The sequence below is a fragment of the Sylvia atricapilla genome, chromosome 3 (genome assembly GCF_009819655.1).
Source record: "Sylvia atricapilla isolate bSylAtr1 chromosome 3, bSylAtr1.pri, whole genome shotgun sequence".
NCBI lineage: Eukaryota > Metazoa > Chordata > Aves > Passeriformes > Sylviidae > Sylvia > Sylvia atricapilla.
In genome coordinates, this window is record NC_089142.1 from 82,058,115 (window position 1) to 82,321,678 (window position 263,564).

Consider the following 263,564-nt stretch of genomic DNA (forward strand, 5'->3'; position numbering starts at 1 on the left):
CCAAAGAATCTTCACAAGTTTAGCTGTTACAGTGGCTGCTGTAATGGAAAGTTGCAACCAACATCAGAAGATGGACTCCCAATAGCTTGGATCCCAGCAGATGAAGTGGAGCTTCAGGGTTTTTTGGCTGGGATCAGCTAAAGGGTTGAGAGAATTTGAAGAAAAGATTGAGTTAGATTTAATTTCTACTTCATTTTTTGCACTTTCTTGTGACATTGAAAAGTCATTCTTCCAGGACAGAAGTTCCTCAGAGGTGGGGTTTATAGGGGCATATTCAGTCAGCATGGTTGCATTATTTGCCAGAGCAATATTGTACTGTATAAAACTATATTTGACTGTCTGCTACAAGTTTCTAGAGGGTAGGTTATGCTTACCTTTAGCATTAATTGACTGTTTTCTTGGCAGACTCAGCAAAGGATGGAATACTCCCTAGGTATGGAACTTATTATGACATCTCATTCCTGCATAGGGCATTAGAGCATGGAGCTTACAGAAGAAATTTGCATGACTGCTGTATTTTCTCTCTCCCTTGGATAAACACAGCTTCTGCTCAGATCTGATGGTTTTTGAACACAGTGTTTCCCTGAAAACAGGTGGTTAAAGAAGAGGATATTGATAACTGCAAGCTCCCTGCTTAGGAGGACCTTTTGAAAGAAATCATGCATACCATTAGCTCAGAAAGTCTCTAAAATATTTACAATAAGAAAAAGAACAAAAAAAGGAAACACTGAAAAGCATAAAGTTCGACCCCAACGTGCAAACCATATATAATTAGAGATAGATTTAGCCTTTTTTGTATTTTTCATTTTACTACTTATTCACATTTCCACAAATTATTAGCATATGTGAAAATTTTTCAGATTAAAGATGGTATGTGAACTATGTGGTTTAGATAGTCACTGCTTCTTTTTTCTTTTCTGTGATATCTGAGAAGTCTGATAAGTGTATTGTTTCACTAGCTACATTGATTTCTTTTAATTAATCAATCAAATAATAATTCTGACAAAAAAATCATAGCTAATTTGATAAATTTCTCATGCTGCAGTGGATATTGTCAATAGATTATTAAATGTCTTTGCTACTTTTTTTTTAACTTTTCTTAGATTCTTATAGTCTGTTTTGAATTACATCATCTGAAGTGAAATACACATCTCTTGCGCAGACACTATCTCAAGGGTCATTGAGATTCTCCCCCTCAACTCAATAGCTATTGAGAATGAATTCTTCACTCCTTAAATCAAACTCATCTCCTGATTTTTGTGTCAGACGAAAAAAAACACAGTTCCACAATCTCCAGTCTGTACAAGTCTTCTTTGCTCTCCCTTTGACAATGCTGAACATGTGTATTGACTTACTGCTGTTGTTCTGACATTAGGTCTGTCCTAAAAAGGTGCCTGAAATTTATGTGTGGTTGCACACAATCACAGACCAAATGGGCAAGATATTGGCTACCAACTGCCCAGGTTTGGCAAAAGCAGAAACTGTTTTGAACCTGACTTCTGGTTCTCTTAGAAAAGATTTCTTCCTTATCACATTAAGCTAAAATGCAACGAAATTGATCTAAATGTGGGGTTGACAAGAACACCTCAGATAAAAAGTAAGTAGCTATCAAAACTTCCAGATCTGCTTGGAAGTAATGGCTCAGCTGAGTTTTATTTTGTGTGAAGAGAGATTGTTATGTTCCTTTTCTTTGAACCAAGATACCAGAAGTCGTATTTTTATCCCCTGTTGCATCAAATTAAGCAGAAACAAAGAAAATGTGCTCTACTTCATCAAACCTCTTTGTCTGCACTTTCTCTTCAAAACTTATCACTGTCATGTCCCATGACAGCACACCTCATGCTAGCAGCACTTTATCAGATTTTTTAATATCATTCAAAGGAAAGCTGAAATTACTCAAAGGGGCCAATTTAAATTGCTGATTTAAAGATTAATATATTTTATTAATTTGTAAAATTGCTCTTTGTTACAAACAGTGTCTCATTTTTTCATATGCTGCATGTTTTATTTTGGGTTTGCCAGATTCTTTGCATCTGGCAAATAGTACTGGAGCCCACAAAATAACGAAGGAGTGATACACTCTTTAAAGGGAAGATAGGGAAGTAGGTCCTTTTCAGAAAAGTAAAGAGAGGAACATTTTCATGGTGAACTGAGAAAAAAAGAATATAGGCGGGGTACAAAAGCTGAGGCAAAGAAGTAATTTAAGATACTGAAAGTAAATGAGTAGGGATCAAATAACTTATTGTGAGAGAAAAGGGTGAAGATTAGAAGAAGAGAAAAAGAGTATTGTAATAAGGGTGAAGCTAAAACGTTGGTCCCTGGCCTGCATCTGTGGTGGGAGTTGTGGGGGTGGGTTTTGTCCTTATAAAAGTATTTGAACCTCTCCAAGATCCACATGGAAGCTGGGATCTGGAGATGTGTGGCCTTTAGGATAATTTGATCCCTTCCCTCTGCAGGGTACCCATTAAAATTATCTTCACCATAATTAAGAGAATGGGTAGGCAAAAGAAATACTCAGTCTCATCTCCTATGTGCATAGGAAGACAGTCAAACTCTAACATGACTCTTATGTAAAACTATTACAGTTTTCACAGTTTGTTTTTGTTTTTGTTTTTGTTTTTTTTTTTTTACATCATAGAAGACTTAGGTTTCCTGATGCTGATGTACTGTCTCGTAGCTCTGGTTGGCTGGTGGTTCTGGTGTGAGTCAACATGACTAGGAATTCTAAATTGTTACTTTCTGTGAGTACGGCATATTCTTCCATTCGAGTATATGCCAGAACATAACTAAAATATAAAACAAAATTTTAAGAAGATAGAATTTCAATGAAAGGACACTGAAATAACCTGAATTTATTCTCCCTGTTAGCCAGCTTCATTGTGCATTACCATTTCAGTGGTCCTGGTTTCCTCAGATGAGTCAAGTTGTTCTCAGCTTTGAAGAACAAAAGAGTAATTAGATTAGTCAGGTCTAAAGATCAGTTGAAAAGAAAAGGTAGATAAATTGTCAATATAATAAAAGATGAAATTAATTGCTGACAAATCTGTAATAGTGCATATTAGATGCTATTTGTAGGCACTGTTGAATTCAAATGATGATATGCTGAAGTACAGAGATAGGAATGATTGTTTCCAAACCAAGGAAAGCCTCTAGAGCATGCAACAGCCCTTACTGAGGTAAAGATAAATATAAAGAATGAAAGGGAAATAATCCTGAAATTAATCAATCAGTAACTGTGTTTAATAAATCGTGCATGCTTTCATTGGAATATTGTATGAAATTTTGATAAATAGAAAAACTATCATAGAAGTTTCTTTTCTGTACTTGAACATATAAAGTGCTCCTTAGAGTGGAGAAATTGCTGACAAATTAAATTCATTATAGGAATTTAAAAGAGTAAACATTGTAAAATAGTATTTTGCAGATGGGAAATGAAGTTTTTCTTAATTTCAATGAACTTGAAGAGTAATGAAAATTAAACTTACAGTAGTAAATAAGATTAATTATGATAAATGTATGATACTGTGTCCCACACAGAAGTGAGTAAATGGATATGGAAAAGAGCTGTGGCTTGGATTCTTTTTCAAACTACTGTCAGTTGGACATCACAGAACACTGTTTTGGTGCTAGAATTTTATGTTTTACCTGGTAAAACATAAAAAAAGCCTGAGACCGAGCTGACTTCATAGATAAATCTCATAAGGAAGAGATGTCCTCAGCTGGGTACGAACACAAACTCTGAGGCAATCACTGAGAATCCTGACACGTGTCTGTCAGTTCTGGAACAGTCAGTGGAGAGTCAGGGGTGCAGGTTGTAGAGGAGAGAAGGATGGAAGGAGAGGCAGATCATTAAAGGGGAAAACAACTAGAACAAGCAGCCACAAATTTTTGTACAAAATACAGCATCATCTTCTTATCCTGATGTGAAAAAGAGCCAATTTAGTGGTTCATGAACACACCTGCTTTGTTATAATGCCTTTGATCTACACAGTATAATCAAGCAAATATATTCTTTCTGCTGTCCTTTACAAGTGCTCAAATTATTCCATGACAGTAAATTATCCATTAATTTTCCCCTCCCGGCCTATTTCTGAGTAGTTCTCAAAGAGAAAATAATTTCCAGGACCGTATTGTTATTTGCCAAGGAGGGAATCAAAAATTAGTCGTTGCACTAATACTAAGTACATGTTCCCTATTTTGCCCTTTCCTGTGTCACAACCCACCTCATTTTTCAATCTATTTGTGCTTATTGCCTGTCACTGAGAGCTGCCCCTAAATATCTTTTGCTTTTAATATTTTACATCCTTCCCTGTGTACTGTGGTCACTTCACCTCAGTTGTACATCTGCAAATCAAAGCAATTTGGTTTGCCAAGAAAACAAAAGACCTGTTTTCATGCACGCACATGGCCTTGTGAAAGCCACAGAGAACTTGTTATCCTCCCTCACCCTACCAGCACAGTCCTTAGGACTGCATTAGATCAAAGTTGATATAAGGAGATTAAATTCACGCTCAATATCCCTCAATGGCCTTTCAAAAGCATCACACACATCAGCTGACTGAACCGTACTGCCCTACCAAAGTAGTCTGTTTTAACTCTTCTGCTGTAATAGAGGAACAAAACAGACTTGCTGCCAGTCACGGTACATCAGTAGCAGAGCTCAGCTCAGAGCCGTGGTGTTTTGGCAACAGCTGACTACAACCACCCAGTTGTGCTCTCTCCTATATGCAAACCTAAACTCCAGGCAGGGCCTCAGCATAGATCCTGCACTACAGAAAAAGCTCCCACCCTTTCCACATATTCACCACACTTGGCAAACATTAACTAATTAGTTAATCTGAGGTCCCACTTAGAACTGAGATACTTTTTTATCATCTAATTTAAAGCTAATTAATTAATATATGTTTTTTGGCTTATTAAGCTCATCATAATAAGGATGTTATTTTGATTAGTCCAACATTGCTCTCTCTCTTATTTTTTTTACTCTAAATTCATATCATGCTTGATGAAAGAGTAAAAATTGACAATTTATCAGTGAATAAGAACAGCAGGGGACAAGTTTTCGCTTATAAAAGTAATGGTTTTCCCATATTCTGTGATATCCAGAATGCTTTTGATTGGTAGTAACTACAAAGGCCCACTTGTCCTCTTATTTGCATTAAATACTGCATCCAGTTCAGTGGAATTTCAAAGCCCTCTGGAATGTTCTCTCTAAGAAGACAATGTTTCTCTATATTTCTCCCCTCAAAAGCACAGAATTACATCATAAACAGTACTCGAAGGGAAACCAACAACAAAAGTATCAATCCTCAGTTCTGTTGAGGAGAGAACAGACCTGCTTATCTATGTTCCCAAAAAACTTAAAACTTACATGCTGCTGAAAACCAGGCCTACTAAATGACTATCCTTTTTTCTTTTTTTTTTTTTTTTTCTGGCCACCTAAATTCAGTCCATCAGATTTTTACATTCCTGTACTACTGATACGATAAGGTATTCACTCTGTTTTTTAACCCTTTATTCTAAGGCAGGTCAAAGAAACAAAAAAAAAAGAAAGCAACAGAGCACTTAAAGCAGATTTTTCAATGTAACCTTAATTTTTTTTTTTTTTGCAACATATTTCTACTATATGTCCACATATATATTTAAATGGCCAACTTTTAAGTAAACTTTGACAGAACTTCCAGTCTCAATAAATTAATGAACTTGCTTTTTTTTTTTCATTGCGTCATGTAACAATGTGATACATTCTTCAAGTCATATGCTGCTTCATATTCCTCTGCTGCTTGTTAGAAGGAAGTAATTAATGAGTGCCTGGGAGAATTTCTTTTCTTAAATGTAGCTCTTCACTTTTCAAAGTCCCAGATTTACCATTAGAGTATCATTAATATTAGTCAAGATTTATTTATAGAGCTAGAGTTTGGCTATCTCATCTTTTCCCTTCTAATTTATTTTTTTAGTATTTTGTCACATCTGTGAAGACAGAGGGCAGGAGATAAGGTTTTCTTCCCTTTGCTACAGTTCTCCAGAAGTAGGCTCCCGTCTTTCTTCATCTTTCTTCATATCACTTTTATTTCTTTACAGGTAATTTATCACCCTTTAAATGTGCAATAAATTTCATCTACCACTTATCCAGCAGGATATTCAACATACATACATCTTCGATGTGTAACTTGCACATAATAGGAATCTTCAAGCAAGATATGTAAATACAGCTGCTGGAAGAGCTATGTTACCACTCGCAGAACATTCATAAAACAATGGTTACATCTTGAACTTCAAGGAAAACTTTCAAAGTATCATTAAAAGACAAGCCTAAGTATTGAACCTCATAACACTAATCCACAAAAAAAACAAACAAACAAAAAAAAAAAACATATAATGAGATCAAGACTTTAGAATTTCCCTTGTGCCAAACATCACTCCTACCTCATTGCTCCATAGGAGATAATTACTTCTTTTTCTGTATTCTCACAGGAGCTACTGAACTTCTCTCCTACTCCCTTTGCTAACATATCACCCTATTTTACAACTACTAAATCCTACCTCTTTTTTTTTTTTTTTTTTTTTTTTCAGACTGATTAATATAATTCAACTGAGGCCAATTTTCATAAGCTGTTTGAAGTGTTTTGTTTCTGTTTTCTTACCTGAAAAAAAGTCTGTGCAAAAAGGCTGGCCTATTTTTTCACCTCTATCAACTTCTTTAAAAAAAACACTTTTCCATTCAAACTATGATCACCATATATTCTCGACTAATGGAGAGACTTTCACTGATCTTGGTAGAAATGAGATGACAATTCTTGCCCTCATGTAGTTATGACCATATAAACCAGGACTGTTCAACAGGACACCAGCAACATAATTCCACTTGGTCTCTCTTTTTCCATTAACACTTCACGTAACCTCCAAAGATTTATTTGCCATCTAGTCGGTAAAAGCTATCAGAATACAACTTGTCATCTAGTTTGTAATAAGCTGGGCAGTCCTGCAATACTAAGTGGATCTTGGAACAAGACCACTACTTAAAAAAAGGAGGGATGTATATTGTGGGCACAGATATGAAGCAGCAGCATCCAGTCTGCTTTCAGTTGCAGAAGAAAGGCTCAGTGGAAGTTGGGCTCCTGGAAAATTCATCGCTTTTTTCACCCATAAGCTATGCATGTATGTTCAAGCAGGAATGTAGCATGGACTAACTTGACAGAAGTGTTGAATGAAAGAATGAAGTGTCTGTCTTGAGATCAGTTGTAACTTTGAGGAGTCATAAGTGTGATAATGCAGAAGGTATCATCATGGTGGAATAGATTATGTCTGTAAAGCAATGTGAGTCATATGAGCTGGGCTCGTTCCACAGGGGAAAAAATAGTAAAAACAATATTAAAAAATTCTATACAGTAAAATCTAAAAGATTCAGAATAGCCTAGTCCCTGAGGCTAATTTGTGTGCATGTGCCTATGTCTGTATTGCTTCTGGCTGGCTCCTTCTACAGCAGAGAAGCTATTTACCACATGGCTTACATGGTATCCTGTAGCCCTAAACCACAATTACTTTTATGTTTAAACTGCTTGAAATAATGTGAGGAATGTTCTACATCCCACCAAAAGGTTTTTATCACCTGGCACTGACGTTGTTTATGACAGGCCTTAGGGTTCTTTGGTTGTTAAGGATGGGCTGGTGAAGAATTGTACAGGGTGGGGAGAGCTGACAGTGTTGCAGTATTATGATCGCTGTTTTTCAGTGTGATTCCTGATGTGAATCATTCCCAGATGAAGTGAGGCTGCTTTGGAGAAAACTGGTCTGAACAATCCAGGCAAAGCCTGGGGGAGAAGGAACAACTGAACATTGCACTCAGCCAAGGGTCAAACATTCAGATTTGATTCTTTTCATTTTACCATTGCATACATCCTTGAGGTTTTACTGCTAAGCAATTTTTCAGACTAACACTTCTGAAAACAAAAGGTCACTGTGAGAAAAATCTATTATAGTAAGGCTTTGCAAAACAGGGCAGTAAAAGGACTGTATTAGAAGGAAAAAAGAAGAATATTTGGAGCACAGGAAGGAGAGCCCTATTCCTTTTGAAAGAGTGTAAATAGAAGGCAGGAGGAAGAGAGCTCAAGCTCTCTCTTGAGGTAAAGAGAGGACAAGGCCAAATAGATTGTATAAGAGAGATGTGCAAATAAGAGCAGAGAAGGAGGAAAACCAGGCAAAATTAATCAAGCTGGGAGCAAAGTGGAAGCTAGCTGTAAAAGGTCACAGCAAGGTGCACTCATGGGATTGAATCAGGTTTTAAAGGAGGCAAGTGAGTCAATCTGCAAAAAAAGCTGCAGATTGCTGCAGGAAGATGAGAATTTAATCCACATGAGAACTGGGATAGAGGGAAAGCAGTGTGTTTAGGAGCAGTAAGATAGAGGTAGCTCTGCTGTTATTTTTTTAATGATAACTTAAGAAGGTATCTTGGGCTTGAAGTAGGTGAAGTGAAAGTGTTGGTAGTTAGCCCTAAGTAGCTATTGGTCTCATTTTGTCTCAGTATTAACCAGATACACCTGATATATACTCCGATGGCTTTCTTCCTCTCTTACAAGTTTTACTTCATCTATGGAATTCAAGCTATAGGTGATGCATGAGCTCAGGCACAGCCGCACCTCGATGCTGATGGTATTCTAGTGCAAGGGCCTACTCTCAATATGATCTCTCTTCAGGGAGTGCCTGAAACCCAAGCTGAGGCCACTGAAAGAACAAGGGTAGACATGAGTCTTTAATTTTAAGCATCAAACTTTGAAATTGCAGATGAGCTCAAGTCAGAGTTCTCTATTCAACCTGGAGATGTCCACCACTTGGACAGAGCAGCAGCTCCGCTGCTCCCCAAAACCAACTTCTAATCAGTCCAGCTGACCCTGCAGCATTTGCTAACATCCTTGAAACTAGTCTGAAACCTCACCTGACTCTTCAAGTAAATGAAAAGAAAAGAAAACTTCTACTGAAAAGAACTTCCAAGAAAGGTGAGTGTATCAGGATGGATAGATGACTCAGTGTAAACACATCAACCACAGAAATAATGCTGAAATCCCAAGCTCATTGTAATCTTAGAGAAAAACTGTTCAGCACAGGAAATTAACAGTATAATAGAAGAGGTTTGGATTAGTCATAAACTGGCTAGACAGATATATGACTTGATGACAATCTCTTCAGTCAGAATCACAAAACATATGGTCTCTTAATTCTCTTTATTTCAATATGTCAATCACAATTTTGAAAGATTCCAATCTTCCACCCTTTATCAAAATAGTATTGGGAATAAGCATAGACACTGTGCTTTGTTTGATCACCACCCCAAGTCTATTACTCTAGTTCATTTTGAGGACTATTATTAAAATGTAAAAGGAAGGTGAACTAAGCCATGTATAAGGAGAGGACAGACATATGGAAGTATTCCTGGGTAATAATTGCATTCACCCTGCCCACTCTATGACTGATACAATGCACATGTTGCGTGTTTTGCTCCTCATATGCATTTGTCACACTAGATTGGATGACAGATCTGTTGCTATCTCACAGTATACTCCCAAACAGTCTTGTCTCCAATTCCTGTGTCAAGAGGCTACATTCTTCATCACATCCTTTTATTACAAAAAGAATTCAGCTATGTGTCCAAAGACACATCAAAATTGAAGGAAAGGGATTACTTAGGCAAGCAAGAGGTAACATCTGGCTTGTTGTTGGTTGCCTGCAGCTGCAGGAATTAGCAAGAAGTGCAATCCAACAGGAGTGGGTGTGTAGGGAGAAGCAGTTGATGCAGATGATGCAATGATCAGCACTGGGGGTGCATTGGAGGGCATCTTTCAGTTCAGTGTCACACAGGAAGTCTCTTGTTCATAATACAGCTGCTTTGTCATGTGAACCCACCCGTGATACACAGAGCATGAAGAGAGGATTTATTTCAAAAGCACATTGTTGAGCCGAACTCAAATGTGAATGTGAATAGCCCCAGTGTATGCTGAGTGACTTCACAATTCCAATGAATTTACAAGACACAAGAACAATGTGAAAAGAGGATATAGGTAATTGAAGACAACAAAAAGAGAGAAAACAGTTTTAATTGAGACAAGGAAGCACAAAAACTCTTAAAGAGCAGCTGTCTGATACATGACAGAAAAGTTTGCCAATGGCAACAGTTGCTCCTGTTCTTACATTGCTGTTATTTTTTTTTCTTCTGCATCTTGTGAATATGTATACTGTAAGCAGAGGGGAGGATCTCTGATAATTTATAACATACATTGAACCACTGCCTAGAATAAAATAATCCAGTGTTGGATAAAAATTGTATCTGGTAAGATTCTAAAGAGGGAATGCTCTATATTCTCTTTTCAAATCACTTTGCACAACTGTGTATGCCTTGGCTCTGATGGAGTCTCTTCTGGATTTCAGTGTTTTATGAAACAGAATATCCAAAAGTGTCTTCCTGATATTGTCAACCAAATCAATACCTACCTTCCCTCTGTGTTTTTTTTTAGTTACGAGGCATTCTAAAGCAACATCTTATTCTGTTTACAAGATAAAGAAATACTGCAATGAAGTTAGCTTTAATTTTTAAATAATTTACGTGTGTTTCTGGATATAAAATCAACTTTCCAGATTCAATAATGAACAGATTTTGTGCACAAATAAATTCTTCCACATACTTAGAATCTGAGAATACAACTCATGAAAGAAGCTGCCATATAGGCCAGAATAATTGGAAGTCAGCTAAAATGCTATCTACAATTTATGAATGAACTCATTCACGGTTTTGTTTAACTTTTCTATTGCTTAAGAATTTATTTAACTCCCTTTACCATTTCATTTTGAATGTGTCAAAATACTGAATACTTAGAGTTCTACACATGGATGACAATACCAGCTGAATTCAAAAAGACTTTTTGGTATATTCTCTTTCAGAGGTGATAATCTTTCTTCTATATTTACATTACATAAAGAGCGCACCCCAATGAATAATTGTAAAAATATATGGACTTCAATACAAATTTTATGACCAGAAAAAACAATTGTACTGTTTTTATGACCAGAAGAAACAGTTGCATCACTACCTTTTGGTGAGCTATTTAATATAAGAAATATTACTTAATCATTGCCTTTTTAAATACTAAAGCACAATTTTGTGTGCTGCTGAGTAATACCTAGTGGGAACATTGAGAGACAACTTTCCAGAGCTGTCATGAAACATCATTGATGTAACTGTAATATAATTTTGCAATTTTAATTTATTTTTTCTTTGAGGAGTAAGTATCCATATGACTCTACTCCACCTGAAATCTTCAATGTCTGCTTTTATGTAAAATAGCACATAGGAGAGGAAAACCTGTTCTTTCTGAATACATATTTTATTTTGTTATTCTTATTTCTCATCTTTCTTAATCTGAAGTTAGAGTTTTTATCCAAAATTTTGGTTACTTTTTGATAATGAAAAACCACAGTAATTAGTATAAATAATGTTAAAATAAAATTTATTTCAATTTTTTTGACAAGTCATTTACATAATGCATGTCATTTCAATAGCATTGGTGATTTTCAGATTTCTTCTGAAAAAGATTTTTTTTTCTGGCTTTTTTGCAGGTCAAAAATTCTTTGTATGAGATCAATATTATGCCGGAAGAATTCTGACAGAACTGTGTTGAATTGGCAGAAAACTGTAACAGTGTGCTGTAAGTTTTATGAATCTTCATTATCTTCTAAGAGTTTTCTAATATCAAAAGCCCTATTCTAGATGACTGAAATGAAAAGTTAGCTAATGTTTGTTGGAGGTAAGTAATCCTCTTGCAAGTTTTACTCAGTCCTTTTCTTCTGAGCATAACTGCAATGCTGCCTTTGCAATGCTCAGGTTGACTTTTCTAAGCCCTGAACTGCTGCTGGTTTTCAGTACATTTAGGGTACTAGTAACAGTTCTACTGAATGGATAACTTATTTAATACCCAAAACAATTCTCACAGAGAGGTCAAAATCATCCTAATTAAAGTACTTTTCCCATGTATTAGAGAGAGCAATAAAATGAACTGATAAGATCACTGAATCTTCCACATGATAGAGGTAGCCTGATTATCTCCAAGTTAAAACTTAGTTGGTGTTGACTTTTGAGCTATTAGTTCATTTATTTGTGGTGGTGCATGTTTTGGATTTTACTTTGCTTGTTCTTGTTATATGAGTTATTTCTAGAAAGTTTAATGTAAAATGGTTTGTTCTTTGTCCCCCCTTCCTGTTCCTTTCCCTTTGTTCATCCCCAAGTTGTTTGTCAGATATTTGTTAAGTGTCAGTCATTAGTTACATAACCCTCTGGTCCTGTCAGTCACTCTGGGGCCTCTCCCTGCGTCCAGAAAATTCCAAGACAGGTGTTGAGTGATTGGGGAGGATCAAGGGGGTCCCCTCCCAGTTGGTTATGATTTGATATTGCACCTGTATGTCATGTTAAAAGTCACTCCTTTTCTGTTATTGGTTTGTTGCTGTACCCCATCCCTGAGATCCACCCCCCTTTATAAGTTGTTCCCCTCACATTTTTGGGGTCTCTTCTGACACAGAGCCCTGGGGTGAGGATCCCCCTGATCCAATAAACTCTGTAGCCCTGTCTCTGAAGAGTCCTGCCTTTTATCTCCTGCCTTTGCCACGTCCCTGCTCTTGGTCAGCGAAGAACCACCCGTGTTGTCGTGGTGCCAGGGCTGGCCGAGCTGGGCAACACAGGCATTGCAAAATTTATTTCTCTTTATCTCTCTTTAGGACTAAGCTCTGAGAATTAAGTTAATATTAGACATCTTCCATTCATAGGTGGTAAGTTCCTTCTAGTTAAGTCAGAACTCTTATTTTTCTTCTTTCCTTTATCTCATGTATATGTAATTAAATACCCCAGATCCCCTGGCAATAGCTTTCCCAGTTTTCCAGCAGACAGTTTGGAATACAACCAAAGCAGCATTTTTTTTTTACAGAGCAAAGCATAATTAGTGCACTTGGAGTCTAAAAGGTGAGCTGGGTGCAGGGTGGCCACATGGTGCTCTGTGGCTGACTGAGTGCACAGCATGTATTGGAGAGTCATTAGGCTGATGGAAATCATTAACTGTAGCAGCAGAAATGAAATAAAACCAAAAATAGTTTGCCCCAACTCTAACAAGAACACATTTGAATGATAAAAACCTGAAATGCTCAGTGGTTTGTTTTGCTCTTTATGTTAACCATTTTGACAGGTTAGGATTACTTAAGATGGCAAATAAACCATCTGTTTTCTGAAACTTGGGGTCTACTTTTATTCTTAAATAAAACCACGAAGTGGTTTAAGAATATATTATTTAAGAATATATGCTTTTCCTGCATAATTAAAGTATCATTTTCAACAGATAACGTATATCCATGTATTCTGAGAGGCTTAGACTTGCTTATAATTGCCTAGAATTGCACTAGTAATATTGATGTATTGACTGACCTATAACATTGGACAAAATTTTATTTGAAAATTATTTATACTAGTTACTGTATTTTTTCATCATCAAATATGTACTACTTGTATGAATTAATGATCATTTATAGCAAAAAATCACCTATTTTTGACTAGATGCTTGGGTTTCTTCTAGTTCCATCCTACTGTTGTTGCAAAGCAAGAGTCTCTTCTGCTTTTAGAGGTAAAAGTTGCATTCATAATGTCATCTGACACTTTTTTTAGTTCCACTAGAAGTTTTTTCATTGGTTATGTTTTTTTGCACCACCTAAGATAAAAATTCTGTTTTCCTTGTTCTGCTTTAACTGATGATGTAAAATTTCTAAGGTTTCATTAATGTGGATAAATTATTAAAGCAAATTCAAGTGTGCTGAGATTTTTACTTATTTCACATATATTTATAAGCATATATTACAGATATAGGGATTTACATTATGTATGCTCATGTTTGTGCAGTATTTAATTTAAAAAAACCCAAACCTATCCATTTTATCACAAATCTGGTGACACTGTTCCCAACAGTGCTATCTCTCTTCACAGAAGATCATAAATTTCTAGAGTCATTGTGTTCCTCATCATTCTGTGGTGAAATAAATCCCTCTCTTGCATTGCTCATCTTCTCTAAAAGTATGGAAAGATCCACTGGGGAGTCAGAGAACTGCTGAAAGTATGACTCACACATAAAGGTGGGTCAGTCTTTGGTCTGACTTTGGAGGAGAGTTAGAAAACTGAAAGAGGTGGGAATTTCACTTACTTTCATTTGCAGACTTCTGCTTTAAAAAAAAATAAGAAATGCTGATGTGAAACAGACTATCACTGTTTCAAGTTATGCCAAGAATTTTCAAATGAAAATAATTTTAGGATTTACATTTATAGTAAAAAATAAAAGCAAAAACCTTGACAGACAAAAGTAATGCATTCAATCTTATAATGCATTAAATATGATGGGTTTAGATGTGCGCTCATATTAGTATTTATATGATTATATACATAACTGTGGAAATACAGCTTAGTAACTATAGAAAAGATAAAATAAGTCCTCTTTTTCTTAAAATCAAGATTGTTGTACTAGGGCTTGTGAAGCAAGGGAAAATCAAAGACTGGTCAGATTAAGTTTTTTACCTGGTAGAATTTGACTCCAGCAGATACAGTTTTGGTTAGCTGTGGGCTTGTTTCTGGACAATGATATTATGCTTTGACAGGCATCATAGAGACTGGACAGCACAAGTTGATTCCTTGGTGCAAAGTTTCTAAAACTGATGCTGTTTTTTCTGAAATTATGCCAAATAAATAATAACCCTTTATTTTTTGCTGAGTGCAAAGAGTGCAAGTATAGGAAACTGAAAGTCTCAATCATATCTTTGTGTCTTCAAGTTGTATTATTAGGAATTAATCATTGATTTGCAATGAAACACAACAGCTGGGAACTTGGCAGTTTTCCACTTTCTTTGTTAGCTTCTTCTTGGTCCTTCCCTTTATCTCCAATAGACTGAATTGTATTCTGCTCTGAAGACAATGAAGAAATTTCTTAAGTGCTTTTCCTACCTGTATTTTTTAAGTTCTGTGGAAAAATCATGGGGTAAATATTCTGAACTCTCTCTCAGCCTTCTGATTCAGCATCACTTTGCAGGCCTTCACAATTTTTTCTCCATCTTCTGCATTTCAGTGGCTCCACATTCAACATATTATTTTCTACATAATACATATTAATTTCTACATAATATATCTTGAATGCGAACCCTAACCCATGAACCCATGAACCCAACCCTAACCCATGAACCCATGAAGGATCTTAAACCATTACTTATTTTGATTATTGAAAATGCTTAATATCCAGCTTTACCTTCCAGTCTTTGAATATTCTTATGCTTTCATCTACTAGGCTAATAATGTTGTTTTCAAAAATATTTCTCAGAAATATAGCTATGCATTGTATAATCATGTCATACTTTGATTGAAAAAGTCAAATGCTTACAATCCCTCAGTGTCTCTGGTGCCTGTTGACTTCTGCACTTCAAAACCAAATACTGCGCTTCAATTTACTTAGCACGCCTTTATGTCTTACTTTACATAGTTAATGTCTTACTTTTTGTGAGACCAGGAAATAAAGATGCCTCTTTTTTTTTTTTTTTTTCCCTTTTGTCCTCTAAAGCATAAACTAAATCACAAACAAGCTCTACTTCTGTCTGAGGTAATTACTGGAGCACTGAATAACCAATTAAATCCCATTCTCTATGAATACTGGTAAATTTAAGGGAGAGAGAGACATAACATTATCACGTAGTCCATGTCTTCTCAGAGATTTATTTAGGAGATTTTTATTTTAATAAAAAATGAAAATAAAAGATAAAAAATATGCTTTCAGATCTGTGTGCAACTTTTTTCACACATGGCCTGGCACAACAAATATTTCATTGTTCTCCTCACATACACAGAGAAGCATCTTGTCTGAGTAAAATGATTATGAGTGATACAAAATAAACATTAAAGCAACCAAGATCATGTATGCATGAACTCTGGAGAGCATCATCTTTTAGTGTTGTGACATTTTAATGAATTACTTAAGGTAATTGATGCAATTAGAATATTTCAGCCTGATCTTTTCTCTTTGGGTAATCTTCAGTTTAAAAATACCTAATGCAATTGGCTCATTTTTGATGAAGGGCAAGTATTGGATTCTGCCAGCACTTTGCGTTTAATCAGAAGACCAAGATTTCCTCAAAAGAGAAACACAAGTCTTGATAATTTTTCAAAACAGAAAGATTCTAGGCATATTTTTCTACAGATCACAGAATCATAAAAAAACAGAATGGCTTTTTTTGGAAGGGACCTTAATGATTATCTAGTTTCAAACCTCCTGCCATGAGCAGGGACACCTCCCACTAGTGCAGGCTGCTCAGATGCTGCAAAGGAATCACAATTTGGGTTATACCATGTTTCTACATTTTGGAAGCTGGGTGCAGATAAAATGCCTTTTCTGAGGCTTCTATGAATTATGCTCAACTCTTTACATTATCAGGTCCTTTGTTGCAATTAATTAGTCTCGAAGTCCTGTCTAATTTTTTGCTTCTCGAGGATGCAAGTATAGCCTGATTTACATAAAATACTGCAACATGTAAAGATGTTGATACAAATGATAGAGATTAGTTTTATCCAAACTCCAAGGCTCTGTGGTTTTAGACTTTTTTTAAAAGTATGCCTCATGTTTTAATTTGAACAGTATTGAACAACAAAACTGTTAATTGAAATCTCTAAATTCCCATTGGTGCCAGAAAAGATGCTGTACTCCAATGGATTACATTGCTGTGTTGTATTTAAAAACAAAGCATTAATATTCTGGTAAGTTTATTCTTTTCTTCACCAGTCTAATAGTTATTTTTCATTGTGCAATTATGGTTTAATTACTTTATAACACTTTAATCTATCAGTGCTTTGTAATGGTTTGAATTTAGTGAGGAAGAGGAACAGCTGTTAATACATTCATTGCCAGTTTCAGGGAGGTCATTACATTACAAGAATAGCCTCTAATCAGTTCTAAGCACTAAGTTCTCCTGGGTATGCATGAACTGCAACTGCATTTTTAAAAACCTTGCCACACTTCTCAAGGAACTTGCAAGCAGCATTGCATTAGATTTTGCAAAAAATATTCTCATCCCTCAAAAACTATAGTTACAGAATATTTGGGAATTTTTACTCTAAAATTGTAGTTCTTCAATATAGATCAACAAGCATTTCTTGAAGAATAAGACTTCCAAATACTAAATCAGGACTATAAGCTCTGAATAGTTTCTAACAGGTTTGCTACCAAAATGACCTTTCTTTCTACGAGAACAGTGGGACAAATTTAGCCAGAGTATAGTCTAAACTTCACAAACTTCAGGATTCAGACATTTTACAATGCAGCTGAATGCTGGTCAAAGTGGTATTTTCTGTACCTCTTCTAAGATGTTTTGGAAAATGCAGAGAAAGTTGTGCTGAAGCTGTGCAAGCCCTACAGGAGTTAAAGCAGGATGAAATGGCAGGTTAGCAAGGTTCACAATATAAGCCACATGCTGGCTTCAGCAGTAAGCAGAACAGACTTCATTATGACACCTGAAGTTATGAAATTTGTAAAATATACATTAATGTTTTTCAGTATTATAAAGCGAAATAAAAACCTTAAAATCTAGAAAGAACTAGCTTTTTTGTCAGATGTATTTTGTTTAAAATTTAGGTTTATTTTGTCTGTATTTTGAATTTTTCCTATCATCATGATTTTTGTTTTAGCAAATTGTGCCAGTGTTTTGATATTGAAATACATTGATAGACTAAAGACTGGATAAAGTAAAACAAAACAGTTTCATGCTTACATTCAGCAAAAATCAAGGTCATTGCCTTTTACCATCTTTCTGTGCTCATTGATATTGCAAAGCTCAAGGAAAAGTAGGTGACTGAAAAAAACCAACAAACTCTCAAAGCACCAGCCTCCACACTGCAGTATATACTTTTTGTTATGAATGTTTTATACAGATGTTCAGCAGTGTGGCTTCCCTATTAGCCCTGGGTTGTGCAATATCCAAGTGTAAAGTTGGCCTCATTTTCATAGGTGCTTACAGCTCATTATCAAGTCTGTGTAATCTTATATTCTCTGCACTGTTCTGTAAATCAGGCCAGCATATTTCAGTAGGGGTAGTAATTGAAAAGGAGACTGGGGATGGGATGTTCAACTTGTGTGATAAATAGGACTGAATGCAAATGCAACTTATTTATCACACACAGTAGGGTATATTCATGCTGTTGAATGGTTCTAACAACTGTTGACAAATCTAGTAAAAGAAAATTATATTCTGTAGAAAACTAATGAAAAAATATATTCATGTATGTACACAAATATACATACATATCCTCTAGCCCCAGTGCAGACTCTGCTAATCCACCATCCCAGCATATTATCTTCTCGCTCTTTAACCATTTTCCTCCAAGTTTCCACTCCATAGTAATTGATAATTCCCTGTGTTTCCGTTGTACATCTCTGCATTTCTTCCCCAAATTAAGACCTGCCCCTCAAGTCCTTCAGCTACTTAAGGCACATGGTATCTCTGCAGCCCTGTGATGTGCACATCACCCTTACCCTCCTTCTATGTCCTGAAGTAAGGCTTTTTCTGAGCTGCCTGTATTCCTACAGAAGCAAACCTACTAGCTCTTTAAAAGATGTGGCACAAAGCAACAGCTGCAATTTATCACTGCATTCACAAACAGTTTTAGAATTTCCCTCCTTTACCTGGCAGAATATTTCTTATTCAGTGAAAGAAGCAAACAGTTTGACTTGCGTATCAACGAGATGTGGGTTATTACTGGGTGGGAGCTTGGTTATGCAGAGTAGCTTCAATTTTGCAGCCCTTCCTGCTCCTCTCTGGAAGTGTTTTGCTACCACTGCTCCATGGGTTTTTCATTGCCAGTACCCCTACAAGATACAACCCCAAAAGGTACCGTGATGCACGAGTGGATTGTGCTTCCCCTTCTTGGAGAACTCTGGAATGATGGCAGTGAAGTAGAAGTTACACTTTCGTTTTTCATTTTCACAGACACAGAGTGTCTTGCTATTAAGTGTGCTACCAGCTGCTTTGGGAATATTTCCTTCAGACAGATGAGGAGTTTGTTTGTAATTGCCATTATTTTAATTGTGTGTCATTTGCTTATGTAAAATCCTAATTGGGCAAAAGCTCACATTATTTTAGAAGCATTGATGATTTAAGAGTCATATGTACATATTTTGAGTACAGTCTTGTTTTTTAAGAGGCAGTTCTATTAACAAGAAAATATTTGTATGACTTGTAAAGCATTATAAATAGTTGAAAAAAGAAAAAAATTAAAAATCAATGAAGAGTTTGATAATAATTATTGCTACTTAATAAGTTTTATTGATAAATCGTAACCCCTTGTTTGTAAAATTTCTTTGAAAATGTTAGAAGTATATTATTATCAGTGTATAAGAAAAATACGTAGTTCGCATTTATTCAAACTTTGATTTAATTTGTTCAGTTTCTGATGTCCCAGCTATGCACTGGAAGGAGATTCAAGCCAAAATTCAGAGATTCTGAGCTGAGACAGAACTCTACAAGGAAAGGATGACACATTCTCTCCTAATGTCCAAGTCACCTCTCTGCTTCTGGTCCTATTTTGTTCAACACTACCAGTGTCTGGGGGATCATCCAATTTCATAAATTACAGTGAAGAACTCTCTGGTAGTCATCTCAGCCAAATGTCTGCAAGGATTTCCCTTGTTTCCAGGTAAAGAAATAGGTAATCACAATGGTTATGCACCTTTTATGAACTAGAATTTTCCTGTTGCATCCAAAAATTTGTCCAGTATCCCAGAGCCAACTGTTCAGAAGGAACAAATGATCCTGCTGAGGGCTTGGATCATAGAGTCCTCACAAGTGGAGGTGGCTCAGCCCACATGACATCGCAAATTAAAGACTTACTAAATGAATCTGGATGTCTGTCAGAATTTCATATGGAGTGGGAGGTACAGGCCTGGAAGGTCGGGAGAGTTTGGGGGTGAAATGTATGTGCTAAATTTTTTTTGCCTCCTGAAAACCAGACAAGAACTGGGAGATAACAAAACAGTACACTTTTCAATACTTGAAAGGAAAGTTTAATTATTTGATAGCCTGAAGCTGTGCATGAAGTTGCTACCTAAATTTAATAATTTGAATTAGGAGGTTAGTGTGGAATTCATCTCACCAACTTCTGGCATTTCCAACGTAAGTTGAAGGCATATGCACTTAAGAAAGTAATTTGAGTCTTCTTTTTAAGGTCAGCGGGAGAAGCAGAAAGTGATTCATTAGACCTATCACAGACATGCAGTTTAAAGATTTACTCCCTATTTTTCCCACTGACCTTGAAAAGAAGCCTCAAGTGACCAGCACAGCTCTTCAAATTTGTGTTTGGTCAGACAAGTCTCATCTTTAGGCTCCCTACATAGTTAACTTTCAGTAAGAAAATCGAAGGAGAAGCCACCTTTAGTTATTTGAGCTGTCTTCTTGCTCACTATTGACCACAAAAGAAAACCAAAGACAACTAGATTTAGCATTTCAGTTACATATTTACAAATTACACATCAATGATTTCTCTGCCATAAGTGTTTTTTTTTTCTGCTGCTGGTGAAAATCTGAGAAGTCAGAATATATTGCATATTAATTAAGTTAGTTGAAGATGTCAAGGCTGTTTACATTACAGCCAGAAAGGACAAGATTCAAAAAGATTTAAAGAAAATATACAAATTGGTATTGTGGAAAGCAGAATACAAGAAACAGGAACTCTGGAGAGTTTAAACATTAATAAAATAAAATACAGATTTTATTACAGGTATTAATAACTTTGAAAAGAGCATAGCATACAGAATGGCACAAACTCCCTGTGTAACCAGTGCCATCTTCCTGTCTTTTAGGTCAGCTGAGGTTGAGGACAGCTTTAGTAAGAAAAACAGGTTTGGGGTTTATTTGTAAGGATGCAAAAATTTAGGTAGAAAGGTACTCATTAGAATGTAATCTTGATATTAAAGGATAAGTGAACTTTCAAAAGAAAATTATTAAGATGAGAGAAGTAGTAAATGCCCAGCTTCTCTTTATGTTAAAAGGAATTTTATAAGGAGTGAAAAAGTGAAATATAAGCCTATGGTGAATACAGTAGAAAATTCCTGTAAGCTGCTCTGCTTGTATACATGAATAGGTGCCCATGGCAAAGACACCAATTTCTGTGAATTTAGAGGTGCTCTGAGAAGGTCAAAGTCATCCTCCTGAACTTGAACTTGTCAAAGGAGATAAAAGCTCTCCAGTCCATAATGAGATTGAAATTTTGGTGGATATCTGTCTCTTGGGAACAGCTCACAGGAATCATGATTTTACAATGCTATAGAATGATCTTTGTTGCTGTCAGACAAAGAGATGATAAAACAGGGTTATGCTCATATTTAATGTATTCCCTTGATGCTTCAAATTGTCTTTGTGTACTTCAGGCTTTAGAGTCTTCTAGAGTAAACAAGTTGCATAAATTAGACAGAATATAAGGAAGGACAGGTTTTCCTCCCTACAAAAAGTTCTTTGAACTGAATCAGGCTAAATCTAGGTCAGTGCCTGAAAAGAATCTGTCAGCACTCCACATACTCCTAATAGTTATCAGCAAAAAGTGTAAAAGCTTGGCCTATGAAACCACTGCCCAGCTTCCAGCTGTGCCCACAGTGAAAGCACTTAGAGGTTGAAGCTTTTTTTTTCTTTTTTTTTTTTTTTTTTTGATAGACCCATTTTGGTCACATCCTCTAGATGGAGGATGTAATATATGTGCTGCTTTTTCCTGAAGCTTGATCCAAAGGTTTTTTAAGGATTCTTATACCTTATATCTCAGCGGGTGGCTTTTGTGATCTGCATTGTCTGAACGGTTCACCTGTCCCTCGGCATTTTCAAGTGAAAAGATAGCTTGATATCATTTGATAAAATAATTTTCAATTACCTCTGCTGTTCTCTTCATATATTCTAAAATGTGTGATTCAATGAACTTTCTTTTATAACCACTAAACCATGTTTACTGCAATTATTATTTGTATAGAGATTTTCAGAATATAGCTACTTTACAACATTATTTACAGTTATCCAATGTAATTATCTAATTTATTTTTTTTCTTTTTAGAGACAAGTATAAAACAATAAATTGGTTTTGTTTAGAGTAGAAGTTGATTTCATCTCTTACTCATTCTTAAATATCCTGTTATATGTGTTAGATTTTTCTGCTATATATATTAATAATATTCATAGAATTCAAAGTCAGAGAAATATTTAAAATGTCTGTTTGACCTCTTAGATAATATTAATATTGAATGTCATTGCTGCATCTGACTTGCAAAATCCTCATTTGAATCTTTTAGAAGGATATCAATCCTAACTGAAGGCGATGAAAAATTTGTCATGTTCCATGATATTCACCCTCACGGTCTCACTACTAAATATGGCATAATTTTTCCACTTTGAACTCTGCTAACTTGTTTCAGTGGTTGATTCAAATTCTGACTATCTGTAAAATCCCTTAATCCTTTTCTTGACATCATGATCCTGACACTGTCTAGGTGAGAGAACAGTTGAAGGAAGCAAAAGGCCACTGAAACCTACTTGCATCTAGCAGGTGATTTGATCCTAAGCATTCCTCTTTTGACTCTTGCTCTCATTTTAAAATGAAACCTTCCTTCCCCTCATCTGGAAACAGCAACAACAGTGTTCTTAAGTCACTTTTGGCAACCCCAACTTTCTGTTTCCTCCAGGTATTTGTTCATTTTTTTGAGGCCGTGAAAAATCATTTATCCCATTGCCATTTAATTGCTCTTCTCATGGGACTAGACACAATATAGATTGAAATTCATTCTCCACCATGAAAATGTTATTTAATGGAATGAGACTAACAAAAATAGTGACAAATTCTCATGTGGGCGTGCAACTGTTCAAAATCAAATCCTAAAGTACACACTGCAAATGACTAATAATTTTTTTACATCTAAATTCTATTTTAAAATAGTATCAAAGAGTTGTCCATTTATGCTCACACACCCAATGTGTGGGAGATGAAATTTTATTTCAGTATTTTAAAGTATTTGAAGACAGTCTGTTAAAAAAAACCCAGCCACACAAAATCAAAACAAAACCTAAAAGAACAGCAATTATGTTCTAGTATTCAAAAAGGTGCCAGTTACACCACATGCACATTTCATCATTTGCTACAGACCATATGATAGCAACTTCCTATTTACTGTAATAACAAAAAAAGCTGATAGTTGGCTAAATTCTTTGGGGAAAAAGCCATGGAGATAGAAAGAAACTGCCTCACTTGAATTCCACTATTGTTGTTTGTCTATGTTTTTTTCTCTTCTTTCTCATTAAGAAGACCAAATATACCACTTACATACACATGCACACACATACAAATTTCACACATTCTTATTTTTTAACTAAAAGATAAATTCAAAGAAACAATTATCAAAAAATGGTACACCAATATGAGATTTTCAGAACTGCCTTCCAGTGTGTAGCAAGAGCAAGTTTATAATATAGGGTTTTTTATAACTTTCTTGTAGTTTTCTCTTGATAACTTGTGTAAAAGGAAAATGCAACAGGGCTGCTACAGGATAGAAATAAAAGAAATTGTAGACAATCACAAGAAAAACAAGAGATCCTCAAGACCTCAAGTGAGAACGTAGTTATGTTCAGGTACAGAATCAGATATTACTTTGATTCTGTACCTGAACATAACAAAAAACCAATAAGCCAATATGCATAATATATTTTGAGTGTGTCCTAATGTAATAATAGAATCATAATTCTCAGCTGTCTACTTGCTGTCTCTGTTTTTCAAAATTACATCTGCTTCTACACTCTGCAGCACCCTTTTACGCTTTGATTTTCCTTGTTCTCTCTAAGAGCATTGAGAAAAAGAGAAGGCACTCTTTTAATTACTTTTTTGGAAAGAGCTGCAGAAATACACTTTTCTTCTTTTTGGCCCTCTGGCCATGCTCAAATTTGCAGCTGCAATATTGAATAGATCACTTTTGAGGATTAGATACTACTGCTAAGGTGACTTTTCAGATTAAAATGCTTCCTCCTTCCCTGATATCTTTGGTCTTTGAAATAAATTGTAATATTTGGGTTTGCTCCTGTTGACATTCCATTTGTGTTATCACCTCCCAGATTAACACATATTCAGAAGTTATTGCTCGGAAGGGACTTGCTACTGATAAGAAATGAAACACACTGATTGTAAATGCAATTAATTCCAACAGAACATTAAGGAGCAAAAGGTTTTTTAAGTCCAGTATCTCCTTCTGTACAGTACTTCTGGTGGTCATCTCAGAGGGGTATACAAAGCAAATTCAGGTTGTTCCCCATATAAAAGAGAATGAAATACATTGATAAAATATATCTTTTGTCAGAGTGGACTAGATTATGTTGAGTCAGGATATTTCTACTATTTCTTATGTATGCTCAGAAGATACTGGGTAGATAATCAAAATCTATTACTTATGGAGCATTTTTAATCATGGTAGAGAATATTTAATCAGTTCTAGGCAAGGGAAAATATATTAAGAATACTCCTGTAAGAGATTTATTTATGATAGCAGCATAGTATTTGCAGCTTAAATAATGGTGCATATATTTTTGCATCCATGTCAAAGTACTGGCATTTTACTACGGATAAAAACTGATGTAATATGTTTTGGCCTTTATTTCTAAGAACAACTTAATATTAACTTTAAATAGCATGAATATGTAGGAACTAACATCGGTTGTTGTGATTAATATAAATTCTTTCAAGCTATTTCTCCTGACCCTAGGATCATAAAGCGGTTCAGAGTAGCAACAACAAATATTTTTACTGGATTTGTGTTGTTTCACATGTTTCCTGAGTGAATTTTTAAAGAAGTCAAATGTTTCAGTTTATTTTATTAATAACAGTAGCAACCTCAAAGTCTGTATTACAACAAATGTGGTACATTACAACAAATTATTTGTTTGGCTACACAAGGACAAAGAACTACCCAGGAAAGGTATATTGAAGAGTATATTGAAAGGTATATTGAAGAAATACGATTTTAGATTAAAAATTCCCAAATGTTCTGTAACTATAGTATTTGAGGGATGAGAATATTTTTTTGCAAGTGCCCAAATGCCTCTCTCAGCTATGAAGTCTGTTGGTTTTCCTGACGTTCTTTGACAAAACAACTTGCAGAAAGGCAGAGAATAATCTTGAGTGGTTTCTGCACCTATGCACTGATGGTATCTGCAGTCTGGAATAAGCAATTGATAGACTTGAGAATTACTAAGCTTCTTATTTCCCTTGTGTAGAGAGAAGATGTAGAGATTGTCTTGCATGAATGCAAAATCCAGCCCATTACAGAATTTAACAAATTAGCAATGTCCAGCAAGAAACCTCTCACATAATCCCCAAGAAGATTCTATTATCTATCTTCTTGCTCTGTATGGCATTACTAGATTGATGTGGTTGCTGGCATTAGTCTAAAGAGAAGCTTGGAATTTTTTTCTGAATTTACTCCATTATGACCTAATCCAGTATGATAAAGAAATTGTATCTCTGTAGACTTTAGAAAGATTACTATGTCACTAAAGAGAGATGAAATAGCAGCAAGGGGAGATAGCTTGAAGGACAAGAACCATGGTGTTCATTAATTTCTATTGTTTAAATGTAAGTCTGAGCTGCTGAAAGAGAGCCTTCTGTCCCAACCAACGTGATGAGACTGCCAATGTTGTGGCTACCACTCCATGTGGCCACCAAGGAGAAAACCCAGTACTATCAGATAACAATTATATACTCTACCTTCTCTGGATAAAATTTTGAAATGCTTTTGAAAATGTATTTCACACCACTGCTAACATGTAGGTGTCAGTCTGTTGCTGATGCTTTTGTATTCTACAGCTTGCATACTTTTCCTGAAAAAAGGCAGTTTTTCTCACTGTAGTGGCCTGTGTTTTCCATTGTGTTGTCTGGTTTTGCAGCCAGCAGCTGGAAAAGTTGGGCTGTCCTTAGTGAAGAGTGCAATTTAGGGCATTCATTCAGTACTGTCTTGTACAACTGCAGTTCTTACAGCCTGCTTTCTAGCTTGTGATAATGCCCTAAGGCTTGACTAGTGATGAAAATACCTTAAGGCTTTGGAAATATGAAGGTAACATTACAATATGCACTGAGATGTTTTATAAACAAGGATGAGCCTTGGAACAGGAGCACTGCTGTAATTCACCACGCAGGACAGAAGTAGTGAGGAAACTGGCATGTTGCCATGATGTTCTGGGGGTGGTTTGTTTATTTGTTTTGCATTCATTTTTGTTGCTCAAAATAATAATCAGAACAGCACTGTCAAAAAAACCCCCAATGCCCTGCTATTTTTATTCAGTTTTAAATGAATTTGCTTTCCCGTAGCAAAAATGTAGAAGCATTTGCATACATAACCACCAGAAAATGAGAGAAAAAGTTTTTCACTGACAAAAATTCTCTTCACCTCATTGTTGTTGGTTTCATTGTCAGAAAATCTGGTTTTGCATCTTTTGAAACACACTCTTTCCTCTTGGTTAAGAGAAACAAGGGGTTAATTCTACTGTGAAAGAATTTGTGTTGATCGTGTCTAGCAGGGAAAGGACTTTCAGATAACAGGCTACCACAAAATGCATGGTTAAATGGCTCAGTTCAGCATTTTGTATAAAATCTGTCCTAGTAAAATGTAATATAGCTTTTGTCTCTGTGGATCTAAGAATGAGCTTCAGTACTTGAGGTGTTTCTGAGTGCCATAGAAACACAGACAATAAAACTGAGAATCGGTTTTTTGAAGCATCTATAATGTAGATATTGTGCTCTCAGGTATGCAAAGCCAGTCAGGGAGAAGTTAGCAAAAATAGCATAGAATTATCCATGACCTTTCTAATGTAGCATTTCTACAGACTTGGAGAAACCAACATGTTTTTTGAGCAAGTTTTTATAGTTTCATAGCAACCATTAATGAGAAATGATAAAGTATCTAATATCTAGCTCCAGAAGTACATGGAAAATACTCTGTGTATAATTTCTAATATACAAGAATTTATAAAGTATCAGTTCACTAAAGTGGAGCATTAATGATATGTGCAAGTAATTATATCATGTCATAAAAATTCCATTTTCTTCTCCTTTTATGTTGCTAATTTCTCATAAATCTCACAAGTCAGCAATGAAATCACATTTATTACAAACTGGTGGTAATGTGCAAGCCAGTAAATAAATTGTTAAAGAACCTCAGTGCTGTCAGCATCCTAAATTAATACCTCTTTAGTGAATATTTTGCTGCCATTTTTTATCCATCAGGAAAAATGCAAAAAATCTTTTGAGATATGATATACTATGCATGAAAGAAATATTAATAACACATTCATTAGCCTTTTAATTCCACCATGTTTATGAGGCAAGTATTACTCAATGTCGCACTTGAATGTAGCTTATTAATATTGTTTCAGCTATATTGTATTCAGCTATATAATATTCAGTTCAATATTGAGCTTTACCCAGTCCCATATAAAACTGGAAAAACTAGAACCACCTTTGCAATTGACTTTTCCACTAACACTTCAGTTATGGGTTGGGCTCTTTGGGGTTTTTTTTTGACTGGGGAACTAAAACTGTTGCCCCTGTAATATTAACTACCATTACAGAATGCATGCTGTGATGATGATGGAGGGGAGAACATAAGGGCCATAACCTTTTCAGTGACATGACCAGAAAAATGTGAGACAATAATTATATGGATGCCATGGAGATGTCAGCAATCCCTGGTTCCATCAATTCTTCAGCACAACTTGTATTAAGTGGGAGAATGATTTTAAATTTTTTTGTGCCCTTAGAAATACCATTGTATTGGTATCATAAGAGGTGAAGGAACGATTGCAGTTTTGATAATTCCCTGAAAACCTCTATTCTTTGGAAAATGTCAGGAAGAAAAAAAGGGGAGAGTTAAGTTTGTATATTCCCTGTTGATTAATCTTGGGGGAGATAGATCTTTAACTTTTTTGTACCTGTCTTTGGAATTGTATGGATTAAATCAGGATGCTGCCAGTGGTTCAAAGACAATATATGCATATTCTTTCAGAAAATTACAAAATGTGCTTAGCAGAATGCAAAATAGTTAATAAGATGTTCAACTACCTTCAGTTTAAGGAACGAATATGTCTTTTGGTTTTTATTGCATATAATGCATTTTGATGATACAAAAAATATTTGACATTCAAAAATCACATCTTCAAAGACTTTGAAGACAATATGGAAAGGCAGTAAGTACCTGTTTGTACTGATCTCCATAAAAATAGAATCATGCTGCTTTCTGTAAAGGAAGTCTTTCCCTTGTGAACTGGGAGAGAATACTGTTAATCAAGTATGAAAAAGAAAAGTCTGATGTTTGATGCAAAATAAGATTGCAGGATTTTTTCAATTTTTTTCTACCCAGCATAATTTATAGTCCTGTGCAATCTCAGTGAAAGAAGATTAGGAAAATTTAGAGTTGAAATCTCAACTGCTCTGAGTTGCTGAAAATGTAATTTTCATTTTTATATCATGAACCAAGAGTAGAACCAGAAAAAGAGACTGTTTAGAACTTAGTAATTCCAGCTAACATGCAATTGCCTGTTTGCATTTTAAAACTACCTAGGCATTTCTTGAAATATAGTGTAGTGTGATTATTAGTCATTGATCATCAATACTAGTTATAAGGCACCTGCTTTTATGTCATTTTTGTGGAATTTATTAAGTATGAAAAAGATTTCTAATACAAAGTCACTGAAGAAAACTGCAAGGACACATCTCCACCTTCTTTATTTCATTTTGCTTACAAATTACATTTCAAATGCGTTAATAGAGATTTTATTTACTTCAGTACAGCAATGATCACTTAGAACATTACAAGTTCTGACTGTTTAAGATGTGGACAGAAGCTCAGCTTCTGCAGAAAAACCTTTCTCCTTTGTGGTTGTAAACTAAATGAAAATGAATGAAGAGAGGAAGGAGAAAGTATTGCCTTACTTTGCAAGATTGTCAACCATCTATTGTTTCTGTAGAGAATTCTCACTTACTTTGAGCTTTTGCCTTCTTTTGTCCTGTGAAGCTATGACCTACTTCCTCTTATGTGTCTTCAGGTCACCAAAAGACACCAAAAATGAGACAGAAACTTGGATGCATACAGTAAGACCAGTGCGTTAAAATTAATGGGATTCACAGAGAAGAAAAGTGCCACAGGCAGCAATGGGAATAAAAGGCCATTTGCTTTCCTTTAGCAGGAAGAAAAGCCTTGTAGCCTAAAAAATGTGCTGCTGCTGCTTTTCTTTACATACCTTTTTATTTTTTCCCCTTTTTTCTTTGCCCTTCTCCTCTGTGGGAGGCCAAGTGGACACAAGGTAGAATGTTGCTCCAAAGTACAGGAGTCCCGCCGGGAGTTCAAGGAGAATTCTTTGTCCAAGCATAGTCGTGAGCCCATCCACATCACTCTGTCTCACTGGGAGTAGGTAGAAAGGTAGGCAGAACTACAGTACGTGGGCCTATTTTGCTATATGTGGGAGACAAGCATACAGTGCAGTGACTGTCCTCTGGGCTATTGATTAATCAACTCTGTTCTTTGTACATGTCTAGAAATACAGAAGAGTCCAACAAATACCTGCTTTCTTGCTTTTCCTTCTTTCCCCTTTTCCCCCTTTCCTTGCCTTCCCTGCCCTATTGTACAGAATAAACTATATGATAGGGAAAAATGGAAAATAATGAAGTTATTGCTGTCCCAGACGGCAGTTTGTTATCAATATCCTAACTTCCAAGCTTTTCTGCCTGGTTTCTTTTCTATTTTCATGCTCTTTCTGTTTGTTTTTCAGTGTTTTGTTTTTCCTCTCTGATACCAAATGTCCAATAATGCCAAGCAGAAGACTGGCAAATGTTCCAGCTTTAAGGCAGGCTCTTTAACAAGCTTTTAGCTGTACTTATCCCACTATACAAAACTACAGCAGCTATAGTTATGTACTGCAGCCACAAATATTGCAGCTGATTTCCAAGTCCTAATGATAAACCAATCCATGAATTACAAAAGTAACAGTATTGTTCCTCACTCCTAAAACAGTCTGGGAAATCACAAATCACGTCAGGAACTGCTGTCAATGGCCTAATTAGTAGAACAAAAGCAAGCAACTGAAGTCTGTAAAGTATCCAGGAAAAAAAAAAAAACCCTTGTATAACATTATTGACAAATTCAATAATTTAAAGAGGATGAAACATGATATATCCCCAAATGCCAAAATCGTTGACAAATTGACCTTTTGTATCTGCTTTCTGTTTCCCTAAAACTGTGAGGTGCAACTGGGTCATATTTTCAGGGTTTCTTCTAAAGGCCTAGGTTACTCCCCTCCCCCAAATATGCAACATGCAAAATTTTCACTTGTTTGCAGAAAATATTTTGCGTTGGATTCTTTGCTTGGTTGTTTGCTTTTTTTTTTAACTGAATATTTTGAATGCCATTAGATGGTCTTCCAAATTACCATGGGTCAACCAGCTGTTTGATGATAACCTCCTTAGGCTGAGTAATAAGAACATGACAGAACATGGCTATGAGATATGCTTGTGTGAGATATAGTGGCCCCTGTACTGTGCTCTGGGGATTAAGGACAAGCCTTTCCTTTTTTTTTTTTTTTTAATTAATTTTGAATTTTTTATAGTTGAGTTTCAAAAGTATGGAGTGAATGATTGTTCTAAGTAAGAGGACTGGATAGAGCAGCTCTTCACAAGGTAAGGAGACTACATTCTGCAGTTCAGGTTGAGCAGCTACGCATTAGATTTTGGCATTTCTGTCTAATCTGACCTGAAGGTAATGAAGGATGCTCCAGATCTTCCTGACTTTTTAACTGGTACCTGGGTTATTTTGCCCTGAATGTAAGCATCCTCTCTGCCAAGCCCTACCCACACCAGTGTTTCCTCTATTGGTTGTGAAAATATCTGGAGGCACATTCCACTGCTCTTTCAGATGAGCTATATCAGACGTCTTTCCCAGCCAGTTATTTCAGTTCATTAAAAGATATGTCTGGGAAGAACACTGGAGGAATATCAGCTTACAGTGACTGACCCTTTGCTCATAATCAGTGTATCAGGTGGTTAATATTTAGGGTTCAAAGAGTAATTTTTACCTTTTATCATGCTTGTCTTGTCTCCATTTTGATCTGCTTTATAGCTTGTATTCCAAGAAGAATTATATAGGTTTACTGTTTTATTATATTTGGAAGATATATTCATTATTGCTAATAATCTGATTTTTGAAAAAATATTCTGTAAAGAATTGTTCAAAATTGATTCCCTTAATATATATTCGTAAATATTAAGGCTTTCCTCCACACATTACTAGTAAAGTAAATATAAAACTTTTACAAAACGTAGTTCTTTCTTTTGAGATGATAACACTAAAGTGTATTAGAAGAATGTTGAAGGATAATTCAAAATTGGGAATCCCTCACATCAGACTGAAAAAAATCTAATTACTCTAATAAAGTTTGAATAAAGAAACTCCACTTAGGGAGATGGTTACATTGCAAGCACACAGCTAAACGCTAAACTGCTTTCCCCAGCCTCTCTATTCACTCTTAAGTCCATTTTCCACAGAATCCAGCTACCAGGTTCCATAATGTCGCTCAATCCTCTTCAGGCTAGTCCATCCTCTCTGTTTGCCATGCTCAGACTGGGGCTCCACTGTCATTAACAGACTTGGTAATGACTTCACGCTCAACTTTAGTTAAGACACACACTCCAGGCAGACAGCAAAGGAGGAAGTGCTGATCTCCTCTCCCTGATGACCAGCATTAGAACACAAAGAAATAGGATGAAGCTGCATCAGGGTAAATTCAGATTGGACATTAGGAAAAAGTCTCACCCTCCCTGTGCTTCCCAGGGAAGTGGGGGCAACACCAAGCCTGGCAGAGTTCTATGATTCTATATAATACTGAGATTAGTTTATTGATTTTGGCACGGTGTTGGCCAGGCAGTAACACATTTACCTTGAGTTAGAGTTACAGGGAAAGCTCTTGAAGAAGTAGCCATGGAACCAACAGAAGGAAGTTATGTTTGATCAATACTTTGACTGTAGGGATGTAGCATTTATAGTTTGATCAATACTTTGATTGTAGGGATAGCCTCAAAACAGTATGTACTGAATTGCAGAAAGACAAGCCTGAGTCTTCTCTAAAAGCAAACTCTTGTCTCCTCTGGTGAAAACCCCATGACTGTCTTCATTCCTAGAAAGCCAGTCCCAATTAACTCCCACTTTGCAGTTCCCATTATCAGAGAAAATATTCCCTTCCTAAACTTCCTTTCCTTTTTGAATGGATTCTTCTGTCTTTTATGCTTTTCTGTTAAGACAGATGTTCACAGAAGAGAGAATCTTTTCTAGTTCTGGTTCCCAACCCCACAGAAGAAATACAGAGAGAAGAAGCCTATGAACTCTGCTTGGTATGTGATATTCAGGTATTCTTTACCTATATGATTTCTTAGAATTTCATGTGAGCTCCAAGAAGTACATAATGAGCAAACTGTTTGAATTAGAAGTACAACATGGTAGTTTGTGGATGGATTTTTACAAGAAAAGAGGAAGCGTGTTCCTGGTCCAAAATCAGCCACTTGTAAATTCTACTTCTCTTCTAAAGCACAGAGCATATTAAAGCTATTAAAAAAAGATCCTTAAAATGGCCTTACTTTGATTTCTTGTACTGTTTCAAGAATTTGAATTTGTAAATTCTAGAACACCTGATAAATTTGGTTGATGGGTTTAAGCATTTATGTAACTGCTTCAGGTTTTTCAGCTTCTGACTTTCATTACATAAGGGTAATTAAATACTTCATAGAAGGGAAGTAGAGTGCTGCAAATTAACTGGAAAACAAACAGCAATAACCAAGTATACTTACCAAATACTAAGATACCTTACACTGTATCAATCTTTTCTACATTTTCCTCAGGACTATCACACTCGCAAATATTTCCTGCATGAAAAAATCTTAGTGACGCATCTAGGGATTAGCTGAATCCTTCTTGTGCAGTATAAAAAGGGATCATATGCACCACGACAATTTTCAGGAAAGGGTAATACATACTTCAGCATTCAATAGCTTAAACATTTACAGTAATTTCTAGGCTTTGCAGATGATCAAAATTCCACCTTGAAAAAAGTTCTACATATTTTTAGTTTTCAGTTCCCTGAGGAAATTTTAAATTTTTCCTTTCTAGAGTAGAGTACACAAACTGTGATGACTGCCGTACCTCCTTTGCCAGTTTTCTGACTTCACAGGAGTTTTAATATTTCATTTCAAGATTTGGTCTAGGCCATTGAGAGTGTTTACGAGGAAAAATAACTCTTCCCTTAGAATAAATTTCCTGTGGATTTTATTAGAATGTAACACATTTTGTACCAGAAGTCAGTAAAGTTCAGCAGGAGCATGTCTCACATTTTACATGTGGCTGTGCTAGGTTGGAGCTATGGCAATTTTTCCTGGCTCTGCATACAAGAGCCTAACTATATGATACAATGGAGGAAGCACTGGTTGCAGAGATAATATCCATGCTCCCTCATTCAGCTTTTATCTTCCAGTATAACCTCCAAGTGAGGGTACAGCTAAGTGAGGATGATTTAAGACTGTTTCTTTGAAGCTGTGACTCTAAAGGTAGATGTAATGTACCTATTTATGTTAATCTGATCTTAGAAGTTCATAAAAAGTAAGACTATCCTATATCCCAAGGATCTCAGATATATTCAGTCCTTTCTGAATCACAGTCTTCAATGATTCAGCAAAGTGTTGGTCACTTTGGTCACATTAATACAACTGCACAATCAGTGCATATTCAAATGCGTAAAATTAAGTATGAACCTACAAGTTTTCTGGCCAGCTCCAGCATGCCCCCTTTTGAATGTGTTAAATATAGCAAAAATATATGTATGAGGAAGAAAAATAGTTTTAGGCCAGAGAAAAAGACTACATCATTCATTCTTCCCCATTTTTCTATACACATATACATTTCAATCTTCAGACCAACTACTGCTTCTTGGGGTGAAAAACAGTTCGCCAGAGACAGAGTATTGACAGCTTTGACTCATATCCCCTTATATAATCAAGAAACAAAGCTGAGCCAAATGAGGGGATTTACACCAATGAAAAACCTAACCTTGACTATTAGTATTTGCATTTGTTTCCTCCTTTGAACTAATTTATCTTGGTAGAAAACCCCCCTAGCCCTCTAGCTGTAAATCTTTTTGTGCTAGGAATCCACTTCATTTTTGTTGCCAAGGTAGATTAATTTTCCTGAAAATTTTTATTTTTGCCTTGTATTGTTACAATTCTCAAACTAGTACACATTGCTTGCTTTTTATCACCATCTTATTACAAGTGGGTTTTTTCCTGTTAGCATTTGGCACCAATAGTTATTCATTTCCACCTCCTTCAAATAACAGTTGACATATTCTGTATTTTTGTTTCTCTGTACCTTAATTCTCCTTCACTTTGTGTTACTTTGTGAAATAGCATCAGGGTTGTAAAGTAATCAGGAGTTTGTAATGCAGCTGTCAACATCACATAATGAATTCGCCAAGTCCTGTTGAGGCTCTACCTGCTTGACAGCACGTCTATAGTATTTTCAGCACCCTTGCTGGTACTTGTGTTAGTAAAGCCCTGGTAGAGAAAGAGTGAAATCCTTCACTGCCTAACCACCGGGTTGAAATTTCCTCTGTAGTATGTAATCATTAACACAAAACCATGGTGCATTTTCTGGCTAAAAAGTGGAATGAATTCTAGGAGATCTTATCTTAATCTTTAGGTCTTTTACAGGCTACTTAATAACTTTTGGCATGTCTTCTTTGTATCTCAAGCTTTATCTGCTAAAATGGAATAACTGCTTCTTTTCTTTCTCTGATCTCTGTCCTGTTTATTCAGATAGAAAGCTCAAGATGCAGAGAGTATCACTTTTATCTATGCAAAACCTTGCACAAAGAATCCCAAGATACCTGGCACAGCAAATGTGAATGAGACAGTGCCAGTAATTTTTTATATTGTACCTGAGCCATAAAGTCTGCTAGGCACTGATTAATAATAATCTTTAGAAAACTTTCCTGAAATGTTAATCATGTAGGTAATCTTTTGGGTCTGTCAAGCTTTATATAAAACACTCTTATTTGTGAGGACATGATTTCCTGTAACTCAAACCATTCCAAATCCAGGCTGCTACAGTTTATTCTTCTTCTCTCCTGCACCAACCATGTGAGAACATTGTCCTCCAACTCTGCTCTTCTGTGCATAGCTGGTCTGATTCAAACACAACTACCCCAAATGCTGTTAGATCAATTGGGGCATGGTAGGAAGATAAACTTGTTAAAGAACATGTGTCCTATTGCCTCATGGGTCTTATTTAATCTTATTTTAGATGCTGTCACACCAATAAACATGTTTCTGGTTACACAAGGAAGTCTGATGCGACTTAACTCTCATGGGGAAAAATGGTTTTGTGACATAACTTTCTGCCTTCTCTCAGTGAAAAATATTTCGGCAAATAATGACCTTTTCACCTGTATTTCACTGGAAGCCACCATCCAAATGCTTATAAATGCTTCAGTGAAAAATGTTTTAAATCAACTGTATCTATGGTCAATAGGATGGCACAAATACAGATGAATTTTTATTGCAGTTAGAAAACATGTTGTGTTAAAGCTTCTGACACTGGAGCTTGCAGTTTGACATTATTTAGAAACTTCTGAGCTAATTCCCAAAAGTAGTTATAATTTAGGTAATTTTCTTAAGTTCTGAGTAATATCTTCAAAAATTAGTCAGAATATATTGAAAATTAATTTTCTGTGTTAAAAATGTTTTGATTATTTGAAAGTATACTCTTTTGTATGGTAGAAAAATATTTTGTAGATAAAAAAGTCTTATATGTTAGATTGCTTTGGATAATTCCTCTTCTAATACTTCTAGCGCTGAAAATTTTGCTGAGTAACTACGAACATACACTGCAGAGGTACTTTGCTATCAAAAAAAAAGAAGAAGAAAAAAGTCTTTGTGCTATTTTGTTATTTTTGAAATACATTTCTTTCTTTCTACCATATTGTGAGAATATACTCATGGGAGGTTTCAGAGTGCTAAACTCAGAGCCTGTTCTTCCCTTACACTCCCCTACCAATCCATCCACAAAAGAATACTCACTAATGTCTCCTTCTCTTTGTTTTACTTTCTCCACCCCCCTAATTGAATTTATTTTCTTTACATTCTTTTTTGTTTGCTTGTTTATGTAGTAGCATTCAGGCATTGGAACAGGCTGCTCAGGGAAGTGGCAGAACCACCATACCTGGAAGTATTCAAAAGGTGTGTGGATGTGACATTTGGGGATATAGTTAATTGGGGAACAAATTCAGTTATTCCAACCTTAATGATTCTATGATTCATGAAAGGTTGTTCAATTTTTCTCACCTGTTCCTCCCTACACCTCAAATTGTGCAGATGTAGAGAATATACCCCTCTCAAAACTCCAGAATATTTGGTTATCAACCAAAACTTATGTATGTGTTAAAAATAAAAGTGAAAAAGCATTCCTCTGTCCCTGAAAAACTGTTAAAAACATTGTCCCTTACAGTGTTTTTTGACTGCTGACTGCCACTTCTCTGGAACAATTTTAACAACACACTTCAGAGCAAGACTCCTCAAGAGCTCAGATCTTGTCAGCAGTCTGCTTATTGCACTTAGCTGCACCAACCAGATAAATTCAGCACGAGGAACTCAAGCTGAGATAGATGGGAACCTGCCCAGTAAACAGAAAAAACCAAACCAACCAAAACAAAACAAAAGCCAGGACCCTTCACACAAATGTAAAAGGTCTCATTCTCAGGGTAAGTGGACATCTATTACTTGCTGCAGATTTATTTTAAAGAAATGTAGGCCAAACTTTGTCCCCTGGTTACAGGTTCATTATACAATTATTTTTGTTTCATGACTCCGTAGGGACATAGAAGTGGAATAGAGGACAGAATTCGGCCCAATTAGTATGTACCACTAATGAATATTATTTTAAGGTGCAGGATGAAATCTTGTCTGGGCAAGAATTTTGGGGGCCAGAACTAAAAATGTTCTCTGGCAATGTATGGATGGGTGTGGGGGAAGGGATGAAGGACAGTAGGAAGAGTAAAGGCAGAATTTGATTTGAGATGGAAGATATCATATATTATGTGACAATCCCTAGTGAAAATGAGAACATCCCAGTCCATGCTGGTGTCCATGCAGCACACAACAGGCCCAAAGGGCCAGATCTGCACCTTCTTAGGTTACGTGGAGATGGAAAGGAGGCCACAGGAGAAACATTCTAGGCCTGGACTTCTAGGTGAAGTAGATATTTTGATGATACTTACAGAATAACATTTTATTTCAAATGGAAGATAGATTAGTTGATATCTCAGGTATTTTTTATTTGGCTTTTAAAGAAAAGAAAATTTATGTAATTACACTCTTTGTCTGTCAATCCCAGACTAATATGTTCTGGGACATGGTTTATTTCAACCAAATCTGACAGACAAGAGACGTCTCAAGGCTAATGGTGTTCCTAACAGGTGGCTGTTCTGTGTGTAAAGATTTTTATGTGTTTGTTTGTTTGTGGGATTTTGTTGTGTTCATTTGTGGTTTGGGGTTTTTTGTTTGTTTGTTTTTTCATTCCTAGTTTTTGTTTATTTTGAATCAGAGATCATGCAAAGAAGAAAAAGGTTGATGTCAAAATTTCAGGCAAGAGACACAGAAGAGTTTGGTTAACAATTGAATTCAGAAAGGAAGAGCTAAATCAGGGAACATTATCAGTATTAGATGATGTCTCCATGTTATTTCTGAGGTCAGTGTCTGATACATTCATAACCTGAAATCTGAAGCACATCCAACTCCAAAACTTCCCTTTAACTTTAGGTTTGACCCTCCCATTTCATACTTGTGACTGCAATTTTTGTCCAAAACCTGAAGATAAAGATACAAAGGTTTCATATTGTGCTGCCTAGGACTTGACAAAGCAACAATGCAGAAATTATTTATAAATCTCCACGTAGAAGTCTAGCATTTTTTTCCTACTGCACATCTAGTTAGATTTACAATTCTGACCTTGTCCTTGGCACTGTAGGACATTGCATTAAAGGAAAAAAAAAATCTCTTTTTTCTTTCTTTTCGTTTCCTGTCTGGTCCTTCCCTATAGCAAACCCATGTTTCGGTGATTGGCTGCTGCTTCCAGGAGGGAGTGGCAGGTCGGCTTGGAGACATGGCCAGCATATGAGCACAGAGGAAACAGCCTGCTGCAATGGGTTTTTTCTTTGCAGGCTGATAGAATTTGGGGGGCTAGGAAGGAGCTGGTGTTTTGGTAATTCTAAAAATTGTTTGAAAGACGATTAATTGAATCCGAAACAGGTCAGCAGTATTGGGAGGTTAAAAAGATCTCTCCAATTGAGTGTTTTTGTCAATTCCTAGATGAGAAGGCAAGTTCAGCTGAGCTGGGTAAGCAGGTGACAGTTCCCTTCCCACCTGGCTGCCAGGCCCAGCACTGCTCCTGGAGCTGGCGCCAGTCACAGCTCTCTGCCTGGACAGAAGCTGAAGCCTGCAAGGCAAATGCTGCCTGCTGCTTTGGTCAGGTGTGGTACATTCTAAAAAGTGGGCCAGTGCTTGTGTGCAGCCCAGCTCTGCAGTAGGAATTAGTACCTTATAAGGAGGCTTTGAATCTATTACAGATGCTTGCATACAAGTATTGGTGTGCAACAAAAATAAAGTTTTGCTATAGGAATTTTTATTTCTGTAGGAAGTTTCAGGTATATGCCACTTGCTGATAAAAGGTCTAAGGTTCTTGTGGATATGTTTGTTGAATTGCTAGAACCCCTTCATTTAAAAAAAATGTGTTTAGAAAGCTGGAGCACAGAGAGGAGGTCATTTAAAACTTATCTGGATAAGGTTTTTGGAAGAAATAGAAGCTGTCTTTTTAAAAAAGTAAATCTGTTGTAGCCCTACCTACACGTTTCCACTTATATGCTGATTTTCTTTGCATTGGCCTGAGTTAACTCTGCCCCCTACAGCATTGGTTCTGTTGATATAGAAAATGGAAAATTCTGTAGATTGATTTAAAGGAGTTCCTCTGAGTCTTGATAAGATGGGCAGCGAACAGAAGAAAACTGTAGCCTGAACCATGGTAAGGTAAAATCATATAATGATATGCATGACTTGCATCTATTGCTAATTATGTAAGTGTGATGTTTGTAATTTCAGTCATCCTTGCTGCTGTAGTCATCTGGGTCTGGAAGCAAAGGGCCTTGACAGGAGCAGGTGTTTGGGTAATTCTGAAAATTGCATGGAAGAGAAAGACAGCAGTTTAATCCAGCTCATACAGCCAATTGGAATTGCTGATCTAGTACAGAACTGATTGAATTTTAATGAGTTGAATTACCTTTGAATTAAATTGGTTGATATGCTTGTGGTTGTTTTAACAAAACTGGGGGGGATTTTGCATAGATCTAACCTGGAAATAAACTGGAACACGCAATCTGGAAAACAGCTCTTTATTCTTTTCAAGTTAGATTAGTAACCAAGGGTTATTAATCAAATTTGAAAACAGTGAATTCACTAGGGACTAACATTGTATTCTTAGCTTGTTACTTTGCCTAAGTAAAATTTTTATGAAAACACAAAAAAATTTATAGTCATTAGATTACGTTTTCCCACTAGAAATCTTTTCTGCTTGGGGTCAGCAAGCAACAAAGGCTTTGCAAGCATAGCTTGTTCACATGACTTTAACAGACTTTTTTCAGGGTTCTTTTTTGCATTTTCTCTCTTATTCCTAGTACGAGTAGGACTGGGATAATAATAATGTTGGCAGTAGAAGTAGTAGAAAGCAGCACACCTACATGTCAAAGAGGGTGTTTGGAAAGAGGAGCAAACTCTCTTTATAGCCTAGAGACTAAAAGCAACTTTAAGACTCCATTTTCTGGCTGTCCTGGATAGGCAGAAAGAAGTTCCTCTGGCAGTTGAGAAGGTCTGCTGGTAGTGTAGCTAGGGAAGGCAGGATAAATTAACCCTACCACATAGCTATCATACTTTAAAAAAAGAAATCTTAATCCAGTACATATAGGGGAATGAGACAACGCCTTATACTCAAGTACAGTGGCATATTGATTCTATTATAGTATTAAGGGATGGGAGCAAAGCAGGTGGCAACTGCAGAGTCACACTAACAACTTTTCTTTATGAATATATACAAGCAGCAAAAACAAGAAGGATCAGAAGGGTAAAGAAAAGGTTGGAGTGCTTCAGATACTGCTATAGAAACAATGTGAATATTCTTATATAAAACCATCACAAAGCAGGCTCTCCTGATTTACAGCACATGCAGTTTTTCTAGGAACACTAAGAACATATACACATACATATTTATGTGTATGTACACGTACACCTGTTGGCATATGGTATATTTGAAGAAACGCAGAGGCTCTTTTGTTTTCCTTTCTGTCCTTTTCTTCTGATTGAATGTTTGCATTTATTCCAGTCCTTTGGGAGTAGGTGCATCTACGAGCATATAGAATTCCTAAATGGGCATCTGCAGCTGAAGTTAGTTCAGCAGGCTTCTAATCAAGTTATTCTGTGTGAGCTTAAAACTGCTGCAGCTGGTATGTGCCATACATTAAATCTAAGTGCCTTCCTGTGTGTCTTGCATGCAGCAGGATCACGTAGGTCTTGTTCTCGATCCAGGTGTTTTGAGGTTGTATTGACAATCCTGGAAATACCTAAATTTCCTAACTGAAGAAACTAGAAAGCTGTTAGAAAGAAAACTGCAAATCCTTTATACTGGTGAGTTAAAAGTATATAATACTGCATATGATATTGATGGTTCCTGTTGTTAGTGTTTTGTTACGGTCTTTTTTGTAGTAGTATTTAGGTAAGGATTTGGAAATTGATTTTCAGGTTTTAGAAGATGCTGTACTTTATGTTCCTACCAAATCTCTGCTACTGTTCAGTTTATTTTTCCAGTATTTCACAAAGATACTAGTATTATCTATTAATAATAATCCTCAATTAAGGGTTGTGATGTGAATTTTGCCTTTATCTTTAGAATTTTGACAGGAAAAAATTAATTATCTGTCTGATTTCTGGCCAATACTTTGCAGCAATACACCTTAAGTCCAACCATAAGGACATTTTAAATTTTCCTTTTGATCAGATGGAAGTAGATCAAGTGATTAGCTGAAAGGCTCTTCTATAATTTCCTCAGAAATTTGTCTGGATGAACTTTACCATTCAAAGGGCTATTTTCAGTTAACTGGATTCAAGTGTAGACCCCCAGTTCAGCATCCTTTTATCTGAATAACTACAACAGTGCAGTTCTGTAGCAGGGAAAAAAAAAATCTGCAGATGTCGACGTATCAATCGTGCATATTCATAGAGGCACCTATTTCCAAAGGACTGGAATACATGCAAACACTTGCCTGACGGTAAATATTGACCAGGAAAATGACATGTTGTTCTGAGCTCCAGTAAATATTTCTCCATGCACTGTGTGAGAAAGTTTTCTTGTCTATACCTAATATAGCTTTACAGAGTGTGTGGGCAATTAGCGAGGTGGCTTCTCATAGCGTGAAAAAGGAAAGTCCTTTTTTTCTGCTGAAACACGTTTGAGCTAAATAGCAACACACACCAACTTCTACTAAAAGAGATGGCAGCGGACTATAGAAACCACCCTCGAAGGTCTTTTTATTTTATGAGAGAAATCCTAGATGCCAGGGATCTACGAATGTGGACATCCCGGCGAGCTAGTCCATGGGTACCACAGAAGCGACTGGATTTCTGAGGTCTGGTGCTGGCTGAGCCGCTGCGGCGGCGGGGGCTTCCAGGCGGGACTCGGACCTGGACCGGAGCCGTCCGCCTCCTGGGCAGGCGAGGTGCGCTCCTGCCTGCCCCGGCGAAAGGACCGGCAGCTCGCTCCGGTTACGCCCGAGAGCACCGGGAGCCCCTGCCCAGGGAGGGAGGGAGGACGGGGACGCGGTGAAGGCGAGGTGCTGCGGGAGAGGCCGGCGCGGTGGCCCCGGCGGCCGCAGCCCCGCATCCCCCGCCGGCCGCGGTGGGGCCGGGGGAACGAGGGGCACACCCCACCCCGGGACGGGATGGGCCGGGCAGGGCAGCGGGCGGCAGCCCTGGGAGCCTCCGCCGTGGGGAGACGGGACAAAGGCTTCCAGGAGAGGGAGTGGCAAGCGGCCGCCCAGCCCTCGGCGGGCTGCGGGCGGGTCGGTGCGGCCGGGACCGGGGGAGAGCAGACGAGACAACTTCCCCGGGGGCAGGGGGCCGCAGGAGGGCGGCGGCGGCAGCTGCTGTCGAAAGGAAGGGGCTCTCCCGTGCCGCTGGCCGCCTCCCCGAAGGTGGCTGCGGGGAGGGGAGGCGGGGGAGGAGCCGGGCTCATCCCCGGGCGGCGGCGGCCCCTCCACTGCGCCAACCTGCAGGCGGGCTGGAGGCGGCAGCCCCGCCCGGCCTCGGCTGCCGGGGCCGCGCCGCCCCTCGCCGCCGTCCCGGGCACCGCCGCAGGCGGCTCTTCCCGCTGCGTCGGTCCTGGACTGCAGCTTGCTGGCGGCCAGGGCAACAAGCAGCGGCATCTTGGAGCGTCTTCTTTCCCGAGTGCCCCTTCATCTCTCCCAGCCCGCTCCTCTCTCGTACCTGCAGCCTTTCTTTCTCCCTCCACTCCTCCTACCTTATTTCTGCTTGTCTCCCCCTTCTCTTACCATTTTCTGGTTTTAAGGGTGCTTTGGTTGGTTTTTTTTTTTTTTTATTTCCTTCTCTTTCTCCTGCCCCCATCCTGTTCCATTTTGGACCATCTTCGTTTAGTGCTTCTTCATTTCTTGATTTCTTCTGATTTTTTTCCTTGGACTTTGCCTTGTCATGTCAAGATGGAAGTCAGGCATGACTGGCTCTCCTCATCCCCCCATGAGGGCTTCGAGCAGATGAGGCTGAAGAGCAGACCCAGGGAGCCTTCCCCAAGCCTCACCAGAGTAGGTGCGAACTTCTACAGCACTGTCAAGCAGCAGGACTACAGTGCCAGTGTCTGGCTGAGGAGGAAAGACAAACTGGAGCACGTAAGCCAGCTTTTTTTCCTCCCACTTTTTTTTTTTTTTTTTTGTTACATTTCTAGACCTCTGTCTAGGTATTCTGTTAGGCTGTCTGCCAGCTGGGACTCCAGAAGAAAAGTGTTGCTCCAGTAGTTGGTTATGGCATTCCCCAAATGATAGAGAAAGGAGCTATTTAGAGGTCCCATAGTGGTCAGATATGAGGTAAATGGGATGTCAGTACTGTTCCAAACTACATGCGAATCTCCTTCTAACTGGAAATATTTTTTAACCTTCTTGGCTGATTCCTTCTTCTACTCCAGCAAATTCAGCACTGATGTGGGAGGAGAAAGATTGGGATGTTGCAGATGGAGGTTAGAACATTTATCTCACGGTGATTGTAATGTAGTTCAAGAATAGCTAAAAAAAATAGCTACTGGTTGGTTTTTTGTTTATTTATTTATTTTAAATTTTGGATGTGATTTTCATTCTCCCCCTCCCCCATCTTTTTCTTCTCCATGCATGGGACTTTGAACACATACTACCTGTGTGGAGTAGAGATTTCCGTCAAGACTTTTCTTGCTGCAGCAGTACTACATGACATAACTGTGTTTGAGGCCACGATAGGACTGATACTGTGAATAGCTCTCCTGAATATTTTATGAGAATTTAAGGTGCTTCAAAGTGTTCCTGTCTCGGATGATGTTTGAAAGCATTTTTCATGTTACTTGTAACAGCAAGGAAATGGGTTGAGATGACCCGCATGCTGTGTAAGTTTCCTGAATAGCTTATTAGGTGAAACCCATTGTTAGAGTGTACAGTACAATCAAGACAGGAAAGTGGCTGCATTTACAGGGATGCAAAAGAATGTGGATGGGCTTGCATAATGCAACAGTCTGCTATTCTTTACACTAGTGAGTAATTTGCAATCACAGTCACATTGACTTCAAGAGGCACAGGAAAATATTTCTTATGGTACAGCCACCTTAAGTCTCTTTGAATAGAAATGGTCTGATTAGAAGGATAAATTGCCTTTATTACATGAAAATCCTAGATGGCATAGTAGAATCCTTTAAGGATGAAACCTGAAAGAAGGTCCTTTACCTTAGGTCATGTTATAGTTCATGGACTATAACCCTCCCTTCCCCCTAACCTGCAGAATATTTTATCCCTCTTAAATTTGAGTTGTTTGTACTTCTGGGGAAATGACAAGAACTGATGATCTGTTGGCAAGATCACATTTCAAATGTTGAGGAAAGTATTGAATTCTGTCTGCCTTTTAACACGATTTTGTGATTCTTCACACTGACAACAAAGCTTCACAGTAGTAAGCTTGTAAGTGGAGTATTCTCCCATTGTCAATCAAGAATAAAGGTCAGTGCCTTATCTCAGTACAGCTAAAACATCGAAAGCACAAAAATCTGAGCTGTGGCTTTTGTAACAGATTTTGCTACATGTTGATATCTATGATCAAATGAATAATTATTAATTGCGGGAGGATTAATCTGTCAGCAGTTTGATATCTGGTAGCTGAGGGGTTAGATACCTGTATATTAAATCTTTTCACAATATTAGCAGGAAGAAGGAAAATAGGCATTAACTTGTTTGAAGATTGGAAGTGCAAACCCTTTATTTTGTGTGTGATTTTGTTGCTGGTTTTTTGGGTTTTCTAGTGTTTTTGGGGGTGTTACTATTTTTGTTAAGTCAGTATTTTGTCACAATGGTAATCTTCAACATCCCTGCAGCATTTGTGTGAAAAGCTTTCTCTGTAATCTGTAATGATGTTCTTCTGGGGGTTTCCCTCTCATTTGATCCAGTTATTTTTACTTCCACAGCCTATTTAAACAATGCAAAGAGAAAAAAAATGGAGCATTGATAACCCTTGCTTGCCATGAACTATTTTTTAATTTACATTTATTGTGACTACCCCACAGTAGACTGATATGCTAAGAGTAGATACTTTGTTTTATGGTTTAAGGCAACTGCATTGCTGGTGAGTGTTGTAACAGACAGGCTATTGCAGGAATATAAATAAAATGTCTATTTATTTATAAATTGTATTTTGCTTATACAGTTTTAGAGCAAGGTTGTTATTTTTTGTTTTCAGATGAATCTTTGAGGGGTTTGAGTGTTTTCTTGCTAAAGAAGTTATTTCCTACACTCCACTCTTCCACTCCAAGAGACAAACCAATTACTTTGAGATGCATCATTTTGAACGGGATAGTCATTGACATATGATAGCTTGTGGCCTGAATTGCATAATGAAGATACTCACATCCTCCATCCACTTCACGAAGTTTGCATAACATTTCATTACGGCTCTCTCTGAGATAATCATGTTACTTGATACCTACAACAAAAATCAAAGTACAAGGAGTGAGCATTCGTGGAGGCACTGAATTTAAAAGTGTATCCTCACAGACTTTATGCTGCACCATGACAGGTTAGGCAGAAGAGGGGTATATAGTGAGTGCAAGTCAGGATACACATGAACGGATTTTGAAGTTTCATGTGTACTCTTCCAGCGTTGTGGAGGGGGGTGGGTTTTGCTTCACTGAAATGATTTCTTAAATTGATTTCAGTTGTAACAGGGATGAAATTGGGCCAGCATATTTTGTTCATTACTTACAGTGAGACCTTGTAGCTACAGTAGGTATTTTATATTGACTTTTGTTAAAGTGAGTAGCCTAACTTAATCATGTACAACCCTTACTAATCCACATACAGTTTGATGGGTTGCAAAACATCTCCTGAAGCCAATTTGTGTCAAATTGTTTATGTAAAAAGATTCTCAAATACTGAAACAGTTTTTTTATAGATTTCAAAACTGTAACAAAGTTGTGGGTTCGGGTGTGTGTTTTGGTTGGTTTGTGTTTGTTTTAGGCTTTTTCTTATACAGATGTTAATTTGAGGACTGTGGTAAAGAGATTCAAGAGTATGATAAAGAGGTTCAAAATTACTGCTTTGTCTCTTTGAAAGCACAACAACTTCAGATGCATAAATATGATCCAGTTTCTTTAGAACTGATCAATATTTAATTATTGACTGACCGTAGAGGAAGTAAAAACCTGGAACATCCTGCTGGTGTCTTCTAATTAATTGTTCTTCAAATGGATCTTAATATAGTGTGGCTCATTGGCTAGCTGGTTTTGTATGATTTTCTTTTGCCAAGTGGCAGCAACACAGCTTGTATGATAAAAGATTTGAACACAACCCACCCCTCTTCTTTTTTGAACTCAAATGCTGTATTTAAGATTAAATGAATTTGCTGTAACGTGTTTGAAGTCCCAATGAGGAGTTCTGACTGAAGTGAGGCCTCAGTGTACGTGCATGCTGTAGCCAGTGTGCTGAAAAGCCATGCTGTTAATGAATGAATTTACCAGAGATGTGAGGAACTCCAACATTGTAGATGTGACTATAGTGATGTTGCAAACCTTTGCCTGAAATCCCTGCAGAGCTGAAATTGTTCAAATTCTATGTATTTGCTTCAACTATTTCCTTGTGCCTCTGTGAAATTGTATGCCTGACTTTGGAAGGGTTGGAAAGAAAATGAACGTGCGCAATATTCTTAAAATCTTCTTTTGCATATTGGTTTTGGTGGCTTTTTTTTAATTGTTTCTTTCTTTCTCTTATCTGGTGTTGCCTCTTTTAAATGAAATGTGAATTCATTCAGTGAAATAGAAGGAGGTAGGGATTGGGAAAGGCTAGCTAACCTGCTGGACTGATAGACGTTAGTGGGTCTGGTAGAATTTGCAGCAGCTCTCCATCATGTCTCTGCATCCCACAGTAATGGCAGATACTGAATAGTTCCTGGTACCTCAGCAAAGAATTCTAGAGAACTTAATTTTAAAGCATAGAAGCTTCAAAACCGAACACAGTTTTTTCTAAACTACAAAAGCTATGCTTCAAGGGCATATTTATTTTTGACAAATACAGGTATTCTTTCTCAAGGATGTAGTGGTAGTCCTGTCTAATAACTTCTGCATTTAATTATTTGCTTAATTATGTTAAAAGATTGAAAAAATTCTCTTTTAAGAAACTGGTTCAAAACTAGCTTTTGGGGAGACCTGATATCAATACTGTTATTTCCTGGCCATCTTCAGTCTGTCATTTTTGAAGAATCATAAATAAAATAATTTATTGACAATTACTGCATTTTTCTTTTACTGAAGTTCTGATCAGCAGCAAGGGCAATGTTGGGATTTTCAGATTCTAAGTGCTGTTGCTGTTACTTGACCAGTTGATGTTGTTGCTCAGCACACTGCTATGCCTTTGGCAGCATTGCTACCCAGGGAGAAAAGTGGCCATGAGGTATAAGGAGTGTCACTTGGCAGAAGAAGCAGGTATCTAATATGCAACTGTTAGGCTGAAGGCAGTTTACAATGGTGCCTGACAAGCGTGGCCAGAATATTTCTCAGAGATGAATAAGCAAATCCGAAATAAAATATAGCTTTAATTCACCTGTCATAATACTTTTAGAAAAGTTGAAATTCCAAGTCCAGTTCTGCCAGTTCATTTTTATTATTCAAAAACTCCTAAGTCTGTTAGGCAGCTTTTGTTTTTCTCTTATTTTTTTAATGATATTGGAAATTCTTAACAAAAGCATTGTTGGACAGTTTCCAAGTGCATTTCTGCTCTTACATTAAAATTAACACTAATGTTAAAAGCCAGAAGATAGATTTGTAACCCAGTCAAGCCAAATCAGTTGCTGCAGGGTGGCAATGGCGTCAGTTTAAGGAAGAATAATGCAAGGATATAAATCAGAATTCAAAAAACATTCTCATATTCCCAAAACTGCCTCAGTCTTGAAATAAATATGAACACTGGTTTTCTTTTGAGTTAAATGAGTTCACAGACTCACAGACTGTGGGGGTATAAAATAACAGACTATCCTGATTTGGAAGGAACTCATGGGAATCATCTACAAGTCCAGCTCCAGGCCTTGCACAGGATGCCTCAAGGATCACACCAGGTACCTGAGAGCTTTCTTGTCCAAAAGCTGCTTGAACTCTGTCAGGCTTGATGCTGTGACCACTTCCCTGGAGCCTGTTCCCATGCCCAGCCATCCTCTGGGTGAAGAACCCTTTTTCTAACATCCAACATAAACCTCCCCTGACACAACTTCAGGCCGTTCCCTCAGGTCCTGTCACTGGTCACCAGAGAAGAGAGCTACCTCCTCCACTTCCTCTCATGAGGAAGTTGTAGATGGCTATGGGGTCTCCCCTCAGTCTCCTCTCATTCTTCTTCAGGCTGAACAAGCCAAGTGACCTTTTGTGGCTTCCCCTCCAGGCCTTTCACCATCTTTCACTAGCCCTCCTTTGGACTCATTTTTATATACAGCTTTATATCTTTCTTATATTGTGGCACCCAGAACTGCACACAGGACTCAAGGTGCAGTGACACAGTGATGCTGTGCTTGGTGCACAGCTGTCAGAGTCTTTTGCACCTGGCAGGTCTAAATAATTTGTCATCTGGAATAATGTCAGATACCAAGAAGAATGGCACGTGCCATGTAGGAAGGTATGTAGATGGGGACAATTCAGAAGGTTCTAGAGAGTTCCCAGTAGTTGAAGCTTTTTGATGGTGTGGATGCAGATGATAATTCCAAATGTCTGTCTGGTCGTGGAGATAAATATCTATATTTAGGTTTCATCATTAAAATCACGGGAACAAACTCAATTAAGATAGAGGGATTTGGGCTTTTTCTCAACAGGAGACTGGTATGTGGATTGCCTGCCTGGAGCAGTGGTACTTAGCATGAGTTGTGACTCTTGCTGAAGTAGTAGCAGGCAGTTTGCTTCACTGCTGACAGACTGTGTATGGAGGGGAATTCTTATGTCTAAATGCTGATTTCCTTGCAGGTGTCTTTCTCTAGTAATGTTTTGTAGACAAACATAATTAGAGAAAATAAATATTGAGAAAAGTGGAAAAGGGGGACCAAAATAATTGAACAGTGTTGGGAAAACACTGAATAACATTTTAGAGCTAAAAAATATATAATGTTTTCTTTTGAAAGTGGTATGGGGAATTTCAAATCCTGAGTAATTTATTACTGTAGTTACCACACACAAAAGTAATTTTGTATTGCAAAGCAGTGAAAATATGATACCAAATAATTTGTTTTTCTCTTTTTAGTTGTAGTGGGTTAACCTTGGTTTTCTGCCAGCTGCCCACCAAGTCACTCTCTCTCTCTCCCCCCCTACTCAACAGGACAGGAGGAGAACATGAGATAAAACATCTTTTAGCTTGAGATAAAGATGGGGAGTTCACTAATTACTGTCACAGGCAAAACAGATTCAACGTAGAAAGAAACAATCTCTTTCCAATTACATATAGGATAGGATTGTGAGAAAAACAAGGACAAGACTAAATTCACTTTCTCCCCTCCCCCCATTTTTCCAGGCTCAACTTCAGTCCTTTGTTTCTGAATCTTCAGCCTCCTTCCCTCAATCCTCCAAGTGGTACAGGGTACTGGGAAAGGGGGACTGCAGTCAGTTCATAACACTTTGTTACTCCTTCTTCACGGTTCCCTGCTGTGGTGTGCGATCCCTGCCACGGGATATAGTCCCTGTCAAGCTATTCCAATGTGGGTCTTCCACGCAAGCTGTAGCATTTCAAACACTGTACCAGCATGGGTCCTCTCATTGGGGTGCACTCCAGGAATGGACTATTCCAGCCCCCCATGGACTGCAATTCCTGCTCCTTTGTGGACTCTCCGCAGGCTACGGCTTCCTTCAGAGCACATCCACCTGCTCTGGCATGGGCTGCATGTGGGTACCTGCTATACCTGCTCTGGTGTGGTTTTCCATGGGCTGCAGGGGGACAACCTACTCTCTTCTTGGGCAGCAGTGGAATCTCTGCTCCAGCACCTGGAACGCCTCCTTGCTGTTCTCCTTCACTGACCTTGGTGTCTGCAGGGCTGTTTCTCTCATTTTTCTTGCTCCTCTCCCATAGCTCCTGGGCAGCAGTTTTTTTCCTTATATGTGTTATCAACAGAGGCACCAACCAGTCCTGTGGATGGGCCCAGCTTTGGCAAAGAGTAGGTTTGTCATGGAGCCAGCTGGAACTGGCAGTGTCTGGCATGAGGCAGCTGTTGGTCTCACAGAGGCCACCTCTGCTGTGGCCCCTTGCCTCCAGAACCTAGCCATGTAAACCAAATACACTAATCCTGGGGGCAGCTCTTCTTTCTCAGGTATATTAGAAAATCATTCAACACTGCATTAATCTAACACGTCAATTCTGATGATTTCAACATCAGTCACTTTCAAAGTCCAGATCTCTAAAGCTAAATTTTAAATATTTGAGAGGCATGTTCACTGTAACAAGCTTAATTTATAGTGTCTGACTTTATGTTGTTGCACAGGAATACAAAATAACTTAAAGTTTAAAAATTACTCTTAAAGTTAATTTATATATGCGTGTTTTAATTAATTTATAATTCAACCTATTCAGGACTTCTTAGAAATGAAGTTTTCTGGTTTCTGAAAAAAAGACCTATCTTAGTCTGCATTTCTTCCAGATGTTAGTTTCAGTGTTGGTATAGGAGAAGTACTTTCCACTGCTTTGCTTTTCCTTATGCTACCAGCATTAAGGAAAATCCAAATTAGTTTTTTGCTACTGTCATCCTTTATTTTAACAGCATTTACCATCCTTGTTTAAGGGTTTTGAAAAAGGAACTGCAGAAACTTGCAACTTAATCTCCTTGTCTGTTACACAACCAAATACTCTGCAGTCTTCAGTGATTTGGTCTTGTAGCTGACCATTGACTGTTACACAGTTAAGGGGGTAGTAGGAGTACTTAAAACACTAGGAAAATTATGCTTCATGAGTATCTCCTCACAGATGCTATCAGTTCACTGTCTGTAGATGATACCCAAAGAAGCTAGGTGCTATGACTGCTTGCATGTTTAAATTAGGCCATCTTCTGTTCCATAACCAGGAATGCTAAAATACTGAAGCTAAGATAACTTTACCAGAGTATCAAAAGGATGGAAACAACTGACCAGCTCATGCCAATGAGTAATAAACCCTGCTTTATTGCCATTCACGATGGGAAGTCATATAATCTTCATTGTTTCTGAAAAAGAAAGTCCTGTGCTGACAGTAAACTCCCTATATCTGTCTGCCCTGATGGAATGTTTTCTTGAGGCACAAGAGTTGGGTTTCTAACAGCCTACCCCTTGGGTTGCTTTTTTGGTAACATTATTTCAGGTCTCATTTCCATGTTCTTTTATAGTTCCATTACTGAGAGGAAAAAAATAGGCACCCTGCTAATGTCTTACAAGGTCCATATATCCATATACACCAAATAGCTCCTCTGTTGTATTTCAGGGACTGAAAGGAGGTTTCTTAAAATGAAATTTGGATGCAGTTTTTAAAATTTTTGCACTCCTAGATGACAGCTGGTAGAGTAAAAAAGTATAACATTAATTTTCTCATGCAGTGACACTCCTGTAATGTCTATAAGTTTTTGTGCTCTGAGTGGACAATCGAGTTGTTTTCAACTTGCCCTTCACAGTTTCTGGGAAGAAAAGTGGATTACCTGAGGATATATGTCTGTTAGGCAAGAAGTTCGTGCTGGCATCCATATTCCCTGAGCAGCCAAATCCAGGATGTGTGCTTGCTTGAGACCTGCATGCCCATGTGGCAGTGATGAGCTGGGTGTCTACCTAGGTGCTCCCTTGCCTGGTGGAGATGCATTGATTGAGAAATTAGGCACTCACGGATTCACTGGTCATGTGTGTTTCAAGGGAAGGCAGTTAACCCACTGTCCCCTCAAGTGACAAATGCTGGGCTTCTTGCGGATGCCTGACTACCTACTGTGCCTGAGTGTGCACAGGGGCCACTCAGCTAAAGAAATGTGGGCAGGGAGTTGGGACAACCTCAGAAATTCAGCAGGGGGAAGAGATGTAAAGAATGTTACATTGGTGCCTCTTAAGTGAATTGATTTAATCAGAAAATAATTTTTATTAGATTGGAAACTTATTACTAGGGGTTTTTTTTGAATGCTTATCCATCAAAACTTAGTCTATTTTTTTTCTTAATAGGATTTGCTCCTCAGTGTTCTTTAACTTTTATAAAGGCTTTCCAAATATGACATAGGATTTGAGTATTTTTTTAGGCATTTGTCTTTTTTTGTTTTGATCTATGCACTGTGAATTTGACTGTGTAGATAGCATCTAGCCCTAGACAAAGAAATATCAGAGTGCATTTTTAGTAATATTACTTTGGCTTGCTCTCTGAAGATGAAGAAAAATTTCCCCGTTTTCCCCACTTTTGCACAACCTGTAGAATCCTCTATGTGCGGTATTTTTAGGTGAATAGAGTCCATCTTATTAATTTCTTATCTTAAACCCAAGATTTTGAGATAACTTAGTACGTTTAATTTTTGGCTGCATGATGTTAACATAATCTTGTTTTGTAACTGATAAAGTTGTTGCAGCTCATAAATACCAGTTATTCTATTTTTATTTTTGTTGCTATTCATGTATCTCTATTTACAGTTGTAATTAAATATTTAATGGAATAAAAAAGCTCATGTATTTGAGAATTGCTGCTAATAAAACAAATAAGTATTTAAATAATTCCTGGCATTCTAATATATTAAATAGGCTGGATTTCACCAAGGCATTTTTAACTGTTTGGAGGGGAACCAAATGTGGAGCAATGATGAGACAGTGATGGCCAGCTTAAAATTCTTGATCCTGTTGTTACTGCAGGAAAAGCATATGTACTTGGAGTTGTATTGTAACTTAGTTTTCTAAAAGCCAGTATAAACAGTTTTCTAAAAACTCAGCAAAAACCATACTGTAAAAAGACTGCTGTTATGAACAAATTTGTATTTTTTTTGAAACACAGTAATGTGTAAAAGTTAATAAGGTGTTCAGCACTCTCAGCCACAGGAAACATGCCTTACTCTGCTTTTCATGTCACAAAAATTCTGCTGCCATGTTCATTAAGTTTCACGACTGATCTTTTCTAGGCAGGAGATTTTTTGGATAAGGGAATATGCTTTATGGGCTGAACAAACTTCAGGAATCACTTCAGCTGAGGCTATTTTCTTCTGAGAAGAGTGTTTAAGGTGACACTATTTCCTAAATGCAGCTTGTGCACTTTTGTTTGGTCTTGTTCCAAAACCATGGTCCATTGACTTCATTACTATGTATTCAAATTGTATATGAGCTCCTTGAGAGAAGACTGTAAAGACTGTACATCAGCTCGGCTAACATGGATTTGGAACTAAAAACAGAGTTCAGTACCTCTTGCTAAGCAGTTGGAGGAAAACTGTTTTGGAATCCTCACCTTTTCTTGAGCTCTAAGTCTCTGGATCATCAGGCTGGTTGCTATATAAATTATTTGAGGTTAGCACAGGGCTATCTGAAGAACAGAAGCTATCCTAATATAACAGAGAGGATGTAAGAAACTGTAATATCTATGTGAATATTAACAAACTATATAGATCCAGTTGTTCACCATTTAATCCCACCTTAAGGTGTTTCAGAAGGGAGAATATACAAGGAAATTAGATGGGTGCAGGGTGCATTTGAAACTGTAATTATGTGCCAAGAGTAATGAATGGATATCTTACGAAAGCTCAGCAAAACAAAGCTACCTGTGAAATTATTTCTTTCTTCCCCTTTAGAATACTTTTGTACTTCTTTAGAAAGTGTAAGTGAAAAACAGTGCTGGTCATGCTAAAAAGCAAATCAAACCTAAACTGGAATGTAATTTCAGATTAATGATAGCAGGTATAATCTGTTTCCATATTTTGTGCTAATTTAAGTGGAAATTTGCACCTGCTTCAATGGTAATAATTGGGGGGAAAAAAGCAGAATAACAACACCACCAAAACACCTTGTTGCCTCTTGTGAAAAATTAATTACATAAGCAAATAGAAGAATGTCCATTGGAATGACTGGTGGCTACAATAAAGATGGGGACTCATGTTGGCTTCTGCTACTTCCCCATAATTTGTTGTAGAGGACCCATGAGCATCTAAAAATGCTCATGGAATATTAAAATTCCTGGAACATTAAAAGAAACACAAGTGATTAAGGGTCTTACAGAAATTCTTGTGGCTTTCTGGCAGCTGCTGACAGAAGTTGGCCTCTGACAGAAGTTTAGTCTCTTCCTGGGCAGTGATAAAATAGCCAGCATAGAAAAGGTTGGGAAGATGAGTGAAATGGAATAAATTAGAGCTAATGCTCTGTCAGTTTGCTCTAGGGATGGAACTCTAACAAGCCTTTGCAGTACAGTGGGTGGGGATTTCTGTCTTCTGAAATAGAAGTTGATGTGCATTTGTAACCCTGTGTTGCCCATTTGCTATTACCTTATGGAACAAAGTGTTTCAAAGGTTTCAAGCCAATGGGTTGGCAGAGAACACACTGTTTTCTTTCTTCCCCTGAATCAGTACATTCCTGCTTATTAAAGAATTGTCTTAGGCCTGCAGCCATGTGTTTAGTCCTATAAGCTCTAGTACTGAAGGCAGCTTTCTGCTTTTGTGATCTTGGATGCCTTGTGGAAAAGCAGTTTCCCTGAGTTTTCAACAGGATCCATAATGCTAAGTTCGAGTAGGATAGTGATGCTCTTCACATCATTTAGATGTGGCTCAGTCATGGTTTGAAGTGTTTGCTAAACTGTACAAATTCTCTATGTATCTTTTCATGGAAAAGCAGTGTGTTGTGTGGCATCTGACTTTTGCTATTGACTAGGTGAAGAGTTGCTTGGAGTCATGCATGCAGTCCTGTGCATAAGTGCTGCTTAAAACAATATGGGTTGAAGTATATTCAATTCTGCTTCTTTGTTGGAACTGTGCTTTTTATATCATTGAGAAGATGCATCTTTTGAGTGATTCCTCTTACATCAATAAAGACTACAAAACTCCCCTGGTTAGTGCAGTGGATGGGATGGCTCTAATAAAAGATGACTTGAAAATAAATTATTTAAAACACACAGACAAAAAAAATCACTGATGAATGAAAGCCAAACAATTTTGAAATTATTTGCAATTTTAAACTATTTTTGAGTGACTTGTTTGTAGAATGTGAACCAAATCTATGATGCTGAAGACTGATTGGTGCTTATTTGGGATGTTGTGAGCATCAAAATACATCAATACACCAAATGCTGTTTTCAGGCTTTTACAGTGTAAATGATTTATTATTTGAATAACAATTCCTTTGGGTCTAGCATGAAACAAAACCCTTAAGTGTTTTGGAAAAGGTTACCCTTTTGAACAATGCAATTTCCTTTGCCAGTGTGAGCTGCTGTCCCTGCAGACTTTTCTTTCAATTCTCCACTGGGCTTGTGGCAGGCAGCTAACCCCTTCTGTGTTAGTTTATCCCATTTTCTGCAATATTGTTCTCTCTGAGCCTTTTTGTCATGGCTTAGCTGCATCCAACTCCTGCTGCGGAAAGCTGGAATGTATTCTCTGTATTCTGTATTCTCTGGCTCTGTATGTATGGTCTCAATGCACATCAGCCTAAATCAATTTGTTTCTGCAACCACTTGACAGCTGAAACCTTCGTCTGCTGGAAATTTCAGTTTTTAAGAAATACTTTTTTTTCTGTTTGTGCACTTTGTTCCTCTAGTGTGTGTCTGTGTTAGGGCTGTTCCAGGCATTCTGCTTGGCTTTAAATAACTGTTGCTCATATCCACTTTTTACAAGACACTGTATTGCACAACTGTTTCCCTTTTATTTCTCCAAGGTAGGGTTTACCTACCCAAGGCCCTTGGTTTTTAATTTTTTTCCTATTTATATAATCTCGTTAATTCTTTCATGATGCTTATTTTTAAATTATTTTTCTTCATTTCCTTGTCCCCACTCTCTTGCTCTGCCCTCTCAAACTCCTCTAACAAATCCAAAGCTTTGTTTTGGTATTACATGCCATGTTCTGCAATGTGCTTTTGTGCGGAACACTCAGGGAAAATGTGGTGAGCAAAATATATGAAGGATTTGCAATAATGAACTTCTCTTACAAGGTTTATACATAATTTTTGTTCTGGTAGGGCAACACTTTCTGAAGATCTTAAGTGATTTGAACTCATAAATCCCAAATATGCACTTCTGAAAACCCTCAATTTGCAAGGAAGATGGAAGTTTCTGAATTGTGCAAGTGTGAGTTGGCTGACAGCCTTGCAAGTGTGGTCTATAGATCTGGTAATATAAAAGGCAATGATTACATGAAGAGCAATAAAACTTTTCACCACCAGTGTGACTTTGTTGTGTCAGCCAACAGCATGCTCTTTCAGAATCTCTTTCCTTTTAATTAAATAAGGGCTCTGATTTTTTTTTCCATTATGAGAAATACAAGCAACTGTACCATTGTGTCTTGAAATGAATGAAAAAACTGCTTCTTTTTTTCTTATAGAATCTGTTTTTCAAATGACTGCACATTTATTTCTGTTTTTCAGGAATAGAAAACTGAGAGTGCATCCTTTCAAGTTAGTTTGTGCAGGTAGTCGTAAATAAGATTTATTCTGATCAAGTGAGAAATTTGTGGCAGATGTAGAAATCCCTGTTTATTATAGAAGTACCACTGTACAGTAATTCCTTCTTATTTACAAGCCACAGCACCTAAGACACACCTGAAGGAATTCAAATTTTTATATGTTTTAGCTCTCAGTTACCACTGCATGTTGTATCTTTGTTGTTTAGGGGTTTTTAAATACATTGCTTGAATAAATAGGGGAAAGGGGTATGGTATTTTTGAAAGGCTGTAAGATCCCTTCCTGTTTGGACTAGTCTGGCTGCTGTATTTGAGCTGATGCTTTCTATGATTTCTTTTTTGCGAAAAGTCTCTCCCTAACAGCTATTTGCATTTTGGGTTTTTTAAAGTGTGTGTTTCTCTAGTATTTGCAGGACTAAAAATGTTTTATAAGAACCTTTGGGAATACTTGTTGCTTTGTTTATTTACTTAATGATTCTGTGTGGCATCAGATGTTCTCAGTTTATTTCTGGGCATTATTAATTTTTGATAACGTATCTAGCTAATTTATTCAGGCTCATAGTGTGGAGCTCCTGACTTGAATAGAACAGCTTGATGAGGAACCAGTTACTGATGAGTGTTTGTTACCACCATGAAGGAAACCTCTTCCCAAAACACCATTCTAGATAATAATTGCATGTCTAATTTGAGGTATGATGATGGCGATGTAGTCTGAAAACAACAAAAGTGCTGGTAGCAGTCTCTCTTCTGTGAGTTACATTGGGTTGACAGTATCTTGTTCTAGCTTTGCTTAATTAATTTGTATATGTGTGTATATTTTAGCCATTGAGCAGGATATTGTAACAGATAGCTTTGTTTAGTTGTATTTGTTGTACATTTACCATTCATTGTGTTGCTTTAAAAAAACCAAAAAAACCGGCTTAGCACCAGAAGAAAGGTTCTCTTGTTATATTGCCCTGGCTGCTGTGTTGTGGAGGGAGAGATGAGTGATTTTTGAAAGCAACTGAGCCATGAGGCCAGAGAAGGTTTTAGGGTGGAGGTAGGGCAAGCAGAGAGGGTGAGGAACAAGGAAGCTTGAAGAAACTGAAGGAAACCATAGGCTGAAGATTGCTGAAAGGAACAGAGAACTCGCTTGTAGGAGTACACAGAAAGATGGAAGCTCTTTTAGGGTTCTGGAGTGGCAAATATGATTGTTCAACTCAGCCTTTGAATGCTTTTGACTTCAATAGCCAAATCAGAGGAAAAGACCTGCCCGGCAACATGAGAAGGCCAAAATCTGGTTTTTTTTTCAGACTTCCATGTAGTAGGTTTGAGTTCTGGTTTCTGTATTAACTTAGTACTTTTGTGCAAGCAATTAGAAATAGAGTTGTGTAGGTTTGTTTTTTTTTTTTTTTTCTTCTTGCTGTTTGCTTTTGTCTGTTGCTTTTGCTATACTCATAGTAGGAGACTGACTGATTTCCCCCAAAGGCTCTGCCTGAAATGAAGCTCTATCATGAATCTCCACAAACAAACTGGCCAAATATTGCAACAAGACAAGAACAGCAAAAGCAACTTTTGTGGTTGACTCCTTGGAATAGTGGGCTCTAAAAACATACATGGATGTTGATGCAGAGATTGATTTTTTTTTCAATGTAATTGGTATCATGGACTAGTGTTTTCCTGAGACAGGTGGAGTCGTTGGCTCACTGAATTAACTTCTGTTGCATACCTTTAAGTGAGGAATGTGGAACCTATGGAAACCACCAAAAAGGGGAATATTAAGTATTTAGAGTGAATAGGGGTCACTCTTGCTTTCTACAAGCAGGGGATATTCTAATTGTGAGTTAATTTTATCAAAGTCATAGTGCATCTCTCAAGTTCTTTAGGATTTTCTGTTGGTTTAAATTCTTTATTTATTTGCAATTTGCTGTGTATGACTGGATGTAAATAATGCTGTCTCCACCTTGCTCTCTACTTTTTTATATTTTCTGTTTGCAGAGAAGGCACATGAGTAATTTCTAGATGGCCACATGAGCACTTCAGACATAAGCCTCTGCAAACGTACATTTGCACAAACATTTCTAAGGTGAGGGTCTTTTTCAACCCCCAAAAAACTCATTCCAAAGTTTATATGTATGGATGTCACCTGAAAACAGAGGTAAAACATAATGGTCTCACTCAATTTGTTTAAACATACTTATTCTGAGATATAGGGTTTTTGGTTTCTTGCTGTAGTCTTTATGTCAGACAAGTTGCCATTCATTTATGTAAAGATTCAAGCAGTTTTCATACCAGTTTGCAAAGAAAAACGACAATAAAAGTAGAATTTCTTCCTGAGGACTCTAAACCAAGATTACAGAAATTAAATAGTAGTTTTTCTTTGTTATTGCCTACCATATGATCTTTAAGGTTGTTGAACAACTTGGAGCATATAGGGAGAACAACCCGGTCACTTCAGTCATGATTTTTTTCATGTCAATAACCCATTACATGCTATGACTACTCTCCATTTGTCATTTGAGTGACAGCATTGTCTTTCTGAGAGGTGAAATGCCTCCCTTTCTATAGTGTTTCATGAGCACTTTCACTTGATAAGGGAAACGGGAGTTGATATTGATATTTCATATAATCAGGAAGATTTCATTTTCTTCCGTCCTCTCCCTTATGTTGAGGGACAGGGAGATATAAAGAGTACAGATAAGAACATTAGGCCTTGTGGGGAAATGTGTTTTATGAACACATTTCCCCACAAGAAACTTAGAGTTGCATCCAAGTACAGTATTAATATTGCTACATATGGCAATAGCAAGAGTTTAAATTCCTACATTACTTTCACTAAGTTTGCATTTTCAATAAAATTAATTGTTGGTTGCAGATAAAAAAGAATTGGATTTTTTGGAACTTGAAATAATACCAGTTCTTTCATTTTCTCAATCCTGAATTCCTGACTATGTATGCATCTTAATGGACTAATATCACGAGAAGAGGAAAGTACTATTTAAAGTCCAACCTTTTTGCACGACGTTCTTTAACTCTCTCAGGAAGCTGCGTTTTCCCCTAGGTAATAAGGTTTGAGGGAATAAAGGTGTGGGCCTTTACACTGGCCTTTTCCTTTTGTCTGGTCTTTTGGGATCTTAAACATAGGGCTAGTTTATTTTCTTTCCTATTCTAGAGGTAGTGACAGATATCTTGTTCTTGCAGACCTCAAGAGAAGGTATATACCACTTTGAAAACCTGTTCCTGAGGTTTTTTAAAGTTTTTGTTAACTGATTTAATTTGGTGTGACTTTTAGAGTCTGTGGATTTGTTACACCACTGCAACCTTTTATACTCTGACTCAGGATTATGTGGGAGGCTGTCAGAAGCCTTGCCAATGCCCAGCTATGCAATATGATTGCTTTCCTCTTGTCCACAGAGTTACCAGTTGTATCACACGGAAGGCATTCAGGTTAGTTGAATACAATTTGCTCTCAGTAAATCCGGGTGATGTCAACATCATCTTCCTCACTTGCTGCCTTCTCTCTTCCAGTATGAAGAGCCTGGCCTCTCAATGGTCAATTCCTGAGCTTGACCTCACTTTGACTGTGGGAAATGTTGGCCATTTCCAACTCTAATAAAGAAGTGGCCATAATTTCTCACTGGCACCTGCTCTTAAGCGCACCTGGCTATTAACTTCCCAGGATTACTCCCAAGGCAAGGTGTCTGCAGTTAGGCTAACTGTAACTTTGCTTGAGAGATTTCAGAACATATTTCTGACTAATTCTTTTTGTAATAGAGAACAGAGTATCTAACAGTAGAAGTACTACTTTGAGAATCAAAATGTTGATCAAGTTTCCTCATATGCCAGAAGTTTCTTCTGTCACAATGTTGGCTTTGCTTAGCTTCCCTGAATTTTCCAGCAAAATGGCTGGTCTTTAAAAGAGCAATGGAAATGAGCAGAGAAAGTATTAGTCAATCATCACTTCACTATGCTTTTATATCCACTTTCTAGATTCAGTCTCTTAAAGTTGGCCTAGTGTAAAGAAATGTTTTGGGCATAGACAGGGAATAAAATCTCAGGACAGTATCTCAGGACTACTCGTTTTAAAGATAGAGTGGAAACAGGTTTTGTGGTTTTCTTGTGGCCTTGGGCAAGGTAATATAGTCTTACTTTAACTTGTTTCTCTGTGTGTATAATGGACTAACAGCATTACTCAGCTTTCTATAAGGGTTCTGGGGATGTATCCAATAATGGTGATAAAATATATGTGTAGGCAAGTTTTAAACTATGTGAATAGTCACCAGCTCACCAGAATAGATGATACACTGGAAATTTTAGCTGCAATTCTAAGCATGTCTCCTCTGTGGGTTGATGGTGAATTTGGTTAGCCACATTCCTTGTGTTGCTGCTGGTCATCTTGTTGATTTTCATAGAAAATCCAAGCTGATCTGCTTGCTGATTTTTATGGAAAATTTAATTCGTTTTCTTCCCAAATGGAATAGCTTACTTTCTTTCAGATAGGTGAACTGATCTAGCATTCATGTTGCTGAAGAGTGAGCAAATTTGATGAAAAGAAAGGAGCAGGAATGTGAGAATAGGAGAGGAGCTGATCATAAACCTCCATTTCGATGGTTGGTGTACTCAGGTTGGTTGAAATTCAAAGCAATGTGGCATCTTTAGAGATGTGTTTGACTTCATCTTGGCCTCCTGCAGAGTATGCTATTTAGGTCTCTGTTTTTTTCAGGGTGGGAACCTGGATGGATGGCTGTGGCAGGCTGTTGCAATATACAATGATATCTGAGGACAGATTATTTCAATTACTTGTTTGTTCAATGTCAATATCAACATTAGCTATTAAGGAGTTAGCTTTCATAAAGTGAGATTTGATTTACCCTAATCCAAAGTGTAAAAGGTAAAACATTTCCCATAAAATGATGGGACTAGATTATTTCTGTAGACCTGCCCACTGACTTTTGAGGTAGGGCTCTGATGTGCTTGGGAGTTCTTTAATTTACAAGATGTGTCCTCACTGCCTTGCAGAACTTGAGCCTAAAGCAAATTGAAGCGCATAATTGTGTACTTACAAGGCAGAAACTTAAATGCTATTGTAGTAGTACATTTTAGCATTTTGCTAGAGCTCCTTCTTAGGCTTATTTATGAGAACAAGGGCTTTTAGTCTTTGTTTGGCTTCAGGGTGAAGGAAAGAGTAGGTTCTAGTTTTGAAAGGCAATATTAATATGAAAAATCCTTAATAAAGGCTGCTTCAGAGAGCCTTAATGTGACGTTATGCAAGTTCAGATTTCTTGTCTTCTAGCATACTGATTTAGCTATTGTTTCCTTTATGGAAGGGTGAAACTTTGAGGCATGTGTTATTAGACTTTTTTGATTAAACTTGCATTGCTAGTACAAATTCATAATATTACTTACCAGTCACTTCATTTTCCACATAAGGTGCTGCTTATCTGTCTCCTTTGCAGAGTGCACTTATTAAAACATAGGCACACAGGGCACACATGCTCCAATAACTTTTATAGCATTTATTAGTATTTCTATCTTCTGTGTGACCATAGCTTCACACAGTGAGGAGAGCCTTAACCTCAAATACTTGGATAACAGTGCAAAATGTCACTGGACACTGGTAAGTCTTAGTTGTCTTTATATCTGCTTCTCTTCAGACATTTTTACATATTGATCAATTAATTCCCTTAACTGTCTTCTTCATGGCCTTTTGCTTGACTCTCTCCAATAGCCAAATATTTCTGCTGTACACAGCACTGCAGCTGTGGCCTCACGAGGGCTGAGTAGAGGGGGAAAGATCCCTTCTCTTGACCTGCCAGCATTGCTCCTTTTGCTATAGCCCAGGATACTGCTGGTCCTGTTTGCCACAATGGCATTTCCGTGTCCATGGGCATCCCCAGGGCCTCTTCTGCAAAGCTGCTTTCCAGCTGACTGCCCCAGCTCGGATTGACACGTGAGCTGCTGGGGTTTTCCCTCTTCAGGTGCAGGAATTTGCAGTTCCTTTTGTTGAGCCTCTCAGGGTTCCTCCAGGCAGTCAGTGTCCCTCTGGATGGCAGTACAACCCTCAGGCATGTCAGCCACTCCTCCCAGTTATCTGTCATCTGCAGACTTGCTGAGGGCATACTCTGCCCCATTATCCACCACCACTCTCTGGGCCTGACCCTTCAGCCAGTTTACAGTCCTCATTGTCTGCTCATCCAACCATATTTCATCAGATTCCCTATGAGGATCTTGCCAGAGACTGTGAAAGATCAAGTACCAAACCATGTTTATTCTTGAACAGATCTGTAAAATGGAAACAAATTACCAGCTCTTTTCATTTTTCTCCAGCCATTGGAGCAATTTAAGCCAACAGGTGGTCTTTGAGAGATAGTTATGAAAATATTTATTTACACTTCTCTGTAATTTTATAAAATAATTTTTTTTCATTAAATTGTAAGCTATTGTAAACAGTGTGGCTGAGAAACCTATTAACTGTTAAGCTGTTGGACTTAAAATGTGACTTAAGTGATAAAAGATCACTTAGCAAAAATACATATAATAGGTGTATTTTCTGAGAATATAAAGGTTTCTTTGCTGGGAAATGGAAAAGAAGAAAAATGGCATAATAAGATAGTGTATATACTTTCTGACAACTTTTACAATAGTGTATGTTTGGTAATTGGATCGCTGGAAGCATGCCCATGAAATACATTCCTCTTTTAAGTAAATCATACAAAACAAGACTGAAAGGAAGATTAGGAGTTAGAGAGTCCATGCTTATGCCTCTGGAATGCATTAGCTATAGCTAAGTGCAATGCTGAATGATGGGTGAAATTATATTTTATCATCAGTGTAAAGACAATCGTCAGGTTAAAGACTTAAAATAGTCGTTTTTGTAAAAAAATGTTTAGAACTTAGTATTCTTGCATTCTTTGCCAGAGTTATGACCAATGTATCTAATCTTTTTCATTACAGTTCATATAAAAATGGTGATATTTTGTTCTTTGCTTAGACAATTACCAAGTCCCTGTGGGTTATAATACATTTATTATTACTTTTTATGTTTCGTTTTATTGTTTTATCTTGAAATAAGCTAAAGATCTTCAGTTCAAAGAAACTGCTGCCTCTTGCATGTAAATGTAGCCTGCAGTATAATTGTATTAGGATTTTGAAATAAAGCAGGTGTGCAAATTGTTTCTCAGGAAATAAAGTATGCTTATTCTTACTGTTAATGTGTTTTTCTGTTACCTTGTCTTATATTCCAGTCTGCCTGTGCCTGCTTATTTCTCTAGGACATAAACCAAAGCCATTGAAAATTGCTAATTTCAAGGAACTTGAGATCAGGGCCTTAAAAGTCTCAATTTTAAACTCTGTGGGAAGAAATGTTGATGGCTTATGTAGTGCTGGTTACTGTGGAGCCCTTGTCTTGAGGGCTTTAGGCTGTGTTTCATTTTTAAAATTATATTCAGCACAGATACTGACTTGGTCTTTAGTTTGACATAATTTGAAATACAAGTCCTTTTCTTTGTAAGTGCATTGTATTACAGTTAGAGGTTGGGGCTTTGGGAGTGGTGTGTTTTTTTGCTTCTGTTTGATTGTTTGTTTTCTTTCTATTTAAACATGAATGAAAATTTGGTTTCTATTTAATTTCTATTTAAACATGAATGAAAATAAACCCTGTATTTAAAATATACCTTTCTCTCCCTCTTTTAAAAGGGAACACTTTAATAGTAACAGAAAGCCATGTTTTATGTAAGGCTGAAAACCAGAGACCTGACATAAATACTTTTTATTCAGAAAATGAATGTTACCTTTATTTCATTAAAAAAAAAAATAGTGCAAGTAGGGCATATAGTTTTAAGTACTTTTACACTTCCATGAGTCTGTATACTAAATCAAGCAAGTACTGGTTTGTGATTCTAAAAGATAAAATTAAAAAAGATAACAAGGTTGCCTGTCCTGCCTGCCTAACGCTTACCTTGAGCTCTTCAGGTGATTTATAATTTGTTTACTTTCTGCACTGTTTGCCATCTGGAGTCCCAGTGTTTCCAGTTCCTGTAGGTTTGGAGTACTGCAGAGTAGGCAGTCATGGTGCAGTAGGTGGAGGGACAGTATAAATCAGGCAGTATTCAAACAACCTTTGTGATGGCTGCACTCTGATTCTTCAGAGAGAGAATTCTGTTAATTCAATTTTTGCAGAAAATTTGAGTCATTGGGTCATTTTTTATATAAGATGAAATTTGAAAAAGCAGCTTGGTAAAAACTTATTGTTGTCAATCAGCAATTGTAGTTTTTGTCTAAGTAAGAAAAGGTAGAGACTAGGTAAAAATGCATGAATACAGTAATTCAAAGAATGATTGACTGTCTTGGGTTACAGACTGCAACAACTATGCTTTGCTTGCAAAGTGTATTAGGCAACACCTATTTTATGTTCATTCTTATTAAAGTTCTAGTACAGAAAAGGTGTTTTTTTACTTTTGTTGTTGGGATATTTTCATTGAAGAGTAGTGATTGATTTTATACCTCTGTGCATGCACATTTGCCAGTTAAAACAAAAAACAACCATTCTTGTCTCATTTGCTAATGCCATCAGACTACATCAGGTTACAGGCTTCCTTTTTCTTCCTTGTTTTTTATGACTACAATTTCACTTCTTTTAAAATGTCTTTTAAAGATATCTGTGCAGTAACACAGACTTTGACCATCTTTTACATTGCTACATATTTGTCCATGTTGTGGTAGATGTCCAAAGCATAATGTTATAAATATGGGCAGATAAGTATGAAAACTATGCCTTTATTTTGGATAAAAGAAGAATCTGAACAATTTCAGATGACTCACTTTATCTTCACGGTAAGAAAAGCCCCTTGACTCAGGAGACTGTAATAGCCACTTTATATAATGTTTAGTATGTATTCAGTGGTTGAAAAATGTGAAGGTTACATTGCAGCATCTGCCAATTCTGGTGAAATTGTTTTCTGGTTTTTTTATCCAACTGCAAAAGTTGTTTTGGTTCAAACTTAGTGGTAAACTTGCATTTAACTGTACAAATTTGAAGATATGTAGGCATCTATCATCAGTTTTGCAGTTCTAGTAGCAGTGAAGATGGAGGGGTTTGGCTCTGGGGTTATCTTTTGAATACATTCAAAGATTTGGACTGGCTCCACAGGTCACAGCAACAAAGTGGGACAGGTTCCATGCTCACTGTATGACACAATCTTAATTTATGAATGTATGTATCCTAATCTCACAGAAATTAAATTGTGTGAAAGCATGTAGAGAAAGTTGGAGGTCATCTTTATATTTTTAACAGCACACTGTATAGAGTGGATTAGCATTCTGTACTGAGATTAGGGCCTTTTGTGCAGCAAGAAGCCTTCACATGAAGGCTGAGGAGGTGAAATAAAGGCAAAGAATGGCAATTTGTCTCAATTTGTTGGGTTTGGATTTGAATTAGCTCTCTAACTCCTAGATTAATGTCCTAGCCGCTATGTTTCACTTTTGGGCTTGTCTTTCTTTATTGCAAGTGTCTGGAAGAAGAGGCACACTGCCCTCAGTTTTCATCTGGCCCTGGCACTTACACAGACCTATGTCTACAATCACAAATTGTACAGAAGCAATGTAAAATTCTAATTAAGGTACACAATTTAGGATCATTTAGCTAAAAAAAAAAAAACTCTTCAGGAAAAAAAAGTAGTGTTTGCATTTGTATAACATATCTTACAATTGCAGTTCATAGGATTGAATCTCTGGTCCTTGGGTTGGGGAGGATGATATAGTTTTGGTTTTTATCCATGGATATATATTCAATTTCCTTCTTAAATCAGGACTGAGTTACCTGGAGATTCTCCTATGTTCAGAGGGCTCAATAAAGTTTTGAAAGCAGCCTACTGAGAAGTGGGCAGAAGATATTTCCAATGGGAATATGTCCATCTATAACTTTCTTTTCTGAGAGACTGGTTTTCATGAAGTAATGAACTACCTTGTTTTGAGAGAAAGAGACAGAATGTAAAAGTGGTGTCAAAAATTCCCTTCAGATTATAAAAAATCAGACTATAATCCAAATGTAGGTAGTTAATTGAAAAAGACATAGCAAAGAAAAAGTTCAAATATTTAGATCTCTGGAAAGAATTTTGGAACTCAGACTAGTCTGGTTTGTGGTTTTTAATAGTTCTTGTAAACCATGTGGACATGCTGTGGCTTTTTCTCCAATTAGTGGTCAAATTATTTATAGCAGATTCAAAGGCTTGATACTATCTTAAGGAAATTTATATATACCGGAAGCTTTATTTTGTCAGCTACAGAAACATTACAAGTAATTCTTGTAAATAATGAAAGTTATTACATTTCCCTCTCTCTTCTGCCCAAAAAAGACTTACCAAGATAGGAAGTATTATATATATCATACAGTAGGTTTTAATTGATTTAAAAATTAAGTCTGAGCATTGGATCTTTGAAGTTCTTTATTCAAGAAGATGCCTTTTGTGGCAGGCTTCTCTCTGCTGTAAAGTAATATGTGCAGCAACCAGCTGCAATGGGGAGGTGTTGTGTTTTTACTGTTCAGATATTTGATTTATGGATTGTTCAACCCCTTGTGTGAGGTATTTGGGTCTGTTCTCACTGAAGCTTAACCAGCAGAGGCTGAAAAGACAGCATTAAACAAATGTAATATAGAGAGCACTGCTGGATGCCACTTTAGTGTGCTGTTAAATTTAGTAGTCATAGTTTTTGCACGTCATCAGGGCAGAATCTTCCAATGCTTTATCTGTTTTTAATTTCTAATAAATTTTCTGGTTTATGAAGTCTTTGTGGTACTTATTTTACACACAACAGAATATTGTATTTTTTTCCCAGCTGCAGTCAAAAACTTCTGATCTGGCAAAAAGAAGCATTCAACACAGCTGCTATATATTTGCTATGTAATATTTTGAAAATAATTCTTCATTTATGTTTAGATATGACTTTCCTTTTCTTGCCTTTTGAAATACAGTAATTCTTAACAGTAGTATTAAACAGCCTCTTCGGGAATGCACTAGATGTATAAATCAGTAGTGGAAAAACAGTAGTCTGTGATTTAGCGGTAAAATTTCAGAGAGATGAGTTGGGCTTTGCAGAGTTTTGTGCATCACCTGGGAAAGCATTTTATTACTATTTTGCAGGTAAGCTAATAGCATCAAGTCTTCTTCAATATGTGTGTGTGTGAGTATTGGTTTTGTTTTCTGAAGAGACATTTGCCAAAGGAAGAAAGGGAGAGATGAAGACATCATTCTGCAATGTGTGGCATTCTCTCTGTATATTTCTCAGTCCTTAGTTTTTCAAAGGTTGTTTTTGTTTCCCTGGCAGGTCACTCTCTGTCTCACCAACACCATGTTTTTCAGCTGTGTAAACAATTGGAACATAGCAACAAGTGAAACACAGCTGAAACATCTGATACTGTATATGCGCTATGGCAGCAAAGAATTTGGCCAGGAAGAATACCTAATTACCTCTGGATGCCTTAAAATCATTAGATGATTAAGCTATTAATGAACTTAAACTGTGGCTTTGGTTCAGCTCGACCGGTAATAAGTTCATTAGGTTACTCATCACCCAGCATTAAATTTCAGCTACACTGCTAAAAATGTGGGTATTAATTTAAATTACTATAGATGTATATTGTTCCTTTCTTCCTCTGCCAATGCAGTATAATGACTGTATGCACCAGGCACAGTGTATTCTTGTTTTGTCTCATGCTTCACTGCAAAATGGTTTTTGCAGTGAACAACTGCAAACCAACCACTATTGCACTGTTTAGTCACTTCTAGCCTGAAGAATATGACCTTACAAGCAGTGATCATTTTTTACCTGGAAGATGAGTCCAGAGAAGTCAAGCGGCCTTTATTTTGGCTTTGGGTTTTTGCTACCTTATTGATTACTTTTTTTCTCACTTTTCTTTCCTAACTGTAGCTCTTATGTCATCCTCCCAGCTGACTTCAGAAAACCACTAGAAACATTTCATTTGAGAAGTAATCAATGCTTTGGCAACAAAAAGTAAGGCTGAGAATGTTCATCTAAGAAGTTGTATCTGATTAAATAATTCATTTCCCCATAGAGTCTTTAGAGTTAATACCAACTCTATCTATGGTGGCTTCAGGCAGCAACATTCTCTCTTGTGTTAAGACCTGTCTAACGTGAAGCTGTCTGTATAATCCAGATTGCTCTCTTTTTTCTGGTTGCCTGTCCTGACAGTCAACTTTCTTCCAAAACAGTTGTGCAGCTGGGATGTATGTAATTTTTTTCACAGTTCTGTGTGGAACTGTGTTTTGGATACATGGTTAAAACAGTACTGGTAATGCACTAATTGGTTATTGCTGAAGAGTGCTTGCACAGCACAAAGGTCTTTGCTTCTCCATCTCCCCTCAAATTCAGTAGGAAAGTAGGTGGGGAAGAGGTTGGGATGGGATACAGCTAAGACTGCTTACTTGGCAATAGAAACGGGAGGTAGAAGAAGGAGGGTGTGGGGGTGTGTGTTTTCCATGGTGGTTCTTGTTTGAACGGTATCCACACTTGCGGGAGGTAGCGAGTGACTTCAAGTCACTTGCTGCTTTGGGGGTGGTGTTTCCCCTCTTTCCTTCACCTGTTAAGCTGTCTTTATTTGATCCACAAGTTTCCTTGCTTTGTTCTTTATTTTATCTCAGTGTGCCACTGAGAAGGGGGATGTGAGTGAGCAGCATTATGGGTATGGATCTTCTGACCAGGGTCATCCCCCCACAGTAGTTAATGCAAGCATAAACCCTTTGCAGACCTGTGGTTGGACCAGTGTTGCTCTGCAGGCACCGGTTTCATGTGCCTGTTAGGTCAAGGGTATCTGTGTAAAAGCAGATTGTCACTCTGATTTGTGTGTGTCTGTACTTCAAAGCTGTTGGCCACCAGACTGGCAGCTTTGTGCATCAGTCTCCAGAGGAGATAACCTGTTCTTTCTCAGCAACTTCTTCTGTTTTAAAAACAAAAGATTTACAGTATATTTACAGAGTTTACTGTAAGGTTCTTGACTTCACTTTTTCATGGATCTTAGCACTCAGGACATGGAATAATCCATCTTGTGATCCTATGTGAAATGGACAGGTTTTAAGCTTGGTCAAATGAATGAAGGTTTCAGCCTGTTGATCTCATGGTATTTGGCCTTAATTAGTTTAGGGTAAAGCCATTACTGCACTGTTCCTCTGTCTTTTAAGCCAGCAGTACATCGCTTAAATCAGTTTTCTCCTTTTTGCAACATGGATAATATTTTGATTAAAAAATTAGTTCAGAAGCTTGTGCAGAGTTTTTATAATCTTTTCAAAGACCTTGCCACTAAAATCAGCTCTTCCCTATTCTTCTTTCTTGTATTCTTAGCACAAGTGGGCCAGATTGTCATTCACTGCTATGATCAATTTTTCAAATCATCTGTCATTTCCAGAGATTGTTTCTGTTCAGCTGTCTGGCCACTTGCTGTGTCTTTTCAAAAAATCAGGTAAGGGGGATACAGAGCTTGCATATGTCTTTCAGCACTATACAGGTCCATTTTTTGCTCAGCCCGTGCTGGAGATGCATAACTGTGTACACCTACACTTCTCAAGTTTTCACAAATCTGTAGCAGTCATTTGCCTGCTTGATTTCTTGCTCATGACTCTTCATTTGGAAGTGGATTTAAATCAGCATCATCTGCTTCATAGTGTCTGGTACCTGAACAAGTGCTGTTCAGATACTTTTCATTTCTTTCTTAAGATTGGTCCCTTCCCTGAGAACCACTTGTACAGACACACGTGTTGCTTTTCAAAGTAGGTTGTATCTGTCGCTGAGCTTTTTACACTGGAATAGTGTAACACTGTTCCTGGCCCTGTTGCTTGGGATTTGCCACCATGTCTGACTATGTCACACAGAAATATGAGCCTTTGATATCCAGAGCCTTTCTTGAGCATTTTCTTGTCCATATGTCTTTGCAGTAGTATTCTGCTGTGCCCCCTATTTCATCTGGAGTTTTCCAGAGCCATCCATCTCTAGCATGTGTATCAGGCCTTTGCTTTCTCAGGACTGCTTTGGAGAGGTGTCATGGTCACGGATGTCCAACAGGTACAGGTCACTTTTATCTATAGTAACACTGAAAATCAAAGCCCTGAAAATCTCCTTGGGGGCTGCTCCATTTTCTCCACTATTGTATTTGACTGAGACTGGCATTAGGCAGAGTATTGCAGCAGAATGAAATGTCTTTTATGATCCAGTAAAATTATATTAAGTGTGATTTCACATGGAAACAAAAGGTAATTACATCAACACAGCTAATGTTGTTACATAGGAGGCCGAATACTAATTGGCTATTTTTAGTCTCTGCGTTACGCGGGCTCTTCCCACAAAAGCTCTGCCCTCTGGAGCGCTCGGCAGCGTGTGTCGCGGCCGCTCCTGCTCAGCGCGGCGGGCCGATGGCGGTGCGCGCCCCCGGCAGCGCGCCCGCGGGGCTGCACCGCCCCCTGGTGGCCGCGGGCGGAGCCGCCGCCGCTCCTGCGCTTCCCTTCGCGCCCGCGGTTCCGGCAGCGGCTCCTTCGGCCGTGGAGGTTTGTGAGGGAAATGCTGTCCTGGCAGCCACATTTCTGTGACTGAAACAAATTGTGCGCCGAGTTATGCTGATCGTGCTCTCAGTATTTAGAGGCTGTGTCTGATCTTCACTAACGATGAAAAAAAAAGGCAATTTTTGTTTCCTTTTGAACCAAAATAATAGGATTATGCTCTTTGTACTTGGCTTTTTCTGTACAAACGTCTCTTGAGCTGCTTTGTGATGGAAGGAATTCTGCAAACTTGCAAAATAGTGGTCAAAATACCGTAAACTTCTTTAAATGGGACTCCTTCAACATCTGCTTTTGGCTTGAGAATATGATTACGGTGTGTGCTAATTTCAGTGGATAGATCAAGATGATGCTGTGATGCTCTGAGCAGTTTGGCTGCAGCCTGCAGAGAAACAGTGGCATCACCTCTGTTGACACTGATGACAGAGAGTGGAAGCTGCCCGCCCTCTCGGAGCAGCCCTGCATGTCTCTCTGCCCCATCGCCCCCACCCATCTCCCTGGAGTGCTGAAGTGGCCCTTGTAGCCCACCTGGCTGCTTCAGGTGGAGTGGTGGGAGACCAAGTCTCCGTGCAGCACTCTCAGGACCTGTGAAGAGAGAGGGTTTATTAACTGTTATGAGGTTTTGAGGGCAGGAATTCATGTGCATATGAGAGAGAGATGAATTCAGCTCTGTTTTGAAGCTGATACCTGTCTGTGCTGTTTAGGGAATACACTGGCCTGCATCTATGTGTAGCTTAGCTGGGGTGGTCCAGTGTGACCCTCTCAGAACAGTGGCAGAAACAGAGAATGTAGTTAGTTTCTCAGTCCTTGGAGATTTTCTTGGCCACTGAATCACTGTAAAAATAGAAAGACTTGTTCCAGGCAGCTGGACTCTGGGAGGCAGCACTCATATGTTTTTTCAGCTGCATCTGATAGATAAAGAGGCTTTCTATTTCTCCCTCTCTCTCTCTCTCTCTCTTTTTTCTTTTTTACAAAATTAAATGGACGTTCTTTTGCAACTGTTCTTACCTTTAACTCACACTTCCAGCTCCTCAAAAATAAAGGGAAAATATTTCTTTGAAGCATGTAGGCAATGTTTGTGTTTGATGTCAACACATCATCCTCTGTGCATTGATACAGCCCATTTAAGTTGCTGCCACCTGCTCCAGTTACAATCTGTGAGCTGGCACATCAGTTTAGGGCTGGATAATGTTAAACATCCAGGGCCATGTTTCAATCCTTGGTACAGCATCTACAGAATAGAAGAGGCTCCTTACCGATTAAAACTCTGCTCAAGAAATAACCAGTTTCGTAAGAACTAAATGTATTTCTGCTGATTTGAAATCACATTCCTACTGTGCAAGGTCCAAACATCTACAAGCAGAATTTTGCATGAAAGTTTTCTTTCCTGAAAGGCCAGTAGAACATCTCAATCTTCTTTCTGCTTCAGAACATTATTTGAAGTATTTAAGGCTGTGCTTTTACAGCTCCTCTTGAGGAACAGGATTTTACCACTGTAAAGTTTCATTGCTATTAATATATGAATTGTGAGTGAGTGATTTCAGGATGTAGCTTATATCTGAGATTTTGGTAAAGCTTTTTGCAAGGTGGAATACTGCTGTGTTTGTGGAATGGTAACAGACTAGGTGGGGGATATCAGTCTTTGATATTTTTGTCTTGTTGGTTGTTTTTTGTGCTAGCTATTTATCTGTAGATCCAGCAAATCTTGAATATGGACCAGACTGAGATCTGTAAAATTCTGCCCCTCTCTGCACCCTACCCCACCTCTGCCAGCTCTCTTCTTCCATCTTTCTACTTTCTCTCTCTTTCTTTCCTACAACTTTTTTTTTTTTTTTTTCTGCAAATCCTGTCACTTTTCTATGTTGCTGATGAAACTGATAAACAATGAAGAGGTAATAGTGGCATTTTATAGTTGTGTCATTTGGTTTTGGAGTTCCGTTCTAGTTGGATTTTTGAAGGAATTGAGAATTTTTGTGTTCAGGTGACTTTTTTAGCCCACAGAATTACAGCATTTTACCAATTTACATTCAGAGTGCACTTTGAACATATTTGAACAAAGTCTTTTAGTGATAAATTTCATGTTTTATCTAGGTGTCTTTAAGGTTTTGTATCTGTTTTGGTTTGTTGACTTTAAGAATTCCTGCAGACATAAAATCTTGTTTGTCTTCATTCTGTGATGCCAAATAATATGCATGTTTTTGTCTTATTACTTATCAAGCTGTGGTTTATTTTTGTGTATTTACAGCAAATTGTTCATAGATACTTTAATTATTTTTTAAAACCTATGGGGAGAGAAGGTGCTTCATAACTCTGGGGGCAATTTGGATAGATTTACAGAGTGCCCCAAGAGAGCTGTAATTGTGTGTCCCTCAGGGCATCTCAAGCAAATCCAAAATGACTCAACAATTCTGCATTTAAATTTATTAGGACTTTTAATTTAATGAAAAATTGAATTTTTTCTAAACTCTTCTCTCCAGGCAACAATTAAATGCCAAAATAAAAGAAATTCTCTCAGGGCAGAAATTCAGTTCTTTGATCAGTTGCTTTATATTTGGTACCCATTAGTAAAACCCTTCAGTTTTTGCAGACTGAGGGCTCTTGTCTGAATGGTTAGATGTTGCAAAGAATGCTTGTGAAAAGACTTGTATTGCCATATCTAACCTCTTTTCATCACAAAAGATAAATTACTTTTAATCCAACTTTAATTTTTTCAGTTTAGTTTTGATTTCCTTGAGCATTCAGAGCATTTAAGGGCATATTTATGTCGTATAAATGAGTATTTAAGTGATTTGGCCTGCTAACTACAATTCTAAAGGGACATAAGGAATGTTATCAGATGCCTTTGAGAGCTTTATTTTTATTTTTGAAGTAGTCTCCAAAGCATGGAGCTCATGGTGGCAGTTAATATGCTGAGGGGGTAAAGTCTGGCAATAGGGTTGTAACCAGTCAGCAAAGATTAAATTGCAGGTTTTACCTCAAACTTGAGACAAAATTGGTTTCCTCATAAAAAGGAGATATTCTAGACTTGTCTGGAAAATCTAGGCTCCCATTGCTTGTGGATCCTTCAAGAATTGAAGGGAGAAAAAAAATTAATCTTTAAGGCTTATTGATGTGGAAGTTGGAATTCACATTAAACTTTTGCGGTTATATCAGTTCCTAATTCTTTCTCTTGGTGGGCACTTCTTTTTCTGTGTTAGAAGGAGTTCAAAGTAAATGGAAAAGGTGGCTTTGTTCTTCAGCAGGTGTGCTAATGCTGAAGTAAGTTAATCAACTTGATTTTTTTTTCTGCCTGTATAGGTGCACAATAGCATTTGTTCTATATAGAAATGTCTTTTAGTTGAATTTGGGAAGTGATATTTAGGAGTGCTTGAATTTGGGAGGTGCATGTTTGAATTGTGAGAAGACTGACAGAATTTGTTCTGAAATTTGTATACATTCAGTAATTGAACTACTTTTTAGTAAAAAATGGAAATATTCTGGCTTCATTGACTGAAAGGCAAAGTTGAAAATTGTTTGTATGTGTGAATAGGACCATACTATCCTGTCCCATACACATTTTGTGTAGAAGCATGTAGCACCACGACTTGGCTGCCTGTCTTCTTCGTATTTGGCATCTGATCACTATCCCAGCGGATACCTTTGTGAGCATAAGGGTTTCATAAACTTCAAGGACTGGAGGAAAGGTTTGTGTAAACTAGTAAGATGACTTTATGACGGAAAAGTTTTTGCTTCTAAAGAGAGCAAGACCTCTGTAGCCTGATTGATTGCAATTGAATTGCTTCACCGAATTCTTTGTGGGGTCTCAACGATATTACATGTGGAGCCTCTCTGATGGGAATCCCATTAGCAGTGTGACTAATATGAGTGTGTGAGTTGTTGGTGGACACTGCCAGAGTCCTAGTGTGGCACTGGGCACTGACCAGCCAGTGCATTTTCTGCTCTTTTCACGCTGCTGATGTTGCTCAAGACAAAGTATCTGTAGACAGCTTGCTGATCAAACAATGAAACTAGGGCTGTCTACTGATTTTCTTTGTCCTGTAAGCTATCTTGTATACTGTTGTCCATTTTTCTTCCTGAAATTTTGTCTCTCTTGGTTTCATAGAACCTGGTTTGCTTATTTTTTTACCCTTCTATCTTAATCAGCCTTTCAGTGCCTCTTTCCACTCCATCTTGCTATTTTTCTTAAGGATTGAACTGTGGTTCTTTTACATCAGACAAGCTTATCTGTAAATACAAGTCAAATTCATCTTTGCCATGATGCCTTGCAAATGAATTTTTTTAGCTCTGGCTGAAGAAGAAGGGTCTGGAATAAAGAGAGCTTCTTGTAGCTGTTCAGCTAGATGTCAACAGCTCAACATGGCTAAAACAGGCCTCCTGCAGTCTCCACTCCTGCTGCTTCCTTGTCACTCTAGAAAACAACCTAATCTTGCCATGGTGTTTATAACACATGTCATTTATTACTTTATTCTTTCTCTAAGTTCAGAGATGACACTGTCAGTGTTATAGATGTTTAAATCTCATGTTTGAATGTAATTTCTTAAAATAAGTCATTGCTCTTTCCAACAAATATTCGAATCTTCCATCCAGCTCTTCTTCACTGATTAAACAAACTTGCGAATTAGTCCAGCATCCTTTTCTTTGCATTCTTCAGGTCAGTCCTGCAATTTCAAACCTATTCAGATTCAGAGAAAATCATTATTATTTCCTTTTGCAAAGAGAATAGAAGAAACCTACAGGCTGAATTTGTTTTCCCTCCTTGCGCAGAACATCGTCTTCACTTTTCTAGAATGTTATAAACTCTCAGTTGTTCAGAGGCATCATTCCATCCTCTTCCATTATTCATTAAAACTTCAGGCTCAGTCATATGCTCTCCTAGTACAACAATGTGCTTTCTTCTTCAGAGCTTTAATATTCTTTTTAACATGCTTTCTTCTTGAGAGAATCTCCAAGGTAGTCTCCACAGCCTCTTGATATTCCTTTCCTTAAAGCCCCTTTATTGCGAGGCCCAAAAAGCTTGGAAGTTGTTCTAAGTACCTGTTAAACTAGCCAGTAATGTGACTTGGCTCATTTTGCCTCCCTCTTTGTCACCTCTTATTGTGTTATTTGATAGCAAGGTCTACAGAGTCAGGGCTGTCTTTGTTAGTTCTTGGGTTTGTGGGTTTTTGTGGGGTTTTTTTGTTTGCTTGCTTTGGTTTTGTTTGGGTTTTTTTATTTTATTTTATCACACCCAACACAGAAGCATCCTGAGCTACCATTGAGAACATTAAGGTTATTATAATGTTAACTAAGTAATTTATAATAGTTGTAGCATTGGAGGGAAGTTTGCTGTGAAATTTGCTGTGTGAAATTTGTTCTTGAGAGGAGTGTCAGTAGAAGTGCCAGTTGATCATTTCATCCCTTTGGAGCTTGCCACCTTGTCTTCTCTAGGGAAAAAAGTGTTAAAAAAATAAAAAAAAAGCTAACAAAGAGCAACCACATTGCAAATAAAAGATGCTCTTAGCTAATCTGAAGGGGCATTTGGCTGCCTCACAAAAACACTGTGTATTTTGGCAGTTAGGAGCTTTGGCTTAGGAAGATCCATGTTTGGAATAACAGGGTGTGTTGCAAGTCAAAATTCAGGTATCTTGGCTGAGATGTATGCGTAATCTGGCATGATGCCTTTCTGCACTGTGCCTAGCTATAGCAAATGCCAAAGTCCCTTGTGAACAATATATGAATCTCATTTGGGGGAAAAAAAAAATAAAAAGAGGAGGAGGGAAAAGGGAGCCAGGATTTTTTTTTACCATTTAGTGGATATAAAAAAAACAAGTATCAAGAAGCAAAACATTTCCATGAAGCATTTCACTGTGGAAATTCTGCAACTTCGTGTTGCAAACCTCTTTATCACTTAGATTGGCTGATTTCCAGAGCATCAAGGCTAGGAATTGAGGGACTGAAATATAATCAGTGGTGATACATTTTAACCACATAAAACATTCTCTGCTTCCAAAGCCTCCAGTGTCTCTAGTAAGCAGTGCAACAGCAACAGCTCCTTGCTGCTGAACTCCAGAGACGGGGAAAATACTGGATCAGGATGGTAAGAAGCTCTTTACTTTTTCACCTGATCTAGGTTATCATTCTATAATATGATGTTTAAAAGATGATGAAATTAGTAGAGGTCAGTATTTAAAACAAAAAACCAGCATATGAGATACAGAGGAGATATGTTTTTTCTGCAAGGGAACAGCAAGGCAAGTTGGTGACAAATATATCTGGCACTGAACATGTTGTACAGCTTATATAAAATCTTTTTAAAACTGGGAAAGATTGCTGACGAGTATTTGATGTAAATTGTAACTCTGTCCACTTGGATTATTTCAGAAGGACAGTTGTATGGGCTTTTAAAATGATTTTGGATTAATAATCACTGACACAGACTTTATACATAAAAATATAGATAAAGCTATGCCAATCACTCATGCAGGCTTTATGTTTATGTTGTTTCTTTTGTAGGGGTTTTGGGGTTTTGTCTTTTAGAAAGAAGCAGATCTGCTTAGTGTATGCCTTTGACTTTCAGAGAGCTATGAAGTTTTTATTTTTCTGGGTTTTCAATCCATGAAGTCCTGGTAATTACATTGTTTGTCAAGTGCATTTATTTGGTGGGGAAAATAACCAGAAAAAAAGTTTTTAGAATAACAATTTTATATTTGTACCAATTTAAATATTCTGATCTAAATATTAAAACAATAGAATTAGAATATAAGGCACATACATGTGGGGTCTGAATTAGTGTAAATTGATACCAGTGCTATTAATGGTATAAAAAATGCCTGAGAGTAAAGTAAAAATATACGTATTATCATTTTTCTATGTATTAAAGAATTGGAGGGAGGAAACGTATCTTGGGAGTGTTTACTCTCAAGACTCATTGTCAAGACTGTTTTGTTGGGATTTGTTGGAGGTGGGGGGTGGATGTTGATTGAAATAAACATCAAGCCAAATCTCCTGTATGGGAACTCAGCTGTTCATTTTAAGTGCATACTAAGTCCAGGAATTTATTGATTAGGACATTACAATACATCAGAGTGAAAGGAAAACAAATTACTAAACAAGTCTGAAGAGCACTGAAATACATTTACTTGACACTCCAGATTGATGTGTATGGAATTATTCTCTTTGTGATTCAAATGGAAGAGGAGATTTTTAACAGAACAGCTATGAGAATTTGAAAAGTGTACGGCAAATATGAAATTACGTTTGTATTTTTTATCATTGTTGTGTATTTGTTCTTTCTCAACAGTACAAAAATTTTAAAACCCTAAAACTATCACTAAATTCTTTATGGTCTTTTCCTTTTCTAAATGGTTTTACTGAAATAAAAGTCATGAGTCAATCATGTTATCATAGCCTATATATTTAATGTTTGACTTTGCATTTTGATGTGTTAAAAATTTATCCTCCTCTGTATGCAGAATGGATTGCAAAATCAATAATTGAATGGCAACCAGGCTGTAAGGTTCTTGGAAAGATGTTTATTATGAATCTACATGTAGTGGTTATTGTTGTTGTTATTATTATTAATATTATTATTGCTAATTCTTTTACAAAATCCCCTATGTTGAGTAACCATTAAACAGTACTGCTGTACTGAAGAGACTTGAATGTATTATTGTTTCTTGTCAGAGAATACTGTGCCCATAGTTACTATTATTCTGCATCTAATTTTCTTACAGGAAAATGCTGGAGGTAGGAGATCTGACTGCATTTGCCTATTGTGATCACAGAACATAGTTAATAACAGATGATGTTACATAGATTTCCACTTTTGTGACTCTTTAGTTCCTACATAAGTCAAATGCTGATTATGCTTCTGTAACAGCAAGTTAATGAAAACATTTCCTTCTAGAAAAATAACGTTCGTGTACTGCCACATACTTGCTGTTGATAAAATTTTAGCCAAAGTAAACTTATATTATGTCTTGCTTGACATGAATTAGTTGAGTAACTAAAGCGTGGAGTTCACAAGGGATCTATTTCTTTCATAAGTTACTGAAAGGGAAAAAAAAAAGAAAAAAAAAAAAGAAAGAAAAGAGGCACACACCACACACATCCCCCAGTGGTGTACCCTTAATAATAGTCAGCAATGTAATAAATTACATTACTATTCCAGAGGGACGAGACTCTCATTTAAAATTTTTAGATTATATGATTTCTTGTAGAATGTAAATAGAAAATGGTCTTAAAGAAGCCTAAATTGCAAGCTGTCAAATGCATTAGATATCAGGTTTAATTATTCAAAATGTTTTTTTTTAATAAATCTAAGGAACAAAGCTAAAATTATAAATAATGTACTGGCTTTACCAGAAAAATGAAGAAGTTGTAGACATGACCATTACAGTGCTAAATTCTAATAAAGTGTAATTAGTGCAAGGGTTGTGTTTGGTATGGCAAAGTTTATTTGCAGTGTCTTCCTGGTGCAAAATTTAAAAAAGCTTATTCAACAATTGGATGTATTATTCATCCAGATGAATTTAGGCTAAACATTTTTTTGTTGTTTCAGTGACCAAATTGAATTCTGATAATCTGCCTGAAAATTTAATCCTTATTTAAAGAGGTATATTATAAATATGTAAGCTGTGGACTTTATATGTAATATAGAACATGTTTAAGGAAAGGAAATACAGCTTTATATCTGCTGTGAACTTGATTCAAGACAATATTCTCAGGCTTTCCTCTTAGAGTACATTTTTACTTTGTTATTCTACCAGTTTTATGGTAAAACAATGAGTTTGTTCATTCAGAATTACTCATGCTGATGGTAGTCAGAAGGAATTTGCTGCAGTATAGCTTTATGTATGTGTTTGGCATTAACTTATACATCCCAAGTAACTTTTGGCACAGTTTGGTTCAGGTGAAAAAACTGCATGTCAAGCTGTTTACCACAGCACTAAGTCTGGCACTGTTCTAGAGTGAAATACACTCTTGCATGCTCCATAAATATTGTTTGTGAAGGATGAAAATAAACCATGTTGCACTTTGATCAAATGTAATGCTGAAATATCTCCATATATAAATATATGTAGTATTAGCATTTATTTATGATAAAATAAGTTCGTATTTTAAAATCTCAGCATCCATGGAGCTTTATGGAGCCTGATCACTTTCAGTGAAAAAAATATGTCAGCAGCAAGGTTTATGCAGGAAGAGTAGTTTTTTAGGTGATGGAGGATTATGTTTTTAAGCCATTTTCCTTTTGATTCTACCATCAACCTACTATGCAGATCAGGTTTTCCTCACTGAAATCCATCTTTTAAGCTGTGCCATTACACTGGTAGTATAACTTAAAATGAGTTGCTCTTAGGAAGTTATAAATTATTTGATGTGTTTTACATAATGTATTGGCATTCCTGCTGCATCTGTGTTCAAGACAGGGTTTTATTCCTTCAGCCATGGGATGTATGAAGGTACTATTAAAACTAGATGCTTTTAGCATTAGTCTGTCCTTTTGGCTTTGATCCTGTTATGTCATCAGAAATGAAGCTGATGAAAATGAAGGCAGGGAAAAAAGTCAGTCTGGTCTCTAGGTGGAATAATTGATGGCAGAAACTTCCAGAGGAATACGGCTTTAGTGAGAAGGTGGCTGGATAATACATATTTTCCTGCATCTGTTTAATATTTTCATCATGGCATTTGCAGTGTTTTGAAATATCAGAACAAAATTGTGTTTCCCATATATCTTGGGACCCTCATAGCAACATGGTATTTTGCCTCACGTAATTGTTCCTGTACTTCATGACTATACTGAGAATACTGAAAACAATTAAGGCTGAGACTTACCATAGACCTTTTATGTAAAAGAAGTCTAGAGACGATAAAAGGGTACTGACAACTTTATACCCACCTGATACTGTGCAGATGCAAGAAGAGTAGGTTGTGGAGTTGTGTCCTGAAGGATATGTTTCCAGTGCTTGTATAAGGAGTGTGCTCTGACCAGAGCTGAGGATGCGTAATATGTAGTGGTGGGAGGCATGATTGCAGTTTGGGTAGATTTCCTGGTTTGCTTCACTACACAGAGTGCTGATGAAAAGCTGCCATTCCTAAAGGAATTCTCTAGACCTTGCACTTGAATTTTTAGTCTACTGTAAATCTGTTGCTATCAATATTTAATTTAAATGTTTTCCAGTGTTGCAGTGTCACCTGGGGATATGCAGCCCATAGTCAGGCCTATTATATCTTTTGATAAAGAACTTTCAGCTTGGAGACAAGAGCTCTCTACTCCCCTGGCCCTGTGTTGGGATTCCCCTTCACTCTTCTCACCCATTTACATCTTGGGTATCCGACTAGAGGTTTTGGATTCATAAAGATTTTTGGAACCCACAGCAGAAGGTTGGTAATCTCTGGTGTTGATCCTTCTTCAGTCAAAGGTGATAGAAAAATCCAGTGGTGAAACCCTCAGCTCTTCTGACTCCGTTACTGTAGTAGAGTGGTTTTCTTAATGGTCATGGCTTTAACTTCATGGTGCTAGCCTTTTAAATAGCCCAGAGACTGATACCTTTTGTTGCAGCCTTTTTTCCCCTTATGTGATGTGGCTTTCATGACAGGATTTTTATGTGATAATTCTCCCTGTCACTGGGGAGAGGAGGTGGTACATGTATGTCAGGCTACCAGACTAGAGGCTCTAGAGGCTGCTGATGTATTCTTCCTGTGGCTGGACATACGCATGTCCAGTAACAGGGAGAACTCTGTCTGAGACTTATAATGGTCAGGTGATGACTGAGGCTACATAGTCACTTGAAAGAAATGGCAAGAAAGAGGATGTTATAAAACTGCACCTCTGATTTAGCTTCTTTTTCTGTAAATGCCTACTTTTAGCAGTTTTAGTTGTGGCCCTTCTTTTTCAGAAAAAAAAAATCTGTCTAATGTGGTAGAGATTTTACCAAAACTAATTATAGAGATGAAGTTTTGGAAAAATATAGACTTGATTTGAGACAAACATGCTGTCTAGGCCATTTGGTCTTGAGTAACTAGAGCTACTGCAGACCTCTAAATCATTCATGTAAGAATGATCTTCCAGTGACTCAAACTGGCCTACAAAATTTATGTCAGAAAAAGAAATACCCTAATTTTTTTTCTTTTCATTGAAGAGATAGAAGGGACTTATTTTAGAGAGTGCTTGATAACTTAAGAAAAGGTCTTTAAAGTCAAATAAACTTTTAGGTTCCCTTCTGACTAAACTTGTATGCACTAATGTTAATTTTCTTATTTTTGTCTTTGAAGGATTGTCAAAAGGATCAGGCATGTTAAAATCCCCTTTTTTTTCTGTCCTACTCTGCATTCCTCTGTTACAGAGGATCAATTACAAAATCATCACTTGCATCTAGCAATTCCTCTACTATGGCACAGGCAGACAGAAAATTGGTTTCCTCATACATGCAAGGTATGAAAACGTGAGTTGTGTGTGAAGGATAAATACAACACACTAGGGATGTTTTAGGCAGAATATATTAAGGTTTTTACTAGCATTTATTTGGTGCAGAGATTGTCATGAAATGATGCTTGTAGCTGGCTGTTACCTCTTTCCACCCCGAGGCTGCACATGATCTGCATTTCCTCTGCCCATCCATGCTGGTGTGGTCCTGTAGTCTGCAGGTGGAGTTCCTTTGTCTCCTGCTGTGTCTTGTGTATGCCTTTTGTTGTCAAGGTCATTCATGTATTCATCATCCAAAGCTAACTGCTTAGTTTGGTCTTTTAGGAAGTTGAAGAAGAGCTTCAAAGACTGAGTCCCAAAAGAGTTCTCTGTCTTAGTGATCCTGGTGGATTTGATTTTTGGGATTGACAGGTAATTGGCATATTGATAGGTTCTGAGAAAGGAGGCAGTCATAATTTTGGGTTTAAGTTTGTTAAAACAAACCAAAAAAGTACTAGGAAACTGTTATTGTGGATGTAGTTTTGTATGGATTGAGAACACATGCTCTTGGGTGGCAGCAGTTAATTCCTTGGTGCTTGGAAATAACAGCATTTGTTGTGTGCCATAGAACAAATGCATTGCTTGTTCTTTCCTGTTGAAGAAAATAAAAAACAAACACCTCCACAAATTTAGTATTTTTAACTTTCACAAAATGTGTATTTAGGTATTTTACTTTCGATAGGGAGCAGTTCTGCAGCCCAATAAGACACATTCATTTAGAGTTACTTGCTTGGAAGAAAATAAACAGGTTTAAGAGTGTACCAGCACAAAAATCTTTCTACTGCATCAAACTCCTTGAATTCATGGCAGATGAAAGCAATCTAACTAAATAAAATGGTTTTGATGCAGTGCATCATAACATAGAGCATGCAGTTTATAAACTGTTACAGAAAGAAGTTCATTATACAATATTTTAAAATTTTATAAGACATTGTGAAATACTAATTTTTGTAGTAGATTTTGGGTTGTCAGCATATCACAAGTCGCAAAATGCTACACCTCTTTCATAAATTTTCTAGTGAAATTGACTTCATTGTTGATTAGAGTCTCTTTTTAGTAAAAAAAATGTAAAAATATTTGTGGAAGAATCTGAAGGTTGAAAAAAGGCTGAAATACTTTTAATTCATATTTATGCAGAGTGACTGTAGTAGTTTTACGAGTTGTTTCAACCTCATAGAATTTCTAGGGCAGGTTCATGGAAGTTGTGCATTTGCCGTGGATCATTTTAATGCTCCAGTGAAATATTCACTCTGATCTGTGTCAGTGCGGGTAGGGAAGCACATAAAAAATATGCTTCCAGTCAGTGATGAGAGAGTAGGAGGATTTTTCATGAACAATATAATTAAATTCATGCATGTAAAAGATACCTGCAAGATGCTGCTTGAGAAAGTACTTTATAGCAATAGTTAATTATAGGGAAAAAATTACTTTTCTGGCATGATAATAGATAATATTAATTTACCAGTGGTATAAAGGTTAGTTTCCCATCTGTAACACAGCATTTTTTTCTAATAATCAAAGAAAGCAGAAGAATTTTTGAGCAACATTTTCGTTGGACTTATTAATACAGCACTGGAATTTAAAAAAATCACTAATACAGGCCACTGTTGTAAACATTTGTTTCATAGCTTAAAAATTATTTGTGTTTGCAGAAGTATGAGAACGATGGAAATTTTCCAAAGTCATAGGTTTTCTTGTCTGTTTAATAAAGTTTTAATTATGTGCATTATGCCACTGCTGTGGATCATACTCATGTTTGTTTAAAGGTGTCCAGGAGAGGTGATATTGATTCAGCGGCTGCTAAATACTCTCCTACTTAGAAAGTAACTCAGCAGTGACTCAGACATAAGAATTGAAGTCAGAGTCAGTTGGCTAAATCTCACAGGGGCTTACTGCTGGGTATGGTGTGTTGAGAATTTTGTGGGTTTAATCATATCCTAAGCAGACAAAAAAAAAAAAAAAAAGGTGTTCCACTCCCCCTCCTCCTCCTCCCCACTACTTTCTAATTTTCTGTGAAAAGAAAAAGGCTTCAATGGATTTTGTTTTAGCCGTCTCCAAACAAAGCTATAGGCAGTGTGTGTGTGGTAACATTTGTTTGCAAGGATGGACAACTTACATACACCTGGAAACTCTCAGTCAAAACCACATGTTGTGGGCTGTGCTCTTACTGTTGCCCAAAGAAACTCTTGGCATGAAGAGCTGGAGTCTCCCGAGGATGCTCTGTGATGCACTGACCCTCATCTGGGAGCTGTGACAGGACGTCAGGGACCAAGGCTGGCACTCATTGCCCTGACCCTGCCTGAGCCTGTGGCTCGATCATCTTCTGCTTCCCTGAGAGTTTGCTGTGGAACCTTCTGTTCTAGGCCTGATCTAAAAAGTGCTGTGGAAAGTATGTGGTGAAAAGGAATTGGCATAGCAGTTAACCTTTGGGGAAGGTTCATTGAAAGATGTTACTTTGAGTCGTCATTAATTTCCAGAAGGAATCCTCACCGAAACCATGAAGCTGATTTTTTTCAGGTATTAAGAGGTTTCAAAACATAAACCTATGTAACCATCTCACCTCAAAAAAAGTCAGTGCTGTTGGTTTTAGTAGTCAAAGCAAGACCCACAGTTAAATACGCCGAACTTGCAGAATCTCTTCTATTTTCAGTAGTGACATATATATTTTCTCCTGAGTCTCTCATCTCAGGCTACGTTGTGTAAATGCAAATGTATTTTTTTAAATCAAAAGCACAATTTCTGAATGGACAGTGTAGTCTAAGGAAATAGCTTTAGCAGAAGACCATGCTTAGCTTAAGATTTTTGCTATCTTTAGGGCCTGGCACTCACTAGGCTGCAGTGAGAAGCTTATTATTTTTTGTTATAAACGCCCTTCTATGTTAAATTCTAAAATAGTTGTTTCCCGGAGGAGGTTTGGAATAGAAACTGGTGTACCTGATAGTTAATTAAAATTCAGTGTTGTTTGTTCTTGCTTAAATTAGTGGGGGGAAAAAAAACAAACCAAAAACAACCATCCAGGAAACACCACAGAGAATAACATTCTGAACATTTCAAATTATTTTGAAATATGAGAATTCCCATGGCTCAATTCTTTAAAGACTTGGGACATAATTCAAATGCGTCTTTGCCACCTGTTACTTATTTTTTCATATTTAGCATGTGTATTTTCTCTCATAGAGAAATAAAGGGAATGAACACCTCATTTCCCTTTTTACCCAGGTTTTTTCTGTATCCTAGTTACTGAACTACATGCACACATCACTTCTATTATAACACTGTAAACCACCTGCACAAATGCATACCTAGCAGACCAATTGTTTCATTAAGTTACACCAGAGTCTGGCTGGTATTTTTGTACAAACCAGAGAAAACCATGTGTATCTGGTTTTGTTTGTAATGTGAAGTTACTGATTAGCCAGCTAATACCATTTTCTTTCCCATCCTCACAGCCTCCCACACACAGAAAGATGCGAAAAACTAGTATAAAAATAAGGTTTTAAGCTACGACAATGAGATCTCCAGATGTCTGATTCCTTGGTTTAGAAAACTGCACAAGAGCTTATCTATTCCTGAAATAAAAATGATTTAGATAGTCCAAACCGTCTTTCACAATCTCCCATCTGCTAGGGTGTGCATTTCATTTTCATGTAAATAAATTTTCTAAGTAATTCTTCAAATGCTCGCTGCACAGTTCATTACAGAGATCTCATGCTTGCTAATACTTACTGCCAGAAGGCAAAAGGACTGATGAAGCATGTGGAGCACTCATAGGAGGTTTGCAAGGCAGGAAGTCCCTCATGGAGAGGGGAATATTTCAGTGGATTTATGTATAGCATTAACCACTTCACCTGTGTTATTTCCTTGTTTCCCCTTTCAAGAAATGCAGATACTTAATAAGGAGATAGTAAAAGAAATTTTCCAAGCTTGGTTTTTGGATTTCTGCTGCGAATTTCACCTCTAAATCAGACAATTGGATATTAAGCTGTCCTTTCATGTCATGTACTTTTTTACAGTGGATTCATACCTGTGATTAGGTAGGCAGACCTCTAGTCTTAATGCTTAAATCAAGAGTCTTACATTTTTCAGGTTTTTGAAAGGTCACTTTGGCTTCAGTCTGACAGTTTGTGGGTGCTGACATGTTGGCAAATCAAGCCCTTTTTGTACTTTATCCCAAAGTCACAACTGGAGAAGAGAAAGAATTGTATTGAATTATATTTCCAAAACTGGACTGACTTGCTTACTTTGCTAGACGTGCAGCTAATCAAAACAGCTGCAACTCAGAACACCTGGAAGTTGTGCAACTCTTAAATGTCTAAATGTAGATTTTAAGAATCTAATTTTAAGCAGGCAGATTTGATCAGTTTGCCCCATCGTTACCCAGGAAACCACTTAATTACTATGCCTTTGCTTCAGCCCTCTGCATGTAGCTTTTAAAACATTTTGTTATAATTTTTCTTTTCTTTTGTCTTAAGCTAGTGTTTGTAGAAGGAGCTGGCTTGACAGCTCTGGCAAATGAAATAGTCTGCCTGCCCACGAAATATGTGCTCCCTAGACAGTGGCAGTCCAAACTTCCACATGCTGTTTTGTCAGTGTGCTACAACTTTTCTTTGGGGAGTGGAGACGGGAGGGTGGAAGAAGGGTCCTTGTACAATGAGGTCTTTGCCACCAAAACGTGCAAGTGTCATCAGGAAAACCGGCCTGTATTTTCCTTCTAACACAGGAAACAGGCAGCTAAAAAAATGGATGAGTGGATCAGCTCAAGCTTTGGAAAACCCATGTGTATTCTGTAAGCTATCGTCAAGATCGCAGAGCAGCATCAACTGCTGTGTTGCAGTTGATGTTGATGACAGATGATCTTGTGAACTGAACAGAGTTTTCCTTGCTCAGTGCCAAGACGAGAGGATTTTTAAAGAGTTCTGAGTTCTGCTGAGCCTTCAACAAAAAGTCCTGGGATGATATTTGCATGGAGGTGGGGAAATATGGAAATTTACTCTAAAATATTAAGACTGTGTCTTCTCGTGTTTCTCTTTAAGAATGCTGATCTTAGCTCATACAGTTCATTACTTCAGATTATCTTGGTGATGACTTTTTTTGAGATACATGTATTAGATCAATCGTGATATCTGAGAATCACCTAGTCCTCCTATAAAAATCACCCGAGACAGCTTTTTCAACACAGGATTGTGTATTTGATTTCCAAGTGGTTTACAGGCCTCCTGGTTCATTCAGCTAGTAGCCTGAAAATCATGGAATGTCACTGACAGAATCATGGTGCTGTCCTTTAGTGATCAATGTGAATTCACAAATGTTTTAACAAAAATAGCAAGGCAGTAAGAATGAAAAATATCCATGACATCTTTTAATTTCTGAAATTTTTCATTGCTCTACTATGACTCAAAGTGGAAACACAGAAGGACCATTTACATCTTCCAAAATAAAGCATCTGGCTTAAATAGCTACAACACTTCATTATCACTATTGTTCTCAGTAGTTATACAAGAGGTATTTGTCAAGGCCACCTCTACTCAAAGCGCCTGAAATGGTCCAGTCCAGGCTCATGTTGATTCCATGTCCCAGACCATGCAACCCCATCCTTTTCCTCCAGCTAATGCCATCTCTTGTAATGGGCCAATTGTGGAAGCTGCTTGCATGAAAACTAACCATGAGGTTTGGACTTCTGCGGTGAAAGACATTGGCTGCTGTGGGGGAGAGTTTTGCAGACTTTGATTTGGCATGGAATCTGTGATTGGGGTTGTAAATGTATTGCGAGAGTATTGCTAAGTACAAATGAAAATGACATTATGTTAAGGCTGTGAAAGCACAAAAGAAAACACTAGAATTTACTCTCTGGTCATGAAAGTCACTTGGGGTACTCACGCTTTTTGAATGCTGTTTTGACCTACAGAATCATTTCTCATAGCTTTTTGTGTCAGACTGTGCTTGTGCTCTGAGAAACAGATGGAGATTTTGCTGGTTTTCCTTCTGCAGACTGTAAAACAAAGATGCTTAAATTACTGGTGCTCTAAACTAATGAACCTTTTCAGCATCTAAATCTAAGATTCATTGCTGCTTTTAATGTTACTCTAAGAAATTAATGGTTCATTTATATAACTCTAACTGTGCTGTCAGCATTGGTCTTGTACATGCTGCTCTCCTTAAAATGAAGAGAAGTAGGGACAGTGCATAGGAGAAAATGGAAAACGTCTCATCATCTGGATTAGAATATATAATTCCTACCTGAAGAATCAATATTTTAGAAGGCAAAGAGCACTATACTTTGCTGTTTGATGCCTACGTATTGTTCTTAAGTTTTAGAAACCAGTAATCCAGAAAAGAACTACAGAGTGGATTTGCATGTGAAAGTATAAAAAATACAGTTCTGTTGTGGACATGGACACATTAGAATGTATTTATAAATTGGAGTTGAGATCCTGCTTCATAGCACTAAAAATTTTCATTTTTGAAACCTAATAAACCCTTCCTTTGTGCATGTGCGCAACTGATTTTTAAATTTAAATTTGGGAGGGTTTTCTTGTTTAAATAGCTTCATTTTTTGCATAGCTGGTTCTCTGTTTCTAAAATTGTGGCCAGGTAAACTCTGAATTATTCACAGAATTGATGATATTTTTACTGCTGAGTGGTTTGCTTACTGTAAATACCTCTAATACCTAAACAAGGAAGAAAGAGACTAGATTTAGAGCATGAGAGTGCTGAAAAAATACAGAAGAGTCTAGAATATCTTCTTTACTTCGTTGAGATTGGCTTAAGAAACAGCCAGAAATTGCCCAGCTGTGATGGATTTGGTGCCTGTATTATTTCTTCTCTTTGTTGGTCAACCACCAGCAGACACATTTTACAGGGCCATAAGATGGTGATGACAGTTTTCTTCCCTAGGTTGTTTATTAGTTGCTAATTCTGTTTAGTAGAAACTTGGATCAATTTACGGCCTTGTCAAGTTTGCAGTGGGACTAGCAGATCTTTTTCCTTCACTTTAATGATATTGACATTGTGAATTTTGTGCCAGTTCCATTAAATTCAGTGAAACTTTCTTTGCCCACTGACATTGAATGTATGTTTTGTCCTATTTGCTGAGACTTTTACAAGCCTTTCATAATTATACCAACTTAAGGAGCTTGAAACCTTTCCTTTGAACTTTTTTTCCCCCAGTATCTCTTCTAACAAAAGATGAGTATCTTTTCCTTTTGTTGTGATCAGAATCTATTCAAAATGAGCAAAAACTGAATTCATAAAATGTGTGTTATAGGCAAAATAGAGACTTCTCAGGTGGCTGTGGGGTACTGCCAAAATTAATTTATCTTCAGTTATTATTTGGAAAAGAAGAGCAGGCCATATAGCCAAAGTACACAATATCTTTGTGTATGTAATTATTGAGACTCCTTTGCATTGTTGCTTGTGTTTATATGGAAGGTTTATATGTGAAATCACATAAGAGCTGTTCTTATGGTGGACAAGCACTACTTTTTTGTGATAAACCTAATCCTTAAAGTAGAAAGCAAGGAGAAAAATCAATCTGCTATCTTTTTGAATCTAATGTATTTGCTATCTGGAAGCTGAGTTTTGGCACAGAACATGTGGCAGTGTGTGGCACTGGGATGCTCCAAGGTCTCGTACAATAATAAAGAACAAGTGTCCTCTGAAGGCTAGGACTAATACATTAGTACCTGGACTTAGATTGATAAGATACTTTCTTTGATAGATAACATTCCTTCTTTGATAGATGTTATCAAATGTTGTGTGCATTACATCCGACAGTGTTAATTCTAGCTTTATTATTTAACATTTGAGCCAGTTTGTTGAATTCATGTTGGTGCTGTTTGTATGTAGCAATTGCTGTTGTTTTAGTTGAGGTCATAAACTTTAATGAACCCATACAACACATGTCATAAATTAAATACAAATGGTCTTTAATTTTGACAGATTTATGTAAAAGAGGTTCTCTGTCTTCTTTCTCTTCCTTTGTCATTAGTAAAATTTACCAATCAGCCCAAGGTTTTAATTTTTTATATAAGTAATACATCTCCTTTGTAATGGTGATTGGATAAAGCTAACAAGTGAAAGTTAATGTCCACTGTACAATGATGTGCAGGAAGAAAGTAATCTTGAAAATGTTCTTCAGAATAGATATGCTGGAGGTTAGGAGAAGATACTTTCATGAAAACCCCCTGGACAGTGAGATTCCAGGCTCACAAAAAGCTTAACACACCGATAGCTAATCAACACTCTGCAATTGTGGTAAATGCAAGAGAGTTCAACTAAACATTTTTTTGCCATTTATTGCAATCTTAGGGCATAGAAAGAGTGTGACTTCATTGCTGTGTTTAAGGCAAATGACTACAGAATTAGATTGTGTGGTCATTCTTCACTTAAAATGTTAGGACAGCTTACATGTCATCACTCAGCAGTGAGAACGCTGGTTCCCTAAAGCAGGAGCAGCTGAGACCTCACTGTCACCCATGACAGCCTGTGTGCAGTGCAGTAACTTCTCCCTTGTGCCTGCAAGGCTTGCCCCTAAAAGCTGTGATCAGTGAGGGTGTCCTCTGGTGCAGATTTTGAGGGATCAATGACTGCATTGCCTTGCTGTGGGAGGTGTAGGTGCAGTGCAGTGGGCACCACTGGCCAGGGTGCCAGGGGTGCCCCTGGGAAGCCGAGTCCAGTAGGAGTGGGGCTCCTGCTGATGGGGGTCTGTCAGAGCAGGGCCTGATGCCCAGGGCCCAACCCACCAGCCCAGCCAGGGAGGAGGGCACCTGGGGGGCAGCCCTGGTGCTCCCCACTGTGCTGCAGGTGGCCCTGGCTCACCAGTGCCCAGGGCAGAGCTGTGGGAAGCTGGAGCCCAGCCCTGGACTGGGACTGACATCCCTGGTCACTGACATGGGCTCCTGGAACGTGGGCTGGCAGGAGGAGCCGTGGGGTCTGGCTGGGAGCTGTAATGTTCTGTTACATTCCTTGAAGCTCTTGAATGCATATTCTAGAAAATTCAGTGTTTGTATTTTTGCCGTAAATAACTGTGTTACTAGTATTGGGCAGGCAGTGTGTCTTGCAACAGTTATGCCCTGAAATATAGGCTTAGAGTGTTTAGCCAGAGTTGTTCTCCAGGAAAGGAGTTCCAAGGACCTCAAGGACAGCTATATTGTTCAGGCTAAACATCTGGCCAGCTTTCTGTCCTATCTTTGACAAGACCCTGGCAAAGTGGGGAGAATATAGACCAAATCATGTAATTTCCAGTTCCTGGAGTTGGCATTTCTCTTTACTAGCTCCCAGGGCTTTTCTCCATGAAGAAAAACCCAAAGGTAGGCACTTTCAATTCCACACAAGTTTCTATCACCTATGTGTCTCATGGCATGGGGTTCTACAGCTTAACAATGCCTTGAGTACCTTTTTTTTGGTTGTTGTTTATTCAAACTTGCCAACATAATTAGTTTAATGCCCTCTAAAATTTTTTATTGGAAGAGAAAGTGAATAATTGTTTCATAGTCATCTTTTCCATGCTGATTATGAATTTATAGTTCTGTCACATTCCTCTGTTAGTAGTGTCTTTTTCCAAGCTTTATTTAATCTTTATTTATATAGAAACATTATATAGAAACAGTTTATTTAATCTTTGTTTATATAGAAACATTCTATGCTTTCATTATCCTTTTTTACCTTTTTCTATACCTCTTCCAGTTGTTCTGTGATTTTTGAAATGAGTGAACCAGAACTTTGTGACTTTCAGGTTTTAGGTCTACAATTGTATAAAAAGTTACAATGTGAATAAATTTTCTTTGATGTTCTGCTCCCTTTCTAATAAATTCAGCTTGCCTCTTTGACCTCCAGACACTAAGCTGATGTTTCCATAAGTTTACATGCTAAATCTGTCTTCTTGCTCATAGATGGTTATAGTTTAGAAATATTCTTGAGGCAAATAAAATCAGAAATGTCATGTGCATTATTCTGCACTGTAAGTAGCATGGAGTGTTTCAATAATGAACTGGTATTTTGGAATTAGGTGTCACAGCTGCATAGGTTTTTTTCTATGTTATAGATGGAATAATTTGTAATAACAACCATAAGAGCTGTGATCATGGACTGGGACGTGCTGAAACTATTGGAAGTTTCCAGGTGTTTATTGCAAATGACAATCTAAAATGGTAAATGGAAATGGCTTTTGTTACTCTTCCTGTTTTTGCAGTGTCCTGTATTCCCAGGGGACTTTGATGTTGTTTTCTGACACTTCTGACAGCAGTCAAAAGATTTTTATAGAACATACTGAAGTCTTCCTGGCTATTTGAGTGAAAGTGTTGAGGCATGCTACAAAGCCTCAATGCATCTTTATTCTCCTGTGCAAAGATATCTTTTCAGAGATGAGAAAGGGAACTTGCTGAAATTGAGGGAGAATCAGTGAGTGGTAGCAAAAAGTTACTAATATTGCAGAAGAAATAGAAAAATGTACAGCGATTGTTATATGAAAAGATTGGAATTTACTCCTTGGGTATGCCAGACATTTATGAAAGTATAACTTCTAAAGGTATATTTATAAAGGTATGCCAGACACAGATAAACAGTGGAAAATAGATAAAAGAAATTTGAGCATAGCTTCTTTATGGAAGAATTCTTTGAATATCAGATGCACCATGACAGGATTTTTTTTGCTTCATTATGCTCCAACATAATTTGAGCTCCAAACATTAAGCTCCAAGTGCTCCAACATCAAGGCCATGGAGAGTGAGCACAGTTACAGTAGTTACAGTGGTAGTGCTGAAGCCCTCATCCTGGGCATCCCTGGGGATGCAAGCATGTACCTTTAGGTCTCTTAGATTTGCCTGCAAGTCAATATATCATTTTCAGGGAAGTTCAGCAACAAATACCAGTAATATTTTTGTAGTATTCATCTTTCCACTTTTCTAAAAATAGTCTTTGAATTACTTGTCTTATCACTGTAGTTAGTGAGCTCCAACTTAAGTCTTCCTTTTCTCCTCATCCTATAAACCTGCCTCATTCTAATCCACAGAGAATTAGGTTCTGTCAGAGAGGCTGAAAACGATGTTTTGGAACCTGTAATATTACATAAGGGAGCTACATTTTGTGATTATTCTGGCTGTGTGTGTACCTTGGAGAAATAAATAATAAAGATTTTTCAATTGTTTTTCTTAGCAGCACTGGCTGTTACAGACAGCCCACTACCTCTCATCTCAGTTTTGATCACCTTGTACAATAAGCCAAAATTACTGTTCAGAAAGATGGCCTTAAATGACTTCATTATCCTAAAATGCCTTTGGAATGCCATCATCCTAGAGAACATTAATTCACTTTGATGGCTTTTTGCTGTTGCCTGATAGATGCTCCAGCTCTTTGAATAGTGATGGGGCAGGGCTATTCTCTTCCCCTGTCTTACCACAGCAGAGTGGCTTTGTCTACACATTAGGTACCCTCCTTGAAGTAGCCTTGTGAGCTTTATGGCAGCCTGGCACAGAGGCTGGAGAGGAGAGAGGGCTTGCTTTTCAGAAAGGGTGCCATCCAAATAATTAGTTATATTTTTAAACAACTGTTGGACTACTGTGTTCAGTCCTGTGCTTAACTAAGGTAAAGTAAGAAGATGACTGCAATTTTTTTCGAACTGCTTAACTGTTTCTTGTTCTTCTTTTTCTTTTTTTAAATTTTTTTAACCCTCTGACAATTTATTTTCTCTCTACAACGTGTAGATCTTTGTTTCAGTCAAGAAGATTACCCAAGTGCTTTCTTTCAGCTTGTGATTCTTCAGAGTCTAACAGAGAAGAGTACTGGAAAATTCTTGCATCAAGCCAAAAAAACTTGAGATGCTTTTAGTCAAGTAATCATTTACAGTCTCCAAGCCCATTCTTACCTAGCAAAGAGATAAAATGCCAATCTTGCTATCTACAAAGCAATTTGCACAGCTGCAAAGCATCAGAAAGGGAATATATTAATTTCTGCAGATATAGCAAATAGATGCAGTGTCCTTGGAGGGATCTCTGGATAAGCATGAGCATATTTATTGAATTTATAAATTGCTAGGTAATTTTCTTTTAGCTTGAATTATTGTGGCTTTGATGGAAACTAATTATTTTTTTCCCTTATGTTTAATGAAATAGTTTATATGCTTCTCAAGCAGAACTGCTAAGCTTTATAATAACTTTGCAAACTACCTGAGTTTATTATTAATATGTAGTTGAGATAGAAAGCTTAGTTAGCTTCCTGTATACCGATTGTTTTTATAATATAAGAATTGAGCTGAAAGCCATGCAAGAAGCAGATAGATCAGAATGACATGAATTTAAATGTTTTCATCTCTACTAAATAACTTAATAGAAGTTTCAGCCATGAAGGAACTAAGAATAGCAAGGGCTGAATTCTGTTCGTGTTTACATTAGCACAAATTTTGAACAAAGTCCCATGAACTTTGTAAGGTTATTATAGCAGTACCTATATGCAGAACACAGTTGCAGAAAAAGAAGTTACTGTAACACTTTATTGTTTGGATTGTTCACTTAGTAAAGAAACTCAGCAGCTGAGTGCAAAGCTAACGTTTAGAAGAAACTAAGCCTTGAAGTCCTAGCAGACAAAGGGAGTTTTTTGCCATTTGGTGTTTCCCCAAGAGGAACAAAATTGTCAGAAGAAAAACAAAATCTAGAACTTTTTTAATGTTGTGGAAAGCTCCCTAAAGAATATAGAGAAAATGATAAATATGTTAAAAAGTCTTAGCAGCAAAGGAAAGTGAAACTGCAATCTACTCTTGGTAATATGTCATAGGGTATTATGTGGTAGGGTGGTATCTAAATATCCCATGAAATGCCAGATCCTTTGAAGCATCAATTAAGTTTTGGTCAAGGCTTTTGTATTCAAAGTATACCCCAACTGATGGCTTTACACTATATCTAAGTGTTTCTTTAGATATATATATATTTGGTATAATCTCAAAATGGGATCAAGAGGTTTGTCTAGCAGAAAACCATGTTAAACAGAAGTGCTTGAGCTATCAGTGTGCTACCTGCTTATACAATATGAATGTGGCAAAATTAATGTGGTAGATTATAGCCACAGTTTTATGTCCATGGCAAAATCTGAATTTGAGCTCAGTGACATGGATGAGTTTTAGCTTGGGCATGTATCTAATTATGCCTTTAGGGTTATAGGGAAAATCGGAGTTTTCATAGACAGAATAGACAGGAGAAAAGGCAAAGAATTTGAACAATGAATTGCATATTACCCTGAAAAGATTGTTTTGAATGAGTGACTTTTATGTGATCCTAGTCTGCATTTTAATGCCTCCTGAAGAAGAAAGGCTACAGTTTTATGATTTGAAGGAAATTTATCACATTTTTATTCAAAGTGTGGTTTTGGCTTTTGCATAACAATTCAGCTGTATTCTTTCTGAAGGTTGAGCCTTGTTCCTTTTAAAGACATTGGCAAAATTGTTATTATACACAGAGGCTTTTTCAAAGCCAGTAGCAAATTCAATACAAAAGAAAGGTGGGTAGCCAAGAAAGGCAGATGCAGATGGGAAGTCTGCCATCAGTATAAAACCGGGGAACATGAGAAATGTCATAGATCATGGCTCATACTGTGATTTAAAACTGCCTTGGCAGTGTGCTAGCAAGCACGGTGGCTATTTAGTGGGTAAAGACAGCCTTTCAGAGCAATGCTCTCCCCAGTGACTCCTTACTGAATGTAACAAGTGTGAGCTTAGTGCAAATCAAGTGTCATTTCTACTGATAAAATATCTTGGTATGTTGTTGGACATTTCTATCTCTAATGCATGCACATGCACATCTTTAGCTCAAAGCTGCCACAAAATTTTGTACTGTGCTGTATATTTGGAATGCATATTCCAAGCATCTCTGCTGTATGTTTGGAGAGTTAGGTTGTAGTGATGTCTGTGCATCTTCCCCATATCTCTCCGCTACAAGAAAAGGGAATTTTGATGCCACATCGTTAAGCCCTCTCTGTTAATTTTTTTAAGATGTAGTCTGCACAGCACTGATGATAAAAATTACGGTAAGTGATCTGTAGGTGACCCCCTGAACTGCATTAAATATTACTGCTTACTTGGCTTTCATTGCAATTGCAGTTTTTTGATAAAAAATAGTTGATAAAAAATAGTTTATCAATAGTTTTGATAAAAAATAGTAGCTACCCACAACTGTAGCTCTTGATGTCTGGCAAAGTTTCAGTGACAGAGAAAGTTTGGGAACTGTTACATGCTTTTGATACACAATGGCATTGCCCAGAGATCAGCTCTGTAGGATATAAGTGTGCATATCTCTTACAAATGCCAACAAAGATATCTATTGATTTGCATGGCTGCCAGTACTTCATTCAGTGCTGGTCAACAAAACGAAATTTTTTTTCAGTTTATGGAGCAAGGCTTTCTATTAGTGATAGAATAACTAATACTAATAATAGTGTAACTATTTTTGTGGAAATCTCTTAATTGATTAATAGGGGAGTAAATTCCTGTAATTAAAAAATAATCTCTACATAGACATTAACATGGATTATCAATCTACTGATAGTATGAGCACATGCTTGGCCTTCCATAAAACTTCTGCAGTAAGTCAGTTTTGTCTTGTTCAATTGTTGTATATTATCTCAGAAAAAAGTAAGAATAGTTTATTTTGAATGTGCTGTGGAAGAAGCACATACCTAGTGTGTTTGTACCACTGGAGAATTTATTAATATTTTTTATAAGAAGCTAGGGAACTAAGAAAAGTAAGCCTGTTGCAATTAGAGTTACATTTCCTCTATGGAGGGAATACGCATGTGAAGAATTGTGGGAATCACGGTTGTCTCAACAAGTGTGTATAGGGACACAGAGTGACACTGAGTAATCTGGAAATGTTATCAGTTTATATTATCTGAGAGTATCTGTGTGCATTGCTTAAAATTATACTTGTTAAAATATTACACATTCAGAAAACAAATATGGACCAAATTTTACTTGAACTTCATAGGTTTTTTCACCAAAATACACAGTAAACACTATATTGGTTTTTATTCATATGGAATATATTTGAGCCTTAAGCAACACATGCAAAAATTATTAGGACTAAGCTTGTTTTTGTAAGTACAGTGTGCATGCGTTATACAGCTACTGCTTTCAAGAGATAACTTAAAATGCAAATTAATATGACAGCATAAGATCTGTGTATCTCCAATTACTTCCAAAATGGTAGAAACTAGTCAGCATTTTGCTGCTTTGAGAAATTACAAAACTTCCATATTTTGAGACCTCTTTGAACATTATTTTATGAAAATTTCTGAAAGTGTAGCAAAATAAATGCAGATGTCTGTGTAAATTTTATAGAACTTAACAAAATGGCTGCTTTTTTGAGTGGGGACTTCTAATAAATTGTTGCTACTACTTCTAGATTGGGAATGAGACTTGTCACCCTAAGACTGAAATTTCATAGATAAATCTATTTACCTTTCTCTGGATGCTTTGCTGTGTTATGGCCTGGTACTGTAATGAAAACTTAAGCTGCACTTTATTTTTCAGTTTAGAAAGGGCTTGTAAGCTATTGTAAGAAAAAACTATGCCCATAACAATTTTCATCAGTTGATAGCCTGCTGTAAGAGGCTTTTGTTCCATATAATTTAGTTTTTCCTCCTAAGAAAGTATTCTCAACAAAGTTTGTTGTCAAAAAAGAAAGGGAAGGGAAAAAACACCAGCACCAGAAAGATACTGGACTTCAGAGTAGGATGAAAGATGATACTGGTTAATGGCTCTCTTTGGCATGCAGTCACTCTTTACTGGAACTCTGTCTGGTCCGTCATCATCTCTGCTGGTGAAGTGCAATTCACCTCCTCTGTTTTCAGGGACACTGAAACTTCACTGAGGGATTTGTACCACCACCATGTCAAATTGCAGTGTGGTTATTTTGTATTCAAGGTTCATCTTCATCTCTTTCACTATTTTTACTTTTTTGGGATTCTTTGCTACAGAACTGAGAATAAGAAGACAGAATTTCACTGTACTTTCATGCCATGTTTTATTTTACAGAATGATTAAAATTCCAAGTGGGCAATAATTTAAAAAATCTGTAGTAATTGCCTATTTAAAAAAAGAAAATAAAACTAGACACACATTCAGCTAGGCCAGAATGTTTCATGGTTTTCATGGAAACAGCCATGTCCCTGGATAGATGTTTTATTTTATTTTATTTTTAACCAGTCATATATTTTGGATATAATATTTAATTTCTAAGATAATTTTCCTATTGAACTGAGACTTTTGTGGTCATGGCTGCACATAAATATGTATATTCATATGCATTCTTAGTTTTCCTTCTGATTAACTTCTAAATTCATAGGTTTACTTAAACACTGTGTAATACAAAAGAGAAGTTCTTCCAGACATTTTCAAGTCAGATGTCATGATATTTGAAGGTGGGTAGCTACCTAGTAATGTGAAATGTTTTACATAACTGGGCTCTGTTTTATCTGGTTTTTAAATTACTTGGATGTAATAAACATTGAAGGACAAATCGAAAATGTAGGAAGCCAAGTTAACATTTTTTATGTCTGCCCAGTCAGTTATGATGTTAATAGATTGTCCTTATATATCTTGTTGTGGAGATTGTAATTTTTAAAAATTATTTTATTTATCCTATAAACAGACCAAGAAAATAAAAATCAGTATTTTGACTAGATAGTAGAACAATAGGCAATGAGCCCAATTCAGTAGAATACTACAGTAATATATTAAACAAAGAAAAGAGTAGGACAAAGCCTTTTCTGTAAAGGTAGCAAACGAGAAAAGCAAGGTTGTGAAATAAAACCTGACAAAATGCCGTAAATCAGGACTCCTTGATATCTCAACATACCAGAAGGCGTCTGACCTTATTAATATGGAGATAAGGCAGCACAGGAAGGGCAAACAGTGGGGAGCATTGCTGCTGATAGAAGAGGTATCTGATAATTCCAGTGAGAGGTGAAAAGTTAATCAGGGTACAGTAGTTTTCACTCTGCTCCTGTGGGAACCTGGTCACAGATCTGTCTAGAAAAATAATCTCTTTGACCCCTCAAAACTAGATCCTGCTGGTACTGATGTTTTTGTTCTCCCCTCAAGACATCCATTATCTTCTGCTGGTTCTGAAGCCTGGTGTCCATGTTGTGCAGCTATTGTCTGCACCATATGAAGGCAGAAACGTGTAAGATGGCAGAATAGAGTGGGGCTTGTTAGCTGGAATGAGACAGTGACTGTGAATTATTTTTTGCTGTTTGGTGAAGCAGGGAAAGGGGAAAGAATGAATATAGTTGAAATGGTGAAAAAAGAAAACATCCAGGAATAATTTACTTTGCCCAGTTAACTTGATTCTGTTACTTTTATCTCCTCCATCCATAATGGTGTGTGTCAACTCCACTAGAAGTAGAAAAAATACTTCTACAACAACAAGGAACTCTGAGAACACTGGAACAGATCTCACACAGAAAGAGACTGTGGTAGAGGGAAATAGAGGTCTTAAATACCTGCTGCTGTTTGTTTCTTGTCTTTATTTCTCCTGGTGCTGTTCTTTGCTTGCTTGCTTGGTATGTATTTGTGTGTGCTTATAAATTTGTTGTATTTGTAAATAATCAAATATTTGTTCATTTCTTTTGACTCAGGGAAGCTGAAGTCAATATGACAGTCTCATCTTTACTCATAATATTACATATTACTAAGCTAGTAAAGGAACTTTCAATCAAGTGGAGTTACTTAACATATACTATGAACACTGCCATTTAATTCAAATACAGAATTCTGTAGGATAAAAACCATGGTACCTAAATTACCTCTTGAGTCTTTCACAGGAAAGAAAGCATAGATCAGATACACTTAATCACTATAATTAACTAGTTTACCTTTATATCTCTGATTAGCTGCAGATCATAAGCCTCTGTTTTCCTTTATCTCTCTTTACAGTAGAATGTAATTCCTATTGTGAATGTCACATTGGTTGTGCTCTTTGTAACAATGGAATTAACTTCTTGGCCAGATGGCAGATCTATTAGTTCAACATGTACTTGCAGTGTAGTTAAAAATTCAGAATGAGCTAAAATTAAATGTTTCGCATATGAGATAATTTCTTTTCCTGAACTTGTGTGATTTATAAGAGAGTTAATAAAACTTCTTTAAGTGTATCTTGTCAGAATGAGTGAAAGCAAACTTTTTAAAAAATTTGAAATACTCTCAATTTGCTGTTTACACTTTATGAAGGAGAAACTGGCAATCTGTGGCAAATTTGTTAATATGTCCAGGTTCAGTTGCACCACCTGCCTTTGATTGTAAAATTATTGCTTCATAGGAACTTAATGTGATAATGCTGTACTTGATGGTAGATACATTCTTAGCCTGTTCCAAGTGCAGGATTAAATGCTAAAATCTCACTGAGAAGCTTTAACGTAATGTATTTTGCCTTGTCAATTTGGATAAGAAGACACATGTTCCAGGTAGAGTGATAAATTTGTAATTCTACAGAACTGCACTTGAGCTCAAATTTGTGTCTAACAGCCTTCCTGATGGAGTCTATGTGCCAGTAGCCACAACTTTTTATTTTTAGTCTTTTTTTTTGGTCTTGTCTCATTTTGAAAGTATCTGAGCAAAACAAAAGCTGTGTGCGTAAAGCTTGAGCAGACTGTACATATGATCATTTATTGTGCCAAAAATGACGTATGCAAACACTGTGAATAAAATTCCTTTATTACTTTAAAATTTTATTTACTCTTAAAGCTTTATTAGCAGCACTATAATATAAAATACTTTCAAGAAAGAGAGTTGTAGTTGAAGCTGTGCTGTCAGCAAGTCTCACATTACTTAACTGATTACATTACTAGAATTTTTTTCTACAGTTACTAACCATATAAAAGTAAATTATAGTTAATTTTTAGCATAAAAGAAGCATTGCCATTTGAAAATTAGAGTATTGGAATGTAATGTAATGTAATTGTAATGTAAATTAGTGTAAATCAGTGTATTCCTCTGTATAGAGTCTGGTCTGCCTTCATGCTACTACTTCTAACAGCCTACTGCTAATTTCTCTTTGTGGTTTAGAGACTGATTTATGTTGGATGATAATGGTCATTATTACATGTCCATTTCTGTGCATAAACATACATATTTAAGAATATATATATATATACACACACCAAAAAAATTAATAACTGTTCTGGAACAAGAATCTGCATTACAAATGCTTGTTGATTTCAGGAAACATGGTACACATGTGGCTAAGACACACAGAGATGTTTTGGTGCTTTTTGGATGCCTCAGTCATATGGAGTGATCAGTCACAGACATGCTTTCACTGATATTGTTAGACTTACTGTATTTTCTTTTAAAAGGTCCTTAGCACATAAAAAATTATTTATCATGTGCTCTGAAAATAGCTGCCCAATATTTTGCTTATCTCCTTTGTCAGGGAGCCTGAAAGTCTTTGATGTTGCAATGGTAAATACAATAGTTTGCTAGAACACTCCCTGTCCTGTCCTCTGTTCCCAAATGCTTCCTGTCCTGTATTCAGCTTGTTAAAATATTTTGAATATCTGGATATTACCATCTAAACAGATTGTCTTTAGGCTGGAACGTGCCTTAATAGTATGGCAGGGTTGTTGTTAAAATTTAAAACATTTATAGCTGTTACATATTGCTCCTTTAGGAGCCTTACCTGAAGAGCTAAAGCTGTGTTAGTTATTGCAGTCCTGCCTGGTTTGGTGCAGAATTATGCTGCCAGAACAACATGTATTAGACTGATCCAGAGGAATTGGGATTAAATCACTCTGGAATCATTGTAGCCAATGGACACTTCTGTGCTCCAGCTCATTTTTATATTCAAAACTGACCAGATGAAAATAAAAGCTGAAATAAATCCTAAAATAAAAGCATGATTTCAAGTACTTCAAATGTGGGATGTCCTCTCTTTTCTGGTGAGATGTCTTTAATTAGTCTGAAACATCTAAGAGAAAAAGTTTTGAGCATGTTTAACCAGCAAGTAAGAAAAACATACCATTTTCCTCTTCTTTTTAACTTAAAACTTTCCATTTAACTTTAGCAGAAATATAATTAATCTTTAGGTTAAAAGTTGGACATGTACAATAAACAATCCATTCCAGAATAGATTTAAGAACTTCTTGAAGCAGGGTTAGTAGAAAAATGTAATTTTGATGAGTGCAAGCAAAATATGGAAAAGAGAATATTACCGTGGACTATTTTTTTTGCCTGTTGATTTTGAAAATCAGAGAATTGTTGGCTAGAGACAGATGCAATATGACAAGTTACTGCAACTCCTTGTTTTGTGTCCATGGAAGAATCTGATTTTTAGAGATTCTGATATTTCAGTCTAATTTTTCATTAGGAGTTAAGACTGTCAACATCAAAATTAAACTGGGTGTTGAGAGAAGAAGGCCTGCAATTCAGAGTAGGGCTTTCTAACTGCTTGGTTTGCATGCTGTAGGCTCCAGAAAGATACATAAAGGATGTGAAATTTGAAAGAACATTTTTTGCTAGAAATTGGACTTCTAGTCTCTAGGCCAGTCTTTTTATCATCTGCTATATACCCCCAACCAGCTGTCCTCTGATGATTATAATTGATTTTAAATGGGCTGGTCTGCAGTATATTAATGGTTTGCATCTTCATGTAGTTCTTGATTTCGTTCCCTCTCAAAATACTGCCTTACGGGATCAAGCTCTTGATGGGAAATAATAGACCAAATGTTTCTTTGCTCAGTTATTAGTTGCTGGGTTTCACCTGTTTTCTGAAGAGTTCAGCTTTTAATTGTATTTGTGAAATAAAGTTGTACATAGATGGTCTCTTTAAAGAGATGTTATATATAAAATTAAGTGCTATAAGTGTAGGACAATTCTTTGGTGTTTGGTGTTTTTATTTTGTCCTGGTGAAGTAATGTCTGTAATGCTAGCTGCAGTAGGAGTCCTTAGAGGGTCCAGGTTTAAAGATGCACCAAAATATATTGGAATATAGAAATCTTACTCACACTGTTTTTCATACTAATGAAGTATTAATAGTCTTCTGAATTGGCTGTTCAGACCAGGTTCAGATTGTTCAATACCTTTTTTCTTTCTTTTTCTCTTTGCAGGAGACTCTAGATTTGAGTAGATGGTTATTTTTAGAGTAGACAATGGCCTTTTTTTGATGCTGCCAAATTATAAAACTGCCTTACATTATGCTGAAGACTGAGTCGATATATCATGATGAGAAGTCAGGGCCCAGTTTTGGGAAAATGGCACATGAGTACTTAAATGTATTCAGGCTTTTCACCTGTTCTCTTATGGCAGTTTTGATCGACAAATTGCATCAGTGGTTAGTTGGTTATGTGGTAGAAACCTTTTTTCTTACATACCTCATGTTCCGAATGTTAATATCTTTCTGCAGTATAGAATTTTGTGTGGAGGAGTTCCAGATAAGTAACCTCTAAAGCCTTGGATTTCTTCCAAAGTAGTTTATTGGTTTTCTATTTATAGCCATGTGCCTGTCTGTGTGTTATGTGCCTGACCTATTGGAGCAAAGGTTTGTTCAGAGAGCAGTGAAGCCAAGGCAGCTGCTTCTCTGGGTGTGTGCTCAGGGCCCCCAGCCCCCCCAAAGGCAGGATTCCTCCCACCCCTGTTCCATGAGGCTGCTGAGCCTTGGGTGTGGTGGAAGGCAAACCTTTGGATTGTCTTTCCCGTCATAGAGGCACTTATTTGTGTCTTCGTCAGCTGAGTCTACCTGCATATGGTAGATTTCTAAAATTTCTGAGATAATTATATTATATTAATCTCTATATATAAATCTAAAACAGATTCAAAAGGAGCTAGGAAGACAATGAGACTGCTGGACCATGTGTGTCTTTTTGTTTGCTTGGAAAACACATTAAAGAATGTATTATCTGGAGAATTAATTGGTGATTCTCTTGTTTCAGTGGGTAACTGTAGGACTAAATATTTACTGTTGATTTTGCTTTAAACTGTCTGCAATTCAGTCTTGAAAGGTAAACAAAATATGCCAACTTGAAGTAGAGGCTAAGGATTATTTTTGCCTTGCATGCAGTTCAGGCATTATAGCAGGAAGTCAAAATCTAAGTCAGCACAATGTAACATGATGTGACATGATCAGGTTGTTCTCTGCTATAACTCTTGATTTCTTCTGTGGGAAAATGGAACTATTTAAGAATGTAGAAAATACGCTCTGCAGCTTGGACTCATGGCGTGCCTAGTCTTGTTCTGTGTGCCTACCAGCGGGCAGTGGCATGTTTCCTATCATCTCTAGTAAAGGGCACATCCCATCTTGTTTTCTCTAGCATCTAGCACCTCTAGAGAAATTTCTCTAGCTTGTTTCTCTAGCATTTCTCTAGCATGATGAGGATGTATTTTTGAAAGCTTTGTCTAATCTCTTTTTAAACCTCTTGCTGCTGTTTGCTTTCACAGCCTCCCATGGCAACTAATCCCAGATACTTAATATCATCTTCATAAAAAAGTACTTTATCTTTTTGAATTATAACTCCTGAAGCTTCAATAAACATCCACTATTTCTGGAATTGTAGTACTTGGTGAATAATTCTGCCTTCACTATACCTGATGTTCTTGTGTAGATACCGTAGCCCTTGGCCATATTTCTTCTCTCCGAACTGCGGACTCTTACCCTTTTTTGGTCTGTCTTCCTAAAACATCTGTTCCAGCCTATTAATAATTTTGGTTATGCTTTTACCTAGTGGTTTTCAGTTCCTGTATATGTGCAACTGGTTGGTTCTACCTGCTTGTAGCTCTTTTCTCTTCCTTCGTTGAAATTTAACCTATTTTTGTTGACATACTCCCTAAAGAGCCAAGAACATTTTTAAATTTTAATCTAGTCTTCAATTTGTACTGCTCTGGTTTTGATTGAAAAGTTAATAAGCACTTCTTATTTCTACTCCATAATTTAGATTGTTAATGGAGACATGAACAAAAATTGATACAAAGCAGAATCCTCTGAATCCATTCTAAATGCAAAATCCATTCGAAAGTGTCCTCCCATTTTTTCAATGAGCTTGATTTTTCAGCTTTACACCTTTCCTGTGATAGTCTGGACATAGTTGCTGTGGTTTGTAAGAAAGTTTTTTATTAAAGATGAGAGTATACATTATTTTCAGCTTCTCCAGCAGGATAATAGGGCTTGTGACTAGGAAAGATAGAAATCAGAATTGATCAATGTGACTTTTGCATGACAAAGCTTCTTACCTTCTAGATATGTACATATTTTCTAGAGACTGAAGCTAAAATAAGTATCTTATTGTTTCCCAACTTCTACTGTCTGATCTCCATTTTTTCTTGAATACGGGTAACACTTCTGCTTTTTCCAGGCTTCTGATATATCACTCAGGCTTGTGAGTTTTTAGAGGTGAGTCCTAAGGGTTCTCTGTTAGTTTCAGCCACTATCTTATATACCCAAGGATGAAGCTAATTAGGTCCAGCCAGTTTTAAAATATTTAACTTACCTTAGCAATCTGTTCCTTATTATTTTTAAGAGGATTTTAAGTGTTGATTGGCATTAATCATACTCTCTGGGAGATTCAAGGCTGCAATGAAGATTATTAGAGTATGTGAATTCCAGATTAAGGGGAAATAGTATTTATAGTAATGTTTTTTCTTTAATAGACATATGTGACCAAGGTAATCCAGGAATGATTGCTAATTATTGAAGTGCAGTTCTTGCTATCTTTGGCAGGTGTGTTGTAGCACCTGACTCATAAACACCTCTCTAAGAGCTGTTGAACAGTTACAGGTGTTGCAGATGAGTGTTTTTGTTGTTACATTTGTGTTCATGTGTGTTGCAGGAAAGAGCAGACTAATGAAATGACCAAAGATGTGAAAGCCTGCTTCTCAGAGCCTCAGCAGTTCTGACAAGCAGATATAAATTCTGTATTCTTGTGGTGTATAGGTATTGCTTTCTTCAGTCTTTAAGCAGATATAAAAAGTGAAGAACAAGTTCAAAGCCATGACAGGTTTTCTTGTTATGTAGTCAGTTTTATCAGTAGATGCAGCATTGCAATTTCATGGCCCCTGTTTTGGGAGAGGATATTCTTGTACTGCATTGGAGGAAGAATAAATTCCTGATTAAAATCTCAGTCTCACAGAAATGCCTGTTGTTGGTGAAGAAACTGAAAGCTTCAGGAGCCAGTGAAGGGTTCTTAACAGCTTTTCAGCAATGTGAGTGCAGTAAAGATGGAGGCCTTTTTCTTGCTCTCATTCTCAATTCTGCATGGGTATCACAGGCTCTGATAAGCTTAATTGACATAGGCTGTCCTTTTTCTTAATAATAAACAACTCGGTTCTTCCCAGATTAAACTTTAGTCTGAATAGCACTGTACTGAATACTTGTGCAGCTTTTGGCATTTCTTCTCACTCTCTCCCTAGAGGGATAACAGCATGAAAAAAATCCCCATGCTTTGTTTTAGTAATGCAGTGTTTTGGTGGATTTATTTTAACTTAGGTAGTGTTTAAGCTAGGTGAGCCAGGTGAAAAAAACACATTTTAGTCACAGTACTTTTGATACTCCATGTTCCTGCAGGAGTTTCTTTCTCAATCTTCCTTAAGCCCTGAACAAATCTTTCTCTCATGCAACAGAATTTCTGGGCTTGCACATCAGTACAGTCAGGCTAGTAGGTGGTCTGGCCCTGGGCCTCTTAGCAGCCTTTAAATATGTAAAAGAGAGAATAAAATGCTCTGTTCACTGTTTTCCAAGAGTACAGGAAGGAAAACAAGAATTGTGGCAGCATAAGAGACTTAAGTTAGGCATCAGTCAGGTGCTTAGAGATGGGATGGCGTTGCCTGAAAAGACTGCAGAATCTCTTTCAACTCTAGATTTTTTGAGACAGGTTAAACAAATACCTTTTAGAATTAATATTTGTACAAATTAACTGTGTAAATGGACAGATGGGCTGTGTAAGTTTTAGAGATTCCCTCACGACCCTGTATTCTGTAACTAAGGGTCAAAGACTGAAAGGTTGATCACTGAGGCATTTACTGGAGGAAACAGAAGGGTAAGTCTGATAACTTGGAGGCATCCCAGTTGCTGAGGGGATGTGCAACAAGACAGCATCAAACAGAGAGTCTGCCCAAGCCCACCAACACACGGTCTGAAGAGCAGCCTAGCAGATCCCTTCTAGTCTGTCAATGGTGTGAGCTCTTTGATTTTGGATTCTTTCATGAAGCCTGCTCTTGCTTGCACACAGATGCACACAGAAGCATGCATGGATGGTATTATAGAACAGGGATAAGGTCTGTCCTAATCTGCTTCCATTAGGAAAAGGTTATTTGAAAATTGTCAGTGTTACGACAAAGTGCATGAAAATGAAGACTTACTACCATTGTGATAGGCTCAGAAGATTTGTTTGATGCAAGTACCTGTTTTTGTTCTTTCTTTTCTAGTATAAATATGAATTTTAATTTAAACTATTTCCAAACATTATTTTGTAATATAATATATAGATTTATAATTTTTTTATTTATATATAATGTAATATATAGATTTAAAAGCAATGGAAAGCGTAAAACCCACCACTCAGCAGGAGTCAGTTCAACATGAACTGTGAAACTTTTTGAAATCCTCCTTACTCTCTTTAATTCTCTTTTACTGGTCTTTACTTGACCCTTCAGACCTGTGGCTGAAAATGTGGAGTTAGGAGAATCACAAACTTAGAATTTTTGATTATTTTATTTACTACTTTGTACTTTCCTTAGTTCAAAGAAAAACTATGTAGTCACAGGGTGAGTTTTGAATGTTGATTTAAAAGGTTCCCTATGCTATTTGTAACCATGCTGGTTAAGCTGGTACTTAAGAAAAAGTGAGATAATTAATCCATTATAGTTGTCAAAGACAACTGCTTAATATAAAGGATCTGTAAAATAAGAGCAGTAAGATAGGTTTGTGTGCTTCTGTCCTTATTTTAATGCTGGTAGAATAGCAGTGGTCTTACTAATGGTACTAAGTTTGTGCTGCTTACAGTGAACAGTAATCACAAACTGCAGAGCTTGACAAGCTGTATACATGAAAAAACGGGGATTTAAAATTCATACAATTTTCAGCTACAACACAGAAGACAAGAAACCTTGAATATGTTCCCCAAAATTATGTGGAATGCAAATTAATTCTAGATTAGGAGGATCCACTCAGAATTATTTTGACCTCCCCTTTCCATATTGCTTTAACATGAGCACCTAGAAATTGCTGGAAATTGCATAAGATTTCCTGGTATTTAATCATCTGTTGCAGCTGCCTTTTTTCCCCCACACCCCCTCCTCCTTGTGGTACCATACTGTTATTGGTACACTGTAGATTTTATATGGATTTGGCCTTCAAGCTTTAAGCAAGTTGAGAGGTTTCCTGAGGTGCATTTATGCCTTACAACACTCTGGCCACCTTTTAGTAAATCATCTCCTGCTGTCTCCGTGTGTACTGGCCCAGCCTCAAAGGCTGATGTGTTCTCTGCTGATCCAGTGATCCCACTGCTCTCTGAAGTTGTTGTGCAGTTGCATGGCAGCATAACAAGATCGGAGTTACTCCCTGGAGCAATAGCTTGAAGTCTTTCCCACAGTGTGGCAGCTAGGATGCTTGTGCTCCAAATGTATCCAGAGTAAGGCAAAACTAGTCCTAGTGTGTAGTGTGGCAGCAGTTAGCCTGATATGGGAGAAAAAAGAGCATTATTATTGTGAGCCCTGCTGGGTCATGTCCCCTGCTCCTAGGGACTAGAAAATGAGCCCAAGCTCTTTTTGGTTCGCTGTTAATGGGAGTAGCTTTGCTGTCTTGCTGCCATGGTGATAAATTCAGTGCGTGGAGGAGCCAGCTTCAAAGAGTTTCTGCAAATACACTTGCAATACTGCAAAAAACTGCATGAGACAGTGGTTATCTTAACAGCAGTCTGATGTGTCCTGATGAAGAAATGGCATAGAGCAGTGCCCCAGACCTGAATACCTACTTTTCTTTGGAACTTCTTAGTTTTTCTTGCCAGTAGTATGAGGCAATGAGACAATGTTTAACAATGTTCTCCTGTGTCCCACTTGTGCATCCTGAATTCTGGACACCCAGGTGCTGTCATTTGCAAATTTTTCCAAATGTTGCCACTATAGAAGAAGGAAAAAAAATTTCCAAATTTTTTTATTTCGTAAGTTGGCTTTTTTATGGCTGAAGAACCTTTTGTTATGCTGTAGTCTTGTAAGATTTTAGTTAATATATTAGAAATACATATATTAATTTTAAACATATATTTGAAATGTAGAAAAGTGTCTAATATGCATTATATTTAAAATATGCATATAACTGGAACCACGCATTCGGTGGTTACTGTTAAAGGATAGTTTTGTCACTAAATCTCAGATGAGTTGTTCCTGGTGTCTGAAGATGTTGTTTGCTGTATTTTGTGTTTTCACAGACTGAAATAAAATGGTTATATCTGATTTATTATGATATTAAACATGAGCATGTTTCTCCTGAGGAGTGCACTAGCTGGGAAGTATTGGAAGTTTTTTTCATTAAAAAAAAAAAGACAGTTTCTTTAGGTGTATGGGAAAATGTTCTTATTACTCTGAAACTTATTGTCTCTTAAACAAAATATCAGGAACAATGGAAATACTATGAAATTGGTTATCAGCTGCAAGCGTGATGTTTCCTTTCCCTTACAATGTTCATGCTTTTCCCACGTTTTGGTTTTTTTTTCCCTTTGTGAGGCCTCTCCCTCCAATTGACATTTTAATTATGGGGTAATAATGAAAATTAAGAAAGTAAGTAGTTGATATTTTTATATATGGGTGTGGTCTTGTTTAAATTTACTTCAGTAGAAAAATGCTCAGTATAACTGAACAGAAACAGTTTGGCTTCAGAATAGAATATGCTTTATGTTTATGCAGCTATGTAAATTACATATCAAGAGACTATCTTTAGGAGGTGTCACATTTATTTAGGGTGCTACCAGGTGCATCTGATTTATTACTGCAAGATTTCATAAGGTAGTGTTATGCCATGTTTTAATATTTCATCTGAGAGGTGGAGGGCATTACCTGTCATGCTGACCAACAGTCTCCCATTGTTTCCTCAAATCCCATCTATCATCTGTGAATTTGTTTTCATTATATTATAAATACTGTGGGGCAAGGACTTCCCAAAGTGTCTGAGTGGCTGTGACAATCATAGTGACAATGTCAGGTACTTTTTGTAGCAATAGAAAAAAATATTTTGCTCTTCATATTTCTTGCAATGGAATGTTTTATTTGAGCCCAACACAACAAAACTTCTAAGTGCCATCTCAAGTGTGTATTTTACCTGTGAGGCGCAATCAGAAAATATGTAGTTAATGTAGGAGTCATTATTTTAAAGCATAATGCTTTCCTTGTGGTGCAAACAGAAAGCAGTTTAAATTATGAATATTATTTATGACATGAATTATTTAACAGTGTTGGAGAGATTTAAAATACACCTCAAGGTGATACATGAAGGACAGTTTTGAGACTGTTTTCATCCTGAGGTGTGTTTCATGTTGACAGCTATGGCAGTAAGATCTTCAAAGAAATTTAGATCTTATATAAAAGTTTTAGAGTCTCAAGTCGTTGACTACAATGTGCTCATGCCATTAAAACTTTTTTAATCTTAATCTCTTTCAGTCGCAGCAAAGATGCATTGTGATCTTTGCACTGGTATGCTGCTTTGCAATTCTGGTTGCACTGATATTTTCGGCAGTGGATATTATGGGAGAAGATGAGGATGGACTATCAGAAAAGAACTGTCAAAATAACTGTCGGTAAGAGGTAACAAAAAAAACTTCTCTTTTGGGGTGGAAAGGAATGTATGTGTGTTATATAAGGGCATGAAGTAACTGCCATGGTCCTATGGTGTTATTGGGAAAAGTAGCTAACAGAGGAAGAAATGGTTTCTCATTTCGAATTTCTGGTTTTGGAGGTTAGTTTAACAGAGTAAAGCACACTTTTTGAAGTTATTTTTGGTGGTGTGTTTTTAGCAAGACCCTGGTATTAGATCAATTATCTTGTAATCCTGAGCCAAAGCCGATGAAGTTTCAGTAATTGAGTACTGAGGTGGATCACACAGTTCCCAATTCTTTCATGTCTATTTCTCATCAAGACCACGTCTTTCTTTCTCCAGAAAGGTCACTGATGCCTTTTGACCTAAGATTGCTGTCCCTTCTGTGTAGGGTGAGCTTTTCTATTTCCTGTTTGATGCATTCCTGTTATAGACACAGGGGCTTACTTATGAACTGTGAAGGAAATTAGTGATATGGTCAGAAAGATGAGCATTGACAGTTGAATTAAGATTTGCCTCAGACACTTGCCATGGTTGTGTATATCTCTTAACTTTTGGTTCTGTTAGTTTTAAGTAGGTGATTATTTTTGAGCCTTTCATTTCCAGACTGTGAATCTCATTTTTCTGCTCCTCACCATCAGCTTCCTCCATGAATCTGCTCATTAGTGATGAGCAATGCTTTTCCTGGGTCATATTGTCCCAGGTCCTCTTCTGTCCACCAAGCTGACTTAAAAATCATTTGTAGAATTCATTCCCAGTTGTATTCTGTTTGGGTTTTTATCAAGACTTCTAATTTTATACAGAGCACTCTCCCTGATCCACTGTGTGAAAAAAAAAATCATTGTTAAATAATTTCAGAGAAATCCATTCTAATCTGATCATGGAATTGCTGGAGTGACTGGGCATCCTCCAGTTCATAACCTCACTCAGAACAGAGTCAGCTACAGCAGGTTGCTCAGGCATGTGCAGAGTCATGCTCTGTGTAGCTCTAAGGATAGACTCCACAGCCTTTCTGGACAGCCTGTTCCACTGAGCAAAACCTACCAAGCTACCAATGGCTAGGTGTACAGGGGGTAGAAGCTAACTGCCATTTGCATTTTAGAATAATTTAATGAAAGATTAATGTTTCTTTGAGCCTTTGATCCTTATTTCTGCTATTCTTTGTTCATTTTGTGTGAAAGCTCTTTTGGGACAGTGCCTTTTATGCTGCACCTGTCACACTGCAGACAGCACTAATTCAGAATCTAGGAAAAAAACAAGATGATTTTTCAATTATAATGGTTTTTTATAATATTGTTTGCATGCTGTTTAAGAAACAACAACAACAACAACAAAAACCACACAAAAAACCCAAACAAAACCAAACAAAAAAACCAAAACCAAACAAAAACCAAAACCAAAAAAAGCCCCCAAAAAGCCCCCAAAACCACAAGAGGATTCTTTAATTCTGTATCTCCTTTCAAATGGAATATACTTGCAGCATCAGGTAGCTTTCTCCTGAAATTACTGTCCTTCTGGTACTACTTCCCATAATTGTTTTTAGGTTTGGCTTTGTTCACTTCATTGTACTCCTACAGGTCTGGGGAGCCTTCTGATATCTTGTCTGAATTTTCTAGAGTTCAGCAAGTTTTCCTTTCCCCATCAAGGTCTTAAGTGTCTTTAACTGTGAGATGTTGACTTCCAAAATTTTTGAAGATACTGCATGTGTCACCTCTACACCCACTGTCTCCATGTGTGAATCTTTGACAGAACTGGGTCAGATGAGGGGGAAGTCTTTCTGCTCATTAGCTTTGATGTGCTGTACACAACCTCAACACTCTCAGAAACTACTGCACCATGTTTCCTCTCAGTTGTATCAGCTGATGGTTTCCATTTGGTTCTAGGTGGCTGTGTAGGCCTAGCCAAGGAAGGATTTCACCTTCTTCACTTTCTATTCTTTAAAGGAAAAAATACTCAGAGTAGTTGTGATAGATGGTACTAAGAAAAACAGGGGTATTATTTTTTTTTCCATGCAAGAGAGTGATTTCTTCTGTCTCTTTGTATGGGTTACAGCAATCTGCCTTTCCAAAGAATACTTGCCTTGGCTCGGTGTTTTGCTGGTTCACGTGTCAGTCTTGTCCCCTCCTGGATTGTGTTAGTGGAGCCTGAGACTTAATTCAGCACCCTGAATTTAGACATAAGAGTCAATTAAACTGCTCTGCGTTTACAGGGATAAAAGTGAACCCAGAGAGACCCCAGCTCTATTTTAAGGTGCCTTTCACAGAGTGATTCAAGTCCGTGATCTAGCTACTAATGCCTGAACCAGAAGGCACATAAATGCTGTGTGTATAAACTGCCTAAGCCATTGCTAATAACTATCCAAGTGCTGGCAGCTGCTGCCTGCTAACATTGAGTCCTTCTCTACATGATGAAACTCGGGTGCGTTATGTGTTACATACATCACAGAGTCAACTGGGGTGTCACAAATCAAATACTGCCAATGGCATATATTTAGTACTTGGGCTAAGCACTTTCATTAAGTAAGATGAGAGTTACTGAATTCTTATATTTCTGCTATGTGAGTATTTTCCCTGACATTCAGGAAGAGGTGCTTACCTGTCTCAGCAGAATGTGCTGAGACAATGGTAATAGATGACTTTTTTATTTTATGAAATGTTTGTCAAATATAAGTTTATATGTATGAGACTATGATTCTTTTTTGTTTGTTTGTTTTAACTGTTTGAATTCGTGAAGACTGTTGATTGGAAAGGATGCTGTTGGTTTGAGAAGAACTTTGCTGATGGTTTATTAATGGTTGTTTTCTTTGGAAAATTTCATTTCCGTGTTTTTGTTTTAAAGGAAAATACACCTGAAATAGAAGTGTGGTCTAGAAGAGTTTTGGAGCTTATGTCAAAAAATAAAGAGAGAAAGAGAACATGAGGAAGCCTTTTTAGAATCATGAGCTTTTGCAAGTGGTGTTTTCCAGTAAAGCTTAAATCTCTGTTTGTTGTTCTGATTGGATTGTTCAGGAACACAAATGCAGCTTCTCTGATCTGCTTGTTGTAATTCAACATGAAGTTCCTCTTCTATAAACCATTCCTTAAACTCTTCCTATGTGGGGAATACTTACTGCATGTGTTCCCAAAATGACCTTATTCTTTATTGATGTATTTGTTTCTCCTGGGGACTTTGTAACAAAAATAAGTCAGAGAGTGAGAAATCAGGCTTTTTTGCATACCTTCTCTGATTGCTGGCAGGATTGATACTACCCATCTTATTAAAAGGAATGTCAACTGATTGAAATTAAAGGAATAAAAAAAGTAGCAGGGACTGTGAAAAGTTGAGACTTTGCAGTTTGTGCTCGGTATGTGATGGAAATAATTCTCTTGAGACGTTCACAATAATGCTGTTAGGCAGCCCTGATGGATGAGACTGGTTAGGAGGATATGCTTAGCAGTCTGGGAATTTTGCCTGTCTTGCTATGGGTCCATTAGACACTGAATCTATAAAATTAGATTATTGTAATTTGAAAATAGTACATTTTAATTGCTGATCTATTGTGAATAAATCTTGGCAGGCCTCTGATGTAACATCAGTTAAGACTTACTTGACTTTGTTGGAATTGACTGATAAACTCTAAAAATGTCAATTTGAGAAATAGAAGAAATGACAACTATTAAGAGATTGTCTCTGCTGTCCAAACTATTTGAACCAAGGTTGTTTTGATTCATTAACGGTAACTTGAGCTGTTCAAGGCCTAACTTGAGCCTCTTCTCCTGCTTGTTGGTGCTGACAGTCATGCTAGGGATCCTACAGAGTTTGCACATGCCCTTAGTTATCCTTGTCTCACTGGCTTTGCCAATATCCATCGAAGCAGTGGTAGCAGCTGGCATAGCTCCTATCTCTGGCTGTAGGTTTGGCCCCATCTCTTGAAAGGGACTACAGAACAAGGTGGAAAAGGAAGCAATGATAGCTACTTTCCATGCTTACAATGCTAAAACTAGAACTGTTGTCATGATTTTTTTTTCCATATTCCCTTTCTGTGATGATAATTGGAAGGATTTTCTTGCTTTCTGTTTGTATGTGTTCTGAAGGCAGATTCTGTCTTGCATTCTGTTCCAGTGATGCTGTTTTGATAATTTCTCTTCTCCTCATAGTCATATATAATGAAGGCACTTGTTCTTTGTGTTTGGATTTGTGTTGGAAGAATTTGCTGTTGTTTATGAAAGAAGTGAAAAAGCCTATTTAGGTTACTTCTTGATTGTAGGGAGGCTTTCACCAATTCTGCCCTATAACAAGTAGGTGATGACGCCTGAGCAGTGTTTGTGATTCTTCAGATATTGTTTGGGTTGTTTTGGATAAGGGTTGGTACCCTGGAAAGGAGCTGAATCTTCCTGCTGACATGCAAAGCTTTAGAATTCAACAGTACCCTGCAACACTGAATTTCAGAGATTAAATCTAGTTGTATACAATAATTACTTATACTGAACAATTATTGTGTGTTTGCAGGCATTGCTTTCAATTTCATTAGATGATTATTCTCTGGTTGTGAAAGAGGGCTCACAATTGAGGTTTTTTTCTGTTGCTTTATAAATCTTTCTTTCAACTACTCTGCTATTTCACTAAGTAGGGTTTCGCAGCACTATTAAATAAGCATACTGCAGCACATGCTTACATTCATTTACCTTGGTAATGCTTTGCCCCTGGCTTATTGTGGAGGAGACTTTCTCTGTGCTGCGTGGGTTCTGAACATAGCAAGGTTTATATTGACTGGTTTCTATTTAATAAACAAACTATGACAAGCATAATAGTTAAATGTCTAAACAGAACAAGATGCTCAGATTTTGAAAACAAGCCTGTTAAAGAGCAACTGAAGATTTCTGTTTACAAAACAACTATTCCACTTGGCATAAAAATGCTTTCTGTCAGCATGATGGACTAGAAGATCAAGTCTTCCCTCAGTCAGTTTGCAGACAGCATCAGTTTGAGCAGGAGTGTTGATCTTCTGGAGGGTAGGAAGGCTCTGCAGAGGAATCTGGAGAGGTTGGATCAATGGGCCAAGGCCAAAGGTATGAAGTTCACTAAAGCAAAGTGCTGGGTCCTGCCCTTGGGTCACAACGACCTCTTGCAGCATGACAGGCTGGGGCAGAGTGGCTGGAAAGCTGCCCAGCAGAAAAGGACCTGGGAGTGCTGGCTGACAGTGACTGAACATGAGCCAGGGTCTGCCCAGGGGGCCAAGAAGGCCGATGGCATCCTGGCCTGTATCAGCAATGGTGTGGCCAGCAGGAGCAGGGCAGGGATTGTCCCCCTGTACTGGGCACTGGTGAGGCCTCACCTTGAATCCAGTGATCAGTTCTGGGCCCCTCACTACAAGAAAGACATTGAGGGGTTGGAGCCTGTCCAGAGAAAAGCAATGGAGTTGGTGAAGGGTCTGGAGCACTAGTCTTGTGAGGAATGGCTGAAGGAGCTGGAGTTGCTTAGTCTGGAGAACAAGAGGCTCAGGGCTGACCTCATTGCTCTCTTCAGCCACCTGAAACAGGCTTTAACCAGGTGAGGGTCAGTCTCTTCTACCACATGGCAAGTGGCAGAGGAAATGGCTTCAGGTTGTGCAGAGGAGGTTCAGGTGGGGTATTAAAAACTATTTCTTCACTGAAAGGGTTATGAAGCATTGAAGCAAGTTGCTCGGGAAAGTGGTAGAATCATCATTAGGAGGTATCTAAAAGACATACAGACATGGGGCTCAGGGACATGGTTTAGTGGTGAACAGGTGCTGGGTTAATGGTTGGACTTGGTGATTCTAAGATCTTTTCCAACCTTAACAATTCTAGGGTGACTGTTTCCTCTTGGCTTTGGGTGATATAGAGAATTAACTATAAAAAAAAACTCCTAATTTTTCAGATGATCTCTATTTGTAGTCAGTTTTGGTTTTGCATGCAAAGAAGGAATGCACTTTCAATTGAAGTTTTGTGGCTGGACACTGCAAAGACCTGGCATACCTCCTGAAAGCCCGTTCAACATCTGAAGACACGGAGGGAAATCACTAATTCAACTTGCACAAAAAGAAATTCTACCTCTCCTACCTTTTATTTTTCATTTTTTGAAATGCTTTTCAATGGAAAAGACAGTGTATTAACAGTACTGTACATGTACTGGTACAGTTACTCAGTACCTGTACAGAGTATAATGTTTTTCCTGTGTTTTGGCACAAAAAACAAAGGATAATTTTCCTTTTGTTTTACATTTACTTTCATCTATAGAGAGTGTGTTCACAAATTAAAAAATGAGTGGCAAAACTCACGATCTGTTTAGGTCTTGTTCTGTCTGCATTACTCGCAGTAGATAGTTCATTGTTAATTACATTGTACCAAATAGGTCTGGGCGTCCACTCATTTTAAACCCACAAACTTATTCTTTTTTCTACTCTTTGTTCCATTTAATCTAATTATTTTCTGTGGAGTTCAGGACAGAGGGCTTTAGAGTCTCCTTAAGGCAGGTTTTCCTGCCAGAGATTAACATATTTTGTGTTCTTGGAAGTCACCTTTTTTAAGTATTGTGTTTATTTCTTCTTTTATGACTTTATGAATTGATATCAGAGAAAATGTTCCAAGCTAATAGAAATCAAATTCCAATTACTTTAAAGTTCCTTGGTAATGCAGGTGGGATAAAGGAGCAATTCATATGTTTGAGTGTCCGATCTCCTGTGTAGTTTGCTGGAGCTTCTCTATGATTAAATATTTTTTCTTTTCTCTTTTTCTTTCTCTCTTTCTTCTTTCTCAACTTAATTTGTTCTTTTGTCTTTTTACCTTAATATCTTTAGAAGACTGAAATGACTTCATTCGAGCAGAACTCAAAAAATTTCTGAGGTTATTTTCTATACCAGATTGTAAGGCTATACTAAACATATAGTTATTAAATCTAAAATTACTGGTCTTTCTCATGATCTTGAAAGCTGATTTATGACATTTCAGAGGTTTTTATTCTGCCTGGTGAGAGTAGCCACCCAACTTAATAAAGCTCCCTGATAAATCAGTCTTCCTTTTGCTTGTGGGAAAGGCATCAAAAGTAGCTAAAAATTTTAGTAGAATCTGTCTGAATTCATGCTCCATTTCAGGGTGACTTGTTTGTTCAGCCAGAGCTGACTTTGCATCAGATCCTCGCAAGCACCTGTTCCAGTGACACCATTTATTTTCAATTGCTTCTCCACCCGCAGAGCAGTGCATGAAAAAGATACTTATTATCCTGTCAGGTTACATTAGATGCATTGGGTTCTGCGTCTAAGCCTAGGACGGTGCTGTGAGTGTCCTGTGGGCCAGCGTGATTTGATACTCCCCAGGAGGGGGATTGCTGGATGATTTCTGTGACCTGCAGGGAAGGTGGCTGAGCCTGCCTTTCCGAGCCCCAGGGCAGTATTGTGCTTAAGAAGAAGTAGGTGGTGGTGCCTGCTGAAGCACAGAGTGTTGCACAGAGCTGGTGGGCTTGAGCTGACTCTCCTGTCCAGCCACGTGCAGCTCACTTTGCCGTGGTGGCCCTAAGGTGGCACCCCGATGGTAGTGCCCTCAGCGTTACTGCCCTGCTGGGAGCCATCAGGGAGAGCTGCCGGTTGCAGTTTGTTAGGACTGCTTTTTCCAGATGTCCTCTACGTGTACAGGAAGACAGATTTTGGCGAAATGTTTGGGCCTTTTCTTTGTTATTTGAGGATTTTCTTCCTGGTTTATTTTCCTCTGAATACATGGGTGAAATTTAGGTGAAGCCTGAGTCACCTCTCAGTGGTCTCTGATATTGTGTCCATATGTCCACATCTCTCTGGTTAGTCACAGCATCACTGTGAGTAACACATCAGATACAAATTACTCTTACATGTTGGGCAAGATGTCAATGACCTGTGTTCATCAGGAAAGTATGAATTTGTTCCTTCATTCAACTTACCCACATCCAATTGTCTTGACCAAGGGTAAAAAATACACTGGAGAAATGTTTCATTATCATAAGTATTTTTTCATTTTATGTTTCATTTTATGTTTCATTTTTTCCCATAATTAATTTGCTTCTTGTCAACCAGACTGGAAAAAAAAATGCACAAAACTAGCTTTGGCATGTACCAGATGCAGATCTGTCATTTATCCTCTATTTATTGACCAGTGCTTTCCAAGTAAGATTATTTCAAAATTATTATACAGCTCAAAGAGAGTTTTTATGACTGACTGCATCACAGTTTGGTAGGTTTAAAGCTGATTTGTTCACATACTAAGTGCTGAAATGGCTCTTCTGAGAACCATCAGTGATTTGCATTCCTTCTGATATGATGGGATGGATTCATCTTGCCTAAGACTAAACTTTTGATGGATATTTAATGGCACATTGGAAGTGTTGGCTTTGACTTTTTACTCTAGATCTGATTGGAACTCTTGGAATAAGTATGTTACACACATATATATGACCACAGATTAAATCTGATATCTTTTGTCAGTTTGTCAGGTATATAGTTAATTGATTTTCACTGATTTATCAGCTTATTTCTTTAAAGAACATGTTGGGAAAATAAAGTTATTTTTAAAAATTTTCTTTGTTGTCATTAGTGAAATAGCTCCTCAAGTCAGCTAGGCTTGAATAAAAATAATTTTTGAACTCTTCTACTGTCTGAGTATTGTAGAAAAATGAACTTTTACCAATAGTTTAGCAAAATATGAACACCCATAAGTTTCATTACTGATCATGACACTTTAGGCATGAATGAATGTGTCACCAGCATCAGGAAGGCAGCCTGTTTTGGATTTTGTTCAAACAGTCAGAAGCTCTAGTCGTTTTTTCAGCCAGTTTGGGTCACTTGTATCAGCTTGGCAGTGCATGTTTTACAGTTCACTGCAGATGCTGGTGGAGTGTAGGGTTCAATAAATGCATTAGAGGATACTCGAGGTGATGTATTGGGGCCAGTGGAGGCTGAAGTGCTGGACTAGTGGAAGTGTCTCCTCAAAGACGCATCCAGCATCGGTGGGATGGTGACAGACTGCAGGAGCTGCCCCATCTGGTGTGTTTCAGAAATGCATGTGAGCCACCTCAAAAACATCCCCAAAGTCCTTCCAGTTTTGGGCCAAGACAGGCTGCCAAAACTGGAGCCAGTCCATCACTACAGCAGCTTTGGGGAATGGTGTGGGAAAGCAGCAGAGATGTAACTTCTCTATGAAGACAGACAAACTATTATTTTCCTTAGTGACACATCTGTTTGCAGTATCTTCTTCAGGACTGAGTAGACAGGAGAAAACAGTGAATTTTTCAATTTGCTTTTGAGAAGCATCACACAAATACCTAAAATGGGCAGCCAACTGATTCTGTGTCAGAGGTTCTGCTCTGGCCATGTACACATGGTAGAATTTCCAGAGAAAAATGTACTTCTGATATTTGCGGGGGTTTTATGTTTTCAGACCTTTTATGAGAGTCAGGATTTTGCTATTAAGATGTATTCCATAGGGTAAATACCAATAAGTCAGTTAATGTTCTCTTATAAGACCTAAAAAGGTATTTTTATAGTGTTTTCATTTTTTTTATTCTTTGGCATTCTCAAAACACAGCTTTATCAATCCAGATAGCTTGTGTCTGTTAGGGGAAGAGGTTCCTGACTTTGCTCATCTTGGAAAGAAATGTACCCATCAGTTTTCCTTTTTGTTCCCTCAGGTTTTAACTTGAAAGCAACAAGTTTTAAAGATGCAATTTCAATCAAATGCAATTCTAGATGGGCCTAACCTAATTACCATTTTCAAAAACCCCAACAAATAAAGAAACAAACCCCACAACCAAACCCAAAATTAAACAAACAATAACAAAAGAGAAATACAAATAGATACCACGTGAAACCATCTGACAGTAGTTAAACCTATCCATACTCCTGAGGTTTTCTCGAACATTTCCATAGACTCTTGCCTCTGTAATTTGAACGCTGGCAGTGTGCTTTGGGAATGGATACTTTAAGTACTTTATTCTTTTCATCTGTGGATTTTTATTACTGTTTCTACCTTGACTGTATCTGCTGAATTTGCAGTGCTGATTTCAAATAGTTGCTGACTAAAGTTTTTACCTTCAATTTTCCTTCGTTGTTTTGCAAAGCAGTTTTGTTTGTTCTTGCTGGGCAGGAAGGGCATTAATTAAATTTAGGGTATTGTTGGATTGTGTAAATGCCAACATCATAGAATATAATTTAATTTCTATTCTGGATAAGAGACCTCTTACTTAGAAAATTCTCATTCAATTATTTTTTTAGCACCATGAAATTTATGAGGAAAAATAATATTTTGATTCTTGATTGGTTTCTATCACCATAAGCTAAGACATTTACCCATTCCATGCCATACCAAGATAACCAGGGTCTTTTAGAAAGACGCATGGACCAAAAGGAAAATAGTAGCAAATTCCCACTTCTTGTGTATTGATCTGTCATTAGTCAATTTGTCCAAATTAATGTTGCTCTTTACAGTTACAAAATGTCCATATGAGAAGATCTGAGGTTGTATGGAAGGAAATAAAAATTAAATTCTGTTTAAAAAAAAAAGCCTAAAAAGCCTAATTTTGCCTGTAGTACTTTGCCCTATTCAAGCCTTATAAAAAGGTTTAATATGAACATAGTCACAAACTGAATGTGGAAATAAAAGCATCTGGTTAGCTAGTTAATATGTATGACAGGGGCTATTTATACAATATTTATTGTTGTTCTGAGAGGCTTTTAAAAGTTGTTATGTTAGGATATTTTCATGTGTTTTACAGATGGCTGAACAGTGAATGGGTTGCTGCTCCAAAGAGCCAAATAGGCATAACAGCTGATGAGGGGCTTTTGTGGCTGCTACATAGCTTTGTACAGGACTTACTAAATACCTCAGCTGTTGAGCTTTACATAATTTGAAAGTCATGGTGATGGTATTTACTCAAGACTTCAAGGTACAAACAAAGGGAAGAGGCTGAGACTTTTTTTCGGTGACCGAACAGGTACCAAGTGAGCACTTATTGTTGTGCTGGCAAGTCTCAGCTCCCAATTCCTGACTGATGGATATGCAGTGTGTTCCTTGAAGCATTGTAGCTGGGTTTCCTTAGGCATGACAGGGGCACGGATGGCTTCACCTAAGGAGGGCAGCATTGCTGTCCTCATCTCTGTAAGGAAGGAAGCTGCCTGCCATGGGCTGGGGCCAGAGCCTCCCCAACTGCAATTTAGGTGCATTGCCTGGAGTCACTTCCAGGAAACAGGCACTTCATATGGGGCAAACTGCTCTATGTTACTGTATTTGGAAGACTTCTACTAATAACATTTGTGGGTAATAAATCTTGGAAACATCAGGTCAGAATTAAGAGTGTATAAACAAATAAGATGTTGAGAAAACAAACTCAGTAGTTTGAGGGGTTTTTTGTGTATAAATTGAGAGTATGTTAGAACTGTGGCATCAAACTGCCATGAAAGTATTTAGAAGCACAGAAATAAAAACGAGACCAGCCTTTCCATATTCCTGGTAAGGGGTTAGAAATCTAATGGGCAAAAAGAAATTAAATACAATAGAAATTGGCTGGTCCTTTCTCAAAACTAAGTAGAAAGCGGCAGGGGTAAAATAGTGTGTTTGGTAACTATAATTGGGGTTTAAAAGAAGTTTCTGTTCTGATGGTGTCCTTGTCCTTTCATGTCTAAAGATTAAGTATGAACTTTTAAAAGATGTAGACAACACAATTGTGTGGGTTTTTTGATAAGCATATCCTGGAGATCTTCAATTATAGGATGTTAGTGAACAGACAAAACTAAATGGTGTAGTGCCTCTTGGTTAATGGTATATATGGTATTCTAGATAATAAACAGACATGACAGATAGATTTCTTATTCTAAATTCAACAGAATTGGGTCACTGTTTCTTTTTAGTAGAAGTTTTGCAACATGTACCTTATCTTTTTTTCATTTCAATTCACTTCAGATCCTTGGGATTGTCATGTTTTTGTAGATTATCCTTCAATGTAGCACCTAAGCTGTCTACGAGGTGAAAATGTGAACTACAGATCTGCTTTTTACAAGGGTGAGGTTTTCATTTTTTTTAAGCACTGACTGATGTAGCACCTTGATGTTGTGAAAACAACAGAGGCACTGTGGCTGCCACATAGGCAGGATACTAGCAAGCCTTAATGCAGGGAATACCATTCCTCTCATTAACATCAAACCTGAGAAGCAAGCTAGATTTCAAAAACTTTCATGTGAGTGTAGATGTTTTGAATAATGAATGGTTGTGTGTTAAATTGTTAATACTTTATCTACTAGCTCTGACTTGAAGTCGTTCATCTTACTGCTTGTGTGTACTTCATTTTTGTGGCTTACATACTAATTAAATCTTGTAATGTGATAAAGATGGTTCCTCATTGCTTTCTTACTTTTTGAGCTTTTTAAAATTTATTTTCCTTCCCCTTGACAGACATCTGTAACTTGTTTTCCTTCTCTCCTTCTTTACCTTTTCATTTGGGTTTGGCTTTGTGGGATTCTGGTGGTGTGCTTGCTCTTCCCTTGGGCTTTTCATCACAGGCCTCTGTGGTCTTTCCCTATCCCCAAGTGGTTTAGAAACTCCATAAACTCCATTCCTTGGAATGTTTTCAGACTCCCTCCCACACACACGTGTGTTCCCTGCCTAGATGAGCTATCTCGAGTCTATATTTGGAGACTGAGAGTGTCTGGAGGATAAATCTGTGTTGGCCACAGTGCTGCAAATATCAAATAAATTCACAGTTTTAAATATTATGTTAAGACAAGAATTTGGCTAATTAGTTTTGGTGTAATTATTAGAAGACTGTGTCATAAAATAGTTAATCCAGTGAATATGCTTATGTGATGCTGGTTTTATTAGACTTCAAATCAAAATATATCAGCTCTTTTTACACCTGAAAAGGATTATATTTTGTGACAGCAATTAGTAGGCTTTAATAAGATGGACTGACTGAAACAAGACAAACTCTTCTTGGGTTGGCCAAGGCATGTCTTTGGGGCAAAATACGTAGGATTAATGTTTAACTAAGAGACACTGTGGAGGATGTGCTATTCTGCTTTAAGCAGAGGGAAGTATGTTTAACCCCTTACTTAGACTTGGATTCTTTAACTTAATTCATGCTTTGAAACTGGGCATCCAGATGCTGGATGACTCCCCTGTGGAATGGCAGCTCCTGGTACTGCAATACTCCTCTGCCAGCCTCCTCAGTGTGGAGCTCTTCCAGAGAGATTCCATGAGCTGATTAGTTTCTGGTGTTGCTACCACCTCTCACTCTGCCCCTCATGACCATTTAAGTAATGTCCTTTGAAGAAGCACCTTTAAGTTGGCCACACTGCTGTCCCCAACCCCAGGAGAAACTTGGCACCCTGTGGTTCTCTGATTTTGCTCTTGCTTGCAATAGTTACTGGGATCTGTGACTTAAACCCCATCTACTAGATGCAAATTTCGGGAGTTGAAGTTGTAATGGGCTACACTTTTGTTCTTTGATGAATTCTTACAGAAAACTGCTTATTTTGTTAAGATCAAGAAAAAAAAAAAAAAGGGATTTTAATGTTCCTTGCTACACAGAGCCCATGGATCAGGAAGAGCCTTTGTTTGGGTACACTCATTGGAAGTGAAAGGTGCTGCTTGAATTTTCTGTGGAGTGTGAAGACTGGTCAGGTCAGCTGGTTTCTTCTGCCTCAACACCCCCAGGCACTTGTGTCTCAGCAGTCTGCTGTAAGAATCCGCTGACCAGCTCTCAATTCTCCCCACAGCTGCAAAACCCATTAAAATGTTGTAGTGCTGACAGGCAGAATTGCTGTAAAAATGCAAATTTTCTTGTGCTGAAGGGCAAGATGCCAAGAAATGCTTTTCAAAATGTTTCACTGCTACATAAGGATTTAGGGTATTTGATGGAGCTGGAATGCTAAGTTTTAAGCAATGGGAGAGGAGCTTTTACCATTAGTGAGTTCACTAGTATTTTGGTTCTTCAGTCACCTGAGGACTTTGGTGCAAAAGGTTTGCTTTATGTCTGGTTGTTTTGTTGCTGTTTTTTTTAACAGAAAATAATGGGCTAAGAGGTGATGTTCTGCTCTGTTGGTGCACAAAGGAAGGACTGCTTCCTAGGCTCAAAAATGGCACAGAGGTCACTTGCCTACATGCAGTACTTAGAAACTCTATAGAAAAGCCCAGGATAGAAGAGTTCTGCTGTGTTTCAGCAGATATTTTGGCTACTTGTACCCATTGATGCTCTGTAGAGCAGTGGCCAAGTCAAATGCACAGAGTGGTGCCCATGACTCAGACAGTACTGAGCCAAGGAGATTGTTTTTTCTTATAAAAGTAAGATGCTTTAACTGAAATAATTATGTCTTCTGCTGCAAAAGAAAGTGGTGGTGAGTGCTTTGTGCAGATTTTAGAAAAAACAGTGACATGTACAGAAAAATTTAAAATTATTTTTCCTTCATCTCTCATCTGAAATAATATAAGAGCTGTGTAACAGTTGACTATCAAGGCTGTTTCGAAGGATGTTATTTTCTTCCCTAAACCACAGTTTAAAAAAAGGGAGGAGTTGATGATATTTCTGCTTTTTTTTTCCACTGTGGTCATGTACTTTCTATTGAAACAATTCAATAATTTCCTCCTCTGCTAGTCCTCCTTTGCCCTGTATGAGCTGTTCAGGCATAATGTGCATGATAAATTTTCTGTGAAGTGCAGTCAATCTGCACTGATGTGCTGTGTTTGTGTTGCTGTATTTGTGTTGCTGTATTTTGTCTTAGCTCTCAGTTTTACATCGGGTGATACATAACAAGGACAGGTAGGATTTTGAAAGGTCTACTTTGCAGCTCAGCAAATTACTTTTCTGAATATTGTCACTACCACCATCAGAAAGCTTTACACAAGTGTAAATAATAATGCAAAATAATGTCTTTTCTGTGTATTTGTAACACTACTGAGGTGCATTCTGAGTGTTTCATGAGCATTTCTTGATTCAGCAATATCAAGGAACAGGAGCTCTTTGTAATAAAGTTTCATTAGTGATCTCAACAGTACACAAATATGGAATTAATGCATATACTTCAGTATTGCCTAATTTTAATCTGAGTAGTCAGGGAAAGGGCATACAAGATTCTCACAAGTTACTCAGAAAAATCTGGGTCACGCAGAACTGTCTGCAGTTTTCCATGCACAGTGTGGAAGTCCCATTGATGGGAGCAAAATATAAAGAAGGCAGAAAGAAGTGTACCCTCCCACGGGGGAGTGAAGCTGAAAAATGTTAAATGTGGGATGTTTAACAGTGTTTGAGAAGCTCAGTGGTGTTGGCACAAATGTACTTGAAGGTGTTCACTAATTACAAAAGAATAGGTTAGCTTTTTTAGATCTCAGCAACCACAGACTTGCTTTTTTTTGTAATCCTTTGGTAATCAAAGACCTATCAGCTGGCTAATCTTTTGCTGTACGAAACTTGTTTATCCTTAAGCTTATCTGAGAAACCATATTACAAGACAGAGGAGTTATCAGTGGGCCTGACTGAAGTTAAATTAACTGTTAGGGTATTAAACTGGTATGCATTATCTTCATTGTCACCCAGATATATTTGTTGAGTATTTGTGTGTTATAATAAAAAGAACCAAAATAATTTCTCAAAGTTTTTTCCTATTTATACTGACCTAGAATGCTATTAGATAAATAATGTGTGTACCAATTCTAAGAATGAGTTAGTAGATTTTCTACTGAAAACATAAATTTTAGTTGTTTCTATGATATCTTTCATGTGGAACTGCCATGTCTAGAGCCTAAAAAGTCATAAATTCTAACTTTACTATTTTTAGTTATAACCAAGATGAGTTTATTTTAAAAATCTACTAAAGATAATAAAAGCATTTAATCAAATTCAAAGACTTATCTATAAACAGCAAGTGGTTTGTTTTTAACTTCTTTGAGAGGCACATAGGTGCAGTGTTCAAACAGTTACAAACATCGGAGTAAACATCCATTTTCTAAATGCTACCTTTTATTTGGAACTAATTTATTTCATATGGGAAGTAAGTTGTTTTCATAACAATTGTTGTTGTTGCATCTTCTCTTTTCCTCTCCTTTGCTCTCCAGATCCAGCAATCCATCATGATGATGGTATGTACCTTTTTTTCCCCTCTTCCAGGTTTCAGGTAATTCCATTCTTTGAACTCATTCTGTTGCTAATAATTTGACAATGAAGAGGGACATTTGTTTGACATATTCAAGCTTAATGGACTTCCTGTGTGCCTTGCCATCTAGGCAAGAATGCTGATTGGCCTTTTCTTAATAATGACTCTAATGTGAGATACTCTTCCTACGCATAAGTGGCAAGGTAGGAATACAAAATAGATGGAGTTAGAGTGGAAAAACAGCTAACCTATTGTTCCTTAGTCCTCAGGAAATATTCTGTGTTAGGCTTTGTTCAAGGTCAAAAGCAGTGGCGAAGCGCTGAGCTCTCCTATCCGTGGCGTTTCTTTTAATGAGGTGGGTTGTAAATATTGTTCTACAGTTTAGTGCCAATGTTTTAGAAAGCTGATACTAGAAGGTCATCATGTTAAGTGCACCAGCCATGAAAGTGGCCAGCCTTGAAATTGTGCAGAATACCTGATTGCATGAAATGTAGCTAAATAAAAATTACCCATCTCTGTATCACAAAGAGAAAAGGATAAAGAAAAGATCTTCGCCTACTTTCTGAGGAACACATTCCCAGCAGGGACTTTTTTACTATTATAATTAGTTAAAAATCCAAGAAAGGGATTTGTTTGGTAAGCAGCTCAAGTTAACCATTCTATAAGCAAAGCACTGCTTACCTCTCTCTGACTTGGTGTGATGTTGGACCCATACTGGTACTGGATGAAAGTAGCTGGGACAGTAATCAGTGAGAGCAGAGCAGAAACAGAGTAGCTGAATTCTCTGTCACATTGCTAATGTTTATGTCCCTCTTGAGCCTTTATATTTTACTGCCAGGCATTTTACTTCTTTGGGAAACTGTGGTCACCTCTATCCTGAAGTACTTCTCACAACTCCCCCCATCAGAATCCCTGGGTAGGAAGGGAGCATGGCTGTAGGAAAATGTGCTGTGACCACTGTTCACACCAGCAACGAGTTGGGGCACCTTGTCTCCATCTCCACCCTCTGGGTGCTTATTTCTGGTATTGGAGTAATAGCAATTACTCCGGTATTGGAGTATTGAATTACTGGAGTACTCCAGTATTGGAGTATTATCAATACTCCAGTAATACTGGAGTATTTATAATTATCTGAAACTGGAATTATCACGTTTAAATGCAGTAACTACTGAGTTGAAAGCTGAAAATACTGCTGCAAGTCTCTGGTGGACTACAGAGTTTCTGCATGGTCTCTCATTTGAAGAGAGAGTCTACATCACAAGCTACTTCTGAATTAGTCTAAGACACCCATGTTACCAAGTGTTTCCATTGTTTGAAGAGTTAATCTCTCAAATTTACTTCTTCCCACCCGCATCCCCACATTTACTGCATTTTAAATACTTAGCTGCTGCTTTTTTGGTTGTTTTTTAAATTAATATGAGAGTGAAAGGAAGATTTTTAATAACAGCTTTTTTCTCATTAAGAGTAAATTCAGTTTATTTTAGGATTTATTTAATATGCAAAGCATTTGTAGTAAATTCAACACTACTTGCAAGTCTGTATTTTGGCATGGAGTGTAACAATAACACAAATTTCCCTATTTCATTAACCATTCACTGGTTTTTAAAAAACATATCTCATTTGCAGTGAAAAAGAACAAATTTGAGATAATAAAATAGAAAGCATTTTCAAACTGCTGAAACTTTACTCTGCATTTGAAAACAACAGTGGGAAAAGTGACTTTCATTACATTTGCCACTATTTTGTCTATGACTACTAACTAGAAGCAGAAAGCTTCTGCTAATGCTTAGCAGTATCTTGCTGAAAAATTTCAGTAATATTCTTTTATACATGTGTGTTCTTCATGATTTTGTTTCTCGTACTACAATAAACTCCAAATTCCAGGTAGTTAATAATTCAGCTATTCAGTTTTTGGAATTTGTAAAATAAGTTGCTTTGTGTATGTGGTTTCTGGATTTGGGGCTTGATAGAAAAGTTGGTGTCTTCTACCTACAACTTTTTTTTTTTTTAATTATATCCTTATGGAATGGTTGGGAGTGAAGGTCAGTCAAAAACTCTAGGTCAGTCAGCCAAGTGCAGCTCAATACAGTCGTGATGTCTCACCAACTCAGAATTAAACTCTTAAACTAATAAAAGGTCCCCATTTAAGTTTATACAGAGATTGTTGTTTTAAGGAGTGGTACATGGGGCTACATGGGCTCAGCACAGATTGTTATGTCAGCGAAGCTTCTTAGTTTTTTTTGGTGGTGGTAGAGACTTTTGTGTTTGTTTGGCTTTTTACAGCAAAACCTCCTATTGTTCTAATCCTCATTTTAGTTGCTTGTTTTCTTTTCATAATTTGACATGTAGTAGCAAGCTTGCAAAGGCAGAACGTGTTTGATTTTCATACAGTCCCACCCTCATGGGACAGTCTGTTTATGTGCTAAGGAGAAGACAACAATGCATATTTTTGGCTTTCATATGCTTTGAAGCTGAAGTAATTTCTTTTCCATGAGATAATTCTGTTATGGCTCACTGATATACTTCATAACAACAGTGTAATTATAAGTTATGTGGCTATTGCTTCTCGGTTTTAGTAGCTGAAATGACAAAATATAATAATGAGTAAATTTTTCATGTTCCCATATTTTAACAAAGATGGATTTCCACTTAGCAATGTGATTCTCTTGTATTCCAGTTCAGACACTTTAGGGCTGAAAACCTGGCTAAAACTTCCCTCTGTATTATGCAAGGTACATTGTTATTTTAATTAACTAACACATTACTTCTTTCACCAAAGCTCTCAAAATTACAATTGCAATGCAGTTATTAAATACAGAATTAAAATTCAGCAATAATGAAGGAGATAAGGAAGAACTGTCTAGAAGATATATAAAGTTCATAAATGTAAAATAGTATTATGAACTTTAGTCAAATCTGAAAACTACTATTCCATATTGGGAGTTGGGGAATAATACATTAAAATGTAGAAACAAATTAATTTTTTAAAACCAAATGAAAATGCTTTATATTTTTTTCATTTAATTTTGATTTGTCGCTAACACTACACCTGAGTTCTGTTACTTAATTTCTTCTAATTAAATGTAATGTATTTTTAAAAAATCAAATAAGAACCGACAATATTTGGAATTTATTTAATTAAAATATATTAAACCCTTCTTTAGCTTCATTCATGAGGCCTACAGAAAAATCTTGCTAAGCATGCTACATTTTCTTTGCATCAAAGACTGAAATTATTGAGATTTCTTTTAATAGTGGCACACTAGTAATGAACTAGCTACATAGAATTTTTTAAACTATCTTTTCACTATTTTATTCTGCTTATTCTCAGGTTGTGTAGTATTATGTTATACTATAAAGTTATATGTTTGATACAACACTGATGTGTTGTTCCTTTTTGGGGTATCATTAGGGGTTTGTTTATTGGAATCTGAGCAAGTTTAGGGATGTTCAGTGTCTGTGCCAAGCTGTGCTCAGGCAGTTGTGTCTAGAAGACACAGCTTCACTTTCACACTACTGAAAACAATCTCTATATTTTTTTTACTGAAGTCTATTTGCTACTGAAAGAGTACTGTATTTTTTTAAGCTCTTGTTCAGAAAAAATGTGCCCCTCTGCGTCAGCCTGTTCACAATGTTACTACCTTGAGTGTGCATCTCATATTTCTCTGCTTTCATTGATGCTGCAGATTGGAGAGTAACAGGAATAAGCCAAATCCATTTCCAGGTATCACTACCTAAAAGGTCTGTCCTAAACTTGAATGCTTGAATCTACCATGGCATTTAGGAGTGCACCTCTGGCTTCTTATGCATTCTTATGCTTCTTATGCCTGTGGGGGTTCTTTTAGGGGGGTAGAAGGGGGTGTTGACAGTGTTTGATTAAGATCTGTCCTGCTTGCCCTGCTTTTTATTTTAGTAACCTCCATTGGAATTTGTAATTTTGTAATTTTCATTGATCTTATTGAATAGACATACTATATGGTGGCCTTTTTTGAGTTTCTTATTTACTTCAACTTTGTTCTTCCAGGCATAAAAGTAGTTTCCCAAACATTTAGTTATTTTCCAGACATGCAATGTATAGACTGATAGCTATTTTACTGTGGATGTTTGTAAGGTGTCAGGAAAACTATTTCTGTTTAGAAATAAGCTTGTGTTAAAAATTGTATTTTTCTGATTGTATTTGAGCTAGTAGCAAATAAAACAGTGATTTTATTAATCTAGTTATTCTTTGAAGCCAGATAGAAGGAAAGAATATAGAAAGTATATAAAATAAGAAAATAGTGAGGATATAAAATAAGAATAATTTAAATCTGTCATATCTGTGTTCTCTAAGTTACAGTAATTATTGTGTTATTACCCAGCTGCATTTTTTGCCCAGGATAGATTTCCAGAATGAACTTTCAAAACCTGGATAATCAAATAAAGCAGTGAGGATGTGCCAGCATAAACTTTTGAAACTGAGTTGGTGACTTAATGTATATTTGAGAGTCTGTCAGCCAAGAGCTGAAGGATTTAGGGAAATTGGGAAAGGAAGTTATGTTGCAACACACTTGGGGAGAAAAGGCAAAACTATTACTGGGCAAAGAGATGTAACTTTATATTGAAAGAGTTCTTTTCTGAATGCTTTGTAAGGTAAATAAAATATTGACAAGCATTCATCATCAAAATTGTGATGAATTGAGTCAGAATACAGCTAATGGGAGAGGGCAAATAGGATGGAAACTCTCCAGACAAAGGGATATTGTAAATTATTTATTTCATATCTCCGCAGTAGTCAGAACATGTACAACCCTAATTGCCTAAGACTTGGTCATGATACTTTAAAAACAAGTCAGTGGAATATTGTTATAAATTTCCCCAGGCACAAGAGTAAGTCCTGTCCTGAACAACTGTTTCAGCTAAATTAGAATGAATTCTTTCAGTGTTGGTTTTTGAAGTTATTACTCCTGTGGCCAAGAAGTTTTTCACCATTTAATAACGCCAGAATTAGGAAGACCAGACAATATGCTGTGCTGGGTTGTCTTTGGCTGGATTTCAGGTGCCCGCCAAGGCTACTTTATCACTTGGCTCCTCAGCTGGATGGGGAAAGAGAATTTAACACTCATGGGTCAAGATAAGGGCAGGGAGAGGTCACTCACCAGTTACTATCATGGGCAAAACTGACCCTGCTTGGGGGAATCAGTTTAATTTATCACAAATGAAATCAGAGTAGGATAGTGAGAAATAAACCCAAATTTTAAGAACAACTTTCCCTCAGCCCTCCCTTTTTCTCAGACTCTTTTTCACTCCCAGGTTCTCTTCCTTCTTCTCTCCAGTGGTGCAGGAGAAAGGGAAAGGGCTGTGGCCAGCTCATCCCATGTTATCTCTGCCATTCTTTCTTCCTCAAGGGGAGGACTCCTCACACACTGCCCTGAGTTTTTCAGCCTTCTGATGTTTTACATTTTTGTACTGGAGTTCTCACACGTTGTAACATTAACAAAAAGTGATGTTTTGAAAACTCTGCATTCCTTCCTGAGGGAAGGACAAATTGATCTACTTCTAGTTTGACCAGTGGGGTCAAAGAGGTGTCAGCCTCGTCCTCCAATCCCTGGTCAAACTCCAAAGACTATATATGTCAAAATCTCAAAGAAACTTCCATCTTTTTCACTCTCACAATCTGACTGGGTGAGTGTGGTCCTTTTGTGTCCATCTAGCGACACTCACACTCTTCCCCTGCTCCAGTGTGGGTCATCCATAGGGTCACAAGTCCTGCCAGCAAACCTGCTCCAGCATGGAGTTCATCTTTCCACTGGTCATGCCAGGAGCCTGCTCCACAGGGTAACAGCCTCCCTCAGGCACATCCACTGCTTTTCTGTAAGGTCCTCCGTGGACTGCAGGTGGACCTCTGCTCCAGGGGGACAGCTGCCTCACCATGGGCTGCAGGGGAATCTCAACCTGTGGCACCTGAGCATCTCGTCCCACTTTGTCTCCACTGACACTGGTGTCTGCAGGGCTGTTTGCCTCACATATTCTCACTCCTCTCTCCAGCTGCAATTGCTCTTGCTCAATGGTTTAACTGCATTATCCTGGAGGTGTTACCACCATTGCCATGGCTGGCATTGGGTCCATCTTGGAGCTGGCTGGTGTTGATTCCACATCCCAAACCACGCCTTGTGTACTAAAATGCAAATTTTGCAGAAATTAGGAGCTGAAGCACAGAGCATAATCCACACCTTTTTTTTTTTTTTTTTTTTTTTTTTTTTTTTTTTTTATCTATTAAAAAAATTGCTCTAGTGAAAAATGTACCCCAATCAGGCAAGGTTTCTTGTACTCTGCATTTCCAACACTGCTGCCTTTTTAGCAGAGTTCTCTGTCTCGTCCTTCTGCAAAATTGGGTTTCACAATTAAAATATCCCTCTGGATAATTACTGATCTGGGAGATATTCTCAGACAAAACCAAGCAGAGCTCACACCACTGAGCTCAGCAGGTGAGGATGTGTGTGCCTGTCTTTAGAGAGTGAGCAGTAGATGGAAAGCAGAAGAGCTGAGCTTTAAGCTTTTCTTTGCATCTCCCCTTTTTCACGGGTGTCTTAATCACTATATCAGGGGTGTAGCCAGGTGTGTGCGGTGTGTTTTGTGCTGTCTTTGGAAACTGTGAGTAGGAAATAATGCAGAGTTCACAGGACCCGTAGAATATGCAGCTGTGTAGAGAGAAAGCATATGATTTATTAAATTATGTGTGCTGTGTGTGGGCCCACTGATGAGGCTGCTCCTAAGTGGATCCTGTCCCTTACAGCAGATATTACACAGCCTCAAATGGCTTTTATTTCTACAATGCTTTTATTATCAATAACCACTTAAACTAGACTGTTAAAAGCATTCACTTGCAACTTCAATTCCTTGCAAACTGAACATTTGTAATCCTTCTACTTACTAATTGTTTATTCTTGTTTTTGTATGCATAAAATCATCAGGCACATAAAATTGCTGGGCCAGAATTAACTAAAGTTGATTATTAATGAGATCAAACAGACAGTTAATGGATTTGAAAAGTGAACTACTGCATAATTCTTTTTCTGTATTTCCTGGAGGTTATTTAAAATGAGTAAGTTGGAACTAAGTTCTGTTCCAAATGAAGAGTTAGGTATTTTGTTATTCACTTTAGGGAGTCTAGATTTTAATTTGTTTTGCTTCATCACAGTCCACCATCTGCCTCCTCAGGTGAGGGACACATGAGGGATCTGTGAACAGTTTCCATAAACAGTTGGCTTGCACCTGGGAGGGCTGGAGGAAACATACCTTTTGTGAGTTTTTGCTTGCCACTGGACAAATAGGAGAGACAAAGAGCTGATATTTTGTTACTGTTTTTCTTTCTCCTATCACCTTTACTATAAAGTTTTTTAGAGTCTCTTGTTCTCTTTGGTTTTGTCTCCATTTTCTATCTTTGGAGCATCAGTAAGGAGGGCTCTGTTTGAAGGTGCTGTGCAGGTTATCAGTAATTTGTGTTATTTATTGGTAGTTGCTGGGACCAAGGGACAGATATATATACTTTGAGATGTTTTTCCTGCCATAGCATCTCCATTGATATGCATAGTTTGATAAAAGAGAGTCATCAAAATAATTCCTTCAGGACAGATACTATTAAAACATTTATAATGTTATAACTGAAGTACCAGCTCACGGAAACAAACTCCCCTGCTCCTTCTTAGCCATGAGTTTTCTCTGGGTTTGGGAACAAAGATATGAAGTCTTCAGAACAATATCCTCTTTTCAAAACATCTTCTTCCATAGTGTAGACTGGGGAAGTAGCTTCAAAAATTGTGTGAAAAGATGGGAGGTATCTACTCTTTGTAGCTTATTTGTTGAGGCTCCAGTTTTTTTTACCAGTAAGGTCCAGAAACAATAAATTAGTCAATAGTAATCTGTTGCTTTTATGTGTCCTTTCATCTATCTTTCTATCTTGACATAGTCCTAAAATGGTGTGCAATGTATCCTTGTCCAGGATATGTTAGATACTGCACAAAACCAGGAATGATGTTAAGTATAACTGACAAAACTCAGTCTTGAGCTTGTGAGAATGCTGGATGTAATAACCTTTCATTATATCTCTAAAGTAGCCACCAGAGGAATCATGCAAGAGTGAATGTAGTTCTTGAGAAGACTGGCATGGAGCAAGGCAATGCCTACCTGAAAATGTTTTCATCAGATGTTTCTATCTTGCAGTGGGAAAGTAAAATTTTGGCAATGTAGACTTGCCAGTCTTTATTCTTTGAGTAAGCCTGGATAAATTGTTTACTAGAAGATACTCATAAACACACAGCTTATGAGATGTATTAGAGACAGAATAAGAAAAGAATGAGTAGTAGTTCAGTCTATATGGATATTGCAGGCAGTCCTGATGAGCTTGCCTTTAGTTGTGTTAACTGAGAAACTTTAAGTCCACAAAATACCAGAAATGGCAAAATTAAATAATAGTGGGGTTTTATTTTAATGGGGAAGAGGATTAGTCTGAGTAATGGGTAACCAATAAATGTGGAGGTTTTTTTCTTTTTGAATCAAGGCAAGGTGGCTTCATGTCCAATCACTTTTTATAAGGTAAAATAATAGGACATTTTATGTTCCTCTGATCTTGAACCTACTTCTATGTAGAGATTTCTAGTTTTGAATGTCCCAGTTAATTTATAAACACAAATACTGAACTGGAGTATGTTAGGTAATATTTCTGCTTTACTGCTTAGTGTTCCTATTGAAGTTCCTTTGAAATAAGCTTTAATTTTGGTTTTATGTATCTACCTTTCTTGTCTTACAGTTGGTTTTGTTCTGTAATAATTTAATTAATCATCTTCATACATCTCATTTGCTGTTGCAAGTGAATTTTCTACATCCCATCTGATTGCTTTAATTTACTGATTATAATTTGCTCATTATAATTTATGATTAAGTCAAGAAAAATTCTTTCATCTGTTGTGATGAAAGTCTGGTCTCTTTGGAACAGGTTATTTGAAATTTTGTGCTTCCACAGGTAGTGTTTGTAAGTTAACATATCTTCTCCTTAAAAAAACCCAGCCTGCAAATTTTACTTCAATGTTATACAATACTTTAATGCAGATGTTGGAAAGGGGGATAAAAAATTCCCTTTATTTTCTATGAGGTAGATTCTACCAGACTAATACATTTCTAGTGGTGAGGTAATTGACTACTTTAGCAAGTAGGCAGTAGATTTACTCTGTATCAGTCTGAGCAAGCCTTTTGGTGGGTGAGAAATTACCACAAGGGAGGGCGGCAGTGGTACTGTAACGTCATGAACAGGGAATGTAGAGCAGTATTTCTTGAGAATGAGTGATGCTCACTGTTGCAAATAGGCAAAGCCTTATAAAATAAGGGCCTTGTTACCCTTGTAAAACCATGGCTCAGGCCTGTTACTTTGGCTAAGTAGAGGAGGACTATGGGACAGTGACTCAGCTGAATCAGAGGTAGAAAAACAAGTTATGTAACCATTAGGTGTTCACATCGTGGTGTGTGGTAGTTGATTGGACTGTGTTCGTTATGATTTAAAACTATGTAACTGATAAATTCCTAACTGCTTAAAAAGGCCTGAATTTTGCAATAAAGCAGCTCTCCTTTGCCCTGCCTGGGGACTCTGCTTCGCTCTGCATCATACAGCTTGCTATCAATACCATTTCATATTCTAATGAGCGCATTTTGTGCTCAAAGACTAGGATGAGAAATATTGTGACTGTATGGATGAATTTGGGAGTCCAAGATAATATCATAGAGGGCAAGAGGTAATTCTATGGTCTGGAGTTACAGAAAAGTCCCTTAATACTGCAAAGTACAAAATCATTCATTTGCAGATGAAAAGTAAGAATGGGTGCTGCAAATGAAGAACTGGAGGTGCCTGGGGATTAGAGCAAGGCATCTTCTTTTATTACTGACATAGGCTCTTTGACTTTTCACATGCTGGAATTGAATGAAAAGCCTTACTTGATTTCTCAGGTTGCTGGAAATCACTGTAAAACATTGGACTTTATAATAGAATCTTCATCTTAAATTTAATTTTTTTTCCTCCATTGTGAGTGTTACATATCAAAACAGGCACTTAGAGAAGATTGTGTAATCTTCATCCTTGGAAGTATTGAAAACTTTACAAGACAAAGTGATGAGCAACCTGTTCTAAGAGGACCTGCTTTGAGCAGGAGGATAGACTGAATGACCTCCATGGGGATCATCTAACCTGAATTATTTAATAATACTGTCTGCTGTTTTGTTTGCTGGATTCCCAATTGTAGCTCATTATTCTCTTCTGCAGTGGTGCTATTCCTTATAGTCATGTGAGCTTTTTATGTGCATTCTTGGGGGTGTGTTTTCCTTCCCTATGATTTAGCATGACAGAGGTGATTCTGGCAGTCGTTAATCTCCTGCTAAGGATTAATCCTGGATCTTTTTCAGCACAATTTCATAGTTTTTCTTTTCTGCAGATCCCATTGTGCAATTTCTTACTGCAAGGAATGGGTTAACACCTCAAAATTGTTCTTCTCAGATTTTCTGTATTTTTACCTTCTTTTTGTTGTCCCTGCTTAACAACATTTCTCCTGCTTCATATTTTGTGGAATTTATCACTCCTTAAGTTCTGAGGTTAGGTTGATCTTGAATTAGTTGAAAACAAAAATACAACATTCTCAGAAGCAGCTTGGAGAAAAAGCTACTTCAATTGTCAGCTGTTTTATTGAAACATGTTGTTTACAGTTTTAAAACAAGGTTGTGGAAAGAATATTTTCTTATGCCTGTTACACATCTCAGCATCATCTTGCTTTTAGTTGGTTTACTTCTTTGGTCTTGGTATCTTTTTACTTCATTTTATTCTTTGAACTTCACAAATTACAGCACTCATGCAGAAGCAGGAAATGACAATAGCAGAGAATGGCAGCTGACTGTAGAGCCTCCTAAAGATACAGAGATCATTAGAATTAAATTTGAACAACAAATATTTTTTATGAAGGCAGAAAATAATTGAATGATGAAAAATGCCCTTTCCTCATAATGAGAATGGAAAAACACTTTTTTCAAATTTTTGAATTTGAAAATACATCTTTTGGTTTCTCACAGGGATGTAAGTACTGTTTTGGTTAAAAGTTTAATTTTTGTCATTCCCAGGCAATAATCCAACTGAAATTTTACTGGATTTTCCATCTTTATGCTATTTAAGGGAAACAATTCCTTAGAGAAACTGTAATAAAAGTAGGCAGAATTGCTTAGACATAAATGCAATACTATTTACATCAGGCAAGAAAAGTGCCAATTATTTAATGCCATTCTGAAAGGCATCAATAAGTTTTAATCCAGAATATTATGTATAACAGGCCATCAGTAATCAAGATGGTTGAACTTGTGCATAGTAGGAGAAGGTTCTAGAATTGAAAAGTTGCTTTACTAAGAAAGATACTAAAGGCACTTGGCTGTGCAGGGTGAAAGCTAAAAAGGGAAATTATTGTCATCCATGAAAATAGCACAGGAGAGAGCGATTACATGTTGGGATGTCAGTTATTGCAGATAAAAGCTAGAGCAGGTAAAATGGTATCAAATGAGTCAGGTTTCTGCCTAGGAAAGCAACAAGATAAAAATATTCCGGTATGACAACTGGTGGTAAAAACTCTTGCTTTGTCCTATTATCTTTTCCTCATCTGGATGCCAAAGTCAAGGATTTAATCCTTGTAGAGGCTATTCACTTAAAGAGTTGATGGTCCTTGTGGGTCCCTAACAACTCAGAAAATTCTGTGATTCTGTGATGATTTAAGAATAAAAGCATATGAAACATTGCCTGAAGTAGCAAGGAGAGAGACTTTATCACTCAGGAAACCTTCTCCATTTGAGTGTAGAATACCTACTTAAGGTGTTGTCCACAGGTTCTATTTTTAAAGTGATATATCTGGCTTTGTATTTGCTGCAGCTAAAGGAAAGTTGCAGGAAACGTCCAAAGAGTTATCAATAGAAATACTAATTAGAAGTCTTAGTTGTTACTGCCGTGCTTCTTGTATTTAGGAAGCTGCCAAGTTATCTGTAAACCCCCTTAAAAAACAAAACAAAACAGAAAAAAGAAAAAGCCATTCACAAAAAAAAAAACAAAAAACAAAAACAAAAAACTGTCACCCAAAACAGTAAGCCAAATTAGACTTGCAAGAGGCATCTTATGTAAAAAATTGAATAATGACAATTTAGGTAGCAGAACTTAAAAGTATGTCTGTAGATAATGTTTACTGTCAGCAGAGTTTTTCAGAGGCCCGTGCTGCTTCTTTCTAGTGTAGTAATTCCTAGAAATTGGCCAAAAATTAATCCTACTTTGTCACTACTGCTTGAATAACAAGAAGTGCCACTAATAAGAGCTTTCAGTCTACCTGGACAAATCAGATATGGTGGAGAAACAGAATAGAATGCACAGATCTGTCCTGGAGATTTAGCAACAGTATTATGTTTTCTGCCAAATTAAATAATTTGGAAGAAATTTATTGAGTGGAAGACTAACTAGATGGAGCAAAACAACAGAGGGTCATCTAGGATTTATTATGTAGAAGAGGGAGGCAAGGGGAGAAGGAGCCATGAGAGTGGTGGAGTTCAAAACAGGGTGCATCTAGAACAAAAGATGGTGGAAAAAAAATATGACAAATGTTTGGAGCAAGCTTTTTTGATGCATAGAATGCCCAGGAAAAAAAATTATAAGCATAGACTTATTGTCTTTAGAAAACCCATTGATCGCCACAAAAGGATTCTGCTGACTCCATTCTGGCTTCCTCCCAGCACTTCTTTTCTCAAGAGCAAGAACAAAGAAAATCTCACAAGAATGAACAGTTCATTGAAAGGGATGCATTTTGAGCACTTACCAACAAAGTTTAAATTTCATTGTATGAAACATCATCACAGGGAAGGATGACTGTGAAAGAAATTGTCTTTGTTCCCTCTCACAAAGCTGGAACAAATAAGCATATGGGGACAAAAATGAGGGAATTGATGAGAAATATGGGAGCTAAAGAATGAAGTAGTTGTAGAGAGGTTAGTTAAACTACTTGTAGCTTGACAGAGAAGATGTGAGCTCCTGAAGGGCTGTTGTGACCCCAAATGAATGTCAATCATATGCAGACATCGATATGACATCTTTTGTCGCCAATTAATTTTTTTTAATATGATCAAAATTCAAGCTGTTTTCCCTCTGTTGTTTTTAAACACTATTGTGAAATCACCATCTGAAAGGAAGTTATTCTGGCATGTGATAAGGTGCTGAAGAGTTTTGTAGCACGTTTTAGACACGATGAGGACAGGGGCGTATCACAGACAAATTTTAGAGTTTCTTGTCATGATTCATCATAGCCTAACAATAGCCTAATGGAAATGTCTTACAGAAAGCCCAAATATATACAAGGAACAGATGGCAGTTTCTGTTCTTAGTCTGTGTCCATTAAATAGATTTCACACATATCCCTGAGGCTTATATCTGTTGTGCATAAAGAGAGCCATGAGCAGAACACTGCAGCATTTGACCTCTGTATTGTGCCTTCTTGTATGTGAAATTCAGCTACAGTGTGGTCTGGAATGATGATATCTAGAGATACTGTTGCTTTCTTTGACATGCATGTGCTTTGGTGTTTCATTTAAAAAAAATTGAGTAATTCAAACAAGAGATTGTGAAATAAGATATATTTGAACATAAGATTTACTTGAACCTTAAGAAATTTTTTTCTTTGATGAAAATAATAATTCCATTTTAAAAGAGTGCAAATCAAAGCTCTGACAGCAACCAGCAAAGAATTGCGTGGATATAGAAATGTATGATGCTTTTTCTATTGAATTTTGAAAGGTCAACTTCCATCAGAACATGGGGAAAGTGAGATGGTAGCTGTGCCAGTTTGGTTCAAATAATGTCTTTTTGACATTTCTTTGTGGCCTTATCAAACATTCAATTTTTGCATTATAATGTTCAGTGAATGTACTTATCTTTGTGCTGAACTTTTAGGTAAAGTGTGAAAGTTGTGGTATGTTTCAGCTCTGATTACACAGCACAGTGGGGCTTCAAGAACTGCCAACACAGGCTGGATTTAGGTAACAATTGCTCATCGGTTCCTGCAAGATTTCACCTGAAGTTCAATGATTGCACACAACACCTGAATGTTTCCTGAAATGGATCTACATTCTGTGTCTTGAAAATTCAGATAGTTGTCACTACTGCAGCACTGGTTGTCACTATAACAAGTAATTCTTCCTCTATGGAATAAGGCACTGACTCTCATAGATGAAGATGGGAAAGCTAGGACAATAAAGCATAGCATTGGAATAGTATAGTGATTCTCCAGTCAAACCAGCCTTAACTAAGTCTGTGGTAAATTTGTTGTGAATTTCAGGTACTGAGTTCTTTTATTCTTCATGAATTTATATACAGAACTGAAATTAAGAGCAATGCAAGCCCTCTTTTATACAAGTTTTAGCTTTATTATATTTTTACACTTGTCTTTATTAAATGTAGCTATGCTTGTTTCTGGTTTGATGGCTTAGCTGCTCAGCTTCATAATGTAATTTTCCTTAGCTGGTGTCAAAAAAAAAAAATCTATGCAAGTCATAAAGAATTCAGTCTTTATAATTATTCCATAAAGTATTTATATGTTCTGGCACACTAGGTCTTTATCTGTTTGATCTGTATGTAGATAAATGGTTACAGAAGGTATAAAAAAGTGAATAAATTGTCCTGAGATTTCTAAGTTCAGGACCTGTGAAAAATCTTCTTTTACTGAATTGGTGAGAAATGCCAGACTGAAGTCTGGAAGACTAAACTCTACATCCTGTCTTCTCAGTAAATTAAAAGTTAATTCAGTAAACTAAAGATTTCTTTGGTTCTCTGCATTCTTATGATGATAATTCTACCACTTAGAGAGAGATTTCGGAGTCTCAGTTGTTGCTACTTATTAATGATTATTAGTTCTCACATTCATTGTACTTGCATATGTAGAATTTAACAATCAGACAAGGCAATTTGCTTTTGAAATAATTTCAAAATATCTAATTTATTTAGGTATTCTTAAACAGGGATGCTAATGCTGTGGTTCAGGCATAACATAACAGAGCTAGAAACCTGAAGCAAAACCACACAGTATTTTATTCCAAAAGGGTCTTTATATGTATTTTTCTGTCCCTTTCAATTAGATTCTAATTTTTTTTCTTCTTCTATGAAGGCTTTTTTTTAATTGAGTCCTAATGATGCTAAATAGTTATATGCCATGGAAACAACAATCTTATTTCAACATTCTTTTTTCAACATCTAGAGAGTGAAGGGCAGTTGGTAAGGATTATTTTGGTGCGTACCTGGATATGTAAAAGTGTAGGAGAAAGATCAGTATTGAGTGGACTGTTCTACAAAATTCACAAGAAATCCTAAGTCTGCACAAACCATATGAAAAGTCCTACGGCTACTTAAGGCTCTCTGCTCATTTTACTCTCTTTATGTTTTTTTGAACTGAGGCAAATATCAGTCATGTCAGTAAAATAAATAAAGATCTTTAATATTTGCTATTCATCCTTTTTCTTGCTCCTTTTTTCATTTGATACTTTATATGACTGCTATCTTGCTTCCAATATTAATATGATCTTGGCAGGCTGGATTGAATTTCTGACTAAGGTTCAAGTTTGCTTTGTCACCAGGGAAATACTGTCCCCAGTAGGTGGAAGTGACATTGTGAAACATCTGGTCAATTCTTTCCTGCTTTTGCATGCAGTTTTGCCTTGGGGAACTGAAAGCTGCATCTGAAATGCAACTGTGAAAACTTCATTTTATCACCTAAAATGTGTTTAATTAGAAATCATTCACAGGTTTAAACCTTGGATGACTGGTGAATTTGGTTAGTGGATCCTTCTTTTGAAACTTTTGTGCTTATGGTGTGTTACAACACAGATATCGTGTTATTCATCACAGTAAGACTTTGTTATTAGTACATTCTTCTGAAGATGATGGTATCAGAGGGAGGATATCATCCTTTTTATACATAAGAATCCATAGGGCAATCCAAAGAGAGGGGGTTTTCTGGGAGTACTTCTAGTTATTTGTTCTACAGACGTAGAGAATTGATTCTAACCTTTAACTGGTAAAAATTATATTGTTCCACTGACATGAAAATCTGCTGACTGAAAATCTTATTTTTCTGTACCAACCAAGAATGTGGGACATATAATCTGCCAAGATTAATGGATGTGCTTTGTGTGTCCACATGCTGTATTTGTCTTCTAGGCATCATGATGAGTGGGCACAAAAACAATTATGTGGGCACAGCAATAACAAAGTGATCTTCAAGTTGATTACAAAAAATATAAAAAGTGAGGAGTTAAAATATTTTTTGAAATATAGGTATCATAGAAGTATGATTTGCTTCTGTGGACCAGTAAGAAAAAATGAAACTTAAGTGCAAAGAAGAGGCAGCTGTAAAAGGGGAAAGGTCTAAGTTCTAATTACAGGAATTAACTTGTGTGCTTAAGGCTGGACTTCAGTGAATACTTGAAGTTGGCAGGGCTTTTTATTCCCACTCTTGTGCCACAACCATCTTCTGCAGCTGCATGTTTAAAAGGATCAAGACACTCACTTGGCTGAAGAGGCCTGTGTCTTCCGAGTCCAGTCACGGATGGTATTCACAGAATTTTAGCCTCTGTTTAAGAGATGTGTCAAAATATTTGCAGTAGGTGCAGGACAGCTTAACATCTCTGGATTGAGACAAACTGGAGTGAACAATGTTCCAGAGTTCGTTTCAATATGGTGTGAACCATAAAAAAACTGAAATCCTTTTATACTAGTAGAATTGTTAGAGCTAAATTTTCCAACAGAGCTATACATTTCTGCCAATAGCCCCAATTTTTTTCAAGAGACAGACATATAGCATCTGCCTATTTTCACTATCCTAACCCTCTACACTCTAATTAATCCATGTGCTTAATTAAGAACCTCTAATTCCTTCTGAGGAACAAATTGGTATGAGATCAGAAACAAACCTTCTTGCTTTCTGACCAAAGAACTGTGAAAGATGCAGAGGAATCCTTTACTGGGTACAGAATTCACTTGGAATTGCTAAATGCAAGTCACAGCTGAGCTTGGAAGAGTATTATTGAGGTCATGGTCTATTCTGTGATAGGCATTAAATATCATTCTAGTGCCCAATTTCTGTTAGCTGAGAGGAGCTTCGATCTCACTCTGACCCTTGTCTCTCTGTCTAACTTCACAGAAATTGTGTGACATTACTTTCCCAGTCTTTGTGAGGTAGTTTTTGACATTTTCAGCCATAAAACTGAAGAGACAAGCTTATGTTGGCATTATCAGATGAAATAGAGCACTAGGAAATCAGAGAGGGGAATGACATCTTCATTCAACAGGTATAAGGTTATCTGCTAATGATTTTGAGGATAGGAAAAGTCTGTTTTAACCACCATAGTACGGTTGTGTTTTGCTTTGTTAATATGCCATTTTTGCAGAATAAATTATGTCATTGTGCTTAACTTTCCTCAAGGTCTGTGAATGACCTTCTCTCCTGGAAGTTTTTGTAATACCACATTTGAAAAACCTCTTTGTGGGTCATATTGGGACAAAAGTGGAAACTATATTTAGCTTTCATTGATAGAATTGCGGTTTGCAAACTCAAATTTTTGCACAGAAGTTTTAACAAAACTCATCTTAACTAAGCACTGGAACTTTGTTACTGTGCCAAGCAAAAGGGGAATATTATAAAGGCAAAATCACTTAGTATAAAAACTTGGTGCTTAGCTTTTTGTATTGCTTCTGAGCCTGGTGTTGGATTTTAACTTTGGAAGTTTATGGCAGAATCAATTTATTATTAAAGAGAAATCTACACTTTGAAAACAATGTTTTAGCTAGTGCCATAGCTAGATAAAATGTCTTTTCTTCCCCTTTTTTTTTATTTATTTTTGCTAAAGAACACAAAGTAGAATCATAGAATGTGATGAGTTGAAAGGGCCCCATCAGGATCATTGAGTCCAGCTCCTGGCACAGGACTTCCCAAGAATCACATCGTGTGCCTGAGAGCATTGTCCAGACCCTTTTCAGACTCAGGCTTGGTGCTGTGACCATTTCCCTGTACTTGCTATTTGCTAAAATAGAAGAGTCGGAAAAATATTACCAGACAATGTCTGTTCTGACCAACAGTTTTGTTAACTGGAATGTGTTTGCCTTCTACTGGACAACCAAGCCCAAATTATACCATGGCTGGAACTGTGCAATCACATGTGTTATTTAGTGTTGGTGCCATTGCCTGGTGAATGCTACACAGACTTAGAAGCTGGGAGATGTTCTCCCAGTGAAGAGCAAGTTCATTCCAATAGTCAGGACAAATTCCTTGGCAAGAGGCACCTTGTCCTTGACAAGAGCCCTTTTAGGAAGAATTGAATTCCTTATTGGCCAGTAAATTTTCCTTGCTACTTTCTTTGAAAAAGAAAAAGCTTTTAACCCATGACAAATGAGGAAGAGTCCAACTTTTGTGCATCTCTTGATGGTATCTGTAACAAAGTGTATGTGAACAGCAACGACCCACAACTCTTCCTGCATTTTAGCTTAATGCACACCTAAATAATGTGAAGTCAGAAATAGGCATGTATGTGTTTGGCTGGGCCAGGTCTATCACCTCAAATACGATGAGTTTGGGTTTGGAGATAATGGAGATATGTAAAAAGCTGACTGGATACTGTCCTGATCAACTTGCTGGCATTGCCCTCCTTTGACAAGGAGGGCTGAGCTACATGATCTCCAAATGATGTGAGCCCTTCTGTGGCAGGGGTGGGTTTTTGATAGTCAACTTGCCAGAGAAAGAGACAGGAGAAGTGGAAGTTAAGCTATTGCTTTCCAGTGAGACACAAGTTCAGTACAGTCTATAGGAAACTACTAGCACCCAGTGGAAGTGACTGTGACAGATTCAGTCCTATCAGTTATTTTGTGGGCTCCTGTGTAATTCATTTGCATGGGTTCCACTAGATAACGTTGTGTATGTCAGGCAATATTCTAATGTTGGGAAATTTTGGTCACTACTTGTTCAAGGAAGTGATGTGTATTTTTAAATTCTAACTAAATCAGAACTGCATTTGACATTATTTTATTTTTGAATAATCATTTGATATTAAGAATGTCTTTGAAGAATATTCAGAATAACCCTTTCCTGTATCTAGACATGATTGAGTTGGGGATGGAAGGTTTCAGAAAGAGGTACATTCATTTCTGATCTTTGCAACTGGATTATCAGGGGGCTTACAGGTCCTTCTAGAGATCACTTTATCTTCTCAGCTTCAATTTCTTATTCTTTGAAGGTGGCCATCCTACAGCTCTACATAAAAAAAGTTCTGGAAACTTGGGCATGCTAAGAGTTGCAATATGATTGGTAATGCTAACTATTGAAAAAGAGCAAGCCAGGCTTTCAAGGGATCTAAACAAAGTTTTATGAAGTTCTGTAACAGGATTATTGGCCAAAGTAAGCCTAAACCCCCGAGTGTTAAAGAGTTTATTTTTAAATGTTTTCAGAAGGGCACTCAATTTTTAGATTGCTAGTTATTTAAGAAAGTTTGTAAACAAGGTAGGTAGAATGCTTTAGAAAAAAATATACTTTAAAGACATTAAAAAATCTAGCAGTGTTTTTAACATTTTACAGTGTATTTGCTGATTTCCAGCTCCATTACTGCAGTGTAGCCAAGTTTAATGTTAATAGATACAGTAGTGTGTTCAAAGTAAGTTGTGGAGAGTGTCATTGGTAATTGCAGCTTAGTGATACCTGTGATGTTTGACAGATTTGGGGGAATAAGAGAACACACAGGAGGAGTCGTGCCTGAACTGGTTTGGGTGGTGGGATTTTTTGCCAGGCCAGGAGATTTGAGAGTGTGATAATGACCATGGGTTTGCTTTATCACAGTTCTTACTGGGTTTCATAACATTATTTAAGCATACCAATCTTCAGTCTATTAATGGGTTCCATTCAAAGACATGCCTGATATTCTGAAATAGCTGTAAAAGTTTCCATGTGAACCCTCCAGGATGAACTGAATTAATAGAAGATACTGCACTAATTTGTTTTTCAAAGAGTCAAAACATGTACAATCTTCTTTTACCCTGGAATTTTGTAATAATGATTTACTTAAAGTTTACAAATTATATTCATATTACTGGAGTTGATAATTAACACTACTGACAAGTACAAAAACAGTGTGGAAATGCTTGATGTACTTGTATATAATAGAGGATTGTTTCTCTGACTTCCTATTACAGCTTTCCTACATCTGATTTGTATAATTCACAGTAGAAGTGGCAGATGTTGGGGGCATTTATATGAAAATTTATTCTCGTTACCTAAAGACAGAATTGAAGAACTCGTTTGACTTTATTTCATTTTAAAATTCCTCTACTGAGTGTAGAAAGAAGCTTTACCTGCCACAATTTGAGAAAATCTCACAGTGATGTGGTGTGCTGAATGAAAGGCATCATTTCCCTGAAGCAGAGGAATATGTTTTAAGCTGACAGTTTACTACAATGCTTGTTCAGCTCCCTGGATGTGATTGTATCTGTATGAATTTATGTACTCTAATTTAAAAATGTTTTGAATACTGTAGACAGTAAGATCAAAGAGCTTTCCAAAGAGAGCCAGAAACTAAAAGGTCATAATTCTTTTTTTAACCACTGGGTCCCAGTTAGAGCCTTACACAGATAAACAAAAGCAGAAAAATTGGGCAGCTTAGAGCAGTTGGAAAGGGAGAATTCATATGTAGAGATGGCAATGTAATAAAATGTCAGCTGTAAAAGCAGACCTAAGAGAATGCCAGGGAGTGTACATCTTACCACATTCCTTAGAGAGAAGAAAATATATTCAGAGATGAGAGTGGCAAAGCAAGAGGAGATTGTTTGATTCTTCCCATCCTCCCCTTAAGGACTGATTCCCACTTACTGTGTTGTAAGAAGTAACCTCTTCCATGTGTAAGCTAGTTTTGCAGAGCTTTGAAAGCTTAATTGGCCTTGCTGCATTAGCAGTAGGTCTCTTTTGCACTTCATTGTTATGGGAAGTGTTGAGCATGACAGTCAGATGCTTCAGAGAGAGTTGCAGGGTGGCAAACTGCTGAGAGCCTCTGGGAGCAGATGTTGAACCCCAGGCCCAAAACCTGAAGTTCTTTACAATTTGGAACCTTCTAATAAAGAAAAGTGCTTTTGTTAAGTGCTTATTTTTTCCTTATCTATTCTCAGGGTTGCTCTCGTGGAAAATATTCCTGAAGGGATCAACTATTCAGACAGTGCACCATCCCATTTGTCTCTTTTCCAAGGCTGGATGAATTTGCTTAATATGGCTGAAAAGTCTGTTGACATAGTATCTTCCCAGTGGGACCTCAATCACAGTCATCCATCAGCATGCCAGGTATGTTCTAGCCTAACAAAAGAGTGGGACCTTAACAGTCTGTTCTTATTGTCAAACTGTTAATTTTACAGAACTAAAACTCTTCCCTGTAGCAGAACTATTTGTTTGGGTAGTCCAAAAATAATTTTCTTCTGGGGATTTTCCTGCCAATACAAAAGTTTCTGAGAGCAGTGGTGTGCTTGGACTAGATATCAACATGTAGCACTTCCATCTTAGGAAAGAAAGTCATTGTGTAACCTTAAGAAAGCTGTCAAATTGTATCTCTATTAGCACATCCACCTATTTAGGAATATTCATAAATCTATACAATTGTTTTCTATTTGGTGCTACTAACAAAATAAAAAGGCAAGCATGTGGATTAATTCTCCAGCCAAATAGATGGATAGATTTTTGCAAAGAACAATATCATATCAGGTGATTCATAGCTTTTCAAAATTGATCTTGGGAAGGAGCAGTGTCCAAGGTTTCTGCAATTAAGAACAGCATGAAAAATCATAAATCATAGTGAATAAGGCAGACATGCATTACAGTGATGCTGCGCCGACAAACACTTCATTCTTGAGAGCAATCCTCTTAGAAATATGGTCAGGAAAGGTTTCCATTTAGCATCACTTGTGAAACTAAGGTATCAAAGATGGGATAGGCTGAGGATGTCTCCTCTTTTCCACTAGATAGATTGTTTGCTGAAAGGAGCCACTCAGCTGACATGAAATGGGGCTAAAATGACAGCCAGGTAACTGTAAGGAATCAACTCTGTTATACCATGGCATAAACTCTTGGCTTTCCATTCTGGTTCTGTTAATGCTGTGCAGTAAAAATGCCTTTTGTTAGATGATAGGCAAATCCTGATATTCTAACCAACTATATTCTGGTTCTTTTGAAATAGACTGTAGCCTAGTTGAGCAGCATACATGAACTTTTCTTCAGAAGAAGTTTGCTGCGTGTCCATTTAAAATACTGAAAATATAAGGCTAGCGGATGAATAGAAAATGTAATGCAAACCCCTCATTTTAGAATGCTTATAAATATTGGGATATGGTTTATGAATAAATTTATATTTATTCATAATATAAATATTTATGAATATAAAAATATCTAATTTTGAATATCAAAATATTGACTTTTTCACAATGTAATCATGCAGCTAAGCTTTATTTGAATTTATTGCCTAAGTAGCTTCAAACCCATGTACTGTCATTCAAGCAGATGAATTCAAGGAGCTAGTGCCTTAGATGTTTCTAGGATGTGCATGAATTGATATGTGCATGAATCTTTCAAAAATATTTTGTCCGAAAAAAAATCAGCATGTCATTTGCTTCAGAACTGGCAGAGCCTAACAAATCCCAAACAGAGGAAAAAAAATAGCAAAATTGAAATTGGAATTCCAGTAGTTAAGCATAAAATCCATTCCCTTTTCCACATTCGCATTGCAAAGTAAAAACTGTAAGATACTGTTCAGCAGGGAAAGGAAGAGACATCTAAGAAGTGGACTTGGTATTTTGTCTTCAAATGCACAGTTAAAGCCAGGAAAATCAAACATTTTTCATAATATTCCATTCTACCTATCTTTTTCTGCCTGCTAGTAGGCTTACAAAAATGAGTAATTACTTCTATTTAAAGGCAATTAATATTCCAGTCATTTTCTCATTTGTACAGCAGTGTGGGCTGAACAGCTGATAGATCTTTCTGTCAAGCTTGTCTATTCATGCTAAAACACTATATTGTTATTGGCCAGTCTGATTGCTAAAAATTTGCCAAGTGGCAGTGTTTCCTATCCAATTGCTGCCCCGGAGAATGTACACAAAGCTCATGCTGTGAAAGGGAAGGGAGAAAACTGGTATCATTACATCTGCTTTCTCCACTCGGTGAAGTGAATGTGAAATTTCAGAGGAGCTTCGATAACTATAATCTAGTAACTGTTTGAAGAATAAGTCCAGTGTCCTCAAGTCTTTACAATTTGAGTTTGGGGAAATTTGGCCAATATAGTAGAAGCATTATGAGAGGTAAGGGGCTGAGATGCAAAACTCCCAGGTAGTACAGTGCTTAGTCAATCAGTTCTAGTTGTTCCTTGAATGATTCTTGTTTTTCAGAAACTAAGGATGCCACCATTTTCCATATGGACCCACATCCTGCTCTATAATTAGCAATTTCTTTTTTCTGAATATTCAAGTCACATTGGAGAGCAAGGTTCTCCACAAGAGCACTTGAACAGACATGGGTTTTTGAAGAAGAAAAGCAGAGTTGGCTAGATTCCTTTTTCTCAGTTAGTTACAAGGTTTAACTATATTCTCTGTGTAGTCACATACATACATGCATGCATACATAGATATATATTCCCAATATGTGTGTTGTCTGTATGTATACATATTGTCTGTCTTGTCCAAATACATATTGGATATACATAGACATGTATAGATTTGCATATATAAAATTTCAGAACTTCCTGCTGTATTTTTCTTTATTTTTGTTAGTGGCTGTGTTACCTAGTGTCCTTGACTCTTGGTTGTCTGTATTTTGTTGTTAGAAATCTAAATAAACATTCATTGCTGACTGAGCTGCCCAGGTCACAACAGCCACGCTCAGTCATCTGAGATGATGAGTTTTGCTAAATTGGAATCTCTAAAGACAGACACATGATGAGACAGTGTTTCTGTGCTTCAACAGATAAAGCAATCAAGTAAATAAATATTTACTTGGCAAAATAGTGAGTTCTCTCTACACTGCTCTTGTCATTCAGAGAAAATCCACCTATTTTGGCAAGTTTGTATTGTCATATGTGTGTTTTCAAGATAGCAGGATAGTTGTCATGTACAAGCACTGAGGCTTTTGTGGAATGTGAGTATGTGAGTCTTCCTGTGGCAATCTGATGTTTAGAGATACTAGAGGAAAAATAGAAGCTTTGTTTTTTGAGGACGGCTTTTGATTCATTTTCAGTGAAAAGAGAGAGGTGAATACAAGATCATGCCAGTTTACAGTTTTCACAGTTGATTTCCTCTGGCCCATCTTTTGTTTTGAAGCTTTAATTTAGAATGACCTTTTAGATTTCCAGCAAGTCCTTCACAAACTTCAGTTTGTTTTTTACAAATCAGAATCAGTGCTATCATGGCTTATTGGTATTGCCATGTGTCTGACACAGCTGTCCCTAAATGAATATCTGAATAAACATAAGGTGATCAAAGGTAGATCTGCATTTGATTTTTACAAGTATCACATAAAAAATAGATACTCCTGATTTTATTCACCAGCCTACTGTGCATCTCCCAAATGGCCTGATGGTAGAAGTCCCTCATCCATCTGATGCTCTGTCTCCTGTAAGGCAGCTGTCCAGCTTTACAGTAAATCTCTTATGAGAAGTTATGAGTCACTCACACAGTCATTGCCCAAGGAGCTTAAGTGATTTGTTTGGTGGAACAAATGCTAGTGCAAGAGCTTAAGTTCCCTTCCTTGAAAATTATTTTAAAAAGCAAATAAATAAAAAGAAGAGGATATCTCCAAATCTAGCAGCTCCCAGTGGAAATTGGATAGGATCAGCCACAGAGATCTATAAGCTCATCTTAACATAAACATCTCTCCCCTTCAGGTGATGATGTTTCCTTGGTACAGACTAAGGCATAGAAAATAAATCCAGTGAAAGGAGAATTTTTTAAATGAAAGGATATTCCATTCCTTTGCATTAGCTGTTTGGTTAGAAGAATTGAGGAAAGCATTTAAGTTTCTTTGTTCTGTAGTAAATAACAGCAGTGAAAGTTATATTTTCTTGATTTATTTGCTCTATTGATTTCTGTCAGCATGCTATGGTCTTTAGTGATGTTTTAGAAATATACTCAGAGGCTTAATTATGGGAAAACTTGGGAAAAATAATAGAATTATATCTTAAAAAACAGAATAAAAGTCTATGAAATAACCAGGTTTTTTTTCTGTGAGATTAAAAAGATAAGCGTATTCAAAACTGTGGGCATCTATATATGTTGATGTATGTTATGACTGTATGTTACTGAAGAGTACAATAATGCAATTTGAGAGTTCTTTGGTAAATAACAGCATTTTCATGTTTGTATCTCCTTATTTTATTTCTTATGAGGAGTCTGTGCTGATAGAGACAAGAGCAGACAAGGGAAATCAGCCAGGTTACAATCAGCCTATCTAGAGTCTGCCAATAAATTGCTTTGGGGGCAATTTCAGGACCTTTTGGGAATGACAGCTTCAGGGTTTTTTTTAATTAATGGGTTTTCTGTGGCAAGTACAGTTGGGACTGATGTTTGAGATTTATGCTAGTTTAAAGTTAGCACGCAAAAGTAAATTATTTCACATGATAAATGCTTTTTACATTCTATTTTGTCACCTTCGCTAAGTTTTTTTTCAAACAGCCTAGAAAAAAGTATAAGAGAATATTTTGTCAGGATAAGCAGATTTCTGGTGGTATTGCTTTTTAAAATGCAGATATTGCTATAAGGTAGCTCAGTTTCATAAGACTTGGCTGCTCCTATTTCTCAGTCCTCACAAGCTGGGTGTATAGAAATGCTTCTGATGACTGTCATGCAGCCGTGCAGCAGCCTGGTATTGTCTCACAAAGGGAATGTGGTCTGAATGACAGCATAAGGGTTTGTATTCAGCAGAAGCATTTCAAATGTTCTGACAGCAGTAACAAAACATTTCAGACCTTCCATCCCATCTTTTCTCCTTTTCATAGAACAAACCTGTAAAATTGCTAGTAAACATGTCAGAAAGTGTAGAAACTGGGTTTCAAATTAATATTAATGGGGAAGAAGTCTAGGTTCTTCAGCAGTGTGGGAAGAATTTCTAGTAACCCTTTCTACTGGAGTATGTATTTGCTTTTAAAAACAAGTTGAATTTTTCGTAGTTTGGTTTGTTGAGCTTAAGCCTTGGTGAGAGTATGAATGCCTGCTGAAGGATGATGCAGTAACAGGTGAGACAAAGGGAATTCTTTCCAGTTTTGTCACGGGTGGTGGTTTTTATGTACCTGTATAAACACAAATTTTTGGTGAGTGCACTCCTAGTTTTAACCATCACTGCATAGAGATGCTTTAAATGTTGAATCAGTTTGAGATTTTATCATTTATACACACACTTGGGGGGGGAGGGAAATACCATAAATGAATAGCTTGTGGTGTCCCTGATGGGAAAACAGATGCATTTTCAGAGGAGATGGTTTCATTAGAATGCAGGGCTGCACTCCAAGCAATCTATTAACCCATAGGATGGGCTGTTCAGCGGGCAGCATGGCCTGTAGGAGACAGCAATGTTGGTTGCATCAGGGTGAAGGAATATAAAGAAAATCTCAGGAGGTGCTGCCAGGTCCTTTTTTGTCCAAACTACAGTTAATACAGAAAGTTCAGACTTGTTTGTCAAAACTTTCATAAAGCATATGTAAATAAAATCTCCTGCAGGTAGAAGTGACAATAATATCTAAAAATAACTACCATAGGGAAATAAAATTAGGACCATCCCCTGAAGCAATTAATTTTATCAGTTTTATACATTAACTTTCTAAGCATTTCTTTATCAGAAGAGTTAACACAGTAATTTGTATTGATAATGATAATCATTTTCCATTCAATCTATGAATGCATTTTCCATTTTTATTTTTGTATGCTAGAGCTTTATGCTGCAGTTCTAAAAAAAATCAGTTTTTGCAGATAACCTAAACAAAAATAGTGTTTATTTGTCTACCTGGTAAATGGAATCAACACAGACAACCTGCATAGCTGTTCTTATATGCATATTAGTTAATATTCATAATGTAAACCTTTTAATCCTTGATTTTCCCAACTCACTTTTGCAAAGATGTAGCTAACGAAAACCAAAACTGCTGGTGTTTCCAGTCAGGGGACTCATATGAAGCACATCCAAAGGCTGGCTGTCCTCTGGCATACCAGGAGCTTGACATTTTGAGGTAGCTGGGGGGTGGGGCAAAGCAAGGACTGGGAAATCAGCAGACAGCAGGGCTGCAATGGCTATTCCCAGATTTGGCAAAAGTCTAGCAGTGCCAGACTGTAGCAGTTGCATGAGAACCCCTCTTGGTGGGAGCAGGGCACCCAGGTACACCGGGCAGTGAACCTTTACCCCCCAGAATCATGCTGGAGCAGCTGCATAACTCTGCATGCAGCATCCCTCTCCTCCACACTCCTACCTCATTAATTCTTACATCCTCTGTAACATCAGCTCCTCTTCTTAAAAAGACCCAACACAATCTCTGTAAAAATTAAGGACTTTTTTTTTTTTTTTAGCTTGATGAGGTATGTGACGGAATGCCACTCCTTGACTTACACACCAACTCAGGGCTCTTGGGTGTGTGAGTTAAAATCACGGAGGACATTTGTTACATATGGAACCACCCAGTCACCTTGCAAAATGCTGAATCTCAGAAGCATTTGGAACTTCATGCAAAGAATGTTTTTGTTTTCTTGATCTGTTAGCTATTCTTTAATGCTTTCACTATGGCAGCATTGTGTTCACTGCTAAGTTCTTGTGACCCCTGGGTTGAGCAGGGAGCTATACTATGAATTTGGGTGAGCAGGAAGGCATACTTTACAAAAGTAAAACAAACAGTAGTTCTCTTTCCATTGCAGCCTCTGGCTGATTGGTAGTTTTCAGAAAGCTATAATTTAGGGGGATGGGTATTTTTATTTTGCCACATATATTCAAAATAACAAAATATTGAAAAAATAGGTCTGTACTTTAGACAAGGGACGCACTACTTTCTGTGCCTGTAATGCTTAAAGCCCAGCAAAGGTCAAACTATCAGTCTGACTAGGCAATTACAGGGCAAATTTCTAGGCTTTCCACTGTCTGCTGATAATGGGTTTTCAGTGTGTGCAGAGGTTTTGTGTGGGGTTTTGTTGGTCCTTGCTGTGTCATATCATCCCAAATTATTGATTTGGTCATTTTTGTTGAGTTGAAAGATCCTTTTAAGATTCTTAGTTTGTACAGAGAATTATGTAACATGGTTCTGTGAAGAGCTTTATCTTCTACCTGTTTGTTTGGAAACTGATGTATAGCTGTTGCTTTTTTATTTTTAGGTTTATCTTGGGTCAAACATTACATTGAGTATAAAGTGAACTGTGCAGGTAGGGTAGGCATTTTGACAGGGTCAAAATGTCTCTCTGTATTGGACTGCTAATTGAAAGTGATGTCTGCACTACTAACTTAGAATAGCAGCAAGGAAGTGAGCTCTGGCTGTAACTGTAGTAACAACACAGGAGTGATACACTGGGAGAGTTTATTCTTTACATGGTCTAGTTGGATGTAACTAAACCTTTTTATTTAATTTAAAATATTGAGTCTAAAATTTAAATGTTTACAATGCAATCAGAAGTTTTACTTGTTTGTTTTTTGGATATGGAAAAATGTGGTGATTCAAAATTTTATTTTTCATATGAAACAATTACCTTCATTTCTGTTTTGACATGTATTCAGTTCAGCATGAATTTTCTTCTTCTGTGTTAGGAACAGGGTTTAAATAGTAAAATTTTACAGGAGCATAAAAAGTAAATGCACATAAAATACCTATAGATCATTGTTTTTCTTCTTGGTATAACTCATCTAAAGATAAGCAGGCATCTACTTGGGAATATGTTATACTATGGTTAGGACCACTTGCAAAAATATCACTCAATACAGAAAAAAATGTAATAAACTGTTTTCCTTGAGCTTTTAATACTGTTATCAGACTGCGATTATTTAGAAGAAAGTTAACGTCAAAATGTGCTTATGCAGCATAAAACCCCTGGAAACTTCATTTTCTGCCTGACACCTGTCACCTTGTCAGTATTGCACAATCTGAAAAAAGCAAGAAACCAAATACTGGCCTTCAGAACAGTATTTCTCCAAGGAAACGAATTTGAGCTGAAAACCTTTAGGGTACGTTTGACCATATCTAGGAATATTAGTTACTCGGATGTTGTTTATACTGTTTTTGTTTTAATATGCTTTTTTAATTTGTTGACAATTGTTTGATCAATTCTGTGTCTAAAAGCTTCTGCTTTCCTTTAATGTTCTTCCCAGGGTCAGCGTCTTTTTGAAAAATTGCTTGAACTGGCATCCCGAAATATTGAGATAAAACTAGTGAGCGATAAACTGCCCATGGAATCAAAGGTATTAAACGACTTGAAAACAAAGGGTAAGACCAAGGTCTTTATGTTGTTATGCCTTTGACTGCTGCTCCTGTTATTTAAAATGCAGTCTCAGATGGTACATAAACGGCACACTACTGGTATTGCACTATTACCCTGTAATCCTTCAGCTTTCTCTGGTTCGTAGATGTCAGAAATCTGAAACTGTTACTGAAGCTGATGTTTGCAGTTCACAAGCAAATAAAAAGGCAGTATATTAGATAGGTGTTTAAATTCCCTGCAGCCATTTTAATCGTAGGCAACGTACACTGAGAGTCTGGGCTAATACCTTGTGGGACAAGATTCTTTTCCTCTTTTGAGCAATAGCAAAGTAAATTAATAAAACAGCACGTGTGTGGTACTGATGATTCTGAAGCACTGGAAAATAGATCATCAGTCAGATTTAGGCAGGTGACAAGGTTTTTTGTGCTATGTGTGTTTCTTTGTTCTCTTCTTTCCTAATTGTTATTTTGAGGCTCAAAAAATCTCTATCCAAAGAGGAAATGCACATTGGCATTACATAAATGAGCTTGTTTTATGTAAAACCATGTGGAAAAACAGTAAAGAGAATTTAAGAATTGCTGAAAGAAATCAGTCTCTCTTAGGAGTTTCAGCAATCTCATACACATTTTTCCTCTTAGTTATCTATGTCAGATAAAAGCATGAATTTAAGGGTAAGATACACTTTTCTAAGATCAAAAAGAACATAGGATGATCATTTCATGGTGATCATTTTTGACAAAGGCACCTGTATGGATCACAAAAGAAACTCCAAAACCTTAATTAGGCAAAGAGTTGCTATGTGTAGTAGCACAATAACATAGCCTGACTGTTCATGGTAAAGAATAAAGGGCACCCTTTTTCCACAAAAATCAATCTGTATTTGTTTAAATTCCTTGTAATCTCCTCACTGCATAACTAAAACATATTACTAATGGAAGTCCTTATTCCTGAGGGAGATCAGCTTTAAATCAAGATTGACATGTTATTTAAACTTAATAAACTTTAATTTAAAAAATGAATAACTATAGATCCTTACCATTTCATGACACTATCTCTTCCAGGGATTTGATGATTTCTGCTACATAACCAAAAGAGATATCGATCCTTTGATAACCAGTAAGATATCAATTACTTTGTCAGATATACGTGGAGTGTATTTCTGATGTGCTCAAAAAGAAATACGTTATTCAACAGCAATGTCTGTGAAATTATCTTTCAAAAAATTGTTTCTTTTCCCTGTGACTCTAGTATACCAAATTCCTATGAGTCAGAGAATAGGAGGCCTGTACATTCATATCTATGTACTGGCAACAGATATTTTACGTATCATTTATTAAAAATACCCAATACAAAAATCTATCCTCTTTCAAAAAAAGATGAGGAGAAATTTTTAGCTAGAAAAGGGGGAGAAATGTTTAACACTTCCTTCAGTTTATGTGGGAATTAATCCAACCTGTGAGCTTAAAAAAAAATCCCAGAACACATGCTTTTAAAATTTTACCAGCTTCAGTTTCCCTTATGCCTTTTTTAGATTTCTGAGACAGGAAATCTTACAGTATTTAAATGAAAGGATCAATATATTTGTGCTTTGAGCTACAAAGGATTGGAGAAAGTTGCTAGTAATTCTTGTGAGGTTTTTTATCATCATCTTTGAACCTTGGAATTGTATTTATAATTGTGTACTATTGGCCTTTCTCAAACATCAATATTACAACTTCTAGATTTTCTCACTATATATTTTTTTCTCATTCCATGTTTTGATCTGCTAATTTCTACACTGATATTTTTATTAGAATGTCTTGGTTATGGCAAGGTGATTGCCAGCTCTGTTGCAACTCTTTCACTTGTTTAGGTTTGTTGTTTGGTTTTTATCTCCATGGAAGAAAAATACTTTTTTTTTTTTTTTTTTTTTTGGTTTTGCATTCCTGAAAAGAAATAAATTAATTTTAAATTCAGTCATTTTTATCTTGAAATGAGTAGACTTTGTATGAGCACTTTATGGTATGTCCTATTTGTGTCAAATAGAAGTTAAGTGGGAAGCTAGTTTGAAAAAAGACACCACTAATCTTTGCTATGCTATCCTGGAAAAGCTATCAACTAAAATTATTAATATTAAGCTTTTTCCCTGTAAATGGCTGGCCACCTGCATCCTCAGAAATCAGTCAGAACTGAATATTGAAAGGGAGCTGTGCTAAAGTGATAATATCATTTGGACTTACATTCATGAAGTCAACTAATTTTTTTTCCTGCAACTGGTCAGATTTGTTTTTAAAATGTGCCAGCACATTTTAATGGATACATTCCTCTCTTGGTGAAGAAAGCTGTAAACAAATCAGTAGGCCAGCCAAGTTGTGAGGCATCTCAGAATGGAGAACTAGAATATATTTGTCTGAGCAGACTCAAGTCCCAACTTGTGGTGTTGATCTGAATTAAGCAGCAGAGAGTCCAAGCACTACTCTGGGGTCCATCACCTGAGAAACTACTCTGACTGAAACTAAGCAGCAAACGTGCTTGGCACCCTAGCCATGAGCAGCAGTATGGACAGACAGCACACACAGAGCCAGAGTGGGGCTCTGGGAATTTCATGCCTTTCTGAGTCTGCCTTCACCTTGCTAGGTAGGCATAGGTTAGGCTCTTCTTTCTGAGGCAGATTGCACGCACAGATCAGACTGTTCTACTGAATATGAGAGGGAATTGCTGTTGCATGAAGAGGGCAGAAGAGTCTTGCCTTTCTTTTCAGCAGACTGAGTGATCAGAACCCCTGGGCTGCAGGGGGGTCTGTGATGTGATGCAGACTGCTTCTTAGGGCCAGTATGAGGGATAATTTGGCCGTTGGCCACAGATGTACCTGTTAAAATAATAATGCCCAGGAACGTTAAGGGAATCTTCAGGTAGCATGCTCTGTCTGCTCTAAGTAGCCTCAACCAAGTGGAATTGGTTTAAACACAGGGGATTGCTTGAAGACCAGTACTTGGTCATCCATATGTTTTCATGCAGTGTTTTGGCTTTTTTGTACAAGGAACCATGGCAGGCTCCTGTACTGCTTCATCTCAACATGGGTGTTGAGACTATTTCTGCCAGACAGATTATTCCAGCACATCTTTCCTTTTTCTAGACAGGCATGCGTTGAGTCCCCTTGCCTCTTCTCACCATTTCTGAAGAACTGTATAATGCAGTTTTTATAGATCTTTTCCAATACAACGGTGCATCCTACCTTAGAGTCCTCTCCATACATCCTTCCTCTGCAGCAGCTGTCCCTGTTGATTAATAGAGGAGAAGGTTCAAATCTGACTTCAGATGTGGGTTGATGGAGTAAGACAAAGCAGAACTTATGTGGACGGGGGAGCAGAACTGAACTGATGTGGAGTAAAATAAAATTAGTAATTCACAGTTGCAATGCTACTGCAGACATCTGAGCTAGCTATGAGCCTGCAGGTTTGTCATCGCTCCAGTAACTTTTTTTTGCCCTGTCTATGCTATCCTGACTTACTTGAGGCAGCTGTAAGGCAGGGGAGCTTGATTACAGAAGTCCAGTGGCTGCAGTGGGAAACACGGATTGATTTATTGTGCTAATGCACACCACACTGTGTCAGCTGTGGTGACAGGATTCTCTGACTGCTGTGATAATGTACATTTGCCAATAATTGCTGGACTGTGGGAGTGTTATTTAGTTGCAAAACTAAGCATGCAAAAATGAGGAAATATTAATCCCACGGTATGATGGACTTTATGATGGACTTTAATCACACTATCAGGTTCTGTATTTTGCACAGAATACCTGGCTGCTACTTATTGTAATCTTACCATATTAATCAGAGGGTTTTCCCTTATATTGAATGAGAATACATCAAACATTTAATGCCTAAGGCAGTTGATGTTCATTCAGGGGATATTATTTCTGCTGGTAATAGCTAGAATCTTTTTTTATCTTCATATTTAATGTATGTCTCTAGGCTTTCTTCATTGCACATCTGCCAGATCCTGCACTGAATGCAGAATGATTAATTTCCTCATAGGCCTTTCCGTGCTGTTTCTCACTGTGGTATCTGAGTGCTCTGCAAATACAGTATTAATGAATTTCTTTTTACAACATCCCTGTTACGTGAGGTTTCTTGCTGTTTCTGTCTCTTGGGGACAAGCAGTGATTAATGGCAATGCAGGCACCAGAAGCCAGACCCAAGCATTTGTTTTCTATAGCCACAATTAAAATTTTAAAAAGTATATTAGTGATTAAAAAGCATAACCACGTGTAAGTTCTCCCAGCTGACATTGTTAAAATTATTACTAAACAAACTATAAACTATGATGATATTTTTATAGGACATGTGTGTATCCATACTATGCACATCTGTATATGACTCTCTTGTGAAAGGTAGGTCTGTCTTTAGACAAAATTTGGCTCATTGTGTAAACAAACATGTTTTTCTTTATCCTCTTTGTACTGTGACAGTAGCTTATTAACGCTTGTTTTCAATGGTTATTGTTTTAGCCTTTCCTCTGCTGTGGCTCGGTCTACTAGACTGAAACGTTTCTTGTAACCCTCCCCCTCCTTGCACATAATTATGTACCAGTCTTTGTTCATCAGTAACATTTGAATAGCACTGTCTCCAGTTAGCAGGTTGTTGTATTATTTCTCATGTGAACAGAATCTAAATCCCTTATTAACTGCTACCTTATTTTAGTTGATAGTGTTCATGCTCTTTAAGACATACCAATGGATTTTCTTTCTTCAATTTGCATTGCTTCTTTCCTTTTCTATTTCTTTTTATCCCCAGTACTCCTTTTTCATGAAGCATTGTTAATATATTTGCAAGGAATATTTTGTCTTTTGTCAGTGGTGACTGAACCAGATAAGAAAAGAGGAACCTGTCCGTGTCACAGTGGGATTTAAGGAAAAAATATCTTCTAAGTCAACTAATCACTTTTATGTATTAGCAAGGAAACCAGGGAATAACAGGAAGTCATTTTCACAGGGCAGGATCCAATCAGTGGATCATATGTGCAGCTGTTATTCACTGAGCAGCTCATGCACATTTGCCCAGGATTACAGTCTTCCCTAATCAGATACAACCAAAACAGAGAAACTAAAAAATTATATTGTTGCAGGGTAACAAATAAATGAGTAGATAGTAAAGCTCTAGAAATTTTTTATGCATTGAGTTGTGCCCTTTAGATTACAAACACTAACAGATACCATTCCATGACAAATTAAATCAGGTTTTATCTGGGCAGCTGCACCATCCCAGTTTCCTCTTTACTCTCCCCAACCATATGTTGTCCCTGCCTTCTTCCTTGCACCAGTGATCATGTGGTGAGACAGTTCAGGGGGCTGATTTGGCTACAGACTGCTTTTTTTTTTTTTTTTTTTTTTTGCTAGCTTAATTGTCATTTACATTAGATTTCTGCATTTCAGTGTGTGATCTCACAGGCCGGGGGCAACACAGAGAAAGAAAACATGTAGCTGAGGTGGACAAGGGAGGAAGGACCACTGGAACCTGGTTGCAGTAGGTTCAATCTGCTATGGCACCAGAAAGCTCAAGTTTATGTAATGTCAAGGGACTTTTAGAAGTTTGAGGGTTTCCTGTACTGTCCTGTATAGTCTTAACATTAAGTGTGGCACAATGGACAGCAATGGTAAATATGGTTTTTATAAGTGTTGAAATGTGTTTAAGTCCATATTCTGCTTCTGTTGGCCACTTAAGGTGCTGCACAGTTTTAGAGCTGGGATGCTTGTGGAGCATGACTTTTTACTGCTGGTCACAATCATGTTCTCTTTCCCTGTTTTCTTGTGAGGGAATGGAAGACATAAATTTTTACATACCATAGAAAAAGAGAAGAACATTTGTTATGTCATAGAAAAGATGGAGATTGTCTGGGAATATCAGAGCAGTTTCTTCTTACGAAATAAGCTGTGAGTTTAGCACATTTTTTTTAACTGCAGCTTTTGTATACTGCAAGCCCTAGGAATGTGAATCTGACCATTTTGGAGAAACTGACTTTTTTTCTGGGAAAGATAAAGCTATAAGTCTAAGAGGAAACATTTAATGATAAGTTTCTTTGGGCCTAAAACTGTTTTGGGTTTCAGCAACTGAAGTTTTTTGACAGATGTTGCTAGGGTAAACCATGATGACATGGATTTATATTCAGTTCAGAATACTTGGTTTTAGTATTATTAAAAAAGTGTTCAAAATATATGGGGGTAGTGGTCTGTAAAGAGATTAGACAAGAGCTATCACTGGCAATTTTAAGAATAAAGTAGACAAGCCTCTGTGAGGAATGGCCTCATACCTCTGGTGTATGGGAAAGGTCTAGGCTGATTTCAAAGCTGGGTTTAGTAATTCTGTAAAGAACTATTTGGTAGGAGAACATAAACTTGTGTGCTTAAGAACGTTCACTTCCAGATAAGAAGGATTTTTTTTTTTTTTTTTTAAGTAAGAAGCATCATTCACTGGAACAACCTTCCTCAGGGACATGGTAGAGTTTCCTTCACTGAAGGTTTCCAAGTGTGACTGGACAGGGTGCTGGATAGTCTCATATAGGCTCTCTTTTTCAAAAAAAAAAAAAAAAAAAAAAAGGGTCAGATGATCTTCTGAGGGCCCTTTTAACTTGGGATTTTCCGATTCTAATTCAGACTTTAATTCCTCTTCGTGTTAAGATAGTGTTGGGAATCCATGTAAATACCCTGCAAAGACTAAAAAGAAAATGCACTCTGTTCATATAATGAGAAGCTGGAATCCTGAAGGTGGATCTTGAAGAGATTTTTGCCTGTCCAATTGGCCAGTTTTTGCACAGTGTACCAGAAGAATAATATTATCTGATGCATGTTCCATTGGAGTGTAAAGGGTACTCTTGACAGCTGCTGTTCAGTGGATGGTTTTACATAAGGCATTGAATGGATCTGTTGCTCCATTGCTTTCTTCATGCATTTCCTAGGTTGGTTTCTCCAAGAATGTGTGTGAGGGAAGGGTGTTAAGATGGGGGAAGTTCTTCAGCAGTACCCAAAACCAGACTATTTTTTCCCTATGATTTTTCGTGAAGAAGTAAGCAGGATTTTTTGAGGGGCAAGTCTTCCTGAAGGAAGCAAATAATTTGGATCTGAGTTTCAAGGAGTTAAATAAAGGTGTGCATGAGCAGAGAGTGAGAAATCTCTTCCATTCCTTTCAAATCATAAATACTGACCTTTTTCTAAAACTCTACATCACACTTGAAAATATGAGAGTGTACAGAAGGTACCTAATGAAAATTGCACTGGCAACACCTTTGACATCCAATTTTAAAATTCATTTTTGTATTTTGATTCATTATGAATCAGGCCTTGTTCAGTTTTTATTATTAATTTAGACAGCTTGGATACCACAAAAGAGTAGATGCATGCTTTGATTTAGCTTTTATTAGTTGCTGCTGGAGAATGTTACCTGATATTTTCTCAAAAACTTTAAGCCTGTGACAAGCAATCTTAAAGCCAGTTCCAAGATGGAAGATCTCATTAAGTTCTTTGCCTCTTAGAATGCACAGTAACTTTGACAGACTTCTATGTAGAGAGGATTATTGAACTGAATTTCCAAAGCTACCTGTATCCCCTCTTAAAGGAAAGAAGCAGGTACTAGTTTTGCCTCAGAGATTGAAGCATTCATACCTAGCATCTAGGCAACACTAAACATGTGGAAACTAGGTTTGTTTTCAGAGAAACATCCTTCTATTCAGACATCTAAATGGTCTTACCTTCATGTTGCACAGTGGGCACACATCTGCAAACATCTTGATCCCAAGGGAATGTTCAGCACTGGTTTTATGCCTAAATCCCATGAGAACTCATATGCAACGTGTCTTATTAGTTTCCATTGGAGAGGTGGGTCCTGCAATGTAAAGTAAGCTACATCCAACCTTATGAAATGACTGAAGAGTGGGTGGGGTGGATTTTTGTTACGTGTGTGTCAACAACCAAATGTCTTCAACACAGAAGATCTGCCTGAGTTTTCAGAAGATGATCTTGAAAATCTTGCTCTGTCTGAAAGTTTCTAAACTGACCTAAGGTTTTACCTTACAGCTGTCTGCCTTACCAAGAACCTGACAGAAAGCAAATCACTGAAGCTAGTATTGAACATGTTAAACTTCTTAAAACTTAAAATCACAAAGGTTTAGGAAGAGCAAAAGATATTTTTAGTGGTTCTCCTTTGTTCCTTCCTATTTGAGTTCTAACAGTTTGCAGAAAATCTTTTAATATGTGTTTGCATTTAAAGATGGCTTTGGTAGTCACACATTCATTTGGGATGGAGGAAACCTGGCTTCCAGTGCCTACTCTGCTTCTGCTCCTTCTATTGCCTCCAGATATATTTTGAAAGAAATGTCTTACCCTTAATAAGTAACAGAATTGGTTTAAGGTTCTGACTGTAGGACAGGATTTTAAAACTTCGTTGGAGAATCCATCCTTCTATGCAATTCCAAATGAGGAACTGGGGTAAACAACTCACTTTCCATCAGCATTGCCTGCTTCCTAGTTCTGATGTATTTTAGCTCAAAAAATACAATAAACTGGTGACAATCCAGTTTTTATTATAGGTTCTGCAGGAAATTAGATGCCTGATCTGGGAATGAAGCTTCCCCTGGATACACAAATATCCTCATTTTAGGCACCATAATAGTTCACAGTGTGAACAGCTTATTTTCTCTTGTGAGCCTGAAGCGCACTAACTTTAAAAAGATTTAGGCATGGCCTGACTTACAGAATTCTCTAGCAGGAGAGAATTAGCAGTATGAGGCTGTCACTTCTACAGCCAATAGAGGGAGAACAAAAACCAAAACAACCTGCACAATAGTTTGAATTCTGAAGGCAGCCAGGGCCTTGGATTGCACTGGCTTATTTTGCAAAGAGGATAGGGAAAAAGGCTCACTTAAGCCAAAAATTCTGTGTCTTTTAGAGCCAGATAGGTAAGTATTCTGATTCTAAGCTCTACAGCTTCTGTGTCTATAGACTTAGAAATTAGTACCTTTGCTGAGAGAAATGGCTGTGTACCCAAAGACAGTGCCCTCGCATTGGTAATGTGTACTTTTGCATTATAAAATATCAGTCATGTTTCCAGTATCTATAGTCACCATTTCAAAGATGCATAGGTAAATAATAATACATTCATTTAATTAATTTTCTTCATTAATCAAGGACAGATGTAATTACTGTGAGGTATATTCATTAGGGACAGATGCACTATAAGGCATATTTAAGATTTTAGGTGTTTAGTAGAAACCAAATCATAATTCTTCTGCTTTGAAATTTGTAATTGAAAAGTTCTTTCATGGTAGTGGTCACAATTTTAGTACATAATTTCAGTTTGCAAATTCTGCACTCAAATCTGGTAGTAATGTATGTGTATTCATGGATTTGACAGCAGTGGGCACTTTTGTATTTAGTAAACTCCAGCACAGCTATGGACATTTGTAATCCAGCCATCTTGTGAACAGCCAAAGTGCTCCAGTCAGGTAGGACCTAGTCAGGTCCAACATGGCAGCTTGTGCCACAGGGATCATCTTCAAATCTTGCTTGGTGGTTTACATGCTGGAATGGATTCTTCCGTATGGCACTAGCTGCTTTGAGTTGCTGACACTCTTTCATGCAGAGGAACCAATAACGGATGGCATTAGCAGAAATTAGTTGTGACATTTTTAAAACATATGGATAGTGTGCAAGTTTCTACCTACAGCTACTGAAAAAGCTGATAAGAGCTGCCAGGGCCATCTGAGCTCAGCAATCATTCGTTAGGTAGCTGTGCTCCCTTTGCAGAAATTTTGGCATCCCATGCTTTCTCTTGTATGCAAACTGACGTTATCTCATCCTGAAAAGACATGAAGGCTAATGGTCCTAAAGGGGTCCAAGGAAAACCATTTAATTTCGGTCAGTTTTGGTTTGTGCATTCATGTGATTTTCACATACTTAATATTCACTGGAAGCCTGACTGGTTTTTTAGAACTGTACCTTGGTCAGTCGAAGCGGTGTTGCTGGTAAGATTTGGTATATCTTTGATTGCTATGGTTTTGCAAGGAGACTGCAGCCTTCTCAGTGGGCTCAGTGTTTTGTCTCTCACCTTGTTCAAGTTTTGTATGTCATTTAGATTGAAGTGTAACTTCAGACCTGGGCATCTCTGAGAAGACCATCGCCTGCAGTGACATGACACAAGCACTTGTATTATGTTCTTTTCGCTCCTTCACTGCTTAGCTCAATCAGTACAACATTTCTGCTTCAAGCCTGATTAAATACTGTGTGCTCAAAGTTATAAAAGAAGCCTAAATAAATGCCCAAACCAAACTGGCACTCTTTGACCAACACCATTCAGTTTTTATTTGATAAACACTTTGGAAAGGCTTGGGTTATTGTGTACAGCACAACCGTAGCATAAAGTAAACCCACGTGACCAAATCTTGCTGGTTTATACAACATTAGTTACAAACGTGATCTTTGGGATAAGGATTTACCACTATGATGCTAATACTGATCTTTCTGGTAATCTCCTATAGCAGTTCCCAAATTAACCTTCAGCTTCTACAGCACTTTGGTGTGTTATGAATCTTTACACAGCTCAGTGATTGAAGAGCAAATGACATTAGGATCTTTCTGAAGTTATTCAACTGGAAGCAAAGTTCTCTGATATCTCAGTGTTACTCTCCATCTTTTCCATCTCTTTCTGCATGTCCTTATAGAGCAATTGTCTCTAATGTTTATCCTTGAGAACAGAGTGATTTCAACCCCTTTTCTATCCTGTGGACAAAAGTATTAACTTTCTACAGTGTGTAAGTATTAGTAATTATGCAGTACAGAAATTGACAGTCATTTCAGTGACTCAAAGCAAAACAGATCCCTGCTCTTAAAGCTTTTAATCTCAGTAGTCTTGTTAGCATTGAAGTGATGGACAAAAGTGCTAGCAGTTAGAGGACTATATAATAACTATACTGAGCTTTAAAATAATTTCAAAAGAACATTGTGATGATTGCAATGAGCTTTCAAAAATAACAGTTCCTAAGCAGAGGACCACAAAGCAGCTGTTCTCAGCCATAAGACTAGGGATTGTAACCAAGTCCATGATTTTATATTGGGACTTGAAATGCCTGTGCTGCCTTCTGGTCTTGCTCTGATAGAGATCCCAGTAGGCAGCAGCAAGCAGTCCAGTTCCACAGCCCCTGTCCTGTACCCTGCTGCCATCCCAAATGGCTCTGAACTGGTCCTTCTCTGTCTCTTATTGTCCTCAAGCTTCTTTTTTCTGTCCTGTGTGGTTTGGAGTAGAAAAAGAAGTCCTACAGACCTGGTTATCCACCAGTTCAAAATGTTACAGGGGAATAACGTACCTATATTCCTGTCCTTCACAGGCAGTTGCTGATATTTACACTGGAGAAATGAGACAATATTTGTGATCTAGTCCCTCTGCAGTGCTAAAATCCTCTGTGATTTCAGTGTGCAGTTACTTTTATTGACTGTATATTGTATGTGTCCTTCACCCAGATAATGAGATAGAGTCTCTGGAGTTGTGGTTTCCTTTTGTTTTGCTTCATGCATTTCAAGAAGGCTGTTTGGAAGAAAGTCAATGCATGTTAAAAACCTGCTTACTGACAAGCTATTGATTTTTATCCCCTAGGTATTTCCTCAAATTAAAGCATTTTTCCCCATACACCTTTCGTTTTTCTGAGTCCAATGTCTGGATTTTTCTGATTTTGACATTGGGGCATGTCCATTTTTTCTCTTTAAAATTCCTTCATTGAAATGAATGAAGTATGTGGGTGACCAAGCCTGAATAATGAAGCAATCAAAAATGCATCTAACAGACTAGTTAGAATAATAGTAAATTAAGTGTGACACTCTTCAGTCTGCTACAGCAGAGCTGCAAAGTCTATTGTACATGCTTACTTTGATAAAAGAGGCTGTAGAAGTGTTTTGTTCTTTCAAGAACCTTAGATTCATGGTAATAAAAAGCTCAACTTCAGTTGTTGTTTGAACTAAGAAAGCAAGAAGAAATTCCCAGGGTCCTAAATTGCAATAACTATCAGAAATCTGTGTTTATTTTGAGGGCTTATATTATGAGTTAATGCCTGTAGAAGTCCTAGCACATGTAAATAAAGTGAAATTAGGACCAATCTGGGTGTCCCAAAGCCATGGTTAGCCTTGGAACTCTTAAGAAAATGTATTTCTCCTTTCCACAAATTTATTTGTAAAGGCTTGAAAAATATACCATAGACTGCTTATGTAGTTACAAAATAAAATATGTTCCTCAAGTAACTCAAGCAAGAGGGACTAAATGAATAACTGGATGAATTATATGATAAATGAAACAATGGAAGAGTAGGCAACGGCAAAAGTGAAATTGTGAACTGAGTATGAAATGCAAGAGAGTGAAGGAGAGGGAGGATGAATGATGTTGGGGGAAAGTAGCAGAGGAAAATGAAATAAGGGGGAGGAATGAATCAGATAAAAGTGAAGGTCAGAAACTAAAAAATTTAGATTGGGTTTGTGTTTTTTTTGCTTTTGAGGGTTTTTGGGGGGGGTTGTTTGGTTGTTGTTGTTGTGTTTTTTGGTGTTTTTTTTTTTTTTTTAATCGTCTGAAAAGATCAGAACAGAATGTTGTCAAAAGGTGAAGCATGTTATTGGTGGACTTCTGACAACATAGAGAGAAAAATAATTGTCATTGAGATAGGAATGACCTGGAAAAAATGTAGAACAGTCAAAGGCTGACTTGGAAAGATAACAAGATAGGATCAAAGGAAGGAGGTGGGGAAAATTGCTTAGAGACAAGGGAATAGTGAAAGGAAATGTCTGTGCCACTGGCAGCCCCAGGTTACTTCTGGCTGTGCCTCTGCTTTTCTTGTATGGCCACAGCCAGGTCAGCTGGTGCTCTTGGCATTTGGTAGCCTGCAGATAATACTCTAGGGCTGCTCAGAGAGACATCTAATGAAAATTCAGGGAAAAAAATACGTTCTCTTATGAAGGTATTGTAAAAACTAAGAGCAGTAGCCACCCAAGGGGGCAAACTCTGTCCTCACCTCTTCACCTGCCCTGCAGTATCTCACCTTCCAGAACTGAGATTTATTTCTCCTCAAGAGAAGGAAACTGACAGAACCCAAAGCAGAGCTCCAGATGTCTGAGAAGCACATTTTGAGAATGATGTACAAGTGTTGTTACTCCTAGTCAGCATATTTAGAAGTGAGTGTTGCCAATACTGATGATTTTAGAATATATAAATATCAGAATGAAATCATGTTGCTAAGTTAAAAAGAGAGAAAGAGATAAATAGTCACTGCATTTTTCTTGGTAGAGATTTAGCCTTGTTCATTCATAAAAGGTTGTGATCCTAATTTCTCATGTGTTAGGATGAAAAAATGTCACTGAATTCTTGGATGTTTCATCCAAGGAGTATATAAATAAATGTAGTGGTTCGTAATGCTAATCCAAGTAAAGTCTTCAACAGGAAGTGGGGTAAGCAGTGTGTAAGTTTACTAATCTCTCTATTATATTTAAAATAGCTTTCTTTTATAGTCGAAACTTATACAATTATACTTAGGCAAAGAAAGAAAGCCACAATCCGCTGTTAATAATGCTTTTACTGATTGCATTATAGTCTTCCTTTAAGCGGTAATATGCTTTGTCACTCGAATCAACTAAGTAAGAAAATTACTTTTCCCAATCTCCAAAGCAATCACTTTTATAGCTTTGTCTAGTAAATGAGCAGTCTACTCTCCAATAATGAAGGGCAAAAAAAGATGTGGAATTTTTTTTTTTACTATTCTAGAAAACTTTGTTGGATATGAGTTCTCTTACAGACTCTACTGAATCATCAAACTCTCAGAACAGATTTGTACTAAGAAAGTGCTATTTAAAGGAATGCTGAGTTCTGCTAAGGAGAAAGAATTGAACTGATCATCTATGTTCTCATTATTCAAAATTTTATTAGAAATTTTCTATGACTTGATATGAAATATTTCAAATAGCTCAAAAATAAAAAATTATTTACAAATATTGATATCAGAGTCAAGGCAGTAAAAAATAAGGATTTTTCTCAGGTTTACTACATCAGGCAGCAACACTTTTTAAAAGAGGCAGAAATTTTTGCTACTTTTGATAAAATTACTAGAAGGAAAGGAAAAGCCCTTTGGAGATTTTTAAATTACACTAAATTCTTCAGAGGCTACATCTAGGGAGGTTTAGAGTTGAGCATGTCCTTTCCTGTCTTGTTCTATGTAGTGAGCTATACTGTTTGCGTATTCTACTGGGTGGCAGCATATGCCTCTCAAGGACATGCTGATGCCCTGGATTTTCATCATTGGAAGGACCAGAGATCTGTAGTTATATGAGGTTATTCCTTCTTTGCACTCTAAAATTCTGTGTATAGGTTAATTAAACATGTCCACACATATTTCCTCCACTGTGAGGGTGGAGAGGCATTGGAACAGGTTTTCCAGAGAAGTTGTAATGATGCTCCTTCACTAGAACTGTTCAATGCCAGTTTGGATGGAGCTTTGAGCAACCTGATTTTCCAGCTGGTGGATGGTGTCCCTGCCCATGGCAGGGGGGTTGGAACTAGATGACCTTTGAGCCCTCTTCTAGCCCATGCCATTTTATGAATGTGTTTATGGGGAAGATGAAGTAGAGTGTTCTGATACTGTGTCTATTCTGCAGGCAAAGAGGGGAATCTCTATCTCTGTGCTGTCATATTTGTGATGGACCACTGGCTATTTGCTGGTGAATCAGAAATTAGGTGTAGCTGGGTAGGAAAGTATTACAAAGAAATACTGTCAGGGCTCTCTTCTGTCTCTCCAGTGAGATGGGATGGGAAGCACTTTGATTATATTTCTGGGATTTTTCTGCTGAGTAAATCAAGAGCCCAGCAGCCAGCACAAAATGCATTCACATAGGGGAGAGCTGTAACTCCCACGCTGAACTCTAGCTACAACTGGGTATTTAACTGAGAAATCAGGGTTTTTATTGCTTGGGCTAGCAACAAAGGCTGGCATTTGACATCTTCAAAGGCAGTGTAAGGGTATATTTAGATAAACGTTACATTGGGAACTAACTAGCTCCCAAGATGTCAATGAAGCTAAATCAGCAATTGCAAGAAATTAATTCTGACCTTTCCTTTGTTCTCAAAAATCTGCCATCCTGCATTCAGTGAGCCAGCTCTGCACACAAAGGTTCCTGGTGTGTCTTTTCTGGATCTTCTGTGTCACCGTGGACCCCTGTGTAAGCACATGGGGAGTGCCAACCCAAGCAAATGCCAGCATTGCTTTCCTATCTACTTTGCACAAGACAAATAATTATGCAAGATAAAAGGTAAACAAATTCTGGAGCTTGCCACCTGGAATTACTGAGGCCTGATTTTGAGAGGAACAGAGGCTGAGACTATGTGGGTGTACCTTTAAATGGCAGCACACTGGCAGTTCCTGCATCTTGTTGCACCCAACCACAGCCTCTCATTCCCTTCTCATTCCACAGCATTTGTGCTGTGCCTTCAGCTGTGTTGGAAAAATTTGTTTACTGCCATGTGATGAGATGAATTAGGGAATTGTTCTACATTTGAAATTACTTTCTTGATTTTATTTATGTTTAACTTGGATCCATTTTCTGATCCAACTCATTCCCTGAAAAAGCTGCTTTGGCACAGCTGAAGAGGCGGTGGAGGGACAGAGAAGGGTTGCTGAAGTCGAGATCTGTTCATGCTACTATTTTGGGGGGTAATTGGTGTTGTTTTGGGGGGTTGGGGGTTTTTTAAACATGCCATTTGTAATTCTGTACTACTTTGGTTTCAGTTAGAGAGCTGGGTTTTGTAATGCTCGTTCGTGATTCCTTTTTCTTCCTGCTCTTTGCTATCCACATTCTGAGCTCTTGGCTTCCACAGCTGTGTGGATGGAGCAGTTTCTGGCGCTGTACTGCCTCACAGAAATTATTTCAACCCACTGACTGAGTAAAAAACAAAGCGAAAAACCGACAGTGAGTGTAGAGGCTATTTGCTCTCCTGATCATCCAGGGCAGAGCCCGACAGCATGTTGCAGACTGCTGGGGAGGGAAGGGAGCCAGGCAAGAAGCTGGCGCGGGGCCTGGAGAGGGGGCTGGGAAGTCAGATGGCAGCGATGGAGACCTCTCTTCTCACGTCCTCAGCTCCACAGGGAGATCCTTGACTGCAGCCTGTCTGCTTAGGAGAGCTCTCTTATAGCATCCTTTCTTCCAAGCTCCAGCCAGACAGGGACACGTGAGCTGGCTGGGGAGCGTGCCAGTGGAGATGAGCAGCGGCAGCACGCAGGAGGCAGAGTGACTGCATGTTGTCCCTGAGCCACCCACGCCACAGCCCCAAGCATGTGAGCCCATCCATCGCAATTCCAGTGAGTGCTGAAGGGCCTGTGTCTTTCCAGAGACAGACCAGAGGGGCTTGTGCAGCTTTGGTCACAGATTCCTCTCCTGGGTATTAATTTCCTCAAAATTATCTTTGTGTCAGTGACCTCAGATGCTGTAAATTGAACTAGTAAGCATTACAGTAAATTTTTGTGAAAAATATCTACATCAAAAAGGGCCCAGTTTTCCTAAAGGCAGTTTTGAGAAGCTACATTTGCCACAGCTTATGGCTGATTGTACACTGGGAGTGTTTCTCTTGAAAGTAGTTTAAGTCTAAGACAGGCCAAGATGGCATGAATGTAAATATTATTGCAAAAGCTTTCTGGAGATTACTTGGACTTGTTCTAGAATGCAATTTCTTTGAATAATTATGATTTCATTTTTTTGCACATGTGACAGTTGAATATAGAGCTGCTAAAGAAAAGGCAGCAAGGTTTTGATTCTATGCTGCTTCTTTTTTAAATTACTGTGGCTTTAGACTGATGAATAGCACATAATCCCAGAGTGACAGGGATTGGTCAGTCCTGGTAGTTTTTAAAAAGGACAAGGGGATGTGTGTGAGAAAGAGAGAAGCAGGGGGCAATGTAAACAAAACAGTTAAGGTATTACAATCAGAGATTTCCGTAAAAGTCCTTGAGTGTTCTCTCTTTAAAATAGATCTCCATCATTAATCTTTCTGGGCCAGGCAGACTTTTAAATTGCATTTCAAATCTGATATTCCATAAAGAGCACAGAAATAGTAAATAGTCTAGTTTGTCTTTTAATCATTCAGAGACTTAGTAAAAATAACTTTGTTTTCAAGTTGTGCATTCTTTTGCTTTTGTACTTGTCCTCTTCTGAGTGGTGGCCAGTCCCACTAATGGGGCTTCTGGAAGAAGTCCATTCTTTTTGCAATCAGCTGAGAAAAAAAGCCTGAAAATTCATGGGGGCATCATCCTTCACCTGGGTCACTTGTGTCTGCTCCAAATGAGACAGCTGCTCCACCACTTGTGACCACTTGTATTGAAAACTCTGAATTTTTGTCTCAGTAGAATAAAAATTATGTTTATTCATGGGTTTACTTTGTGCTAAAGGTTATGATCAAAAGCAAATAAATTAAATGAAAGCGTAAATGGCAAAATATAGGGAAAGAGAGATTTGTGTCTGTACAGACTTCCCAGATAACTCAGGCTCTCCTTTTACTCCTAAATTTCTTCCCCTTATTTTTCTTTCTCTCTAGTTTTAAAAACACTGTAGTGAAAGTAAGAAAGTTGTGAAGACAGAAGACCAATTTTAGGCATGGTACAAGCAAGTGCAGCTTCTGTTTCTTGGGCGTTATGTTTGCTAACTCCAGAGTGAGTTTAGCCTGTAACTGGTACTGCTGAAAACTGTGCAAGCAGAATTTGCATGTTTGCTTTCAAGGCAGCTGTGATAATAGCAGCCTAAATAATTGCTCTTTCTGGGTCTTCCCTATAAAAATTATTTATTGCATCCACCAGTGAGGGGATTTGGCATAATGATGTTGCCTCAGTACAAGGACAATATCCTAAGCTGATCACAGATGTTGCATCCAAAGCCTCAAGAAAGTGAAGACCTCCAAAGAAGGTGCACCTTCTCCAGACTGTTGATGTGGAGGCCAAGTGGCAGCCCTGTGAGTTCTGACCTCCTGCAGTCTCCCATGAAGCAGAATCTCCCAGTTTGTGTGGCTGTCTGGTGACCCTGCTTGAGCAGCAGTAAAATCCAGAGCTGCAACACAGCTGTGCCAGGAATGTGTCTGACACAGGATTTCCTGACACCATGTATGTGATGCCCTTGATCAAAGGCTCCTGCTTAGAGTTTAGTGCTTTGACTCAAATATGTAAAAAACACCCTAGCTTTAGGTTTGTAGAATCATAAAATGGCTTGGCTAGGAAGGGAGCTTAAAGATCACCTAGTTCCAGCCCCCCTGCCATGGGCGGGGACAGCTTCCAGTAGACCAGGTTGCTTAAAGCCCCATCCAATCCAGCCTTGAACGCTTCCAGGGACTGTGCATCCTCAACTTCTCTGGGCAGCCTTTTCCAGTGCCTCACCACCCTGACAGTAAAGAGATTCCTCCTAGTATCTAATTTAAATTTACTCTCCTTCAGTTTGAATTCATTCCCCTTTGTCCTTCCCTCTTTTCAGCATGCCCTTGGAAAAAGTTGACCTCCCTCCTTCTTGTAGGCTCCCTTCAGGCACTGGAAGGCCACAATTAGGTCACCATGAAGTGTTCTCTCCAGGCTGAATAATCCCAATTCTCTTCAAGTTCGTATTCTTGAAGTCAAGCTTGCCCTGTAACTTTCAGACATTGGCAGTGAAGTATCTGAGAGCAGGCAGCTAGACCAAACAGGATGTTGCGAGGCTAGAAATTGTAAATGGCATTTGCTTGGGCCATCCCTCTTGTTCAGGATTACTTTGGGAATTGGACTTTTTCTTTTTCTTTATGGATGAAAAGTCAATCTTTCTTGCAATACTACTGATACCTTCTGTTTTCTTCCTGTTATGAGACTAAGCTAGAGGCCAAGTTGCAGTCTGGCACTTCCCAGGGGCTGTGTTCACATCACATGCAGAAAGTCCAGGCTCTCAATGGCAGGGTCCCCTCCATGCATCCCAGACTGCATCAGTCATCTACCTCATACAGTGTAAAAAAATTCCCCACCCAGAAGAAAAAGGACTCAGATAAATGTCTGTGACTTACAACGTGCTTTGATCCCTACAGTGTCTCTTTTTTTGTGGGTTTTTTCCCACAGAAGATATGTCATCTGTCCCACCCTTAGAATGCACAATTTTAAGGGACAGACAAATCCACTTGAGTTTAAAGTGACAGCCCTGCTTTTCTCTGAGTTCTTATCCTGAATTTTAATCTCCAGTGAAACAAAATAGTTAGATTTATTTGGCATGTTTATTAGCAATCAAGCCTACAAATGTGCCCTTCTGGTTGAACTCAGTAGAGTCACAGCTTCATGTAATTGAGACTGCAGCATGACAGAGAGTTCTGTTATGGCTTCACATATTGATCAGTCCAATTTAATTTCCTCATGGGACCTGAACCACGCTAGGGATAGTGGATTGTGTTGAAGGCTTGATAAGCCTATTTTAACAAAGCATCTCAAGGGCTTCTGGAACAGAGGCAATTATCAATACTGATACATGTTTCCTTTCATCAAAAGGTAAGGGCTCATTAATAGGCTGCACAACAGCTGCTGTTTGCAACAAAAGCCTTTTTTTTTTTTTAATTAACTTGGAGATACTGCTTCCTCACCTGTTCACTTACCAGTCGGTTATTTCTGAAAGGAAAAGAAATTGGGTTCCAGGCTTTGATTCTACTGGTATATGTGGTAACAGTATCTTCTGCACTGCTATATTCACTGTTTTGGTAATTGAAGCCTAGATTATGTTTTAGAATAATAGCCCCATCCCACTGCTTATGCCCATGTCAACCCAGGCCAACAAATCCTGATGTTTTACAGCTTTTAAATTTTGTGTAAAGTTACTGATGATGTCTGCTATTTTTTAATGTTGGTATTACTGGTTAAATAGTCTCCTGTTATAGCTTTGGTAGTCAGCATTTTTGTTCGTCATTGGATATTTAAAAATTTTTTTTGAATTGTGTTTATTTTAGGTTCTCAGTTATGAGAAGGAAGTTCATTGTTGTTTCCTGTTGTTTTATCTTTACTATGCAAAAAGCCTAACATTTCATTTATAACCTGTTTGGTGTAGGTGTGTTGTTGGTGTTAAATGCACACTGATATTTAATGCTGCAAATTAGATGTACGAAAACATCATCAAGACAAACTGCTTTGTTAAACCTGATTTTAAACATAGTTTTTGGATCACTAGCTAGAACTTTAGTGCCATACAGAATGGTTATCCTTAGCTAAGAGCAGTTGCTTTTGTTTTGTTTATTCACCAGGAAACAATTTCAACTATTTAACAGCTGCTATAGTGTTTTCTAATTTCTTTTCCATTGCACACTCATTTTCTCAATAATTAGCACAGTTCTACTTGTTAATGCATGAATTGAAAGTAGCAGCACTACGTTCAAAGGAAATTGGAAAAATCTTTGTTTCTAAGGATAGATGAGTGTGGGTGAATGAAATATGCAAAAAATTGGAAAAGTAGGTGAGTCAATTGCACCAAATGCAATTGACCAATGAACCAAACTGTAATGTGCTCAAAATGTTATTTTGTGTGTTTGGTGCATCATGGTAAGTGGCATCTTACCTGTTTCTGTTTCTTCTTCTTTTCTTGATGTCTGAACTTTTAGAATAATTTTTTTCAGGGAAAGTTGCTGTTTTCATAATAATAAAGGAATATTTAGCACTGGTAACTGTTGCCTAAAATTGCAAGTCAAATATTGCAATTTGGAGGTCAAAAAACAGGAAATTTGATGAAAAGAAATACATTTTAGTTCTCTATGTATCCTGGAATTCTTTTAAAGTTGTGACTCATATTCAACCATTACTGGAATTCATGGTACTGGAGGCCCCATGAATGTTTAATAGGGGATGGCTGGTACAATCACTATCCCCCAGGCTGCTGCTTACTGTCAGTTCTTTTCCCTGGTTAGTCATGACTGAAATGTGAAGATGAGTGGGTTATGGTAAAACGCCTTCAGCAATGATTAATTCATATTAATCACCTAATTTTGCAAACACTGGAGCACTGAAAGAACAGTAATGGTGTGAGAAATCCCCTAATCTTACCTAATATTAAATATATTCTAGATTTAGTTCTGCAAACATACAGATGGGGCCAATTCAGACATTCCCAGTGATGTGACAGAGCCAACAAGGAGCTCCTTGGATTTCAATGACATACAGTCATTAGTAAAACTGTGCCATTCAAAGTGGTAGATCAAATGTCACAGATCAGCAAGATTAAGAGCAATTTCAACATACTTTATTTAGGCCTTTTCTTACTTCTTTAATTCTCCACCCATGTGCCTCTTGTTGGGGTCTGTTCCGTGCCATGGCCACTGCAGCTACCTGCTCAAACCATTGCAAAGAGCAGGAGGAGCAGAGCAGAGTCTACGTTTTTGGCAGGGGTTCTAATTGTATTCATTTTTTAAAGGTCATTAGTGCAATATGTAGCTGGTTTGTGCTACAGAATAGAAATTTAGGAATGAACTATTTTTAGGAGCATACAGTGCTGGAAAAAAAATCAATTATTTGATTCTAAAGTGGAAGGAAATTAGGTAGACATTATAATGCATGGGAATGTTCCCTATACCTGGGACATGCACTAAGTAAATTTTTCTTCACATAACCAGAATATATGTTAATTAAAGTCTTGAATATTGGGACAGTAACAATGTTCATCACTGCTTTTCATTATGCCCCTCACTAATTTTGGAAACTGAGGCCATGAAATGTGAAGTCATTTCTTCTTTTAATAATGTAAATTATCTCATATTAAGTAATGCCATTTATTATTCTATCCTTAAATCTTTAGGTGCTGAAGTGTTGTATATGAACATGTCAGCATATAATGAAGGTCGTCTTCAGTCATCATTCTGGATTGTTGATAAACAGCACGTATACATTGGAAGTGCCAGCCTAGACTGGAGATCGTTGGGACAGGTAATTTAATTGAAAAACTTATCCTATACCCTTTGAGTGTATAATGAGGAAAAAAAAAATTACATTTTGAGGACACATGGAATAGCTCTATTTTCTGATAGTTTATTGGCAAAAGTGCCAGCATCAAAAATTGTACTGCCACGGTTTTGATGACTCTTCCGTGTCGTCAAGAATGTACTACTATGAATTTTTCTTCTTTTCATTATAGTAGTTATCTTCCATAGTTCTGCTTAAATTTTAAATATTGGATTGTTTTTATTGATTTCTATGATGGCAATGGTATGTTCCAGTTTACTTATTAAAAAAAAAGGAAGCAAACCCATTGGTAAACAAACCACTATGGAAACTCCATAGTAACATCATGGGCAATACCTAGTCCCTCTGACCTGCCATTTAAAAAAGCAAACCCCAAATTTGGAAAGACTTCCAAATGGATAGTGGGTATTGTCCAAATGGATACTGGAATACCCACTACCTTTGGGGAGGGTCCCATTAATGGGTACAGAATGTCAAATAGCATGATGCTTTTGAAGGCTGCATGTACTAGAGAGAATTCCGCATTTTTATTCCGCATGAGACTTGAAGCAACAACCACTGTTAAGAACTCTACATAGTCTGTGACCATTTTGAGGAATCCATAGCAATAGAGCTTATTTGCCCTTCTGTAAGTATGTGTGCATTTTTTTATTTCTGCAACAGTCTAGGAAACGATAGTGGCTGTCGTGTTTATTTTTGCTGTGTACCACTGACTGTGTGAGGCTCCTCTCAGCCACATTATGGAGTGAAACCTGTAGTTTGAGATCTCAGTTACTGAAATGCACAACAGAGAGGGAAAAGCAGCAGTCCTAGGTAGTTCTTAGTTGCTATAAAAAGGCTTGCTCTAAATATGAGCAGAATCTCAGAAACACAGAAATAATTTTGAACATAGGTTCTAATGATCTTGTAAAGAAGAAGGTGTGTCTTAGTTTTGCTGAACTTTTTAAGATCTGTTTTCAGCTAAGAGACTGGAAGTCTGACTAAAAACAAATTAGCCAATTTAGTAAAGAAAGTGAATAAGTGCATTTTTGCTCTTCCTGTGATAGTAATTTACTTAACAGATATGTTTATAAAGGAATCTGGAACACTGGTAGAAAAACAATGTTGTTAGAGAAAGTCTTGGAAAAGAGGATGTTGTATTTTCAGTCAATGTAAGAACATACAGTTTGGGCTTTTGGACAGTTCAGAAAATGTTTTTATATTATCTATGCCTCATGACCTAAAATCTTCCATCATAACAAAATACCTCTTAATAGGATTTATTTAGCTTATAAATAGTTTGTCTTTGAAACCTCTTCTATTTGGGAGTTTGAGTACCAGTGAAAATAATAAATAAGGGGGAAATAAACACATTTACCAGACACATTATTATATTATTTATATTTTGCTTATATATTTATGATCTTCATCAGAGAGTATACAATTCCATACCAATTTGGCCTTCTCATGCTGAAGTAAATCTTAAATTTGGTAACATACCTGTGTTAAACTTTGATGACAGTTACTTGTAGGCCAGTGTTTCAAAAGTGATTCCTCATTGTTAATTTTATCACTCTTTTATGCATGCATTTGGACTTGTTTTAATCTTATTGCCATATAACAGTATACATTTGTATGTAGTTATAAGATGAAGCTCTGAAGATTATTTGTACAATGCAAAAAGAAATCTCTCTGAATTATGATAAAAGAGAATCTGCTTTCAGGTAGTTAAGAAATGTATGCTCGGGTTTCAGAAGAGCCAAAGGAAATTAGATGCTTGGCTCCTGTTGATGTTAGATATGAGCAGTCAATTCCCTTAGCCCAGAGTTGCAGGTTAATAAATCAGGGCAACTGTCAAAAAGATCTGATGTGCTGTCTGTCTTGAACTTTCCTTTTCACATAAGAAGCAAAAGAAGCACAGAACTCTGTCATTTTATTCTGAGTCCTTTCCTCAAGCAAAATGCTTTGCACATGTGTGGGACCTAATCTTAAAACCCATGGTGAGCTGATCCCTCACTGGGGAAATGTATCTCCCACGGGTTCTCATTAGCAGAGTCCCAGTATAGCTGCAAATGAGCGATCAGCTCCCCCTCCCCTTTTGTCCCTTTGCCTGATAATAAAAAAAAAAAAAAAAAAACCCACAAAAAAAAACCCAAACCAAAACCAAGCCTGTTTAGCATCATTTGTCTCTTAGGAGGCTAAATCTAAAGCTGAAACAATAACTTAACTTTTAACAGCTCCTTGGAAAACATCATCAGGACTTAAGTGCTTTGGTTTTGCAATATTTGTGGAGAATTCTTTGTGTTTATAAGCTGGATACTAGAAATCAATCACATATGAAGCTTATTTAGTTTTGTTGCCATTTCCTTGACTTGCCAGCACTTACAAGAAGCAATATGAGTATTTTCTTAAAAGTAAATTTTCTGCATCAAGGAGAGATTTTCATATGCTGCAGATATTGCTTAAGAATAGCCTTTAAAGTTGCACATATCCTGTGCCTCTGCTGGCAAAGTTTTAATACTTGCCAGAATCTCAGCTTTGAAATTATGAGCAAGGCTCAGAGCACATTATTACTTTTCAAGAAAAACTGTGTTTCAGTTAAATTGAAAGTTTGTCAAATCTTTAATAATTCTGGCTGTAACATCTATGCCAGCTATCTGATTCAGTCTGAAATCAAACCCCACAGGGAAATGTTAAGTACTGTTTAGATTTCCTGAAAACAGGCTTTTATAAAAAATTAGATGTTTTTTCGTTCATAGTGGAATATTTTGAATTTTTCTTTGTACATGTCTAGATTTTGTGCATCTTTTTCGATTCTTATCAATATGTCCTAACATTACCCAATTACATAACCCATTGAAAATTGAGGATTATGAACAACCAAAGTTTTGCCACTTTCTCAGATATAATAAGCTCTGTAAGTTTTTACTGGTTTCTAGTTTCTTGCTGGTAAATTTATATATACTGATAAACAACTAAAAATGAGTCACTCAAACATGCCGAAAATCGTATATTTGTACTGATTAATTTTTTCTTATGGCTTGAACTAATAGCAATCAAGATGGCCATGCTGCTGCATGCTAGTTTCTAGTTTCTTGACCCAGTAGCTTGCTATTACTTAATAAAAGAAATTGGTTATATAACAATTGTTATAATCCATAAGCTAACGAAATGTGTCATATTTCTTTTGTTCCATGACTCCCTCCAATAGTTCCAGAAAAGCTTGAAAATGCATTTATCTCCTTAATTCTGTTAAGGAGCATGATGTTTGTAATACATATTAACATTTCTGGAGCTTTTAATGCTAGCAACATTTTTGGAAAAGTTTTACTCGCACATGAATAATTGAATCCAGTGGGCAAACAACTGTAATGGATTAGTTGAACCACTTCAGAAAAATGCATTTATGTGCAACAAATAATCAGCTCTTGGAAAACACTATCACTGAAAATTCCTGAAACAAGTAAAACTAATCCAATTGTCTCCACTGGAAGTGAAATCGGGCTAATATTGGCTAGTCTTGTTGGCAAAAAAAAAAAAAAAATAGCTTAGGTCAGAAATACTAACAGTACCAGGTAGTTAAACGTATGTGTGAAGGTTAGTGATCAAATTCGAATCTTCAAGGTCCCAAGCAGAAGCTTGTTTGGAGCAGGAGCTCTTTGCTCCCTGGAATTGTGGGAGTCTGACTGTAAACACCTGGGCTGAGGGTAAGTGTCTTGTCTGAGGTTCCAGAAGGAAATGGCCTTAAAACAAAGGAGGGGGTCCCGAATGGAAAACAGTAAAGTTTCTGACTGGAGGAAAAGTCCTTAAAATAGGTGAGATCCTGGAAATTAAAGAGCTGTGGGTAAGATGAAAGCCAGGGGATGCAGCCAAACCACTGGCTGGTGATGCCTGAAACAGGTGAGCAGCCATGCAGCAGGGATGGACTCGAATTTCTGCTCAGCATCTGGGGTCAGCAGCCCCTTCCCTGCAGGAACCGAAGGCATAGATGGAAAGTGTGAAATATAATCAAGCACTTGCAAAAGCTCCCATCTTGTTGGTTCTTAAATCTCAATATCTAGATCTACCTCAGGTAGTCATTTGCTGTCTCTTGCCTGGCACATCTTAAAAGCATTATCTCAAAAATTCCTGCTTAAATTTTGGCTCAGTTGGTGTTGAGTTCAAGTTCCTAGACATGATTTTTTTCTCTTAGCTGTGTGAAAAGTGCTAGCAGAGGATTTTTGTTTTTAAGATGCCTCTTAAGTCCCATGTATTTTCTGGATTGTTCATTTTTCTGATCATTTCAAATTCAGATAAATTTAAGCCGAGTGGCTGCAAGATTTAATTTTTTTAAGGACCAAAACCAACCATGCTGTAAAAATCACTTTTTTTAAAAAAAGGCTAAAAAACCCCAACCAAGATGAGAAACATACTTCTTTAAAGACAAAAAAATAACCATGTGATCTTTCTCTCACTTTCCCATTAATTTCATGTCTCTGTTGGATTCTTTGTGTGATTTGTTTCACCAATATAAAGTAAGACTTCAGACAGGCATTTGATTTCCCTTCATCTTAAAAATCCATCAAGATTTCCTTTTCAGTCAGTTTCCTCTCCATCATCCTCCTACTCTCTTGTTGTTGTAAGTTACAAACTGCTAATTTTATCTACATAATTTAAGGTAACTGGAAAATTAGATAAACTGTCCCAACAGTTTTTTTCAGGTTGGAAACAGAGGCCTGTTTAACATGAGGAGTTTTTATTTGATATACCTAAGATATTAAAAAAAAAATACCCAAGAGGGCTAAAGTACTGTAGAAGGTGAGATGTGATAGTGTGTGAATGAGGAAATCTCTGTGAAGTATTTTTTCCTTATGTTTATTAGTATTTATAACATACTTGTCTCCTTAGTATTGAGTCCTACAGCACGTGAAAGTTGTAGCAATTATGATTTTTTCAGTTACATTTGAAGGATAAGGAATAAGTTGCCTAGTTAATTTTTTCTGTTAATAATTCAGTTGAATCAACAGTCAAATTAGCTGACTGAGACGGAGAGATATGAGAGGTTTTCAAAAAAAGCATCTGTAGATACAGTAGATAAACTAAGTTTTGTCTTTTACAATGAATATGAATAATCAAGTGCATACTTACAGCAAAAGTGTATTGGATTCTGAAATTTGTGAAATGAATAGGCCTATATGCATTAGGAAAACAAACAAATAAAAAAGCAGGGGGAAAAAAAGGGAGGGAGGAATCCCCCAAAACTTTGGTTAAAAGATAGTCTTTTTGTGTGTGTCCATTTTAAGTAAAAACTGATGAGCCAATATTTGATTTGTTTTAGTACGAGTCTATTTTTTGAAGTAAGCTATAGGAAGGCTTTCAGCAGGATGTCTCCAGGAGTGCTTGGCATGTGTCTGCTTGTCTTGCCTGTTATCACCAGACAGGACAGAACTGGTTTGAGAAATAATGGGGGTTTCAGTTGAGTAGTTCAGGCTCATAGGGAAATGTAGGGAAACATAAGGAAGGGAGACAAAAGCAGCAGTCTGAAAACATCTGTATCATCTTCTCCTCTAATCTTTTGTGACAAAAAGACTGATAAATCCCAAACTCTTTCCCATCCTACTCTGACATGACAAACGTTGGTAAATGATGGTATTTCCGGTATTAAGAGCTGCATCTGAAGGGGCAAGTTTGGGGCAATTTATGTTTCTGGGAATATTAGAGGAGCAGTCCTTTCATTGGTTGTGGTGGGTAAAATCAATTGGAAGCAATCCACATGGTTCTTTACTCAAAACTCTCATCCCAATTATACTGATGTTACACATAAGGAGGAGATATAGCTCAAAGGCCACTCCTGTGAAGGACAAAACTCACCTCAGGATTATCCCTTCTCTTGGACTTTATTTCTGGGGATATAGATTCTAATAAAAACTTGCCTATAATTCAAGAATCTCTGGAATGCTGCTAGGAGCAAATGCAACCCCTGTTTCTTTTTATGTATCTCTCCCAGGGAAAGGGGAATGATGATTTCCTCAAATTATATCATCAAACACTGTATTTTCTAATTATTTGTGTGAAAAAAATTGTCCTCCAATACAACTGATCTGTAATAAGTACTGGGTTTCCATATATCTCAAAATACATCATGATGCACTTATTTGTTTCCGGCTTCCTCAAAATATTGCTATAGCAGAGCCACCTCTCAAAACTGATCACTAGGACAAGATCTGCACATTTGCAATTTCTGTTGATGATCTTTACAGAACTCACAGAACAAAAGCAAGCTATAATCAGTCAGTCATTTCTCTGAACTTTTATCTGAGTCTCTTGAAGTTATGTAATGGTGCATCTGGTTCTTTTGAGATATTTTGTCTGACAGTAGAATTCCATCTTTTCAGTCAAGCAAAAGTTATATTGAGAGTTTCCATTTGATCCCATGTTGTGCTAGTATGAATTACAGATTTGTCCCTAATGTGCACTTTGTCAGTTTTTCCCACCTCCTTCTAATAATTTGCTTAATTTTCTTATTCTCCCAGTAGTATTCAGTATCATACTGCTGTTAGTAAACTGAACACAGTCCCAAGTGTCCTATAATATGAAACAAGGCTCTTTCAACTTCGCTGTCCACTGAGGTTCAATCAAGCTCAGATGGGTAAATACTTGACTGAAAGTACAGGCAATATAGTACTGGTGCATTCTATCTAAATTTGTATTTCTGTGTTAATAAATCTCTCTAACATAAGACAGAGAGTATCTCCTTCTAAAAAGTTTTGAAATGCTGTTATCCATGTGATCCAGTCCTTAAAAAAAAGCCTTCATGGGTTTTCTGTCTATGAGATCATTTCCCAAGCTAGCTAATATTTCAAAGATAACAGAAAAGTGCAACCCAGACCTTCAAACACAGGTAAATGAGGCAATATGTGAAGAAAGCAGGTACAAGGAGGTATTGCAGAGCTGTATTGACAATTGCCTTTTCAGTAATTTATTACTATTTATTACTTTTTTTTCTATTTCCTGCTGCATAGAAGTCTTGTTGTATTGTCAGAACTTTGCTATGATGCTATTACAGCTTGTCCTTCAAAGGACAAGTTGAAAATACTTTTATTATTTTCACTAAGAGCTTTTGGCTAGGGTTTTTGTCTTTGACCAAATCTAGAGCATTACAGTGGCTGACATGTATTTGCAAAATTGCAGCTTTTCTATTTTCCTTTTTTTTTTTTTTCCTTTTTTCTTCCCCTCCAAAAATTAGGGGGCTGGGAGAAGATATGCTGCTTTTGTAAATGTGCAGATCTCACAGCATGCATTTATCATGGTGTAGAGTTTGCATTTTTGGAAATACAATGTTTTGTTTGATTCTTTAACTGAGACAGGCTGCTTTTTCTCGGTTACATCCCGTAAATCAGGACACTCAGTGTTGCCCATTATGCTTACTCTGCTTGAAATTTACTTCCTATGCATCCAGTATTTACAAATAAATATCAGTGGAGCAGAAGGACTGTTTGTCTCTTGCTTCCCATTGCCGTGCACTGCTCACAGAGGGCTGGTTAAAGCTGGACAGGAACACAGTGATGTGGCTGCTCCACTGGTGTCTTGTGTGTGCTGCACTGCTGCCTGGTAGTGCCCTTGGTTCCTCCTTACCCCTGTGAGCTTCTGGCTGAGTGATTTACTGACTGAAAACAGCATGGGAGCTATATATTCACCTTGCAGTTGGAGCCAGAAGGTCCTCTCAGCTTGGCTAGTTTCTCTAGGTGCAATGCTGATTGTTCCTGCTTGTCATACTTCTCCCACTGTTGTGCTCCCTTCTCATGTGCACCAATGAATGCATCATCTGCACTGTGTCTGTATTTAGTGTAGGAGAGGCAAAATACATCAACAGCTTTTGCTGCATGTTTTTATTTGATTTCTGTTGACTGTAGGAAATATGCTCATTACTCTGTTTCTGACCTCTGAAATTAGATATCTTGTCTTTTTGATTTTTTGTTGATTTTTTTCAGTTGCTCCAAAAGTTCTTTGAAACAGGTTTATCTACTGTTGAAATAATCAATAATGAATTGTAAATCAGTAAGTAATAAACCTGCACAACAAAATGATGGAATATTTGGTTTGAACAGATAAACTGACTTCTTTCCAAAGTAGCATAGCATATTCAGGTAGCTGGGGACCTGAATATTGCTGAATGCCAGGCTTAATCTGAGTAGATTTAGACTGGATATTAGGAAGAAGTTCTGTATGCTGAGGGTAGTGAAGCACTGGAACAGTTGTCCCAGAGAAATTGTGGATGCTCTGTCCCTGGAAATGTTCAAGGACAGGTTGGATGGGGCCCTGAGCAATCCGATCTAGGGAATGGCATCCCTGCCTATAGCAGGGGGGTTGGAACTAGATGACTTTTATGGACGTTTTCAATCCAAACCATAATTTGATTCTATTTTTTTCTCATCTTTTTTTTTTCTTTATTTTTTTTTAAGTTGCTGTGGAAGTCTTGTGAACAGGTTTACCTGCTGTTGGAGTAATTAAAAATAGATTGTAAAATAATAAATAATAAGCCTGCAGAGCAAAATTATGGAATATCCATTTTGAATTGATAAACTGACTTCTTTCCAAAGCAGCATGGCATATTCAGGTAGTTGGGTCTCCAAAACCCAAAGGAAAATAGAAGGTTCTTTCTCCAGTAAAACTAACCCCATAATCAATTGCTTGCTTTTTAATACTTGCCACACCATCACTATTTCTTAATTAAGAGTCAGAGATGTTGCAAAGAGAGTGTGATTGGTTCTGTTTTATTACTGGTCCCTCAGATACTTGACAATATCAGTTTACTAGCATTATCAGACTTGAGAATTTTGGATGGGTTCTAAAAGTGTTTAGGGAACCAGAAGCATGCAGGAATTTGCTGCCATAACACAAACTGTACAGCACTGCACACAGAAAATCATCCATAAAAGTGCGTGCAAAAAAAGACAGCTTTAAAGACCTCTTCTGCTATCTTGAAACAAATACTGTGGTGAATAGACAGCGCTGGTGAGATGTGCTTGCACAAGTCCATGGCCTAGGGATAAGACTCAGTAGCCTAGAAGTTAAGCTGTTGAAGTTTATGAAAACTGTTTGGGAGTATCTCCCAGAAACTGCATCACAAATAGCTCACCTGGTAGTTGTCTTGCCTTAAAAAAAAAAAAAAAATTGGTTACAGAGATGAAACTTATTTCGAGGCACATCCCTATAAAGTCTGTTTGCAGTGATCTACACAGGGTTAGTCTGAAATAACCAGTAAACTTACATGGATATTAAAAAAAAAAGCAGTAAATCCACCACTTTCTCAAAAATTTGATTTATGTTATGCTGAAAGAAAATTTGTTCATTAAACCGCAGCTGAATCTCTGAAGGGAGAGCTAATGCACCACAGTCTATTCTGTCATCTTCCACAAGAATTTGCTGGCAGCTAATCTTGGTCAGCGATGTTAACAAATGGAGGCAGATTCATCTCAGAGGGATTTAGTTATTAGCATACCCCATCAGATCAATCTTGTTCAACTAAACAATTAAAATAACAACATTAAAATAATCATGAAAGTGTATTCCCAATATGTGATTCCACCCACGCACACACACTTTGATATTGCACAGATGACAGTTCCCCCCAAGAAAAATGTCTTCATTCAGAACTGCCTCAACTCCAAAAGGTTCCCAGATGGAGCCCAGTCACCTCCTGCTTGAAAGTTTGAATCCTTTCATGGAAAACTGGATTTGGTATTGTCCTGTGAAAAAGACACACAGTAAATCAGGCTGAAATATCATGGCATAAATCTCCATGAGTCGGGGTAAGGAAGGACAATCCCTTCAGTCATTTTATAAAAGACAAATGATTCTGCAGTTCAGAATAAAATCTCATCTTTCTATACTCATAAGTCATCAAGCAGAACAAAATAGATTCTGACAAAGCATTCCTTCCATATGAATTTGCACCATTAATGTCGTCACTAACCTTTTCAGATTTTGATACTGTTGTCATAAGCATCAAGGCCTGGTTTAGAAGTCAGCATGCAGTTACCTTTCTTAACTTTTCTAAGTAAACAGCAGTTATCAAAACAGTGAAGTCATTGACATTTCCCTGGAACTGCTCAGTGGAAAACTATTAATCCCTGCATGAGGGGTACGTATTGAGCAGGCAGTGCCTGCAGACAGAATTGTTAAGTGTGTCTTCAGGGAACTGTAGAAGTCATAGGAATCGTGATACTGGAGAGGCAACTTCTTCTAATCAGTGTGATGACTTACTAGGCATTGCTTTCAAATGTGCTAGAGCACCTCACAAGAAATAGCTGAGGAAACTCACCCTGTTGTTTAGCCTGGAGGAGAGATGGTTGAGAGGAGATTTCATCAATGTCTGTAAGTATCTCAGAGAAGGACGTTGAGGATAGAGCCAGGCTCTGCTCGGTGCTGCCAAGCAGTAGGACAAGAGGCAGAGGCCAGAAACTGATTCACAGACAGTTCCACCTGAATATGAGAAAGGACTTCTTTACTGTGTTGATGTCTGTGCAGTGGAACAGTGTCCAGAGAGGTTATGGAATCTCCATCACTGGAGATATTCAAGAACTGTCTGGATGCCACCCTGTGCAATGTGCTCTAGGATGACCCTTGTAGGAGGGAAGCTAGACTAGATGACCTCCAGTGGATCCTTCCAGCCTTACACAGTCTGTGGTTCTGTGTTCTCAATTTTACTGTTAGAGTCAGGAGGCAGAAATGTGATGTATTAATTTAATTACAGACTTTCTTCCTAGGGTACCATACCAGGATTGTATCGTTACAAGAGACATTGCTTCCACGTTGAAGCAGCCAAAATCCTCACAAATATCTAAATGGTTATTCAGGAGAAAAGGACAGAGAGCACAGTGGATTTCTAAAATAGATTTTCATATTGACTAGCCATTGTTCTGGAGCTGCCTGTGTACCATTTGGCTAAATTGCCTTACATATCTAAAGTGCTTGGATTTCTAGCTTACCTCAAGGTCCTGTAAACTGAATTTAATCAAGGCTCAGTCAAAAATTAATTAGTGCCTTTGGCCCTCTGCTCACACCAAGAAAATAGGTTTCTAATTCTGATCAGGTAGTCTGGCAAAGCTCAACAGTTATAGCAATAATTCATATGCAATGTCATTGTCCCAGTTTGTGTCCCCAGCATTCCTGCTACCAATCTCTATTCAGTTTGCAAAAGGAAAACCCACTGTGTGTGTCAGTAGTGTTATAAATAATGCATCCAATTAGTCAGCTACATGCTGTTGTATTTCCCTGAAGGCCATGGATCTGAAAGCCCTAAGAAACTGTGTGCTTTGAGAGAAATGTTTAGACATAAATATTGCCCTTACTCTGAGATCAGCCCTTTGCACTCTCCTCTCTCTGTTGCACAGCAGAAGACGTAGGAAGGCTGCCCTTTGCAGCATTGCATAAGATAAGAACAAATGCTAAGGGCTCGTGCTGGGATTTCCAGCTGCGTGAAGAGACTGTGAGATCAGGCTCTGTTGCAGGGAAGATGGAAAGAGGCTTCAGGCAGGTACACACATGTATGTGGTGGAGGAGAGTCCAGCCCTTTTCAGAAGCTATCAGGGTCTTTTTACTTCACCCTGTTGGTTTTCTTATGGTTCTGCTGGAGAAGCGAATTTTTTAATGTCATGTGCATGACACCCAGACTGAAATGTGGTGCAGCTTGCCAGCAGTGGCATGGTAGGCCAACACAATGTGATCCTTTTCTTTCCAGCCTCCACTTTTCTTTGACAAAAGGAACAAAACTATTTCAAAAGAGAAACAGAATCAAATTAGAATTCACATTAATTAGATTTCCTGCAGTAAAACAAGAAATGAATCAAACAAGATCCTGGAAAAAATGTTTTCTTGAAGTTGCAAGCTTCCATTTCCCCTAAAAAGACATTCGTGATTGCTTTGAGGGGGTAATAAAACTATAAACTGAAAATTCATTTGAATATTATAAATTAGGCTGTGATTATGCCAAGTGATATTAATTATGCTGATAGATTATATGGCCATGAATTTTTAACTGATTCACTTCTGTCGTCTGGGTTGCTCTGACAATTAGCCGTGTGTCAGGCTTCGTTTGTTAGTGAGCCTAAACAACAGCAGTAAAAAGCCCAAACTTGCACTCACAATTCTGTGATAAGGTCTACGTAAACATCATCACAGAGTGGTCCATGGTTTATACAAACTATATTTGATTTTTTTTCTACAAACAATTTTTTTTTTTCTGACTTTTTGGTATCAATAGAACAGATGGCTGAAAAAGAAAATTCATGATGGGCCATCTTTCTAGTGGGATGAAGACACAGGGGATTTCTGGTTTTCTGCTTTGAGGATGCATTGCTACCTCTTCACAAAATTCTTTTTAAACCAGACCATTTTAAAACAAGCCCCCCTTCTGCATGGATGCCTAACTTGCTTTGCATCTCAGCAGCAGTACTTTTCAGCAGAAATGAAATGCTAAACCTATCTTTTTTCTCAGCATGATTTTCTTAAGATCAGGGTGCTATGAAAAAAAAAATGGTGCTGGTGAAGTGAAGTAGAAATTAGTAGAGCATCACTGTGTGGTTTTGTGTTCTTTGCCTATCGACCACTAAAAAAAGAAGGGAATACAAAAATTGGCAGCTCCTCAAAGATCTTCTCTGTCTCATCATGGCAGCTTTTTGTCATTAGGTAATATTAGTTAAAAAAAATATGAAGCTGCAACTTCTTGGGACTTTTATTCTGCACGAACTACAGCTCCAGATCTATAAAATGAACTTTCTAAAGGTGAGAATTAAAGACTAGTGGACTGCTGGTGGCTGACAATTCAAATTTATCAGCTTCAGTGGTAAAGTCAGTCCACTTACACTACTTCCTTTCCTTTGCTGAAAACGTGTAATGGTTTTATAGTGACATTCAGTGCCAGTGCTGGGTGCACTCTCTGTCAAATACATCCCCTTTTCTTGGTCACATGCTAAGATTTATTTCCAGCACAGTGGCTTGAGTGACAGTTTTCCATTTTCAGTGATGAGATTGAGTTCCTGGCTCAGGTTGAAATTTCCTTCTTTTGTCAAGTGGAAGGGCTTTTTTCCTAGTTCATTAGAAATTCTACCTGGAAATTATTTTCTCATTACTTAAAACCAACATGATAGAAAATTAACCTTTAGCCTTAGATGATAGAAATATAAAACCTACAAAACTGTAGGACATAGGCCAGGCACAAGAGAGATCCAAGTGCAAGACTCACAAAGTGGTTAATTTGAGAATGGTTGAGAGCCGAATGTAGGGTTTTAAAAATACCATTGATTCAATAAAAGTGTCTGTAGAAAACAGGAGAGTTACACAATTAAACAATGAAACAGTTAATCTCAAAATTTAATCTGTTTGAATTCTGTAAGTAAGATTCAAAAGCAGTTTGTAGTTGTCAAAATAGCAAGGAATTCAAGTAAGAACATTTATTGTGCCCTAGATGATTTCTGACATCCAAAGATGCTGTTAATTTAGATTTATTCACTTTCCAATAGTTTAAGCTAGACAGGGTTTTATTAACTTCCCGAGAAAACAGTGGTTTCCCATTTGTATTAATGTTTTCTGTTTAGTATTTCCCAATATCAATGTAGCTCCTATTTTCTTAGCAACAGGAAAAGATAAAGTGGAACTTGGAGCAGAAGCAGGACTGTTCTGAATTACTTTTGATTTTAATATAACAAAGTGTGAAGTCCCTGTACTGTGTTACTAGCCAAGCATAGAAAGAAGATTTTTCCTTTCATTTCCTTTCATTTTTCGTTTACATTCATCCCTACCGGAATGTAAGGGTAGGTTGCAGTTTCTAGTGAAGTGTTAGCTGAGGCACATCCTTTTGCTGTTGTGGTGGACTTTAATACTTGCAGAGGTTTTGTGAGAGAGAGGGCAGGCAGTGCTACAGCCTTCTCAGCCTGTTCAGCATCAGGCTGCACGTTTGGTTTACATCAGAACCAGGGCTGCTGAGCGGGGTCATTACACCGAGTGCATTTGTGATTAGCACTACTGCTGTCAGCCTCTTCCAGCAAAGTGTGCTCCAGCAGTCACAGCAAACGACTCTGCACAAAGAAACACTTTTACCTTTCTCAAATCTCTGACTCTCTCTCTGTTGATGGTTACTCCCACCAGAACGCCCTTTTCCTCCTGCACTGCTCCACAGGCCACCCCTCAGCTATCACCTGTGCCCGGCATGGGATGGGCATGCCTATCTGCTCAGCAGCTTTTGGTAAAGAGAGGTAAAGAACAGCTGCACAGAGGCAGCCTTCAGTGGTACTGTGTATGATTGGGAAATATTCACTCAGTATTAAAGGATACCACATGAAAACATAAGGCAGGTCTGCAGCAGGGATCAGGTAAGGCTGTTAATGAAAAAGAAAGTATGTTTGGAGTGCAAGGTAACTGGATAATTAGAGCATATTTTATGAAAAGATTAGTGTACCACTGTAAATATCTGTGATTTGTCTTAAGCTGATAATGAATACATTGTATATTATTTTCTTTAGGAGCTATTGAAATCTTAGGCTTTAGTAACTGATTTATCAGTATGGAGTGCTTTTTGTCACTCTATTAGTTTACCCTGTTGTGGTTCTGGCTTTCCTCATTCATTTATTTAGAAACTTGTCATTAAAAAAAATCAGAAGCTCAAACGCACAATTAAATAGATTTTCGAACACAGGGAAATGACAGATGCATACACTATCCTGTATCCCAGAAGTCTGCTTCAGTAAATTTTGGGTGCAATAGGCTACCTGTAGTTAATCCAGAGTTTCTGTAGCACAGGCAATGGATTCCTGGCATTTGCCAGTGGCCCGACCTTTTGGGCAGGTGAGAGTTCATGCCTGAGGAGAGCTGCCTGTTGTTTACAGGATCAGGTTTGGGTGTGAACAAGTACTAAAAACTTCTTCTTTAAACAAGGTGTTTTCTAAAGCTTCCTGCTACATTTGCCACAACTCAGATACTACAAGCTGTGAACCAGATTGTGTCACTCTTATGTAGGTCAAATAGTACCTTGCCTACACAGCGGGGTTGTCTCTCAGAGTGGCTCAAGGTAAATATAAAATGAGCTGTCTCGTCTGCCCAGTGTAGGGTAAGGACACGTCGTACACCCTCTCTGGCCCACGACCCAAATGTAATTGAAAAGTCCTGCTAACACTCTTTCTCAGTGTAGGAATCTTACAGTGCCCTGTGTCCACAGCCTGGATTGTTCCAATTCTTTTCCCATGTTTTTTCTTTTTTTTGGATAGGATGCCTATGAATGTACATGGAAAAGGAATAAGCAAAAATTCCTGGTTTTGAAATGCTACTTTTTTGTCCAGTTTAGCAAGGAATTCCTCCTCTTGTCATAAAAATTAATATTCTTCCAGCTAGTCCCTATTTATTACTTTTCATAGCTTAACTGAGTTCTGTAGTTAGAGTATCATTGTACAGTGGGAGTAAACTACTCCCAATTTCTTAAGCCAAGTATAATTACTCACTTTTCTGGTCCTTTAGGAAAGCCCTTATTGGCAAGAAAGGCAAACAGTAATTTGGTAGTCTTTAACAGTTGCTCCACACATATGTAAATGGCATGGGGAAAACCAAGGAAAATCAGCTCCCATATTTTTCATTCTTTGATTAGAGTATACATGATAGTCCTTTACAAAGAGGAGAAGAAACCTGCTCCTGAGAGGACACAAAATTCTCTATGCAGATAACCATTCCTTTCCCCAGTCCCTGGCACATGCCCTGGAAGTATCACTCACAAGCAACTGTACAACTTTACCATCCAAAAACTTCTGTTCCATTTTGAGGTAATCAAATTTGGGACTCTATATTTTCATTTCACATTTATCTTCCTTAGTTTCTTTAAGATTTTGATTTTTTTGAGATCTTGACTTTAATTTTTTGGTGACATTTTCATTACTGTATTAATTGCTCTTAAAACACAGGATGAGGAAATACTTCTCTTGCTCTAAGAGCTCCTTCCCTGAAGGGTTTTACCTTTACAGATACCTCAAATGATGCTTAGCTGAAGGTTTCCATGATGACAAGCTAGGGAACAGCACTCAGATTTTGATTCTTACAGTGTAGATGTTTTTTTCTGCTTCTCTCCTGAGAGTACTAAAAAAAAAAAAAAAAAAAGCCTGTAATGACAGCGGCTCTCAAACGGGAGAGAAAATCTTTTCCCTTATCTAGATATCATACCACTCCATACTAAATCTGTCATTACCACATCCTTGCTGCCCCCTATGCCTCCAGGATTATAGGCTTCATGATTAATAGGAAGAAGAGTAGTTTCTCTTCACCTCACAGTAGGGGAGTAAAACTAGGCTCAGTGTAGAAGAAGCTTCTGAAACAGGTGGGGTTGTTTGGGTTGGGTTTTTTTGGTGGTTTTGTGTTTTTTGTTTGTTTGTTTGTATTTTGGTGTCCAAACTTATTTGGGCTGTTATACAAGGAAGGAGACAGGTGGGGTTTTATTACATGCATGTATTGTTTGCATTTCAAGGGGATGTATCATACCTAAGCTGAGAAGGTCACAAAGTGACAGGCTGACATCTAAACCGGTTTCTTAAGAAAATTCAGTTTGTGCAACAAGCATCAGAATTCCTGTCTGCCCTCTACGTATAACTTTGAATCTACTGTCCCGGTTGAGTCAAGTTTGAACTTAAGTTTTAAAAAGCCTAATGAAAACAGGCAGCAGAGAATATCTGTGTTTTCCTAGCAAGGGAAAGGGGGAACCCTGCCTCTATCGTGTCTCAGGGAATCCCCACGGGGAAAAGCTCTTACAACAGCTTCAGAAGCAGGAAGAGCTTTGATCAGTGCTTTGGGAAGGCAGCTGCAAGACGCTGCACCTTGGGAAGGCGGCTCTCATTAGTGCGCTGTAAGGAGCTCTCGGGGAGGCTCCAGTGCAGCCTGGAGCAGCCTGTTCCCTGTGTGTGAGCAGCCTGTTCCCTGTGTGTGAGCAGCCTGTTCCCCGCTGCGGGCGGGGTCAGCACCCTGAGCAGGGGCTGGCGCCAAGGCGTGCCTGATGCCTCCTGTGGCACTCTGTGCAAGTGGCATTTAACAAAACCCATTAGTGCTCCTGCCTTCCTCCCTGTCTCTACATGAGGGCCCACTTAGGCAGAAGGGCAGTCTCTTAACTCACAGGGAGGGGACACACTGCAGGCGCCCCTGGTGCGACCAGAGTTGCTCGTGCAGATGCAATCCTGGCAGCCTCTGGTGTGCAGTGAGGACCCTTTCATCTTTATTTTTAATAGAAGGAATAAAGTGGAATAGTGATAATGGGACTGATAAATGAAAGGAAAACTGTAACCACATAATTATGTCAGAATCAACTAACAGCCATGAAAAGCCGATTAAACCACATTATGCAGATAAATGTAACAGAGTACTATTAGCAAGTCCTCTGCAATGGCATGCCTGGCAATTAAGAGAACTGTATTGGCAGCACACAGTGAAAACAGTGATAATGTATAGTTAAAAATATTTGGAGACAAATAGTGCCCAGACTACAAGGACAGCCTAGAGCTGAATACAGGAGCATCCTCAAAGATACCAGCACCCAGGGGAAAAATTAAAGATATTATTCCAAATAGATTCTTCAGCTAGGATGTTGGTCATATTTATATTTAGCATCAAAATTAATTTACTGGTTTATCCAGAAATGAAAGGCTGCAGTGCAGTATGTCTGCTTTTTCCAGCTCTCTGCAAATTTCAGGTTGTGTAGGCTAACAGATTAGAGAAGCTTGCAGAAATATTCTGATTTAGGTAATAATAATATTAGGTCTTGTTCCTGTGGTTGCAACTATTTGGCAAGTATTTAGGAACGAGGTAGCTCAGTCTTGTGTATTCTTAGGTATGTGGTATTTCCAGGTCAGGGACATGAAGAATGTATCACCCATCAAATTTCCTTCTCACTGGAGTATTAGTATTATTGTTTCTGTTCACCCACCACAGAACGAATTAAGGTTCAATTCTATCCTTTGCTTTCCCTCTGCCCACTCCTGCAGAGTGGTTCTCATCTGTCTCGTCTGCAGTCAGGGAGAATTGCACTGGAACAAGCTCTGAGATATCATCAGTGTGGGGTTCAGAGTTCCCACAAGCTTTACAGAAAGATAGGCTTTTACCAGAAACCAGTCTGTGTAACTGTGGAGATCTCATGTAAGGGAATAACTCAGTGGGAATATTTTGAAGTGAAAGGGTCAGCATACTGGAGAGTTCATATTACCCTTATTTTCTTCATCATGCCAGGCAGATTTCGCAGGCATGCTTCCAAGAGAGTTTGCCTATGGAAAACCAGCATGGATCCTTTAAATACTTATCCTACATGTAGTTTTCCAACAGATACCTGCAGATGTTCTTCTTGCTTTGTTTTAGAAGATGACTGAACTATTGTTAAATACAGGTAATGAGAGGTCAAGAGCATCCAGGCCCACACCAGTCCTTTCTTGAGCTGTTCTAAAGCGAAGGAAGGGAGGAGAGCAAGCATGTGGTTACACTTTGATTACAGAAGCCAGACAATACATTCAGCATGAAATTCTGTCAACAGTTTAGGTACTAGGAGTGTACAATTAATGAAATCTCTGGCAAAACAAGATTTATGATGATCAGGAAACATGCCTTTACCTAACTGTGCCTTCTGAAGGCTAAAGAATTTAATTGTACTCTGCTATCTGTATTTACTTGGACTATTTTTCCTCATAATTTATATGTGAGAATGTTGATGCTTACAGAGTACTTTCTGTGAGAGAAAAGTATCATTATCTCCCTTTTAACATGTGAAAAAACCTGCCAGCCAGAAAACTGGAGCACCCAAGGTGAGGTTTTTGTGTTCTTGCTGCATACTTCCACAGATCCATCAGCAAAAATATCGCTAATGATCCAACTTTTAATTTCACAGATGAAGGAACTTGGCGTCATCGTATACAACTGTAGCTGCCTGGTCCTGGATTTACAAAGGATATTTGCCCTGTATAGCTCATTAAGGTACAAGAACAAAATACCTCCGAGTTGGTCTAAGAGACTCTATGGAGTGTACGATACTCAAAATAAACTAACACTGCAGCTGAACGAGACAAAATCGGAAGCTTTTGTGTCGGTAAGTTCTGAAATCAGTTTGGTTGGTGGGTGAGGGGGAGGGAAGAAACTTACTTAGCCCACAAGATCTTTGGAAGACCTGGAAATCTGAAAAATCACGATTTGTTTTTTTCAGTTCTAGTTTCTATGACATGCAGTTTGCCAGGACTGAAGATGCTGCAGGATTTCATTTGAGCATCATTCAATATCCCTTTCTCTGTACTATTCAATACTTTTCCACTCGTGTTCAGAAAATCATACAGAGACCTTCAAATTAAGTTATTTTATTTACGCTAATAGGTAGAATATGAATGACTTAGGAGTAAATGAACCATTAATCAGACATAGAAAATTATACAGAATAAGCTTGGAATCAGAGCTTGCATTTTTATCAATGTAATTTATAAGGATTCACCCTATTGCAAAACATTCATACTTCTGTACAAGATCATCTACTTCAGCTTTATTTTTAAATGACATTTTAAAACTTCTCAAATTCAAGCAGTGATCCCCCTGGAAGTCTGTGCGTGTATTTTTAATGGCAAGAAATGGAGTTCTCCATCTCATCAGTGATGTAGCATAACTAGAAAAAAGTACCCAGTGAGATGGAGATGATGGAAGATGTAGGATGTCATTAATTTGGGGGGAAATTACATGAGTGTAAACTACCCCTTCAAAATCAGGAATATAAATAAAGTTGCTGAGAGTAATTTTCCATTCTCTATAAAACAAGGGCAACCCCCCCCATTGCTTTATAGCCATGTTATGCCTAAAACAGCACAACACACGCTGCCCGCTGTTCAAGTTGTAAAGCCACTGTCATCAGATGGTGCAGATGCGTGGTTATACAGGGCAGGGTTCCCCTTCACCTGCTGGGCACCAGGCAATGTTCCTCTCTCCAGGATTTTTCATACTCCTACCATCACTGAGAGAACTATTTTGGAGTGAAAACGTGAAAGTGCCTAAGAGAGCCAGAATTAATAGTGGTTTGAAAAAATGGACACTTCCATTCATTCTTAGAGATTCTGGAGAATCTTAGGCACTAGCTTAAATGAGAGGCAGATTTTTGGACAGTTTGCTAATGCAGTGTGGAATGAAATACTACTCCTTTTCTAAGAAATCTGTAAGAAATGGAGCAATCCTGCTGAAAAGTCAATCCTGGAGGGAACACAGAATAGAAAGCTGATTAAGGACCAGTTTAAGGAATCTAGGATCCTAGACAAAGGCAGATGGAGAGAGATTCTACCTATTTTTTTTTTCAGTTTGCAGAATATTCCCTTCCTCACTGTGATTTTTTCCTTTCCTGTGGGCAAGGAAGCCTCTTCTCTTGGTATTTCACTTCGGAAAACAAAAAGGACTCAGTGGTACTCAGAAGCTCAGATCACTCAAGTCCAACTCCAAGAGCTACCTGAATTTGTATCTACTTGGGCTGGTTCTTCCTTCCTGAAAACAGGCTCTTCAAGAAATTTCTCACCCACTAGAAAATTCTCAGTGTTTGCCAGCATGACCCTCTGAAGTGCAGTCCTGGGGCTGCTTGGGACTGACTTGGTGGAGCAAGTGTTAATGCTGCTGTGTGTTCCTGAGCTACTGATCAGAAGGAAGTTCTCAGGAGCCAGGCAGTTCCCTTGCTGCCCTGGCAGTCCTGCCTGAGGCAGAGACAGGCTGCTGCCTCCCTGTGGGTTTGGGATAGCTCACCCCCGAGCAGGGGCATGGAAAGGTGCTGTTTCAACCAGAATAAGGGCCTGTTCCTGGTTGGTGAAGAGAAGGAACAAGTGGGTACTTGATCAGAACAGCAAGAGCCACAAAACATGGAGACAAGTCCTAAATCAGTCCATGGCTGCAGGGCAGGGATTAGCTGTGCCACAGAGTAACAGGTGGAATGCCAAAGCGCAGTGCTACACAGTGAGAGTTTTTACTGAGGTTTTTCTTCTAATTATCTTCAAGAAGTCTTTCACTTTCTGATATTTATATTGAATGCATCTGAAAAAGATAAGTGCATGAGAATTTCTTTCTTCAGCTGTTCTGTAACTTTAAAGTTCAAAAAAATAATACAAGTGCTAAGAATAACATCTCAGAGCAATAACCTGCAAAAAGTTTCAGATAATTTAAATAAATTATATTTAATTATTTAACTATGTTTAAGTCACTTTACACTTTTTTCTTGAGTTGAAATTCATTTTTTGAAAACATATTTCAATGTTTATGCTATATAAAACAAACATAATACAGTCATTGAATTTTTTTTTGTTATACTTGGGAATCATGGCTTAATGTTGCTTAGCAACAAACTCATCTTCCAGACTGGCTGATAAAGTGTAAGAGGTTTTGGTTTTTTAGTGTTCAGGAATGGATCTGGAATATTGGTCTTGAAATCTTGCTATGGTTAATTTTTTAGTATTTTCTGTACTTAGTTGTAGTAAATCCTTAAGAACACCAGTCAGTAATAAGAAACCACTGTGTCAGGCAGTGTACTGAAATTAAGGAAGACTAATAAAACCCCTGGAATCTGTTCCTAAAGGAGAGTCACCCATGTGGATGTCGGCAACAACCCAAGCAAGTAATGAAGAAGGGAAGATGATACAGTGGCAGGAAAACACCTGTTCCAGCTGGGTTAAAGTGCCTTTGACAACCTGTGTCCCAGGAATGAAGTTGCTGCCTGCAAGCAACTTGAAAGAGGGTTCACTCTTCTCTCCCTGCTTGTGCAGGAGAGTAGGAAGTCCTGGGCATGTTTGCCAGAGCTGAGCAATTTCCACTGGCTTTACCTTGCCCTTGACAGCCCCAGAGGGAGGGCAGAAAAGCTGCAATCTGGGCTTGCCAGTTACCAGCTCTGTACTGGGTAATTTATACCTTTGTTTTAAAGATAAGTTTCTTGCAAAACTGCAGCGTCTCCCTGCAACTGACATAAAACACTGGATTCCTGCTCACAAGTGAAAGATCAGACTCATGTGACAAGAACATATGAATACTCTGTCTAATAGAAGCCAGTCCTGGGGCTCTTTGGAACAAAATTCTCTGAAATGTAACTTCAATTACAGTTTCTTTGATGACAGTGGATGTTTTGCAGTCTGTGTCCTGTGCATTTTACCCACAGTTACATCTAAATGGTGAGGCTTTTGAGGGCCAAGTAAGCAAGTAGCTCACCTTCGTAGCTTTGAGCATTCTAGCAGGATGGCCGAAGGTGTTAGTTAATAAACTCTGCTAAAATAATGGATACTATTTATCATCTCAAAAAGGCTGAGGGGGAGAGAAAATAAATTATTTTTAACGCCATATTTGAACTCTTCCTTTCACAGAACTCACCTAAACTCTTCTGTCCCAAGGACAGAGTCCTGGATATTGAAGCTATCTACAGTGTTATTGATGATGCCAAACAGTTTGTGTACATTGCTGTCATGGACTACTTGCCCATTGTCATCGACACCAACGCTAAACGGTGAGTGTCCAGGCCCAGCTGGTTACTGTAATGCCAGTAGGGTCTGCTGGAGAAAATGAAACCCATGGGAGATTGGTTACTACTGTGCACCAATTTCTTGGGGCCCAATTCTGCTCTTATTGAAATCAGTGAGAGTCCTGCCATTGACTTAAATGGGAGCAGAATTGGGACCTAAGAGGACATTTCCAGTCTGGGTCCTAAGCTTTGGATCTGCCTGTTGAAGGAGATCAGAAATTCTCTAGTCTGACCATCTGCATGTGACTGGGATTCAGGAATATAACAGTCTGCTTATTGATTAATCCTATTTTTTACACTATTATATTGACTATTCTGAAACCACAACTACTGGCATATTATGAGCATCATGCAGATATTCAACATGACAGTGTGTGAGTGTGTTAAAGAGAGAAATAATGGCATGGTAGAGCTCAGATTTCATTATCCCCGATGTTTTGATGCTGCTGGAATGTAGAAAGCATGCGTTTTTCTTTGTTAAATTCTCCTTGCCCTGAGCTGCTCCCACCAAATGTCAGGGATACAAAGCTAACTGTCAATTGTGAGAATAGCACCATGGAAGCCACCATCCCATTCCTGGCAGAATTTCTGCGACCCTTATCAGGAAAAACCATAGCATCCTCCTTAAGCAGCCCATCTCATCTGCTGCTCCTGGAGGACGCAGGCACCCTGCACAGCAGCTCTGTTTCCCAAGGAGGAGATCACAGAAGGCATTCCAGCCCCAAGCCTGCATGGTCCCAGTGGACAGGGGTTAAACAGGGGATGTCAGCCAGGGAGAGATCCGCTGTTCAGTTCCGACCTGTGCCGCCAGGATAATCCCGTGTGGCCTTCTGGGCTGGCCAGCAGCGCCCTCTGGCTGCGGCTCTCTCAAATTTTTTAGAGTTTTAAAAGTTCTCTGCAAATATTGTCTTCTTTCTCCACAGGTACTGGCCATATTTAGATGGGAAAATAAGAGAAGCATTAGTTTTACGAAGTATTAAAGTACGACTTCTCATAAGTTTCTCAAGAGACACAGATCCTCTTACTTTTAACTTTGTTTCATCTCTGAAAGCTATTTGCACTGAAGTTCCAAGCTGTAGTTTGAAAGTTGTAAGTATCACCCATATTGCTTTAAAATATAAGATATTACCCACCCGCCCCTCCAAAAAGAATCAAGAAAACATAACAACTGAATTTTTTTTTTCTGTTATTATCAAAATCTTTAAATTTAATTAAATATCAAAAAATGCAGAATATTGAACATAATTTACTCCTACCAGTAATGGAATTTGAAATAAAGACAGAAAATATATTGGTGCCAAAAGGCATTCAGTGTGGTGGACAGCCCGTGCAAAACACCACATGGGGTCTTTCACAGCAAAGCCAACAGAGTGAACTGTACCCACTGGTTTTGTATATAGTGTGATATAAGAGCCAATCTGACAGCACAAAAATATTATTGAGTTGGCATTCACATAACCTTACAGTTAAACTGTGTAAGCATCTACTTTCCCTTCAGTCAAGTGCAAAGTACAAGAAAAAGTAATGAAGATTTTGCATTAAATTCAGACTACAAATTCAAAACTGTGAAGACCAGAAATACCAATCTGGCGCCACATTAGACATGCAGTAAAGGATAGTGAGAAATACCATACAAATGTATTAGACAACAGATTATCTGGTAAATGCTACTTCCAGTGTGGTACAGTTCTCTTTTATGAAACTGAGGCACACTGGAAATCAGCCACCTTGGATCTTGGGGGAGAGTGTTGTGGGGGTTTTGTTTTGTTTTTTTTACAGGTAACAGCTCTAAATAATCTGCTGAATTATTTTGATTTCCTAAATTTATAATCCCATAAATCCTTCTGGCTTTTTGAAAATTGACAACAATTCTAAAAAGGAGGTACTATTTCTTATACATACATTAAGTGGTATTATGCATATCTAGAAATAGGGTTTTTTGTTATAATGTATGTTGTTGTAAGTTTCCTCAGTAAAAAAGCAGCATAAAACGTGGTTTTAAGTCAAACTCCCCCATACATAGTTGACTCTGTTTAAGCCACTTCTATTTTAAGTAACTTTTAGCTTGTTCCATAATTATCATCAAAATTAGGTATTCAAAATTTTTTTTCAAGTGGCACCTAATTCTTGTATCCATTACCATCTATTTACAGCAGGTAAAATCTTTTCTACAGAATTTTTCGTGTTAAGAACTAAACGATAAAAGGAAGAAAATTTACTTCTAGACATCTCTTTTAGGTAAATAGTCCAGTTAGAATCTCTGCAGTTAGAAAATACAAAAACTTCCAGAAAAAACGTCAGCTGTACAGAGTTGTAAAGGTAAAACACTGAGTCAGTTACCTCTGTGCTGTGCATCATGTTTCCCAGTCTGGGTGAGCCACTGCCTTAAACCTTGGTATGAGTAATAGCCCAAGGGTCAGAGTTTGCTGGTATCAATTTGGTTTTGGCTGAACACTGTGCCACAGGCTCCATCTCAATACTCTTTTAATTCAAAAAGCATGCCAGATGAGCTACTGCTTTTTGAAGGTGCATTTTTTTTTTGTAATCATCTATTATAGCCAGGATCAAAGTGAAACAAAACTATCTGTGTGTTTAGAGGAGAAAGAATAAGTCAACAAGGTAAAAATTAGATTACCTTTTGAACTATTGAAAACACTCCTTTTCCCTCTTGGTTTTGCTTTGGCTATGAGAAAACATTAACTAACCTCAGAACAAAAAATATGCAGACATGTATTGTGTGTGTTTATACACAAAATCACTGAAATTTTAAGAGAAATCTATTACAAATTATGATTGTAATTACACTTAAAATTGTTAGGCTGCTGCAATACATGGTTCTGACCAAAATGTCACACACCTGCACCAAGTGACCTCCTATCCTCCTGTTGTTTTGTTCTTTTGAGGATAATATATCCTAGAAACAGCAAATTCTTATTTTTCATTTAGCTTTTGTTCCTTGTGATATGCCTTGTCTTGATAATTTTCCTTTTTTTTTTCTTTTTTTTTTTTTTTTCTTTTTTTTTTTTTTTCTTTTTTTTTTTGGTTAGTTTTTTGTTGTGGTTGTTTGTGTTTTTTTTGGTTTTTTTTTTTTTGGTTGGTTGGTTTTTTTGGGTTTTTTTGGGTTTTTTTCTTATCCCTATGGAAAGACCAGTTGGTTTGAAAGTTTCCAATGAGTGCCAATGGCTGGCTGCAGCTGCAGGGTACACTGGTTTGCAATGGTCATCCTGGAGAAAGAGATGCAGATGCAATTTCTCTGTTAGATGGGAATCTCCTCCTGATTCTTCCTGGTCTCTAACCAAGATAATGCAAGTTTTAGTATGGCCTAACTGCAGGTATAGAGTTAGGAAAGAAACAGGGCACTGCAACCCTGTTACACCTGGCATTTTTCAGCATCTCAGGGTCCCATTTACATAAGCATGAATAATTACTGGATTCAACTGAAACTGTTTTGAGAATGGGAACTCAATACAAGTACTCTGAAGAAAATGCTCACTGGAAGAACTTGCACCTAGAAAGCTTTGTTTGAAGACTAAGTGCCATAAGCACACAGCCAAAGGGCAAGGAGTAACCTGCATATCAAACTGCTGCTGAAGTGGGGAGCTCTGTCCTATGCACATGTGGTCATGAAATTAAATCTTGAATCAGAAAGGGCAGACTCAAGGTGAAGAGCTCACCACTGTGCTTCTTGGGACCTTAACTCCTTTATTCCTTGAGTTTTGTGTACTTGACCCTGTAAAATGCATCTTGTGTGCATGAATGCCTGCTGTAACTCTCAAAGGAGCAGCAGGAAGGGGTCAGATCTGTTGGGTGCAGTGCTGAAGAGAGAAAGCTGTGTGCTTTGAAAGGGCCCACAGAAGTCATGACCTAAAACAAAATAAAATTGTCTTAATAAAAAATAAATTGTCAAAATAAAATAAAATTGTGGAAAACCACAAAGGAATGCCATGGAACAAACATCTATCTACAGCCAAGTTATTCTTGAGCCTCCACATGAATCTATTTTTGAGTTGTCCAGGTGTATTCTTGCTCATTTTTGTCTGTTACTGATCAGACAAGAAGTGCATATAGCTTTAAAATTACAAATAAATAAACTAGCTAACAATAAATCTTGCTCACACTTCCCTCTCCAGGGTAAAACATTTGCCTCTTGTTGCCTGGAAAATTTGATCTCTTCATGCAAAATTTAATTCTGAGAAGCTTGCAAGTTTCTTGTTGGAAACTATGCAATATGTGATTGCAGAGGTATTAATTCAGCTGTTTCTGTGTCTGCCAATCCTGATCCTAGGCAGACTTCGAACTCCAGTGTCCCTTGAAAAATGAGGAAATGAGTTAAAGAAAAGTTCCTGGCTCTTACCATGGAGAGCAGAAAGATGGGTTGGGTTTTGTTTTTTTCATTTTACAGCCTTTACTACCTGCCACTGTATTGCTTTTCGCATGCAGTAGCCATATACTTTGTATAGTTCAGAATGCCAAGGCCGGGAGTATCACAATCTATGAGAATTTAATTAGAAATACAATGTGCAGCATTTTATTAAAGGTAATGCTTGGCAATAAAATCTCAAGCTGTTCTGTACCACCTACTCCTTTTCAATAAAGATTAGAGAACAGACTGTATTTTTTCTGTCTCCTGTAGAGCAATTCTCATTAACCTGTGCTTCCTTCTATTTTATGGCAGAAATTCTTTGACCTTGAGGAAGAGAGTGCCTGCTTTCTTAAAGAACAGAAGAACACTTCCCTTCCCAAACTCAATCGTAACAAATACATGGTGACTGATGGAGCTGCCTATATTGGTAAGTAACCACATCTTAAGAAATTCTAGTTTGTATCCAAAAGCCTGAAATAGCCACCTTCTGTAGATGATAACAATCTACAGCTGATATGTTCTTTAAGTGAAGGTAACGGTTCATTTCTTTGAGAACCTGGATGATGACTGAACTTTGAGACTCTTCTCTTTTGAAACCTTTTCTTCCCCTCTGAATCAGTTTCTCAAGACCCACATTCTGCTTTCAGTATCTTAAAACAGACTGAAAACACAAATATAACGCAATTTATGGAGAAGTTATAATTACTAGCATATTCTCTTGTTCTGCAATCCAATGAAGATGCAGTGTTCTCCTTTTCCCATGTTATTACTAAAGCTATGGTCAATCGTGACAAATACTGTAAAGGTGCTGTTCATCCTCATCATCCAAAGCCTTACTCCATTTACTATAATGACATTTTAGACACCCTCCTAACATTAGGTACGTATCTAACTGGTATTTCGGGGTAAAGGTGTATTTAAGTAAAATTGCCCTGTGGCACCTCACAAAAGTTCATTACCAGTCAAACGCACACTGAATGCAGGCTGAAAACTACTTTTTCAAAAATCTGAGTTGTGTGTAAGCTCACGGGATCAGAAAACCACTACTGAGTTCAAAAGCAACTCATGACATTTTCAAGAGCCATCTGATGTGCTGACACTTGGTGCTTTAGGGATCTTACTGAAGCACTGCCAAGGGCTTACCACCTGTGATAGCAGAGGCAGTGAGGGAAGGCAAAAGCTACAGTCCAAAACCAAAGCCCACACCTATCAACAGTGGGACATCCCGAGCTGTGCAGAGATACAACTGAAATCTCTGAAAGGCCCACCCTGATGGGCTCAAAACACACACCTTATAATCTGTCCATATCTTATTTTTTACATGCAATACTGCAGCTTAGTCATCCCTCATCTCCAAAAGGTTTTATGATACCCACCTGCCCCTCTCCCAGATAATTTTTTCCACTCCGTTTTAAATTCTTTTACATAGCTGGATCAAATCTCAGTCCCTTGGAATTCACCTACACAGCTTAGATTCTTAGCCAAATTTGGTTCTTTTCTTTCCTGTTATCCTTGCATCCTTAGCTATGTATAAATAAAAGAAAGAAATTATCAAAGATCTGTTAAAGCAATACAAATGCGTGCTAAGGACCAGACACATCTTTTACTTGAAAACATAGGAAAAATTGTCTTTTGTGATGAGATTTCAATTTACCATCCTTGACAACTTTAGAATTCTTAACATTTTCTGCTAAAGTAATACTCTTGTTTGTCCAAAATACTGCATGTGTTTTAAATGCATAACTTAAAATACTTCCAGTTTTAGTGAAATTAAAAAAATAGTAACTGAAGCACTTGATTTGCCTGTTTTTCATTAGTCCAATTATCCTTTTTGCCCTGCTATCCCCAGGATTCAAAGTGCTTATTTATTACCTTAGATTTCACCAAAGATTGTAATAACTGGATGTCCTGGTTTGGAGTAAATTAGGGAAGAACCTCCAAAAGGAGTCCCCTAAACCAAACCTCCACCACCCCTTCCGCCCCCCAGCCCTGGGTTCGGGAAGGAAAATACCTCGGAGGAAAGTGGAAAAACCGGTTTATTGACAAAAATACACTCCCCAACACCGAATAGTGGGAAAAGACGGGTTACTGTGATGAGGAGGGTGCTGACGCGTCTCTGTCTGGCCCAGGTCTTCTCCAACTTCTCAGGTCAGGTCAGGTCCGGAGCCGGTTCAAACCTTGGGGGGGGGGGGGGGGGGGGGAGAGAAAGAAAGGAGGAGAAAAAAACAAACAGAAGCAGCGGGGGGAAGAAAAACGGCGGCAGGGGCAGCCGGAGAGCAGAGCGAGGCAAAGCGAAGCGAAGAAGGCAAAAGCAGCTGAGCCAGCTGAAGCAAGAGCCGAAAAGCAGCCAAGAAGCCAAAAGGAGGCAGGAACTGCAGGCTCCTGCCCAAGAGGGCGGGATTCAGCTGCGAGACATAACAACATATCCAAGATATGGGATGGATATATGGGATAGGAGGCAGCTCAACCCAGAACACTGGAATAAATCAGTAAAATCTATTTTTCTTTCCTCAAATAGTATCTGTCAACAGGTAAGTTGTAAAAGATCTACTGGTTTGGAACTTCGAATTATTTTTACAGAAAAAAAAATTAGTTCTGAAAAGACCAGTGAGGAAAGTAAATGGAGTAATAATGTAATAGATGTAAAAAAAGAAGTGCAAATTAGTTTTGAATAAATAGAAGAATCTGTTTTCACTTCTGAAGGATTAGAGCTGTTAAGACTTCCACAATCTTCACTACACATGGTATGTATTGGAGGTTTTTTTTTTCCCCTGCTAGTATTGAAAAAAAAAAAAATCTTATTTCCATCTCTGCACTGTTTGAAAATGCTCATGTTTCATTCTGGATTGCCTTTAGGGAGACGAGTTTTTTATCTGGTTCTTTTCGTAATGTTAGAAACTCACTGTTTATTCCTGCCTTTGCTTGCAGGTAATTTTGATTGGGTAGGAAATGCTTTTACGCAGAATGCTGGAGCTGGCCTTGTTATCAACCAAGCAGACGCGGGGAACAGCACAAGCATCATTAAGCAACTCAAGGCTGTTTTTGAAAGGGACTGGTATTCACATTATGCCAAAAGTTTACAACCAACAAAAATCCCAAACTGCTTTAACCACAAACTCAATAAAGGAACTTCAAATAAGACTGCCATGAGCAATGTGAATTAGAAAGACTATTTTACTGTTTAGTATGGCAGTGAAGAAATATGTTGGGGTGTAGCCTTCTTTCATATTTACAGACAAAAGACTTAAAGAAAAAAAAAAAGTTTGGTTTGGGGGGGGTGTTTTTAGGAAAAAGCACACTTATATTAAATCTGTCTAACCTATATTCTCTATATGAATTATTTAAGACTTTCAAATTTGTTACTTCTGACACTGAATGTCATTTCCACTTCCATGTGAATTTTAATGTTCCAAGTTTGAATTTATCAGCATGTGTCAATGTTTCTGTTTTAGGACTTTCCCCAATTGCCAACTTGGCTAAACAAACCTTGAGGCAAAATGAAGATTCAAGCTATGAAATGGCACTCTAAGATCAGTTATTATTGACATACAAATAGATGGTAGGTTTACTGTAATAGAAAATGTCAAGGAATAAGCAAAGTTTTACCCGTATAAATAATTGCCTTTAAATAACTACCCCGTCATAAAAATACTCCTTGGTTTTGAGCATTTACTTTGAGTATCACTATTCCACATCTTCTAACTAGCCTTAAAATACATAGGAGTTACAGGACTGGCAATTCGTACATCTCCTAACAGTATGAGAAACTTTTGAGGGGTTGGGGTTGGCCTCATCAAGTTTTTCCTATTCCCTAAAGTCTCCCAGAGTTTTTAATCAAAGTACTGTGGATTCCTTTCAACAGAATAGTTATTTGCAATTACATGCATTTCATCTAACAGTGAAAATCTCCGGGTTAATAGCTAAAACCTAGGACTGATTGTTTTTATGTTTTTGTAATCTCAAGAAAATTTCTTCCCCAAGTTAAATATTTATTACATGTGAGTCAGCAGAAACGCGATGACTCATTATTAAACCAATGCACATCTCAAAATCAAATATTGCTTTTTAGAAAGGCCAAGGGTTATGCAAAATCATGCAATAATTGTTGTTAAATGACCATACAGTAATTTTGTTGATTTTTACACCAGAAGAATTTGCTTTCCTAACTTCTACTTTTAAAGAAATAAAAATTGAGAAGTGACATTTTTTTTGCTAAAATGTCCTCCATATAGGCAAATACATCTGCATGGACAGAAAAGTGATGCCTTCATTTAGACCACTGTTTTAGTTGGTGTCAAAAGTGTGCCTCTACAATCACAACTAAGTTGCACCAAGAAGCAACTCTTCTATAAAAGTGTGAATTTGGTCTTTGAAGAAATACACATAAATGTTTGATGACAGATTTTTGTCCATTCAGAGATGTAATAGCATAGCTTCCTAATAAAAATGTTTCACTACTATGCCTCTGCTTCCATTGAAGAAACACAGCCATGAAAGCAAACTGCATTCTGCATTTTGTTAAATACTCACAAAAGCTTTTCCACAATGATGCATTTTCTTCTCATCTCCTGAAGACACACTTCAAAAGCAGAGGGCAAAAAGAGAAAAAAAAAATCCAACCATGTTCCAGTGTATTAGTTTAATCTTAAGAAGAAGTTAAAAACCCACCTTGACTTTCAAAACATAGCTTACACTTGGTAAGGTAAAAAATTCAAATTTATTTTACAGTGAGCACAGCTTAGGAAATTCTAATAAATTCACATATGCACAACTTCAAATTGTGACCTAGAGATACCCCACAAGACTAATTATTACCCCAAAAGGCACACTTTTGACAAAGAATCTTTCTTTATTTTGCAATTGCAAAGATTTATATCATCTTACTGAAAATAATGACAAATCAAAAAAACTTTTTTTTTTTTTTTTACAGAAAACTTCAGTTTTTTCTGTCAGTTTTACAGAAAATATTTTGCACAGCTCCAACAGTCAATAACATTTTCTGATATTCAGGTAAACACATGCTATATGTTAGTCTTACACACACATAGAAAGGCATATTATCTAACATACTGATAAGAAACAAGTATTTAAAAAAGAAAAAAGTTTCCTGAGTTGCTATGAGGAAAGATCTTTGTGAGGAGAAATTTCTGGATTTTCTTCCTTCTCTGTTTAATTTAGAATGTGTATAGCATTTATGGGAGAGAGATTCCCAGCACTTAACTTACTTGTAGAATTTTTCGGTTTGTTTTGGTTTGGTTTTTTGTTTGTTTAAGAATAGAATATTAGTCCATATTAATTTCTGGTAAAAAATTCAGCTGAGTTATGCCACCAGTAACTTTAGTCTTGTGAGTCAAAACTCCACAAAATGAACGAACAAAAAGCCCACCACATTTTTAAAAGCTGGTTGAGATAGTTGTAAAGTTTCTTAGGTCCCCATGAATGGGTGATCTTAAAGTTTGAGATAAACTTAATACCATGTCCTTACATAAAACACAAAATAGTTCATGCAAACAATAAAACCCCCACTGTCTGGAGTTGTTAATTGTAGCACCAAATGGCAATAATATACAGTAATCAATCAATGTAAGGGCTTTTTTCCCCTCTTGCATTATGGATACTGCAAATGCGTTAAGTTTGTTAAATGGCATCTTGTATAAATAATGATCTGAGTAGAACACAAATTTGTCAGATGATAAAGCTAGGCTGTTTACTAAGCAGGATATATTGATGAAATCAGACTGACCATTGACTGATTTGGTATAACAAATGAATGGTAAAATAGTTTTGCTGGACAGCTCCTAGGAAAATGTGGATCATTAATACTAACAAGATCTGTTAGTTTGCAAATATTTTCTTAATAGCTAGATAAACAGATTCTTGGTTTTCAATGACACCCCCCACCACCACCCAAAGAGCAGATAGTTTTGGTTTTATGAATGGAAGAATTTGAGTGGTTTTAAACAAGTTTAAATGTGAAATACTGGCCAGCCAACCTATAAATGGAACGGCAGACTCGAATTTCATTCGGTATAAAGTATGGATCAATACTGTAATAACTGTTTAGAATGGTGTCAGCTCCAAAGTAGCACATAAGACCTTGATCTATTACATTAGCCAAAAGACAAAGTGCATCCTTGGACTTCAGCAAATAGGAAATTTAAAATACCAGATATTTTTTAAACTATCTAAGGGGATTATTGCCAATTATTTGGGCTGGGCCAGCGCTGTTACTATTTAACTAGATTTGCTAAAAAAGCCTCAGGTTTGGCTTCAAATCCTTCTACCACTGGAATAAATTGGAAGCAAGTCCATTACAGTGATTTCACACTAGTTTAACAGGGATCAGAATTTCTAAGCTAGTTTCTTCTTGCTTCCAGTCTCCTGAGTATCACCACTGCCCAGGTTATTTCCTAATTTAACAGCAATTTGCATTCAGAGGTTCCTCACAGGCATAACCCAAGAGATGCACTTTCTCTAGGCCCTTCTAACTGGCATTGGTAACTCTGTCATATTAAAGGCAATTTCCTAAACAGAACAGTTTTATTCTTACAGAATATAGACTGTAATTGTTGTTTGCTGCAAACATTTACTAGTGCCTTATTCATACAACTTTTTGTTGAACTGTTCCTCACATGAAGTCCTGCTAAAGGTCCTGTATCTAATACTGAGGCATAGAGCAAGCTTCCTAAGTTTTTTGCTCCTAAGAAGACATTGTGATGTTTACACATTAGTACCTAAAACCAGAGTCACAAAAAGTCAAAAACTGACTGAGAGATGTTGGTCCAAACCACAAGCACTAAATTTCATAATTTAGTCCTGGCTTCATTATCAAATAATCTCCAACACAGTTGAATTATTCTGTCCTGCCAAGGTATCAAATCTGAATTCCCCCAACATCTGGCTGCTAACAAAACCATAATCACAGAAATTCCTGTAAGCACAGGCTGAAGTCCAAATATCACACAGTGGCTGCTTTCCAGATCTTGCATGTTAAGTCTCTAGTTTTGGGCCAGCTACTTTTTCTGTCTGAAGCATGAACTAGTATCCACAACTGCTCTCACCTCCTCTTTGAAGACCAGAAAGGCATGGACTATGTGCTACAGCACAGTAGCTATAGCTGTACCCTAACAGGAACAGATTTAGGTTTTACCCAATATAGGGCCAGGTGTTCCTCCCAGTAAATCCAGGCTGTGCTGGTGGTTCAGAATAGAGCTTGAGAAACAAGTAGCAAAGCCTCCAAATGCTAATTTTAAGATCAACCCATTATTTGCTATACTACCAGCTACCTAAATTCTACTGCTTTGTTGAGATTGGCACACATAAAAACTGAACAAATAAGTTCAGTTTCCTGCCAGTTAACCCTAATCTAAGAAAAAATACAGAAAATTTATAGGGTTTTTGTGACTTTAGCCTGTACACTCACTGGAAAGAGTGTATGGACTCTGATCAAGATGGTAAAAAAATCAGCTGGCTATTGCAGTTCTTCAATCTACAGTTCTAAATATCCGTGTCTCAGATAATTATACACTTGGCTCCCAAGAATGGCCTTATAGACTGCACTAAGTTATCTTAAAACCTTTCTGGTCTTCAACATTAACTCTTCACTTTTTAATGCAAATATACTGACTAAATGTTTAGTATCTTTCCAGATGGTAATTCCTGGTGCTGTGTTTTTCTTACCCTCTTACCCCTTCTCTATCTGCATCTATCATATATTCATGGTTTTTTAGTCATCATTACTCCAATGCAATCTATGTAAAGAAACTAGAATGAATCCTTGCTGTGTTTAAAATTCACAACAATGCCTCCTGAGTTGAAGGTACCAGTGAAACATGCTCCACTTCTAGCACTGCAAGGTATAGCAGCTCAGCTGACACTGTAGGAGATTGCTTTTCTTAGCTGTAGTTTTTTACTTTAATTACTGCTGGATGTTATTTATGAATTTCTCAGTATTGAATCAGGTTGCTCTTGGATCATCACTTTGCACAAATGCCTTAGAAGCTTGCCAAACTAGCATGTAAAAGAGACCTCATTCAAAACAGTTTAGACAAGAAAAGAAGAACTCGTGCTGAAATCAATGGATAAATCCCAGTCCTATAATAAAGTGGAGCTTTCTATTGTACCTCCTGTTTAGATTAACCCTGCATGGGCTTCCAAGAAAAGGCTGTGAGAATTGTTTGTTTGAATTGCCTTGTGGTCAGGAATTTACAGGGAATCTGAACGAAGAATCCAGCTGTATTGAGGGGTTCAACACAGTAACTTAAACTGAGTTTTCATGAAAACACATTTATACTCCATATCCATATGATACAATTGCATCAACATGCTAATGTCAGGTTTTCCCTACAGTTCAAAAACATGTAGGACAAAAATTAAGCTACTGCAGCCTATTTCTGAAAATATTGTTAAAAATAGATGTTACGAGCATAATTCAATTCTGGCTGCAAATTATTCTGCTATAGTAATGTAGTCAGCTTATTTTGTTCACAAGAAATTGTACACTGCGATTTTACAGGAAGACTCAATAACTTTTCAATCCTGTAAAATAACCATAATCATTCTCCCTTTAAGAACAGCAAGAAGGTTGATGTCCTATTCAGGCTACAGAACATTACAAAGCATAATCAAATGGCTGGTAACTGCAGCATTCCAGAGGGTTGTTTTGTGTTATTTTATGTTGCATGGGCACAAACATGAACAACATGAATTACATGTATCACAATGGTGTTGCATGAACACATGGTGGACATTGAATCTCATACAGTAAAATCCATCCTTCTTGTAACAGCATAAAAGGTAGTAAGGGGAGAGAGGAAGGGGCAAAAAGAGGCAGAGGCAAACTAACTTGAATCAGCTTGAGTTCAGGGACTGGATGCTGACATAAAAGCTCTCTGGACTGCATTTTTATTTTGTTCTTTTCTCTGCAAAATCCTGTGTTTCTTATGCATCCTTCTTGCTCATCTTTATATGAGCGAACTCCCAGTATTTTCTTCAGAATGAGGAAGGAACCTTTAAAACTACAAACTTATGCTTAACAAAGAAATCAGCATGAGTAAAACCCCTGTGATTTCTGTTTAGCAGGTGCCAAGTAGTAAAGCACTGTTTGAAATTAGACTCCTCCTTGGACATTAGAAGCTTCTAGTGTAATATAAGCAAAAATTGACAACGTAGCACATGCCTGCAAATTTCACATCACACGCAGCATTTGCTTGTGATTCTTGTTCTCTCAATGTACAAATACAGTCATCAGACAGATACCATTTTGAACTCCTGGTAAACTGGTGAAAACTAAGTACAACTATCAGGCAATCCAATTTGACACATTCAAATGAGAAAAAGGAATCCTCCCAGAAGAGCTAACTGTATAAAATTTATAAGTCAGAAGCTAGAATTATTTTCAAATGTAACTTTGAGGGACTGAATGGAGACTTTAATGGGGAAGAAATCTTTCTGTTGAAGATTAAACGCATGCACTGTTAAATGTAGTGTCTAAGCCAAACAGCATATAAAATATAAAATAAGAAGCTCTTCAAATCGAAGTATGTAGACCAACATTTTACTGACTGACCTACTAACAAATATTTTCCAGTGGATTTGCTCAATGTTCAATTACTTCATAATAATCTCTTAAATTACTCTGCAGGTATTCCTTATTTGTATTTCTTCAAGTGACACTGCAACTGTATTCAGTGTTTTACTTGAAACTTGACAAAAAAGTAAGATGCTTCTGGGAGTGACAGTTTCTTTCTAAAGGTCAGAGGGCTTCCTCTCATCTAACTTGTCCTCTTATTGTCTCCTATTTCTTCAGCAACCCGGTCCAGGCTTACAGTTGTCACTGCCTGAGTAGCAAAGAAAATGAAGTCTTTTTAGTCACCTGCTTTTTCTGAAAACTGCTGGCTGTTCAACATGTTCTTGCCCTTTGAGAGATCCCTTGTCTAATGAGATACTAAAAGTATAATAAAGGAGGCCAAGCACATAATTCCAGGTGCCTCACGTAATTCTTTACCTGGAAAGACACAGATACCAAATCTGGAAAAAGAGATGGGGGGTGGGGGTAGGGAGAATGCATGGCAAGCTTTAAATGAGGTGGAGGTTCTTCTGATGATATAAATACCTCTTCTGGTGAATTTACTTTATTCTAGAATAAAGCCAGATTTGCAATGACTGAAATGTGTCGCTAACTTCAGCATGAAAAGGTGAGAGATCAAACACCCCTCATCTTTCTGAATTGAACTAATTTCTTCACTATGTAAGAGAGGTGGAAGAAGCAAGTAACATTGCTTCCTCTTCAGAGGGAATAGGCCAGGCTGCTACTAGAAATAGAGCTGATAATGCTTCTAAAAGAAGCAAAGATCTTATGCATCTGACTTTTATTAATTCTCAAGAGATGGTGCATCTCTCTGGCCACTTGGGGCTCACAGCTTCTGTACCAATTTCTTTGTGGCAAACTGTCAGACTTCTCAGGAGAGCTCCTTTTCCTCCTTCTCACTATGCTCAACAGTCGTGACATTTGCTTTTAACAATCACTAGATTCTTAAAAGGTATTTCTAAACTAGACTGTAAGAATTTTCCCTCTGAAAAAGAAAAATGAAGGGCAGGTTCAGTGAGGAATCCAAAGAACCTAGTACAAATATCAAATACATAAGAAAACAGGACCAAAACCACAAGATGGCATTCTCATTTTTGCCAACAAATGAGACTTAGGAAATTAAATAAAGAGGCTAATGCGGTACCTCAGATTAATGAGACTGGAATTTACAAATCAAAACTCTTACTTTTGTGGAGAGTGCCCACATCTGAACTGCTGCTCTCAGTATGCAGAAATGCAGTGAAGAATCAGACAACTGGTTTGATACAAAGGTTTCAGCATTCAAAGTCTTATGTCCATTTCTCAATGTATGCAGCTTAAAAGGTAGGCTAAAAATGGGATTCTGTGTATATTTATACAGATCTTACTGCCAAATAATCATTGAAAACCAGTTCAGTTCTCACAGCAGTTGTGTCTTCAAATTTCACCACAGAGATCTTACTGAACAAGTCTGGAGGAAGGCAGAAAAGCAACATCTGTGGCAACAAGTAAGCCAGCCAAAAAAAGCTGCAAGCCCATTTTCCAAGTGCTAGTTGATACAATAAAAGCCTTCAAATGCCTCCATCCAGCTCAGATTCCAAATGTCCTTGTATCAGATTCCAAATACAGACTTGAGGCTCCTCACACACATACACAGAGAGACACATCCTCAAAGGAAAAATGTGTATCTTTGCCAGAAGAGCTTGGAACATCTCTAGCACAATTAATTGTTCCACTGCTGTCCTACTCTTAAATAAGGCTGACAAGAAATAGTACAGCTTTCTGGAAAGGGACACATAACCTTTACTAGAAAATGCAAATAGACACACAAAGAGATTCAGAATAATGAGTTAGCAAAGTGGACTCCTGACTGCAGCACAGAGGGACATCAGTGTCACCATTGATAGCACACACCAAAGCCATCTCTCTACTCACCTCGTCATTTCCACACTGCATGTGTGCCAAGGCCCACTTTTTTAACACAAAGGGCAGTGTTTCTCTCTGAATGAAACATTCCAGAGAGGATTATACTTTTTTTTTTTTTTTTAAACACAGAGAACAGCAATCACTGCCCCACTTTTCTTCCCTTTCCACACCACTTTGCAAATGTTTCCACCATCTCTGCCTCATCTATCTTTTTCTTTTTCAAGCTATTTCCTGAATGCTGTTTCTGAATCCCTTGCTGCTGCTTTTTACACAAGGATGAATCCCTGCAACTTGCACTGTTGGTGCTATAACATCCTGCAAGGTTCCTTCCCCTAGCTTTACCTAAAGTGCTCAGAAGAAGGAAGTATGTGCACACAATGCTTAAAGACACACAAATTACTGTGTATGAAGACAAGGGAAGTCAGGGCAAAAGCAGAATGCAGGCACTACTAGAAAAAGACCTGGACAGGGAAAAGGATCTAAAGTCACACTCCTCAATCCAATTTCACCTTGGCACACCTGTATCAGGATCTAGAGCTCAACTTTGCAAACCTTGCACAACTAACACAGGCCTTGCCTCCAGGTACTCTGCTTGCTGTTGGCCTGGAGTCACACTCCAGGTTAACCTGCTAAGTTAGGCAATAACAAGCAAGTCAAAACCACAGACAGCTTCAAGCTACGTGACCTCAACTTTATCCTCCAGGTGGCATTTGGCCACAGAGGGTCTAACCTGGGTACTTGTCATCCTGTGACAGTTGAGATGGTCTAAGCTCACCATCACATAGAACACCACCACCTTCAAAAGAGCGAATGAAGAAAGAAGATCTCTCTGCAAACGTATTTTAAATCTCTAAGTGTGACTTTGGCACTGCATTGTATTTCCCAACACAATCTAAAAGTACCAGGAATCCTCTGTAGAGTTTGCAGAGCAAAAAGGGTATGTACTACATGTTTCCTACTATACCTCTTCTGATGGAATAAATATCAAATAGAAAAACCTGTCTAAACTCATTTTGAAAACTGCATGGCCAGCTTATGCAGTAGCTAGATATGTGGCAAGGTTACAGTATTACTCTCTAAGGAGAATACAATTAATATGCGTATCTATTTTGTTCAATTCAAGCACTGTGTAGTCTCCAAGTTCTGCTCTGAGAAGTATGGATCACTTCTCATTATCCTTCCTGTTCTAAAACACAGTATTTATCACAGATGTGTACAATACGGCAGCATAGCTTAGGCCTGTTATATAGGTCAGTATCTGCAATGCACATGAGAACATAGTTTGCCACTGCAAAAGAGAGTGGCTGCAAAATCTATTTTGGATAATCCAATTTATATTTGAGGAAATCAATGTGTGGTCATTTCTAGAACTGTGAATATAAGGCAACTGCTGCATGCTTGTATATTTGATAGGTTTTATTATACTATATCCTTATATGAATGCCTATGCAGTGTAAATGCTTTAATAGAAGATACTGAATGTTTTTTTTACACATTATTTTCTAAACAATCCTACATTTTACTGCATGTTTATTCTTTTTTTTTGTTTTGTGTTGGTACAAAGTGCAAGCTGCAAGACACATGATTTTAAGAACTTACACAGCAGCTATTCAAATCCATTATAAAAACATGTTCTTATGTAAAGACTTAATTTGACAAGAAATGTGCTTCCTTTAGACAATGGGCTTGGTTCACAGCAATACCTGTGTACTTAATGTTTGTTTATTTAAAAAAACCCAACAATATTATCCCTGAATCTGTAAATGGGGTCATTGACTTTGCTGCAAACCACTGTGTTGGTATGCTTTGGTACCTTTAAAAATATAAATCTGCATTTACTAGGAAAACAGATGACCTATCCTGATGCAAGCTGTAATTGAAAAAGCCCAGTCCTGAGCAGCTGTTGTGTTTTGTGCTGCAGGATGACAATGTAGCAATCTTTTTTTTTTTAAACAATACTTACTCATGACCTTAATACAATAACTTCACATTACTTGATTGTGAACTGGGCCCACTGTTTACAGTATTACAATTCATAACCAAAGTTCAATGCAATTAATAAAATTTATAAAATTCATTTGTTTGGAAGAAAAAAGAAAAGAGATTGATTTTGCTGATGTTTTGGAGAGCTGGCTTGGTATAAAGTGTGGCTTCTGTACCAATGCATTTTCAATGTAAGGAAATCACTGACTGAAAGGCTGATGGCTAAGACAGCATTGTCAGTGGTAATATACTGCTGGAAACTAAGTTACCAATGATATAACATAAATCAAGGCAGTAATGCATAAATTTAAAGGTATGTAAATATTGATTTTAATGCTGCAGCATCATAGAGATAATTTTTCACTGCTTTGATATCCAAGGATTCCTAGTACTACACAAACGTATTTTATCTGCTCCATTTTTTAGTTTCGGTACTTTCATTCAAAGCAAACTCCAATTTCTTTGTACTGCACTGAAATAAAGACTCTTGTTTCAGTACATAATGCTTTTCTTATTCTCTCTGGTCTGTTTGTTTCTATGAGCACCAATTCTCAGATACTAGCCCCTACTGTCCAGTTCCCAGTCCCCTGGCTCCCAGTCCTCTGTGCATACACACCCCAAAGGCACACCAGGCAACACTGACAGACCACCTGGTGCCTCCTGCCAGGGCTCTGCAGAGCCTGAGCAGCACTGGCACTGGTGCCAGACCACTGGACTTCTGCTACATGGTCCTCTTTCCTAGTACATTTGTATTAAAATTCTAGTTGGAATCTGGGAAAGCAGGCACTACCCTGGATTCCTCATTTCTCAGGAGACTGACAGAGCCATTGTGATTTTCTGTTGTCAGGACTGCTGTCACATTCTATTAAGACTTCAGGAGTCCTCTGATTTGCATCTAAAAGACTGCTACCAGGTCTAATTCTAAATAACTTGCTCTGTGGAGACTCATGTTCCAAGTAGTTTGGAAATGAGAACACTCAGCAGCAGATAATACTCAAAAAGGTGAAGACTGGCAGGGGATAGGAGGAAGCTGAATTTCCTGAGATAAGCACTGGCCTTAGTAGCATGTGCTTTTGTAAGAGCTGTTTTATGTTGCACCAGGAAGGCAGCTTTTGACTGCAGAGGTCCCAGTGGGATGAGCAATAGCTGCTGCCCTGTGACCCACTGTGTTTCATATACAACACCTGAACAGAATTCAGGTATAGCAGAAATGATGAGGGCAGAACAAGGAGAAGGAATTAATTCCCATGAAGAGAAGCTTTACGTTAATTCCCAAACTACTTATGTCCCCATTCTTTTGACAATATCAGAGAACCTCACTTTCACATTTTCCATGCTTTTTGCAAGACAATTATTCTATTTGATTATTATTTTAGTGCCAATTTTTATGAAAAATTAAGTATACAGTTAACAAAAATTTGCATTTAGGAACACAATATTCTTTTCATACATGCAGCTTCCCAACAATCATACGAAGCAGGAAACAAAATATTAGTCCTGTCTACAGAAAAATAGCAATTATAATTGCTTACTGTGCACTGTATCACCACTACAATTATTCTGCAAAATACACAAAATTTAAATTCAGCTGCTGACATCTTTTGACATGTTAAATTTCCTTTCCAAATATGCCTTTTCTCTGGAAATATGCTTGGAAATGTTCAGATGCATTCCATAAGAAGACAAAAAAAAAAAAAATTCAACCCCAGTAGCTGAAAAGAAATCAGCTGCAGCATCACAGTTACAGTGCAGGCCACTTCCACTGCAATGATTCCCAGAGAAGGAAAGGATTTTATCCTATTCCCTGCCTTTGACCACAACAGGATTTGTGCTCCTGTGGGATGAGATGATTATGGTGATATGGGTTTCCCCTCTCCATTCAGAACCACGTGCACTAGAAAGGTCACCTTTCAAGTAAAGCAGACGATGCTTCCTTACAATCCTATAATGTTTTTCATAGGATACATCCTTTTCAGACTTGATACCCACCTGCAAAGCAGTGCATACATTTTATCGGTTAAAGAAGGGCACTGATCTCAAAGATGTTGACATCTCCAAGAATTTTATAGTTTCCTAAAAAAAGGAGCCCTCCCCTACCCCTTGATAAATTTTTGAATGCCAATACTGATTTGTCACAGAGGTTTCAACCAATGCTGTGCTGAAAGAACCCAGCAAGTGACAACACCTGCACCCAGCAAGAGCAACAACAAATCATCTGTGCTATGCTCTTGAACTTTGCTAACCCCTTTGGTGCCAAGTAACCCAACAAAAAGTAGAAAAGCCATTTGATTTCACAGAATGGGTTTCTTAACATGGTTTAACCCCAGCCAGAAGCCAGGCCCCACACAGCCACTCACTCATCCCCCACCAGCAGGGTCAGGGAGAGAATGGGAAGGGTAAAAGCTGGAGAACAACTCCTGAGTTGTTCTGAGATAAAGGGAGTGTAATATGGAAAGCAAAAGCTGTGCAAACAGGCAAAGCCATACAAGAAATTAATTCACCAGTTCCCATGGGCAGGCAGGTGTTCAGCCATCCCCAGGAGAGCAGGGCCTCATCACAGGTGCCAGTGACTTGGTGAGACTTCACTGCAAACAACCCCCTGCTTTCCTCCTCCTTTCTCCCACTTTATATCCCGAGGAGGATGACATATGGGCTGGAATATCCCTTTGGTCAGTTGGGGTCACCAGTCCCAGCTGTGTCTCCTCCCAACATCCCATGCACAACCAAACTCCTTGCCAGCCATGGCAGTATGGAAAGCAGAAAAGGCCTCAGCTCTATGCAAGCCCTGCTCAACAATAACAAAAAAAATATGTCTGTTATCAGCCTGTGTTCAGCACAAATCCAAAACATAGCTTCCAGGAAGAAAATGAACCCTACCCTGGCCACAACCAGCAAAAGCAGCTGAAGTGCATAACACACTAATAGTGTGCTGAGACAGAGTATCCCTGGTTAAATAACTCCTGAACAGCCTACACTTGTTGTTCCAGCACAAAACTCCAGCCCATTTGGAGAATTCTGCTAAATGTAACACAGGTTTTGGAACTGTATTATAGAAAGAAAATATTCAAAGAAATTGTTCAAAACAGGTGAAAATATAAGAAAAATATTCAAAACAGGTGTTTAGCTCACTGCAAGAAATCTTCCAAAGCACTTCATTCCTGCTGCCCCACAACCAATGGTGAAACAGTGCCATCAAAATGACACGCAGGAAGTCTGAAATTAGAGGGCAGAGAAATCACTGAACACCAATAACCCACTTTTCAGGCTCCCATGTCTCAATATTTTTTTTTCTGTCCTATTTGGAGACAGAGAAGGGATGTGTTTCTTCAAGCCTTGCACAGCCGTCTGCAGCCTGCAGTTTAAAACTGTCATGATGCTAGATAACACAAAGATGAAAGCACAAATCATGGCTCAGTACCAAAGAGTCACGTTCCAATCCCTACCCTGTATCCTTTTTATGGATATAGCACTAATGAACCAATATGGCAGTAAGCCCTTAGGTAGATTTTAGTGCTGCTGTAACATAACACTCCCAAAGACTATGTTCATCCTGCCAACAGCATGCCAACACATCCCTAAGCTCCCAGAAAGGTCGTGTCTTCATGGGAAGAACCAGCTCTGTGAGCTCTGGTTTAAAGGCTTATTAGTGCTGAAAGTATCTCAACTCATGTACAACTATCATAACAGTACAGTCCAAGAGTATCTGCAAGGCCAAATTTAAAAATTAAGAACCTGGCCATACAAACCCATTTTTTACGGAAGGTGCCATTTACATCAGTGGGATCTCAGGAAGAACCAAAGGACCAGCACATTCATTTCTATTCATACTGATGCAGGATTTAGAGAGTTGCAAATACTGAACACCTCAGGGAAGGCCCTTTCAAAATGGACCCTGGTTATATTAGAACCACAGTAAATACAGATAACTAAAGCAGCAGAGTCCACATCCAGTGATTTTCAATCCAAGAATACTCTCCTGAACTCCTTCAATTTTTTTTAATCTTCTGATCTACAAAGAGAGAAAACAGAGATGGGTAAAACTGTGGCATAAGCTTAATTAAAAAAAAAAAAAAAAAAAAAAAAAGGCAATGAAAATAGCATTCCAAGCTGTGGCTACCATCCTGGAAAGCCTGGTCCCCCTTAACAGAATAATATTTCAAAAATACCATATTTTCATTCACCTGACTTGGAGAAAAAAGTTGTTCTTATTCAGTACAGTGGATTCACCTATATCATAGGACACCCAAAATAAACAGAGTGCTGCAGCCTGTGCAGACCACTGTAGGTCTGTACATCAGTGCTTACAAGGAAATGATGTAGAAGAGTCAAAGTCTGTACCTCATCACTGATCTGTACTCTCACCTAAGCGTACAGCAAAAGTCAGTTTTCACACTGAAGGGTGAAATTTATCTCAAGGCCTTGCATTTTTTGCTTTTACAATGCCTTGTCAGAATGAATGCCTCCACAATGGTAATGGTATGTGTAGGATAGAGGGAGCTACTTGACATGCACCCTTCTTTCTAGTGACTTGATAACAAGTCACTCACATAAGTAAAAATCCTGCAGGTTACAGGGCAAGAAACATATTCCACTCTAGTGAATGAGTAATCCAAGAAAATCAGCTGAATTCTACACTGTACCATAGGTGCAAAGGGGATGGCAGGATAACAAACAGAAATGTGGAAAATATAACAAAATTGGAGGAAATAGTTAAAAAACACTTCTAGGTATTCCAACATGCTTGGAGTGCTAAGCCTTCTCCAAGCCTGAAGGCTCTTCAACTAAAATATTTTGTGGAATGAGCCAAGTAAGAAACAGGCAACAACAGAAAAATTTTCTATTTTGAGTATAACCTTATGTGCAATTTAACAAAAGATAAAGCTGAGACTTAAATTTTTGATAAGGATGGAAGGAACACTTTGAAGATTTTGGCTTATCTATCTTTAAGCAGGCAAATGAAAAGTTCAGAACAGTTCCTAAATAGTGTGCTTCACAGGAAAACTTCTTCAATTTATCTGTTTTTCCTGTGAATCTTAGGTAAAAAATACATTAGAATAATCTAAAAATAAAAGAACAAGGAACCAAACTGTAAGATCATGATCTTCAGTACTTAAAGTCTGTATTGTAAGGAATTCTGATTGCTGCCTTTGTAACACAGTGGCCAGACACATCACATTAATAATAAATGCCAGGACTAGAAGTTCAAACAAATTAGAATTTGTTCCATTGCCATTTCTGTAAGGAGGAAACAGAAAAGTCGATTGTCACAAGTTTTATTCATATATCCTATAAAACTGCTTATTTGCACCAAGTTTCATTAGCATGTTTTGCATTTAATTATGTTAATAATGTGGGAGAGGGATTTACTATTATTATGGCTTCTGGAATGTGCACAGGAATTGAACATGAATTATATTAAGAGCAAAGAAAATAATGCGAGAATCAGGAGCTCCTATCTGGAAGTGAGAAGCATTAATTTCAGCCACTACTCAAGTGATCCCTCTTCATCTTCTGTTCACCTGATACTCTGCACCTCTTGCACACAAAAGTATCCTTTAGAATAAAGGAGATTCTGTAACAAAGCCAGGACTCAAAGAAGGAAGCACACAGATTCATCCTGACATAAGTTAGCATTCCCACAAGACCCATACAAGTTTACACGCAACGAAGGAAATCCTCTGCAAGGACCAGAAAGGTTTCACTTGCCAGAGTCAGGTATCACGGTTCAGGTTTGGATGGGTGCTCAAGAGTCCCCGGGTGCAGTGGCAAAGGCCCCCAGGGGATCTGTTTGCAGCCTGGCCAGTGGCCGCTAGACCAGTTTGTGGTGTTGAACGCTCAGAGCCCCATCAGACACATCTTCCCTAGAGGCAGAGGCCAGAAAGTGCAGTCAGTAATGGCCTCTTCAGGAGGCAGAACCTCATCCTACCGCAGGGAAGGTGTCTGGTAACAAATTGAAACAATTTATGTATTCCACATAAGCTTAATATCCCTCTATCTCAAATAGCGAGGAGAATTTTCCTCAAACCTGCATACAGGCTTCCTGACTTCACAGACAATGCGCCCATAATGAGGCCTGTCTGATTTCATTGCTAGACATTTATAGCAAAAGAAAGATACCCTTTTAACATTTTAGCCCAGCTCTGAGGTCAAGCCAAAGATCTTTGGAGCACCTGTTGATCAAACTCAAGTCCCAGCTGCCCAATGACTAAACAATCTGCACTGTAACTGCAAGCCCCAGTGAGACTGTGTATCATCCTGCTGGATGAGGAATTCTTTGCTCTTGAGTGAAACACTTGAGAGATTACCAAAGATCAGTTTTGTCACAGCTCAAAGGAGCAGCAGCTCACATCAGGAATTTGTATGTTGGTCTGCCATCACTAGACTACTCAGTGACAAAAGTCTGAATAAATTCACAGCACATCCTTTAATTATTTATGTGGGCCAGTTCTGGGCCAGTAGGCCATAAAAAGCATGAGATCAGAGCCCAGACAAAAAATTACTACATCTCAGAGAACCAGTCATTAAAGTTTGGTCTGTAATTAGACAGAGTGAAACAGAGAGCAGCTTTTACAGCTTATTTAGTCTCTCTCAAGAATACTTCAAGAAACTCTTTCTTCTTTCAAATAACAAAAAGAAATGCTTGTACACTGTGAAAAGGGAATTATAAAATGGTATCATCCAAAAAATAAACAACTTTTGTTGTAGCAACAGTGTGTGTAAAGAATTCCCAAGATACCATGGCTGATATAAGCAGCTTCCTCTGGCATGCTGAACTATTCAGGTACTCCCAGATGGCACAAAGATATTCTTACACACCTTTCTTTACCCCAGAACTAGATAAAGTGTTTCATCTCATTTCAAGCTCTCCTCAACTTGCCATAGTAGGCAGCACCAATTTTCTGCCAGGTGTCCTGGACTTATACACAGCTAGTAAAGTTCTTTTCCTCAAATTTGCTGCTGTTCCCAGATGAGCAAACCTACAGCTAACCAGAATTACTTTGTACCTATAGCATATGGGAGATGAGCAGAAAAAGTGCAAAGCCAATAAATCTGTGAAAGTATAAATAACCTAATGTACCAGGAAGACCTTAACAGGTCTTTTTCTTGGCTCCATGGCAGAGAAATACCTCCCTTCTCACCAGAGCTTCAATTCAAATCCTACAAGATCTGCTAAGACACTTTGAGTTTCCAAACACTCATTGTCCTGCTCCAATGCCTCCCCTCACTGAAACAATAATGGAAAATTATCGGCAATTTGACAAAAAGAAACCTGCCAATTTGAGAAGGATTATGCCACAACTAAGCCAGCATCACATATTTTAATATTGCTTTGCTTTACACAAGGTCCAAGCTTGAGCAAAGAAGAACATCCATTTGTCAGCGTTGTACAGTACTTTTCAGCTCACATCCAGCACACCTCCACAAGCCTGCCTTAAGGGCGAGGGCCAGCATCAAAATGAACAACGGCAGTAAGTGCTGTTCCTTAGCATTTTAAAACTGCTAGCTCCTGAGACAAAGAGAAGTAGCAATAAAGAAACAAGGGTGTGCTCTGACTCAAGGTGTTTTCATATCACACTTGCCACATAAGGGTACCAGGCAGAATGTGCCTACAAACAAGAAAAGCCTGGAAGTCAGTTCATGCAGCATCATTCTCCTGAGCCTTTGTATGTCTCCATGAAAGGGTGTCACCATTTCACTGGGCTTCAAACTCATTTAAAAACCAAGTAAATCTTTAGAAGAGGGGCCACGCGCAAAAAGTCACAGCCCACACTAGCATCTCACCATGGATGGGTGCTGAAAGGGAGGGAGGTGAGTCTAGTGGCTTCTCAGGTATTTACTGTCAAAAAATGCAGGTATTCTGAGAAGTAGTTCTCAAGCCAAATGAAAAAACAGGTTAGTCCCACCTTTCTGCAGGCCCTTTCCTTCTGCCAAGCTGCTGAAAAATGGCCTTCAGGGCAGAAGTGTTGCATGCAAGATGAATGATTCTCACAGCACAGTTATTTGCTGTGCAGAAGAGCACTGAGCACTTCCACTGGCCTGGGTACACATCACTGTAACCAAGAAATCCATGCTGTGGGAAAGCTTGGTATTTAAAATGTAAAGCAAGGACAAACCTTAGTAAAGCTGATCTTCCAAATGGCAGCAGTGCTTTCTGCATGATGTCATGAGGGTAATTAATGGTCACATAGCTCCCGTGCTCCCTTCAGTGCCCAGCCAGGGAACAGAGAGCAAGGCATGGTCACATGGCTTTTCTTACAGGGTCTCTCACAGTCTGGAGCTGCATTCTGTCCTCTTGGGTCCTCTTGGAGAGGGACAGAGCACTGTCATTTCTTTGTGGGATAGGTTCCTTTGTTTCTGGCAAAGATATATTTGTATTTCATTTCTCTGTGAAAGAACAAAGACAGTTTCTCCACAGGGTTTTAAGTTTAGATCTTTTCAGACTTGCTCAGGCTATTGCTCTGGGCAACAAACTAGTCTATTGAAAAGAGTGTCATGAAAAGCTGGCATTGGTGAGATCTGTTACAACAAGCAGGAGGTTTTGGAGGAATTTAACAGGAACAATTTAACAGGAAAAACACTGAAGAGGAAAAATTCCTTTTCTGGCCAAGCTGACACTATATGTCATTTTCCCTTAAAAACCTATGGCCTATGCAGACCTGACGCCACAGGGGATAACATCACAGTACGTCCAGAAGGCAATTTGGTAGGTTATCTAGGGCATTCTTCTTCTGCTTTGTAGAATTAGAAGTGTCTTTAATTCACATGTGCCAGGTCAGTACACACTACCCCTTCCTCTACCACAACAGTGACCAAACATTTGGTCCCTATCCATAATCCCTGCTTATTTACACCCCTCCGTCTTGACTGAGACAATCTGAAAGATTTAACAGAAACTGGAGTGAATTTGTCTCATTAATTGCAGAAAGTACGAACCGAGATTGCAAACCCCTTTAATGAAGCTAATCACCTTCTTATTTACATCTGTGTTTACTTGTTTTGCTAATCATTTAAATGCACAGAGTGCCTTGCCTCTAGGTGAAGTTCAATCCTGCACAGAGCTTGCCTCAAACCAAAGAATGAGCCTGCAAAAATGATGAATCCTTATGCATTGCTACTAACTAGGTGCAACCTTTCTGTGCATTCACTGCAGCTCTCCGGGGACAGCTAGAGGCTAAGGGTTTCAGGGACAGCTCTGCCCTATGCAAGAATCTACACAAAGCTAGATGCCCTCTTTGTTATCCAGAGAGGGAAACCCAGAAGCCATGGAAGTTTTTGGTTTTTTTTCACGTATGTGCTTTGTCCTGCCTTGAAAACAGCTAAGTGTTAGGGTATTTGCAGAACTAACTTCAGATCGTGCCATTTTTAAATTTCAGACCAAAATCACTCCAACTGGCTGAGCAGCCTCATTTTTCATCCTCCTCAAGTATCTGAAATGGCTGTTCTATCTGGAATGTATGCATGTCCTACCAGGGGCAAAAAACAAAGGCTCCTACCATCATGCAATTTTGGGTTGGAGTTAACACATTAAAAAGAAGAACGCTGTTCACGAGGTAGAAGAGATCTCCCTCGGCAGTAGATCTTTTCACTTAACCTTTTCTAGGTTTATACACTGCTTCTGTTCACACAGATGCAGGGAGACCCACAGATTGTCACGGTGCTGCTGTGATAAAGACCATAGCCAGCAGAAAAAATTAGCTCTCAGAGAGTGTTCCCTGCAAACCTGTGCTGTGTTATGTGCAACTCTCTGCAAATGAGCCTTACTAGTCACAGAAATTCATTCCATTTAGCATGAATCAGAGAAGCTACTAAGTGAGGGCCTCTAAAATGGGCCCATCCGGATAGAGAAATACCGAGATGGTGTACTTTTTTTTTTGCATTCACTAAGTGGGACAGCTGCTGTTTAACAGTTAACTGTGGGAAATAAATGCCAAAAGCCATAGATACTGCGGGTAAAGAAAGGTACCTGGAAAGGTAAGGAAGCCTGAACAACTTGCTTATCAGACCTGAACTACAAAGGTTGGTATTTTTTGTAAACTATCTCTTAGTTACAGGTATCAGGTACGGCTGTTGCTAAAAAGGTAGAAAATGCATCACATTAAAATCCTACAAAGTTGTCCTTGAGAATTTCCAGCCAGGCACAGTAGTACTAAGGAAGCACGTTGTATGCCATTTCAGATCCAAGACAATCACAATGGCTGGAACCTCTGGAGTAAGTCCTTCAAGCACAGGTGACATGCAGCTCATAGTCCCTTACCACATGTCCCACGGCCATGGGAAGCTTCTGCTGCAGACGAACAAACATTGCACCCTTGCAAGTCAACTCTGTGTGCTACTGGGGATTGCTTCCCTCACCTTCTTATAAAAAAATGAACAGAAAGCTGATTTATCACCCATCAGCTCAGAAGTCCTGATACAGCTGAGAGGCAGGAGCTGTGATTTAAATCTTTGCAGGCAAGGACAAGAAGGAGAGGCAGATCTCTGCTGCTTATGGCCTGAACATCAGGGTCCTGAATTGCAGTGTGAGGGAAGAGGCAGCATTGCCCTCCCAGCAGCTGTTAACAGAAGCACCAAGAGCACAGTTCCACGGGAAGCCGTGTGCACATGGTGTGATCTGAGCATCCTTTCTAGATCTTATCTCTGAGCAGGAAGACTGATTAGTTTGAGATGTTTGTAGGTGCGCAGGAATGACTAACCTATTGCTCTTTCAAGGACTCAGGCAGCTGAGGCAACAGGTTGCCGAAACCCGTGCCTCCTCAGGAAAAAAAGAATAACGAAAATCTCGGCTAACTTATCTTATCTAACAACATCTGATGACCGGACGCGATGGCTGGAGGCGATGGCCGAGCCTGCTGCCACAAGGACGCGAGGGGCCTCGAGAGACGGAATACACAAAGCGGCGAACCAACAGCCCGCAGCGAAAGGAAATTGAAGCGGCGAATTCACAAAGAAGCGAAAGGCAGCGCCTCCAGCCGGCCGCGAGACGGCCCAAAATTCACCAAGAAAAGAAGCGGCCGGCGGAGCGGAGGAGCGCCCGGGGCCGCGGAAGGCACAGGAACAAACAGAGCTCCCGGGAAGGCGCGGCCCGGGCAGGAGTGAGCACGGAGCGAAAAATGCAGCGCGGCCCTGAGCAGGGGGAGACCGCGGAAGATCCGCGCCGCGGAGCGTATAGGCGCGAAATCCGCACGCCTGAGGAAGCGCCCGCGGGGCAGCCTCCAGACTGAGGGCTTTAAAAAAAAGCGGTAAAATAAGCAAAATCTTGGATGACGAGGCAGCGGCCACAGGGGAAGAGATGGTAGCCGTAAAATCGTTACCTACGATAAAATGGTCTTTTATTAGAAATACGTTTGAAAAATTACAATCTGCTGAAGGGACCGCAGCTGCTGCGGCAACCATCACCCCGCGGGCTCCAGGGACCTCTCGGTCCTATCTCCTGGGTCTGCAGGTCCGGTTCTGTTCCCTCTACCTAAGAACGATGGAAAAGTTACGGTTTGTTTCCGTTTTTCATGTTGAAAAGACTAGTAAAAATGTTATAGCCACTTTGAAACTGCTTTCAGTTTAAGCCCTGCGAAGACGCCGGCAGCGCGCAGAACTGGCCAAAAAGCAAGGGGATGTGTTTGCATGCGCCTCTGTCAAATGGTTCCGGCGGCGCGCAGTCTCCGCAGGCGGCGATGCGGGCTGGCCGCTCCCGGGAAGCCGCGGCAGCTCGGGGCGGGTGGCTGGGATCCTGCAGAGAGCCCCGAGCCCCGGGCACCGCCCGGTCCGCAGCCCCATACGGAACGCGCCAGCTCTGCGGACGGCAGCAGCCGGAGCACATTTCCCGCTCCCAGCTCCTCCCCACAGCTGACAGTTCCAAGGCCGCTCCTGCCGGGCTCTGCGCGGGCTTTTCAACAGCCCCGGCGGCCCTGTCCGCGGAGCCACGAGCCCTTTGTGCCTTTTTAACCTGTTCTGTGTTTGTTTTCGGTGTTTTTCTCCCTTTTGCTACATGCGGTCTCCAGAGGGATTTTGTGTTGCTTTTCCCCCTCCGCTCTCCTACCGCCGGTGCTCGGGGGCGGACGGGGACGCAGCAGCCCCGGGGCTGTGCCGGGTCCGCAGGGCTCCCAGCGCCACCGCTGCCCGGGCATTGCGGAGCGTAGGATCCCATCCCTACGGATGTGAGCACAACGCGGTGTTGTTTTCCCCTTTGTCCCGCAGCAGCTGCAAGGTGGCAGCGGCCCCGGTTTTCTTTCTTTTTCCCCTCCCCGCCGCCTCCTTTTTCCCTGCGGGCAGCACAGCCCGCCCCGCTCCAGCGCGGAGTGGTTCCTGACTACCTCTCTTTAATGAAGCTTTACGTACTGTGTTTGTATGCCTTGAAAACATGTTGATAGAAGGTTTTTTACGTTAAATTTGTTTTCTGCCTGAACTATTTTTTAATTCATTTTAAATTAGTTTTTTTTTAAAAGGAGAATTCAACGCCTTAAGAGCGTTCAAATAATGCAGTATGTACATTAAAGACAAAAAATCGTTTTGAATAATGCAATATTTACATTAAAATTTTGGAAAAAAGATCATTAAATCTAAATCCCGACTGAGTACACAACAGCAAAGCCTAATTGATTCATTAACTTAAAGAGAAGATATGCATGTTTTTATCATCAACAGGCTAAAAGTAGTCATCCATTCATTTGGATGTCTGATGGTCAGACATCAATTGCCTCTGAGAAAACGAGGCCCAGTGAGAAGAGAGATGACTTCACCATCACCCAGCCTTTGTAATCAGAGCAGGAGTAAAAGGCGCAAAAGTAGGACTGCCAGAACATGACTGTATCTGAAGACTTAGAGGAAATTTGTCAACAAAAGCCTTTCGTCATCATCATGGTATAGTGTTCCTACTAACCTTCAGCTATTTCCTGTTCCAGGTTCCCAAAAAGACATTCAGTGATGCCAAAGAACAACATTTCCAGCTAATAGACTTTCTCCCGAGTCTAAACTATTTGGACTTTAAAATAAAGGGCATTTATCTCAATTTCCCTAAGAGACATTGGACATTATTTTTATTTTTCTCATGCTGTGAGACCCTGTGTCAGTGACATGATTGGATTTAATAAATTTTGTTGATTGTAATCGGTTTTTTATGTATCTTGTCCTGCATTTAACAGACAACCGGTAATAGCCTTAGTAAGATGCAAATTTTTTTAACATCAGAACATATGAGCTTTTTTAAGTTAATAAAAAAGGGAGAGATGTTGTGACAGGAAGAAGAATCATAAAAGAAAGGCCACGTAAAATCAGACCTGCTCTATTAAATTAATAGCTAGCCTGTCATCTCCTCTAAGTGTAGTTAAGTAATTTGCAAGTGCCCATGTGAAAACAATCTTGGTATGAAAGGTTCCTTAACACAACAACCTATTCTTGGGTTGAAAAAGAAGTGCATCTGTGTAAACAATCAGATCTATTCTATGAGAACCCATCAAGGAAAAAGTCAACAACCTGAATCTTAGCCCATGCACACAAATCATCTTCTGACCAAAAAATGAAGTAGTAAGAAAACTACCAGTCAATAGGTGCTCCACACGAGATCTGTGAAAACTGTATAAAGTAAGTGATATAAGTAAAGAATTGGCTTTTCCTGCATGAAGATAATGGAGTCTCGGCTAACTTCGTACAATAGAAAAATATAACAACATCTGCACTTGGGAACTCCTTCCAAGTGTGTTGTCACCAAACAAAATATATATGAAGGAACCTCTCACAGGAACAGTTTGGGAAAGTTCCCAGTTCCTCATCTGTTCTCATGTTACATGGCAGTTGTGTGTTAGGATAGGATTTGAACTCAGACAAGTCTGGCACTAAAATCTTACACTTCTCATCATAGAAGTGATCGCAACAAATTCATACCACAAACAAACATGCCTTTGGGATCATGCCTGTGGGAATTGTGGTGAGTAGGGAATCCTACTTGCTACTCAGAACATCAGTTTCACGGACAAGTCTATCCTATTACTGTCTATTCACTGCCGCAATGACACAGGAGTGATAAATGCACTGTTTAATGCACCTTGGACTTACAAGTGACACAGCAGTGAACCCAGAAAGCCTCAATTGCTCTTTAATGATACCACAGCTTTGATTTTCACCCCAGAGGGAAAAGCTTACAGCTGTAATAGCCAGCCTGAATGTAGCACAGGATGTATACACACTGTCATAGTCCATGGCAATGTGTGAGGCAGTAAGAATGAAAAATCTCTGGAACTTGCTTTGATTAAACCATATATAGCAACTAACTGCAAATGTCATCTCATTCAGCCAGTGCTGACGTGGCTGTGAGGCAGCATGTGTTTTCTAGCTCTGTTGGACTTGCATCCCAAGTCTATTTGCACTGCCGCCTCTGCCAGAGCAAGGCCCAGGAGATGGCATTGTATTACAAGGAAACATTACCCTGGTGCCAGTTGCCTTCCCTCTGCTCTACAAGTTCAGAGGGGAAATCTCTTGGCTTGGGCATATCCCTGGCTTCTTCTTGCTCCCATTGTTTGGCCAAGCCTAGCATCAAGCTGCAGCATTTCAGCTGACTGTAAATACAGAGGAACAAATCCAGAAAGAGATAGAAAAGCTTGATGTGACTTTCACCTTCATTCTTTTAGCTCTGTTTCAAAATCCCTCTTTCCTTAAGTTTGAGGCCAGAATAATCTTGATGTCAACCACAGCACTCTGTGCAACAAGCTGATAATAACTGTTGTCTCTCTTGGTATTTTGTAAGAGCCAGACACTAAGCAAATGTAAACTCAGTGCTGAAATGCCTCTGAATTCAGATACCATTGGGACATAAAGAACAGGCATGTGAATGCCTTGTCTGTAGTTCAGTGAGAAATAATCCAGAATGCCAGACTGAAGTAGTGGGATTTTCCAGACCTGTTAAATAATGAGAGCTAAGGGTGCAGGTACAGCAGCCCCTCAGAAATGTTGCAACTTCTAGCACTGGCACTCTGTTCATCCTCATCTGCCACTCCCTCCATTTTGCCAGTTCCCTCCTGATCCAGCTCTTCTTTGCCTTCAGGACTTCTGCATGGCTGGCTTTGTTACTAAAATTAGCAACCATATCATGCAGATGGAGCAAAGCGTTGCTGTGCTTCAAGCTACAGAGGTTACATCAGCAGTCCTTAGCTCAGTCCATGTTCTTGCCTGTTACTGAGTCCTGCACAACTGTTGTGCCCAAACACGAGGAGCTGGACTTACAAATATGCAAACCTGTTGATAACTCCTGTAACCCAGCAGTTGTTCAGGGCCATACAAAGATGCAAGGATCTGCCACTGTGTGATATAATTCCCTCATCTTTATTACACAGCTGATGACCATGAAAGATCCAGCTCCCTAATGACTGTAAAATCAATGAGGAGGAGGCATCAGCTAAGGACCGGAATAAGCAGAATAATTTTAAAAGGAATATATATTTCAGTGCAATCAATCTGCTCAGCTGTGGAAGGTGCATAGAGGCAGTGAGATCAGGTGAATTCTGGCTCACTAGATAGAGCTGCTTCTGCATCTGCTTTGCTTAGTACCTTGCTAGGTTGCTGTAAGGCCCCAAAAAACTTGTACAATGAGGCTCTTAAAAGGGCCTCCAGTTTTTTATGGACTTTGAGTTAGATGCAGGGGAGAAATACTGATGAGATCTTCTCAAGAGGTCAAAACGGCAAAAAACTTTACTGGCACCTTTAGAAAATCAGAGAACTTCAGCAAAAGATTTGGAGCAGCATTCAATCAACATAAAACATTTCCCAAAGTATTAACTTAGTCCATTCAACTTAGCAAACAACAAGCCTGTCTGGTTTTAAATAACTGAAAACTCCAAGAAGAAGAAATTAGAAGAAGAAAAAGACCGAAAAGATATAGAAAAAAATGAGTATAGTTACCACTCCTAGTTCCAGCAGTGTTCAGCTCACAGAACTTCCAAAAGGAGGTAGGGCAAGACATGTGCTTGCCTCATGTCTTGGTTTAAGTGCCCTTTGGCTTTCCTGGGCCGTTCCCCCAGGTGGGACTTGCTGTCATGTGGCTGCTCTGGGGCTAGACTGGGGCTCCAGAGGCAGGTGTGGAATATTGCCTGCAGTGTGCCAGGGATTGGCAGAGCAAGGCCCCACCTGCCCCTTCCCCTCACACCCACCGAGATGTTTCGAGCCAGCAATCTCCTCCAGTCTCTCACAGATGTGTGCCCAGCTGAATTAATGCCACAAGTTCACATGCTTATCTGATACATGTGAAAACCTTCTAAGCACCGGGGTAATTGTAAAATGCTAAACAATCATAAAAACATTGTAGAATTTACAGTAGAAGGAAACATGAATTTTAAACTTGAATCATGAGAGAAATTATCAAATCAACTTTGAATTAACAGCTGCTTTTCCAATGGTTATATTCTCCAAGGAACAGCCCCTTATCTTAGCACTACAGACTTGATTTTGTAGAAAGAAAACCTACATGCTCACGTTACTTGCATGTCAATCACACAACTTTACAGTGTTTTTTAGCCTTCCTAAATATTAAAAAACACAGTGAATTTTGCTTCCATAACTGAAGAGGTTCTACTAGTTAAGTTACAAAAAGAAATGTAATAAGCATGAGTTTAGTGAGCCTCTGTTTAAGATAATGAAAATTAAACTTTGAGTCCTTTTATCTAGTAAAAATAAATTACTTGAAAAATAAAATTATATTTTCTCCTCATCTAGGCTATCTTCTGAATTTATGATGCATGCATCAAGATGTAATCACATAATTTGAGTACTCTCATCAAGAATAATTAGAAATAATTATGTCAATTGTCAACAAGTTATTTGAATAATTGATTGCACATACAGGAGTGAAGCCTTCTGTACAAACAGATTGTAAATCAAACTTTTTCTTTTGCTCTATTGGATGAGTGGGGTTGCTTTCTTTTTTCACTTCTAGTTTTAGGGATTTTTACTACCTCTGGTATTGCAATGTGATAAATTCAGGACTGGTCTTCTGACCCAGAAATTTTCTCAGTATCTTAAAAAACAGAAAGTCTCAGAAACCCAGAGACACAGCAATTAAAATGAATTTAAAAAAAAAAACCAACCAAAACACAGAAAGATAAGAAAAAAGGTTTATTGCTTTGAGATAGAGCTGGCTCTTCTTCTGCAAGCTCTTTCACTGGGGTTATTTGGCTACATTTTTCATCTTCAGTGTCTGTGACATGCTGTGTCACTGAAGTATTTCCTAACTGATTGGCAAGTCCTCAAATCAATGTGGAAAGACAGAGAGAGGGGTGATAATAAAACCTTCTTTCCCCTTTCCAGGCTGTAAGCAGGTAAGAAATACAACTTTCCAATTTGCAGCCTCCTTACCAGAAGGACAGTCACAGTAATTCAGTCGAGAAAACCCTGATATTTCTTTTCTCTCCCTTCTCCTTAAAGTGGTGGGTTTTTTTGTTTTGTTTTGTTTGGTTTTTTTTTAGCAAAGTCATAAGATCATGAGTGATTACAAGGGGACAGGTACCACGTGCTGCAGGTGAGGAGAGTTGTACCAAACTTACAAGGGTTGTAACAAAGTGGTTTTCAAAAATCCTCAACAATTCCCTGACATGTTTCCCTTTTTGCTATGTGACAGATTGGACGGAGCTTTGAGTACAAAAGACCGTAAGACAAAATTCAGTGTTTCAGGATGTAAGAAGAAACAATGCTACAGGAAGGGTTTTTACTTAAAGGAACATGAGGTAACAGAAGTTCTGGAACAGTGAAGGGACAAGCTACTCTTTCTTTGAGAAGGAATTACATACAGATAATTTTGCCCCACAATACATTCCTCCCTTCTACATAAACACACACTTGTACATAATTTGAACACCTGGCACCAAGCCAAGATCAAACCACAACAGTCCTTTTTGGCTGTAAACCTTGGAGCAGTGTGTGGTTATGGTGTGGTGGTGCAGTGCCTTGCAAGATCACGGGTGCTGCTCTTGGAGTCCCAGCCATTCCTCCTTGGCTGCCAGACCCTGGCCAGGAGTCCATGACTACAACAAAGAGAGCCAGGCACAGAGGGGCCTCCTCAGAGGGTGTGCCAGGTATTCCCATGGGGAAAACGCCACAACAGAACGAGGCTATGAGGGGTGGCAGAGCACTGGAACAGGCTGCCAAGGGAGCTCATGGGGCTCTCCCTCTCTGGAGATGTTTAGAAGCTACCTGGGTGATTCTGAACTCCTACCAGATTTCCTTGCCTTGCCTCGTGGGGCCAGCACAGGTGTGCCCAGGGTGGAGGCTTCATCACTCACCTCTGCCACAGGTTTTGCCTCCACTCCTGACCAATTCCTGCTGCAGTCAAGGGCTACACTTCCAGCCTGGCACCTTTGCTCTGGCTCTAATGGCAACTAAACCTCACTGCTTTGTTCCATTCCACCAGGCCACGCCAGCTGGGGAGGCTGGGATTCGACCCCAACCCATGGATCTGAGGAGGGGTTCTGGCCCTACGTAGCCCCGTGGGCAGCGCTGAGGGGTGGAAGCTGCCAGGGAAGCAAAGGGTGTTACACAGCAGGGCTTGGTGCCAGCAGGAAATCCACCGAGAAAACCTTGCTGGCTTGGGAGGGCCTTGTGCCTTCTACTGATGGAGACTGTGGATATCCCAGAAATTGCCACCATGGGCACGGCCTCTTCTCAGGTTATTCTTGAATTTCCGCTCTTGACCACTGTCAGAGACAGGGACTGGGCTAGAAGGACCCATTTCATGTGTGTGATACATTTGTATCCAAAATAAGGAAACCTGAAGCATGAATTTTCCTAATTTTGGTGGGTTCTCTTAGGACACTTTGCTGTCTCTATCTGTGAAGAAGATAGGGCAATGGTGAGCCTCAGTCATAAAAATCAAATTGTGAGACTGCTTCAGAGGGAAAAGATTTCTAACTATGAGCTCTAAGTAATAGGGGAATCTGTGTTGCCTAATTCCTAAATCTGAAGTTCTGCTTTGTTGTCAGTGAGTTTTAATGTGGAAGAAGAAAAAGGGATTTCTTACAGGGCTTCGGGTGTTTTTTTGTTGTTTTTTTTATGTGTGTAAATAAGGACATTTTAAGGCATGTGAATATAGCAATTCTTTTTTGCAGGTGAATTGGGGACCTTGAGATTCATGACACAAGTGGTTGTCTCACAAACTCAAGGACTGACAAAATTACACAGCCAAGGCCACTGCTGTACATTAAGATGTGCACAGTAAGGCACAATACAATACATTTATCATCAGTGTGGCTTGCTGCTACTTACCGTCCATAAAATCCTGGAATTGAGGCTCTTCAGTTTTTCCAGTGCTGGTAGATAAGCTTGGTGTACTGGTGGTTGTGCATGATAAAGAGTTAGACATTATCAAATTTCAATCACATGATGATAAAACTGAAAATACTGACATAAAAAACACAGGGGAAAAAAAAAAAAAAAAAGTAGTTTAAGATTGTGATTTTTGAAGGTTTAAAATATTGTGCTGATTATCCTGTCCCCAAAATTCTGAGATAAACTGTAGCCAGGGAAATGAAATTGTTGCAGTGTCTTCGTTGTGCTTCACTCCAAGAATAGTTACCTTATACTGCAGAGGACACAATTCCTATCAGTGAGCAATGCTTGAAGTGGAGTCCCATTACCAGTGAGCTCTGTGATGATTAGGTCTTGTACTGCTGTGAGTTCATATGCAGCCACTGTGCCATCAAAAAGAGACATCGGGAAGAAAAGTTTAACAATCCTTCATCTGGTTGAAGTTCAACTTTTTGCTCCAGTATAGCTATTTTTGATCATGGTTACTCTTTGGATTACTTAGCTTTAGCTTTGTATTTCCCAAACAAAATCCAGCTCTCTTGACTCTCCTTGGAAGACAAGTTTCCCTAATGACTGAGGTATTCCCTAATGACTATTGTTAGGAGACTGGAGAATTCTTAGCAGCTAGAGGAAAGAATTACAGCCCATGTGGAAGGCAGCTGAGGACCCTGTATGGTGCCAAGTTTAGGGACAACAGGCTGTGATGCTTCCAGGAGACCATAGCAAATTCTAATTCTTACTCAGCACTAGGAAAAAGCATAAAGGCTGGGGGAAGAAGGTCTGGCTTAAACATCTTAGAGTGAAATTATGTATACAAGGAATGTGTGAAAAGAGCCAAAAGAGCTCGTTCATGCTGCAGAGAAAAGATACAGGTTGCTGCTCTCTGCCCAAAAGATTCTGAGAATCAGAAGACCTTTTATTTTAGATTCAAGAGATCACACTAAGGCCATTAATGACCTGGGGCTAAAAGGCAACAAACTGCCACTGATAAATCTGAAATAGCTGAGATGTCAGGATCATGTCTACATACCTGCAAGGAACATGCAGGAGTTTTGTGGGTGCTCTGGTGAACAAAGAGCAGAGTCCCAGAGAAAATCCTACTCTGGGATGCTGCAGCAGATTGGCTGGTGGAAAACAATATTTTTTTCCTCTCTCTTACAACCTCTAGTGGCCAAAATGCACAAATCCAGGCAGAAACTACTTGCTGGAGTCAGCAAGGCTGCCTTCCACTGGATTTGATGCATGTGCCTTAAGTGGAAAGGGAAATCCCACAGGAAAGGATGCACGCAAATGTCTCAGAGTATCTCCCTGTACTGGAGCAGGATCCCATAAGGAAATATATCTCAGCAAATGTTTTTAAAAAGCCTCCTTGGAACACTATTGGAAAGTTTTTTGCCTCTGTCAGCCTGCTGTGATTTTGCTGGTGTAGCTGCTCTTCTGGCATGGGAAGAAAGACCCCAACAACAACAAAATGAACAAAATAACCAAGAGAGAGAATAATATTTGATATACTGTATCTCATTATTGCATCTCCATCTAAAGTTTCAGTTGTTGCCATCCTGTAGTCTCTTTCCAACTGGTGTAATTTTATAAGGGGATTTAATATATTTCCATTGCACAAATCACATACTAGCAGAGAGCTTGTTTCCTATGTTTTTGTCTTGCTCTTGTCACTGATCTGCAGGATCACCCCTGCAGCAATGACAAAAAATGTGCACATGGAACTATATAAAGTATTTTTTCAGCTGGTTTAGCAGCTGGATATGAGCAGGAGGAGCCAAACACAACATAACCTGCTAGCTCTCCCAGGACCATTCACTGCTGCTGGAAAAAGCACTCAAAGGCCAAGCAGGAGTTCTACAAAATGCTGGTTGCCCACTAGCGGGAGAGAGGAGCTCCCAGTATGCATAAGTCTACCTTTTTTTTTTTTTTTTTTTTTTTTTTTTCCCCCAGGCACTTTAAAAAAAACCCAATCTTTTCTTCTTTCTCATTTCCAGTTGCATATAATCATAATCCAAGCTCCATAAATACTATTAATACCAAAACCTGAGACACAAGAAGGAAAGCTGGTGATTTCTGGTTATGAAATGAGCTCAAAAACACAAGTAAGAATGGACTACAAAATCTTTGAGCATAGCTCTTTTATAACATGACATGCTGTTGCAACTCAGATATTATTATTTTGACTTTTGAAGTCATTGCAATGCCCTCACTGGGTGTTATGGCTCTGGCTGTAATGTGCTGCTCTTCATTTTACAACTTGAGTCCTTTGCTGCATAATTTTCTCCTTTTTTATGCACAAAATCAGATTAACTGTCTTAAGAATATAACCAAAGAGCAGATGGTGCTCAGTAACAAGGGATCTTAATGAATAGCAGGGATGAGCTCACCTGGTGAGTGGCCACTACCAATGAGCTGCTGGCCAGTGATGTTGCAGGGCAGGGTGATGTCTGAAAGTTTAAGATCTCTCCTCTGCTCCTCCAGACTTCTGCAACTCTGCTTGCCTCACAATTTCACTTTGTCTTCAAACTTCACCTTCTCCCTTTGCTTTTAAGGAAGGTCCTTAAGGCTGACAAAGCTTTCCTTTGATTCACTGGATATTTGTTCCCACAGTCCAGAGATATTGAATATAATTCCCTGCATAACCTCTGAAAGGGAATGGCCCCCAAGGTCCAATGGGTCCAAGCTGGGACTGTCCATACCCCCAGAACTCTTCTCAATTGGTATTGTAAGAAAAAAGCCCTGCCCAGAAATGGAATTGCATGGGGAAAATCAGAGAGCTTACCACATGTTGCTGTGTCCTGGGGATTAAGGAGTAGCCCCAAGCACATCACCATACCGAGAAAAGTGTTCCCCTTCCTTGTAAGGTCACAGGACATTCAGCTGGTTGGTGGGAGGCTTGTTTTGCACCAAAGTCTACTCCAGTGCTGAATGGCAGCCTCTGTCCTCAGCCTCAGTGATCACATCCTCAGAGGAAACACTGAGCTCCTAAGCGCTTCCAAGCTGTTAATTCCTGAATCTTATTAACAAGAGCCAGCTCAAACATCTCAGAGCAGATCGCGGCAATGCCTCGCTCCTGTCCCCACCAGCAGCCAGCCCACAAGGCCTCTGTGTTTCTCCGCGGTGTTTTATATAAAACTCTAGCTGCAGGGGCAATGGACACTTGGATAATCTCTCTCATTCCCTCCTCCCCCTTCACAAATGCTCTTTTCTTGCCTAAAAAGCCTCATAATTTCTACAAGTACCTTCCCTCCAACAGTTTCTCTTCAGTCCTCTGTTCTGCACTGCAAGTTGAATAAAAGTTAATATTTTCCCAGCTGGAAACAGCCCCTTCTCTGCCTCCCTTATTGTCACGAGACCTCACAAATGTTTCAGTGCTACCTCCAGGACTGGCCCCTTCTGTTGCTAATTAGGGAGCTAAGAGGTTCCCCCAGGCACTTCCCAGTGAAACCGAGCCCATTAAATGAATGGCAGGCAACATCTCTGGGGGTGAGGAGCCGAGTTACACAACAGCTGTTTGGAAACAGGCGGCTTGTTACGTGTGCTGGATTTAGAGACGTGGCATCATTAAAAACAAAGGCAACTTTCAAGTCCAAACCGGTGTATTTAGGTCAGTGATACCCCAGGGATAATCTCAGGGATATCGGTGATGGGAGGCAGGCAGCAGACACCGGCAGCTCGGGCTCAGAGCCTGGGTGTGCAAAACGTGATGGAGCAGCGTGTGCGCCCGGCCATGCTCTGAAAGGTGGGGGCACAGGTCCTGTCTGTGCTCCGGGATATGGCTCCTGCTGTTCTGCACACAAAGAGTGCTAATCCTGGAGCGTCACGTGAGGCAGAGACCCCTTGGGCCGGGACACATTGCTGGCATTTTGGGAAGCGTGATGGAGGCTGCTGGGCTTGTGCACAGCAGCCTGGACACAAACAATTGCTTATATAGAAGGAAACTCCATCCGATCAGTAGAGAAACAGATTTAAACCCCAGTCAGTTTTGCCATTTTTATTATCTTACCCTCTTAGCAGGGCACTATGTATCTCCTGCAACCATTGCCCCAAATTTAAAATTTAAAATTACCATCTTGCAAAGAGAGCAAAAATCATTAAAAACATGTAATGCAATTGGTCAAGTGCACTTGAGGGAAGGACTAATCCTAAGATCTCTGCAACAGTATAGATATAAATATCTCATGGAAAAGAATATCCTGGGTGATTTTTTTCATTATTGTAGTGACAGAAGTATTGGTGGCAGAAACAAAGGCCGTGTCTTCAACAAAGGGTTGCTGATAAATCAGTATGCATAGGGAGTCTATACTCAATAATTTATATAACTTACAAAATAAAATCTAAAAAAGCAATTATCATATTTGGCTGAGGCAAAAGGAAGTGGCAGAGAATGGTTCTCATCCTTCTCAATGGGAATAACTGTTGCTGAGGATTCTTTCATAGTAACTATTATCACAGGCCAGATCCCAAGTTCCTTTTCCTCATCCTCATCTTGGCAAACTCCTGGTGTGGCTTTTGGTGAGCATCAGTGGGATTTGTGGGGTGTGAGGGATAGGTGCATTGCAGGAGAGAGGCAGGTTCTCTGTCCTGTTGCTGCCATAGTTCTGCAGAGGCCGCTCCCCAAAACTAGCCCTTACAAAGCAGGGTTTCAGAGGGGAAAGGAGAAGCCCACATTTAAGTGTGGTTTTACAGAGCAATCAGCTGAGCATTAGGCACCCACAGGGCTCCCACAATTGGTTTGGGAGGCAGCCAAGGGGCTGCTGGAGCATGAGCTCCCTTTGCAGGCCTGAGGAAATGCACAAGAGAAGACATGTTTTGAAAACTCAAGTCTCATGATCCGTTCATTTCAATGGAAATTTTGAGACTTTTCTGCTCCGATTCTGTGCATTATTTCCTCCCCTTTTGGAAACTGCACTAGCTATCTGGAAATGCTTCTGTGGTCTCCTTTCTGAGTAATTATTTATTCTCTCTGTGGTAGCCCTGCTGTCCATTATTAGTTGTTATGCCTACATTGTACAACAACAACAACAACAGCAATCTGAAGAAACTCTTCAGGTCCAGAGGCATTAAGAAAATGAAGACTGAATCAGCTGAACTTCTAACATAAGGATATGATTTTCCTTTTTCATTAAAAACAGCTACTCTGGAAAACCAGGCATGTTTGAGTATAATGTAGTAACAGCACTGCAGACATCTCACCTAAAGAAAATACTACTATGGACCCTGAGCCCTATAAGAGGACCCACAAATACAGCTGGTAAAATTGGCAGGAGTTGTTTTTTAACATATCTGTCTGGATACAGTAAACAATACAAACAAGTCTTTAAGTATATTTTTTTCCCTTCATCTTTTCAGCATTCTTGCAAAGACTTAGCTAAGTCAAATCCCAGCATACATAACCGACTTGACCTTCCAAAAAGGTACAAAGATAAAGCCCTTTGCAAGTGGCTCTTAAGAAAACTTGGCAACAACAGCTTGCAGAATGAATCCTTGCCAAAGATTAATAATCAGTTCCGCAAGAAGCAGAACTAATGAAGCCTCGTTTTCTACGCGTATTTGCAAAATGCAGCTACTATTTGCAAACACAAAGACTTTGTATTTTGCAAGTACAAACACAAAAGCTTTCTGAGTTGTTCTAAGACTTTGTTATCTCTAGGTGTGTTTATAAAATTCCCCCTCCACCTCTCAAAACTATCAGTTTTCACGAAACATGTAGAAACCTTTCAGAACTATTTTTGAAATCTCTGCTTGCTGAAGTTGTTGAAATTGGCAAACAGATCAAGACGTTACTAGGAGGACACACCTATAGACACACCAAGTGATTGTACAAGCACTGGTTCTATGGGAAGCAAGGAACTAAAGTGAGGTTGTGAAAGAAAATATAGAAGAAAGCATCCATTTCTTAGCACTTAGGGATTGATGGGATTTGCAAGGCAACTCCCATGATCAGGGCTGAGACACAGTAGCAAAGAATGATTCAGTACTTTTGGTTTCAATGGCAAAATCTTCAGTACCATTAGGGAGATTAGAGCTTACTTTTGTGCCTCATCCAAAGGATGAAGTGTTCAGTGAGGTGGCCAAATCTGTGTAAGATAAGAGTGACTGGTAAAATCTTACATATACCCTAGTAAATGCCACTCCTTTTAAACCAAGTGAGAGTTCTGGCATTTGAAATCAGTGGGAATGAACCAAAAGTTAGGTAGGTGGGACAAAGATGGCAGATGGAACTTTCTGTATAAGTTAAGGGAAGCTGGAAAAATGTATTTCAATTACCTAATACTTAAGTGAAAAAATGTGGACTTAGAGCTGGTCTGTGGGAAAAGCTCTGGGCACCTCTGTGGGCAATAGTCCAGTGTGGAGAGAGGAAGCTCAGTGCACAGCAAAATAAAACCAGAACAAATTTTCATCTATTAAACTGGTCAGGAATACATATGCTACAATTAGAATCTCTAAAAAAACCAGCTCTGTATTTCTAGCTTGAAATCAGTGATAGACATGATCACTTCCATAACAAAGGGGCAGAGAGGAATAGCAAAGGCTGAAAAAAAAATGGCACCATAATCAATAAGTCAGTGGAAGCTGCGATGGGAGAAGGGAATGAGTGAACACCAGGTTTAGCTTTGTGAAGAGCTGAGTCAGGGGAGAGACAGAATGATCAGTTTCTAATTAGACTTTTGGCAAAGTCTTTTGTCACCTTCTATGGCTTTATGTGAATTGTAATCTAGGAATTACATCTGGTGTAATAAATAATTGGATATTATTATACACAGAGTTTTGAGACTCTAAAGAATCTCAAGAATTGCTGGAAAGTGTGACCAAGACAAGTAGCTGTGGTGATAAAATTAGTATTAATAAAAGCTGTTGATGGTGAAAGTCTATAAATTCTTGTGCCTCTTGTCTTAGGATTCCCTTTCAGCTTTGCGTTGCTCACCAAAGCTAAGCTTCTTCCTGCTGCTCTTTAAGCACAGCAACATCCACACTAGGAGATACACTTAAAATGCAGAAAACTGGAAGATCAAAAAAAGCCAGTGTAGTCCTGGTTTCTGTTGCAAAGGCATCACTTGAGAGCATGGAGTTACCCATTCTGCAGATCCTGTGCCGTTACAAGTCTGTCTTGAAATACCAAAGGCTTTTTTTAAGGCTGCATTTTCTCTTTGGAGTAACCACCTGAGGGCAATATCACACACACAATGGGACAGGCAAGGCTCCTGTGTCTAGAATATTGCACTTGATGGAATGTTGTGCTCGTTTCAAGGAATCCCATTTACCAGAAAAATCATGACAAATGAGAAGCTGATCAAAGAACAGTAACAAAGATGATTAGGAGGCTGGAGATACTACGCAGAAAAACATTACAAAAACAAAATCTAGTTTGCCTAAGTCTAGTTTGATTAGGAGCAGAATCCTGGTCTCCAAGTTTCTGAAGAGTGATGAGAAATTATTCAGCATAATAAAAAAAAAGAGAACTATGAGTTATTGGTGGAAATGAAGCAAGGAAAATGTGAGTAGTTTCTCTGTTGTATTTTTCCTTCATTTGAGATACTGGGCTGTGAATGGGAGGTATTAATATTCTGCTTCTCTAATGAAAGATCAAGGCTCTGTTAGAGCAAGCATAGTATGGGCCAGGAATACAAATTCTTGGTCAAGAAGAGCAGCTCATAGTATACTTGACTGTCAGGAGGTGACTAGTAAAGCCAGCCTGTGACATATTTCAGGGGAATCACTCTAGAGCAACACTGATTTCACTCAGGGCTACTTTTCCACTTTCCCATGCCAGTGTTTGAGCCCTTGTTTGGAGGCAGTCCATGGGACACATCACCATTTGCTCTGATTCTGGAGAATTATTTTTCTGGTGGAGGGGAGCTGAGTTCCCTTCATGGATTTGGGATTCATTATCTTAAAAGGTGTAGAGACATAAAAGCTTCAGGGTGCTCTGTGGCCATGGAGAGCCCTGGAAAACCTGTCCAGTGTGCAGAATGGCAGATTTTACCAGGACTTTGTGGGGGGATCCACAAGATGTTCCTTTTTAAAATGTAGTTGGACAAAGGAATGGTGCACTGGCAGACTCATCTAACTCCAAGTAGTCAGGATGTCAACAGCAGTCAAGCTGCAGCAGTGTGGTCTAACAAGCTTGCTCAAGCCCCTGGCTGGACTTCACAGGCCTCCCTGGATTTCTGTCTTGCTGTTACTTCATCCTTGTTAGAGTTTCTATGCAGTTGCTATGCTGCAATTAAACTCTGATGTTGGGGTAGGCATGCCCTGTGTGTGACAGAGCCTAAAAATTTGGGAAGCAAAGCAAGCTTAAGTAACTAAATTGCCTCCAAGCAGAAAGCAATTCAAGACAGCAATGCCTCCTTCCATTCTGAGATCCCACATTTAAGAAAGGAAATCCTAATTCTTTTAACAGTACAATTATGGGCCTGAACTGTATCAATGATGACAGATCTTAAAGAAAAAAAGGAGGAGAAATCTATTGTCTTCTCTCAGAGAGATTATTAGCAAACACAGCTAACCAGACACATTTCTTACAGTCTGCACCAATATTTTTTTCCCTGAGATTGAGAAGTCAACACTCAAATACATTAGCCTGGATCTCAGATCCTGGTGGCACTAATGCACCATTTCCAGTACAGCATTATCCTCACAGTCCACTGTTTACAGGTTTCTGTTAAAGATTAATAATCAAAGAACAAACAGCTTTTGTTTTGACTCTAATACTGATTCAAGCCTGTATCTCTGTTTAAGCAAAAGCAAACCAAGTAAGGGTTCACTTGTTCTGAGAACCACTGATTCCCAGGAAAGAGGACAAATTTCTCTTTGTGTCCTTTGGATAGGGGGTATGGGCAGGTCTGTGCCCAAAAGGCTTTCATGCCTCCATGGCACAGGAGCCAGGACCCAGAGCAAGTCTATATGACATGTCTCTAACCTGCAAAGTTTGAAGCAATTATTAGGAAAAAAAAGGCAAAGTGATTTTCCAATAGAGAGTACTAACCCATGGCCTTTCTGGTGAGTTAAAGCCCCATCTGTTTATCAGCATCCTCTGCAGGTTCCCTAACTGGTTATCTCTCAGTGGAGGATCAGAAGTGGAAAGGAATAACTGGTACTGAAGTGCTCATTGCTTTATGTTTGTTTCTCCCATCCTTACATTCTAATCTTGCAAAGCAACGTATAAAAGGTGTCTGGCATGAAAGTACCTGATTTGTACAGTAACATGAGGAGGGAGATACAAGCTGTTCTGTTATGGAAGACATGGCAGAGGTTTCCCTAGCTGGAGGGGAAGCCACTGCTAAGAGACTGTTTTGTTTTTCCTGGCAGTTCTTTCCTGGCTTTGCAGGGTCCTTGCCCATAGGCTGTTTTCCTGGGAGGAGCAATCAGAGAGGTTCACTTCATTCCATCATATCCTGTTTTCACCGGCTTCTGGAAAATGAAGCTGTCATGAGCATGAAAGAAAAACCAAAGGGTTGAGCCCTTGAACAGCCATGTATGAAACAGCAATAGTTTCCACAGATATATGTGCTGCCCAACCACCACAACCTGCCCTGCTGCACAGACCCCAAGGAAGGAGGTGTGAGGAAGTCCAGCATCCTCCCTTCAGCACAGAGATGGGGACAGGAAAAGGTACCCAAAATATCTGCTGGTGCATCATCAACAAGTCACAGCCACCACTGGCTCCTGCCCCTTGGACATGTGAGCAGGTGTCATGGTTCAACTTCACATGGGTGAGAAACCTTGTGGGTTGAGAACAAAGTTCAATAAGGAAAGAAAAAGCCACACCCACAAGCAAAGGAAAACAAGGAATTCATTCACTGCTTCCCAAGGGCAGGCAGGTGCTCAGCCATCCCCAGGAAAGCAGGGCTCCATCATACAGAATGGTGCCTTGGGAAGGTAAAACACAGCAACTCCAAATGTCCCCACTTCCTCCTTCTTCCCTCAGCTTTATATAGTGAGCACGATGCTGTATGGTGTGGAATGTCCCTTTGGTCAGTTGGGGTCAGCTGTCCTGGCTGTGTCCCCTTCCAGCCTCTTGTGCACCCCCAGCCCCACTGCCAGTGGCCGGGGGTTGAGGATCAGGAAGGACCTTGATGCTGTGCAAGCCCTCAGCAATAAAGCAAAACATCCCAGTGTTATCAACACAGTTTCCATCACAAATCCAAAACATAGCCCCATACTAGTTACTATGAAGAAAATTAACTCTATCCATGCCAAAACCAGCACAGCAGGGCAAGCAGCTCTGCTTTCCAGGTCTTTTCTTGCTCTCTTTCTCCTTCTGACTTCAAGAGGAGAACACATCTAGCCAAGCAGACATGCTGGCCTGCGTGATGTTGGTTTGGAAAATTTGGAAGCCAGGAACTCCCTCTGCTTAGGGCCTCATGCTTTATTCATCTTCCCTTGCTCTGAGTTTTGGGACTATGGATCCAGCCAGCTTTGTCTTAGAGCTGGACATGAAGAAGGGTCATTTCACAATCCTTTGGAGCTGCTCTAGGTTCACTACCCTCCAATATCTGTCCCACTGTGCATTCCTGACATCCCTTTACCATCTGAACTGCTCCTCCATGAGCGATACTGCCATCAGTACTACTCCTGACTGCAGTGTCCAGTCATGCAGAAAAAGCTGGTGCCTCACTGCTTCAGCTAAATTCAGTGCTATGTATGTTTCTTTTGCTGGTTATTTCCTGGATGACAAACATTTGTAAAGATCCCAGCCCTCATCTTTCAAAAGGCTCAGAGGTAGAAGGCAGTTATCCTATCCTTATATGCTTCAACCTGGAGGAGTTGCAGGCCTACCATCAAACACCAAGGCAGAAGGAAATTATCTGGAATTTCATACATTGCTTGGAGAGAAAAGAGCCTTCCCTCCTGAAGTCTGTCTAAACCCTTTGTTTCACAAGGAGCCGTGACCTTCCAGGCTGCTGCCCTGGATGTTGCTTTGCGAGTTCTTTCAGCGCGGGGTTAAACGGAGAAATGTGCCACATAGTATCTGTGACCACTTTTCTCATTAAGAAACTGTCTTTAGCTCCCTTACCAGGGTCCCAGTAAACTTCCTGAAGCAATGGTGGAAGCTGAGAAAGCACAAGGCCTTTGTGGAAGACTGTTAGTACATTATTCCCCTTTCCATTTCTCCTAAAGCAACTGAGTGTGTTCAGTGGTATCCACGTGAGCTGAAAAGCATCGGTGTCTCCAGGCGAGTGGACCTGGCAGATGCAGGTGCTCCCCTTGCAGACACTGTGTAACAGGGTGTGGATGAAAGGAAGCCCTAGACACTGTCCTGACTTTCACCCCTTGTAATCAAATTAACTGGAAGCAGTGACATGAAGGGAAACCAACTTTCATGGTTCAGCCTCTTCCCGATGGGGTCTGGTGAGCCCCGGGAATCCTGCCAAGTCCAGCGGGGCAGGAGAAGCTGGGCCATCAGAAACACGCTGGAGTCTGTAGCCTGCACCACCTCCCAACACATCCCAGCCTCGGAGTTCTGGCAGCACTGCCTGCCTGAGGAGCCACCATCCAGGACAGTGGCTGGGGATGTGCCAGAGCATGCAACTTATTATGCACAAAAGCACTACACCAAAACATAAAGGAACAAGAGATTAAAGGGGAACAGATGTTGGCTGCTCTTGTCCACTCTGATCCTGGGAGGCAGCCCAGTGCAGCTGCTAGATCTTGCCTGCCCCAGGCTCTGCTAGATCAAGGTAGCACGGCTGGGATCCTTGTAGCCTTGCACTGTTCCTTGAATGACAGTGCTGACTGTGGCCCGGCTGGTACCCTTGTCTGGTGTGGCAGCTTGTTTCATATCCTGTTTGTGAAAATTCATTTAAATGACCCCAATGATCACTGTGGGATGCTGGGGCCCACTGAGGTGAAATGTCAAATCCATAATGGGAAAAGCAATCTGAACCTCTGGTCATTAGTCCTACACTACGCTAAACCAGCCATGATACAAAGCACAGCATTCGAAAAGCTGGACAATGCTACTGACACTGCTTGACTCTACACACACTTCAGCTGCCAAAACTCTGATTTCTCACTTAGTGCATAAACTACATTATTCTCCATTTCTATTTTTTTCCTGTCTTGCTTTCATTGTTTATAGCTTTTCTTTCAATACTTGATCTATTGCTGCCTCCTTTGTTCGGCACTCTGCTGTTTCCATTCAGTGGTGAACTTGGAATGCTGAGTGAACAGCTGGTCTCAGTGATCTTAGAGGACTTTTCCAACATAAATGATTCTATGATTCTATATAATGTCTGGACTCCCTGTCCTCACATCCTCCTTACTGACCCTCTCGTTTCCTATATCCTCAGGGAAATGCTGCCACCAACACCGACATCTCTGAGGGATTTTTGAAGGTGTCTCAGCCAAATCTGGAGAATTTATAGTGCCATCCTGTCACTTAAACTATACAAAAAGGACCAGTTTTCAGTCAATTTAAATTTCTTTCCCTGCGGTCCTGATAGAGAGGGATGAAAAAAATCTAACCTAGAAGAATCTTATCCTTTTCAGAATATTCTCCCTCAGTGTCTTTAAGACTTTTCTACTGTTTACTAATCCCTCCCTTCTGCCAGTCCCCACCACTGGGAGCTATTGTCCACCTAATGCAGAGCAGACCATGCCAGTAAACTCTGGCCAAATTCAAACCCTTAGTTGTAATGTGTCTACCCCTAAAGTATCTGCAAATAGCTGTGAAATCCCAGAGAATTAAGCTTGAACACTAAACGTCAGAAACTGGCCTCTTGAATTTAATTGCATATAATGGTTCACTCAAACACATCTCATAACTGAGGAACTGCAGCTGTAACTCTGCAGCAGAGCTCAGCGCCTTCCAGCCACCGACAGCATTTTGCCAGCAAGTGTGTCCTGCATCCTGCCCTCCCTATTCCCATCGGAAACAGGAGGGGGTCAATCTTGCTGGTGCACCTCTTAAACTATGATTTCCCCCCCAATACTGCACTCACAGGGCTCTGCTGATAGCCCAGTGACACAGCTACAGCTCTGAGGTGGCACTGTGCGTCTTAACAGCTCACGGTGTACCCCTGCTCACAGCCCAGTCTTCCCCAGCACCCAAAAGCTCCAACAGCACCTTTCCTGTGTCTCTCCTGATACAGCATCAGAAGCTACCTGATCCTTGAAAAAAAGAACATCTTTCTCAGCAGGTGTCCTGAGCCCCCCAGGAAGTGTTTGCTGTTCTCTGTTTGCAGATCTCTTCCCATTTATCAGGCCAGCCTGGTCACTCACCACCTCCTGATGTTAATGCTGGGAGATAGGGCCACTGAGTGCAAGAGTGGCAAAGCGGTCATGCTCCAGCTGGGCAAAAGTGGAGCCTCACTCAGTAAATATTGACATGTCTGCAAGCAAATAGAAAGCAGCTTTCAGCAAGCAGCTCTCTGGCTCCCTGATCTGATGCTGGACCAGAGACGCCTGATGCTTTGTGGTTATGAGCTGCTGTTTACAGAGGGCAGGATACAGGAATGGATCTCCAGCAGCTGTGATGACAGTGGCAAATTGATGGACTCACAGGAGCCACCAGCTGCATGCCCACTGCCCACCTGCAACACAAGTGGCTGCAACCACTTCAGCTTCTGAAAAAACAAGCTCCCTTTTCCATCCATCAGCAACTTCCAAACAGGCTTTCTTCAAGAGGATATTCAAGACAGTCTTCATTAGAAAATAGGCAGCTGAGAACAGATTCTTATTCCAAGTCTTTAGTTTCCCCACTTTTCTGTCCTAAAACACCACCATTAGTGGTGTTTAGGTGATTTAGGTGATTGCACATTCTGTAAGCTGTCAGATTCAGGCAAGTCACAGATACAAGTGAGTATAATCTGAGTTCTTCTCATGGATCTATGGAATTGAGTAGCCAGTCATTAGCAGCATTAGTTCTTACCCCTTATAAAAACTACAATTGAACCTACATCCTAAACTGAGAGCTCCCATTCAGACTACTGCCTGGCAGCTATGTGATGACATTTCCTGCAGTGGTGGAGCAGAGTCCTTATTTAAAGAAGAGATGGGATTGCAAGCAAAAGCTAGTGATGGATTGGGTTCACTTCCTGGCCCACCCTCCCTATGACTTTGACCAAGTTATTTGATCTCTTAATGCTCTAATTCCCATACATGAAAAGGAAGTGATAATGCTTTCTTCTTTCCAGCTCTTTTTTTTTTTTTTTTTAATCTTCTTAGACTGAAAGCAATTTTGCCTTTTTTTTTTTTTTTCTGTGCTTCTGTGTTTTCTGTTTGTTTGTATTCCTAGAACAATTAGATTCTGATACACAGCACAAGTTCCCCAGTACTGCAGTACATGCAAATAATTATCTGTTCTCAACTGGAGTCTGTGGGCATCATGAACAGCCAATAAACAAAGGGATGACGCAGATCCTTAACTGACGTTCTGTGGATCTCAGATAGAGGACTATGGAGTGGAACAGTAAGTTCAGAAGTAGATTCCAGGAGTCACCATGCGTTTAATTCCTTTTGGCTTTTGTAAATTTGCAAGTTAATTCTTTACACTACTTTTCCACTCCCTGGTTTGTTCTTACTACCTGCTGCTTGCCTGCAGAGTAAAGACAACAGCTAATTCCCAGCTCCTTTCCACTGCATGAAATAAACACTCCAGGTAACATGCATGCTCTGGGGAGAGGGCAGATCTCTGCCATGGAGCACATCTCTTCTCTTCTGCCTCCCATTTTTCACTTCTAAATCAAGCTGACAATTTCTTAGAGCAGTGACGTTGTCTGTGTGAGGCATCAAGCACAGCATGTCCATAGCACTACCATATGTTTGACAGGCCATTGGTGTGGACTGCACTAGGCAGTTTCTTGTTTTTTAATTACCTAGAATAAGTCAGTCATGGAAAGTTTTCTGCCAGATAGCTCCTTTGCTGAACCAGATTTTGGGTAACAAGTACCAAAAGCATGGAAGAGGTGAGTGAAAACCACAGCCTGGGGACACTGGAAGGGAGACCAAGGGTTTGGACGGTGCACAACTGAAGGTCTCACTGCTATGACAGCAACAGCTCAAGTGCCAAGCAGGGCCAGAGGGCACCTAAGCGCTGCTTCAACAGCACTGCTCTTCTGGTCCAAACCTCTGCTTAGACAAAGAAACTGTTTGATGGCAAATCATTTCAGCTGTCTCTCTCCTTTGGGCACCCCTGCTCTGTTGGACCTCTGCAGAGCCCCATAAGGAAACCCACAGCTCCAAGCTGGGGTCAGTTCTTCTGCCAAGATCACTGAAGATCATATCAAAGCCAGTGCCAAAACTTCTGTGTGCCTCCAGGCCTGGCAAGTCCACCAGTACAAATGAATTGCTGGGAATGGACATTACAAAACGCATTTCTGGAGAACCATGGGAAGGTCAGAGAGAGAAGAGAGAAACACAGCAAAGGATGAACAGAAAAAGAGAGGCAGATAGCAGACAAAATGGACCTACAGGTTAATAGAAGCACAAACTGGTGATACCTTTTGTCAAATATTCGTTGAAGGATGGTTTGCACAATTACAGCTAGAGGCAACATTAACAGCCAGCATTGAAACACTGCTGGCAAGCTGCATTCCTCTTCTAAAAGCCACTCATCCCTACCACAGCAAAAGTATCAGTAGAGCTGTCAGTATATATGATGCAGAAAATTATTGCAGGCAAATTTTCCCTACAAACTGCTTCCATTATACACAGGTAGAGAAATTACACTGTTCACCTATGCATTGAAGACAAAATGCACAATCCTGTTATTTGGTCACTGGCCTCTCCCCTCAACACTCTAAAAAGTGGGACTGAACTGCACCTTTGCCTTCAGGAGAAGATGAGCAGTAAATAATTTATTTGGAGGCTTTTTCTGGCACAGACAGATGTGTATAGACACAGAAGGGAAACACTGCTTGTTGAAAGGTCAGCAGATACTGATTATGAGCAGGGGAATGTTCTCACAGGAAACACTGAAGACTGTGCAGAAGTAAACATACCTCCAGTGTGGAGTGGCGTGGCGATCCAGCTGAGTCCCCCTCTGGGGACTAGCTTCCCAGGGATGATGCACAAGGCCCTTGGGGCATTTACACAGCCTGTTTTCTAAAGACCAGCTGCCACTCAGCACAGTTTATCTTCTTTTCCTGATTATTCAATCTGTGTTTTCTTTGCTCCTTCTGGCTGCCTCTTGCACCAGTTCCTGGAACTGTGAACAGCTGAGGCCTCAGTAGCACCTGTGTGTGCGCCAGGCACAGCAGCTGCATCCACGGACGCCGAGTGCAGTCTGTCCACCACACGCATTTCCACACCACTGGGCAACAGGATACTTTCAGATTCTTCCCATGCAGATTTATTTCTAATTCAGAAACTTCATTCCTCGAGTGTGAAAACTCTTAGCTCCTGGTATGGCTGTATTTTGTGGGTTTTTTCAGGGCTCTCCAAGAAGACCCATCCTCTTGTTGCTACCAAAATTAGGAGAGGAGAGACATTTCCAGCTTGTGACAAGCCTGGCTGAACCTTAGTAGAGGCACAGAGAATATAACAAGTGAGGATCTCACTGGATCCTTGCATTTGGGTCCCTCAAATGCTCCAAAATCCAAGAGCCTATGAACAGAAAGAGCATTTGAAGCAAACACTGTTCTGGTGCTCCTACAGAGGGTCAAAGCCCCACTTCTGCTAGCAAAGGCCTGTGTGTCCATGTCTGACAGATCTCCCTGCAGGGACACAAATGTCTAAGCTCAGATATTTGTTGCAGTCTCCACTTTGGCCTGGAGGAGCCCTGACTTGCACAGCATTTCCAAACACACAAAGATTAAGGAGGAGGCCAAGTTGAATGGCTGGCATCCATTCAACATACTGCTTAACTAGAATTTTTGCCTATTTCTTGCAACAAGGTTCCGAAGGATGCACTCTTCTCTGCGGAACAAAGAGGGCACTGTGCACCAAGCTTTTGCTGTACAAAATAATTTCAGTGAAATTCCCATTTGCTGTTTGCCTGCTCCTAGGCTGCTCAAAAGGCTTGCTGTCTCCACTACCTCCACAATTTTTTTTTGATCCAGCAACTGTAACAATAAAAAGACGTCAACGAGTTGCCCATAGAACACAATTCACATCTGTTTCTGAACGCAGTACCTGAGAGAGAGAGATAATTGTGCACCCACTCCAGGTCTTTTCTAGCAATAATCTTGCAAAGAAAAAATCCTTATAAAATATTGTGGCAAAATATGATTTTAAAAGGAACTTTAAAAAGCACTTACTAAACAAACAAACAAAAACTTCCCTTGCCACCTTCAGGTTGTATTAGCACTACATTTTCTTCTTAAAAATAGTGGAGAGGAAGAGAAATAATATTGTTACTTACTATTCATGATTGCTCAGAGTACCCAAGGGGGTGTTGTTTAAACTAAACAAAAAGAGATTTCTTTCATTCTACCTTCTCCCAAAACACTTTCTATACGGTAGGAATGACTGCTTGATGTTCCTACTACAGGGGGCTGCTCTGTTGGGTGCAAAGCCTGTGAATATTTACCAGGTAGGATTTCTACAACTTATAAGGGAGCTCATCATCAGCCAAGGTTACTTCTGGTTTAAGCAATCGGTTCAATGGACTTTAGTATTGTTATATAATTGTAACCAGAAGTCCTCTGGGAGTTTGAACCATGCTGTTGTGCTCTCACAAGTAATTTGTGAGGAATCTCTCCCCTTAGGAGTCTGCTTTAGTCAGTAATGTGAGACAGCTGTGAGTTTTCTTTGGGGAAGAGGAACTCCCAGTGGCCAGAGCCCAGGCTGTGCTCTAATCATCTCCCATGATGTGATCCTACAGCTTCTCTTCAGAACAGGTAGACACCTCAAAACCACTTTCAAACTTTCTCATCAAGTTCATAACTGTAGGTTTATAATTTTGTTTCTCCATAGGAAACATTGGCCACAGCTGCTTTACTGCTGTTTCTGCAACTGCAGTTCCATTGACTCCGCATTTGCACTCTCCAGATGAGATCTTGATGCAGCAAAATCAAAGAAAGCTTCGACACTGACTTCTGTTGGACCTAGGCTTCAACTAATGGGCCTCTGGCTGTTGTTAAACCTGTATTTTAATCTATTCCTGATTTCAGGTTTTTTTCACAGCACTATTCTTCCAACCACTCAGCAATACACACATCTAACAGCATATCTGAGTTCCTATTTCTCTTTACATCAAGTAGATGATTAGAAAATGACTGCAGCATTCGCCTTCCCTCAGCCAACTTCTTACTGCTGTGGCCAATAATTTCTAAGACAAATTATCTCAAGCTGAAAGGATGTGATTCTGGGTTAACAGGGGCAAGAATAAAGCTGTGAAAAAAAAAAAAACTAAAAAGAAAAAACCTAAACTTTAGGTGGTTTTGTATTTTAAAATTGGTTAAGAAGTTGCACACAGAGACCCACTGAAGTCCTAGAACTAGGCAGATTGGTCAGTATTGACCCTAACATCTCTCTCCCATAACAATATTATACCTTAGCTCATCCCTGCTGGTAATGGTAGCTGTAAAACAAAGAATGCTTGTGGACACCTCGTGGTGGTTGTCTGGGACAGGAAATTTGGTTGAAAAGCACTACCGCAGTCCCAATCTGCATGTTTTAGGTGCTCAAAAGTTGGCAACAGCCCATCCCACAGTGATTCTACTGAGCCAGGTCAAGACTTGCAATGTGTTGTTATTAGTTCTGAGGTGAACTGTATGAAATTCTGAGGCAGTCTAAACCAGGAGTCCACTGCACCACCCACTGTCCTTCCCTCAATCCATTTTCTTTCCAGTGGAAAGCCGGAAGCATGGTAGGGAGGAGAGAGAAGAGAGGGCAGACAATTACACACCCATCCTGACAAACAAGCAGCATGTGACTGCAGTGCACATCTGGGCCTCCACGCTGGAAAACAGCCCCAGGCCTCACAGTTCAGATGCACCTCTACGCCTCACAAGTTGTTTTAAGCAGGAAATTGCCCTGTGACTGCTATGAAGCCCAAATAACTGGCTATGAGAGACCCACACCATCTTTCATGGGCAAACTGCTGTGCTGCTCCATTGACAAACTCACAGGGGGAACTTGGGCATGTGGTTTCTCTTACTGTCACAAGGAAACTTCCTTGGCTCAGATCTGCAATGACCTCCAGACCCTGCTGGACAAGGTCACCCTGCTGCAGGAAATTCTGAGGTAGAGGCTGGTAGAAGCAAAGGCAAATGTAACAGTTACTGCAGGAAAGCAAGCTGGTACTTATTATTGTGACACCACTTGTAATCCCATATAGACTAAAGGCCAGACTGGGAAGGGGATTCATTCTGCAAGGTGCCGAACAAACTCAGAGTTTTGTTTTTTGCTATGAATTGTTTAAAGATCAAAGAACTGGAAAATAGATGAAACCTAGAAAGGCAGGAGTCTGAAAAGAACGTGGCTCAGGCCTATACACTGTGATTTTAGAGAGCAGATCAGATTTGGGAGTGATGCCAACAATGACAAGCAAATCAAGACAAGAAGGAAAGAAGTGGGAAATAAATTTTAGAGGATTAGGACTCTGGATCAAGTTATTAAGAAGAGTCTTCATGCATACCCAGGAAACCAAAGATTGCATTCTCTCTTCAGACCAAATGGAAACCTCTATGCAGACAAGAAGGAAAAATTACTCCTACCAGAGGTCTGTCAATAAAGAAATGTCAGTAAAGGTTCAGTTGTTGAAACAACCTCCCAATGCAAAGGACAAAATACTTTTTACAGGGTGGTCTATTCCTTTTCAGTAACAACCCTATCCTCTCAGTTACAAATTATTACTTAGCTTTTCAATAACAGCTATGTTGGAGGCACATATCCATTTGATATTTAGAATTTTTCACACATTCCCTTATGAATGGGAAATGTGTCTTTAAGATTGCTAACTGAATAGAGACAAGTTCTGCCCTTTGAAAATTTGATGTAAAGTATCTGCCCTAATATAGATTTACACTTGTAGTTAAATCAGAGTAAATGAGAACAAACTTCGGCCTCATGATATTTAGCACAGTAGTAGGAGTGTAACATAAGAAAGGGTTATTTTCTAACTGCTTGCAGAATTTAAGACAGATAAATAAATAATAATAAGGCTCTGTTCCTGAAAGGAGATATTCAGTCTACCCAAAGCACCATCCAAGTCATTAAAGGATTCCCAGGTGCCAGCATTTGGAAAGGGTATTATCTATTCAAACAGTTTAGGCAAAGGTCTCTGCTGCTCTCTCTCCTGGGTCATCTCAGATTTCCTCACTCTCTGCCCAGAGCTGAGTTGAGGCAGGAAAGAAAAGCTGGAAATATCAGAGGAGTAACATTTTCTCCTGAATTAGACAGAACATATTTTTCAGTCTTACAGTAAAAACGAGGAAACCCCTCCTTTGTTAGTGCAGCTGCAAGGCTGCCTGGGTGAGGGCCACACACTGCATGTGGAAGAACAGACTCTGCAGCAGATGCTGTGCAAAAACCCCTCTTTTCCTCCCCTTTTTTTGATAAAATTTACCTGGCTCATCTCTATTATTGGGAATAGAAACCACATACAAATGTCAGCACAATGCAGCTGGGTTTTCAAAACAAAGTAATTCAGCAGCAGGTGGAAAAGTGAATCCACACAGAGGCAATAGGCTTGCTGAGGAGATAGCTAAGCTTTGCTGGCAAGAGTTAGTGCCCCAAAGATGGGGATGCAAACATCTCTCTGGATGTTTGATGCTTGGAGGGCACAGAGAGTTATGTGAAGCTGCACACTCCACCTGAGCTGGTCTCTGGCTCCCGCACATTTTTAAAGATCTAAGCAGATGCCTTAGACTGAGCAGAAATTTCACATTTTCTGAGGAAAAATAAACCTGTTGCAAATGGCAATCACTATAGAAAGTGACACTGAGAAAAGGCCAGTGGTCGCTGACTATCTGGCAAAGAGAGACATGCAGATGTCTCCAACAGGAATAAGCTCTGCCTGGATAAAAAACAAGCTTACTACAAGAAGAATATTTTTTGGAAACCTTGTCTTTAATTAATGGGATCTGCCCTGTCAATTGTTCTGATCCCAGAGCTGCCCTGCATGCACTTCCTTACTTTTGCTCTGGGCTCTCAGGTGCTAGGCCAGAAACACCCCTCCTATCATCAGCCTGCCACATGCATCAAGCATCACCCCAGTCTTCCTTGCTCTTTTGCTTAAACACTTCAGAGAGATTCTGCCTGGAGCCACCTGAAAGCTTCAGACTTGCTGAGCTCCCTTGCAAGGACAAGTTGATTAAACCTTGTTACACCAAGTCTGTGATTATTGCTGGCCACTGGCTCATTCCTCTCTATGGTGTGTAGTCTTGGTCACGGCTCTGAAAAGCCTAACTTGTTCAGGTCCCTTCCACCATTATGCTGTAGTAACTGCAGCTTGTGAGATGAGTGTCAGTCCTAAAAATTGAACTTATAAAGACCAGGGACTGTTGTGAGCAAGTTGCTTCCAGGGAATCACAAAAACAATTTAGCAATCTTTCATAGACTGCCCATCTTTGTAGGATGTCTGAAAATCTGTGTATTAGTTATTTGTGAATATATTAAATCCTAGTGCTAAGACACTAAAATGATGGGCTGAATAACACTCATACCAACGTGGATAACACCAATACCAAAGCATTAAATCCTCCTAAAGCCTAACCACAGTCAGAAGTACACTGACATAGCAACTTCTCCCTGTGTTGTTTTGTCTTTCCCAGGATTCCTCAACAGCACCTTCCTCCTCAGGCTGTCAGCAGCCCGACTGGCAGCATGTGTGTGTGTGTGCAGAGTCACAGTGCTACATCTCACCCCTCTGGGTACCTGAAAAATAGCCAAGATACACATGTGTGTTCAGCTGTCAGCCAGAGGTATCACAGCAACTCAAGTGATGCCCGGGCAGGATGATGTAATCAGCACATTGGTATTTCTTACCCCAGTAAACTCTACCTGCCCCCTGTGCCAAGAGCAGTCAGTATGATAGATGCTATTAGGGCAGTGATGAGAAGCACGAAACAAACCTTAAAGACAGAAAATTTCGTGTCGCAAAATGACAAAGCTCTTTGGCTCTTGTGCTTGTCTTTTCCTGAGTAAGGCAGGATAACCACTTCTCTTGGGCATATTGCCTGCGCAGGATTATGCCAAAGAGAATCTCCAGGGAAGGCTTGTGACAGTCATCCTGCAGATTTTCTCTGTATCTCAGCACAGCTGTTCCCATCCTGACCTACTAGCCCAATTTCTTGCTGAGGTGCTACCGAGAGTGCTACTGCAGGCATTCCAGAAGTGGAGGAGTCCAGCTCATGGCACACACTGCACACACCCCTTCCTCTTTGTATCTCTCCGTGACTGCACACAGCTAGCTCAGGTCCCACTAATGGAGAAAATGGCATTGGTCCTGGACAAGCCATAAGACCCACACCCTTTTCCTTTGAACAGTGTGAGTCAAGGTATTTCCAGTGTTTTTCCATATTTAGTACAATCTCCAAGACAGAGGAAAGTGTCTGTTCTGTATCAGGTAGGGACACTCCTGATCCCTTCTGTTGCTGTTAAACCACCACTTGGCTCTGGTTCCTTACTTTTTATGCTCAGCATAGCTCAAGGCTTTCCTTTGCAGTTCTTGCAGTTTGTTCAGCTGTTTGTCATCCCCAGTCTCCTCCCCTTCTGACAAGCAGCCATCTCTCTTTCCTTCCTTATTGAGAAAAACTCTGTACTTTCCTCTCTTGCTATCTTTTACTATCCTTAGCAGTAATAACTTATAAGCAGGAAAATTATTCAAAGCTGCAATATTTATGAAGTCCGAGACAGTCTGAACTTTTGAGGTGATTTGAAGTAAAATCAGATTTTATATTCAACACACCGGGGAGGAATAACTCTTATCCATTTTTTGCTGCATCAGAACCAACTGCAGATTTGTCCCCACCACACAAAAAAGCACCTGATGAATAGCACTATAACTTGTGATCAGTGTCAGCCCAATGGGTGCCCAGGACAGTGCAATGGTTGTTCTGCAAAAGTATTTTGAGGACAGCCTTATTAACTTGTACCAGCAGAAACGGAAGTGATATGGAATGGGAATGATAGCGTTGGAGATGAGGTATAATAAAGAACATGTAGGAAGATGAGCTCACTTCACTACGTCAGTAAAAGTATTTTCAGATGTTTTATGAAGGTGTGCAAGCATCCAGGAGCCATTGTGCACACAGCAGCAACTCACGTGTATTTCAAGATGATAAGTTCCGTAAGCTTTGCTACCTTGCCTGAGATTACTGGAAGGGAGCCTGAGACTGATTTCTTCCCCAAAAGGATGCCAGCCCTGAAGGGTGGAGCTGGGAGAAGCTGAAGCTGTTTGGCACACAGGTATGTGTGTGTTCTGTGCAAAGGCAGGAGAAGTCAGTCCTCTGATGGGAGCTGCTGGACTGTAGCACCTTCCCTTGCTGCAGCAGGTGTCTCAGAAATGCCACCTAGCCAGCTGCCAGCTGAATGATGCCTGATGCTTCTCTTCCCTCCTGTCTGCCCACTGCTGAGAGCTCCTTGTTTGAGCCTGGGATGGCAAGGAATGGGAGAAACTGCTTTCGAACTGTTTAATAACAGTGATGGTAACCTTTGACCTTACTGAATAGCAGCGCTTTTGACCTTTCATTTGTTAAATAATGCAACCACTTACTTCCCGATCCTTATCAGTGTTTAGTAATTGGGGTCAAGACAAAGGGGAGCAGAGTTACCCACCAGACTTCACTGAATCAGGAAGAATTTCCTTAAGCTATAGATATTCTTTTTGATAATCTTCAGTCAAGGCAGGCAAATACTAGAGACTAGGTGGCTTGCAAGATCCATAACAGGCTAAAGAGCCTCTCAGCTGTTAGCATCTGGTTTGAATCCAGCTGTAGTTGACAGTGGCAGAAATTCGTTACGATTTTGCCTCTCTGACTCATGTAAAACGACTTTGGCTTGCAGTTCTGCTGTTTACTGGTCAATCATAGCCCTAACATAAAATACACACACTTCTAGAGAAACCAGTGATTAAAAGAGTTTACAAAGCCCAAAAATTCCTATTCCATTGAGCAAATCAGGCATAGGTAGGTGGCAGCGTGGACAAAAAGTCTGTGGTCACTCCTGTGTGTCCTACCTGAATCGTATCAAAGAGAAGGTGGTTAATCTCAGGAATCTGAGCTGCCTTTTGCACAGGGTAAGTAAAGCTAATGGGTCAGCTTGTGTGCTGTACAGCCCATTAAACATCTCACTTGACAGAAAATCAGGTGACAACCATTACAGGCAGCGGTCCCAGGATCAGTGTTTTCCTTAGAAGTGAACAGGAAACGGACGAAAAAGAAAAGAATTTATGACTTTACAATGGATTTAAATGTAAGTGCATGCACGTATTTATTTATATAAAGCACACATATAAGAGCTTAAATTTCCTGAAGACGTCAAACAGAAATTCTATTTGTCTAAGCAGCTGAACAATCTCATTACTTATTTATTGTATTTTGTGTTAAGCCAGACAGCAAGATTTTTAGGGCAGGAGCTGTTTCCTGGATGTCTGTGATTCAGCAAAATGAGCTGCCAAAGAGCAATCCAAAGTAATTTATAAATAAGCCATTTATTTATAGAGGTACGTGAGCTAGATAAGATCACAGAATCATGGAATGCTAAGGGATTGGAATGGACCTTAAAGATCATCTAATCCCAACACACCCTGCCATGGGCAGGGGCACCTCTTGCTAGACCAGGTTGCTCAAGGCCTTACCCAACCTGGCTTTGAGCACTGCCAGGCTTGGGGCATCCACGGCCTCCCTGGGCAATCTGTTCCAGTGTCTCGCCACCCTCACAGTAAAGAATTTCTTCCTAATATCTAACCTAAATTCCCTCTCTTTCAGTTTGTACCCATCACTCTTTGTCCTATCACTATGGTTCCGGATGAAGAGCCCCTCTCAGGCTTCCCTGTCGGTAGTGGAAGGTTGCTGTGAGGTCGCCATAAAACCTTCTCCAAGCTGAAGAGTCCCAACTTTCTCAGCCTGTCTTCATCGGGGAGGTGCTCCAGTCCTCTTATCAATTTCAGAGTCCTCCTCAGGATATGTAACAGTGACACTGTGAGTTTCAGAAGGGGGGTTTTTCCCCTGTTG

The 263,564-nt window shown here is 38.6% G+C and overlaps 1 protein-coding gene across 1 annotated transcript; it reads left to right on the forward strand.

Annotated features, from left to right (window-relative positions):
* The first annotated feature begins 70,948 nt into the window (after positions 1 to 70,948).
* PLD5 (phospholipase D family member 5) lies at positions 70,949 to 209,363 on the forward strand. Its single transcript, XM_066314431.1, has 10 exons — positions 70,949 to 71,080; positions 111,151 to 111,287; positions 148,621 to 148,789; positions 156,815 to 156,929; positions 178,733 to 178,860; positions 197,753 to 197,950; positions 201,222 to 201,361; positions 202,300 to 202,465; positions 206,052 to 206,166; positions 208,668 to 209,363. The coding sequence occupies exons 1-10, from the start codon at positions 70,949 to 70,951 to the stop codon at positions 208,901 to 208,903; spliced, it is 1,536 nt and encodes a 511-aa protein (XP_066170528.1). The 3' UTR covers positions 208,904 to 209,363.
* The last annotated feature ends 54,201 nt before the right edge of the window (positions 209,364 to 263,564 follow it).

Coding starts and splice junctions, on each gene's coding strand:
- PLD5 (XM_066314431.1), top strand. CDS start 70,949: ATGGCGGTGCGCGCCCCCGGCAGCGCGCCCGCGGGGCTGCACCGCCCC. Junction 71,081..111,150: donor CGGCTCCTTCGGCCGTGGAG/GTTTGTGAGGGA, acceptor AATCTCTTTCAG/TCGCAGCAAAGATGCATTGT. Junction 111,288..148,620: donor AACTGTCAAAATAACTGTCG/GTAAGAGGTAAC, acceptor ATCTATTCTCAG/GGTTGCTCTCGTGGAAAATA.